This window comes from Capricornis sumatraensis, chromosome 9, assembly GCF_032405125.1.
Source record: "Capricornis sumatraensis isolate serow.1 chromosome 9, serow.2, whole genome shotgun sequence".
NCBI classification, from domain to species: Eukaryota; Metazoa; Chordata; class Mammalia; order Artiodactyla; family Bovidae; genus Capricornis; species Capricornis sumatraensis.
The window spans coordinates 18,066,604-18,345,217 of NC_091077.1; the positions used below are offsets into that span (position 1 = coordinate 18,066,604).

A 278,614-nucleotide genomic window follows, 5' to 3' on the forward strand; every position below is an offset into this window, starting at 1 on the left:
CCTGTGGAGAACCACAAAATTGGAAGCCACTGGTGAGAACTGTGAGGTCCCAGCCCTTCCAAAGGCCTGGCCAAACCCACCCCTACCCCGAAGTAGCCAGAAGCCACAGAGGATGTGGAGGCTTCCTGGGATGTCAGAGCGGGAGGCTGCCAGCAGAAGCCGGCCCCAACAGGGGCAGCACAGGCAGTCTAGCCCAGTGTCACAATAATAATTGCAATACCAATAGCTACAACTTACTGTTCACTCTCCCGGGGGACCCTGGGGCGGGCTTTCGGGCCCTCCCAACTGTCTAGAGGGCAGGCATTCTTGATGGCTCCATCTTGCAAGAAATTCAGCAGGGGGAGGCCAAGTGACCTGTGCAAGGTCATGTACTAACTACAAAAGCAAAGGCAGGGCGATGACTTGTAATAAATTGTAACAGTGGAACAGGAAGGTGTCGAGCTGGGGGGAGCAAGGCAGCCCCCCACCTCGGAGGGGCCCCCTATTCCCCGGCAATCTGTAATCCAGCTATAAGTATTTTTTTTAACTTTTTTAATTTTTGATAGAAAATGAAGTCGCTCAGTTGTGTCCAACTCTTTGCGACCCCATCGACTGTAGCCTACCAGGTTCCACCATCCATGGGATTTTCCAGGCAAGAATACTGGAGTGGGTTGCCATTTCCTTCTCCACAGCTATGTCTTAATCACTGATGTTCGACTCCAGGCAACGCTGAGGATGACCCAACCTGCGACAGACTCAGAGCCCAACAGAGGTGTCCGGGAGGAGTGCACAGTCCCCCCCCCCCCGCACCCCAACACACACACACACACCTCCGTCGGCTTCCAGAAGCATCCGCAGTCGAACATGGAAGGCAAATCGTGGTTTTACTTACTACGCAGCTTCAATAGAAGTCCAGCAGGAACCGACCGCCTCCCACCTCCCCAAACAGACGGCTCCTCTGGAGCGGCCAGTTCGGTCCCTACCATGAGCCCTCGTGGTTAAGGTGAGCGTTTCTGGAGAATGACAACGAAACGGAATGGGAAGGGAGGCTTGAGCCGGAGAAACTGAGGCAGCGTCGTTCGCGGCGGGGGCGGGAGCGGGGAGAGGCTGAATCTCCCCGCTGCATGTTTACCGAGCTCTCTCCCTCCCTCTCGGCCACCCCACCCGCCTCCCCACCCAATCCCGGCAAATCCCAGGTTGCCAGGCCGGGCTGGCGGCGGGAGGGGTGGGACGGAGGAAGAGGGTACTGAGGGCGCCCGAGAGGCCTCGCCCCCACTGCCCGGAGTTGGGGGTAAAAGGGGGTCCAGCGCGCCCCCATTCCCGGGAGGTCTCTGGGAGGCAGGGGAGGGATAGCCTTCCCTCCCCGCACCCTCCGTCCCGGGGCGGGACCAGGGGGCGGAGCGGGCCGGTGACCGGGCCGTGACGCGAGCCCCGCCTGCTCATATAGAGGCGCCCCGGGGGCGCAGGAACCGTGCTTCTCCGCCGCCTTCGCCGCCGCAGTTCGCAGCATCAGCACCAGCGCCGCCGCGTCCAGCATCAGCGCCACAGCCATGCGGGAGATTGTGCACCTGCAGGCCGGCCAGTGCGGCAACCAGATCGGAGCCAAGGTGCGCGGGGGGACCGGGCCCTGGGAGGATGCCGAGCGCGGTCCACTGAGCCCCGCAGCGCTCCTCCACTGTGCGGGGGCCAGGTCCCTCAGGAAGCCAGCACCCCAGGGACGGTGGGGGAGGGGCGCGAAGGGCAGGGCCAAGCTGGGAAACAAAGAACTGATGGGGGTGGGGCCCTGCCTTCTGTCCGCTCGCCACAGCTGGCTTCACAGCTGGCCCGCTGGCCCCTCCACAGGCACAAAGAGACCCCGCCCTTGCCCACGGCAGCAGCCAGGGAGAGCTGCCCCCACTGGCCGTCTTGGCTGGGGTGTTGAATCTGCTTCACCCCGCCCCCACCTCTCCCTACTTGCTGCCTCATCCTCGCCTGCCCACCCTGCGACCCGGTCCCCCACTCATCTTGCTGGGGGACAGGTGGCAGCCAGGGAGGTGATTGGGGATCCTGAGCTCAGAAGACGGAGGTGGGGGAAGGCCTGGCCATTGACTCCCCCTTCTTGGTCCTTTCCACCTCCCCCTCTCTAGTTTTGGGAGGTGATCAGTGATGAGCATGGCATTGATCCCACGGGCACATACCACGGGGACAGTGACCTCCAGCTGGAGAGAATCAACGTGTACTACAATGAGGCCACTGGTAAGGGGGTGGAGGCACCTGGCCAGAGTGGGGGTGGAGAGGGCCTGGGAGGGGACTGGGTGCTGGTTTCTGGAGTTGACCAAGCTGCTGTCCATCTGCTTCCCTGCAGGAGGAAATTACGTGCCCAGAGCTGTCCTGGTGGACCTTGAGCCAGGCACCATGGACTCTGTCCGCTCTGGGCCCTTCGGCCAGATCTTTCGTCCTGACAATTTTGTGTTTGGTGAGTCACCATGAGGCACAGGCAGGGAAGCACCCCCCTCCCCCAAATTCTTTCACTTCCACATGCTTGGTGAAAATTCTCCACCTAGCATCTAGACTGAGGAACTCAGAGCCAAAGCGGATACACAGGCCACTGCGGGAATCCAGGGGAGGCCTCTGACACAACAGGCGAAGTGCAGGGTAGAGAAGGCTTCCCAGAGGAGGTGGCATTTTAATTTAACCGATGGACCTGAGCCAGGCTGCAGCGTTCAGATCCCAGCTCTGCCACTTCATGCAGTCAACAAATACTTATTAAGCACCTACTGCATACCCCAGGCCCTACTGTACCCACCCTGGGAAAATAGCCAAGAACAAAACAAACAAAGCTCTGTCCACCCCTGCAGCTGACATCCTGCTGGAGGGAGCTGGAAAGATAAATAAATGGGAAGAGAAGGAAAAAAAAGTCAAACTCAATCACTGATTGGATCCACTGGGTGATTTTGGACAGGCCCTACAATCTTCCTGTGCCTCAGTCTCTTGATCTTTAGAACAGGGTTAATACAGAGACTTACTTTTCAAGACTGTGAGGCTTAAAGCCACTAATAAGGAACTCAGAACAATGCCTAGCACAGAGGAAAAAATACATAAGCATTTGATGTTTTGTTGTAGGTTTTGTTATCACTATCATTCTTAATGATGTCTTCAGCCTAAAAGATAAGTGGGACTTGGGCTGACCAAAGGGCAGTGCAAAGAGGAAAGGTGTGCAAGACAGAGGGAACAGCGTAGGCGAAGACAGTGGACACACTTGCAGCCCTCAAGTTCAAGGGCATGCACACACTGAACAACCTTCTAGGAAAGCTTTCCTCATACTTCTCAGTCAAGCTTCCCAGGGACTTCCCAAGTGGCGCTAGGGGTAAAGAACCCACCTGCCAGTGCAGGAGACATGAGAGACCTGGGTTCCATCCCTGGGTCGAAAAGATCCCCTGGAAGAGGGCATGGCAACCCACTCCAGTATTGTTGCCTGGAGAATCCTATGGACAGAGGAGCCCGGCAGGCTACAGTCCATAGGGTTGCAAAGAGTCAGACACGACTGAGGCAACTTAGCACATGCACTAGGTCAAGCTAAATACACACGCCCACGTGACTTCAGAGCCCGGGCTCTCCCTCCCCCAGCACCTCTCCTCCTCAGTACACCGTAGTTTAATCTGGAGCCTCAGGATTGACAGGGCAAGCTGTGTGACCTTGGACAAGTGGCTTCCCCTCTCTGATTTGAGAAAGATTCAGGAAGATAAAGATGATTCTGTGTGGGTAGGGCTCACAATAAGTCCTCAGGAAATGGCTATGGAGAGACTCCATGAGATTGGCCAAAGGCTGTGAGGGATTCTTGGGTGAGCAAGGGTGGCTCCAGTCGGGCCAAAAGATTCTGTGGCCTCTGAGAGAGAAAGTAGGGGGAGGTGGTGGTAAAAGTGTGGACGCAGGAGCCAGACCAACACTTCAGACCCTTTACTTTTGGAGGAGGTGACATTGGACAGAGACCTGAAGAGAGTTTCAGTCATGGGAATACCTGAGAGGGAGAGCATTCCAGGCAGCGGCAACAGCGGCAGCACGTGCAGTGGCCCTGGGGCAGGAACAGTGAGGAGGCCCATGTGACTGGAGCAGGGAGGAGGGGAGGACAGGGAGGGGATGGCGCAGGTTGTGTAGGACCTTGCTGGGGAGACTGGTTTTTATCCCAGGGAGATGGGAGCAGGGAGAAGGGCTGCCGGCAGAGGAGGGGTGGCAGCTGACGCGGGTTTTCACAGGCGCCCTCTAGTGGCTTCAGGGAGAACAGATTGTGGAGAGGCTGTAAGCTGCTGCTGGGGGAACCAGTGCAGAAGGCACTGTTCTGATCCGGATGGGTGATAAGGGGGCCGGACCAGGTTGGAAGCAGAGAAGGGGGCAAGAAGAAATAGTACCGGTTCACAGAAATAACAGCTGATAGTCTAATCCTAATCCTTGTCCTCTGGAGCTTGCATTCCCCTGCAAGAGTACAGAAATAAGCATAATTAATAATTTTTAAAAAACGAGTTTATCAGCCCTGTGGAGAAAAATCAAGTATGGAAGAGGAATTAGAAATGGGGAGGATTTGCAGTGGTATAGATTCATCAGGCAGAGCCTCTAAGTCCTAAAGGAGGGAAAGGGGGAGGAGCCATGTACATACTGAGGGAACAGCACTCCAGGCAGAGAGTACAGCGATGCCAAGGCCCTTGGCAGGACCAGGCTCGGTGTGCTGGAGGAGCAGCCAGGAAGCCTGTGTGTCTAGAGCGGAATGAGCGAGGGGGAGAGAGGGAGGCGGGAAGGATATTGGGGGGGCAGTGGACCACAGAAGTCATACAGGACCTTGTGGGACTAATTCTTTCCAAAAAAATGTCCTTCTAGCTGCTAGGTGAAGGGAAGCAAGGATGGAACCCCAAAGAACAATTCATAATGAATAGTAATAATAATAATTTTCTTATTACGATTTAACTACTAGATGACTGTGGGTGGGGTGGAGCGTGGGATTTCCCCGTATCAGCCTGGGTGTCCCCTCCCTTTCCTTCTTCAGGCCAGTCTGGAGCCGGCAACAACTGGGCCAAAGGCCACTACACAGAGGGCGCCGAACTGGTGGACGCCGTCCTGGACGTGGTTCGGAAGGAGGCTGAGAGCTGTGACTGTCTGCAGGGCTTCCAGCTGACCCACTCGCTGGGTGGGGGTACAGGGTCTGGAATGGGGACCCTCCTCATCAGCAAGATCCGCGAAGAGTTCCCCGACCGCATCATGAACACCTTCAGCGTGGTGCCCTCACCCAAGGTGTCGGACACGGTGGTGGAGCCCTACAACGCCACCCTGTCCGTGCACCAGCTGGTGGAGAACACAGACGAGACCTACTGCATCGACAATGAAGCGCTGTATGACATCTGCTTCCGCACCCTGAAACTGACCACCCCCACCTACGGGGACCTCAACCACCTGGTGTCGGCCACCATGAGCGGGGTCACCACCTGCCTGCGCTTCCCGGGCCAGCTCAACGCCGACCTGCGCAAGCTGGCCGTGAACATGGTGCCCTTCCCACGCCTGCACTTCTTCATGCCTGGCTTCGCCCCACTGACCAGCCGGGGCAGCCAGCAGTACAGGGCACTGACCGTCCCTGAGCTGACCCAGCAGATGTTCGATGCCAAGAACATGATGGCCGCGTGCGACCCACGCCACGGCCGCTACCTGACCGTGGCCGCCGTCTTCCGGGGCCGCATGTCCATGAAGGAGGTGGATGAGCAGATGCTGAGCGTGCAGAGCAAGAACAGCAGCTACTTCGTGGAGTGGATCCCCAACAACGTGAAGACGGCCGTGTGCGACATCCCGCCCCGCGGGCTGAAGATGGCTGCCACCTTCATCGGCAACAGCACGGCCATCCAGGAGCTGTTCAAGCGCATCTCGGAGCAGTTCACGGCCATGTTCCGGCGCAAGGCCTTCCTGCACTGGTACACGGGCGAGGGCATGGACGAGATGGAGTTCACTGAGGCCGAGAGCAACATGAACGACCTGGTGTCCGAGTACCAGCAGTACCAGGACGCCACGGCCGAGGAGGGCGAGTTTGAGGAGGAGGCTGAGGAGGAGGTAGCTTAGGGCGCCTCTATCACTTCACCTCTGCACCCTCCTAGGAGGCTAACGTTTGACCACTGAGAATCCCCGCTTCACCTCCCAGCCTGACTCACCTCTGACCCTACAACCTTGCACCTCTTCCCCTGGCCAACTGTTGACCCTTGAGCCCCACTTTATCCCTGCCCTTGAGCTCTCCCATGTTGAACACCCCCCTCCCCCCATGAGCCCTGCTTTACCTCCAACCCCACAAGTCCCACCTTTAATTCCGTGATCCCTCCTTCACCCCTGACCTCTCTATCTTTGACCTCCCCTTAAGCCCCTCCAGCCCCGTTTACACCCACAGACCTATAAACCCTGATTTATTTGCCCCCTCCCTCTGAGCCCCTCCTCTCTTCTCCCATGTGCCTCACCTTTTCTCCCACAAGCCCCACCCACCCTCTAATCCCTGCTTCTCTCTGGATCCCCTGAGCCTCACTTCTCTAAATTGACTGCCCTCAGCTCCTGCCAACCTTGGCTTTTCAAGGGTGCTGCTGGGGAGAAAGAAGCCCTGGAGCATGTGGACAAGAGAGGCTGTTCCCTGACCTTCCCGACTGCCTCACTCTCAATAAATTAATTGTCCTGCCATGTTTCTGCCAAGTGTATTTCTCATCGCCCCTCCTCTCCCTGTGGGATGGAGTTGGGAGCTGAAGGGACTTTTAATCTGGGGGTGGACAGTGATTTCAGAGTCAGACCGGGTTATGCTACCAACTCAGTCTCCAGTAGTGAGCAAGATGCTTGCCTACTCTGAGCCTTGATTGCTTCACCTATAAAATGGGCTCATGTTTTCCCCCCATGCCACACCTCAAGGATTTTTGTAAGGACTCAGGGCATCGTACCTGGTACTGGGTGGGTGCTTAGTGATGGAGGTGCCACCACTCTCTGTGGGGCATCTTGCAAGTATGGAACATTGAAGGGGGAACCTCTAGGAAAGGGTGCCGGGGACATGGCAGCCGTGGGTAGTGCCTCAGGGGCAGTCCCGCCAGGGTAATAGTCACAACACTGAAGCACTTTGATGGGCCTGATACATGTCTTATAACCCTCACACCAACCCTGTAAGATCTGAGCTTTTAGAAAATTCCCTGGTTCTGGATGCAGTTTCTACCGATGAACCTAAGCAGGCTTCCCTAGTAGCTCAGCTGGTAAAAAAAGAATCTGCCTGCTATGCAGGAGACCCCGCTTCAATTCCTGGGTCAGGAAGATCCCCTGGAGGAGCGCATGGCAACCCACTCCAGTATTGCCTGGAAACTCCTCGTGGACAAAACAGCCTGGTGGGCTACAGTCCACGGGGTTGCAAAGAGTCGGACATGACTAAGCGACTAAGCACAGATAAATAATGAACCTAAACACCTCTGGGTGATCCAGAGGTTAGGACTCCTTGCTTTCACTGCACAGGGCACAGGTTCAATCCCTGGCTGGGGAACTAAAATCCCACAAGCTGCATGGTATGGCCAAAAAAAAAAAGATCTGAGCTTTTAGACAGTGTATCAGTTAGCTTTGGCTGCATACAAACTAACCCCCCCCCAAAAAAAAAAAAAATTTAGGGGCTTAAAGCAACAGCAATTTTTTATCTTGCTCCTAAATCTACAGTTTGGGCAGGGCTTGGAAAGGTAGCTTATTGGTGCTCTCTGTGGCATCAGCTACAGAATCTTCTTTGAGGCTGAGAGGTCTCCTTTCAAGGTGACTCACTCACTCACCTAGCCACCAAGTGGATTCCTGGGGGCTCAGGAGGGTGTCTGGACCTCTGCATGATCTGCCCGGGCTGGGTTCCTCCAACAGCAAACATCCCATTGCATTTTTCTAACAGCTTTAGAGGCCGCTTGCTGTCCTGAGGACGCTAATTGAAGTGTTCACAAAGGCCTGTCCAGATTCCAGAGGATAGGTTGTAGACTCCAACTCTTGAGGGCTGAGTAGCAGGATTCTAGAAGAGCATGTGAAACAGAAGCTACAACTATGACCATCTTTAGAAATTACAATTTGCAGCACAGTTTCTTGCCCACGATCCCTTGGTTATGAAGCAGTGACCTGGGATTCACACTGATAGTTTAGGTCAAGAACTCTGATTGCACTTTATCAGCCAGTGTTCAGTGTGGGAGACTCTAGGCATATTAAGCAGAAAGGGATTGGATACTCAGCAGGAGGGCCCTGCTGAGCCCCCAGGCATCCACTTGGCAGCTGTATGAGTCATTTAGAGTGAGGATTTAGGGGCTTACAGCAACTCTGGAGGGGCTGAGGGAGACAGTTGTAAGCCAGTGCTGCTTAAATTTGATGTGCAGCGGAGTCACCAGAGGACTTCCCAGGTGGCACTAGTGGTAAAGAACCTGCAGGAGACATAAAAGATGTGGCTTCGATGCCTGGGTCCGGAAGATCCTCTGGAGGAGGGCAATGGCAACTCACTCCAGTATTCTTGCCTGGAATTCCATGGACAGAGGAGCCTGGCCGGCTACAGTCCACAAGATCGCATAGAGTCGGACATGACTGAGTGACTCAGCACAGTATAGCACAGAGTCACCAGGAAAGTTTTGCATGAACACAGCTTCCTGTGTTCCACCTTATAATCTCTGATTCAGTAAGGGGCAGGGGGAAGGGGGAAAGCTGCATTTTTAACAAGCTCCCAAGTGATGCTGATATTGCTGCCTATGAGGCCCTCTTCGGTGTAGCCCTAGAATAGGTTGGAACACCACCCTGGGAGCTGCTTCCTCTGCAGACTGGAGAATCAGAGGGCTGCCACCGGAAATAACTGAGTTAAAAAAAACACCACCCTAACACCCACAAAGCCCCAGAGACAGGTCCACTAGGACACTGAACAAAATTAATTAAAATGAACTTAAAACTATTTTAAAATAATTAAACACACACACACCGTTCTGTCTCACTTCTACATTCCAGATCTCTCAGGAGCATGGCTCATGGGTAGAACCTAATCAGCATCCAGAGCCAGAGCTGCAAAGAACTCTGGGCAATGTAGTTTTTCCCCCAACTTCTGGTACACAGGAAGGCAAACCAGGAGGGAGAGAGACAGAAAGAAAGCGAGGGATGCTGAAACCCAACCAACTTTTCCCACCCAGCTCTTCCACCAGACCACCAGCTCCAGACGGGGCCCCAGCCCTGTCCCTGGGTCCCACTACAGCCAGGAGGAAGACAGCCTGGGAAATCCAGCCTGCAGCCACCGCCATCTCAGCAGGCTCAGCACATCACTGGATGGTGGAGCAGAAAGATGAACTAGGCAGCAAGCTTGGCTGTCTTTATTATCCTAAATATAACGTGGCCACAGAAAAACTCCTTATTGTTGTTGTCTAGGCACCAAGTCATGTCCAGCTCTTTGCAACCTCATGGACTGTAGCCCACCAGTCTCCTCTGTCCATGACATTTCCCAGGCAAGAATACTGGAGTGGGTTGTTGTGCCCTCCTCCAGGGGATCTTCCCGACCCATGGATCAAACCCACATCTCCCAAGTCTCCCGCACTGCAGGTGGATTCGTTACCACTGAGCCACCGGGGAAGCTCTTGTAAAGCAATTATTCTCCAATTAAAAATAAAAAAGTAAAAGTAAAAGATTAAAAGAAAAAGATTAAGTAAAAGATTAAAAAAAGAAGTTAGCCTTGATTCATTGTTTTCTAGACCCAAAACATTCTTCAGCTCTTTTGCTGAATCCAATTGTCTCTGTCTCCAAAATGTGTCCTGAATTTGACCCCTCCTCTCCTCCCAACCCACTCCAGTATTCTTGTCTGGAGAATCCCATGGATGGAGGAGCCTGGCAGGCTCCACGGGGTCACAAAGAGTCAGACACGACTGAGCAAGTTTACTCCGCCCATCTACACTCTGGTCTAAGCCGCCATTGTTGCTCACCCAGTCAATCCCCTTCATCACTTCCCTGGGCTTGCTGCTGCCTGCCACCCAACCCCCACCCCCACCCCCACCCCCACCCCCACTCCCACCCCCACCCCCACCTCCGCCCCCTCCCCCAGTGTGCAACCTCCTCCCACAGCAGTCAGAGCAGCCTTTGTATGCAAATAATAACCCTCCCACCCACAACTCCCGTCTTACTCAGACTGAAACCCAGTCTTCTCACCTTGGCCTCTACTCTGATGATGACAACTTCATCACCTTCCCCCTCCCTCCTGAAGCTGAAACTACAGTGGCCTTTCTGTGCTCAGCTCAGGGCAGCTTCAGCGCCTTTTCACAAGCAGTTCCTGCTCCTTCTTCCCTCAGGTGTGCACATGGCTGGCTCCTCCTTCTCCACAGGTTTCAGGTCAAAGGACACCTCCTCAGAACAGCCTTGCCCTGGCGACTCTAAATTATACCTAGTCGCTTTCCCTCCATTTTCTCCTATCAGGTGTTTCCCTGATAGCACCTATCACTAACGCAAATTATCTTGTCTATTTCTAGTTTCTTTTGCCTGTCCCCCTTCCCTCCCCACTGAAAGGTAAGCTTCAAGGAACCTTGTCTGCCTTGCTCACCACATGTGTAGACCAGTTTACGCACCTCAGACATTCAGTAATTATTTGCTGAATGAAGGAGCAAGCGAATCAATGAGACTTCACAACACAGTGTGAGGTGTATTCTTTTCCTCCTTTAAAAAAAAATTAAATAAAGATGTACCGGGCTTCCCTGGTGGCTTAATGGTAAAGAATCTGCTTGCCAATGCAGGAGACATGGGTTCGATCCCTGGTCCGAGACGATCCCACATCCCACAGAGTACCTAAGCCCAAAAGCCACAACTACTGAGCCTGTGCTCTAGAGCCCAGGAGCCACAACTACGGCAACTAGACAGTAGCTCCTGCTCGCCACAGCAACGAAGACCCAGCACAGCGAAAAATAAAGATGTATGAAGTGTATTCCTTTATTTATTGGCTGCACCATGTGGCTTGTGGGATCTTGGTCCCCGACCAGGGTTTGCACCCCTGCCCTCCACAGTGAAAGCACAGAGCTCTAATCACTGGAATGCCAGAGGATTCCCATGTTTTCTCACTTTCAAAGGAAGGAGACAGGGATGTCCCTGATGGTCCAGTCCCTGGGACTCTGATTTTACTGCAGAAGTGAGGTTCCGTCCCTGGGCCTGAACTTCACCGCCTGGGCAGAAATTTAATCCCTGATCAGGAAACTAAAATCCCACTAATGATGTGGTGACCCCAAAAAAATTTTTTTTAATTTTTAAAATATTTATTTGGTTGTGTTGAATCTTAGTTGAGGCACGTGGGATTTTCACTGCGGTGCATAGACTCTCTAGATGTAGCTCTCGGGCTCAGTAGTTGTGGTGTGGGGACTTAGTTGCTCTGAGGCAGGTGGGATTTTGGTTCCAGACCAAGGATCAAACCTTCATCCCCTGCATTGCAAAATGGATTCTTAACCACTGGACCACCAGGGAAGTCCCTAAAATTTTTTTTTTTAATTTTAAAGATTAAGCAAGAAAACAAAGACACAGGGAAGGTGGAAGGTGGCTTCTAAGATGACCCTCAATAATGCCTGTCTCCCTGTTCACGCCCTTGTGTTCTCCCCTCCCATTGAGCACAGGCTGGACCCGGAAATTTCTTCTGCTCAACAGGATATGACAAAGGAGATGGGATGCTCCTTCTGAAACTGGCTTACGAAAGCCTGTGATTTCTGCCTTGATGAGTTCTCTATTGCCGTTTCAGCTTGCTTGTTGTGGGGAAGCAAGAAGCAGGTTGGGAAGGTCCCCATGGCAAAAAAAAAGAAAAAACCTGAGTGTAACCTCTGATCGACAGCCAAGCAAGGAACTGGGGTGCTCCGTCCACAATAAACTGACTCCTACCAACAGCCACCGTGAGCTTGGAGGCAGATCCTTTTTTGGTCTGAGGCATCAGAAGGGACCACAGCCCAACTGACACCTTATTACAGCATAGAGAGCCCACAGTACAGGACCCAACTCAGCTGTGTCCAGAGCCCTGGCCCCCATAGAAATTTTCAGATAAATGTGTGCTTTTTAAATATTTGTTATTTATTTGGCTGTGTCAGGTCAGGATCTTTGTAGCACATTCACTGAGGCACGTGGGATCTTCAGCAGTGGCATGGGAATGCTTAGTTGCAGTATGCAGGATCTAGTTCCCCGACCAGGGATTGAACCCAGGCCCCCTGCATTGTGAGTGCAAAGTCTTAGCCACTGGACCACCAGGGAAGTCCGTAAATGTGTGTTCTTTTAAGCCACAAACTATAGGGTGATAGATTACATAGCCAGACAAAACTAATACAGAGAGGTCAAATGACCGGCCTAAGGTCTAAAAGATGTTAAAGGCCTAAGTCAGGTCTTGAACCCAAGTATCTCTGACTCCAAAATTATTCTCTTAATCAATTTCCTGACCCGTCTCCCCTAATCATGGACAGAACATTCCAAAAGCTTGATTCAGATGTGACTTTGTACTAAATATATCACGTGAAATCTCTCACTGAACCTTCATGGGATCTCTGAAACAAGCACCATGTTTATTTATGATACAAATGCATAATCAGGGAAATTCTCTGGTGGTTCAGAGGTTAAACTCCATGCTTCCACAGCACAGGGCACAGGTTCAGTCCCTGGTGGGGAACTAAGATAATGCATGCTGCACAGCGCAGCCAAAAAAAGATGCAGAAACAAGAACAGATGGGGTCCCACTTTCTCAAAGGGGCATGAGTTCCTCTCTCATTCCCACCCCATGGGTCTGCCATTGGATTGCACTGGACTGAATTCCAGAAATGAAGAAAGATTTGAAATATCTCTGCAAAGGCTATGCCTTAGTTCATTCCAACCGTTAACAGAACACCATGGACTGGGTGGCTTATCAATAACAAACATTTCTTTCTCGCAGTTCTGGAAACTGGAAGTCCAAGATCAAGGTGCCGGAAGTTATGATGAGAGCCTGCCTCCTGGTTCACTGATGGCAGTCTTCTTGCCATGTCCTGACATGACGGCAGGGGTGATGGATCTCTCTGGCATCTCCTTTATGAGTTTGGTGGTGGTGGTGGTGTTCAGCCACTAAGTCGTTTCTGATTCTTTGCAACCCCATGAACTGCAGCGCACCAGGCTTCTCTGTCCTTCACTATCTCCCAGAGTTTGGGCAGACTCATGTCCATCGAGTCAGTGATGCTATCCAACTCATCCTCTGTTGCCCCCTTCTCCTCCTGCCCTCAACCTTTCCCTGCATCAGGGTCTTTTCCAGCGAGTCGGCTTTTCACATCTGGTGGCCAAAGTATTGGAGCTTTCAGCTTCAGTCTTTCTAATGAATATTCAGGGTTAAGAGGAGACTAATCCAATTCATAGGATTCACCCTCATGATGTAATCATTTTTCCAAAGACCCACCCCCCACCTCCTAATACCATCACCTTAAGGGTTAAGATTTAGCATTGGGAGTTCCCTGGTTGTCCAGTGGTCAAGACTCTGAGCTTTCACTGCCATGGCCCTGGGTTCAATGCCTGGTCAGGAAACTAGGATCCATCAAGCTTGGCTCCTCACACCAAAAAAAAAAAAAGAGAGAGATTCAGCATATAAATTCAAGGGGCCCCACAAATATGCACTCTATAGCAAGGCCTCAAAGGGTGAAGCAGAGAAGGATGGCCCGAGTATTTTGTACCCCTGATCCCCAGCCCTGGCTTAGATCCAGCTCCCCTTGGAGAGAAATGGGGGACCAAGATGTGATCAGCCTCATCCATGTGCATCTTGGCTGGAGGCCTTGGAGGGCTGTGTCTGTATGTATATATCTGTGTGTGTGTTCATACGCTTATGCAGTAATTTACCCCCACCACCCAGAGTGGAAATACCCTTGTACCCACAGTCATGTGGACAGGCACAGAAGGAAAATCCCCAGTCATCCACATTCTCACGCAGCCTGATGGAGCAGACACAAATTCTACAAGCACACGGACACCGTGTTCAACCCCAGATACCCCAGGCCATACCAGGTCACATGTGGACTTGTGGAAATGCACGCCTCTATCCACGCAGACATTCTCAATATCTTGCAGGGAGCCGAAGAGTCTTGAAAACTCTGCAGCATTTTGGCTTTGTGGAATTTTTTAAAAAATATTTATTCATTTCATTTGGCTGCACTGGGTCTTAATTGTGGCATGCAAACTCTTAGTTGTGGTATGTGGGATCTAGTTCCTTGCCCAGGGATTGAACCCAAGCCTTCTGCATTTGGGAGGGTGGACTCTTAGCCACTGGATCACCAGGGAAGTCCCTGTCTGTGGGATTTTGCATGTATGTGCATGACCGTAAATGTCTCCTGCCTTGGTGCTTTCAGGTGTGTCTGCAGATCTCTGTTTTTCAACATGACATCTGTCCACCCAGGTGTCTGTCTGTTTCTGAGTCTGCAACACTGCTTGGGTGTGTCTGTGACACACAACACTGCTGCGTGTCTGCGTGTGTGTGTGACTATGTCCGGCTATGAATCTGACTTGAGGTTGAGCCCTGACTGTGTCTGTCCCTTTGTTTCTGCGCTACATCCGTGCCCTCTGCATTTTGGTCTCTTGTCTGCCTCTGTTTCTCTGATATTCCATTTGTGTTGACAACTGTGGTCACTATGTGTGTGTCTGTTGTCTCTGTCTGGAACTGTTTGCTGGCTGCAGCCTGTGTGTTATCCCCCTGCACCTGTCATCTGGATGGACAAGGACTTCTTTATGCATGGGTTGTCCCTCTGTCCTTGTCACTTCGTGTCTGTGACTATGTGTTGCCTTTACAACTGGCTGTCTCCCTGTGCCTGTCTGCCATCTGTGACTGTTCTGGCCTGTGTGTGCTGGTCACTTCCTGGCCATTGTGTGTTGCCTGCGTTCTGTCTGCTGTCCATCCACCTTTCTGGTGCCCCACCCCCCGTGTCCACTCTCCAATCCTGGCTCCCACTGGTGGTCCCATGAGGAATGGCCAGTGCGGATGGACCAAAGGGAAAAGAGTTAAGGGAAGAGGAAGCATTTTAGGCAAACTGTGAGTCCTGAGCTGCTACACAGAAGGGAAGGCTTGGGTGTAATGGTGGGGTCCACACATGGCCCAGCCTGGCAGACCTGGGGGGGCGGATCTGGCCTCTCAGCCTGCAGACCTCTTGCCCACCCATCCTGCGGAAGGCTAGAAGGCAAGATGCCTGGGTCTCTCACAGTGGGTGGGGGCAAGAGCCTTCCTCTGGGGACGTCACCCGTTAAACTTCCTCTCTCAGCCACACAGGAAGCTGAGACGGCTCAGGGCCCAGCCCTGAGAAAGCACAGGCCCCCAGGACCCCTGGGGAAAGGGTCCCGCTGGGCCAGCCCTTCAGGGACCATGGGATCCACAGCCGAGTAAGCGCTGCCCCCTCTCCCATCCTCTGGACCAAGATTCCCAGACCAGGCCTGGGCTGGGGCTGAGGGGAGCAAGGCTGGGGCAGGCCGGGGAGGGACCGTGAGGCACAGGGGCAGGTGGCTGGAATCAGAGCAGGACTCAGCTGGCCTACAGTCTGGACTCTGCTCTCAGGCACACTCAGGCCACTCTGGGACTTTCCCCAGTCTCTCTCTCCATCTCCCTCTCTATGATTAAGGTTGTTGCTCTGAGCGTGTGTCTTTTGATACATCTCAGTGATGGGGAGTCTGGCTTCCGGGGTCAGCAGTGGGGGAAGGGGGACTCTGTGTGTCCATGTGTGTGTGTGATTGATTGTGTGGGATTCATGTCAGTGTGAGGATGAAGCTCAGCGTGAGGAGGTCCCCATGTCTGGGGCAGTGTGTCCGCACTCCCTCTCCATCCTTTCTCTCTGTCTCTCTCTCTCTGAGCCCAGTCCCCGAAGCCTCTGCACGGTGGCTGGGGGGAGAGGGCCAGGGGAGGAAGGCAGAGATTACAGCCTTTCCAGGAGGATCAGGGCACACTGCCCTCTTTCCTTGGATAGGAAACCTGGGGTCAGTCGCCAGGGCCCCATGAAGTCTTGGGGCAGGGCCTCGCACATATACCCAGTGACCTGACCAGCTATCCAAGAAAAGGGGGGGTGTACTGGCTCGGCTACACACACACAGTCTTACCTGGAGAGCCCGATCTTTTCAGTCAGACACTGTATAGAATCGTGCACACACACACATACACACACATGCATAATCACGCACGTGTGCAGACACACACAGAAGCAAGTCCCTGGACCCAATAAACCCTTTTCTGTCCCACAGAGGGGGTCCCCCTGCCCTGTTTGATTGGTTCTTTGAAGCAGCCTACCCTGCCTCCCTGCAGGAAGGTGAGTCAGGGGCCATCGCTCAGGAGGTGGGGGGGGCGGGGGGGGAGGGGGAGATGAGGGTGGGCCTGGGACCCTGAACTTAGTGGCTCATTTTCCGTGCAGATCCCCCCATCCTGCGGCAGTTCCCCCCAGACTTCCAGGACCAGGTATGCAGGCTGGCTCCTTTCTTCCCCCGGGGCCAGGGCCTGTTCCCCTGGGGGAGGGGACCCAATGTCTCGGACCACGGACCACCCCCGGGAGCTCTGTGGTGGGGCCCAACCTGAGTGGCCAAGCAGTGTGTGCTTCTCTCCATCCCCAGGAGTCTATGCAGATGGTGCCTAAATTCTGCTTCCCTTTTGATGTGGAAAGGTATGGAAGGAAGCAGACACCTGAGGACGCAGGGATCCAGACCCTCTCATGGACCCTCAGTACTCAAACACCCAGAGACTCAGACAGCAGAGCTCCTATGCCCAGGGGCCTAGGGACTCAGACACCCAGGGAATCTGACAAATAGTGACCTATACACAAAGGGACTCATTTACCCAGGGACTCAGGGTTCCAAAGGCCCAGGGATTCAGGGGCCCAGGGATCCAGGGGTCCAGGGACCCAGGGCCTCAGGGACCCAGGGACTCAGGGAACCATGGGCTCAGAGATTCAGGGAACCATGGGCTCAGAGATTCAGGGACCCAGGAGCTCAGGGACCCAGGGCCTTAGGGATCTAAGGACTGAGGGGCTCCAGGGACTGAGGGACCCAGGGGCTCAGGGACCCAGAGGCTTTGGACTCAGAGAACTCAGAGAACTCTCCAGGGACTCAGAGAACCAGGAACTTGAGGGATCCAGGGACTCAGAGAATCAGGGACAGAGGGACCCAGGGACTCAGAGAACCAGGGGCCCTGTCAACTAGGGACCTATGTGCCCAGGGCCCCAGACTGATGGACACAGTATGAGGAGCACTGACAGGGGCGTGGAGGGGAGAGGCGTTCACACGGGTGGGATGCCCAGGTCTCTGAGAGCCTTTCCTGCTCCCAGGGAGCCCCTCAGCACCGCTGTACAGCATTTCACCTTCGCGCTCACGGATCTGACCGGCACCCGCAGGTTTGGTTTCTGCCGCCTGCGGGCTGGTGCTCTCAGCTGTCTCTGCATCCTCAGGTGTGGGAGATGGGCGTCTGGGGTGGGGGTTGGGGCCTCTGCCCAGGGGCACTCCATGGAAACTGTGTCCACTCTCCACAGCCACCTGCCTTGGTTTGAGGTATTCTACAAGCTGCTGAACACAGTGGGGGACCTCCTGGCTCAAGACCAAGTGAGACCAACCCTCCCTGTCATTTCTGCAGGAGTCCCAGCCGCGCCCCACCCCCCACCACCCAAACCCTCAGCCTCCCAGGCCTGACCTGGGCCCCTTGACTCCTCCCAGACCACCCAGCCTGAGTCAAGACCCTCAGAGTCCCCACCCCACGTCGTGGCTCAGATATCCCACCCCCACCCAGGTCTCAGAGGTGGACGAACTTCTTCTAAATCTGCTGCAGCAGCCCCTTCCTGGGACCCAGGCCTCAGTAGGTCTGGACCTGGTGAGTACTCCTCACCCCTGGGCGGTGGCGGACCTCCGGTGGCAGGAGAGGCTGCACTCAGGCCCTGAGGAGTACATCTCTCCCCCAGGGCAGTGGAGTGAGGATTGCCAGTGCACAAGGCCTGCAGTCCCCTGTCCCTGGGAAGAACACGTCGGTGAGCAGGGATGGGGAACCCTGGAAGGTTGGGATCCACGTGACGACAATCCACTGACTGATCGGTCCTCTCCCTCCCCCCATTCCCCCAATCCCCCGCCAGCTTTCCTGCTTCGTGGCTCCCGACTCCGGCCGCCTGCCATCCATTCCTGAGAACGTGAGTGGAGACCCCGGCAGGGAGCTCTGGGGGAGGGTAGAGGTCCAGAAACCAGGAGGGGGCTGTGAGATCCTATGGTCCCTTGTGTCCAGCGTGTCTCTCTGTTCTTCAGAGGAACCTAACGGAGCTGGTGGTGGCGGTGACCGACGAGAACATCGTGGGACTGTTCGCCGCCCTCCTGGCAGAGCGAAGGGTCCTGCTCACGTCTAGCAAACTGAGCACAGTAAGGCGGGGGTCGCAGGGCCAGGGAGGGACAGAGGCTTCGCTTGGCCTCTGGAGGCGGGACAACCAGGGCGGATTCCTAGCTCTAACCCCACTAGGCGAGACCAGAGGACAAAGTCCTGGCTCTGCGCCTGTGAAGGTCGTGGTTGCGTTGAACCCTGGTTCTACCTTCTTGGGGGAAATCCGAGGGGGATGCCGTGTAGTCTGGCTTTGGTGCGCTGAGTCCAGGCTCCACCCACTACGGGCCGGAACAAGACTGGCTCCACCCCACGAAGGGTGAGCGCTGCTGCTGCTGCTGCTAAGTCACTTCAGTCGTGTCTGACTCTGTGCGACCCCAGAGACGGCAGCCCACCAGGCTCCCCCGTCCCTGGGATTCTCCAGGCAAGAACACTGGAGTGGGTTGCCATTTCCCTCTCCAATGCATGAAAGTGAAAAGGGAAAGTGAAGTCGCTCAGTCGTGTCCGACTCCTAGTGACCCCATGGACTGCAGCCTACCAGGCTCCTCTTCCCATGGGATTTGCCAGGCATCCGCCCCTACCACCAGGAGGAAGGACGGGGGAAATGGAGGCTGCATGCTGGCCCCACCCCTGGGGGCGGGACTAGGAAGGGACTGAATTCGAGCTCCATTTCTTTAGGGGTGAGGTCAATGGGGCTGAACCTTTGCTCCACCCCTAGAGGTGGGACCAGGGAGGGACTGAATTCTAGCTCCACCTCTTTAGGGGTGGGGTCAGTGAGGCTAACTGTTGCTCCACCTCTCGAGGCGGGACCAGGTCCGGCTCAATCCTAGTTCTGCATCTTTCCGGATGGGGTTGGTGGGCTGGGTCCTACCCCTAAAGAGAGTGATCCGGAGAGTTGAACATTGGCTTCTCCCCCCGGAGAGGAAGAGACTAGCACGTGCCGAGTCCTGGCACCACCAGCCCCCAGCAGTGTAATTTGCAGAATTATTGGCCTTCACGTGAAAGTGTTTTGAGTTTTCACTTCTTACCCAGTATTCGCTGAGGAAGGGAGTGGAGGGGGACAGGAGACTGAGGACGTGAGAAATGAAGTCGGGGGAGCCACCGTCCCAGAGAGGAATCCTTGAAGCTGGGAGTCCAGGCTCTGACTCCAAGGTCCCCTCCACCCGTCCCCAGCTGACCTCCTGTGTCCACGCGTCCTGTGCTCTCCTGTATCCCATGCGCTGGGAGCACGTGCTGATCCCCACGCTGCCGCCGCATTTACTGGACTACTGCTGGTGAGGGGCGGGGCCTGGGGAGGGAGCAGGGCTTGGGGAAGAAGCCTGGGGTCCTGGGGACCCGGGGGCGGCGCCTGCGTGACCGGGCCCCCTCGGTCGTCCGCAGCGCGCCTATGCCCTACCTCATCGGAGTGCACGCCAGTCTCGCTGAGGTAAGCGGGAGCTGGCCTGGATGGCACGGGCGGGCGGAGTGTGTACCCTTCCCCGCCCGAGATACTCGGGCCCTGAGCGGCCACCCCCTCCGACTCCCCAATGCAGAGAGTGCGGGAGAAAGCCCTGGAGGACGTCGTGATGATGAACGTGGACTCCAATACCTTGGAGACACCCTTCGACGACGTGCAGGCGCTGCCCCCAGACGTGGTCAGTGTCGCCCGCTCCCCAGCCTCCTGCCTCATCCGGTAGGCGAGACTCAGCGCCGGCCCGCTCAGCACTGCCCGCTTGTCCCCCAGGTGTCTCTACTGAGGCTGCGGCTAAGGAAGGTCGCGCTGGCCCCTGGGGAAGGGGTGTCCCTTCTCTTCCTCAAAGCTCAGGCCCTGCTCTTCGGAGGGTACCGCGATGCGCTCGTCTGCAGCCCGGTAAGTAGCAGGAACGAGAAGGGAGCAGCCCCGTGGGTGCCTGCAGGATTCGGAATAATAATACCCAGTTTGTAATGGAGTGCTTACTTTGAGCTTCCGTTTGCGTGCTAAGTCGCTTAAGTCGTGTCCGACTCTTTGCGACCCCATGGACAATAGCCCTCCAGGCTCCTCTGTCCATGGGATTCTTCAGGCAAGAATACTGGAGTGGGTTGCCATTTCCTTCTCTAGCGCTTCTGTTTGCTCATCTGTAAAATGGGACCACAACAGTACCCACCCAAAAAGGTCATATGTGTCTGAAATGCTCGGACAGTGCTTGGCACATTGCAATAGATAAACGCTAGGTTTACTGTTGCTGTTATTATCTCAATGCTCATAACAATACAATTAGAGGGATACTATTATGGTCCCAGTTTACATATGAAAAAACCAAGACTTGGAGAAAACCCACAGCAGGTGGGTGTTGAAGCCAGGGCTTTGATCTGCTGACTTTCAACCCTGACACCCTCCCCACCCCTACCCCCAGTTTCTCACAACTGTTCTATAAAAAGGTTGTCGGAGAATTCGATCATTTGAGAATCTGATGTTCTAGTCAGCTCTGCCGGAAACTGTCCATTTCTCCTCCTCCTCTGTCTCCTCTCCATTCTGGCCTCCCTTGTTTGTTTGTTGCCTGAATCAGCGCTCTCATCGAGTCACTCTAAGTTCCCTCTCCGGGTTCTCACCCCCGCGCTCCATAGTCTGACCTCCTCGCAACCGCCAGAGGTCACTTGGGAGTATGAGTCAGGTCCCATCTGCCACCCCGCTCCGGGTAAAAGCCCAGGTCCTCCCTGCTGCCCATGAAGTCCTGCTGGAGTTCAAGCACACAGAGGCACTCCATCAATGTTCGCTACACAGATGGGCAGTAGAATAAGGAAGGCAGAATAAGGGATCCAAGAGAGCCGCGAGGAGCTTAGAATTCGAGTCCTTCTTCCAGGGCCAGCCTGTCACCTTCAGTGAAGAAGCCTTCTTGGCCCAGAAACCCGGGGCGCCGCTGCAGGCCTTCCACCGGCGGGCTGTTCACCTGCAGCTGTTCAAACAGGTGGGCCAGAGCCTTGGGGGCGGGGCTGAGGCTGAAGGGGCGGGGTTAGGGGCGCTGATGCGCGCACCCCAGAGGGCGGAGCCGGGGCTGGAGGGATGGACGCCTGGGTTCACTGGGCGGGGTGAGAGTTGGCCCTGCCGGATCCCCCACTCCAGGGTCTCCGGGGTGGGAGAGACATGAATTCTTGGGTCTCTGAAAATGGAAGCCCTTGACCTGAGTTCCTAGGGATAAGCTTTACTTCTAGGTCCCTGAGGAGATTGGGCTGGAACCAAATTATTGAGTCCTAACGCGGGGGCCTCCTGGATCGAGGATGGAGGTTCATGTCAGACTCCCTTTGCGGGGAGGGGAGGCAGGCCGGCCTTTTGGACCCCAGGGATGGGGGGAGTGGGAGGGGGAACCGGACTTTTGGGTTCTGGGAAGAAAGTTGGATGAACTTCAGTGTCCTTCAGGGTGAACTGGCTTCTAGGGTGCCTGGAGGTGGAGTCGACCTCTTCCCAGGGTCATTGAGAGGAGGCAGGCATGTGTGGAGTGGCAGTCTTACTTCTCTGACCCTGTGAGCGAGAGTCTGGTGCCTGAAGACAGATCCTGACTTGGGGTGGAGAGGGGCGGACCTCTAACTTGCTGAGTTGGGCTCCAGACTCCTGGGGCCTCATGTTGGGGAAGGGTGGGGCCAAGGATGTCTTCTATGTCTTGTTGGGAGTAGATCCCTAGACCTCGAATTCTAATGTTTGGGGCACCCTGATTTCCTGTTTCTCCCACACGCCCAGTTCATCGAAGGACGACTGGAGAAGCTAAACACGGGTGAAGGCTTCTCAGACCTCTTTGAGCAGGAGATCACTTGTAGTGGGGCCTCCTCAGGTAAGCTCTGCACCTGGCCTCAGAGGCCCCACCTCACCAGCACCCCCACCTAAGCCCACCCACCCTGAAGATGCTGTGCTCTCTGCTCTCTTCTCTGCAGGGACACTCCGATCCTACCAGCTTTGGGCAGACAACCTGAAGGTAGTAATACCACTTTTAGTGTTTATCACAGGATTAAATTAAACCCATAGCCATCCTCACTATGCCCATGTATAGAAAGAGGTGAAAAAAAATCAAGACTCAGGGAGAGGGACTTTCCTGGCAGTCCAGCAGTTAGGACTCTGTGCTTCCAATGCAGAGGGCAGCGGAGTTTGATCCCTGGTCAGAGAACTAAAATCCCACATACCACACACACAAAAAAAAAACACACAACAAACAAAAAACCTCTATGCCTATGGTGATAGTTATGCAACTACTGTAAACCTACAAAAAGTCATTGAGTTGTGCAAGTAAGGCAAGTGACTTGTATGGTATGTAAATTATAACTCAGTTTTTTAATTTAATAAAAAAGAAAATTCAGAGAGGGAGAAGGGTTTTTCCAGCGACACACAGCCCAGGTGGGCAGGTGGGGTCTGGGATATGCCTATGCGTCTCTGCCTTGGCTTTCTCTCCACAGAAAGGTGGTGGTGCCCTTCTGCACTCCGTCAAGGCCAAGACCCAACCAGCTGTCAGGAACATGTACCGCTCGGTGAGGCTGGGGTGGACAGACCAGTTACCAGGGTGACCAAGCCAGAGGATGTTTTAACCTTCTGTTTAGAGGACAGTTTATCAAACTGAACCAGCAGTTAAACCAGTTGCAATGTTTCCTACTTTTATTTTCCATTGACTGTGTTCTTTCCCGTTTGTCAGATCACGTCTTTCCTATTTAAAAATGATCACCAGGATTCTTTGGCAGACGTCTCGGGGTATTCCTTCTGAGACACTAACATTCCTGCTTGCACGCTTAGTGTTTTGTTTTTCTCCCAAATCCAAAAGTTTCCTGGGACCGGCTCCCGCAGCTCGGAACCGTCTGTTGAATTTTTATTCTTTGCTCTGCTTTTGAACACTGATTTTTTACAGCGTTCCAGCTTTGCCACTCCCTGTTTCATTTGGGGGTTATCTCCTCGAAGAATATTCCTTTTATATTAGTCAAAGAGCCATGTTTGTATTGACTCCTTAGCTGGTACAGGGGGATTCTGAATGTATTTTGAGTCACCCATGAGCAGATGGCAAGATGAATCTGTCCTCGGGGGTGGAGGGCCTGGTTCTCAAATACCCATGTCAAATCACTCTTTCGCTTCCTCCATAGGCAAAGAGCGGCTTGAAGGGTGTGCAGAGTCTTCTCATGTACAAGGTAAAGTCAGTGGCCAATGCCAGGGGACAGTGGGGGGAAGCAGTTCCTGGCTTACCCACCCTCTTCCTAGGAAGGGGACTCTGGCCTGCAGAGGGGGGGCTCCTTGAGGGCCCCTTCCCTCACCAGCCGCTCAGATCGTCTGCAGCAGCGCCTGCCTATCACCCAGCACTTTGGACAGGTAAGCCCCCTCCCACTTAGTACCAATGCACACACCTGGAATTATCACCAAGTCCTTCTCTCCTTCTCTGCCTCCAATCAGACATCTCAACTACCCCCAAATGGGGTGCCCACACCATCCCCCATTCACAGAGCCCCCTGATTCTGTAGCTCCTGAGGCCGTGCCCCCAGCCCCCAAATGTGTCCTTTGCAGAACCGGCCCCTTCGCCCTAGGAGTCGCCCCAGCAGGAGACTCAGGCTGGAAGAGAAGCCCTCTGAGTCCCTGGAAGAGAGGTAAGACTCCAAGGCAGGGGACTGGAGGGAGGGTAGTGTTGGAAGTGGGGGCCAGGACTGATGGGAAAGTGGGTCCCCAGACTCCAGACACTTAGGGCAGCTGGTCTGGGGCAGAAACCTGAGGCTGCCCATCCTCACCCAGGACACCCTCCCTGAGCCCAGAGGATGCTCAGGACCCGTGGGCAGAGGAAGCGCTGGACGGCAGCTTCCTGGGGTCTGGAGAAGAACTGGATTTGCTAAGTGAGATATTGGATAGCCTGAGCACGAGAGCCACGCGGACTGGTAGCCTGCGGCCCAGCCAGAGTTTAGACTGCTGCCACAGAGAGGACTTGGACAGCTGCCTCAGCCTGGTGAGAGCCCCACTCCCCGGCCCCCCAGTCCCTCCCCATTTGTCCATCCAACCTGCCAGCGCCTGCTTCATCCAAAGGCCAGCAATCTGCCATCTCCCACCCCCACCCAGCCTGACATACCCGGAAGATCGAGTTGGCAAGCAGATGACGACAAACCTCCAGAGCCCCAGCCCCTGTCCCTGCTGCCTCTGCACACCCCTCAGCCTTCGGATGCCACAAGCTCTGGGAAGAACCCCACTTGCCAACTGCCTTCAGAGGCCAGCCCAGAAACCGAGTCTCCATCCCAGTCTTTGACAGCTTCTGCAGGCCCCAGCAGCAAAGGGGACCCTGGATCCTTTCCCACCGAGCCCCAGCCTCTCTGCTTCTCCCCTCCCCATGAAGCAACTGAAGATCCCACAGCCCAGGAGGAGCCCTGCTCCCAGCTCTTGGCAGCACCCAGCCAGCCCAGCCCTCCAGAAAGCCCCCAACCTGAGCCCAACTTGGGTGTTACCTGGACATCCCAAGCCCTTGATTCTTTCTCGGATCTGGGTTCCTCAGAGAACCCCGGAGCCCTGCCTTCAGAGGGCCTGCCCGCAGTTCACCTCCAGCCCTTCGAGGAGCCAGAGGCCCCCAGGTCCTCAGCTGCACCTGCAAGCAACTGGCAGGAGCCCCAGGCCAGGAGCGGGCCCAGAGTCGCTGAGCTTAAAAAGTGTTTTGAAGGATAAGTACCAAGGATCTGGGAGAGACTCTGGCCCCTTGTTAATAAAGCCTCAAGAGCCCAAAGCTGGATTTTCCTGTTGAGTTTATCTGGGAGCCCTCTTGTGCTCAGGAACCCACACCACTCACCACCTCCCCTCCTGAGGCAACCTCAGGCTGGCTCTGAGGTGCAGCTAAAAGCCCCTCCCTTCCAGGAAGCCCTCCCAGCCCCTAGGGCCCTCGAGAACTTAGAATTCCTCTCCCAACAGCCTATGTGCCCTGTAGGAGTCTCCTTCATCTAGGCTAATTCCTACTCCTACCAGCCCACAGGAAGGTCTTATAATATCTCACCACCCACTATATAGATATATGTGTAAAGTGAGCAGCCTCAGTGTCCCCTGCCCTCAAGGGCACAGTCTTAGAAGCACCTTATTCCCTTCTACTGTTAAGCACTGGATGGGTTTGATTGCCCAGAGAGGGGTCTGCCTTCCCCCAAGGTCACACAACCAGGAAGGGTAATGGGTAGAGGGAGGGGACCTAGATGGGCAGGCAGCCCCGCACCGTCTCCTTGGAGTCCTGGGGAGCCCGGGCCTCAGCTGCGTGGGAGAACTGAAAGGAAAGGAGAGGGGGGGAGTGTCGGGCCTGTGCGGCAGCGGGACAGATAACCGATGGTGCAGCAAGCGAGGAGGTGGGTCCCCAGCCCTGGCACCCCAACTGCAGGCAGAGTCAAGCAGAGGCGGCATGCTTCGCAGAGCCCGCCCGGCAGGTGCCCCGCGGCCCCCCAAGTCCTCCGGAACCGTCAGAGGCTGGTATCTCAGTGGCTGTGAGAGAGCAAGTGCCGGGCAGTCCTGAGCAGTGGTGGCGGCTGTGGCCAGCCCCAGCCTTTAGATGAGCCGTTCCTCAGGCGGCAGCTTGAGGTTGGGGGGCGGTGGAGCTCGGGCACCCACCTGCTCCTCACTGCTGGGCCGGTAGGTGCCCTCCGTTTGCCTCTTCTCCCGTAGCTTCCGCACCAGCAGGGCCAGACCCACAGCCAGGAGCAGGGCAGCCAGGAGAGAGAAAACCACGATGATGGCGGTGATGGCCTCCTGTGACTGCGTGGGAGGGGGGATGGGTGTGAGTTACCCCTGAATCTGGACATCCTGTCCACCCTCCCGACCCGGAGAAGCCTCTGGGGATGGTAATCCGCTCTCCCTAACACCTGCTGCCTTGGGTGACTGGGTTCCTTCCCCCAGGGTTCCTGATCCCCATCTATCATACCTGGGCTCCTGGGCTCTTCCACCTGCTGTGTCTGGGGTCCTCCTTCCAAGTGCTGCCACACCTAAGCTTCTAGCTCCCCCTTCCCCCTGCCTGAGAGGCACAGGGGGCTCCTGACCTTGCCAGGCTGGGTATTCTTGCTCACTCCCTTCCAGGCATTCTTGGTCTCCCCATTTGCCAAGTTGGCCTTCTGATCTCTCCCATAGGGTTCTCCAATGCCTCCCCCCACCAAATCCAACAGTCACCCCTGAAAGTCTAGGCCCTCCCATCTGCTACCTGTGGGACGCTTCGATAAAATCCCTTCTGCCCTCCTCCCCTATACACCACCCTCCCCACTCAACTCACCAGGGCTCCATTGGAACCAGGGCTGGGGCCAGAGGGCGTAGTGGTGGTGTTCACACTTGTAGAGGTCGTAGAAAGTGCTGGGGAGTGGTAGAGAAGACAATGCCAAGTTGCTCAGTCATGTTCAACTCTTTGCGACCCCATGGACTGTATAGCCTGCCAGGCTCCTCTGTCCACCGGATTTTTCAGGCAAGAATACTAGTGAACCCAGCTCCTCCATGGCAGGTGGATTCTTTACCTGCTGAGCCATCTGGGAAGCTCCAGAGAAGATAAATGAACCCCCATCTATTCCTTCCCATCTGGAAACATCTTCATCATCCTTGGGCATTTCCCCTCACTAGAACTCTGCCTTTCTGAGACTTTCATTCTGTGGGTACCCTCCATGAAGGGGATGGCCTCATTGATTTTGCTTCTCTGGGGACCCCCACCCCTGGTAGCCCAGCAGCGAGTAATCAACCAACAGCAGTTTGCAGTTTGCACTGAGTTGGGGGCTATTATAATGGACAGTGTCCGGAAACCCAACCCTTCCCCCCTACAACCCACCTCCCCGGCCCTCCCTCAGCCCTTAAGGAGCTGGGCGGATCCTGTATTTCCCCGGAGTGTCTGACTCACACACCTCCCCCCAGGCACCCGAAACTAGAATAGAGGGCAGAAAGGCAGGGTCCACACCTTAGGCCAGTCTGCTCAACCTGGGCCTGAAGCCCCAGGCAGGCTTCCTCCTGATTCGCATTTCCCAGAGTCCTCAACCTTACTGAGACTCCGGCCCCCAGGCCTCCTCTCCCAGCAGCTCACAATTCCACCCAACTCAGGAATTCTCCTAGACCAACTCCAACCTTCCAAGGAAGCTCTGACTCTATCCACTCCGTCTCCCAAGGCATCACATGCCCGCTCCTGGGTTCTTGACCTCTCAGTGTTGCAGGGACGTAGCTCTTCAGAGCCCAGACCCCCAGCGCCCGGGACCGGTACCTACCTTGCCCCCCGACCCGGTCCCAGCGGGCCAGCAGCAGTGGCAGGCCGAGCGCCAGGAGCGGCTCCAGGCTCGGGCTCGCCATGGGCCGGGTGACAGGCTGGTGGCACAGGGAAGGGGCTTGTCGCGGGTGCCGCTCCTACCGCATCTCCGGCCAGGGGTACCTTCGACCCCGCACCTGGGAGCTGAAGGAGAAAGGCCAGGGCGTGGGGGAAGGGGCCGGATCCAGGCACTGGCCCCTGGGAGGGGCGGCCCGTGCCGGCCACCCGCGAGTCCCGCCCCGCCCCACCGCCAGAGGTCAGAGATTAAAGATTAACTCTGGGCGGCGCGTTCCTGGGCTAGGGAAAGAGGAAAAGGAGGGAAGGGGGGAGGGGGCGGCAGGCCCAGCCGCACGACCTGCCTCCTTACCTGGTCCGGGCGTCTTCGATCTCGCTCTGAGTCTGGATGCCGGTCCTTCGCTCGAACCCTCGGTACGTCGGTCAGTGGCTGGGTCGCACTGTTCCAGCTCCGCCCGCTCACGTGACCCGGAAAGTTTAGTCACTCACCTGGGAGGGCAGCGCACTTCCGGCTTCTGCACCTGAGCCTAGATGAGAGGGCGGGGCCTAGAGGGGGCGGGGCCGCGCCGCGGACGCACCTGTAACGGGAACCCAATCCAAAATCCGAAGGCATAAAAAGAAGTGTAAGTGCGCAGGTGTAAAAGGGGCCTCTCACCTGCACTGCAGGTACACCTGTAGAATTGTCCAGGTGTGGAAACACACAGGGCATGGAAACATCCGTGTGTGAAGCACTCCTGTCTTGGGCAGACCGGGATGGGGAGCCTCTAAGGAAAACACACCTATGTGGCACACACCTGCATGAGAGCTAACGTGTAAAGAAGACATCTGCATGGAAGCGTAAGAACGCCGATGGGATACATCTGCCCTGAAACACATCTATTTGGAGTATAGCTGAATGGAAGCCTGCCTGGGGAAAAACAGCTGTAGAGAACACACCTGCATGTTAAACACCTGGCTGACGCACTGTGGCACGGGGCACATCTGCTTTGGGAACGCATCTGCATGACTCACCTATGAAATGAACAAGACTTGCAGGAGGAATTGCCGTGTGGAAAGACATTAGAAACACCTGTACAAGACACACCTGCATTGAAGTGCGCCTGTAGAGGACCCAGTTATATGAAAAAGCCCCATATGGATGGATATTTAAATGGAATACACCTGTGGTGGGGGAGGCTGTGTAACGCATTCCTGGGTGGAGGAATCCCTGTTGAGACACATACCTATGAGGTGGAGGAAACAACCTTGCAGGAGGGACAGCTGCATAGAACTGAGCTCACGTGAGAGGGAGACCTGAGCACGCCTGCGTGGGGCACACTAACATAGAAGCACATCTGAGGGGGGGCTCGTGTGTACTGAGGTCCACCTGTCAAGGATGCACCTGTGAGAAACCGTTTGTTTGGGACATTTCCGTGCGAAAATACCTGTATCCCCCTGTGCTCTAGGGCACCTGCGAGGGCCATCTGTGAATGAAAACGTCTATGAGGAGACCCTCCATAAGAGGCTTTGTTTGGAACACACCTGTTAGGGCACACCTATCTGGGCATATTGCCAGGGAACCATATTGCCCTCTGGGCTGTATCTTTGGATAAAGGACGATGGTAATAAGCGACCCCATCCTGCGGACTCTAGAGTAAAGTGTTACGGTTAAGGGAAAATTAATCCCTTCCAGGTCATAGATCAACGATGGGTAAGAATCCCAGGTCTAGTGAAATCTCTGCTTTGCCCCTTCCTGGGCATATGAACTGGGGTGAACGGCTTAACCTCCTATTTCCTCATCCGTGAAGTGCGAAAGCCAGTCCCACCTACGTTTTAGGGTTTTAGAGAAGACGACGCGAGAGGTGAGTAAAAGACCAGGCTTGTGCAACGCAATGAATCAACATTAGCTGTTATTATTATTCGCTGTCAAAAGGCCTGGGCGCCCCTCCCCCTAATGGTGAATCGAGAAACTGCGCCCGAAACTAGTGGGAGGGACCTTCGGCAGGTGCACAGAGCGCGACAGACTGGGGGCCCGCCTTCAGTTACGCGGTCCTTATCCCCAACCGTGCCTGGGACTCCTCCCCAGGCAAGTCCGGAGAGAGCAATTTTCTCGTTGTCCGGATCAGGTCGGGGCCCCTTTAAGACTTCCTGGAGAGCCCCGAGCCGCGGGGCCGAAGGCTGCCCTGGGTCAGAGGGGAGGCCCCGCCTAGGTGGGTGGGAGAGGCGGGACGGGCGGGCGCAGTTTTTGCGGTTCTGGCCAATAGGAAACCGACTTTGCAACCGCCTGGCGCGTTGATCTTCCGTTTCCCAGGCTGAGTGGAACCGAGAAAGGAGGCGCACGGGCGGGATGACAGCACGGCTAGATATTGTGCTTCAGTGGCCGCGTAGGGAATGTAATTGGAACGGGCGTGCTGTTGCAGGCCTAGATGGCGCGGAGTTGGTCCGTGAGAACGTCCAGGAAAAAAGAGAACTTTAGTTCCTGATGAAAATTAGTAGAGGCAGGAGGTCAAGTGGAAAGGGATTACGTAACCCAATCCTGGAGATCTCCTTACCTCGCCTCCTTCGGCAGAGGGTAAACTGAGGCACGTAGAAAGGAGCTCCGAAACCAGACCTGAGATATTGCTCTCTCCAGCCACTCCATTTCCAAAATGAATGTGGTGCTCCCTAGGTTGTGCTGATACCGGGGCATCCCTGACCGCCCCCCACCAGCTCCGCCCTCAGCCCCCTCCCCCCCAAAGCGGGTCGGGGGAGGAGAAGCAAGTTCTGGCGCGGGCGGCGACGGCTAGCAGTCACCGCCTCCTACAAGTGCCGGAGCCCGGCAGGCAGCGCGGAGGCTGCGGTGGCAGTGGCCGCGGAGCTGGCCCTGCAGGGCCCCGGGGGGGGAGGGGGAGCCGTCAAGCCCCCGCTGAGGCCGCCGCTGCCGGGCCTCCCCTCCCCCCCGGGCTGGCGCCATGCGGGGGGGCCCGGGCGAGGCCGAGCGGCGTCAGCGCTGGGGTCGCCTCTTCGAAGAGCTGGACAGTAACAAGGATGGTCGCGTGGACATCCGCGAGTTGCGCCAGGGACTGGCCCGGCTGGGCGGGGGCGATCCGGACCGCGGCACCCAACAGGTACCCCCGCTGGGATACCCCTCCTGATGCGTGGCGCTGGGCCCAGTTGGCGCCTGGTAATCTGAGCCCCTGAATGGAGCGCCAGGAGTCGCCCGTGACAGCCTGTGCTGGACTCCAGGACCCGTGCCTAGCTTGAGCGTCCCTGTCTCTTTGCCCGTGCCCGCCCGTGTCCGGGCCTGACGGGATCGCTCAAGACAGGACCACCGAGGCCCCAGGCCTGCAGTTCAGCCAAACCCAGCCCCCTCCTCCCTCTGGGTGGAGGATGTCTGCCAGGGAATGGGGCCACGTGCGCTTTACTGCCCACTGCCCGGGACACACCCTCCTCTGAACTCTTTGCACAACCCAGAGACATGGCCTGCACCCACCTACAGGAAACATGCCCTCCCTTCCCTCCTACCCGGCTCTGGGCACCCACTACTCTCCCAGGCAGCTGCCCCAGACTCTCTGTTTACATTCCCTTCCCTGTCCTTTCTAAGACTTGGCTCAATGCCCCAAGTTTTCCCAGCCAAGGACCCAATCCTATCTGAGGCTGCCCTCCGCTGGAGATGCTCCTATCCAAGCAGGAACTTGACCCCAATCCCTCTACATCTGAAGACTCAGATGCCACTGGACTGTCTCCATAGCACCCTGAAACCTCCAATCACCCTCCCACTCTACAGATGGGCAAACAGAGGCCCAGTGGATGCTCAGTGTGGTTGTGTCCTTGCTACCACATTGCCCAGTGCTGTCTCCAGTGAGAGCTCTTGAAACTGCCATGCAGACAAGTTTTTAGAAGAGACAGCTGGAAGGACAGGCTTGCAGAAACAAGAGCCCAAGTCTACCTATCTACTTCCCAGCTCTGTAACTTTGGGCAAGTTACTTGACCTTGACGAGCCTCATTTTGCTCGCCAAGAAAGTTGGATGACTGCTGTCCACCTCACAGACCTACCATGGCCTTGGGCATCTTGTTGAGAGGAGAGCCGATGGCAGAGTGATGGGCCCAGACTCCTGGGACATAAGCTTGTTATGCCCTACATTGTGGGAGCAGCTTAGAGGAGCTCCCTCTGACCTTTCTCCCTGCCAGGGCATCGCCCCTGAGGGTGGCACTGACCCAGATGGCGGCCTTGACCTGGAGGAGTTTATCCTCTACCTGCAGGAGCGGGAACAGCGCCTTCTACTTCTGTTCCACAGTCTGGACCGGAATCAAGATGGTAAGGCCCAGGGATGGGGCTGTGGGGCCCTTGGAGACCCCAATGGGGTTAGAACTGGCAGTGCCAGGAGGAAGCGGGGAGGGCCGCTTCTCCGTGATGACTCACAGGCTATTTCGGGAGCTCTCCTCACCCTCAGCTAGGTGGTTCTGGGCCCAGCTGGCCTATCCCACCTCCTTTTCCTAACGGGGTGGGACCCTATTATTTATAAGTCTTATTATTTGTGGCGCAAAGATTCCCCTCCCCACATTGCTCCTGGATTCCCTGTGACACAGAGCCGCCCCCATCGCATTTTCTGGATGTCCAATGTGGCCTCAACTCCCTGTGGCATGGGGACCCCAATAATTACCCCTGGACTTAATCCTTCATTCATTCAGCAAATGCAAGTCCCTCTCAATATGAACCAATTCCACCTCTCTGATCCCAGTGGGTCAAGGGCCCCTCCCTGCAGCCCTGCCACACACTTCACCTTGGGTTTCTGCGTGCCCTGGTCTTGTTAGACATCCCCAGTCCAAGCTATTCTGGTCCTCTGACTTGAGGTCCTCTGACTTGAGGTCCCCTCCTCGGGCCCCCTCCCCAGGTCAGATTGACGCCTCTGAGATCCAACAGAGTTTCCGAGCCCTGGGCATTTCCATCTCCCTGGAACAGGCAGAGAAAATCCTGCACAGGTGAGTGGCTGGGTCCATAATCCCAGGTAACTCAGATCTCCAAGACCCCCTTAGCCACCTCGAGCCTCTGAACCCTGGACCCAATCCCAGGGAGGGAGTGGAGCTGAGATCTTGGGCCATTTGCTTTCCCGCTCGTAGCCTCAGTGTGCCCCTCTGTAAAACGGGGGGCCTCGCAGTGCCAAGGAGCTCTGTCTCCTCCCCAAACCAACCAGAATCTCTCACCTCCCTCAACTCACCTCCCTGCCCCAGGCACTGATTCTGTCCCACCTGTGCCCCTCCCCCCACCAGCATGGACCGTGATGGCACCATGACCATTGACTGGCAGGAGTGGCGTGACCACTTCCTGTTGCATTCGCTGGAGAACGTGGAAGATGTGCTGTATTTCTGGAAGCATTCCACGGTGAGGTGGGGGTGACGATCCCAGCCTGATGGTTGGGACCTCTCTTCCCCATGGCATAGGGGCAGGAGCTGGATCAGCACTCTAGTGGGAGGAGCCACTGGGAGCAGCCTGAGTGTGAGGTTCTGCTCTCCGCTTCCTTCATCTGGGGCTCTGGGACTGATGGGAGCTGATGGGAGCCCTTTAGACTTACTGCAGGGCTTTGGGGAGGTAGGCAAGAGAGGGCTCACCAGATGGGGCCTCTGGTCTCCCACCCTCTACCCATGCAGCTCTCCTTCTGCTGGTTTCTAGTTCTGCCCAATAAAGAATTCTGCTGCTGAAAAGACAAGTTAGGAAGCCACTGTTTTTGGAGGGTCTGATGAGATCCATTAGAAATTGAGGGAAGAAGTGCTCTGGATTGTCATTTCTGGGGTGGGAATCCCTGAGTGATGCTTCTGATAGGATCTGATGGCATCTGGAGGGGATCCATCCTTGGGATCTGCTGAGAATCTCTTGAGAGATCCAGAGATTCCCACCCTGGGAGACCTATGAGGGTCTTGGTTAAGAAGTCCACAAGTGAAGATGCTAGAAGACAGATGATCTCTGTGGGGGAGACCCCAGGAGAGAGCCACTGGGCTCCTGATATGGGAAGCCCCTGGTAGGATCTTGTGTGGCCCTGGAGGAATCTTCTGGAATCCTTATGTGAGAGACCCTTGGGTGGAATCCTGCCTAGGGATTTCATTAGCCCTGGAGGGATCTTTATGGAGCAGAGGCTTGAATAGGAGGCTTTGATGGGATTTGGTGGAGGTCCCCAGGAAGGACATTACCTCTCATGGAGATTGCGGGGCTAGGTCGGGTAGGGATCCGAGAGAGATCTCTTGGATTGGTGGACTCTCTGGGTATCCTGGAATTCATGGCGGAGACACCCCAGTTTAGAGCAGAGTCACCTCTCCCCAGCCTCAGTGGGTCATGACAGCCCCAGCCTCTGCATCCCCAGGTCCTGGATATTGGTGAGTGCCTCACTGTCCCAGATGAGTTCTCAGAGCAGGAGAAACTGACTGGCATGTGGTGGAAGCAGCTGGTGGCGGGCGCAGTGGCGGGGGCCGTGTCCCGGACAGGCACAGCCCCTCTGGACCGCCTCAAGGTCTTCATGCAGGTGAGAGGCCCTCGAGAGACCCACCCCCTCCTTTCCCAGGCCTGGACCTCTGGAAGGGACCCCAAAGCCACCTGTCTCCCCCCACCCAGGTCCACGCCTCCAAGACCAACCGACTGAACATCCTGGGGGGCCTCTGGAGCATGATCCAAGAGGGGGGCGTGCGCTCCCTGTGGCGTGGCAACGGGATTAATGTGCTCAAGATTGCACCTGAGTCGGCAATCAAGTTCATGGCCTATGAGCAGGTGGGGGCAGGTGTGGGGAGGCATGGACTGTAGACATGGGGTCTGCAGGATTGGCCTGGGAGTGGGGGAATGTCTGCGGGTCCCTGGGAGTGGGCATCTGCTCCCCTACGGGTCGCCCCCAGCAGGGCAGCAGAGGGGAAGTTCAAGGCCACGGAAGGCTAAGCCCTGAGGTCCCGCCACCTCTGTGTCTCCTCAGATCAAGCGGGCCATCCGGGGGCAACAGGAGACCCTGCATGTGCAGGAGCGCTTTGTGGCTGGCTCCCTGGCTGGCGCCACAGCCCAGACCATCATCTACCCCATGGAGGTGAGGAGCAGCCCTGGCAGAGACCTCGTGGCACTGTGGGAGGTCTGCAATCACCATTTCACTCCAAGGTGTGAAGTGGGATGATCCGCTTCACGTTGATCCACTAAGCATTGGGTGATCACTTCGTCTCTTCCTGATTCAGACTCATTACAGCAGTGCTGTTTCTTGTGTAGCTGGTCTGGGCATCACAGTTTGACATGTGATTTCTGGGGACAGTAGTGGTTTGTTGGTTTGTTGTTCAGTCGCTCAGCTCAGTCATATCTGACTCTGTGATCCCATGCACTGAAGCACACCAGGCTTCCCTGTCCTTCACTATCTCCAGTTTGCTCAAACTCATGTCCATTGAGTCAACGATGCCATCCAACCATCTCATGCTCTGGATGAGAAGGTCCCCCTTCTCCTCCTGCCCTCAGTCATTCCCAGCATCAGGGTCTTTTCCAGTGAGTCAGTTCTTCACATCAGGTGGCCAAAGTACTGGAGCTTCAGCATCAGTCCTTGCAATGAATAATCGGGGTTGATTTCCTCCAGGATTGGCTGGTTTGATCAGTGTTGGTTTAACTGTTTAGATAACAGTTGTGGGGGCCAGCCATTGATGGATATGCCTCTTCTAAGGATCCTGGTTTCCAGGATGCTTGTCCCCAAGGGAATCATTTCCAAGTGAAACCGTTTTTGGAGAAATCATTTCAAGTTTCAGGTTGTGCCAGGCATCAGTTAGGATTGTGAGTGATAGAAAACCTAAATCACATAAATGAAGTCCAGAGGTGAGCAGTCCAGGGATGGTATAGTGGCTTCAGAATGTTGGAGAACAAGACTCTATCTTGTTCTACCACCTCAGCATGTGGCCCCCTCCTTATGGACCAAAATGGCTGCTTGTGCTCCAGTTACAACGTCCACATTCCAGCCAAGAAGGAAAAACAAAGGAAGGCGCAGCTCCCTGACCTTAAGGATGCTTTCTGACAGCCTTGCATCCTTCTTCACCTTCATCGGCTAGGACTCAGTCACATGGCCACACACCTAGGGAAGCTGAGAAATGTAGTCTATATTTCTAGAGGCTGTGTGCTTGCTGAAAATAACAGATTCTATTGCTAAGGGTGAAGATAACAAGATATTGGGAGACGGTTAGCAGTGGGTGCCACATGCACCCTTAACAGTTTGTCGGTATAGAGTTTGGAGGCAGAAGATAGATTCTAGAGCAAGTGGTTCTTTTAATTCAGTTATTCTCAGGGTGTCTCCACCCAGCTGTCTTCGTTCCTGGATGTTGTGATTCCAAAGGCAGCTTTTCCAGGGATAATCAGGTTCTCCCCAGGTGCTGAAGACACGGCTGACCCTTCGCCGGACGGGCCAGTACAAGGGGCTGCTGGACTGTGCGTGGCAGATCCTGGAGAGAGAAGGGCCCCGTGCCTTCTACCGTGGCTACCTGCCCAACGTTCTGGGTATCATCCCCTATGCGGGCATCGACCTGGCCGTCTACGAGGTCTGTGGCACTCCCTTCTCTGGGGTCTACTCTCCCTGGGGTCTGAATCAGCTGACCTCCATAGCTACAGGTGGAGAAGCAAAGCACCATGGGCCATGGGATCCTGGGGAACCTTTCCAGGCACTGCATCCCCACCCCCTGCGACTCTTCCACTTCCTACCACAAGAACCTTCCATCTGTAGTTTGGTCTTCCCAGGTCTCAGGACACGTGAAAGTTGGGGACCACTCCAGCTCAGAAAATCAAGGGAGCAGGCAAAGATGAACTTCAAAGATGCCATCTCCTCCCAAAATGTGGGTCAAACACGCCTCTACCTCCAAGCTAATGTTTTCTTTAAGGCCTGCCCATTTCGGTGTCCATCGTCACGATAAAATCCACACCCCATGGTCAGCATCTTGGGACCTTTATCAGGAGAGGAAGGAGCTGGGAGTTTTTGCTGTTTCTCTTCCAGGGGCCTCATCCATTGCTTCTCCCTTCTCCTGGCAGGATCACCAGGTTCTCCCAATTACCACAGAAGTCCCCAGGCATCCCTGCCCCAATGTTTGTATCCAGCCCAGCTACCTGGGTGGGCAACCTGTCCAGTTGCCAACTCAAAAGGGCCCTGGGCTTGGCTGAATGCTTTGCTGGTGCCATCTTGAATTTTTTTTCTTTTTCTTTCTTTCTTTCTTTTTGGCTGCACTGGGTCTTCATTGCTGCACTCAGGCCTTCTCTAGCTGTGGCATGCCAGGGCTACTGTCTAGTTGCGGCACACAAGTTTCTCACTGCGGTGGCTTCTCTTGTTGCAGAGCACAGGCTCTAGGGTGCGTGGGCTTCGGGGGTTATGGCACTTGGGCTCTAGATCTCAGGATCAGTAGTTGTGGCTCACGGGCTTAGTTGCCCTGTGACATGTGGGATCTTCCCAGACCAGGGATCAAACTCATGTCCTTCGCACTGGTAGGTGGGTTCTTAACCTCTGGACCACCAGGAAAGTCCCATCTTAAAATTTTCAGTAATCTTTGAACAGGGGACCTCCCGTATTTTTATTTCCCACTGGGTCCCACAAATGACATAGCTGGTCCTGATCTGAGATCCCCCACACATGCCAACCCTACCTGCCCTGCCAGCACCCAGCGTCTACATAGCCAAATGAGATAAAGCTTCATTCATTCGCTCATTCGTTTGTTGGTTTAGCAACTGTTTCCTAAGCATCCATCAGTGCCTGGCACTGTGCTGGCTGCTGCATCCAAGGTTGTTGTTCAGTTGCCAAATCGACTCTCTGTGACCCCATGGACTGCAGCACACCAAGCTTCCCTGTCCTTCACTATCTCCCGGAGTTTGCTCAAACTCACGTCCATTGAGTCAGTGATACCATCCAACCATCTCATCCTCTGTCACCCCCTTCTCCTCTTGCCCTCCATCTTTCCCAGCATCAGGGTCTTTTCCAGTGAATCAGCTCTTTGCATCAGGTGGCCAAAGTATGGGAGCTTCAGCATCAGTCCTTCCAATGCATGCATTCAAAGAGTACAACATAATTCTTGTCCTCCTGGGATGCCCCTCCAGTGAACAAAGAAGGCAGTAAACCAGCAAATAAATAGTTTCAGATCGTGAAAAGTTCTCAGAAGACAACAAAGAGAATGTGTAATCAAAAGTAGCTGTGGGCAGGAGTGGGGCATTGCTGGGAATGCCTCTGAGAGGTGGTGATGGAGTGAGGTGCTGAATATCTATCAAAAGAGAGTGTGCACAAAGCAGAGGGCACAGCCAATGCCAAGGGCCAGACACAGGAATGAATTAGGTCTCTTGAAGAAGTGCAAGTCTCTTGTTTTTCTGTTACAGCTTATTACAATATATAGAATGTAGTTCCCTTGCTATACAGCAGAACCGCGTTGTTTATTTTATATACTGTAGTTGGTATCTGTGGGCCTTCCCTGTAGCTCAGATGGTAAAGAATCTGCCTGCAGTGCAGGAGACCTGTGTCCGATCCCTGGATCAGGAAGATCCCTTGGAGAAGGAAATGGCAACTCGCTCCAGAATTCTCTTGTGGAGAATTCCACAGACAGAGGAGCCTGGTGGGCTACAGTCCATGGGGTCGCAAAGAGTCAGAATCGACTGAGCTACTGACGCACACAGTTTGTATCTGCTAATCGCAAACTCCAAAATTATCCCTCCCCCTTCACGTTTCCCTTTTGGTAACCGTGAGGTTTTTTTCTGCATCTGGAGTCTTGTTTCTGTTTCATAGATAAGTTCATTTGTATAGTATTTTAGACTCCACATACAAGTGATATCATATGGTATTTGTCTTTCCCTGTCTGACTTACTTCACTTAGTAGGATCATCTCTAGGTCCATCCATGTTGCTGGAAATGGCATTATTTCATCCTTTTTTATGGCTATTAGTCCACTGTACCATCTTACATGGTACTTATTTAAGTAAGTACTTATATGGTCAGTGGACATTTAAGTTGTTGCCCTGTCTCAACTATTGTGAATAGTGGTACATGTATCTTTTCAAATTATAGTTTTGTCCAGATATATGCCCAGGAGTGGGATTGCTGGATCAAATGGCAGCTCTATTTTTTAAGGAACCTCCATACTGTATTCCACAGTAGCTATACCAATTTATATTTCCTCCAAAAGTGTAGGAGGGTTCCCTTTTCTCGACACCCTCTCCAGCATTTACTATTTGTAGACTCTCTAATGATGGCCAGTTTGACCAGTGTGAGGTGATACCTCACTGTAGTTTGGATTTACATTTCTCCAATAATTAGCAACATTGAGCATCTTTTCACATTCTCACGGGCCATCTAAATGTCTTCTTTGGAGAAATGTCTTTTTAGGTCTTCTGCCCATTTTTTGATTAGATTGGTTGGTTGTTTTGCTGTTGAAGAGTGGAAGTCCTAAGTGGCCGACGGAGCTGACATAGCAAGGACTCAAAGATCACGAGTTTGGGTTTCTCCCAAAGGTGATAGGAAGCCATTAAGACTCCTGAGCAGAAATAAGACACAACCTTATTTCATTCATTCTTCACCCTAAAAGGGATTTCAGAGGTCTAAGTAGTTTGAGAAGCCCTCTTGACATTTCAAGATCTTAATTAGTCTCTTAAAGACTCTGAGAAGTCCTGCAGAAACATGATTTACTCTTTTTTAAGTACAGTGTTGCCATACTTATCCAAGTATCAAAACCTCTTTTTAACATGACTGTTCTTAAAAACTCATTAAACACCTAGTTGGCTAATGCAGCTCTAGCCCCAAAGTCAGTTTAGTAAACACTTCTAATTTGCCCCTTCCACACCCAGACCAGACATCACCAATCCATTACCACACTTGAGTCTCTCTCAGCACAGTTCTGGGAAACCATTAGCAATGGATTAAGATTGACTCAGGAAATGCAACCTATGAGCCTTTCCAGTCCCAAGGTCAGAAAAAAGATCCTGGACTTTTTTTTTTTTCCGAGGCCTCACAGAAGGCTTCGGAAGGGATTGGTCAAGAGCATAGCTCTGGACTTGGGGGTGACTCTGAATGCTGTCACCTTTATCTTATGGCTTTGGGCAAGTAACTTCCCTTGAGCCTCTGTTTCTCATCAGTGAAATGGGGATAGTAATTGTTATTTAGTCATATCAGTCATGTCTGACTCTTTGCAACTCTACAGACTGTAGCCTGCCAGGTTCTCTGTCCATGGAATTTTCCAGGCAAGAATACTGGAGTGGATTGCCATTTCCTTTTCCAGGGGGCCTTCCCGACCCAGGGATCAAACCCACGTTTCCTGATTGGCAGGGGGATTCTTTACTGAGCCACCAGAGAAACCCATAAAATAGGTCTGCTGCTGCTGCTAAGTCACTTCAGTCATGTCCGACTCTGTGCAACCCCAGAGACGGCAGCCCACCAGGCTCCCCCGTCCCTGGGATTCTCTAGGCAAGAACACTGGAGTGGGTTGCCATTTCCTTCTCCAATGCATGAAAGTGAAAGTGAAGTCGCTCAGTCGTGTCCGACTCTTAGCGACCCCACGGACTGCAGCCCACCAGGCTTCTCTGTCCATGGGATTTTCCAGGCAAGAGTACTGGAGTGGGGTGCCATTGACTTCTCCATTAAAATAGGTCTAATTGGGCTAAAATCAAGGTGTCGGCAAGGCTTCTTTCCTTTAGGAGGCTCTAGGAGAGAATCCGTTTCCTTAGATTTTCCAGTTTCTGATGGCCCCCTTCTCCATCTTTAAGGTCAGCAACATAGCCTCTTCCCCCACCTCATGTCTCTCTCATGTCTGTTTCTGTCATCACATCTCCTTCTCTGACTTTTAGAAGGTGACATGTGATGACATCAGGCCCACTTGAAAGCTCTAGCATAATCTCCCACCTCCGGATCTTTAACTTAATCCTATTTGCAAAGTCCCTTTTGCCAAGGAAGGTATCCTATTCACAGATTCCAGGGATTAGGGCAGGAACAATAGGGGGGCCATTATTCCACATACCAGAGAGGTTCTGTGTGAGTGCGCACAGTTGCATCTGACTCTTTGCAATCCCATGGACTGTAGCCCACCAGGCTCCTCTGTCCATGGGATTTTCCAGGCAAGAGTACTGGAATGGGTAGCCATTTCCTTCTCCCCGGAATCTTCCCCACCCAGGGATCAAACTCAAGTCTCCAATATTGCAGGCAAATCCTTTACCATCTGAGTCATCAGGGAAGCCCAGCAAGAGTCTAGGTGAGGTTTTTTTGTTGTTGTTTTTTGGCCCCATGGTGCAGCAGGCATGTGGGATCTTAGTTCCCCGACTAGGGATGGAATCCAGGCCCCCTACATTAGAAGTGCTCAATCTTAACCACCAGACCACCAGGGAAGTCCCCTTTAGGTGAGGTCGAAGCAAAAGCCTGCTTGGCTAAGACCAACTATCACAGGATACAGAAGCCAGCCAGCGGGGTCCTTGTGTCACCTAGCTCCAACCCACCCTCCTTCCTTCTCCACCCCTCCCAGACCCTGAAGAACCAGTGGCTCCAGCAGTACAGCCACGACTCAGCTGACCCGGGCATCCTCGTCCTCCTGGCCTGTGGCACCATCTCCAGCACGTGCGGCCAGATAGCCAGCTACCCACTGGCCCTGGTCCGGACCCGCATGCAGGCCCAAGGTGAGGCCTGGGGGGGACAAGGAGACAGGGAAGGTCTCACAACTCGGGCCCATCTCCCCACCCCCCAGCTCTTCCTCCGGAGAAGGCAGAGTCCCAGGCTGGGATCCTCCTGGAATTTGGATTGGCCTTGACTCGAGCCCTGACTTTTCTCTGGGCCTCAGTTTACCCTTTTGTGACACTGGAATGGGAGCCCTTTATCCTAAGCAGGAGAACAGACACAGTCAGTACTGGCTGAGCATCCCAGCGATCTCAGTCGGGAGGCAAGCTTTCTGGGCTGGTCCTTTGAGTTCTCATTTGCAAGGCTGGGTTATAGCCAGGCCAGGGAGCAACAGGGCCAGGCTACAGGCTACACTTGTTCTATTGGGTTTCTCTGGGTTGGCTTTTGAGGTTATTTTTCTTTTTTCTCCCCGCTACTATCCCTCAATTTTTTTTTTTTTTTTTTTTTTTGAGAATTTCTACGGGGATTTTAGCATTTGTGTGTTGGGATTTTTGCCAGGGGTTATCTGCGCGTAACACATATATAGTCTCCCAACCCTCAAAGGGCTTCCAGGCTGGAGAAGAAGGTGCTGAATAAATCATCCCAAAATTAAGTATGGATTTAGGGTTGAATGAAGGGGAGGGGGAAAAAAGCCAGACTCAGACTTGGGGCACCAAGGAGGGCTCCCCTGAAGAGCCGGTTTGGGATGGAGAATGGAAGGATGAGTCAGAGTTTGGCTGAGAGAAGGAAGGGATGGAGCTCCAGGAAGACGACACTTCTGTGTCCTCTCCCACCTCCCCCTCCACACATACCTGCTCTGCTTCTCATCATCCCCAAATGGGGCCCTCCAGATTGGGGTGAGAAGTCGAGCAGCCAAGTCCAAGGCCAGCAGAAGCCCCAAATTGGAGTAGTAGGTTCCACTGTTAGTCCCTCTTGCTGCAATGGCCACCTGGCCCAGCCCTGGTGGGGGTGGGGGGGAAAGAGGGGGAAGTGAGAGGGGGACCTCTGGCCTTACCTGACCTCCCCACCCCTCCCCAGCCTCCATTGAGGGAGCCCCCCAGCTCTCCATGCTGGGTCTCCTCCGTCACATCTTATCCCAGGAGGGCGTGCGGGGCCTCTACCGGGGCATTGCCCCCAACTTCATGAAGGTTATCCCTGCTGTGAGCATCTCCTATGTGGTCTACGAGAACATGAAGCAGGCCCTGGGGGTCACGTCCAGGTGAGGGACCCAGAACCTACCCCCGCACCCCCAGATCCCTCACCTCAATCATGATGTCCCCCCACACCTGGGCCACTGGAGACCGACAAGACAGCCAGTGGATCCCAGGTCCTCCCCCCACCCTACCATTCAAACCACAGGATCCCCATACTCCAGCCACTGGAGCCCACGTTTCCCTGTCCCCTCACCCCCGTACTGAGTGCTGGACCTCCATGTCTTAACCACTGGATCCCCCACAAGCCAGCTAATGGATCCTGACACCCCAACCACAGCAGCACCTACCCAGTATCTAACCGCCCCCCCCACCAGCTGCCTCAGGCACCGGATCCAGTGTCCTCAGGCAGTGCTGGATCCTAGATCCCCAGCCCTGAACTGGCGGATCCTAGATCCTCTGCTTCGAGTCCTGGATCTCCAAGCTCAGCCACTGGACTCTGGATCTCAAGAAACCTCAGCCACGGTATCCTGACAATGCGAGGCCTAGATCCTGGGACCCCATCCACTGGATCCTGAATCCTCTCCCTCTAACCACTGGATTCCTGAATCCCTTTACCTCAACACAGGGTCCCAGATCCTGCTGCTTCAGCTCCCCAATTCCCACATTTCAAGCATCATTCCCTCAACACCCCCAACCATGGACTCCAGATTCCCAAGCCCTCATCTGCCAGATCCTCACTCCTCAAACCACATTCTCGAGAACCCGATGGCAGAGGAGCAGTTCCAGGCGACTACAACTGTAGGACCCCAGATCTCTGCATTGCAGGCACTGGACACTGAAACTTCACCCATAAGAGGCGGACCCTGCCACCTCTAGGCACTGGGTGCCAACCCCTTAACCCCTGATCTCTGACCTGAACCCTCCCAGGCACTGGACCTTGAAAACCCAGAGCCCCCAGCTAGCTCCCACTAGGCCAGTCAGCACCCTGGATCCCACACACCCCTGTTCCAGACACATACCAGAGACCTTCCCCCATGGCACAAACCCCACAGTCTATGGAGCCTGCAGGAAGCCCAGGTCCCAGGCTCCCAGCTTGAAAACCTACAGGATGTGCCCACAGTCCTGACACAGCTGACACTGGCAAGGGGAGGAGACATCCCTCCCAGGCCCTGCAGAGATGCCGCCGGACCCCCAGCTCCCTAGCATGGACATGCCCCTAGGCCTGGGGCAGGGCCGGGGTGGGGGGAAGGGCGTGCTCAAATGCTCCTCCAGCACTGTTGGTCTCACATCCTCTTCCCACCTATAGGCTGATCACAATCCCCAGAGCCTGGCTCCCTCTCTCTTAGGGCCGGCAAGCAGGCAATCTGAAGCTGGGAACACATGAAGGGGACCCCACACGCACACACATCCCAGCACTGCCAGCCCCTCCCCAGGCTTCAGAGTTGGAAACCAAGGATGCAAAACAAAGCCCCAACCCCCTAAGCCCCCAAATTCACTTCAGGTCTATTTTTCTACCAGAGAGGAGTTGACAACCCATCCCCCCTACTTACCCCAGCCCCCCACCCTGTACATTCTGCACTTTATATTTGGATGCTGAGCTTAGTATCATTGGGGAAGCCCTCTCTCCATTCCTTCCAAGTCCTTGGGGAACCCCATTCAAGGACTGTGAAAGAGGAACTGGGATGTTTGGGGGATGGGAGGACCCACTCCCCTAATGCTTCCACCTCCTCCACCTACACTGCGCCCCACATCCCTGCCTGTGCCCTGCCTGTGTGTGTTATTTCGAAAGAAAAGAACAAAGGAGTACATTTTCTAAGCTCTTTCATTGTGGTTTTTACTGAAAGGGGGTGGGTGGATGTGGGAGCACCTCTAACTACTCACAGGGAAGACACATGGGTTGTCATCCATCATTCACGGAGACCAGGAAATGACTCCATGAGCCTCAGTTTCCACATCTGTAAAGTGGGTGCAGGGGCAAGTCCACATTCAAGAGCCCTCCTAATTTGTCCTGTATGTTTTTCTAATTACACAAGTGTGTCCTTTTCCTTGGGCTGCTGTAAAAAGTTATCAAAAACAAGGGGCTTAAAACAACAAGAAAATTAAATATTTTTCTATTGTGGTACAATACACATTACATAAAATTTACCCTTTTAACCAATTTTAAGTGTTCAGTTCTATGACATTAAGTACATTATATTGTCATGCAACCATCCCCGCCATCCATCTCGAGGACTTTCTCATCTTCCCAAACTGAAACTCTGTCCCCATTAAACACTCACTCCCCATCCCCTACCCCAGCCCCTGGGCCCACCATCTACTTCCTGTCTCCAGATTTGACTCCTCTGGGACCTCCTAGAACTGGAATCATGCAATTATTTGCCCTTTTCCGTCTGGTTTATTTCACTGGGCATCTTGTCCTCAAGGTTCATCCATGTTGTAGCAGGTGTTAGAATCTCCTTCCTTCTGAAGTCTGAGTAATATTCTATTTTAGCGCTTCCCTAGTGGCTCAGTGGTAAAGAATCCACCTGCCAGGAGATGCAGGTTCGATCCCAGCAGGAACCTGCAGGAGACGCAGGTTCGATCCCTGGGTCGGGAAGATCCCCTGAAGAAGGAAACGGCAAAGCCCACTCTAGTATTCTTGCCTGGGAAATCCCACGGACAGAGGAGCCTGGCCGGCTACAGTCCATGGGGTGGCAAAAGTGTGGGGCACGACTTAGCGACTAAACAATGACAACAGCAAGGGTGGTCGAGGAGAAGGTAATGTTTGAATAAAGAGTTTTAAATGGTGAGGGAGGGAGCCATGGGGATGCCTAGGCAAACAGCATCTCAGGCAGAGGGCACAGCAGGTGCAAAGGTCCCCGGGCAGCATCATGCCTGGTGTGCTGGAGGAACAGCGAGGAGGCCTATTTGCAGCAGAGTGAGCAAGTAGGAGAGAGGGAGAAGGGGAGGGCTGGGAGGGGATGGGGCAAGTAGAGCAGGACTTTGTGGGCTGCGAGGAGGACGGGCGGGTAGGTGGAAGCCCTGGAGGGCTGTGCGCAGAGGAGGGGTGGGCCCTGACTCAGGTACTCATGCGCGCCCTCTGGTGGCTGCTGCAGGGAAGACAGACTAAACCGTTAGGTCTGGAGCTGGGGGAACAGGGGTGCAGGCCACTGCGCTGGTCCAGGTAAGTGACAAGGGGCTGCACCAAGGTGGTAGCCATGTACATGATAAGAAGCAGTCAGATTCTCGATATACTTTGAAGATTAAGCCCACGGGATGTAGTGACAGACTGTGCAAGAGAGAAAAGGAGGAATCAAGGATGACATCGTGGGTTTTGATCAGACAGTTTGGACAATGGAGATGCTCCCAACAAAGACTCTCACTGGATCCTACTGACAACGCTGTGCGGTAGAGTCAGTCATGACTTCCGATCTCCAGATGGGGAAACTGCCGCTCCGAGAAGTAAAGCAGGTACCCCGGGGGCACACAGCAAGAAGAGTCTGAGATGGAATCCAAACTTGGGGCCATCTGACTCCAAACCTATGCCCGTGTCACTTCAGGGACTGACGGTGTGTCTCTCTCTCAGAACTCTAAAGGCTTCCCCTTCTCCCCCACTTCCATCTCCTGTTGACGTGACAATGAAAGGCAGTGTGTCCGTTTCCTGTGGCTGCTGTAGCAAAAGACCACGAACTTAGTGGCTTAAAACAACACATTGTTGTGGAGGTCAGAAGCCTGACATGGAGCTCACTGGGCTAAAATTAAGCTGTCAGCAAGACTGGCCCCTTCTGGAAGCTCCAGGGGAGAATCAGCTGACTGGCCTTTTCCAGCTTCTAAAAAGACCACCTGCATTCCATGGCTCGTGGCCTTCTTCCTCGCATCCTCAAAGTCAGCAACAGCCTGTGGAGTCTTTCTCACCTCCAATCCCTCTAACGCTGACCCTTCTGTCTCCCTTTTCCCTGTTGAAGAACTTGCAAGATTACATTGAGCCCCTATGGTGAATCCAGAGTCATCTTTCCATCTCCTCATCAGCTGATTAATAATCTGAATTCTATCTGCAAATCTAACCCACTCCCTCTCCCTTATATTGCCATGTAACATAACACATTCATGGGTTTAGAGCGATTGGGATCTGGACCTCTGGTGGGGTGGGGAGACACTCACTCTGTCTGCCATATGCAGTGAGGTCACAAGGACCACTGTGACCTCATCATCCCCTGGGACCCAAATTTACAAAGCACCCCTCCCACACAGTTGCTGGATGGGCCAACCTCTGGCCAGAGATTTGAACCTGAGTGTCCTGATCCTCCAGCTATGATGGGAGCCCAACCAGAGCAAGCTCAGAAGCCCAGCTCACGGGTCCAGACCCTGTTTAAGAGGGTCAAGGCCTTCTTCACCAAAACCGGTCCCCCACCCCCACCCCCAGCCCCCTCCTGGAACCTGGGCTGTACCCACGTGTACGGGTACGTGTTTGGGCACCTGGGGGAGAGAGAACCGGAGCATCCCCCATCGCAGCAGGTGAGCTTGGTAACCACAGGCCCTGAAGAACCTGCAGCTGGAACTGTAGAGGGAGAAGGCCACCCTACCGGCCCACTCTGTATGCCCCACTCCCCTCCAGGCCAGCCTGGGTGGAATGCCACCTGGAAGCTGTGGGGACCAGGGCAAGCCTTGGACTGGAGCCAAGGGGGAGGGGAGGTTCTAGAGATGTGTCAGGAAAAGGACCTCCAGCCTGAATGAGTGTGGGTAGGAGCTGGGTCTGTCCTGCAGGTGCTGGACACAGGGGAGCAGCTGATGGTCCCCGTGGATGTCCTGGAAGTGGGTAACGAGGGAGCCTTGTGGAAGTTCCTCCTCTCGGGAGCCATGGCTGGGGCCGTGTCTCGCATGGGCACGGCCCCTCTGGACCGTGCCAAGGTGTACATGCAGGTGTGTGGGGACTATGGCGCTGGGGCCATTGGGCTGGGGATGGATGGAAGTGGAGCTGATGGAGTTCAGGGAGGGGGTGAGTATGTAAATCAGAAAGAGGGCCAAGGGTGGGGTTGGGAGTGGAGTTGGAGTTAGAAGGGGCAGGACTTCCCCAGCAGTCCAACAGTGGTTAGGACTCTGCGCTCCCACTGTAGGAGGCACGGGTTTGATCCCTGGTCAGGGCTTGCTAGGTGGCGCTAGTGGTAAAGAACCCACCTGCCAATGCAGGAGACATGAGACGTGGGTTCAATCCCTGGGTTGGGAAGATCCCCTGGAGAAAGAAATGGCAACCTGCTTCAGTATTCTTGCCTGGAGAATCCCATGGACAGCTGGTGGGCTATAATCCATAGGGTTGCAAAGTGTCAGACATGACTGAAGCGACTTAGCAGGGAACGAATGTCCCACATACCAAAAGGTGGGGGCTGAATGGAGATGAGGCGAAGGGCTCCTCAGAGGGCTGACGCGGGCTCCATATTTCCAGGTCTACTCCTCCAAGAATTTCATGAATCTGCTGGGAGGTCTCCGGAGCCTGATCCAGGAAGGGGGCATCCGTTCACTCTGGAGGGGCAACGGTATCAACGTGCTCAAGATTGCCCCGGAGTACGCCATCAAGTTCTCTGTCTTCGAACAGGTAGGGGGTAGGGGATGATCTGCTTTCCCCAGCCCCACCCTCAAGCCGTCACCTCTCTGGTACCCACGACCCCCTAAAGCTCAGATTTTTATCCAAAACATACTTTAAATTTTTTTTTTTTACTTATTTATTTTTGGTGGTGCTGGGTCTTCGTTGCTGTGCCTGGGCTTCCTCTAGTAGCAGCGAGTGGAGGCTCCTCTTTGCTTTCTCTAGTTGTGGTGCGCAGACTGCTCATTTCGGTGGCTTCTCTTACTGCAGAGTAAGGGCTGTAGGGTTCTTGTTGCAGAGTAAGCCCCATCTAGGGCACGGGGCTTCAGTAGTTGCGGTGCCTGGGCTTAGTTGCCCCGAGGCACGTGGGATCTTCCCGAATCAGGGATCAACCCATATCTCCTGCCCTGGCAGGCAAATTCTTTACCACTGAGCCACCAGAGAAGCCCCCAAGACATATTTTAGTTCTCCAGGTCCCACACCTCTTCCCCTGGGTGAGTTTCAGGAAGGAAAGGAGGCTAGTTCTCACATTCCTCTCTCCCAACCCAGTATAAAAACTACTTCTGTGGAGTGCACGAGTCCCCACCCTTTCAGGAACGTCTCCTCGCTGGCTCTCTGGCTGTGGCCACTTCCCAGACGCTCATCAACCCCATGGAGGTAAGAGTATCTGCCCTATAGAAGATGAAGTAAGATGATTGGGTGGCAGCTGCTAGGGCTTCCTCCTTCCCTGCCCCCTCCTCCTCTTTATCGTAAGACACATATCAAAGTTGTATTCCAGATGGCTTACACAGTCATCTGAACACTATTTACTGAATGGGTCCTCTCCTCTCTATCACCAATGACAAAAGATGCCACCTCTGTCATTTACTAAATTCTTATATGTACACATGCTCAGTTGCTTCAGTCGTGTCCGACTCCTTGCGACCCCAAGGACTGTAGCCTGCCAGGATCCTATGTCCGTGGGGATTCTCCAGGCAGGAATACTCAGCGGGGGCAGATCCCCCTCCAAGGGATCTTCCCGACCCAGGGACCGAACCTGCAGCTCCTGCACTGCAGGTGGACTCTTTGCTGCTGAGCCACTGGGGAAGCCCCAAATTCCTAGATGTCTTGGCATGTTTGTTTTGGTGGGGTTTGTTTGTTCTGTTTTGTTGCCGTTTCACTTGACACATGGGATCTTTAGTTTCCCCACCAGAGACGGAACCTGTGCCCCCTGCAGTGGAAGCTGGACCACTGGACCACCAGGGAAGTCCCTGGGTTTACTTCTGACCTTTCTCTTCTTGGGTTCAATCCCTGAGTCAGGAAGATCCCCTGGAGAAGGGAATGGCAACCCACTCCAGTATTCTTGCCTGAAGAATCCCCATGGACAGAGAAGCCTGGTGGGCTACAGCCCATGAGGTCGCAGAGAGTGGGACATGACTGAGCAACTAACACTTTCACTTTTTCTCTTCTTATCACTTGGGTTCTCTTCATGCACTTCTAATTCTCTTAAATTTTAAATGATCTAATTTTTTTTTAATGAGTAGACTTTATTTTGTAGCAGTTTTAGGTTTGCAGAAAAATTAGGTAAAAAGGGCAAGAGCATTCCTATATATCTTGGCTTACACACGAAGTTTCCGCTCTCATTAACAACTTGAATCTGGGTGGTACATTGGTTACAACTGATGAGCCAATATTGATACGTTATTATTAACTAAAGCCCATGGTTGACATCAGGGTTCACCCTTGGTGTTGTGACTTGCTACGGGTTTTGACAAATGTATGACATGCAGCCACCATAACAGCGTCACACAAAAAATCCCACTGCCCTAATAAGTCATTGTACGACACATGTTCACATCTCCCTCCTTCCTCCAGTCCCTAACACCCACTGATCATGTTACTGCCTATGTAGTTTTGCCCCCTTTTCTTCTTTTGGCGGCACCCCGTGGCATATGTTCAACAAGGTATTTAAACCCTCCCCCCCTGCATTGGATTAGGGTCTTAACCACTGGACACCCAGGGAAGTCCCAGGCTTGATATTATGTCTTATTATTCTCCATTCCTTATTAGTTTTCCAGGCTATTCTCTATTGATTTTTTTTTTTTTCCTTTTAAAATGTTAGAAGTAATCTGCCTTGTTCAGAAAACAAAACCACACACTGGTATTTGTTTTTTACTTATTGACTCTAAACTCAAATGAGTTTAGAGATTATTGCCATCTGGTGGTTCAGATAGTAAAGAATCTCCCTGCAATGCAGGAGATCCAAGTTTGATCCCTGGGTCGGGAAGATCCCCTGGAGGAAGCAACGGCAACCCACTCCGATATTCTTGCCTGGAGAATTTCATGGACAGAAGAGCCTGGCAGACTACAGTCCATGGGGTTGCAAAGAGTCAGACATGACTGAGCGACTAACATTTTCATTTTCACTTTCTATACAATATTGGGTCTACATATCCAAGAATGCATCCCTTTGGTCAAGTCTCCTTTGTCGTCCCCTAAACAGTCTTTTAAAGCTTCCTTCATATAATCCTTGCCCTTGTCTGGTTGAGTTTCTTCGTATTTTTATTTTTGAAGTATAGTTGATTTATAGTGTTGTGTTAATTTCTCCTGTATGGCAAAGTGATTCAATCATACATATACAATCTTTAATAAATATATTAATGAAAAAATATATCTTTTCCATAGGATTTATTAAAGGATATTGAATATAGTTCCCTGTGCTATACAGTAGAAGTAGAACCTTCTTTACCAATCTATATATAATAGTTTGCATCTGTGAAGTGTTTTTATTTTGATGGCTACATAATAAATCACCACACTCAAGAGCTTTTAAAATGATACAGATTTATTATCTCATTGTTTCCCTGGGTCATGTCTGGGGACTGGCTAGTCGGGTCCTCAGTTCAGGATTTGATGAGGTGGAAATCAAGGTGTCAGTCAGTTGGGCGACCAATGAACCAATCTGAGGCTTGGGTGTCCTCTGCCAAACTCCCTGGTTGTTACCAGCATTCAGGTTCTTATGGTTGTAGGACTGAGAGTCCTCAACTCGCGCCCTGTGTTCCCGGCCCTGTGGTCCTCTCCGTAACAGTTTGTTTGAGACCAACCCTAGGGAACTCCCTGACGGTCTAATGGTTAGGATTCCACACTCTTTTCACTGCCATGGGCCTGAGTTCAGTCTCTGGTTGGGGAACTAAGATCCTGAGAGAGAAGCATGGCCAACATATAAAAAACCAATCCAAGAGTGTTTCCAATCCTTCAATCTCTTCTTCAGACTCTTTTAAAGGGCTCACCTGATTGAGTCAGGCCCACTCAGGATGATTTCTCTTGATTAACTTAAGTCAACTGGTGACACAGGAAGCTCATCTCTGTGATAACCGAGATGGATGGGATGGGGGGCAGGTGGGAGGGAGATCCAAGAGGGAGCTGATTCACTTCATTGTACAACAGAAACTAAGGCAACATTGTAAAGCAATTATATGCCAATTTAAAAAACCTAAAAAATTAATCAAGTTAATTGGTTAGGGGCTTTATTATATCTGCAAAATCCCTCTGCCTTTGTCCTTTGTGTACCCTGAACCAAGAGTCACAGTCCATCAGGCTCACAGGTATAGACCATTTTCAAGGGCAAAGGGAGGCCATTAAACAGAGCATGTGTATAGGGGGACAGGAACCATGGGGACCACCTGAGAATTTTGCCTAGCGCACACAGTGTGCTATCTTTTGCACAACTGTTGAGTTGCCAACATTTTCATTTTATGAAATGTTGGGCATTTCATAAAAACTCCAGTTTCTGGCTTCTTTGGGAAAACTGGCAGATCTGCCTACCTGGGGTCCAGGTAGGGCAAGTTTGGCTGGGTTAGGGCCGCTGCAGACCCCACCCAGCTCAAATCACTTCTCTCATCCTCTTTTTTAGTTTTATTTATTTTCTTGGCTGTATCTCACATCACGCAGGATCTTAGTTCCCCATGCGTGCATGTTAAGTCGCTTCAGTTGTGTCTGACTCTATGCGACCCCATGGATTGTAGTCCACCCGGCTCTTCTGTCCTTGGGATTCTCCAGGCAAGAATACTGAAGCAGGTTGCCATTTCCTTCTCCAGGGCATCTTCCTGACCCAGGGACTGAACCTGCATCTGTTATGTCTCCTGTGTTGACAGCCGGGTTCTTTACCACTAGCGCCACCTGGGTAGCCCCCTTAGTTCCCCAACCAGGAATCAAACCTGTGCCCACTGCAGTGGAAGCATGGAGTCTTAACCACTGAACTGCTGAGCAAGTCCCTCCCTCACCCTTTGGGTTGAGAGTACTTACAGGCCAAGGCAGCTGGGTTTGAAACCCAGCCATGTGCATTCTTGAGCAGTTGCCTCCTGTGCTGGGGAGTCATCAAGGCGATTAGCTCAAATAAGCTGTCTTACTCCTCATCCTCCCCAGGTGCTGAAGACGCGGCTGACCCTGCGCCGGACTGGCCAGTACAAGGGGCTGCTGGACTGCGCCAGGCAGATCCTGGAACAGGAGGGCACCCGTGCCCTTTACCGTGGGTACCTCCCCAACATGCTTGGCATCATCCCGTATGCCTGCACCGACCTGGCCGTCTATGAGGTGTGGGTCCTGCAGAGGGGTTGGCAGGGGTGGTGTGAACCCAGGCCCATGGAGAGCTTCCTCCTGGCCTTCTTCTCTCCTAGATGCTCAAGTGTCTCTGGCTGAAATCAGGCAGGGACATGAAGGACCCTAGTGGCTTGGTCAGTCTGTCATCTGTGACACTGTCCACCACCTGTGGACAGATGGCGAGTTACCCGCTGACTTTGGTGCGCACCAGGATGCAAGCCCAAGGTCAGCTTGCCCCTTTTAGCAACCAAGCATACCACCACCCCTTGCATCTACTCTCTGAACTTTCTCATCACCCCCCAAACACACACACAAACTGACTCCCAGACACTCCATATCTGATCCTGGCCATCTCTGCTGACCCCTGAACCCACCCAAACTTACACTCACCCCCAAACCTGATCCCAGTCCCTTCAATTAACCCTACATATCACTAAAATGAACACCCAGCTCCCAAAGGACTCCCACAAACCCTGAATATGACTCAGGCCCCCATACTGATCTCAAGACATATAGTTCCCAAATGACCCCAACTTGTCCAAATCAGACTCAGGCCGCATCTGGCGCCAAAAGGCAAATCATTCCTAAATATTCGAAAACTGACACTTAGACATTCCCAAACTCATAACCACCTCCCCCAATATCCTGGGAACTCCCCAAATGTGCCTCCCACAGATGGGCTCTCAAACCCCTAAACAAATCCTCAAATACCCAAAGAGGTTCTTAGCTTACCACCCTGAGCTTGAAAATGTCCCCAAACTACCCCTTAACACACTGCAAAGCTCTAGCAGATCTTTGTTGTTGTTCAGTTGCTAAGTTGTGCCTGACTCTTTGTGATCCCATGAACTGCAGCCTGCCAGGCTTCCGTGTCCTTCACTATCTCCTGGAGTTTGCTCAAACTCATGTCTGTTGAGTCGGTGATGCCATCCAACCATCTCAGCCTCTGTTGCCTCCTCCTCCTCCCACCCTCAATCTTTCCCAGCATCAGGGTCTTTTCCAATGAGTTGGTCAAAGTACTGGAGCTTCAGCTTTAGCATCAGTCCTTCCAATGAATATTGAAGTTGCAATGTTTTCTAAGATGTTGCCTAAAACAAATCCTGAAAATTCGTCACTCTCCGTAAACTGACCAATTTCCTCTAAAAGGCTTCCAAGCTTCTTTTCAACTAACACCCCAGACCCTCTGCTCCTGGCTTCAGTCCCCATCTCCCAAAATTCCAGCGCCCGACCCCCCACCGCTGCCCCTTGATGCCAAATCATCTCTGGCCCAGGTCCTGACCTTGCCTCTGTCCCCACAGACACTGTGGAGGGTTCAAACCCCACCATGTGTGGAGTCTTCCGGAGGATCCTGGCCCAGCAGGGCTGGCCAGGGCTGTACCGAGGCATGACCCCCACATTACTAAAGGTGTTGCCTGCAGGCGGCATCAGCTACGTGATGTATGAAACCATGAAGAAGACCCTGGGAGTATAAGCAGTGAACTAGGCGACATACCCTGGGCAGAAATGGAGGGGAAGATCCAGTGTCTCCTGGCCCCAAAGGGCCTTCCAGGCTCGGGACCGAAGGCAGACTTTTCAGGAGAAGCGGGCTGGTTGCCTGGGTCAGAAGATTCCTGGTGCCTCCTGCCCTGGGTGCAGCCTGAGACTAGTGTGGACTCCAGTTTGGCTTGCTACGACTTGTCCTGGTTCCAGGGCAAAAGGGTGAACGTGGAGACAATGGGGAATAAACAAATGGTTTCTGCTGGCCATGTCTGGAATATCTGGGTTCAGGAGGGCAGCTGGGGATCTGGATACCTGGGTCCTGTGGAGGGCGGGGGGAGGAGGGAGGAAGGGCGGGAGTACCTTGGGCCTTTTAGTCTTGAACGGGAATTGGAAGCCTGGAAGACGCCTGGGTCCAGAAGATAAACTGAGGGCCTAGATCAGAGCTTGGAGCTCGGATCCAAGGACCTTATGTGAAGCTGGTGCAGGGTGTCGAATTAAGAGTCTAGGATCCCTCGGTGCCGGGAGGAAATCTAGACCCTTGAGTTGGCAGGAGAGTTGGTTCCATTTCTGGAAGAGAAGTAAGCACTCTAGATCCCTGGATGGAAAGAGGAGAGGGTATGAGAGGATCCCTGAGTTTCCTCTTGCTTTGGGGCCACCCCACCCCCGGAAGCAACCGTCTCCAAGGCCTCAAGCAGGCCACGTGCCTGGCTTACCCGGCCGGCGTCCTGGGACTCTAACCCAGACGTCAGGCCTGAATTCCTGCAGCCGGTGGCCAATGCCCACGTCGGCTGCCATTCAATCCGGTTCCGGCTAATCCCCTCCCAGCTTCTGGTGGCTGACTCCGCCCCAATGCAGCGGCGCTTCCACTAGCTCCCACCAAAACGGGGCACCTCCATTTCCTTCATTGTCATTTGCCTAGGGTGAGGTCAGTCACCTTACACCCTCCCCCGCCACTCAGCCATTGGCTTAGATGACGGGACTAGAAAAGGATTCTGGTTAACGCTAAAGTAACTCAGTCCTAACGCAAGCGCATCACACCGACCTCGCCAGAGATTGGCTTAAATTAATTGCCAATCTCTGTAAAGACCGCCTTCCGTGTGTACCCATTGGCTTGCGTACACGACGATCTCACTGGACGCCCACCCAGCCCGTTTAAAGAAGTCTTTCGCCAGACTCCTCCTTCCTGTCCGCTTGACTCTTAGGAGCTGTCAATCCGGTTCAGAAGCCGCCCCGCGATTCTGGAACTCCCGCTTCATTGGGCCTTCGGCCGCCCCCGTCACCTCAATTTGCCCGCCCAAAGCCGTCAGCCCGCAGCCCATTGCCTCCCAGAGCTGTCGATCTCGCGGTACCTCCCGCCCACTGCCTCTCGCGGCACTCCGATTGGCCGCTCGCCTCCAGAGCCTGTGATTGGTGTCCCGGGAAGGGCGACCACCTCCCATTGGCCCGGCGGCGCCGTCCGTCAAGCCGACGACCGGAGGGGGCGTCCCTCTCCGCCCCCCTCCCCCCCCCGCATCGTCTTCCCAGCCGCTGGCTTCCCAGAGTGCTCCGCGGCCGTGTGGAGCGAGGCCTTGTTCCCGCGTTGAGCCGCCGCTGCCGCCGCCTCCTCTTCAGCTTCAGCCTCCGCGTCAGGCCCGGCCCCGCCGCGCCATGTCGGACTACAGCACGGGAGGACCCCCGCCCGGGCCGCCGCCACCCGCCGGCGGGGGTGGGGGGTCCGGAGGAGCCGGGGGCGCCGGGGGAGGCCCGCCACCGGGCCCGCCGGGCGCGGGGGACCGGGGCGGCGGCGGTCCCGGCGGCGGCGGCCCGGGCGGAGGGTCGGCCGGTGGCCCCTCGCAGCCACCCGGCGGGGGCGGCCCGGGAATCCGCAAGGACGCCTTCGCAGACGCCGTGCAGCGGGCCCGCCAGGTGAGGAGGCCGCGGGCCCGAGGGGCGCGCGGGCGGGCGGGGGAGGGGGCGGGGTCACGTGCGCGCGCGCGGGGTCGCAAGGGGGGGCCGGGGCCGCCACGGGGTCACGTGGGGCGGTAGGCGGGGGCCTGGGCCTCCCCAGAAGCCTGGAGTGGGGCACTCCCCCCGGGAGTGACCCCCTACAGGGGGGAAGGGTCGTCTGGGAGGGGTCACCCAAAAGCGGCCCCAGAGTGTGCAGGGTCCCCTGCGGCGCGGGGACTCACTTTGGGGTTCCCACCCTTTAGGACACTCTAGTCGTAGAAGCAGGGGTTCCGCCTTCCCGGGAAGGTCTTTCTCTGCTCCCATCTCCCCATCAGGGCAAAGAGCCTTCTTTGCTCCCAACTTAGTCCCTTTTCTGCCTGGTCCCCAGGAAGGAGGGACTTCAGGGGATTAGAAAAGTTCTTCCTCTTGAACCTGGAAAGTAGAAAGGGGACCCTGTGGCTGCCAGGCGGTGGCCAAGCGTTTCGTTGAAATGGGGAGGGTAGGCCTAGGGACTGACTCTTTCTGATGCTTCAGGTCATTTGCAAGCACCCTATTTCTCTTTTGGGGAAAGAAGGGAAGGGTCCCACCGCTGTGTTCTGGGGTGTGATGACTGCATGGAGGTTTCACATGCTGATGTGTGACCTCCCTGGCGCCCCACGGCCTGAGGGGAAGAGGCCCACAGAAAGCGAGGACTTTGCCGCCCTTTCAAAAGGAAACTGACCGGGCTCAGGCCATCGAGTGCTTTCTCAGTCAGAATTGCCCCCAAAGCCTCCAGCACAGGGAGGTCCCGTTAGGGGAACGCCCTGATCCCCTCCCAGTGTGGTCTGTGGCTTTCACCCTAGGCATGCAATAGAGTTGTTAGGTGGAGTTGAGATGATTGACCCCTCACTTCCCCACCTTTACTGGCTTAATTGAGAGGCAGCTAAAGCAAGGGGAGGTGGTGCTCTCTGATTGGATAAGACCCCATCTGGGCATCCCAAGAGTTTAGGCTTCAAGTTTGTTTTTTTTTTAAGTTTTAGGTTGAAATATAGATTATCAGCTCATGGTTTGTATCTCTTTGGAAAACTTGTAGTAATCCTACCAGCATACTCTGGTTTTAAATTTATCGGGTTGGGGTTTATTCAGTGTTTGTGTGTCCAAAATGTAACACGTGTTCGGAAAAGGGCCTTTTGTTTTGGTCTAGATGAGGGTTTCAGATGCCTTAAAGCAAACTTCCCTAAGATTTGTTCAACACATGGAAAAATTTTGAGGGTGTGCTCTTGAGCATCCCAGAGGCCCAGGTGTTTGGGCAAGGAAGTGTCTGGAAGTTCTCCCTGGTAGAGGGTACCTGAACTTTTGCTCCTTTCATCCCTAGAACAAGTCAGTGTGGGTTATCCTCTGGCCATGAACAGTTCAGGCACAAATTTGATAGAGAAAGGGAGCTGCTTTGAAATTCCTGGAACTCCTAGAAATGTCTTAATCAACAGTGAAAGTCGCCCAATCGTGTCCTACTCTTTGCGACCCCATGGGCTGTAGAGTCCATGGAATTGTTCAGGCCAGAATACTGGAGTGGGTAGCCATTCCCTTTTCCAGGGGATCTTCCCAACCCTGGAATCGAACCCAGGTCTCCCACATTGCAGGCAGATTCTTTACCAGCTGAGCCATCAGGGAAGCCTTAACCAACAGGCTCGTCCCTAAATCCAGGGAATGCCACTCCCAGGCCAGACAGCAAGACCTGTTGGGGATTCATGAACCAAAGAGGTGAAAGGTTGACCTGAGCACCACAGAGGCTGGCTTTGGGTGGTAATTCTTCTCTGCTCGCAACTTCGCTTCTAGATCGCAGCCAAGATTGGAGGCGACGCAGCTACCACAGTGAATAACAGCACTCCTGATTTTGGTTTTGGGGGCCAAAAGAGGCAGTTAGAAGATGGAGGTAACTACCTGCCTTGCTGGAAGGGCTGGGGGCAGAGAGTGAAGTGCCTTTGTTGGAATGTGGTTCTAAGTGGGGGGAGCCCGCTGCCATTTGGTGTTTTAAAACCTCAGCAATTCCAGCTTTGTTCGTTCTTTTTGTCTGGGCTGCTGTCCTGAAGTATCAGGTGGCTGAGAGGAGGGCAGATTGATTGTGACCAGGTCCAGGTCGTAAGTTTTCAAGATTGTTCCTCCTCTTCTGCTAAGCTAGGCTTCTCTTAAGGCCCCATGTCAGTGCAGTGTGGCTGACCTGGAGGCACGCAGCCTAAACTATCAACTCACTGATCAGCCTAACTTCCCCAAGGCTGATTTGGATCTAAGCTGGAAGGACTGGGGTCACCATCATTTTCCCCCTGTTATAAAGGGCTCTTTATCCCTGAGTGCTGGTGGTAAGATGAGGTCTCTTATTCTCCTGTCTTGCGTCTGATGTTGAGAGTGGGGGGCAGGAGGCTTGTTTGCCAGGACATGTGGCACCAGCATCAGATTTGAGGCAGCTGTGGGTGGGTAGGCACTGCATCTGACATCCTCTTTCTTTTCACAGACCAACCAGAGAGCAAGAAGCTGGCTTCCCAGGGAGACTGTAAGTCCACTGGGTGACACTGGCAGAGACTGCTTCAGGATCTTAAGAGATTTTAGCAGGAAGTACTCTCCAGAGGGGAGCTGGAAGTACTGAGCAGACAGCACCTCTCCTTTATGGAGGCTCTTGGTGTCCCTCCAGGGCCCATGAGACCCCAGAGCCTGGATCGTGAAGCAGCCACCTCTGAGCATGGCTGTTGTGAGGTGGCCCTGTTGTGCTCACTCAGGGAGGCTCGGAGGCACTGGGATGTAGCTTGTGGTCCCTTGCATGGCAGGTGTGCCCAGGGTGTGGTGTTTGGGGTCCCAGAGAGGAGCTGGGCCAATCTGTCCTTTGGGTTTTCTCTTTTCAGCCATGAGTTCTCAACTCGGACCCATTCATCCTCCCCCCAGGTAAGTGGTGGGTTGGAGAGCAAGTCGTTCCCTCGTTGTCTCTGGCCTTTCTTGCTAACTGGAGGGAGGGCTTTGTCTGGGTGCCTGGTTGTACAGGGCTTTGTCTTACTTTCTGGTCAACCAAGGAGAAGACTGAAAGGCAGAAGGAGCTTCGTTTGTCCTTCCTACTTGCTGTCTGTGGGGCCATGGGGAGCATAGGGCTGTGGCTGTTAGCTGTAATGGGGAAGGGGTTCTCTGTGCACCTTTGTTCCCTTTGTTGGATGGGGATTCTCAGAAGCCCTGCCATCCTGCCTCCTGGAAAAGCCTGGGGACTGGCCCTGACCTCTCACCTGCTTCTGCAGATTCTTGTTCCCTGAGAGCTGGGGTGGGGGTGTGTTCCTTGCCTACCTTTTTACCCTAGAGCATTCTTTCTGAAGGACTGTGTTCTTTTTTTTTTTTTTTACTATTAGCTAAAATTTTGGGAAATGCAGTAAAAACCACTCACTAGAAGAATGAAGTGAAAAAGATACAAAACTGATTTTCTAAGTTAGAATCTATAGGTATTGGATGACACTGTCAGATTGCTGTGAAAGTGTCCCAGGTTCTCACTCTTGCCCTGAGTCGGTGGGCAGCACTGGTCCAGTGGGTCATGCTACCCCAGGCTAAGCCTCTTGTGGCCCAGAGTGGGAAACGGGGCCCCCGAGAGGTTGGGTGGTCTGCTGTGGGGTGAGGGAGCCCCCATGCACTTGTCAGACTCTGCTTAGGCCTGTGGGGGCTTGGTCCCTATGTTGCAGGAGGCAGGGCTTCTGGTTTTGAGGGTGTTTTTTTCCAGGAAGCCCTCTGGCTCTTCCATCCTCTGCTTCTTCCTGACTTGAGGCTGACTCTCATTGTTTCTCTTTGTAGGACTTCAATGACAGAAGAATACCGGGTCCCAGACGGCATGGTGGGACTAAGTGAGTGTGAACTGCTGTGATCCCGTGGTGCCCATTAACCCCTGCCCCGTGTCCTCCAGGGCACTCTCTCAGGAGAGCACCTGCCAACCCTGATACCTGTGGTCTGAAGGAGCCAGTGATTGTTTTTTCCCCTCATTACATATGGTGGAGATACATATTTATATATGTAGTTTCTTTCGTGGTTGGAAATCCCAAAGATGAGTCTGTTCATATTTTTTTTTCCTTCTGATGCCTTCTCCTCTCCCTGTCCCTCTGACCCAGGCCCAGGCTCTAGAGCAGGTGCAGGAAAGGGTGAGTGGAATGGGGAGTGATTGCCTGGGCAGCCCCCTCACCCAGCTCAGAGATCTGGTGAGGGGCACCAGAAGGGGCTGTGCAGAATCATAGAGGCCACAGGAGAACTGAAGGAACCTGATGTGTTGTGCGATTTTTGTTTGTTTTTCGTTTTTGTTATTTTTTTCTTTTATTTTGAAGGAGCTGTTTTGTGCTTCCTCTCTCATCCATTCTCTGGGCAGGGGGGCTCTCAGCGCCAGCCTCCCCCCATCCATCTCTGCTCTTCTTTCTGTTTCTCCACCCAGTCATAGGCAGAGGAGGTGAACAGATTAACAAAATCCAGCAGGACTCAGGCTGCAAAGTCCAGATCTCTCCAGGTAGGAGCGCTAGAGCTGGGTGGGGATGGGTGGCTGTGCTGGGGCTCTTGGCGCTTTCTCTCATGATCCCGAAAGCTGCAATTGGATGGAGGTGAAGAGGGCTGGTGTTACTGAGCATGTTCTATGTGCCGCCTTTGCACAGCGCCTCAAGGTGTAGCTGCAGGCCTTGTCTCCCTCTGCTTTCCATGAGCGGGGAAGGCTAGAATCCAGTATAGGGTGCTGCACCCCACATCCCACTCTGACTGTGTTGCCACCTGAGCTACAACAGCTTGTGGGAAAGTGTGAGGCAGGGGAGCTCCTTAAGAAGGACCGGCTTGAGGTCAGGCCTTTGCTTAAATCCAGTCCCGCCTGCACCTTGGCAGGTACCTGGTTTGCCGGGGTTTCTGTGCTCGGCCTGCCTGACACGCAGTACATTGACTAGAAGGTGCTCACGTGGGTGGTGATAGAAGGGGCCCAGTTGGGATCTCTTGGAATCTGCTTCTCGTTCCATATTATCATCACTAAAAGGTTTGCCTCCTTTGCTAGACGTCAAGCTTCCTCATCTTGGCTGTGCATAAAGCACCCTCAAGTGTTTGGGAGGTAAATTGATTTGTCAGGGGGCTGTTCAGTGGCAGAAGTAGCTGTCAATTGTTCCTGGAAATCTCATCTCCATGGAAGGTTCTTCTGGTTGTCTGCCCAAGACATTGACTCAAAAAAGTGCTGATCCTCTCTCTGCTCCTCTCTCCAGACAGTGGCGGCCTACCTGAACGCAGCGTGTCATTGACAGGAGCCCCGGAGTCTGTGCAGTAAGTCTCTGGCTGGGCCTCTTATGACAAAGTGGGTGGGCGAAGCCCTCTGGATCCCTTTGAAGTTTAGGGTGACTCCCACACCATGTTCCTCATGCCCTGCCTGCACCAGGGGGCTGCCTGACATAGTGAGTCTTCTGAGATCTGGGGAACCTGGCCCAGAATAGCCCCAGCCCTGGGGATGGTCCCTCTGTCAGACCCAGAGAGGGGGTTGGAACCCCCTTTCCTGGGAGCAGGGCTGAGCCTCCAGGCAAGCATTCAGAGAGCACCTGTGTTTTCCCTTTCCAGGAAAGCAAAGATGATGCTGGATGACATTGTCTCCCGGGGCCGTGGGGGCCCCCCGGGCCAGTTCCACGACAACGCCAACGGGGGCCAGAACGGCACAGTGCAGGAGATCATGATCCCCGCGGGCAAGGCCGGCCTGGTCATTGGCAAAGGCGGGGAGACCATCAAGCAGCTGCAGGTGAGGGTGCAGGCTCCTCCCGTCCCAGGACAGCCTCCTTCCCGTGGCTGTGCCTGTGCACGCCACTGCCCCCCGCCACCGAGCCAGAGCCCTTCGTCCTTTTGGACCAGGTGCGACCCGCCTCCCCATGCCCCAGGAAGTCCTTGGAGAGTTCAGCACTAACGCCACTCTGGTTGTACAGGAACGGGCTGGAGTGAAGATGATTTTAATCCAGGATGGCTCCCAGAACACGAATGTGGACAAACCGCTGCGGATCATCGGAGACCCTTACAAAGTGCAGGTGGGTGCCCCAGGGCCGAGGGGGTGGTTCTGGGGAGCAGAGAGAGGGCAGCGGGTAGGCTGGAGATTTGGATGCAAGAGGAGAGATTTTCTAGAGCACTGGCTCTGAGGTCAGTCCTGGACTCATTCTCTGTTGAGCTCACTCTCAGCCGTCTGTATATGAGCAGGTGGCCTCAACTGGCCTCAGTCCAGAAAGCTGGGGTGCTCACCATGTCCGCCTCTTAGGGCAGTGGGTAAAGATCCTGGCAGCCTTGTGTTGGTCCTTAGCTCTGGCCTGTGACCCTGGGGCATGCAGTGGGGCAGCAGTGTTCGTGCAAGCACCACACTTTGTATGTTCACAGCAAGCCTGCGAAATGGTGATGGACATTCTGCGGGAGCGTGACCAGGGTGGCTTTGGAGACCGGAACGAGTATGGGTCCCGGATCGGCGGGGGCATCGATGTGAGTGCGGGCCTCTTGGGTGGCTGGAGTGGCAGGGGTGGCGGCTGGCTTGTGGTCAGTAGGGGGACTGCAGACAGTGACAAAGCCCAGCTGATCCTCCTTCGTCCCGCCCGCCCTCAGGTGCCAGTACCCAGGCATTCTGTGGGGGTGGTCATCGGCCGGAGTGGGGAGATGATCAAGAAGATCCAGAATGACGCTGGTGTTCGGATACAGTTTAAACAAGGTCAGGGGCTAGCTGGGATCTGCTGAGACTCACTCTTGGGGTCCAAGGTGGGCAGCTTGGCAATGGAGTTACTGTCTGTGGTGCGTCATTACTCCTAGACCAACGGGACATGGCTTGTCCCCACTCAGGAGCAGCCCCGTAAGAAGGTAAATGACAGGCAGGCTTCCCAAGTTGAAGAGGAGTGTGTGTTCCTCTCCTGTCAAGCTGTCTCTCCCTCTCCCCTCTCAAGGGCTCTCCTGACAGGCCACCTGGGCCCCTAGGTGAGGTTAGCTCTTGAGGCCCTAGCTGTGGGCCTCTGCCCAGTCCCAATGGTTTATGGGGAGGACAGACTCCCCCGTGCTTTTTGAGAGATTTGTTGTCAGTTCTTGGTTTTGCCAAGTGCATCTGCTAGTTCTGGGGGCACCAAGTGCAGGAGGGTTCCTCATCTGCTCCTGAGCACATGAAAGGCGGCCAGCGGCACTTTGACATGTTCCAGACATGGCTCGGGCCAGCGATCGCCATGAAGAGGCAACATTGGGGGTTCGGAATAGTGCGTCTCTTGTAACTGTTTTTTGTTCTCCTGTGCTGGCTCAGACGATGGGACGGGTCCTGAGAAGATAGCACACATCATGGGACCCCCAGACCGGTGTGAGCACGCCGCGCGGATTATCAACGACCTCCTCCAGAGCCTCAGGGTGGGTGGTGTCAGGTGTGCTGAGTGGGTGGGCTCGAGTGGGAGGGCAGGCTGGTTGCCTGCATTAACTGTCCCATCTCTTCCCTGCCCTGCAGAGCGGTCCCCCAGGTCCTCCAGGGGGTCCTGGCATGCCCCCAGGAGGCCGAGGTCGAGGCAGGGGCCAAGGCAACTGGGGCCCTCCAGGCGGGGAGATGACCTTCTCCATCCCCACCCACAAGTGCGGGCTGGTCATCGGCCGAGGTGAGTGGCTCCTCCACAGGCCCCACCCGTCCCCCCACTTTCCTCCTGCCCTCAGCTCACTGCCCATGGCTTCCGCAGGTGGTGAGAATGTGAAAGCCATAAACCAGCAGACAGGCGCCTTTGTAGAGATATCTCGGCAGCTGCCACCCAACGGAGACCCCAACTTCAAGCTGTTCATCATCCGGGGCTCACCCCAGCAGATCGACCATGCCAAACAGCTCATTGAAGAGAAGATCGAGGTGGGCTCAGTTCAAGGGGGGTTCTGGGTACCTGGGCCCAGCTCCTCCTCCTGTTACACTGATCTTGTCCACTTTTCATTCCTCCAGGGTCCCCTCTGCCCAGTCGGACCAGGCCCGGGGGGACCAGGCCCTGCTGGCCCCATGGGGCCCTTCAACCCTGGGCCCTTCAATCAGGGCCCACCGGGGGCTCCCCCTCAGTGAGTATTCCTGCGGACTCCTGGGATGGGGGGTCACAGTGTTGGCAAGGAGGCCGGCAGGCCCTGTGTCCGTGTTCCTTACCTCCAAGAAGGCCATTCCACCTTGCAGAGGTGCCAAACAGCTCTGGCCAACCCTTGTTTTAGAGACAACATTTTTAAAAGATGCTGTGGGTGTTGCTCTAGGTCTCCACTCCACGTGTAGATCCCTGTAATCCTGTGTGGTGTGGTGGGGGATTGTCACAGCCTTGAGTCCACATGGCCTATATCCCTTGCATCAGTTGTCTAACGCCTTTACCTGGGCCAGGAATCTGCAGTTCCACGTAAGGGGTGCTCTGGGCCCCCTTCCAGGCTATGGCCGTCCTCTGCAAGGACCCTGGGGTAATCTGGCTCATGTGTCCCTCGTTTTCACCCTCAGTGCTGGAGGCCCCCCTCCTCACCAGTACCCACCCCAGGGCTGGGGCAACACCTACCCTCAGTGGCAGCCGCCTGCTCCTCATGACCCAAGTGAGTATAAGGATCTGAGCAGGGCAGAGGGGAGGGGCCGGTTTCCTGGCCAATGCTTAGCCTGCACACCCTCTGCCTACAGATAAAGCCGCAGCCGCCGCAGCCGACCCCAACGCCGCCTGGGCCGCCTACTACTCACACTACTACCAGCAGCCCCCAGGCCCCGTGCCCGGCCCGGCACCAGCCCCCGCGGCCCCACCCACCCAGGGTGAGCCCCCTCAGCCTCCACCTGCTGGTCAGTCAGACTACACTAAGGCCTGGGAAGAGTATTACAAAAAGATCGGTGAGTGCGTGAGCCACCACAGGAGCTCCGGTCAACCAGGGAGGGGTGGGCGAGTGGGTGGCCACATCCCCGCCTGTCCTCTGACCTCGGGGCCTGCCCCCACAGGCCAGCAGCCCCAGCAGCCTGGAGCCCCCCCGCAGCAGGACTACACGAAGGCCTGGGAAGAGTACTACAAGAAGCAGGGTGAGCTGGTGGGCCACAGGGGTGGGACCAGGTGTGCCGGCCTCCTGGTCTGCTCACCCACCCTCTGCTCCCCCACAGCTCAAGTGGCCACCGGAGGGGGTCCAGGAGCACCCCCGGGTTCCCAGCCAGACTACAGTGCTGCCTGGGCTGAATATTACAGACAGCAAGCCGCTTACTACGGACAGACTCCAGGTCCCGGCGGCCCCCAGCCTCCACCCACACAGCAGGGACAGCAGCAGGCAAGTGGGAATTGCCACCCTCCTCCTCCTCCTTTCTCCTTCCAACCCCCGGCCACCGTCCATCCTGCCTTAGTGGGTAGCGCCGGAAACCCCTTCCCCTGCGGGGTGTGTCCTTGATGCCTGCAGCGGGGGCCGTGTGGCCAGAGGTCTCCGGGAGCCCCCACGAGCTGGGGGAAGTGTGCGCTGGGTCCAGAGGTTAAAGAAGAGGCCTCTCCGCCGGCCTGCTTGTTCCTGTGTAACGCTGTCGTGATGCTGGGGGAGAGCGCGCAGCAGATAAAAGGAGGAACTGTTGAACTGGTGGGTAGTCCTGGGGGTGGGGGGTAGGCCATCCGCTCAGCCGGAGGTCGCCGTCCCGGCTGCTGACTCGCTCACTCACAATCTGGCCACTTGGGAAGAAAACGGATATTTTTGCCCCTCTCTGCATTACTCTCATGGTTTTTGTTCTTTTGATTCTTTTATTTTTAAACCCACGATCTCTCCCCGCGTGTCCAAGTGACTGTGTGTGCTGCCAGCTGCCCCGTGGGGCCCGGCCACAGCTCTGGGGGCCGGGGGCGGCGCCAAGGGGCCCGGCCGCAGGGCCCGCCCGCCACGCCCAGGCTCGGCCTCTGCTCTCGCGCCTGCGCCCGCCTCGTGTCCCAGTCTTGTCTGTGAAGTGGGCATGACGATCGCTGCCACCTTCCAACCTACCTCACAGGGGTGTTGTGGGGACACCGTGATCTCTGGTTGTCATGTCGTGATGCGCCGGGAGCTGCCCGCCCGCCTGCCTTCCTGAAGACACAGGGCACCCCTCTCCCGCCTCCCCCTCCCAGCCCTCAGTGCTTCTCTCTTGCTCTCTTGCTCTCTCTGTGCGGCCCCTGCTTCTTCCTGTGTCACTCTCCTCCATCTCAGAGCCAGTCTGACTGAAGCCAGTCCTAGAGCACTGACTAGACAGCTACAAACACATCCTTCCAGCCTGCGCTTGCCACAGGCTTGGGAGAGGGGCTTCCTGGCCCCCTCCTTGCCACTTTCCCCCCAGTCTCCCGCGCCCCGTCCCCCTCCCCGCCCCGTAGTGACCAATTCCTATCTCTTCCCTCTCCGCAGGCTCAATGAATCGAATGAATGTGAACTTCTTCATCTGTGAAAATCTTTTATTATTTTTCTTCCATTTTGTTCTGTTTGGGGGCTTTTTTTCGTTTGTTTTTTTCCGTTTGTTTGTCGAGAGAGCGATGGCTGCCAAGGGGGGTGCCGGGGGAGCCCTCCTGGTGAGTGGCTTGGGGGTCGTGGCACAGGCAGTGCCAGGCTCTCGCTCTCTTGCTCATTCTGTGTGTCTCATACGCTTTTTTTCTTTCAAAATTGGGATCCTTCATCTTGAGCCAGCCAGAGAAGATAGCGAGAACTAAATCTCTGCAAAAAAAAAAGTTAAAAACTAAAAAGCAAAACAGAACTTATAAAATTATATATATATATATAAAAATCTCTATCGTCCCCCACCCTGCCCCAGCCTTCCTGAAACTGCCTCTTTCAGGAGAAAGCAATTCATTCACTCCCTGCGACCACCCTTGGCCCTTTTCATGTTTTTAAAATAAACTTTTAAAAAAGGAAACAAAGTCAGTCTTGCTATTTCTTTTTAGTTAGAGCTGGAACATTCCTTGGACCAGGTATTGATGTTTAGGAAAGCCCATCCTCCACCCTGTGCCAGGCAGCCCCTCCCTCAGCCTGTCTGCTCCTCTCGCTCCTCTTCCACCCAGCTCCGCTCCCCCTCACCCGCTGCGCTGCCCCTCCTGCCCCCTGCCCCCTGCCCCCTGCCCCCAGGACTGGTCTGTTGTGTTTCATTTGTTCAAGAGGACATGGAAACTGAAAACAATTGAGAACAAAACAAAAAATTGTATGGCAGTTTTTACTTTTTATCGCTCGTTTTTAACTTCACAAATAAATGGTAACAAAACCTCCCCAAGTCTGCCGGGTGCCGTCTCTCTCTCTCTGTCTCTCTCTCTCTCCCCCCGCCCCCCCCCCCCATAGAGTTTTGAAGCAGATGTTTGTTCTTTATAGATGTTGTAAAAGCCTGATAATGGTGATTGGAAATTATAAGCTTTGTGTTGTATTGGGTTTTTTCCTTTATTTTTTTTTTTATTTTAAAAAAAGAACAATTCTAAGAGATGATAGTTTTCTGCAGGCGCATTGTGCTTTCCTAACTCACCACCCCTATCCCCCCCATTTTTTGGTTAAATAAAGTGCTTTTTGTCTAAAACTGCGTGCTGGCCGCAGTTGTGTTTCTAGAAGGAAACAAGTTGAAGAGGAATAAGGCTTGGCCAATGAGAGATGGATGGGGGCCCCAAAAAACTTTGCCTGAAGTCTGGTCTTGAAGGAAGGGAGAAGCAGGCAGAGCCCCAGCAGTGCAGTCCCCCACTCCTTCATCCCCAGCATTTGTCCCACTGGAAACTTGGGGAGCAGGGCACTCAGGAGGGTCCCTGGGGACAGGTGTTCCCATGGATACGGCCTGCCACTGCTGGAGCAAACCCACACCAAGCTTTGTGTGATCTGGTCCTCGCTGTGGCCTGTTTGGCTGGCGAGCCCTGAGGTGGAAACCTGGCCTGTCCCAGGGAAGGACATCTGTCCCAGGGGTTGGCAGCCTCAGGATGAGGACGGGAGATGAGAGAGCGGTTGTGGAGGACTCCTTGAGCTGTCTGGCCCAGGGTCATCTAGAGGTGTACTTTGATGGGAGAGTTCTGGGAGGTACAGTCGAATTCCAGCAGGGGAAATCAGGTGTCATGGTGTGGGGCTGTTCGCGGCCCTCTTGACCTCCCACTCGAGGCTCCTTAGGGACCTACCCCTGTGGGAGTGGCCCCCAGTCAGACACTTGTGGGCCCAGGAAAGGGAGAAGGTTGTCACCCTGGGATTACAGCCTCAGTTTAGATTGGAACCCAAGGCTCCCCTCACCAGCATCTCACCTCAGGCAGTGCACCTGCTCTGACCTCGGGTGAGGGGGATGTCAGAGCCCCTGGCCCTCTCCCGACTCGCTGCAGGCTTTCAATGACAGCAGCACTTGGCAAAAATGTTTTCTGGAACTTTGGCGAAGATGTAGACAAGGGGTAGCAGAGGGGGTCAGTTCAGAGTAGAGCGAGGTCATGGCCTCCACACCTCTTCCACACACCACTAGGGAAGAACAGGTTCCCCTTCCAGTTGCTAGGGCAGGACTGGTCGGTGCAGCCCCAGGGCCACACGGATGAGGGGAGGGGGAACTGGGTTAGAAAGGCCATGCATTACCGCTGGGCACTCAGTCGGCCGCACAGACTGCACGGGGGCGCTGTCCCCTGGGACAACCCACGGGATGGGGATTGTGCCAGGCTGGCTCACTGCCTTCCCACCCCACCCATGGTGCTCCAGGCTCCTTCCTCTCACTTTGGATTTTACCTTTGGTTGTGGGAGGGGACCAGGAATGGCACCAACGTTCTCTTACCTCCATAGCAGCGTATAGGAACTGCATGGGTCACTTCAACAGTTAAGAGATCCCTACTTTGGGGGACATCCCTGATGATCCAGTGGTTAAGAATCCAGCTTCCAATGCAGGGGACACAGTTTTGATCCCTGGTCTGGGAACTAAGATTTCAAACCATAATGCAGCTAAGCCCGCACGCCACAACTACCGAGTCCGCTCTCAGCCTGAGCTCTGCAACAAGAGAAGTCCACGTGCCACAAGTAGAGAAAGCCTGTGTACCACAGCGAAGACCCAGCACAGCCAAAAATCCAAACGGAAACAGAGATTCCTGCTTTCTACACCTTGAGGACCCATGGCTGCATCGGAGCTGAGCTGTGCTTAACCGGTTGCCATGATCCTAAATTTTGTAACATCCCACAGAGAAGAAAATGGCAACCCACTCCAGTATTCTTGCCTAGAGAACTCCATGGACAGAGGAGCCTGGTGGGCTACAGTCTATGGGGTTGCAAAGAGCTGGACATGAATGAGCAACTAAACTACCTCCACCATGTTCTAAAACATACTTAATGTGATTTTGGAGCCATTCTGTTCAGACCTGCAGAATCATCTCTGGTAATCCACACAGCTGCACCCATTCTGCCTAATGGAAGAGATTGAACCCCCACCCCCACCCCCCCAGTGTATGTGCTTGGGGAAACCCAGGCAGGCCCAGAGGAGTCTGGGACCCAGGTAACAGTGTAACCCCTGCTCTGTTTCAGCTGGACTTGGTCCCCTGGTGGGGCCTGGGATTGGGATGGGGGGATGGTACTTAGGCTGGGAGCAGGTTCTTCGGGTAGAAGGTCAGGACAGGTTCATATAGGGTGTAGTATGTCTCCAGGTGCTGGCGGAGGGCTGCCTCACAGTCATCTACCCAGCGTTCCACTTGGCCCTGGCTTAGGGCTCTCTGCATCATCGTCACCATCGAACGATGACGACGTTGACGTTGGGGGCCCAGCCCACCTGGGCATCCCTGAAAGGGGGCTGGGTGAGGAAGAGGCCGAGTGAGGTGGCCTCCTGTACCCACCCCTGCCCCAAGATCAGGGATCAAGGGTGGTGCTGCCCCAGTAAAAAACCAGGCCCCCTGGGTCTGTTTCACTCTTGTCATTCCAAGTTTTTCTTCTATGTGTTTGTGTTTTGGACAGGTAAGATGTTGGCAGAGCTCATAAGCCAAACAAGACCAGTGGGAAAGGGTGAAGAGTCAGTTTCACCCTCCCTGGATGCAATCAAGTTAATCTGTTTCTTGTGTCTCTTTCTGGAACTCTTTGAGCGTATACCAAGCAAATTTGGTTCTGATGTTATTTTCCCTGCTTTTTCATATACATGGTAAAGACACTGATTTGCCCTTGATTTGATTCACTTAGTAAGCTGGAGATGGTTGTGTATTTGACACACAAGAAAGGTACTGATTATTTAATCACTAGATTTTATTCTGTTCTATCGTTGCTTCATTTAGTCACTCAGTTGTGTCGAACTCTTTGGCGACCCCGTGGACTGTAGCCCGGTCTGTTCATGGGATTCTCCAGGCAAGAATACTGGAATGAGTTGCCATTTCCTCCTCCAAGGGGTCTTCCCCACCCAGGGATGGAACCTGAGTCTCCTGCATTGCAGGCAGATTCTTTTAACTCCAAGCTGCCAGGGAAGCCCATTCTGTTGTATGGATGTGTGTCATAGTTTACTTAATTGGTTCCTCGTTGATGGGTATTTGGATTGAAATATTCCTTTTAAAGGGCTTCCCTGGTGGCTCAGATGGTTAACAATCCACCTGCAATGCAGGAGAACTGGGTTCCATCCCTGGGTCATGAAGATCTCCTGGGGAAGGGAATGGCAACCCACTCCAGTATTCTTGCCTAGAGAACCCTATGGACAGAGAGAGGAGCCTGTTGGGCTATAGTCTATAGGGTTGCAAAGAGTCGGACATGACTGAGCAACTAAGCACACACACACGTTCCCTTTAAGACGGATTTAAGCAGTTTTCCATTGCTTTCCTCTCACGCAACCACTTGACTGGGGAAAATACAAGAGTTGTCCCCTCCTAACTCCAGGGAGACCTCCTAGGATCTCCAAGGCCACCCAGCTTCATTCATTGTAACAGAAATGCCCATTTCGAATCACTAAGAGGGACTTCCCTGATGGTATAATGGAGAAGAACCTGCCTGCCAGTGCAGGGGACATGGGTTCAATCTCTGGTCCAATCCCTGAACCCCACCTCCTAGTTCTTCCAGAATTTCCTTTCGAAATAGAACCTGTCAGCACATTAAAAAACAAAATAACAACAAAAAAACCCCACAGCCCAATGGGATTCATTCTAGGAAAGCAAGGACGATTCAGTACAATTTATTGTGTTACTATCTTAACTAAAGAAAAAGTCATCTGAGAATCCTTTTAAACAGAGAAATAGCAATTTAATTGACAAAATTCACACATTCCTGATTTAATTTTAAAAAAAAAAAGGAATTGATAAACATCCTAAGCCAGCATCTTATTTAATGGAAACTTTCATTCTGAGTAAAGTTGGGAATAAGATAAAACTGCCCACTGTTGGGACTTCCCTGGTGGTCTGGTGGCTAAGACTCCACCCTCCCAATGCAGGGGGGCCCAGGTTCGATCCCTGGGCAGGGAACGATATCCCACAGGTCACAACTAAGAGTTTGTATGCTGCAGCCAGGCACAGCCAAATAAATGTATAAAGTCACAATAAGGAATACCCTGGCAGTTGAGTGGTTAGGGCTCAGTGCTTTCACTGTCAGGGCCCCAGTTGCATCACTGGTCAGAGAACTAAGATCCTACAGGTTGGATCACAGCCAAAAAAAACAAAGGCAAAATAAAGTAAAAAAATAATTGACAAACGGGGGGGAGAGGCGGCGGGGAGGAATTTTGCAACCTATATTACAAACAGCTAATATATAAAGAGTTCCCAGAATTCAAGAAGAAAAACAGACCAACAGTCCTCTAGGATGGGAAAACATAAGCAAAAGATACAGACTGTACTGAAGAAGAAAAGAAACTGGCCCAAAACTTTAGAAAAGATGCCCAGCTTCATTCATCGTAAGAGAAATGCCCATTTAAAACCACTAAGAGGGACTTCCCTGATGGTACAGTGGATAAGAACCTGCCTGCCAATGCAGGGGACATGGGTTCAATCCCTAGTCCAAGAAGATCCCACATGTCTCAGAGCAGCTAAGCCCATGCGCCACAACTATTGAGCCACAACTATTGTGCATTCCAGAGCCCCCTGAGCACAGTCTTAGCCACTGGACCAGTGGGGAAGTCTGAGGAAGACTTCTTGACACTGATATAAAATCTTAGAGTATACTGTAAAGTTAAACGAAAAATGAAGCCTGGTGTATATGGAATGCTAGTTTTTATGAGGAGGGACACACACACACACACACCTATATTATATTTGCAAAAAGAAACATCAGAAAGGGCAATCCAAAACGTCATGAAAATGGTTGCCTATAGGGAGGGGAGGGCATAGTTGGGGGCAGGGGTGACTCTACTTTTTTAATGTGACTTTGAAATCATTAAGTATGCTGCATATGCAAAATTTTAATTTAAAAAACCAATCCCTGAATGTTGAAAGCCAAGCTGAAATGAATGAACCCTGTGTCAATGTCATGCTGCAAATGCAGGGAGAAAATAATTATCACTAGGGACCCAGTGTTTTTGTGGTCCGTCCACAGGGAGAGCTATTATAAGGAAAACCAGAAAGTGTTAGTTGCTCAGTTGTGTCTGACTATTGTGACTCTAGGGACTGCATACTGGAGTGGGTTTGCATTGCCTTCTCTAGGGAATCTTCTTGACCCAGGGATTGAACCCCAGTCTCTTGCATTGGCAAGCAGATTCTTTACCATCTGAGCCACCAAGGAAGCCCAAGGAAAGCCATAGCTGCAAAGAAGTCTTAAACTTTCTATGGTAGTTTAATTCTCAGTAGTTAATATTGGTATGCTACTTATTTGGAAACTATTTTGCATCTAATTTAATAATGCAAATGAGAATATCAGTGGTTTTAGGAAGCAGACTTTTTAGGGAAAAGAGAAACGTAAAACACTGTGATGTTAAGTGTGAGCTGGAAACAACAGTATGAACTTGTGAGATATATATTATATATATATATATATATTTTTTTCCTATCAAAAGTATGTGTTTCCTGGCCCTGTCTGCTGGAGAGGCCTGGAAACGATGAGCACCTGTAGCAATGAGTGCCCCTGGGCCCCAGATGGAACACCACTGCCCAGGGGCCTCCAGGAGAAATGGCTGATTCCAGGGCTGGGCCAGAAATGGGAAAGGTGGAGGGTGGGAAGTCTTGCACAGAAAGAAAGCGAGAAGATGAGTGTGAACTGGAGCTGTGTCCTGGAGGACACTGTGCAGCGTGAGGGAACTCCTAGCCCCGAATGAGACACACTGAATCACAAAAAAGAAGACCGACTACGGCCATCATCAAAAAGTCCACAGACAGTAAATGCCGGAGAGGCTGGAGAGAAAAGGAAACCTCCTACACTGTCGTTGGGAGTGTGAATGGGTGCAGGCTACTATGGAGAATGGTAGTTAGGTCCTCAAAAACCTAGAAACAGAGCTACCGCAAGACCCAGCAATCCCATTCCTGGGCACATATCTGGAGAAAAGCATGATTCAAAGATACATACACTCCTGTGTTCACAGCAGCCCTATTCACAATAACCAAGACATGGATATTTAGGAAGCAACCTAAATATCCATCTATAAATGAATGGACAAAGAAGATATGGTCCATATACACAATGGAATATTACTCAGTCATAAAAAATGAAAGAAATAGTGACTTCCCTAGTGGTCCAGTGGCCAAGACTCTGCACACCCAATGCAGGGGACCCGGGTTAGATCCCTGGCTAGGGAACTAAAATCACACATACCATGCAGTGTGGCCAAAAAATAAAAATTGGAAAAAGAATGAAATCATGCCACTTGCAGTGACATAGAAGGACCTAGAGGTAATCATATAAGTGAAGTAAGTCAAAGACAAATGTCATATGGTATCAGTCATATGTGAAACCTAGTTTTCAAAATGGCACAAACGAACATATTTACAAAACAGAAACAGACTTACAAATATTGAAAACAAACTTATGGTTTCCAAAGGGGACATGTGGGGAGGAGGGGAAGGATAAATCGGGAGCTTGGGATGAACGTATACACAGTATTGTATACAAGACAGATAAGCAACAAGGACCTACAGTACAGCAAAGGGAACTCTACTCAGTATTCTCTAATAATCTGTGTATGTCAGAAAAGAATCTGAAAAAGAATGAGTATATATACAAGCGAATCATGTTTCTGTATACCTGAAACCAACACAATGTTGTAAATCAATTAGACGCCAATAAATTTAAATAAAAGAAGACTTACTTTAAATACTTTAAATTCACTTATTTTACTGAGATGGTCCGGAGAAGGCACTGGCAACCCACTCCAGTACTGTTGCCTGGAGAATCCCATGGGCAGGCTGCAGTCCATGGGGTTCCCTAAGAGTCGGACACGACTGAGCAACTTCACTTTCACTTTTCACTTTCATGCATTGGAGAAGGACATGGCAACCCACTCCAGTGTTCTTGCCTGGAGAATCCCAGGGACAGGGGAGCCTGGTGGGCTGCCGTCTATGGGGTCGCACAGAGTCAGACACTGAAACGACTTAGCAGCAGCAGCAACTAAGACGGTAAGGATGCAAGAGAACAAAACACAGGAAGACAAAATAATGAACCTCACTGTCGCCACTGGAGGCAGCTAGGATACCCTCAACCCCTCAGTCTGAAAATGGGTTCTTGGAAGGGAGAAGATGAGCTTGTGTCCCACCTGTCTGGCAGGAACCAATATATTTCAAACAGTCCTCGCTGAGGAAAGACATTCCTTCTTTAAGAGAAGAATGTCAGCTAATTGATGTGGGGGAAACAAATGAAAGTTACACATTTCACATCGATTTGGAATATGATGTTACTGATTCCGATCAGCAATGAATGAATCTGTAAGAGAAGGGGCCGGCGCAGGTGTGTTACAGCAGCCCCTGATTGACCCTCTATCTTAAATTTGTGAGGGCTGTCACACCAAGTACCACAGTTGGATGACTCCAGCCACAGAAATTCCATTTCTTAGAGACTTCCCTGGTGGTCCAGTGGTTGAGAATCTGTTTGTCAAGGCAAGGGACGAGGGGTTCAATCCCTGGTCCGGGAATTCAGATCCACGTGCTGCGGAACAGTTGTCTGTTCACCGCCAAGACTGAGCCTCTTCTCTAGAGCCTGGGAGACTCAACTACTGAAGCCCGCATGCTTCAGTTGCTAGAGCTGGTGCTCTGCAACAAGAGAAGGCGCAGCAAGGAGAAGCCTGCGCACCACAACTAGAGAAAAACGCACTCACAGTAACCAAGATCCAGAGCAGCCAAAAATATTTTTTTAAAAAAAGAAATTCCACTTCACAGTCCTGGAGACTAGAAATCTGAGACTGAGGTGCTGGCAGGATGGAGTCCTTCGGAAGCCTCTCTCCTTGGCTTGTTTTCTCCTTGTGTCCTCAGTGGCCATTCTGTGCCTGTGTAAATCTCCTCTTTTTAAAAGGACACCGGTCATATTGAGTTAGGACCGAGACAAAGCAACCGATCACAGTGGGCCAAACTTCAATCCCGATTAAGACAAGACATGAAAAGAAAAAGATTTTGAAGTGTTCACAGGAATTTCCCTAATGATTGGTTATTTCACGACAGGGAGGATATTAAGGTGTAATAATGGAAGCATGATACAATTTTACGAAGGCTTTCACTGTTTAGGAAATTTGTACTAAAATATTCATGGATTAAAAAGAAAAGAACAGGAACTTGCCTAGTGGTCCGGTGACTAAAACTCCACTCTCAGTGCAGGAGGCCTGGGTTGGGCAACTAGATCTCACATGCTTCAACTAAGAGTTCTGTAGCCACAACAAAAAATCCCGCCTCCTGCAAGGAAGACTGAAGATCCCACGTGCTGCCACTAAGACCCAGCGCAGCAAAACAAAAAAAAAAGAATTTTTTTTTTTTTTTTTTTCAAGAATGAAGGATGTCCCCCAGCTTCCCTAGTGGCTCAGACAGTAAAGAATCTGCCTGCCAACGCAGGGGGCATGAGTTCCATCCCTGAGCAGGGAGATCTCAAATGCAGAGGAGCAATGAATCCTGGGAGCTGCAGCTACTGAAGCCCTAGAACCTGAGATCTGAAACAATAAAAGCGAGTATCGCAACAAAGAGTAGCCCCCACTGTCTGCAGCTGGAGAAAAAGCCCGCTTGCCACGACGAAGACCTAGCACTGCCATAAATGAATAAATGCATTTCAAAAAACGTTCATTGACTGACTTGAGTCCACGTGTCACTGCCTGTGCTATTATTGAAGACTTTGAATTCTATCCACTTCCCTTTTCTACCTTTTTTTTTTTTGAAAAACAAAAAAAAAGAAAGGTAACGGTAGCAGTTTGGGAAATGGAAAGCGGATGTCACTTGCCATGGAGGCGACTGTGAAAACAAATACAAGCCAGGGCTGACGGCCTGGTTCTGATGTTGGGCACGCATTGCAGGAGACGTGGCCCTTCCTCGGAGCCAGATGAAGGGTCCGGCAGGACCTCTCCACCATCTCGGCAGCTTCCTGTGAGGCTATACTTAGGAAAAAGTTTGAAAACACATGTCATTTACTTAGGAAAAAGTTTGAAAACACATGTCATTATTATAAAACCTACTTCTGGAACTTCCCTGGTGGTCCAGTGGTTAAGACTCCATGCTTCCAATGGAGAGGGCATGGGTTCGATCCCTGGTTGGGGAACTAAGATTCCCACATGCCTCAAGGCCAAAAAATGAATAATAAAACATTCTTTTGTGAACTTCCCCAAATCATTGGTCTTACAGTATAGGTGATCCTTAGGGAGAAACATGAGGCTCCATAACTGGGCCTTCTGTCCCTGGGCATCTTGGGGAGACTGTTCATGGATCTCCTGTACAACCTGACCTGATGCAGATAGTCAGGGCTACTGGTGTCTGGTCTGGTCTGGCCCACTGGCCCTCAAGCCTAGTGCTTCCTGGGGGCTTCCTGTGTGCTCATTCAACAGACGCTGCTTGGGGACTTCTCTGGTGGTCCAATGGTTAAGACTCTGCATTCCCACCTCCAGGGGGCACAGGTTCAATCCCTTGTGGGGGAACTAAGATCCCACATGCTACAGAATGTGGCCAAAAAAGTAAAAAACAACAAAAGCAACAACCACAACAACAAACAGTTGCTTCTTGCCATGAGCCAGACCAAGTTCTAGACAAACGGCTAAGGACCCCTCGGTTCCCCAGAGCATGTGTTCTCAGGATGGGGGCAGAAGTGACTGCAGTCAACTCAGAAACAGACGTGACAGTTTCCCTGCATCAGCCTCACTAGCAGTGAGGAGATGCTGGTGGTATTTCTGTGCACAGACAAGAAAACAGGCTAGGAGTGTTGACCCAGAGTGGACATGTGGAGACAGCAGCTGAGTGTGACCTCAGCCCTGGTCTCAAAGGCTCCAAGGCCAGCACGTGAACCAGGCCAGCCCACTGCCACCCACAGAGTAGGGGCCAACCTCAGAGAATGTTCCCTGCTTGGGCCTCAGTTTTCCTGTCTGTAAAATAGGGATTCTGGTCTTCTAGGAATGCCGAGGCAGTGTCTAGCTCTGGCTTCCTGTGAATTTCAGCAACTTTGTCCCCCCAAGAGCACACAGAAAGCAGGAAGAATAAAGGGAAGAATTCCTGGGCATCATGTTCTTGTGGAGCTTCAGCCTCAAGCCAGACTCACTGCTCCAACTCACACCAGCCAGAGTGGCCTGAAACAGGCTCAAAAGCCAGGTAGGGTCAGGGCTGGAGGTCTAAGCTGGGTGGCCTTTTAACGCAGACCCTAGATGGACCCTAAGGCAGGGGTCAGATGGCTCACAGAGATCAAAATTCTCTGTAAAGAAAACCCACTCTTGGGACTTCCCTGGTGGTCCAGGGGCTAAGCCTCAGCACTCCCTATGCAGGGGACCTAGGTTCCATCCCTGGTCAGGGAACTAGATCCCACATGCCACACCTCAGAGTTCTACATGCCACAACTAAAGATCCTGAATACCACAACCAAGGCCTGGTGCAGCCAAAATAAATAAATATGTAAAAAAAAAAAAAAAGAAAGCCCACTCTTGGAAATTCCCTGGTGGCCCAGTGGTTAGGACTCTAAGGTTTCACTGCTGAGGACACAGGTTCAGTCTCTGGTCAGGGAGCTAAGACCCTGTTTATTTTCATTTTCTCACTTAGAGCCACACGGGTACCAGAGAAAAGCACGTGTGCTGTGCTTCTTAGCGTGAAGCTACCACATGAGCAGGATCCTAAAGGGGCCTCCGTAAAGAAGAGGGAGCTGGCGGGTGTAGGGGGCTGGCAGGGAACAGAGGGAACACATCCCGTCCACGTGTTAAAACCGGAGCCCTGGTCCTGCCTTGGCTGCCTGAATGGTGTGACCCAGGCTAGCTCCCTGATCCCTCTGTGAAAAAGCAGGGTGCATGGAACGTTCCGGAAGATCAGAGTTCATCTGTGCAGAGTGTAGAGAACAGTGCTGGGCTGGTGAAAAGCTTCGGAGGACTTCAGGCTGCAGTTGCCATGGGGACCAGCAGGCTCCCGTGTTGCCAAGTCAGGCGTTTTTTTCAGGAGGAGCCGGGAGTTTTCATGTGGCATCTCTGGATTTTTGAAGGTTGGCCACGAATTTTTAAAAAATGTGTGAAACGGTGAATAGTCCAAACTGAACATGTCAGTGGATCACGTGGGACCCGAGGCCCTGGGGGTTTTGCAGCCTCTGTCCTGATGCTTTTCAACCACCTGTGGAGACCATCCAGCTGGCGTGAGTGACTGGGCGTCTGCCCTAAGCCAGGTGCTGGCTAGAGTCATTCATTAGCTCGGCCTTTGCCCTTCAAGCTCCCAGGCCTGGAGAGGGACCCACTATTTGCCTTTTACCTTCATCACAACGATCCGGACAAAACTGCTTCAGTAGAGGTGCATACAGAGGGCAGGATGGGGGGGCGGGGGGTGGGGGCCAGACCCCTGCGACCTTTGTCTGATTCCTTCCCCACACCTGGCACCTGAATGCGTTTCTACCACATTCAGCAAGCCCAGCAAGTCCTAGGAAAGCCTGGAGGCCCCTAGCCTGCCACAGTTTCTCTTTTCCTGCCTGGTGTGCTGCAGTCCCTGGGGTCGCAAAGAGTGGGATGACTTAGAGACTGATCGACAACCTCTCCGTGATGTCATTCTGTTTTCTATTCTTCACTGCACTTATCGCTACCAGAAATTCTGTTGTATTTTGCATGGAAGATACTGCTGGTCCCTGTCCCATGTGTCTGGTGAAGTCCAGAGGACTTAGCTTGTCCTTAAGAACTATTTTGGGCACAGGAGTTTGAATAAATGGATAAGTGGGGAGCTACAGTCCATCTTTACGACCCAGAGGTGATGCTAAGCCCACCTGCCACTCAGTGGGCAAATAGTTTGTCTACCAGTTGCCAGGGACTGTATGGAAAGTGCAAGTGTTAGTCACTCAGTCGTGTCTGACTGCCATCCCATGGACTGTAGCCTGTCGGGCTCCTCTGTCCATGGAATTCTCCAGGCAAACATACTGGAGTGGGTAGCCATTCCCTTCTCCAGGGGAATCTTCCTGCCCCAGGGATTGAAACCCAGGTCTCCTGCAGGCAGATTCTTTACTGTCTGAGCCACCAGGAAAAGGATTGACTGTGTAGGAAGATGTTAAAATGACTTTGTCCTCACCCTTGAAGAGCTCACCTGGGGGTCTAGACACTTCCAACCACCTCCCTACCATCCCCTAATTAACACAAAACTCCATTTCCCTGTCATCAGCTCCTCTCGCCTGGCATCTCCATCCAAGGTGTGGATGAAGCCTGGTTTCATACCCTCTTGGGTCACTCACAAAACACTCAAACTCCTTGGCCTGCCTCAGCTCCTGGGGGAAGCTGTCAACGAGGAAGCCCTGGCTCTCTGGGCAGGACAGCATGTGGATGCTGATCACGTCAAGGATGACTCCCTGCGGAGGGAAGGGGCGGCTGCATTCAGTGCCTGGGGGCCCCTCACTTACGAGGTCACCTAGGCAAGTTCTGGTGAATTCGGGGGAACAGTGGGTGGGTGCCCTGGATCCTGAGTCAGCTCTGATGAGCTGGGGTCTTTGGGGGCACTTTTGAGAATGGGGCTCAGCTACCGTCTGCTGGGGTGGGGAGTGTCTGCCCCATGCCAGGCTTGTTGGGCTCCTTTGCTCATGACTATCATGAGGAACTGGGATGACCTCCATCTTATTGTGAGAAACTGGGGGCAGAAGGGGCCACTGACAACATGCCCAAGGTCACAAAGTGAATAAATACTAGCTAAGTTTACTGAGAGCTTCCCAGGTGGCTCAGCAGTAAAGAATCCCAGTGCCAATGTAGGAAATGTGGGTTTGATCCCTGGGTTATGAAGATCCCCTGGAGGAGGAAATGGCAACCCACTCTGGTGGGTTGCCTGGTAAATCCCAAGGACAGAGGAGCCTGAAAGGATAAAATCCTAAAGAGTCTGACACAACTTAATGACAAACAATAAACAAAGTTCACTAAGTGCGTTTTAAGGGCCAGGCACTCTGCCAAGCCCTTTATAGGAACGAAGTCATTCACCCCACACCCCAGCCTTCTGTTGAGGGTCCAGCTCCTCTCCCATTTTACAGTTGAGGACACAGAGGCTCAGTTGACAAAGCGGCAGCCAGTGTCCCCTGCCCTCAAGAGGCCCCTCGGCTCCTACATCCTCCTGGGAAGCCCCTCCCAATGGGCCCCCTCATCCCTCTGCCGCCGTGCCTGGGAGCTCTCACTGTGGGCACCAGGATCCCCTGCAGCATGAGGTCATGGATCTTCTGGCCCCACCGGGTGCCCCGTTGGGCCTCCTGCTGCAGCAGCTGGCCCAGCCCCACGTGGCAGAAGCCATACTTGGTTGCCATGTATTTGCACTGTGTCCCTTTTCCGCAGCCTGGACCGCCCATCACAAAGACGATCAGGGGGACTTGAGAATGTCTGCGTGCCTGAGGAAGAGGGACAGGGGAGAGGGGCTGGTGCCTGTAGGGGTCAGTTGGTGCTGAGGGGATTGTGTCCAATCAGTTACAATGGGTGACGCTGGACACATGTCTGCTGGCAGATCTATTTCTGCCCTAGGGTGGTATCTGGGGGTGTGTGTCCACACCCAGTGATATATCCAGGCACGGCACCCATTAATACTGCTATAGGTCATGTGGATGAGGTGTGAACCCAAGCAGGACAGGCCCTTTGTGTGCAGCCTCTTCTCGAAGAATCACCCCTTTTTACAGTTGAGGAAACTGAGGCTCTGAGACGGACAGGGACTTGTCCACCCCTCCAGTCTCATCCCATACCACCCTCCCCTTTCTTTACTGTCTCAGCCCAGTTGGCCTCCTTTCAGACCCTTGTACTCATCACCTCCCTGTTGCTCCTCCCCCACCCCCACCCCTGCTGGGAGTCCATACCGCAGTCCCTTCAGGTTGCAGCTCACCCTTCAGCTAATCTCTGTCTAAAGAGCCTCCCACCCCATTGTTCCCAGTCTCAAAACCCTAATTCCCCACCACCCCACAAAAAAGAATTCCATTTCCTCCAGTAATGGCCACTATCAGTAATGAGTCTGCCCGTTTACTTGTTCTTGTTTGCATCCCCGGTCAGACTAGGTACTACAAGAGCACAGAATCTGTTTTTGTCTTCCTTGTCCCTGTATTTCTAGTACTTGGCATAGTTTGTGACATAATCGTGGCAAGTGAGGAATAGATAAATGTCCATAACTATCAGAAACATCTATGGAGACCTGTAGTTTATAGTGCTGGCTTCCTACATTCCCCACGGACTTCCCAGAATCCAGCGCAGCAGGTGCTAAAAGTGAAAGTCAGTCAGTCAGTCAGTCAGTCGTGTCCGACTCTTTGTGACCCATGGAATTCTCCAGGCCAGAATACTGGAGTGGGTAGCCTTTCACTTCTCCAGGGGATCTTTCCAACCCAAGGATCAAACCCAGGTCTCCCGCATTGCAGGTGGATTCCTTACCAGCTGAGCCACAAGGGAAGCCCAGCAGGTGCTAACGTGGATCACTGAATACCTGACCCTGAGCATGCGAAGTTGTGTTACAATAAGGTAGGGGGCCGGGAGGAAGGGCGTGTGCACACCTGGACTTGAGGAGGGGTTACCTGCATTCTCCCGCCCTCCATAACCTCCTTCCCTTCTCCCGAGTAAGCCAGCCACCCCCGCGATGTTTCCCTTCTTCTGGGGCCTCAGGGGCCTGCCTATTTGGGGCAGTTTGGACTTGCACAAACCCAACCCGCCTGAGGCCCGTGGGGTGAGCGCGCTCCATCCCCTACACAGGCCCTGACCTCTCCTGGTTCGGTTCAACGTCACAAGGGCCCCTGGCCCGGTTATTTGGCGAGATGATAGGGCTACCCCCTGGGGCTGTGGGGAGAAATGAACCCCAAAGAGGCTCAGGTAGAGCCGCAGCAGTCGGCTGCCAAGGAGGCCTCGGTTGCTGTGGTAACGCGACCTCCCCGGACTCACTTCCGCAGTAAAGTAGCGCATGCGCAAATGGCCCGACAGGCCGCGAGGGTGGCGGGTTTCCTCCCTTCCTTCCCAAGATACCCCGCGGTCCTGAGATGTAGTGTCACTGGGGGCGTCTCTACGTCACCTGATTGGGTTATCCGCGTGATGAGGTTATCGGCCTGATGGGATTATCGTGCTATACAAACTGCGGGCCGCCAGAGCGCTAGATACCGAAGGCGCTACCTTCAGTTGGGAGTAGGTTGCTTCCCCTAGGCCTGCGGGAGGATTTCGATTCCGGTTTAGGCGGCTGCGCAGGCGCAGACTTGGCACAGGCGGTCTCAAGCCAATCGCCGACCCAGTGCCGCCTCCGGATAGCTTTCCCCAGGATCGGTTGTATCCCGGGCCGGAGACCCGACACCTCGAGGGCGGCCTCCGAGGGACGCGCACCCGGAGGGAGGCGTAAAGAAAGGTTCTGATCGGACCCGGGTCAATCGCCCATCGCCCATGGCGGCCCTCGTAAGTGTGCGGCCAGGCGGTTCGGCTGCGGTCCCGGAGGTGGCCTCTGTAGCCTCTCACTCACTGTCCTGCTTTCTCTCCCCTCAGGGCCCCAGCAGCCAGAATGTCACTGAGTATGTCGTCCGAGTTCCCAAGTAAGTCCCTGACCCTACCAACCCCCTCTCCCTCCAGAAAAGGATTAAAATCTCGAGGCTCCAGGAGTGTCTGATTCTTCTTCCAGGGCTGGGGTTGAGCCGAGGCCTCTGGGGCATCACTGTTTTTTTTAATAGAGTGAATGAATAAGTACATTAATATACAGTAACACGCAGCCTGCCTGCCTAGGATTCCCTCAGCCAGGAATGGCAACAGTGACTCTACTGGGTGGACTCTTTTTGATCCTGCGAAATTCCGTTACAGTATTTTCCTCCTTCAGGAGGCAGTCCCTGCCTGTCCACCCCCCTGCCCAGGGCTGAGTTCCCAATTATCCCATCTTGGGTTCCCAGAAATATTTGTCCCTAACTGATCTCTGGGGTTTTTTTCATGGGTCCCCAGCGTTGCCCAGCACAAAGAACTGAGCCTGGGAGGGTTTACTGAATTAATGAATGATTAACTGAGCACTGCCTCTTTTTGCCCATACCAGAAATACCACCAAAAAATACAATATCATGGCTTTCAATGCAGCCGATAAAGTCAACCTCACTACTTGGAATCAGGTAAGTCCGAGTTCTGAGGGTGTGAGAAAACCTGACCCTGGATTTGATGTAATAGTTGCTTGGTTGTGATAGTAACCAAGGCTTAGGATCCTCCCCTCTCCCCACGTGCAGATAAATGATAACTAAGGCCCAGGCTGAGCCTCTGGGCACCCCTGAGGACAAGATATGTGTGGCCTTGCAGGAGGCTTTCTCCTGAAATTTGTGCCCACTGATGGGCATTCCGGGTCGAGATCTATCTGGGCAAGAGAGTGGGGGGCTGCCTCCTAGAGGTGACTCAGAGCCCCTATTGTTGGAGACTCCAGAGCGGTCTTTAGAAACTGTTTTAGTTGCAGGCTGCTCTAGCAGAATTCCAGAGACTGGGTGGTTTGTAAACAACAGACATTTATTTCCCACAGTTCTGGAGGCTGGAAGTCCAAGATCAGGGCGCCAGCAGATCTGGTGTCCTGGTTCATAGCTGGTGCGTTTGCACTGTACTCTTACCTGGGTACACAGCACTCTGGAATCCTTTGTTAAAGAGGGCACTTATCCCACTCCTAATAGGCTGCAGCCTCACAACCTAATCATCATCTATCAGAGGCCCCGCCCCCAAATACCATCACACCGGAAATTAGGTTATATGCATTTGGGGAGAATTCCCTGTAGATACGGCGGTTAGGACTCCAGCTAGGACTCTAGCCCATTCACTGCGGGGGGCCTAGGTTCCATCCCTGGTGGGGGAACTAAGATTCCAGAAGTCCGAGATCACAGCCAAAAAGAATGCATTTTGGAGGCACGCAAACATTCATCCATAGCAGAGGCTATTAAAGGGTTACAAACAGTCTGTAAAGAGATTTGTCCACTGTGGGGTCGAGGGCAAGTGAAGGGAGAACAGGGCGGAGGTGAAGGCTCTGGACCAGGTGAGCCTGTGATGGGGTTTGCAGCAAACAGGTTACGAGAAGTTATTGGACTCTGGGGTGTCTTTTTTTTTTTTTTTAATTTTTCATTTGGAAATAACTTCAAACTTTCAAAAAGCTGCAAAAACAGACATCGCAGCGGGCTTTAGACAGATCCCTTCACCCATATTCACAGAGCCTCTTTTCGCCAAGCGGGAAGTTGGCTCTGAGGGTCCACGGCTCAGCCTGCGGGGAGGAAGGGGTGTTGTTGGATGGGGAGCAGGCTGCCTGATGAGAAGTCTCGCCTTCCGTCTCCCAGGCCCGGCTGGAACGAGACCTGAGCAACAAGAAGATTTACCAAGAGGAGGAGATGCCGGAGTCGGGCGCTGGCAGCGAGTTCAACCGCAAGCTCCGGGAGGAGGCGCGGAGGAAGAAGTACGGCATTGTCCTCAAGGAGTTCCGGCCGGAGGACCAGCCCTGGCTGCTGCGGGTCAACGGTAAATCAGGCCGAAAGTAAGTGCCCCTTCCCGCCACTCCCCGGTACCCTCGGCCGAACTTCTAGGTCCTGCGGCTGGGGGTGACAGCTCATCCACCCGTGAAGGGGTTTTCTTGGGGAAGATGAGCCAAGGGGATGCTCGAGTGTGTGCTAGGGATGCAGGAATCCCGGCCTGCCGTCCTCCTGCGCCCAGCCAAGGACTGCCCAGAGCTGAGGGTTGGGAACCGTGGGGGAGACAGAGATTAAGGGAAATGAAGGGCACTCCGGTTGAACAGCGAGCACGAAGGCGTGAAACATCGAGCCCCAGGGACTGTCACAGCACACGACAGTGGCAGAGTGGGTGGACTGAGAGGGCTGAGAGTGCCAGGGCACAGCGGGACTGTGGGTAGGCTGGGGCCCAGGGCAGCCTGAAGGCTGTAGGTGGGGAAGGGGCACTCTGTAAGACTGCCTGCACATGGTGGGGCAGAAAAGGGGAAGGATGGAGGCCCGGAGGGAGCTGGGCTGGCAGTGGTTCAAGGAGCATTCCGGAGGGAAATCCAGAGGGGTCTGACACTAGAGCCCTGTGCTCTTTACGGCCCCATCTAACAGGTCCTTCCAGAAAGGACCGTGTCGTGTATAGTGCACAGGAGCCCTAAGTCTGCTCTGTGAGGGCAGGAAGCCCCCCTTTTCCACATGTGGGAATCCAGGCTCAGGCAGTCAGTGGGCCAGCCTTCCAGCCTCAGGTTTTGCTGGGAGAACCCAGGTGGCCCTGGAGAGAGGGATGCAGGGGGTGTTGTCTGGAGGTGGCACTGGTCCTTCTTCCCCACACAGACTGTGACCTTGAACTCCCTGCAGGTTCAAGGGCATAAAGAAGGGCGGTGTGACAGAAAACACCTCCTACTACATCTTCACCCAGTGCCCTGATGGGGCTTTCGAGGCCTTCCCTGTCCACAACTGGTATAACTTCACGCCGCTGGCCAAGCACCGCACGCTCACGGCCGAGGAGGCTGAGGAGGAGTGGGAGAGGTGAGTGATGGGGCCACGCCTAGAAAAGGGCTGCAACCCCCCGATGTTGTGCCTGGCTGGGAGCTGGGGACTCAGCGGTAAGCAAGCCAGATCTCTCCACTGCTCAGGAGCACCCAGTCCAGGGGGCAGATGGACTGGAGACAGCGGGGAGAGGGACTGGAGAAGTGGGGAGTTGGATCCGGTGCTAGGGCGTCAGCATCACACGAGACCTTCTCCTGAGGGACTCTGGGCAGACAGGGAACCAAAGGAGGGCCAGCTCTCCCTGTGTGCTCTCAGGGTCTTTCTGCCACGTGCTTGTGTCCCCACGTGAGGGGGCAGGTTGTCCCTCTCATCACCTAAGTTGCGTCAGTGGCTCTCCCTCGGGGCACACCTGGTGGACGTGCAGGGAGGCACCAGTGGATGAGGCCCACTCCCAGAGGGGGTCCCCGGAGCCAGGCCCACTGCCAGCCCCTGCTGTAACACTGCCCCCCGCCCCACAGGAGAAACAAGGTCCTGAACCACTTCAGCATCATGCAGCAGCGGCGGCTGAAAGACCAGGACCAGGACGAGGAGGATGAGGAGAAGGAGAAGCGCAGCCGCAAGAAGGCCAGCGAGCTGCGCATCCACGACCTGGAGGACGACCTGGAGATGTCGTCGGATGACAGCGAGGCCAGCGGCGAGGAGGGTGAGGCAGATGTAGCCAGCCCTGGGCAGCTGGGGCCACAGTTGTAATTAATTCAGGTCTTGTGTGATGACTCAGAAAAGTGAATGCCCCTGAAAGGATTGCTTGGTTACTTGCAGACCCCTGGATCCCCCCAGGAGCTTGGCCGCTGGGGGAAGCACCAGGGTTGGTTAGGAGGTCCCAGGAAGGTCTTTCTCGGCCATGGCCTCGCCTGGGATTTCCATGGGAATGGCCTTAAGACTGGCCAGTTTGAGTCGTGCCAGCAGCCTCTGGGCCAAGGGGTGGTCTCTGGTTGCCCGATGGCTGGCTGGCCCGGGTGATTTAGGGCAGCGATGGCGGCCCTGAGTGTGAGTTAGAGAAAGGGGTTGTCTAGGGGTGTGAAGTTGGGATTGCTTGCTTGGCGGTGGGTGATTGGTACAACCCTGGGCCAGCTCTCTGCCTCCTGGAGGAATTAGGGTCGTTCCTGGCATCACCATAGCCCCTGAGATGTCCAGGCATCATTAGATACACACAACACGATGCATGCCCATCTGAGCCCCTCACCTTGTCTGTCCCTCCCCAGGTGGCAGAGCCCCCAAGGCCAAGAAGAAGGCACTGCCCAGCAAGGGGGGCCGGAAGAAGAAGAAGAAGAAGGGCTCAGATGATGAGGCCTTTGAGGACAGTGATGACGGGGACTTTGAGGGCCAGGAGGTGGACTATATGTCCGATGGTTCCAGGTGAGGCAGGCGGGAGGCGGGTGTGAGACCCTGGGCCGGCCTGCAGACGCGCTCACTCACCCTCTGCCCGCTCTCTGTCTTACAGCAGCTCCCAGGATGAGCTGGAAGGCAAGCCCAAGGCCACACAGCAGGAGGAGGGCCCCAAGGGCGTGGATGAGCAGAGTGAGAGCAGCGAAGAGAGTGAGGAGGAAAAGCCGCCTGAGGAGGACAAGGAGGAGGAGGAGGAGAAGAAGGCACCCACGCCGCAGGAGAAGAAGCGGAGGAAAGGTGGGTTGGTCCCTCTGAGGCCCTGATCTGGGACAGGGCTGAGAGCTGGCTCAGGGGTCTCCGGTCCTGACGTCCCCTCCTCTGGCCCCTTGCAGACAGCAGCGAGGAGTCCGACAGCTCGGAGGAGAGTGACATTGACAGTGAAGCCTCCTCGGCACTCTTCATGGCGGTAAGGCCCAGCCGAGGCAGGGCTGGCCAGGGAGGACGGTGAGGGGCCCCTCTCCTGACATGTATGCTCAGTTGCGATCTCCACAGAAAAAGAAGACGCCCCCCAAAAGGGAGCGGAAGCCATCAGGGGGCAGTTCCAGGGGTAACAGCCGGCCAGGCACGCCCAGCACTGAGGCAGGCAGTACTTCTTCCACCCTCCGGGCAGCCGCCAGCAAGCTGGAGCAGGGTGAGTAGTACCCCGCCATCCCATCCTGCCCGCCCTACCCCGCTGTTTACCCCATCCTGGTCTTCCTGTTCCGCATCCTCTGAGCCCCTTGCACACATGATCCCAGCACTATCCCCCCACCCCCTACCCAGTGGTCCAGCCTCCCAGACCTGGTCTCAGTCCCACCGCCACCTCCCACAGGGAAGCGCACCAGCGAAACGCCGGCAGCCAAGCGGCTGCGACTGGACACCGGGCCCCAGAGCTTGTCCGGGAAATCCACTCCTCAGCCCCAGTCTGGGAAGTCAACCCCCAGCAGTGGGTAAGTGGGCGAGCACAGCAGGGGACGGTGGGGGGTGGGGTCAGGGGGCTCAGGGACAGAGGACGCCCGCTGACACCCAGCTCCCCACCTCCAGTGACGTTCAAGTGACTGAAGACGCCGTGCGCCGCTACCTGACACGGAAGCCCATGACCACCAAGGACCTGCTGAAGAAGTTCCAGACCAAGAAGACGGGGCTGAGCAGCGAGCAGACAGTGAATGTGCTGGCTCAGATCCTGAAGCGCCTGAACCCTGAGCGCAAGATGATCAACGACAAGATGCATTTCTCCCTCAAGGAGTGATGCTCCCCCCAATAAACATGCTCTATTTTCCACAATCTTCAGGGTCTTCATACCCACACTCGCTGCCTCTCGTCCGCCGCCTGTAGACACGTCTTAGGACTTAACCCTCTCCTTAGCCCTTCAGCCTCCTCCATGATTTCTTTCAGCTCTGTCTTTCACTTGGCTGGTTCTCTCTTCAGCTGTGGCTTATCCACCCCCTGAACCCATTAAAAGTAGGGCTTCTCAGGTGGCTCAGCGGTGAAGAATCTGCTCTGTCTGTGCAGGGGACGCAGGTTCAATCCCTGGGTCAGGAAGTTCCCCTGGAGGCAGTAGCACCCCACTCCAGTATTCTTGTCTGGGAAATCCCATGAATAGAGGAGCCTGGTGGGGCTACAGTCCATGGGGTGGCAGAGTCGGACATGATTGAGCACACATGCACAAACCCATAAGTACTTAGTGTCACTGTCTTTCAGTTCTGCAAAGTGTGTTTCTCTTTCAGATCAGTAGGTCTATTTTGAGTGTATGGCCCCTTCTGTTTTTGATGCCTTCTTTTCCATTGTTAGTTTAAACATCCTTGTCTTACAGTCTCCATCACACTCACCTAGTACCTGAAGCAGATGGGCGTCCTGTTGTTTTCGGACGCCTCTTTATGATCGTGTTTGTGACCTGGGATAGGGGACTTGTTCCTAGTTCCAGGCTCTGTCTCTGGGGCTCCTGGCAGGCCTGCTTTGCAGGCAAGTTCTTTTTTTTTTTTTAATATTTGTTTTTATTTATTTATTTGACCGTGCTGGGTCTTAGTTGCAGCATGTGGCAACTAGTTCCCTGACCAGGAATCGAACCCTGGGCCCCCTGCATTGGGAGCATGGAGCCTTAGCCACTGGACCACCAGGGAAGTCCCAGGCAAGTTCTTCCAGATGGTTTTTGCATGTGGCCACCAGGTGCCCCAAAAGTGGTTTTTAGGTGGCGCTAGTGGTACAGAACCTGCCTGCCAATGCAGGAAACATAAGAGACCAGGGTTTGATCCCTGGGTTGGAAAGGCCCCTGGACAAGGACACGGCAACCCACTCTAGTATTCTTGCTTAGAGAATCTCATGGAGAGAAGAGCTTGGCGGGCTACAATCCCTAGGGTCGCAAAGAGTCGGAAATGACTGAAGCAATTTAGCATGCACACACGCCCCAGGTGTGTCATTCTAAGATTCTCAGCTCTTGATTCTGTCCCAAATGGCCACAAAATCCCAATCCCCTGTTACTGGTCTTGGCATCTGGACACTACTTTTCAACTTCCCAGTGGGGTTTCTGGAGCTTCCCTTTAGAGTCTCACAAGTTGCTAAGGCGTTTATTTAATCAAGTATGGCTAGGCATTCTGTAAGCAAGAGGGTTCTTTGAGTTCGTGGAGAGTCACGCTGGAAATGGAACTTGGCAGCAGGAACAACGTTGAAACCCCTGTTTGAGTGATCTGGCTGGTGGCAGGATGCTGGAGATGGCAGGTGGAAAACCTCCCCACCCAGTTCTACAGGCCCTTGGCTGCCAAGTCAGAATGCCTGAGATGTCTGGCTAATTCCCAGGAATGTCCCACTTCGTTCCAACCTCCCTCCCATCCTTCCGCCAGGACTTTTGTGAAGGAAGTGCCTGCCCCTTACCCTGACAATTTCACCCCTGCTCTGCCTGCCACGTGGACCGAGGTCTGAGGCCTCCCCCACCACACCGGTCTATGTGCCCCAGTGGTTCAGATCAGGAGCCTTGCATTCAGCAGGACTTGGGGTTCAAACCCCACCTGTGTCTCTTAATTCTGGGTGACTGTATAAGTGACAGTCCTGCCACCCACACCTCCCATCTGAAGGTAGTCTCAATAAGCAGTTGAGAAGAAAAAAGCACACCAAAATCACTGAAGCAGTCCCACGTGGGTGGTGCTGTGGTCCTTTCCTACTTCTTGATACAAAGGGCAGTGAAAAGCCCTGAGCTTGCATCTTGGCTCACCTGAAATGGATGAGTTCCTGAAGCACGTGTCCTGGATCAAAGGGATGGGATTGGTAGTTTCTGTAGCCAGTGTTCAACTGCCACTGGTTTATACTGCTACCAACAGGCGTGCCCAACGGGTAAGCAGACTCTGACGTTTGCCAATTGTAGAAGCAGTTTCACCTGAGTTTTAATCTGGTGTTGCCTGCATTGAGTTCAGGCACCGTGTCAAACCTACACAAGTTGCTTGTATTTCAGGACCTCCCTGGTGGTCCAGTGGTTAAGGCTCTGGACTCCCAATGCAGAGACACAAGTTGGATCCCTTGTTCAGGATCTTGCATGACATAGGACATGGCCTAAATTTTTTTAATTGAAAATAAAAAAGATGTTCTCATTTCCTTTGCCTCGAGCATTTTGTGCGTGCTTAGTCTCTCAGTTGTGTCCAACTCTTTGCAACCCCATGGACTGTATAGCCCACCAGCCTCCTCTGTCCATGGGATTCTCCAGGCAAGAATACTGGAGTAGGTTGTCATTTCCTTCTCCAGGGGATCCTCCCAACCCAGGGATTGAGACCCGAGTCTCCTCCATTGCAGGTGAATTTTTTGCCACCTGAGCCACCAGGGAAGCGTCTAAGAGGCTCTTAACTGCTCGGTACCAGCCACCCTGCTACACACTAAATATGTCTTCTGTCTGTCCTCAGGACCTCATGTGGGAGGGACTCTGTTAGCCCCATTTCATGGCTGAGGATGGAGGCTCGCTTCCCCAGGGTGATGGAGAAGGGCTGAGAGATTACTGGAGCCAGGGCGGGGCTTAACCTCCCCTCCTGCTTTGATGCCCTCCAACCCCAGGTAGGGCTGGGGTCCCAGGGGACTCAGGTTGGCCTTCCAGAGACAGGAGTCCCTGCAGGGTGAGTTTCTTGCCCCTGGTGTCCCAGCTCTTGGCAGTCCCCAGGCCTCTCCCTTTTCCTGTTTTGATACTGCCTGGGCCAGACCCGGAGGCAGGGCATGATGTCTTAATCCTCCAGGCAGGAGCCATGATGGATTCCCCGTCAGTTCACCCACCTCTTCCCTGCATGCACATCCGCTCTACCTGGTGCACAATGTGGGGGCTACTGGGCCCCAGCACCCTGCCCGAGAGGGGAGGACCCCCACTGGGAGACCCGTGGGGCCCCCCAACCCTCCCTCCAGACAGCAGGTGGGGTGGGGACCCCGAGTTGCCCTCCCTGAGCTCGGCCCTGGCTGCCGACACAGCACTCGTAAATCAGGGGGTGGAGGGGGTGTTGGAAATGGGTCTGTGGAATGTCTGGATGGGATGCGTGTGTGAGGGGGTGTGCGCCCTTAACTCTTGGAAGGATGGGGTGTGGGGCAGAGGAGCGGGGCTGCCTGGGCCTGAGGTGTGCGACGTTGGAACCATCACAACGAGCAGCGGCCGGAAGTGATGAGGTTAATTCCCCAGCTCGGGCAGAGGGGGGATAAATTGAGGGTGCCGGGCATCTGCATCCTCAGGACCTGCCCGTCACCATGGCCACAGGAAGAGTCTTGCTAGGCTCTCTCCTTCTCCTGATCCTCCACTTGGACCTTGGTGGGAGCCAGGGGGCCTGGGAGGCTCTGGTGGTGGAGAGAGAGCTCTCATCCGAGCCAGCGGTGGACAGAGAGACCCAGAGGCCACAGCTGGGTAAGGACTCCTGGAACCCTGCGTGCTCCCCAACTCCTTTCTGCCCAGACTCTGCCTGCTGTCAGCTGCCCCTTGTCCCCACAGGGGCCCGCCTGCGCCGAGCCCTGACCAGCCCGTGCCAGCTGTGGAGCCTGTCCTTGCCCGTGGCCGAGCTGGGCCTGGGCTACACGTCGGAGGAGACGGTCATCTTCCGCTACTGCGCCGGCAGTTGTTCCCGCGGAGCCCGCACCCAACACGGCCTGACGCTGGCCCGACTGCGGGGCCAGGGCCGAGCCCATGGAGGACCCTGCTGCCGGCCCACCCGCTACGCCGACGTGACCTTTCTCGATGACCGCCACCGCTGGCAGCGGCTGCCCCAGCTCTCGGCGGCGGCCTGTGGCTGCAGTGGCTAAGGATGCCCGGCCCGGGGCCCTGCAACCGCTGGAGAAGCTCAGCTGACTTATTTACTGGAGGCCCAGAGGCCGAGGCGAAGAGAGGGGAAGGTGGGCTGGGGCCACCAGCAAGGGGCTCAATAAAGGAAACTGCTCCTCTAGCCTTGTGACTGTGTGTTCAGCTGGGAATGCTCCTGGTCGGGGGAGGGGGAGGTGGGGGGAGGCAGGTGTGGTCCCGGGCTTCCCAAGCAGATCCTGGCCTTCCTGCAAACAGCTGGCAACAGGAGGCCAGCTTGTCCATTCTCCAGCATTATTCACAACTTTATTCACAAACACGGTGTCCTGAACAGCTTGGGGTAATGGTCCAGGAGCTCAGCAGGCTGGGGGCGGCTGCCCAGGCTCCCCCGGCCCCATCCCTTCAGGGAGGGAGCGGCAAATTACTGAGATGCGTCGGCCCCGGGGAATCCGACGCTCCCCAAAAAAGGACTCTTCATCCCGAAGGATCTCGTGGGAGAAGTCATAACGAGCCGAGCCCCTGCAGGAGAAAACAGAGGATGTGGCTGGTGAGGGCGGCCCTAGTTCCAGGCAGACCAGCCCTAGGGGTAGAGTCTGCCGTCAGGGCTGAACGACAGAAGGTGTTCCAAACGTTGAGTGGGTGTCTTGTGAGTTACTGGTGCAGTGCGGGCTCCTTGGCTGCCAATACCTAAGGATGTAGAGGGAGCCCGGCTCCAGCAAGAGTTCCAGCCACTCCCCCGGCTCCTGGGTGTGCACCAGTCGCATGACGCTAGGAGACAACAGGGACAGGCCGGCAATGGTGGATCCGCAGAACTGGAAGAGGGGACATGGTAGAGGGTGGGTTTTGGCCTGGCCAGCTCGCCCCCAGCTGGGAGCTCCAAGCCGCTGCTCTCTGCCCACCTTGATGCTGTCCACGTGTGGCTTGATGTAGCCCTGAGGTTCTAGGTCCAGCACGTGCACTGAGGAGAGGAGGGTCTGGCCAGGTCCAAAGGCGGCTGCCTGCACACGCCGCAGGATGGCCCGGCTTGCCTCTGACCAGCGCGACTTCTCTGTCTCTCGGAAGCCGTGGATGGCCTGCCCAGAGCGCTCAGGTCAAGCCTGGAAGCTTCCAGGGGTGGGGAACAGGGAAACTGAGGCATTGCCCAGCGCTGGGGAGGGATTGGCGGGGAGGGTGGTGGAAGTGCAAAGGAAAAGCCTGGTTTTTCCAGCATGACACTTGACCCCACCCTCAACTTTCAACTTTGATCCTATCTACCCCATTATGTTTTCTCAAATCCCAACCCCTGCCAGCTCTGGGTCTAGCCTTAGTCCTTTCTACCCACCATCAGGGTCCAGTTCAGTCCCACATTGCGTCCCTAACGTTGGCCTGGTTCCCATATTCACAACTTGATTCAGCGGGTCCCCTGTCTACCCCCCTCAACCCGTGACCCTCCCTCATGTCGCTCCACACCCGTTTCCATCCCTAACTTTGGTCCTGTCCCCCACACACCCTTCGGTTCTGCCTCGTTATGGCCCCGCCCACATCTCCAAAGCGCTCTTCCAGCCCCCAGGACCCGAAGCATCAAGACCGCGCCCCCATTCCCAGGCCCCGCCCCAGATGTAGCCCCGCCCACCCGGCGCCCCACCCCGCCCGGCCTCTAACGTCCCAAGCCACGCCCCTGTGGCTCCGCCCCCCAGCGCTGCCAGCCTCACCGCATCCCAGTGGTCGTATTCGTATCTGCGGCGGCGCAGCTCGGGTTCCAGCTCGCGGCTCAGTGTCTCCTCCTCGGCCGCGCTCAGGAAGCCGGGCCGCACCACGGCCGCGTCTTTTAGGCGGCTCAGCACGGCTGCGCCCGAGCCCCGCACCCAGCCCTGCTGGGAGACCGTTCGCAGTACCACCTGCCCACCTCCGGCCATAGCCCCGGAGCCGGGTCTTGGAAGAGGGTGGGGTCAGGGCCACGCCCCCTCCCCAAGGTCATTGGCTGTGACTGCACTGAGTCCCTCCAGCAATTGGCCTTCCTCAGAGTCCCGCCTCTCGCTCAAGGTTACTGGTTGTTATTCGGCTCGTCCTCTCAAGCTATTGGCTCTTCCCAGAATCTGCCTCCTCTCCGGCGCTATTGGGCCCTTTCGACCACAGAGACTCAGACTACTAGTTGTGCCTCAGGTCCGTCTTCCAGAGGGCGGGGCGGAGCGGTGGTGTCAAAGGCTAGGTCGGCCCGGGGGTCAGAGGTCAAGGGTGAGAGAAGGATTGGGCCAAGGCTATGAAGTTAAGGTTAGAGTCCAGTCAAGCTGAGCTGTAGGAGTTAGGGGAGTGACATTAAGGCTGTGGTTATGGGGTGGGACCAGGTTTGTGGACTTACGGGTTTCAGTCAAAGGTCAAGGCGAGGCGCCTCCCATCCCGAACCCCACCCCCCACCCCCCATCCTCATACAAACAGGCTGGCTTCCAGTTTAGAACAGTATATAAACTGTTTTGGCCTTCCCTCATAGCTCAGGTGGTAAATCATCTGTCTGCAATGCAGGAGGCCCGGGTTCGATTCCTGGGTCGGGATGATCCCCTGGAGAAGGAAATGGCAACCCACTCCAGCATTCTTGCCTGGAGAATCCCATGGACAGAAGAGCCTGACAGGTCCATGGGATCGCAAGAGTCGGACACAACTTGGCGACTAAACCACCACAACCACCATAAACTGTTTATGTACTTTGTTTGTGTGTTTTAAAACAGTATATAAACAAAAATTCCTCTTCCTTTAAAGGCAGAATTGGAATGTCACCATTTTTCAGCCCTTATTGGGCTGAAAATTCTAGACAAGGACTATCATCTGCTCCAATGGCATGGAAACAGGGACAACTGGTTTTAAAATGTCTCCCGCTAGAAGGCACCCTCACTCCAAGGTCATTGCCGGAAAAGCGGAACCTGAATGGATCAGACTTGTCTAGATTCAGACGCCGGGTACCGGAAGTGCCAAGGACAGAATCGCATCCTCAAAATTCAGAGGGAAAGTCCATAAGACACACGACCCTGTTTCTCCAACAAGTTAAGTTCAAGAAAAGAGGAGAAAAAGAGGGAGAGAGACATTAGGAGATTAAAGGGGAAAACCGCAATAACAAGACACTTACAGATTTATCAACCAGTGGCAATGCCTGCACCTTATTTGGATCCTGATTGGAAAAATTAAAAAAAAAAAAAAAAGTAGTGATCACCAGGGAAATTTGGACGCGGTTGAATATTCGACCACAGTAAGCATTATTTTTTTCTGATTGAAAATGATGTTGTGGTTGTCTTTTTTAAAGATTCCTTGTCCTTTATTAACCTTTTTTGAAAGTTCTTTAAATTCTGTAGCACTTTACAGTTTTTAAGTTTCACATGCATGATTTCATAGACTCTCATAATACCTTTAAAAAAAAAATCCCCTACAGCTATATTGCCCCTCCTCCTTCCCTCTCCCCACTGGTAACCACTGGTTTGTTCTGTGTCTGTGAGTCTGTTTTTTTTGTTTGTTTTATTGACTAGTTTATTTTTTAGATTCTACATAATAGCGATAGGATAGAGAATGTCTATCTGACTTAACTCACTTAGCATAATACCCTCCAAGTCCATACATGTTGCTGCAAATGGCATTATTTCATTCTTTTTTATGGCTAATATTCCATTGTGTATATGTACGGTATCTTCTTTATCCATTCATCTGTTGTTGGACACTTAGATTGCTTCTTTATCTTGGCAGTTGTAAATAATGCTATGCACATTGGCAAATAGTCTCTTTTTTTTTTTTGGATATATACCAAAAGGAGTGGAATTACAGGGTCATGTGGTTATTCTTAGTATTTTTGAGAAATAAAATTACTTATCCTTTTAGAAATACATACTGAAATATTACAGATGAAATGAAAAGCTGGGATTTGCTTCAAAGTACTACAAAGCCATGGTAGAGGCTCTGTAGAGGCAGGGGAGGGACGAGTCATAATCAGCTATGAATTGGTGTGGTGGGTACATGAGACCTCATTCTAGTTTCTCTACTTTTTTCTCCTATTTTAAACAAAATTACTGCAGGTGTTTTTTTTTTTTTTTTTTTTGGCAGCACCGGGTCTTCATTGCTGTGTGGGCTTTTCTCTAGCTGTGGAGAGCAGGGTTCTAAGGCATGTGGGCTCTCTAGTTTTGGTGCACAGGCTTCTCATTGTGGTGGTGTCTCTTGTGGAGCACGGGTTCTAGGGCATGTGGGTGGGCTTCGGTAGTTGTGGCGCACAGGCTTACTTACTCTGACTTACTTTTAAACCTGTGTCCCTTGCACTGGCAGGCCATTCTTAACCAATGGACCACAAGGGTCTTCTCCACTTCCGAATATACTTTAAATTGCGCAGAATGAAAAAGTTCAACCAAATGTAATTGATGAATGAAGCCAAATTAAAAAGTCCTCTATATTAAAAAAAAAAAAATTGTCCTTTCTCTGACAGCAAAATTCCTTGAAAAACTTGTCCTGCTCCTAGTATTTTCCAGTCCCTTCTCTCTGGGTCCACTCCAACCTGGCTGTTGGCCCCCTAGTACTACAAGTGGTCTTACTGAAGGCCACTAGTGATTTCTGCAGGGCCAAGTGCCATAGCCAGTTCTTAGCCTGACTGCTAACTCATGGACACACTGAAGTCCCCTCCATTTTTATTCCCAACCCTGGGTGGGGGGTGGGGGCGGAAGGGGAGAGGCGTGATAGACTTAAGACATCCGAAATCAACTCTTGATCCTGACCCCTGCTCCTTGCCCCAGCTCTCCTGGAAACATCTTACCTTTCTGGCTGCTTTGGGCCAACACCTAGGAGTTTTGGGAGATTTCGTTCTCTCTCAAATCTCACATCCTACCTGTAAGCCCTGCCTTTAAAACCTGGCTGGAAACCGACCTCTCTCACCATGTGGCTGGGGCCAGGTCACCCTCCTTCTGGGTGGTTCCAAGTCTCCTCACTCCAGGTTTCTGTGCTTGCCGTCCTCCACCCACCACTCTGTGGTTCCTTTTTCTTTTTTGGCTGTGCTGGGTCTTGGTCATGGTGCAGGCTCAGGAGTTCCAGCCCTCGTACTTAGTTGCACTACATGGGATCTTAGTTCCCTGACTAGGGATCGAACCCAGACCCCCTGCACTAGGAATGCAGTCTTAGCTACTGGACCACCAGGGAAGTCCCCTGTTCCTTTTCTTGAAACCCTCCATGGGGCATCTCCCTCCTATCTCAGACCTGCTGCTGTTTAATCACTGTCGTGTCTGACTTTTTGCGACCCCATGGACTGTAGCCTGCCAGGCTCCTCTGTCCATGGGATTGTCCAGGCAAGAATACTGGAGTGCATTGCCATTTCCTCTTCCAGGAGATTTTCCCAACCCAGGGACTGAATCTTGGCAGGTGGATTCTTTACCACTGAGCCATCTGGAAAGCCCTACCAGACCTTTTATGATCTATACTCCTCTTCCTGCTCTTATCTCTACTTTTCCCCTCACTCACTCCCTCCCTCCAGCCACCCCCAGCTCCCTCATGGTTCGCCTCATGTGCCAGGTATAGTCCTGCCACAAGACCTTTGCACTTGCCATGCCTTCTGCCAGGACTGCTGTGTCCCAAGATAGCAATCTGGCTCCCCCCACCCTCACCTCCTTCAGGTCTTTGCTCTAATGTCGCCTTCTCAGCAAGGCCTCTGCAGGGCACCTCATCTAACTCTTGTCACACACACCCAACACCGCATACCTCTTGCCCTGATTAAAAAAAACAAAACAAAAACAACGGTCTACTTTCCCAAGAATGTAAGTTTCTTCAGGATGGGGACTTCTGTGTCTTCTTCACAATAAGCTGTGGCCTTTGGAGTGTCATGTAGGCTCTTAGCTCTGCTCAAGATGAAGGTCAAGGTGAAGGCACACGTGAGCCAGGGTAGACGCCAGAGGGAAGGCGCCAGAGCCGGGAGCAAAGGCTACAAAGGTTTAATTTAAAATCACAGTGTCTCAGCTGGGCTACCCACCCACAGGGGCACCCCCAAATCCACAGTTCCTCAAGGGGCCCCTCCAGGGTCAGTGTGGAGGGGCTTGCAGGCCGGGCGCCTCTGCTCTCCCTGGGAGGGCGAGAGGGAGGCCAGTTCTCAGGTGCTGGCTGGGGCGGGTTCTACCGCTGTTGGCTCCCCTGGTTCTTTCTGTACCAGCTCCGGCTCGTCCTCCCCATCCTGTGGGGGGTGGACCAGAACCTTGTCCAAGATGCCGAACTCCTGGGCCTCCATGGGGCTCATGTAGCGGTCCCTCTCCATGGCCGACTCTGCAGGGGGCGTACAGGCAGGATGCGGGTGGTGAAGAATGGACACCCAAGGGCCACGTTCCAGTCCTCAATCAGCCCAAGTCCACCCTGTGTGACCCTGGCCTCCCCATCCCTGTGCCTTGAGTTTCCCTACCAGTAAAATACCTGTTTCTTTCTTTTGTTAGCTTGTTGATGTGTAAATACACATCTAGGAAAGGGCACAGATTGTGGGAGTGGGCAGTGTGGTGATTTTCAGACTGAACCCACCCATGCGGCCAGCACTCAGATCAGACCCTCCAAACCCTGCTGGGGACACATCCAGTTGCTAAGTGCTGCCCCCCTGCCCCCTAACAGTGGCCTAATGGCAGAGAGGTTATGCCAGTTTTTCGCTCTTTAAATACACAGTCACAGGGACTTCCCTGGCAGTCAAGTGGTTAAGACTCCACACTATCAATGCAGGGGTCCTGGGTTCCATCCCTTGTCAGGGAACTAGGTCTTATGTGCTGTAGTAAAGACCTGGTGCAGCCAAATTAAAAAAAAAAAAAAAAAAAGGACTCCATACTTCCACTGCCAGGGACATGGGTTGGACCCTTGGTTGGGGATTTTGCATGCTGAGCAATGTGGTAAAAAAAAAAAAAAATTAAAGTTAATTAATTTAAAAAGTAAATAAACATATAACCAGAGTGTTTACTCCTTTTCCCACTCAGCACTGTTTTGGAGATTTATCTAGGCTGTGGCCCAGTCCTTGTGGCTGTGTAGTGTTCCGCCTCATGAATATACCACCGCTGGCCACTCATTCTGCTGTCAGGCACTTGGGTCTTTCTCCATTTAGGACTGTAGGAACTGGACTACATTCCCGTCTGCATCTTCGGACAGAAGCGCTTGATTCCCTTGGTTACACGCTGGGCAGAGGAACCAGGTGTCTTTCTGGGTGTTCACCCTCAGAGCCCTAACAGCTTCCCCAAGAGGTTGTAGTTATCACTGTTGCCTGCAGTGGATAACCGTCCCAGTGGCTCCACGCTCCCCTCAGCACTCGGTGGTATCAGTATTTTCTATTTGAGCTGCTCCAGTGGATTGAAATGGAGTAGGAAATGGCAACCCACTCCAGTATTCTTGCCTGAAGAATCCCATGGACAGAGGAGCCTGGAGGGCTATAGTCCGTGGAGTCTCAAAGAATTGGATCCAACTGAGAACACACACCACAGTGGACTGAAATGGTATCTCATCAGGGCCTTGATCTGCCTTTCCCGAATAACTGATGATGGCATTATCATTTTTTCTTTTTTATTGGCCACACCACATGCAGCATGTGGGATCTTGGTTCCCCAACCAGGGGTGGAACCTGTGCCCCTTGCAGTGGAAACGCAGAGTCCTAAGCACTGGACCTCCAGGGAAGTCCCACTGTTGACACATCATTATTAAACATCGTCACTAAAGGTGATGAGAACCTTGGCTTCTGTTTCTTGGCCATTTGGAATCTTCTTTGTGGGAGACCCTGTTCAAAACCTTTGGACCTCTTTCAGTCAAGTTTTTGTGTCTTTTAATTTTTAAATTATTATTATTTTTTCTTGGCCATACTGTGCAGCATGTGGGATCTTAATTCTCTGACCAGAGATCAGACCTGCATCCCCTACAGTTGAAGTGCGGAGTCTTAACCACTAGACCACCAGGGAAGTCCCTGGGTCTCTAAGAAAAGTGCTCAGAACAGGGGTTCTCAACTGGGGGTGGGGTAGGGTGGGGATTCTGATCCCCAGGGGACACTGGGCGATGGCTGGAGACTGTTCTGGCCGTCACCCTTGGAGGTGCTGCTGGCAGCTGGTGGGCAGCGCCCGGCGATGTGCCACACATCCTGCAGGGCCCTGGAGGGCCCCCACCACAGGACGATCCAGCCTGGTCCAGAGGCCTGACCGGTATGCCTGTGTTGGTTCCAATGAAAGAGCAGCTGAGGGCCCTGTAGGGGGCGCTCACCGATCACCTGCAGGCTCTGTTTGGTGTGCTTGGCATAGATGCTGTAGAGCTGCTTCTTGAGCTTCATGATCTCCTCCGCCTGGATGGCGATGTCTGTGGCTTGGCCCTGGGGGGCCATCCCAAGACGGGGAAGGTTGGGATCAGGGTCTGCCACTCGCAGGGAGAGGGACTCGGGAGACCGCCCTGGGCTTCTGGCTGCCAGCATTCAGGCGGGTGGGACAGGCCTCTGTGAATGCCTCTGTAGCCTGTTTCATCCTCACCACCTCCAGGAAGTCTCTCTGAATTAACTCTATGTTCTTATTTCTGGCAGCTGGTGCCTCCCTGACCAGGAGGGAGGGAGCTAATTTCCTAGAGACATCAGAAAGCTGCCCAGAACACACTTTTCACATGCAAAGCCGCCAGTCCAAGCCCACACCCCCGCCACCTCCTCTGCAGAGCTCTCACACCCTGGGTCACCATCCTCCTGCCCCATCACCCCAGGGTACCAGACAACTAAGGACAATCCCTACACCCTAGGGCCCACTGACACTATTCACACTAGCCCATCCTAACCTCACACGTTCTTCCCAGCAGAAACCTTGAAGAAGGCTCCTGCCCACATTCTCCTCTCAACCAACCCTGGTGCCTATCTGTGTGGTCCCCAAGGCCTGACACACTCCCTCCTCTTGGGATCTGTGAGTCACAAACTGTCTTTTTAATGGCAACCCTCTCCTGATCAGTTGGCCTCACCATATCTGCATACCAACAAAACCTACATTTTAAACCCACCCCGTCATGTGACTCCTGCCTGTCTGGCTGGTTCACCTGTCTAGACCCCCATCCCCACCCCCAAAGCAGCTCTCAGGGCACACTCACCCGGGCACCCCCAGAGGGCTGGTGGATCATGATGCGGGAGTTGGGGAGCGAGTGGCGCATGCCTGGGGTGCCAGCAGCCAGAAGCAGGGAGCCCATGCTGGCTGCCTGGCCCACACACCACGTGCAGATGGGGTTCAGGATGTATTGCATCGTGTCGTAGATGGCCAGGCCCGAGGTCACCACGCCACCTGCGGACGGGGCAGAGAGTGAGGGGCTGTGCCAGCTACCCCCCACCATCCTTTCCCCTAAGGCCCTGGAGAGGGCTGGGGTCTCAAACAGAAATACTCCAGGGGTAGGAAGGTGACACAGGGCAGGTGGGGGCAACAAACAAGGGCTGGATCCAAAGCGAGCTGACAGTTGCCACATTTGCATGTGGACCCAGTGAAGGATGAGATTGGCCACATTCTCAAGCATTGGGAGAATGTAGTAACTACAACTGGAGACCCTGGAGCCACTCTGCCTAGGTATGACCCCTGGCTGGGCAGGTCATCACATGTGACCTTGGGCAAGTTATCCAACCTCTTGAAGACATGGTACCTCCTTGTAGGTTGGAGATAACTAAACACTACCCATCATGTGAGGCTGCATGAAGAAAATGAGTTAAATGCTTATAAAGTGCTTTTATAAAAGTGCCCGGCACAGTAAACGATCAATTAAGATTGGCTATTCAGGGAATTCCCCATGTGTCCCACAGGAGGAACAACTTGACCAAAATAAAATAAATTGGCTGTTGGCTATTCTACCTTTTTGGGGGGATAGGGTGGAATCTACCAGTTTAAAAAATTTTGACAACCGAGTTAGATTGGTAAAACATTACCTATGGGATCAGAGGCAGGTTCAGGTGCCCCTTTAAAAAAGTAAGGGAAGAGGCAGCTTTTGGAGGTTTCCAGACCCTCTGGAGATTCCGAAGGAAGCTCTGCCCCCTTTCTTGCTCCAGAGACAGAACCTCCCTGATTAGGGGTCTCAGTCCCTGGAGTCACCTGGTGTGTCCCCAGGAGTGCCCCTGGCACCTGGGGAAGGCCCTGCTCACCGGGGCTGTTGATATACATGTGGATGGGCTTCTTGTTGCTTTCCGACTGCAGGAACAGCAGCTGCGCGATGACCAGGCTGGCGACACTGTCATCGATCTGCAAGTGAGGAGGGCAGGGGTGTCCCCAGATGGGGGTGAAAGCTAAGGGCAGCAGTTATGGGGTGGCTGGCGTTGAGTCAGGGCACCAGAATGGTGGTCAGGGCCCAAGTAAGACAGATCAGGAAGCATTCAGGACCAGGAGTGGATGTGGTGGGGGTGATCCGGAACCAGGGGGTTGGGGACACAGGAAGGGGGGACTCAGGCAACAGGAAGGAAAGGGGTGAGGAGGTTGGGGAGAGGGATGGGAGCCCAGAATGGGGAGGAGGATCATTGGCGAGGAGGGAGTCAGAAATTAGGGAGGGAGACGCAGAAGATTTAAAGGAGTAGAAGGGGGACTATAGGGCAGGAGGGAGCATCAGGGGGCTTATGTGCCCAAGAAGCAGGGAGTGTCAGACTGGGACAAAAGCGTCAGCCTAGGGAGGAAAGTCATGGGCGAGAAGTCAGAGGATCAAGGAGGTTTGCGGAGATCTGGGCAGACGAAGGGGAGGATCGCGGCGCGAGGCACTCACAGGGCCCATGACGCACACAATACGCTCCCGAAGCAGCCGCGAGTAGATGTCATAGGCGCGCTCGCCGCGACCCTGGGGAAGAAAGACGCGGGTGAGGGTCAGACGCCCTCCGTGCCCCAAGCCGTTGCACCCCCGGACCGTGTCCCCGCCCGGCCACTGTACCGTCTGTTCCACCACGATGGGAATGAGCGGAAGAGCCCGGGCCGCCGTCGCGTGCAGGCTCCGCTGCGGAGCCAGGCGATTCTCGGGCGTTCGCTGCGGGGGAAAGCGGGCGGCGAGGCGAGGCCCCAGCGCTGGGCACAAGCCGGCCGCCACCCGGCCCCTCCTAAGCAATATTTTGGCCCACATCGCGCCGCACGTCCCTCTCGGCTTCCGTACAATGCCGGAACTACAACTCTCAGCGTGCTTTGCGCCCACGGCGCTGCCTCACGAGACCGCCCACTTCCGGGGAGCATGGGGCACGTTTCGGGGCGGGGCGATGGAGGGGCGGAGCCAGAGAAGTGGTGTCAGAGTGGAACCCGAGAGCTTCCAAGATACCTATTTGAGTCTTCTTCCTGAAGAATCTTCATAGTTTTCTGCTCTTCATTGCTAACAACTTCTAACTTCATTGCTAATTTTAAAAAGTCAGCTCCGTGCGCCCACTGGGCCTGGGCTTCAACGATCATCTAGCCTGGTGGGGCCGACTCCCAAGACCTTCCCATCCGTCTATGGTTATGTATGGGGTAGTGGGAAGGCCCCAAGATGTGCAAGCCCAAGGGTGGAAGTTGCTGACTTCCACCCGGGAGGTCGGTCTGGAAAGGCTTCCTAGGAGGAGCAGGTGTTGGAGCTGGGCTTTGAAGGATGTATAGGAGTTTGTTATGTAGGGAAAGGCATTCCTGGCAAAGGGAGGACAATGGTCAAAGGTGTGTGTGGCGGGGGGGGCGGGGGTGAAGGAAGGCTCCTGGTAACGTTTGGAACCTCTTTTTGCCTCTAGATCGTCTCAGGATGGACTCTGTTTCATCTTTCAGTTCAAATGTCACCTGGGAGTTGTTCCTTATTTTGTCTCCAGAGCCTAGAACCGTTGCCTGGCGCACAGTAGGTGCTCATTAAGTACACTTTGAACCCAGAGATGAAGTGGTAAAGGAGGTAGCTTAACAGCTTAGGGCTTTGAATTCAACTATACTTCAATAAAAAATAAAAACAAAAATTCTTCATTTAATGTAACTTTTAGGGGTAAATTAACATATTTCAAAACTTAAAAAAAAAAAAAGAGCTGAAGGCTTTGAAGGCAGCTTACCCGTATGCCAAGCCTGGTTTAGCCACTGACATGCTGTGTGATCTTCAGGTGCATTGCTTAACTCCTCTGAGCCTGAAGTTTCTTGTTTGGAAGATGGTGATGATCAAACCGGTTTTTCAGGGAAGGATTCTTGCTGCTGAGGCAGCAGAGTGACATTGTGTTTAAATCTTGGCCCCACTGTCATGGTCCATGCGCGGGTTGGAAAGGAATTTTCAGACATGAAGCAGAATGAGAAGAGAATAAAGTTTATTAGAGTGGGAGACACTGTTAGAACAGTGGGCCAGCTCAAGGGAGAACCAACGTTGAATAGGGGGTGCTTAGTCCACTTTTATACCCGGGGTACAAGGAGTGGGATAGGAGTCTTGCGGGTCATTTGCTGATTGGATGACACACGTATACTGGGTGGGGGAAGAGTAAGGCAAATACCTTCTCCCTGTGTGGGGTAGGAGGGGAGACAGGAGAGCCTGAAATCTGTTAATAGTTACAACATGGGGGAGAGAAGGATGATAAGGGTCTGGTTTTTCCATTCCTGCATTCCAAGACCCTCCTTGGTTTTATCATCTCTTTAGTCCTTGGGTCACCACACCCATTACTCAACTAGTTTGTGTGTCCCTGAGCCTTAATTTCCTCCCTATACAATGGACATAATAGTAATAAACTACATCCTGAGATCATTGTCAGGTCCTCAGAATTGGACCTGGAATGTAGCAAGTACTCGATTTGTATTAGCTATTGATGTGTATTTGGTGGGAGAGATTTCTCTCTCTCTCTCTCTCTCTCTCTCTATATATATATATATATATATATATGCATATTTACTACTTATATATTATATATATTATTATATATATATATTTGATTTTATTTATTTTTAATTGGAGAGTAGTTGCTTTACAATATTGTGTTGGTTTCTGCCATATAGCAACATGAATCAGCCATAGGTATACATATGTCCCCTCCCTCTTGAACCTTCCTCCCACCCCATCCCACCCCTCTAGTTTGTCACAGAGCACCAGATTTGAGCTCCTTGTGTCATACAGCACATTTCCACTGGCTTTCTAATTTCACATATGGTAATTGATGTGTATTAGTTGTTGTGTTAGATCTGCAACCACGGGCATCCAAGAAGCCCTCCCAAATGAGGGTCCATTTGGCATGGCTTTTGATGCATAGGTGGGAGTTCACATGCAGACCGTTCCTAATTGCTGGACTCTAAACTCGAAGCTAGGTGTCCTAGATAAGTGTAGCTTTTTGCCTGGTCTGATGAGGAAATAGAGAAGGACACAGACACTTTTCACCTTATGGAATCAGGGGCAGGAAAGAGGTAAGAATGTGGAAACGGAAGAGTATAGAGGAGACCTTGGAGGCACCTGGGCTTCCCTGGTGGCTCAGCTGATAAAGAATCCACCTGGAATGCGGGAAACCTGGGTTTGGTCCCTGGGTTGGGAAGATCCCCAGGAGAAGGGAAGGGCTACCCATTCCAGCATTCTGGTCTGGAGAATTCCGTGGGCTGCACAGTCCATGGGGTCGCAAAGAGTCAGACTCAACTGCACGACTTTGACTCACTCACTGCAGGCATCCTGTTGCTGGGAGTGGTGTTCCTACCGCAGGGACTGAAGGAGTCGAGGAGCAGCACTGGCCCATCCAGTCTCTGCTGTGAGTCAGGTGGGTGACCCTGCCCAGCCGGCTTCCCTGAGGCTGGAGCTCCCACCCTGCCTCTGGGGAGAAGGGCTGTCCCATCAGTGGCCCCTAGGCCCGCAGTGCCCCACTCGAGCACTGCCCCACCCTTCTGCCCTCACTGCCTGTGTTACGCCTGCTCTGTCTAGGCACGGTTCAACTATTTTTCACCTCCTGCATCCTTGTCACCACCCTCAATAACACCCTGGTCAGTGTTCCAGCTTCTCCCCTGCTCTGGACTCCTTGCAGTTATTTCATTCAGCAGCCTGAGTGATCCTTGTAAAGGCTCTTTTTTTGCTGGGAGAGGGCAGCCACTGGACCTCATGGCTTGTGGGATCTTAGTTCCCTGACCAGGGATTGAATCTGGGCAAATCCTAAGCACTAGACTATCAGGATACTCCCTAGAAGCTAAACCATATCCCTCCCTCACCTAAAATCCTCCCCTTGGCTTCCCATCACCCCAGCTGACCTCTACCCTCCTCTCCTTCCACCCTTTCTTCTCCAGTTGGCTTCAGGGGCCACGCTGGCCCGCTTTCTGCTCCCCAGCCATGCCAAGTGCCTTCCAGCCACTTGGCCTCTGCTTGTGTCCTCTGCCTGAATCTTGCTCAACACAAAAATCTCTGTTCAAACACCACCTCCTTAGGACTTCCCTGGTAATCCAGTGGCTAAGACTCTGCTCCCAAAGAAGAGGGCCTGGGTTTAATCCCTGGTCAGGGACCTAGATCCCACATCCTGCAACTAAGTTTTCATGCAGCAACTAAAGATCCCATATGCCACAACCAAGCCCTGGAACAGCCAAATAAATAAATATTAAAAAAACAAAACCAAAAAACCATTACCTCCTTAGAGAAGCCTTGTGAAATGATACTTGTTTTTTGAGCAACCCCTTTTGATATATTCTATCATCTTCTATTCCACTTCATTTAAACTGGGGTTTTCCAACCTCAGGACTGTTAACATTCTGGGTTGGATGATTCTTTGTTGGGGAGGGGGTGCCATCCTGGGCACTGTAGGGTGTGGAGAAGCATCCCTGGCCCCCACCCACTAGATACTAGTAATCCCCTCTCCATCATAACAACCCAAACTGTCTCCAAAGTTGCCAGGTGCTGAAGTCCCCCCTGCCCAGGATAGACCTGCTTCTGGTTGAAAGTCACCAATCTAAATTAAAGTGGGCAGTGACCTGACATGAAAAAAAAAAAAAAGCAACTTTTGAACAGTAACTGGCACATTATAGGCACTCAGATATTTACAAGTCTCTTGTTTTTCCAGACTTTGCTCTGAATATTCCCAAATGAATGAATGAATCAGGGGAGGAAGAATCAGTGTGAACACTTGGCTGCAAATCAGTACATCCTACTGGTTTTTGGGCTTCCCAGGTGGCGCTAGTGGTAAAGAATCCTCCTGCCAGTGCAGGAGATGTAAGAGACACGGGTTCAATCCCTAGGTTGGGAAGATCCCCTGGAAAAGGAAATGGCAATTCACTCTAATATTCTGGCCCGGGAAATCTCATGAACAGAGGAGCCTGGTGGGCTACAGTCCATGGGGTCACAAAGAGTCAGACACGACTGAGCATGTGAGCACCAGTTTTGAGTCCAGGATCCAAGAAAAACTCTGATCACTGTTTCCTTTTCTTAGATGAATGCAAAACAGGCCTGTTGAATTGATAGAGATTGAAAATTAAAAAAAAAAAGAAGGAAGGAAAAGAAGCCTTGAGGGCTGAATAGGCTGTGGGTAAATGGATTCCCCCAGGTAGAGGCTCACTGAGGGTATACCTACTGGAATTGAAGTTGACACCAAATTTCAGATTCTCACAATCTACATCTAGTGACTCATTTTTAGGAAATGGTCCAAGGTGAGATTTAGCCACAGGGCTATTTATGACAGAACAGATCTTCCTTGACTAATGATGAGGTTACATCTGATAAACCCATCATACACAAATGTATCATAAGTTGAACATGCATTATGAGAAATTCCCTGGTGGTCCAGTGGTTAGGATTCCAAGTTTTTACTCCTGGGGCCCAGGTTCTATCCCTGGTTGGGAAATGAAAATCCCACAAGCCACAGGGTGAGGCTAAAGAGGCCAAAGAAGAAGAAGAATAAAACACAAATGCTCAACTAATTGAAGAATTCATAGCCAAGATGGCTCACTCACATAGCTAGCAAGTTGGATGCCAGACAGGTTAGATAGTTGACTACTGTTGGGAGGCTTCAGTTCTTTCCCAAATAGGCCTTTTGATTAATTGAGTGTCCTCACAACATGGCAATGGCAACCCACTCCAGTACTCTTGCCTGGCAAATCCCATGGACAGAGGAGCCTGATAGGCTGCAGTCCATGGGATCGCTAGGAGTCGGACATGACTGAGTGACTTCACTTTCACTTTTCACTTTCATGCATTGGAGAAGGAAATGGCAACCCACTCCAGTGTTCTTGCCTGGAGAATCCCAGGGATGGGTGAGCCTGGTGGGCTACCGTCTACGGGGTCGCGCAGAGTCGAACACGACTGAAGCGACTTAGCAGCAGCAGCAGCAGCAGCAGCACAACATGGCGGCCAGCTTCCCCCTAGAATAAGTGATCCAAGAGAGCACAGTGGAAGTTCTAAAGTGTTATATAGCTCAGCTTTGAAACTCACACATGGTTACTTCCAGTGGTCACACAGGCTAACCACGATTCAGTGTGGGACTAGGGACTATGCTGGGGGTGACTACCAGGAGGTGGGCATCACTGGAGGTCATCTTGGAGAGTGGTCGCCACACCCTTGCATCCTGGGGCTACGTTTCTCATCATCCCTTGCAGCCCAGGAGCCATGTGATGTGTTCATTCACCAAGGGACCCTGCAAGGAGATGCTGTGTGACCCTTACAAGTCCAGGAGTTTGGGAAGCAGGCATGACTTCGCCCCTCTCTTTCGACTTCCATCAGCTCTTGAAGCTGAATGCAGTGTCCTGATAAACAAGGTGGGACCCTAGGAGGAGCCTGGGAGGGGGCCACCTGCCAATCAGGAGCACACTTTAAAAAAGTTATTTATTAGACTGCACACAGGATCTTTAGTTGTGACATGTGAACTTTTAGTTGCAATATGCAGGAGCTAGTTCTCCAAGCAGGGATTGAACCCGGGCTTCCTGCTTTGGGAGCTCGGAGTCTTAGCCACGGGACCACTGGAGAAGTCCCAGGAACACACATATTGGATTTTTTACTTTCTTCTTACATTTTGGATTTTAGATGGCTAAGCAACAAATTTCCTGAGTAAATCAACAAAAAATTGTAAAGCAATTATCCTTCCTCCAATTAAAAATACATTTAAAAATCATACCCCCCAAAAAAACAAATTAAAAAATGAACAAACAAGCGTCCATCTTATCTGAGTCATTAAACTTTTTGGGTTGTTTGTTGCAGCATCTAGTATTACCTAATTAATTCAGGAGTGGATTGAATTTGGTGAGGGAGGGGGAGGGAAGCGTCAAACCTGCCTGGCTGGAGTCACTGGGGGCAAGGAGGTGATTTTTACTGAGATGGGGATGTTGGTTTGGGGTAAGATTAGGGCAGAGTCTCAACTTTGACACTTCTGACATTTGGGGTTGAATTAGCTTTTTGGCTAAGAGCAAATGTACTGTGGGGACTTCCGGGTGGCGCGGTGGTAAAGAATCTGCCTGCCAATGCAGGCAATGTAAGAGACAGAGGTTTGATCCCCAGGTCAGGAAGATCCCCTGGAGGAGAAGCCTGATGGGCTACAGTCCATAGGGTCACAAAGAGTGGGACATGACTGAGTGACTGAGCACACAGCACAGGGGTCCCCAACCTCCGGGGCACAGACTGGTACCTCCTGTCAGATCAGCGGAAGCATTAGATTAAAGTGCACAATAACTATAATGCACTTGAGTCATTCTGAAATCATCCCTCCCCCCTCTCCCCCCACCCCACACCCCCAGCCCCGTCCATGGGAAAATTGTCTTCCATGAAACCGGTCCCTGGTGCCAAAAATGTTGGGAACCGCCAGCCTGAAGTTCTTTGTTGTGGGGGTTCATCCTGCACACCTAGCCTCCATTCACTAGGTGTCAGTAGCGTCCTCCCAGTTATGTCCACCAAGAAGGTCTCTAGACATTGCGCAATGGCCCCTTCTTAGAACCATTGGGTTGGGATCTGGGGAGCTAGGGCAACCTGTGGATACCAGAGTGGAGACTTCCAGGCAGCGGATGGTTCTGTAATTCTGGCACTCAGGCAGCATGGGAGAGGGTGAGCTCTCCCCTCCCCACCCTGTCCCAGGAATAATGGGTTGAAGTGAGAGGAGGGAGCCAGGACTAGGATGGGGGCAGTCATAGGCCCAAGGAAGAGAATGGCCCAGTAGAAGAATGAATGTGGCAGGTGGACAGGCTGTTGAGATCAGCCATCAGTTTCAGAAGCATCAGATGCTTTGGGGAGCCATTGAGCCAGGGTAGGGGGATTGTGGGGGTGGGGTGGGGTAGAGGGGAATGTTAGTCACTCAGTCATGTCTGACTCTTTGCGACCTCATGAACTGTAGCCCACCAGGCTCCTCTGCCCATGGAATTCTCCAGGCAAGAATACTGGAGTGGGTTGTCATTCTTTCTCCAGGGGATCTTCCCGTTCCAGGGATTGATCCCAGGTCTCCTGCAGTTGTGTGGGGGAGGGGCATTTAAATGGGCTGTCAGCAATGACAAAGATATTGTGCATTCACCTTTTTTACCCCCCTATTTGGCCTCGCTGCATAGCAGGTGGGATCCTCCAACCAGGAATCGAATCTGGGCCCCCTGCAGTGGGAGCTGAGTCTTAACCACTGAACCACCAGAGAAGTCTCTGTGTATTCACTTTTATTGATGTGGAAAGAGTCCCATGGTGTAATTTTTAAAAAATATTTCATTTATTTATTTTTGGCTGTGGTAGGTCTTTGGTGCTGCATGTGGCCTTTCTCTAGTTGCATCGAGTGGGGGCTACTTTCTCGTTGGGATAGGCAGACTTCTCATTGAGGTGGCTTCTCTTGTTGCACAGCACAGGTTCTAGAGTGCGGGCTTCAGTAGTTGTGGTGCACAGGCTTGGTTGCTCTGCAGCATGTGGGATCTTCCCAGACCGGGGATTGAACTGGTGTGTCTCCAGCATTGGCAGGCAGATTCTTAACCGCAGGCAGATTCTTAACCACTGGACCACCAGGGAAGCCCCCCGTGGTGTAATTTTAAAAGTTATTGGAGTATATGAAAATTCCAGTAGTTAGGACTTTGAGCTTCTACTGCAGAGGGCATGGATTTGATCCCTGGTTGGGAAACTAAGACCCCATATGCCTGTGCTCTATTTCTATGAGTCTATTTCTGTTTTGTAAATAAGTTCATTTTTATCTTTTTTTTTTTTTTTTAAGATTCCACATGTAAGTGATATTATATGGTACTTGTCTTTATCTGTTTGGCTTACTTCACTTAGAATGCTGCTGCTAAGTCGCTTCGGTCGTGTCCGACTCTGCGCGACCCCATAGACGGCAGCCCACTGGGCTCCCCCGTCCCTGGGATTCTCCAGGCAAGAACACTGGAGTGGGTTGCCATTTCCTTCTCCAATGCATGAAAGTGAAGAGTAAAAGTGAAGTCGCTCAGGCATGTCCGACTCTTAGTGAGCCCATGGACTGCAGCCTACCAGGCTCCTCTGTTCATGGGATTTTCCAGGCAAGAGTACTGGAGTGGGGTGCCATCGCCTTCTCTGTCACTTAGTATAATAATCTCTAATTCCATCCATGGGAATTAGATGTAATCCATCCATGTTGCTACACATGGGATTATTTCATTATTTTTTATGGCCGAGTACTAGTCCAATATATATATATATACACCACACCTTCTTTATCCATTCGTTATGGGCACTTAAGTTGCTTCCATGTTTTGGCTATTGTATATGGTGCTGCTGTGAACATTGAGGCACATGTATCTTTTCAAATTCAGTTTTTCTAGATGGCTTCAATTTTTAAACTGGAAAGTATTCAGTTATTATTATTATTTTTGGCCTGTGACATGTGGGATCTTAGTTCCCCAACCAGGGATTGAACTCGTGCACCCTGCATTGGCAGTGTGGGGTCTAAACACTGGACCACGAGCGAAGTCTCCCATCATTGTTCAGTGATAATTACTGACAGTTAAGGGGTGGTACAGTAGGGGAGGGTGTCCTGGGTTCAGCCTCTACCCCACTACTTATTTCCTAAGACCTTGGATGAGGATCTGAAAGTTTCGTAAGTGCATTCTCCTCACCTGACAAATGGGGAGAATCTTCTTCTGGAGGCAAGTAATTAGGTATTGACACTTCATAAAAGTCTCTCTATTACTTCACTGCCTACACACACACACACACACACACACACACACACATATGCACGTACACACATACACATACAAACCCTCAAGACATGCAATCCATCTGGTAGACCAAGCCTATAAATTTCAATATTCATGAAAAGAACACAGCAAAAGGTGGTGGGAAACCATGAGGTTTTCTAAACTTCAGTCATTCAAGTGTGTGCCAGCTATCCAATCATGAATAATTTTACTGTAAATCCCCTCGTTTAAGACATTCAAATATACATTTAGTTTTAAAATAGAAACTTTAAATGACCGCCATACATGGAAAAATGGAATGACATACCAGAAATAGATGGAAACTGAATTTAAAAACATACAGTGAAAGCAAAACACTGTTTTTAGGTGGAGAGAGAGGAGACTGTCTTCTCCATATGTTCCTGGTAAGCTGTCCTGGAAATTCACAGCACGAATGCCTCAAACTACCAGTGGAACCATCAGCTAAGCCCACTATACCCTGACCCATTTAAAAAAAAATTATTTATTTGGCTGTGCTGGGTCTTAGTTGTGGTATGCAGGATCTGTTAGTTGTGGATGTGAACTCTTAGTTGTGGCATGTGGGATCTAGTTCCCTGACCAGGGATCAAACTCAGACTGCCTGCATTGGGAGTGTGGGAATGCAGGGTCTTAGCCATTGGACCACCAGGGAAGTCCCACCTGACCCATTTCTGCTATGAACCCAGGACTCCATCACCCAAAGACCACAACAGCGTACACCCCTACTTGTTTTTAATCTTCTTTATTCCTTGTTCAACTTGGTTTAATATCAACTCTATTGACGTGTAATGTCCAGTTCATAAAATGTATCCATTTTAATGCTTTGGGCTCAGTCGTCTCTGACTCTTTGAGACCCCATGAACTGTAGCCCACCAGGCTCCTCTGTCCATGGGATTTTTTTCCCAGGCAAGAACACTGGAGCATGTTGCCATTTCCTCCTCCAGGGGATTTTCACCACCCAGGGCTGGAACCTGCGTCTCCTGGGTCTCCTGCCTCTCAGGGGGATTCTTAACTGCTGAGCTATCAGGGAGGCCCCAGGTGGCTTAGTGGTAAAGAATCCGCCTGCCACTGCAGGAGATGCAAGAGACATGGGTTAGATCCCTGGGCTGGAGAGATCCCCTGGAATAGGAAATGGCAACATGGTCCAGTATCTTGCCTGGGAAAAAATCCCATGGATGGAGGAGCCTGGCCAGCTACAGTCCATGGAGTCGCAGAGAATCAGATACAACTGAGCACACTTTAAGTGTACAGTTTGATGAGTCTTGACAAACCCACAGTGTCTCCACTTCCCCAGTCGACACGGAGAACCTTTCCATCACCCAAGAAAGATTGCCCTGGGTCCCTTTGCAGTAACCCCATCCCATCCTCATCTACAAATGACCATTTATCCGATTTTCTGTCACTGAAGATTAGATTTCCCTTTATTAGAATTTCATGTAGATGGAACCATATAATAAGCAGTCTTTTGTGACGACAATGATATTGTAGTCTGTTTGTCTTTGATCATCTCTAGTTCCATCCATGTTGCTGTGGCAGGCAGCAATATTTCCACTCCTTCCCTTTTTAGTGTCTCTTGAACCCACTCTAACCGAACTTTCCCCCCACTACTCCACTGAGACGCAAATGGGTGAGGTCACCAGTGACTTTCAAATGGCCAGATCTGATGGTCAGTTTCTTTTGAAGCGTCTTGGTTATGGTCCCTGGGGTCTTCATTGACATTTCAACTCTTTCGTTGTGGTGTATGGACTCTCTAGTTCTGGCACGATGGCTCAGTTGCCCTGAGGCTTGTGGGATCTTAGTTCTCCAACCGGGGATTGAACCCCGGCCTTCAGCAGTGGAAGAGTGGAGTCCGAACCACTGGACTACCAAGGAATGCCCTAATTTGTCAACTTAAAATGCTTTTCATGTTGAAACAATGCCATGAGCTGCCATGTATCTTTTACCCAAATTTACCAATCACTAATATTTTGTCATATCGCCTGCCAGTGTCCGACTCTGTGTGACCTCATGGACTGCAACCTGTCAGGCTCCTTTGTCCATGGGAATTCTCAGGCAAGAGTACAAGAGTGGGTTGCTGTGCCTTCTTCCCTTCCTGACCCAGGGACTGAACCCGCATCTCTTAGGTCTCCTGCGTTGGCATGCGGGTTCTTTACCACTAGTTTCACCTAGGACGCCCAGGATGCTCTCTTAGGTAACCGTGATTCATTTATCAAATTCTGAAAATTTCTATCTATTTAATATTATTGTCTAATAATCAGTCCATATTCAAAGACCTGGGAAATCTGGGAAAGATTGAGGGCAGGAGGAGAAGAGAGTGACAGAGGATGAGATGGTTGGATGGCATCACTGACTCAATGGACGTGAGTTAGAGCAAATGCCAGGAGACAGTGAATGACAGGGAAGCCTGGCGGGCTACAGTCCATGGGGTTGCAAAGATTCGGACATGACAGAGTGAGCAACAATTTTAAAGTTCACCAGTTGCCCAGTCATGTCTTTCAGAGCCTTGGATATTTTCAGATTTAAAATTTTTGCCCTTCTGTGCCTGTAACCATGATTTACTTAAGCATCATCTTTAAATTAAACTCACTTTTCAAAAACATGATCCCATACCTTTATTTCAGGAGGCAGTTGTACATTGCACCCCTAAATAGAAAGCCAGAAAGGTAAGCAAGTAGAAAGCAACTCTAGGACTTCCCTGGTGGTCCTGTCGTTAAGAATCTACCTGCCGTTACTATATCCTTCTACTTCTCTGTATATTCATTCTATTCATTTTTGAGGGTGTGATATTGGAACTCCCACCAGACGTCTTAATTTATCTACTTCAAAAAAATTGTAAGATATAGTGGAACTATATGTAATCTTGTTCTGTATTTTCCAAGCCTCCTGTAAATGTGTTATTGTACTTTCATAATTAAAAAAAAAAAAAAAAAGAATCCACCTGCCACTGCAGGGGTTCCATCCCTGGTCTGGGAAGATTCCACAAGCCATGGGACAGCTAAGTCCATGTGCCACAAGTACTGAGCCCAGCAAGAGAAACCACCACAATGAGAACCCTGTGCACCACAACTAGAGTGTAGCCCCCACTTGCCGCAGCTAGAGACAGCCCATGTGGTGGCGAAGACCCAGCACAGCCGAAAATAGAGAAAGAAAGAAAAGAAAAGAAAGCAGCTCTAAAAGCTTATACTGGTGTATATGCACGTATACACAGACACACACAGACACACAGACACACAGACACACACACACACCTCAAGAAAGGGAAGTTAAAGGTCAAAATGCTAATAATGCTGAGAGTATATCTGGGTGGAAGATTCCCCATATTTTCTTCTATTTTTAAATTTTTAATAGGAAGTGGCTTTTCTTTTAAAAATCTGTACTGTTGAACTCTGTCTTAGCAATTTAAAATGCACCGATTTCCATTAGTTATTAGAGAAACTCAAGTCAAAACTACAATATCACCTCACACCAACCAGAATGGCTCTCATCATAAAGTTCACAAACAGTAAATGGCAGAGAGGGTATAGAGAAAAGGGCAACTTCCTACACTGTTGGTGGGAATGTAAATAGGTGCAGCCACTATGGAGAAGAGTATGATGCTCTTCCAAAAACAGAGCTGCCACAATCCCACTCCTGGTCATATATCTGGAGAAAACCATAATTTGAAAGATACAGGCACTGCGATATTCATCGCAGCACTGTTGACAATAGCCAGGACATGGAAGCAACCTAAATGCCCATTTATAGATGAATACATAAAGAAGATGTGGTACACACAGTGGAATATTACTCAGCCATTCAGTTCAGTTCACTTCAGTTCACTTCAGTTCACTTCAGTTCAGTTCAGTTCAGTCGCTCACTCGTGTCCGACTCTTTGCGACCCCATGAATCGCAGCACGCCAGGCCTCCCTGTCCATCACCAACTCCCGGAGTTCACTCAGACCCACGTCCATCGAGTCAGTGATGCCATCCAGCCATCTCACTCTCTGTCGTCCCCTTCTCCTCCTGCCCCCAATCCCTCCCAGCATCAGGGTCTTTTCCAGTGAGTCAACTCTTCACATGAGGTGGCCAAAGTACTGGAGTTTCAGCTTTAGCATCATTCCTTCCAAAGAACACCCAGGGCTGATCTCCTTTAGAATGGACTGGTTGGATCTCCTTGCAGTCTGAGGGACTCTCAAGAGTCTTCTCCAACACCACAGTTCAAAAGCATCAATTCTTCAGTGCTCAGCTTTCTTCACAGTCCAAATCTCACATCCATACATGACCACTGGAAAAACCATAGCCTTGACTAAACGGACCCTTTGTTGGCAAAGTAATGTCTCTGCTTTTGAATATGCTATCTAGGTTGGTCAGAACTTTCCTTCCAAGGAGTAAGCGTCTTTTAATTTCATGGCTGCAGTCACCATCTGCAGTGATTTTGGAGCCCCCCAAAATGAAGTCTGACACTGTTTCCACTGTTTCCCCATTTATTTCCCATGAAGTGATGGGACCAGATACTATGATCTTAGTTTTCTGAATGTTGAGCTTTAAGCCAACTTTTTCACTCTCCTCTTTCACTTTCATCAAGAGGCTTTTTAGTTCCTCTTCACTTTCTGCCATAAGGGTGGTGTCATCTGCATATCTGAGGTTATTGATATTTCTCCCGGCAATCTTGATTAAAAAGAATGAAATAATGCCATTTGTAGCAGCATGGATGGACCTAGAGATTGTCATATTGAGTGAAGTAAGCCAGACAGAAAAGGAGAAATATCACATGACATCCCTTATATGTGGAATCTAAAAAGAAATGATACAAATGAACTTACTTACAAAACATAAACAGACTCATAGACCTGGAGGAAGAACTTATGGTTGCAGGGGTGGTGGGGGAAGGATGGTGGGAAGGGATAGTTAGGGAGTTTGGGATAGACATGTACACACTGCTCGTATTTAAAATGAATAACCAACAAGGACTTGCTGTGTAGCACAGGGAACTCTGCTCAACGTTATATGGCAGCCTGGATGGGAGAGGAGTCTGGGGGTAGAATGGATACATGTACACATGTGGCTGAGCCCCTTTGCTGTTTAGCTGAAACTGTCACAACATTGTTGATGAGCTATACCACAATACAAAATAAAAAGTTTTTAAAAAACACACAATAAAAATACATGGCACAGCTATCGTTTAAAATATGAAACAAAGTAACTTCCTTGTTCAGAAAATGAACACCTGAAACTTAGTTTTAATTAAATAAAGTCATTGGTGGAAATCAGAAAAATAAACTGCACTGATTTCAGTTTTCTTCATTGTGAGCTCTTTGTCAAGCCTTATATGTGCCATATTTTTAAAAAGAAACATTATTAAACGAAGGACCTGAAAACAACAACAAAAAAGCTTATACTAAGATAGGCATGCTGATTATCTAAGTGATGGTGTTGGTTTCACAAATGTGTACATATGTCAAGACAATACCCAGTTATGTATTTTAAATGCATGCAGTTTATCATATTCAAGTATACTTCAATCAAGCTGTTTTTCAAAAACTGAAGTATAGTTGATTTAAAATATGTTAATTTTAGATGTATAGCACAACGACTCAGATATATATGCACATAAAGAATCTGAAAAAATTCAAAATATTACAAAATATTGAGTAGAGTTCCTTGTGCTATAGAGTAGGACCTTGTTGTTTATTCATTTTCTATGTAGTAAAGTGTATCTGTTAATCCCGGCCTCCTAGTTTTTCCTTCCTCCCACCTTCCCCTGGAGATGGATGGTGGGGATGGTTGTCCAACAGTGTGAATGTACTTAATACCACTGAACTCTGCACCTGAAAATGGTTAAGTTGGCAAGTTTTATGTTCTGTGTATTTTCCCACGGTTAAAAGTAAAACGACGGGCTTCCCTGGTGGTCCAGTGGCTGAGACTCCGAGCTCCCAATGCCAGGGGCCTGGGTTCGATCCCTGATCAGGGAGCCGGATCCCACACGCCACAAGTAAAACCCAGCACAGCCAAATAAATAAATAAATTTTAAAAAGTAGGAATAAAACTTAAAATAATTATAGTGAAGAAGGCTTCAAAATATCGCAGGCTGTTATTGGCATTTTAAGTGAAGAAATTAGGAACAGACATACAATATCACCAACATCTTTGTAAAAAATAAATAATATGAGTGATTGTTTCAGGTAAAAATGGCCTAACAGTTAACTCTGGACTGTAAGCTTATTGGCCAATTTCATTGTCTCTTGGCCACTTTTTCTGTAACATACGTCAGACCTTTGCCTGGGTGAGCAGAGGTGGGGAAGGGTCATGGCTCGTGGTCAGCCTTCTTGATGGATACCCCACTGGCGTCTACCTCCCACCCTTACAAGCCCCACAGGAGCTGACCTGAGGTGGGATGCCAATGTCCGTCATGGACAGAGTCCCAGCCACAGCTTCATGAGGTCCCTATGATGGTGAATGAGGGATGAATGAGGTCCCCATTCCGACCCCCCACCATGATCTCAAGTCCACCCTCATCCCCAAACCTATCCCAACATTGTCCTCAAACTCACCCCCAACACTCTTCCCGTCCTTCCCTGTATGTCCATCCCAGTGCCTTCCATCTCCAGCCCTGCCTTTAGCCTCATCTCCAATCCCAACTCAGCCTTCAGCCTCACTCCATAGTTATCCCCAGGCCAGTTCCCCACCCTATATCCATTCTCACCCCCAATTCCATCCTCACACCCATCTCAACCCCAGTTTAGTTCAACCCCAGGCCCCCAGTTCTGAGATCCCTCTGTGGTGAGTGGGTGGCTTGTTGTCATGTAGTTGCTCAGCCCTGTCTGACTCTTTTGTGACCCCATGGCCTGTCACCCACCTGTAGGACTGTAGGGTCCTCTGTCTGTGGGATTTCCCAGGTAAGAGTACCGGAGTGGGTTGCCATTTCTTTCTCCGGGGGTTCTTCTCAGCCCAGAGATGAAGCCTGAGTCTCCTGCAGTGCAGGTGGATTCTTTACCTCTGAGCCACCTGGGAAGTCCAAGTAAATGATTAGTTCCCTTCAAATGTCCACATCCTTGTTACTGAAACTTGGCAATATGTTACCTTCCATGGCAAAGTGTTAGTCACTCAGTCCTGTTTGACTCTTTCGCAACCCCGTGGATTGTAGCCCGCCAGCCTCCTCTGTCCATGGGATTATCCAGGCAAGAGTACTGGAGTGTGTTGCCATGCCCTCCTCCAAGGAATCTTCCCATCCTTGGGATTGGACCTGGGTCTCCTGCATTGCAGGCAGATTCTTTACCTTCTGAGCCACCAAGGAAGCCCTTCCATGGCAAAGGTGTCATTGAATTAAAGATCCTTAATTCAAGGGTTGAATTAAGATTGAGAGAAGATTGTGTTACATAGTGGATCCAGTCTTCACAAGAGTCTTTATAAGAAATTCCAAATCAGAGAAAAGGGGGTAAGATGGAGGGGGTAAGATGACATCCAAAGAGGGGATGATGTGCTTTGAAGATGGAAGAAGGGGCCATGAGCCAGGGATGCAGGTGGCCCCTAGAAACTAGGACAATCTGGAGTTTGGACTCTCCCGTGGAGCCTCTGGAAGGAGGCAGCTCTGCCAGCAGCTGGATTTTCGCCCCATAAGACTCCTTTTGAGTTCCTCCTCTCTAGCACCGTAGGATAGTAAAGGTGCGTTGTCTCAAGCTGCCGGTTGTGCTACTTTATGGCATGCCCACGGAGACCTGTCACCTCTCCACCCAGGCTCCGGGGCTTCACACAGCTGCCATCTGGCAGAAGGCGAGCACCACCCCTTCGGCACCCACACAGCTGTTTCACCATCCTGTTGCCCCAGTCCACGTGTGCAAGCAATTTCCCAAACCCTGTGCTGGGCTGGGTGTAGGCACCTCTCATCACCTTGCTTCTGGCTGTTAAACCTTGAGCGAGATCCAAGAGAACCAGATCCTGACAACTATTCCTGGCCCAGATTTGACTAGGGAGGGACACGGAAGGCTACCTGCTTCCAACTGGGCCCGGGGAGGCTTCCAACTGGGCTCGACGACAGGTGAGGTTGTTGCTGATCTAGTAGAGAGCCAAGCCGAGCTTTGAATCCAGGCTCTGGAAACTTTTGTCACCTCTGAATGTGACATCTTTTCCATCCCTTCAGAGGATCTTGAAGGTGGCAGCATTCCTGGCAGAGTGTGACCATGAAAGTCTTTGACATCTTATCGATGATGGTGATGATGGAGATGGTGATGGTAATGGTGCTAATGGTGATGTGTGGAAAATTCTTAGGGAGATGGGACTATCAGACCACCTTATCTATCTCCTGAGAAACCTGTATGCAGGACAAGAAGCAACAGTTAGAACCTTGCATGAAACAACTGACTGGTTCAAAATTGGGAAAGGAGTACGGCAAGGCTGCATATTGTCACCCTGTTTAACTTATATGCAGAGTACATCATGTGGAATGCTGGGCTAGATCACTCACAAGCTGGAAGAAATATCAACAACCTCCGATATGTAGATGATGCCACTCTAATGACAGAAAGTGAAGAGGAACTAAAGAGCCTCTTTTTTTTTCCTTTTAAAATTTATTTGGCCATGCTGGGTCTTTGCTTATGTGAAGTGTGAGTGTGAAAGTCGTTCAGTTGTGTCTGACTCTTTGCAACCCCATAGACTATAGGCTGCTAGGCTTCTCTGTCCCTGGAATTGTCCAGACAAGAATACTGGAGTGGGTGGCCGGTCCCTTCTCCCAACCCAGGATCTTCCCAACCCAGGGATCGAATCCAGGTCTCCCACATTGCAGTGGGATTCTTTAACATCTGAGCTATCAGGGAAGCCCTTAGTTGCAGCACTTGGGATATAGTTCCCTGACCAGAGATTGAACCCAGGCCTCCTACATTAAGAGAATGGAGTCTTAACCACTGGACCACCAGGGAAGTCCCTAAAGAGCCTCTTGATGAGGGTGAAGGAGGGGAGTGAAACAGCTGGCTTAAAACTCAGCATTAAAAACTAAGATTATAGTATCCAGTCCCATTACTTCACGGCAAATAGATAGGGAAAAAGTGGAAACAGTGACAGATTTTATTTTCTTGGGCTCCAAAATCACTGTGGATGGTGACTGTAGCCATGAAATTAAAAGATGCTTACCCCTTGGATTAAAAACTATGACAAACCTAAACAACATATTAAAAAGCAGAGATGTCACTTTGCTGACAAAGGCCCATATGGTTAAAACTGTGTTTTTTTCCAGTAGTCATGTATGGATGTGAGAGTTGGACCATAAAGAAGGCTGAGTGCCAAAGAATTGATGCTTTTAAACTGTGGTGCTGGAGAGGCCTCTTGAAAGTCCTTTGGAAAGCAAGGAGATCAAACCAGGCAATCCTAAAGGAAATCAACCCTGAACAATCACTGGAACGACTGATGTTGAAGCTGAAGCTCTAATCCTTTGGCAACCTGGTGCAAAGAGCTGACTCATTGGAAAAGACCCTGATGCTGGGAAAGATTGAAGGCAAGAGGAGGGGACGACAGAGGATGAGATGGTTGGATGGCCTCATTGACTCAATGGACATGAATTTGAACAAACTCTGGGAGATAGTGAAGGACAGGGAAGCCTGGCGTGCTTCAGTCCATGGGGTCACAGGGAGCCGGACACTACTGAGTGATTGAACAGCAAAAACAGGTGATAATGGTGATGTGATGGTGATTGTGGTGATGGTGGTATAATAGCCTCTTTTAGTTCAGTGCCAGCTCTGGGCTGAACCATAAACATACATACACAACTCAATAGTTCCCAAGTTTCTGATTTTACAGATGACCCTCAAGAGTTTCCTATATCCACCCCCTCCCTAAACTCTTATTTACTTAAGGTATTTTGTCAAATAACACCCCTTTAAAAACCTAGATCAATTACTTTAAAATTGGGATTAAAAGACGCTTACTCCTTGGAAGAAAAGTTATGACCAACCTAGATAGCATATTCAAAAGCAGAGACATTACTTTGCCAACAAAGGTCCCTCTAGTCAAGGCTATGGTTTTTCCAGTGGTCATGTATGGATGTGAGAGTTGGACTGTGAAGAAGGCTGAGCACCGAAGAATTGATGCTTTTGAACTGTGGTGTTGGAGAAGACTCTTGAGAGTCCCTCAGACTGCAAGGAGATCCAACCAGTCCATTCTAAAGGAGATCAGCCCTGGGTGTTCTTTGGAAGGACTGATGCTAAAGCTGAAACTCCAATACTTTGGCCACCTCATGTGAAGAGTTGACTCATTGGAAAAGACTCTGATGCTGGGAGGGATTGGGGGCAGGAGGAAAAGGGGACGACAGAGGATGAGATGGCTGGATGGCATTACCGACTCGATGGACGTGAGTTTGAGTGAACTCCGGGAGTTGGTGATGGACAGGGAGGCCTGGCGTACTGCAATTCATGGGGTCTCAAAGAGTCAGACACAGCTGAGCGACTGAACTGAACTGAACTGAATACATAACATGGAGTGTACCATCTTAATTTTTTTTAGCCACACGTTGCAGCATGCAGGATCTTAGTTCCCCAACCAGGGATGGAAACTGTGCTCTCTGTATTGCGAGTGCAGACTCTTAATCGCTGGACCACGAGGAAAGTCCCTGTCTTAACCGTTTTTGAGCCTAGGCTCAGTGGCATTAGGTAGCTTCACATGTTGTGCAACCATCCCCACCATTCATCTCCAGAACTTTATCTTCCCAAACTGAAACTCCATGCTCATTAAATACCTACTCCCCACCCCACCCCTCAGCCCCTGGCCCCCACTTCCTGTCTCTATGGTTTGAGGTCCTCTAGGGACCTCCTGTGACTAGGATCAGGTAGTATTTGTCCTTTTGTGACAGGCTTCTCTCACTGAGCATCATATCCCCAGAGTTATCCATATTGTAGCAGGTGTCAGAATCTTCTTTGTTTTTAGCATTGAATAATATCCCTTTGCTTGGATAGACCACATTTTGTTGAGCCATTCATCCACCAATGAAAACCCCAAACCAGTTACTTAAAAAACTCTTTATATTGGAATAATTGTACACTCACAAGAAGTTGCAAAAAGTGTACAGACAGATCTGTATCCTTCTATCATATTTCTCCGATTTCTCTTACCTGGGTTACGTATTATATAATGATACAATTTCAAAACCAAGTAACTTATGTCAGTGTGATTTATAGACCTTATTCAGACTTCAAGTTTGTCATTATTCACATCTGTGTGTCTATCATATCTGTCTATGCAGTCTTTTTCACCTGTATAGATTTTTGTAACCACCACAAGAATTAGAAGGCTTCAGTCAGTTTATTTTTAAAAAGAAACTTTGTAAGAACTCTGCCATGAATGGAAAGTGGCTATGAGCAGCTAGAAGACAAACTTACTTTGAAATAAATACAGTATAAGTAAATAATGTTTAGATGGTCTAGCTGGATACTGCTGCCTGCTGAAGGCAGGCAAACAGTACTTTGTTTGTGTTTATCAAACAAAGGGATTAAATGTTGAGGCATAAACATATATTAGCACCAACTGAGCCCCTCTTCTAGAACTATTGAGAATTGAAAAGAGTAAATAGATTTCTCGCTACACAGCTAAGTGAATGCAGGTCCACCTCACCAAAAAATGTTCTCCCTAAGGAAATGCTATATCAGCTTATTAAATCTTCACAGAATCCCTAAGAGGGAAGTTCTATTATTTCTCATCTCACAGGTGAGAAAACTGAGGCTTGAAGAAGTGAATTCACTTGCCCATGGTCACACTGCTTAGGAATGGGAGGAACTCAGAATTCAAACTCAAGTCTGTCTGACTCTCAAACCAGAGGTTTCTGCAGCCCTGGGAAGTCAGGACTGGGAACCCCAGGCCTGGAACTCCACAGTCCCTCCCAAAACTCAGACCCTCCATGTATCTGCGGTCCCGTCTGCCCAAGAGAAATGGTTTCAATACAGCCCAGTCTCCCATAGCCCAGACAGGAAGACTGGGCCCCTCAAAGGAGGTCATATCACCAAAGGCCCCCAAGGGAGCTGAGTGGAGTCAGTTGGGGCAGGTGTGCAGCTCTTGGCCTGGATCTGGGAGGCTGCGGTGTGTAGCTTTGGCAGCGTCTGGGTAGTGGTTAGAAGCTTGGAGTCAGGAGCCTGCGTATGTGCACATCTTGGTGTCCTCACCTTGCATGCTCTATGCAAAGGACTTTGCCATATGCCTCACTTTGCCCATCTGTAAAGTGAGGATGGTGATCTAACATCACCAGTATTTAAAATTACTGCTCCAAGGAACAGTCTCCCTAACTCCCACTCCTAGGGAGCAGGGAAGGGAGGCCCCTTTCTTACTCCCCCTTGCCCTCCCTGGATGATGCCAGCCCCTCTGCTTTTGCCCAGGGCAGCCGCCACCACCCTACAGGCAGGCTGTCCCTGGTGTAGCCAGGGAGCCGTCCAGCAGGTTTTTCCTCCTCTCGACCTGTCTGCCGCAGGGCACCCCGCCATCCTCTCCCCGCCTTGGCTGGGCCTGTCCCTCTGTAGGCGCAGATGCTGCACTCTGCCAGACGCAGCCAGCGGGCGGCAGGTGAGGTGTCGAGATGCCCAGCATCTTCGCCTACCAGAGCTCCGAGGTGGACTGGTGTGAGCCCAACTTCCAGTACTCACAGCTGGTGGCCGAGTTCTACAACACGGTGAGGGGCCGGGTGGGAGGGCTGGCAGGACAGAGTCTCAGCTGACAGGGGTTCAAGCCCCAGCTCCTCCACCTCCTTGCTGGGAAATCCTGCTCCAGTGGCCCGTCTCTCTGGGCCTCGGTTTGCTCATCTGTTAGGCAAGGCTTGCCTTGCTGGCTATCATTCACTAGACTGTCTCTGACATGAGCCTCGCCATAGTGACCTGAAAAAGAGCCCTCTCTGCCCTCCTGGAGTGGAGGATACAGAGGCTGCTCCGGGCATTCATAAGCCAAGGTGATGGTGCTGTAACGGGGGCTGCAAAGGCGGCTTCAGAGAAGCCGAGAGGTGGCTTCTGAGCCAGTGGTGGAGGGGTGGGTCAGAGAGGACTTCCTGGAGCAGGCGGTTATGTCTACTTCATTCTCAGCTATACTCTCAGCCCAGGGTGACTAAATCATCTCGGTTTACTGGGACTGTCTTGGCTTCAGCACCATAAGTCTTGTGTCAGGAGACCCTTCAGTTTCAGGTATAACAGGATGACTGGTCATCCTTTCCCCAGCTCTTGCTATGGGGGCACAGCAAAAGAGCTCAAAAATCCTGTGTCAGTGGCAGTGGCATTTAACTGAAGGTTGAAATCTGTGAGTGACCAAAGACACGTGCAGCTATGCTATCCTGTGCGGGCTGCTGGGGACATTTCCTGGAGCCCCCAGGATGGTGGGTAATGAGGAAACATCCTTTACTCTGTGCCCTCCACACAGTACATGCTCAATAAATGATGAGCATGCAGTCTTGCACGTAATGGCCTTTATCGAGCACTTACTGTGTGCCAGGCATCGTCCTAAATATTTTGCCTGAAAAACCCCATTTAATCTTCCCTGGGAATTAGGCACCACATATAAAGATCCCCAAGAGGAGGGCATGGCAACCCACTCCAGTATTCTTGCCTGAAAAATCCCATGGACAGAAGATCCTGATGGGCTCTAGTCCATGGGGTTGCAAAGAGTCGGACACAACTGAAGCAAATTAGCACACATGCATAGTGTATGGAGTTAGTTAATCCCATTTTCCAGGTGATGAAGCAGGCATCCAGGGAGACTGAAGGATATGCCCAGGGTCACCCTCGTACTCAGAGGTGGGATTTGAACTTGACACATCCAGGAGAGGTTTTTTTCTTGGAGAGGGGGAAGCTCAGTGCCACAATACCCAAGTTGCTCTGACTCTGTTACCTTTGACCTCACCACTTTCCAGAGCTGGAGCATGAGAGTTTGAGAACCGAGGCATCCCTGAGGTGGCCCTAGCTTTTGAGGTACTGACCCTTCCTGGCCCTCAGTGGCCTTATAAAATGGGAGGGGGCTGAATATGCCAATGCCTAGAGGCAGAGAAGAGGGCTGAGGATTCTGGAACCCTCCTCTCTGCATTCCCCAGCAGTCCAGAAAGTTCCGTCTCCAGACCCACCCCACAGAAGGCATGGAGAGAGGGCTGGCTCAGGTGTGGGCTGCATCCGGATCCGTGTGCTCTTGTGCAAAATTCCGCTCCATGCTATCCTTCTTCAACCTGTCTTTTTTTTTTTTTTTTTTTTTTTCCGCTGTGCCTTGGGGCTTGCAGGATCTTAGATCCTGGACCGGAGATTGAAAGTGAAAGTGAAGTCGCTCAGTCGTGTCCGACTCTTGGACTCTTTGCGACCCCATGGGACTGTAGCCTACCAGGCTCCTCTGTCCATGGGATTTTCCAAGCAATAGTACTGGAGTGGATTGCCATTTCCTTCTCCAGGGGATCTTCCCGACCCAGGGATCGAACCCAGGTCTCCCGCATTGTAGACAGACGCTTTACCGTCTAAGCCACCAGGGAAGTCCCAGAGGTTGAACCGTGCCTATTTGCAGTGGAAGCACAGTCCTAACCACTGGGCTTCTGGGGAAGCCCTCAGCCTGTCTCTAAATGTGGAAAATTGAATAGCCTGTAGATAACTTGCCAAGGCTGTAGGTCTAAAAACCGATTCTGTTCATGACACGTATTCAGACAGATTTCTACATCATCAGCATCCAATACCTGCCTTTCCAGATACTTATCAGACAGAAACAGAAATTTCACCAGACAGTATTTGCCTTGGACATCTTTTTTGTTTTTTTCTTTTTTGGCTGTGCAGCTTGTGGGATCCTAGCTCCCCGACCCAGGGATCGAAAGCGGGCCCTGGCAGTGAAAGTGCCAAGTCCTAACCACTGGACCACTAGGGAATTCCTTAGGATGTCTTTTATTCTATTCAAAAGGCTTTGGGAAATAGATCAGGGCATGGGGAAATCAAATCTGAGTTGTTATAGAAGAGACTTTCTCCTCCAACACACTTCCGAGTTCCCTAACCCCATCACTATAGCTAATAAGGCATATACTTCGGGGATCCACAAACTCCTTTTATATATACACACACACACACACACATATAATTTTATGTATTTATTTTTGGCTGTGGAGGCTTTTCTTTAGTTGCGATGAGCAAGGGCTACTTTCTAGTTGCGGTACTCGAGCTTCTCGCTGCAGTGGCTTCTCTGGCGGAGGAGCGCGGACTCTAGGGCACCCAGGCTTGCGTAGTTGTGGCACGTGGGCTCAGTAGTCGTGGTGCACAGGCGTAGTTGTTCTGCAGCATGTGGGGTCTTCCCAGGTGAGGGATCCAACCCGTGTCTCCCGTATTGGCAGGCGGATTCTTTACCCCTGAGCCAGCAGGGAAGCCCCCACAAACTCTTTTTGTGAAGACCAGATAGACAGTGTTGTTTAGCTAAGTCATGTCCAACTCTTTGGCGACCCCATGGACTATAGCCTGCCAGACTTCTTCTGTCCATGGGATTCTCCAGGCAAGAGCACTACAGTGGGTTGCCATACCCTCCTCCTGGGGATCTTCCTGACCCAGGGATCAAACCCAGGGATCAAACCCATGTCTTCTGCATTGGCAGGCAGATTCTTTACCATCTGAGCTCCCTGGAAAGCCCAAATAGACAGTAGTTTTGGATTTTGGGGAGCCACATGATCTCTTTCAAAACTACTCAATTCTGCCCTTGTAGCTAGAAATCAGCCAAGATGATATGTAAACAGAAGAACATGGCTGAATGCCAATAAAACTTTATTCGTGGACACCAAAATGTGAATTTCAAGTAACTGTCAAGTGTCACAATATTGTCCTTGTTTTAATTTTGAAAACTTTTTTTTTCCCTTTTCTGGGATGTTCCCCAACCAAGAATGGAACCCTTGCGGCCTGCAATGGAATCTGAGTCCTAACCACTGGACCACCAGAGAATTCCCTTTTTGTGACCTTTTTAAAATTGTAAACATCATTCTTAGCACATGGGCCATACAAAAGACAGTGGGCTGGATTTGACTCAGGGAGCTGTAGTCTACTTCCTGTTCATATAAGAAGTTTTTCTTTTTTAAAGCCTAAATAGAAAACAATATATATTTTTCTTTTCGGCCTCTCAAATCAGGAGTTAAAAATGAGTTGTTTTTTTTTTTTTTTTTTAACGAATGTGGGCACACTCACATTCTGCGGCCTCCTTCGAGCAAGTTGACAACTTGTGTCAAGATATCAATTTACAGGGACTTCTCTGATGGTTCAGTAACTAAGACTCTGTGCTCCCAATGCAGGGGGCCCAGGTTTGATTCCTGGTCCAGGAACTAGATCCCGCATGGCACAACTAAAAGTTCAAATGCTGCAACTAAGACCCGGTGCAGTCAAATAAATAAATATTTAAAAATATTTTAAAAGACATCTAGGAACTTTCACCAAAGAGATAATCCCTATGGCTGGCAAAGTTTGTGTATAATGTCACCTCTGGGACATTTGCAATGGCAATAAATAAGTGACTGAAAAAGAAGCCATAGAAAATTCCCGGTAGTTTGGTGGTTAGGACTCTGCGCGTTCACGGAAGAATGCTCAGTTGTGTCGGACTCTTTGCGACTCCATGGACTGTATCCTGCCAGGCTCCTCTGTTCATGGGATTTCCCAAGCAAGAATACTGGAGTGGGTAGCCATTCCCTTCTCCAGAGGATCTTCCTGACCCAGGAATGGAACCCGGGTCTCCTGCATTGCAGGCAGATTCTTTACCATCTGAGTCACCAGGGAAGAGGACCTGGGTTTAATGCCTGGTTGGAGAACTAAGATCCTGTAAACTGCACAGCCAAAAAATAAAAAGAAGCATAACATTTTCACCAATCTGTGTAGTGCTGAATACATGTCAGAATACTAGGCAGCTATTTAAAAGCATGCTTTTGATCTAGGTATGTAAATGAAAGATGATCTGGAAAAAAAAATTTTTTAATATTTATTTATTTCTGGTTGCATCAGATCTTAGTTGTGCCCATAGGCTCACAGCTCAGTCATTGCAGCACTTGGTCTTAGTTGCCCTTAGTATGTGAGATCTTAGTTCCCCAATCAGGGATTGAACCTATGTCCCCTGCATTGGAAGGTGGATTCTTAACCACTGGACTACCAGGAAAAGCCCATGAAAGAAAATTTTAAACTCATTCACATGGATTTCATCACAATCCATTTAGGAGTCATAACTTGTAATTGGAAAACAGTGCTCTCTGAAGAATCTTTTGCTTTCTTGTTGATCTGCTGGAAAGGAGCTGTGAGCCTGGAGTTGGTAGATGCAGGGCCCAGCCCAACACAGTCAGGGTACAGAAGAAGGACGTGCTGGAGGACTTTGCTCAGGTTGCTGGAGGCTTCATGGAGGAGGGCACCTAGGAGTTGGGTTTTGAAGGAAGAATAGGAGCTCACCAAGGCTGGTAGGAGTCTGGGAAAGGGAGCAGAAGAGAAGAAAATGATGTGCTAAGTCCTGGAAGTAAAAGAGGGACAACCAGTTTGGGAAAGTGTGTCTCTGTGCCCAAAATATGGGGCCAGATAAAGATGAAGGTTTTTTAAAAAAATTAATGAACAAATTTTATTCTTGGCTGTGCTGGGTCTTCGTTGCTGCTCAGGGTCTTTCTCTAGTTGCAGCAAGCGGAGGCTCCTCGTTCACTGCTGTGTGCACGTGCAGGCTTCTCGTCGTGGTTGCTCTTCTTGCTGGGCACGGGCTCTAGGGCACTCAGGCTTCAGCAGTTGTGGCCCATGGGGCTTAGTTGCTCTGCGGCATGTGGAATCTTTGCGGACCAGGGATCTAACCCGGGTCCCCTGCATTGACAGGTGGATTCTTACCCACTGAGCCACCGGGGGAATGCATAGATGAAGTTTTCAATACTGAGTTGGAGTGTTTGAAATTTATCCTGTATTCACTGACTCATTATGCATTCAGCAAAAATGCTGTAAACCAACTTGTGTTGGGTGATTCCAGGTCCCAGAGAGGCTTAGGGCCCCCAGGCTGTGGAGGGGGTGGTTCAGAATTAGGAATGGACTCCTCCCAACCCCATGGTTAGCTCGTGACTAAGGGAGAAAGAGGGCTCCCGAAATAATGGTGGGGAACTATGGGGTGGGGTCTGACACCTCCGTTTGGTGGGTGGGGGAGAGGGAACCTCGAAGCTTAAGGAATAAGTTAATGTTCTCTAAGGTGGATGGGTCAAAGGAAACAGCATATGCCAAGGTCTTGAGATGAGAGACGAGAACTGGTAGCTGGAAGCCAGCACCTAGGCTGCCTGCCGGAGGGGCCGGGACGGAAGGTGAGAAAAAGGGCTGGTGAGGTTTCCAAAGGCCAAAACAAGGCTGCCAGGCAGAAGAGTCCACGCACCATCGTGCGGGCACTGGGGAATCATGGCAGACTTGGGAGCACGGGGGATTCCACACTGTGAGGGTGGCTGAAACACCTGATTGCATTTCACAGTCTGGCCAGGAGTCTGGAAGTGTGGTCCAGCTGGGACAGAGTGTGGTGGGGGTGTGGGAGGGTTGGGATAGGATGAGCATGGTGCGTGGTGCGTGGTGCATGGGCCACCCCAGTGGGTGCCTGTTTGCTCTGGCTTGGCGGCCTCCTGCTGGGCTGCTGTTAAGTTGGGAGAGTTTCAAGTGGTGTAGGAAGATGTTTCAAGGCTCCCCACGCCCCCGACTTTAACCTCCAGAGGCAGCTGTGCTGCTGAAATTTCTTCCCTGGGATCCTGCCAAAGTTTCAGAAGCTCTGCATCCCATCCTCCCTAGAAAACTCCCTCCCAGATGCTCAGATCCAGAGCAGTGGGATGGCGTGCCTGCTGTGGGGAGCTGCATGGGCAGGTGGGAATGAGTAGGGCGAGTCTGGTGGGGGGCGGGTATCGAACTGATGGGGAGATAAGAGCCAGGAGGTTGCCAGCTGCAGTACCCACACCTCCATCAGCTTCCTCACCTCCTCTTTGGACAACCTTGGCATGGCTAGCCTCTGCAGTGTGCTAATAACTCCTGTCTCTCTCTTCCCTGGATATGTGACCCAGGCACAAGGCCAGCCCCTCTCTGAGCACCTGGCTGTGACTGACAGGTCCCATGAGCTCAAAACCACACCTCCCTCTTCTGCCTTTCTTCTCCTCAACATTCACAGCAACAGCAATTTCTTTTCTTTTTTTTTGCTTCATTGCACATCTTGCAGGATCATATTAATAGTTTCAGGGACCAGGGATTGAACCTGTGCCCAGCAGTGAAAGTGCCGGGTCCTGAGCACTAGACGGCCAGGGAATTCCCACAGCAACAGCAATTAATTCCAGAGCACCTCTGGTATGCCAGGCCCAGCAGAAACCGAGGAGGGCATGGTTCCTGCTCTCTCAGGGAGAGCAGATGCCATGAATAGAATAATGGCACAGCTGAAACTGATGAGAATGCCCCTGCTACATCCCGGGCCCAGACTCAGTAGGTCCCTCTGGATCTCTCTTCCCCTTCGGAGAAACAGGCCTCTGTGACCCCCACCCTGCTGGCCTCCTAGAGCTGACGCCGGGGTAGATTGAAATGACCTCTTTATTTCCCTCTTCATTCATCGGAAACTGCTGGAACCAGGCACTGCTCCAGCTCCAGGGACACAGCAGTGATGAAAGCAGACAGAAATGCCTGCCGTCACAGGGCTGGAATGGGTCCTCCCCAGTGGCTCAGCAGGTAAAGAACCCGCCTGCAATGCAGGAGACAGAGGAGGTATGGGTTCAGCCTCTGGGTGGGGAAGACCTCCTGGAGGAGGAAATGGCAACCCATTCCAGTATTCTTGCCTGGAGAATCCCTTGGACAGAGGAGCCTGGTGGGCTCCAGTCCATGGGGTCACAGAGAGTGGGACACGACTCAGTGTGCATGCACGGGAGGTGGGGTTGGTGTCCTGGGAGATGGAAGCACTAAATGAGAGTCAAGGGTATAGGATGCCAGGTTGTGGTATCTGCTAGGGAAGAAAAACACATTCATTCCTTCCTCCTATTCAGCAGATATTGACCATGGTGCTCAGTCATGTCTGACTTTTTGGGACCCTGTGGACTGTAGCCCACCAGGTTCCTCTGTCTGTGGACTTTTCCAGGCAAGAAGACTGGAGTGAGTTGCCATTTCCTACTTCAGAGGACTGAGTTTCTATGCAACAAGGGGGTTTCTGTGGGGCGCTGGGACTTCCCAGGTGGCTTGGTGGGTGAGGAATCTGCCTGCAGTGCAGGAGATGCAACCTACTCCAGGGTTTTTGCCTGGTGAACCCAAGGGAGATATATATATACACACACAAAGAATATATATAAAGTACATATGCCTCACTACTTGTGGCATCTTAGCTACCCTGCTAGGGGTCAAACCCGGGGCCCCAGCAGTGAGAATGCAGAGTCCTAACCACTGGATCACCAGGGAAATCCTTTTCCATGTTCTTTCCCATTATGGTTTATTATAGGGTATTGAGTATGAATCCCTGTGCTGAAAAGTAGCACCTCGTTTTTTATTTTATATTCAGTAGTATGTATCTATTAATCTTACACTATAATTTATCCCTCCTGCCCACCCCCCCCAGACATGTTTCTTGATTTGATTGATTTAACAAATTCTTCTGGAGTGCCTACTGAGTGCCCAACTTTAAAGGCATTGGTGACACAGCTGAGGATAAAACAGGTGTTTTCTGTCTTCGTGGAAGTCACAGTAGGTGAAGTCGCGTCTTGGAAAGAAGCATGTTTTTAAAAAGTATTTATTAGGCTGCTCTGGTCTTCGCTGGTGCGCATGAGCTTTCTTTGGTGGTGACGAGCTGGGGAGTGCTCTTCATTGTGGTGCACAGGCTTCTCACTGCAGCGGCTCCTCTTGTTATGGAGCGCAGATTCTATCGCGTGGACTTCAGTAGTTGCGGCTCTGGGTTCAGTGATTGGGACTCAGACTTAATTGCCCAGCAGCATGTGGAATCCTCCCAGACCTGTGCCCCCTGCACTGGGAGTGTAGACTCTTAGCCACTGAACCACCAGGGAAGTCCAGGGGCTATGGTTTTAGCCCAGGATGGTGGGTAAATGAGAAAGGCTGAGATGAGATGAGGCGTTAATTCAAGTCAGTCTCCTTCCTTCCTCCCTCTCCTTCTTCCCTTCCCCCATCTCGCTCCCTTTCCTCCTTCCAGCCCTAAGGAATCCAGCCACATCCACTTACCAGATGCCCTGCCCAATTTTGATGATCCAAACAGCAAAGCATTCTAGAATAATAGCTGCCCCATGGCACACTGCGCAAGCACCAGGCGTATGTATGCACTGTTGACACATATTCTTTTTTTAAAGAAATCTTTATTTATTCGGCTGCATCAGGCCCTAGTTGTAGCATTCAGGATCTGTTAGTTGTGAACTCTTATCTGCCACATGTGGGATCTCCTTCCCTGACCAGGGATCATACCTGGGCCCCCTGCATTGGGAGTGCAGAGTCTTAGCCACAGGACCACCAGGGAATTCCCCTGACACATATTCTTTGCATGTACTATTCTCTACAAAACTTTGCTGGGCACCTACTGCATGCCAGGCACTGTTCTAGACACTGGGGGCCTGGCAGCAGTGAACAAAACTGCCAAAACCCCCTGGGCTGGCAGCACTCAGTTCTCTAATCCTCACCGTGGCGCTCAGAGATAGGGCCTGTGGCGGTTTTTCTTAATACTTATTTGTTTATTTTTGGCTGCTCAGGGTCTTTGTTGCTGCTCCAGCTTTGTCCTGTTGTGACAAGTGGGGGCTACTCTCTCGTCGCAGTGTGCAGGCATCTCATTGCAATGGCTGTTCTTACTGTGGAGCAACCGGCTCCAGGCTGTGTGGGTTCAGTAGCTGTGGCCCACGAGCTGATTTGCTCCTCAGCATGTGGGATCTTCTGGGACCAGGGAGTGAACCCCTGTACTGATAGGCAGATTCTTAACCACTGGACTACCAGGGAAGTCCCAAGGCCTACATTTTATAGGGGAGGAAAATGAGGCACAGAATAACCCCCAAACTCTGACTGGATACCTGGTAAAGGGAGGGTCTTTGAGGGTTTTTTATTTCTCTTTTTGGCCATGCCAAGTGGAATGCAGAATCTTAGTTCCCTGCCCAGGAATCAAACCCATGCCCCTTACAGTGGAAGTGTAGTGTTTTAACCACTGGACCACTAGGGAAGTCCCAGGGACTTTGTTTCAGACACTGGTAATATTCTTGAAGGGAGGGTTCCCAGATGGCTCAGATGGTGAAAAAAAAAAAAAAACAAAAAAACAACTGCCTGCTAATGCAGGAGACTGGAGAAGACTCTTGAGAGTCCCTTGGACTGCAGGATCAAACCAGTCAATCCTAAAGGAAATCAACCTTGAATATTCACTGGAAGGACTGATGCTGAAGCTGCAATAATTTGGGCACCTGATGAGAAGAGCCAACTCATTGGAAAGACCCTGATGTTGGGAAGGAGTGAAGGCAAAAGGAGAAGGGGGTTGACAGAGGATGAGATGCTTGGATGGCATTACCAACTCAGTTGACATGAGTTAGAGCAAATTCTGGGAGATAGTGAAGGACAGGGGAGCCTGGTGTGCTGCAGTCCATGGAGTCGAAGAAAGACCCAACTTAGTGACTGAACAACAACAACAATGTCCTTGAGCACACAGACGGTGCTGAAGGGGTGGATGATTGTTGAGCGAATGAATGAGTGAATGAATGACTGAACTGAGGTGAAGTCACCTTCTGGGGCCAGGACCCAAGCAGTCCAGCTCACGTGCGTAAGAGCTCGGGACTGGCCATAATCTCAGGCGGGTGCCTCGCCCAACTCTTGGAGTCTGGGTGGGGCCAGTGATTGGGAAACTTGGGCTCTGATTCTATCAGAGACTCCAGAGCCACTTGGAGCTTGTTAGTCACAGGCACCGCCCGTCACTGTGTCCTCATTCTACACAATCAAGGACGTTCAGAACCCCTACCTTCATTCTGCAGGCAGCTGAGCTTGGAGCATAATAAGCCTGCTATTAATATCTCCTTCAACAATAACAAGAGCAGCAGCAGCCTTTACTATTTCTTGAGCTGAAACCATGCCCCCAGCAAGGTAGCTTTTCAATGCCTGGCCTCATGCACCCCTCATCCCTTGCCAACAGCCTTCATGGTAGCATTGCTGTTGTTCTTGTCCAGTCACTCATTGTGTTCAAATTTTGTGACCCCATGGACTGCAGCACACCAGGCTCCTCTGTCCTTCATCATCTCCTGGAGCTTGCTCAAACACATGTCCATTGAGTCAGTGATGCCATCCAACCATCTCATCCTCTGTAGTCCCCTTCTCTTCCTGCCTTCAGTCTTTCCCAGCATCAGGGTTTTTTCCAATGAGTCAGCTCTTTGCATCAGGTGGCTAAAGTACTGGAGCTTCAGCTTCCATAGAAGTCCATCCAATAAATATTCAGGGTTGGTTTCCTTTAGGATTGACTTGTCCTAAAGGATCTCCTTGCTGTTAAGAGACTCTCAAGAGTTTTCTCCAACACCACAGTTCAAAAGCATCCGTTCTTCAGCACTCAGCCTTCTTTATGGTCCAACCCTCACATCTGTACATGACTACTGGAAAAACCATAGCTTTGACTATTCGGACCTTTGTCAGCAAAGTAATGTCTCTGCTTTTTAATACACTATCTAGGTTTACAGTAAAACAGGAGAGGATCATCAAAACCTAGACAGCATTGATGGTGCATGAATTTCACTGGTGCATGAATTTCACTAGTGCATGAAAGGGGGACCCACAGAAATTAGACAACACATCCAGGAAACAGGGGAACCCCCCTTTAATCATCACCACACATCTAGTCCTCTTGTTTTTCTTTAAATTTTTTTAAAAAATTTTATTTATTTGTTTGGCTGCAAACAAATTATTTATTTGTTTGGGTCTTAGTTGTGTCTTGTGATATCTTTGGCTGTGGCATGTGGGATCGAGTTCCCTGACCAAGGGTGGAACCCGGGCCCCCAGCATTGGGAGCACAGACTCTTAGCCACTGGACCCCCAGGGAACTCCCATCGTATCTTTCAAAGCATGGGGTAAAAGCAGACTTCAGAGCTGTGCAACTTCGGAGGAATCACTCCACCTCTCTGAGACTTAGGTTCCACATTGCCAGACAGGAACTAGAAAGCCTGGCCTTGACGGGTGTGTGAGGATTAAGAACAACCTGTAAAGTCACGTGCTCAAAAGATTAGAAAGTAACAGTTATAGCACCTTCTATTCAGAACTTTCTAGATGCAGGACCCTCTGCCAAGTATTTTTTAAAATTCACTACTTTTTTTGACTGAGCTGGTCTTTGTTGCGGTGCCCAGGCCTTCTCTAGGTGTGGCATGTGTGGGCATCTCTTGTTGGGGAGCTTGGGCTCTAGGTACGTGGGCTCAGTTAACTTGGTGCCACTCAAATTAGCTGCCCCTCAGCATGTGGGATCTTCAAGGACCAGGGATTGAACCCATGTCCACCGCATTGGGCCACCAGGGATGTCCTTGCCAAGTGTTTTCCCGTGTGTGACAGGTAAATCCATTTGAACTGTTTTGAGAGACAGTCAATAGGAGATCACTCTCCTCTTTCAGCTTCATTAAGAAACTGTTTAGGGATTCCCTGGTGGCTCAGTGGTGAAGAATTCCCTTGCCAGTGCAGGAGACACAGGTTCAATCCCTGAGCTGGGAAGATCCCATACGCCTGGGAGCAGTTGAGCCAGTGTGCCACAACTATTGAGCCTGTGCTCTAAACCCTGGAAGCCTTCACGCCACAACTACTGAAGCCCGTGCTTGGAGCCCTTGCTTTGCAACGAGAAGCCACTGCGATGAGAAGCCCGTGCACCACAACTAGAGAAAGAGCCCGGAAGCAGCAACAAAGACCCAGCACAGCCATGAATAAATATTTTATAAAAAAGCAAGCTATTTAGTTCCTCTTCAGTGTTTGGCATTGGAATGGTATTATGTGCATGTCTGAGGTTGTTGCTGCTTCTCCCGTCAGTCTTGATTCCAGCTCGTGATTCGTTCAGCCCTGCATTTTGCATGGTGAAATCTGCATAGAGGTGAAATAAGCAGGGTGACAGTATATACCGTCTTGTCATACTCCTTTCCCAATTTTGAACCAGTCAGTTGTTCCATGTAAGGTTGTGACTGTTGCTTCTTGACCCACATACAGGTTTCTCAGGAGAGGGTAAAGTGGTCTGGTATTTCCGTCTCTTTAAGAATTTTGTGTTTGTTGTGATCCACACAAAGGCTTTTGCATGGTCAGTGAAGCAGAAGTAGATTTTTTTGGTATTCCCTTGCTTTCTCTATGATCCAACAGATGTTGACAATCTGATCTCTGATTCCTCTGCCTCTTCTAAACCTAACTTGTACATGTGGAAGTTCTAGGTTCATGTATTGCTGAAACCTAGCTCAAAGGATTTTGGGGCATAACCTTGCTAGCATGTGAAATGAGTGCAGTTGTACAGTTGTTTGAACATTCTTTGGCATTGCCCTTCTTTGGGATTGGAATTAAAATTGACCTTTTCCAGTCCTGTGGCCACTGCTGAGTTTTCAAATTTGCTGACATACTGAGTGCAGCACTTTAACACCAGCATATTTTAGGATTTAAAATAGCTCACCTGGAGTTCCATCACCTCTACTAGCTTCGTTCATAGTAATGCTTCCTAAGGCCCACTTGCTTCACACTGTAGGATGTTTGACTCCACACCCTCGTGGTTATCTGGGTCATTCAGTAAGACTTTTTTGTACTGTATTCTGGCTCCTGAGGTTATAATGGAGAAGGCAGAAGCCACAATCCCTATTCTCAAGACTAGATGTAGCAGGAGACCCAGATAGTTCTAGAACAGCAAGACCAGGGTCAGGAACATGGGACTGCATGGGACACAAAGGAAGACCACCCTGACCCTGCCTTGTGGGCTTAGGAAGGCTTTAGGAAGAAAGCAATCCCCAGGCTAAATACAGAGTAGTTGGGCTGGCAAAGAGGGCTACATGGGAATGAGAGCCTTACAGGCAGTGGGAAGAGTCTGTGAAAACTCCAGGAGGTAAGAAGTAAAGGAAGACTCCTCTGGAGGAGCTGAGTTATTCTTTCCACCCAGATTGTACAGTTGAAGGTGGGGAAAGGTAGCTATGGAGGGAATGTGTACGCCAAGTTAAAGAATCTGGATTTGATGGATGGGAGTCACAGATGTGTTCTAAGTGGAGGCTTAAGAGTTTGGGAGGCTGGATGGCTCAGCATCTTCAGGCACACTTGGTTTCCCCAAGGGCTGGCATGTGGCTGGAGATGGAGGGGACATCAGATTTGTGTGGGGTTTTTGCCCATTCAGTATCCATGGCTCCATTTCCCCTTCATCAGCCACCTGGTTATGGTCTCAGTGGGATGGTCACTCAAAGTAGTCTCCTCCAAGCATCAGATGTGGCCCAGGCTACACTCTTCAGACTTTTTTTTTTTTTTTATTAATTTGGCTGTGTCAGGTCTTAGTGGTAGTGTGTGGGATCTTCCATGCAGCTCATGGACTCTACAGTTGTGATGCATGGGCTCAATGGTTGTGGCGCATGGGCTTAGTTGCTGTGTGGCATGTGGGATCTTAGTTTCCCAATCAGGAACTGAACCTGCTTCCCCTGCACTGCAAGGTGGATTCTTAACCACTGGACCACTAGGGACATCCCCACTCTCCAGAATTTGAAGTTTGGGCTTGCACAGTAAAGACTGAATACAGTTGTTTTCATTCATACCCAAAATTGTCCCCTGGAGAGATTGTCAATTAAAGGGCCAAAGCTATTCTGATTTCTGGTTTTCTTGTCCTCTGCAATTCCTTTAATTATTGAGCTCATTGTAATAAATGAATGAATGAATGAACAAATACATGAATAAATAATTTGGTCAATTAAATAAGTACCCACACACGTGCACAAACACACAATTTATATTTATAGTTTAAGTTCATCAGAATCATTTTCTGTTGCTTGCTACGAAAGAACCCTAGCTAATATACCACTGCTGATGGATTCATGGGGCTCAACCTGTAGAGAGCTACCTTACCGCTCCTGGGCATATATCTGGAAAAGATAAAAACACGAATTCAAGATGCATGCGCCTCTGTGTTCATAGCAGCATTGTTACAATAGCCAAGACATGAAGACAGCCTAAATGTCCTTTGGCAGATGAATGCGTAAAGATGTGGGACCTACACTCAGTGAAGTACCGAAAGTGAAAAGTGAAGCCACTCAGTCGTGCCTGACTCTGCGATACCATGGATAGTAGCCTGCACCAAGCTCCTCCATCCATGGGATTTTCAAGGCAAGAGTACTGGAGTGGGTTGCCATTTCCTTCTCCAGAGTACTACTCAGCCATAAAACCAAATGTAACAGGACTTCCCTGGTGGTCCAGTGGTTAAGAGTCTGCCCGCCAGTGCAGGGGATGTGGGTTCGACCCCTGATCAGGGAACTAAGATCCCTCATGCCATGGCACAGCTAAGCCCATGCGCTGCAACTACTGAAGTCTCCACACACCCAGAGCCTGTGCTCAGCAACGAGAGAAGCTACTGCCACAAGAAGCTTGTGCACTGTATTGAACAGTAGCCCCTATTCACCGCAACTAGCCCCCATTGCGCACAGCATTGGAGACCCAGCACAGCCATAAATGAATAAAATTTAAAAAAAAGAATGAAACTTTGCCCATTGCAGCAACATGGATGGACCTAGAGATTAGCATACTAAGTGAGGTAAGTCAGACAGAGACAAATATCATGATGTCACTTACACATGGAATCTAAAAACAACACAAGTGAATTTATTTACAAAACACTCACAAAGAAAACAAACCTACGGTTATCAAAGAGGATAGATACACCAGGAGCTTGGGATTAACAGATACAAACTATATATATATATAATAGATAAATAAGGACCTACCGTATAGCACAGGAAATCATATTCAGAATTTTGTAATTACCTATAATAGAAAAGAATCTGAAAAAGAACAGATATATGTGTAACTGAATTACTTTGCCGTATACCTGAATTTAACACAACATTGTAAATAAGCTATACTTCAATTAGAAAAAAAAAAAAACTAACCAAAAACCAAGACAAAGAAACAAACAAGAAGGGGAAAGAGAGAATATTGGAAAGATAGTGAGATGCATTAAAAAATGGAAAGATGAGTTGTTTTAGGAAGGCTGGGACCCGCAGTCTGCAGGATTCAGCAGATGTGCAGATACCGTCCTCAAGCATTCGCTTTTTTTCCACTCAGCCTTGTCTTCTCATGGGTGGCAAAATGGTTGTCACAATTTAAATATCACAACAATATCCCAGGGCCTCTGTAGAGAGCTGTCAATGATGCAACTCGATCTTGGTGACTCCCAGGCTTTGTGCCTGTTCCAAGTTTCAAACTCCTAAAAGAGAAAGCCTGATATCCTTCTTTGGCATGAGTATCTATTCCGGTGGGGTAGGGTTTTGTGATATAGACAGGGCGAGTTGGGGAGGAGGGGGAGCTCTGTGTTCTAGGATAGCTGCTGTGAACTGGGTGGCCCTCCTGGAGTTGTGTTTGACCTTGTCCATTGACAAACATCAGAGACTTGGGCATGGAAAACAAGTACATAGGTGGGACCATGGGCTGGAAACCAGTTTGCCAAGTCTAGGTTCTTAAATGGTGACCTTGGAGCTGATTCCATCATTGTCCCAGGAGAGCTTTGGAATCAGGAGGGCTCCTGTCTTGGGAAACTGTACAGGTGACCAGGACCTAGGCTAGTAGATGCTGACCTTGTATCAGGTGAATGATTTTCCCCATACCCACCACTGTGCTCTGTAATTTTTTTTTTTTTTTAATTTGGCTGCTTCACGTCTTAGTTATAGCATGGGGAATCTTTAGTTGTGGCAAGTGGAATCTAGTTCCCTGACCAAGGATAGAACTCAGACCCCCTGCATTGGGAACTCAGAGTCTTAGCCACTGGACCACTAGAGAAGTCCCTGCTCCCTGTATTTCTTTTCTTTTTTAGTACTTATTTATTTGTCTGAGTTGAGTCTTAGTCACAGTCTTAGTTCTGGCATGCAGGATCTTTTGTTGAAGCACATGGACTCTCTAGTTGTGGTGTACAGGCTCAGTAGATGTGGGGGCTTAATTGCACATGGGATTTGAGTTCCTTGGCCAGGAATTGAACCCATGTCCCCCACACTGCAAGTAAAAGTGTTAATTGCTCAGTCCTGTCTGATTCTTTCACAACTCCTGACAGGTAGCCTGACAGGAGCTGTAGCCTGACAGGAACCTGTAGCCTGACAGGTTCCTCTGTCCATGGAATTCTCCAGGCAAGAATACTGGAGTGGGTAGCCATTCCCTTCTCCAGGGGATCTTCCCGACCCAGGGATTGAACCCAGGTCTCCTGTATTGCAGACAGATTCTTTACCAGGGAAACCCCCTGCATTGCAAGGTGGATTCTTAACCACTGGACTGCCAGGGAAGTCCCCTCAGGCTATTTTTTAGAAGTGAGTCACTAGGGTATTGCACTGTCTTTCCTTGTCTACAAGGCCAAGGCCAGTTCATGACCACTGTGTTTGCATTTCAGTCCATAGGAAGTAGAGAGCAAGCCTCAAGCAGCTTCTTGAGAACTGACCTGGAAGTTATAGTGATGATTCATTTACAGTCCTGTCCCATGGGCTAGAGCAGATCCCAAGGCCACAGTGAGCTGCAAGGAAGGCTGGGGGATGTAGTCTTTAGTTGAGTAGTTGAATGCCCAACTCAAACCTGGGGGGCACTGTTGCTGAAAGGAAAATGGTAGTAGATGGCCTTCACCACGTGCATTGCATGAATTAATGAGCCCACGGAGTAATGGAGGGAGAAATGGATCTACCAATGAGTGCTTGCCTGGTCAGCTGAAAGATGGAGAGACCCTGGGCCAGTTCACTGCCTGAAAGATGGCTGCTGACCAGCTGGGCAATGACTGAGGGCGACCGTGCTCGGCCTCCTCTGTCTCGACAGCCCCTCACTATGCTTTCCCCTTCCTTCTCCAGTTCAGCAACGTCACCTTCTTCATCTTTGGGCCCCTCATGGCATTTCTGATGCGCCCATATATCCAGACACGCTCCCGCTACATCTACGTGCTGTTCATTCTCTTCACAGTCACAGGTAGGTGGGGACACTGGGACAGTGGGCGGGGCCAAGAGGGACCACACCCTTGACCACCTGCCTTTGTCTCTCCCTCCAGGACTGTTCTCCATGTACTTTCACATGACGCTCAGCTTCCTGGGCCAGATGTTGGATGAGATCACTATCCTGTGGCTGCTGGCCAGCGGCTACAGCTTATGGTTGCCCCGCTGCTATTTCCCTGCCTTCCTAGGGCAGAACAGGTGGGGCAGGGGCCGGCCCTCTGTCAATCCTACCAGAGCCCACCTATCCTTCAGACCCTCTTTGGAGTCCCTCCCCTCAACACCCCAGGACCTTTTCCTGACCCTGCCTGACCTAACCGGACTTCCAGGCACCCCTCTTCTGAGCATACTTGGGAGCCCTGGAATCCTCCCCTGGTTGTTGTTCCATCACTCAGTCATTTCTGACTCTTTGTGACTCCATGGACGGCAGCCCCCCAGGCTTCCTCGACTTTCACCATCTCCCGGGGTTTGCTCAAACTCACGTCCTTTGAGTTGGTGATGCCATCCAACCATCTCGTCCTCTGTTGTCCCCTTACCCACCTGCTTATTCTTCCTTTTATCCCACCTGGAGAGTTGAGAGCTTCTCCAGGGCCTTTCTGAGCCTGCTTTGGGGTTCCAGGCATGTGCGTGCTCAGTCGTGTCCGACTCTTTGCGACGCTATGTACTGGAGCCCGCCAGGCTCCTCCGTCCATGGGATTCTCCAGGCAAGGGTACTGGAGTGGGTTGCCATTTCCTTCTCCAGGAGATATTCCCGATCCAGGGGTGGAACCTAGGTCTCCTGCATTGGCAGGTGGGTTCTTTACCACTGAGCCACTGGGGAAATCCAAGCCTTCAGGACCTCTCTCCTAATAGTTTCTGGGACCCCTGGTGCTCCTTCCTTAATCCCACCTGGCTCACCTGAGACTCTTGCCTGAATTTACCTGGGCTTTGGGACCCTCATCTGACCTTTTTTACTGAGCCCTCTTGGGAGTCTTAAGACCTTTTTCTGAGCTCAGTTGGGCTTCTCAGAACCCCTTCCCTTTTCTTATCCATCTCAGCCATGAGATTTCCATGTGACTACCCAAACCCCACAGGAATACCCCTCAACCACCCTCCCCCTGCCTGGCCCTGCCACAGCTGAGACCTTCTCTTCCTTCAGGTCCCGGTACATCTCACTGATCGTCATCATCACCCTGGTCAGTACCTTCCTGTCCTTCCTGAGGCCCACGATCAACGCATATGCCCTAAACGCCATTGGCTTGCACATTGTCTACATCGTGGTCCAGGAGTATAAGAAGTGGGTGTGACTGCAGGTGCCCCAAGAGGTGGCACCCCTTTCTCTTCCAGGAACCGCACCCAACCCCCAAAGAAAAGCCTCACCATGTTCCCTTCCCCAGGATCATTCACCAGCTAGGGCCAGGGCCAGGATTTGAAATCTAAGGCAGAGTTTGTCCTTCTTCTCTGAAAACCTCCAAACACACATACAAGTGGAGAGCATTGTATCATAAACCTCCATGTGCCCACTAACCAGCCCCAACAGCATGTTGCCAACCTGCATTCCTTTTTTCTTTTTCTTGGCCACATGGCACGTGGGATCTTAGTTCCCCAACCAACAATGGAACCTGCACCCCTTGCATTGGAAGCTCAGAGTCCTAACCACAGGGAGGTCCCCAACCTGGATTCTCTACCCCCGTAGATTTCATGTAATGTCACCCGTTAATTGTTCAGGGTTTCACTTTCCTGATAAAAAATTATCATTTTTAACCCATGCTAGGTCTTGGCAGGCTAGAGAAGGAACTCCCAAATGGGGCCATTTAAGGAGAGTTGTATAAAAAGGTTGTTTACAAAGAAGAGGGCAGACTGTGGGAACATCACTAGAGATCATTTAGAACCGCTCTGTTAATACGGGACTCCATGCTCATTAGGAGACCTGGGATGGGGAGTGATGGCAAGGAGTGATTGCAAGAATCTGGAAGGAGAGAGGTAGCAGAGAGTCTTCTTGGCCAGAGCTGTGACCTCCAGTTGTTGGTTACAGTCAGCCTGAGCCAATCCCAGAGGGAGGATGTATGGGCCAAATCCAGGATAAGGGCCAAGCCCTTATCCTTGGGCTTCCAATTGGGTAAGTCAATGATTTCCAGTTGGGTTGGCCAACAGTTTCCAGTTGGGATGGCCAATGGTTTTTGTTTGGGTTGGCCAATGGTTTCCAGTTGGGTAGGTCAATGGTTTCCAGTTGGGTTGACCAATGGGGAGCCCCAGCAAGGAATCAAATGGTGGAGGGAGGGTACTATTGGAATATTTATTTCCAGGTTCACATAACTCAGCTCCCCCACCCCATACCCTGCCAGCCCTTGAGGCTCAGGGCTGGCTGGGAAAAGGTAGTGGAGGATTTAGAAAGATGAATGGAAGATGCTTCCTTAGAATAGCATCTATAAATAATACCAGTTTGCACTGACCTTTCCTCAGTTTCCCAAAGACGTCTTCTTGTGCTCGGTCTTGTTTAAATCAGAAGGCAAACACAGTCCCTCAGGTGTTCCTTCTTTTATGGCAGTCCTTTCCTCCTTCCCCCTTTCTTCGTGCCTCTGGTTTGATAACAGAAGCTCAAAGATTTGTCCTGTAGTACATCCTGAGTCTTGAATTTGGCCAACTGGTTCCTGTGGTGTCTTCCAACCTGTTTCCTTTTTTTTTTTTCCCTCTGTAAATTAATAGATCTAGTTTTAGCTTTAACTTTTTTTTCCACTTCATGCGTGGCACTGGATGCTGCCTGTCCCAGCCCATTAAGACCCCATAACGAGTGGTCGTCCTGCTTTCAGGGCCATTATGTTTGCTCTGTGGATTCAGATGGTGTCATCCAGATCCTTCATTATAAAGTTTTCTACAGACCTTTCCCCTAATGATTCCAGCAGCCATTTCATGCTGTCTCCACCCGTGATCTCCTTAGAGGGTGCAAAAGGGTGATTTTCAGATTCTTTTATTCCTTCTGCATTCATTGTCTGGAATCCATCCATCCAGACAGAAGAATGTTTGCTCATCAACCTTGAAATACAGTTTGGACAGGAAAGACAGGATTGGGAGTTAATTCTTTCCCTTTTGAAAATTAATTTCCAGAGCAATGAGTTGGTGCCTTAGCTATTTCTGGTAAAGACCAATGAGAGGTTTTTTTTTTTTTTTTTTAAGCATTATGAACTCATGGACATTTATCTCTGAAGTGTTTCAATCCATTGCAGTCACTATGCTATATTTTTAACTTTTTATTCTGAAATAATTACAGGCTCAGAGCAAGCTGCAAAAATAGTACAGAGTCCTGTGTACCCTTCACCCAGATTCTCCCCACCTCCACCAGAGGCAGCATCTTGTGTAATTACATGTGTGTGTGCATGCTAAATCACTCAGTCATGTCTGACTCTCTGCGACCCCATGGGCTATCGCCCACCAGATTCCTCTCTCGATGGAATTCTCCAGGCAAGAATACTGAAGTGGGTTGCCATTTTCTTCTCCAGGCAATCTTCCCAACCCAGGGATTGAACCTGTGTCTCCTGCATTGGCAGGCAGATTCTTTACCATCTGTACTCAAATTTTACCAATTCTTAGGTGTGTGGTTTTGTTTTGTTTTGGTGTTCAGACTGTCCCCTTTTAGGCTAGCAGGCAGGGCTTGCACTTTTACCCATGAAGGAGTTATTGCCTCATTAATATCTCATAAGCTCTTTCCCAAGAGACATTGGGTTAGTTCTGCTGTTGGGGAAATACATAGTCTAGTCCTGAGTTGTCCCATGACATGGGACACCCTCCCACACACATACACATGTATTCTCAGAGCCACATGGACATAAATTCCCATGCACCAGCCCACAGGTGCACATACACTTATACCCCAAAGCACAAACACAGAAGGGCTTGTTGGCTGCGGCTTCTGTATTCTGATAAACCTGATTCAGACCCCACATACTGGCTGTGTAACCTTGGGGTGGGGTATGAGGCATACTTAATCTCACGTGCCCTAGTTTTCTCATCCACAAAATGGGAACAATAGCATTGCTGTGAGCAGTCCCCACGTGTTAGCATGGGTCTGGCCCCTCCCCCACCTTGCCCCGTGATTCTTCCCTCCTCCGAGCCTCCTCTCCTGGAATGGAGGAATTTCCCATCAGCCCCCTGGGGCTCTGCTAGCTGAGTCAGGCTCTGATCTCCCTTCTTCCCTCCCTAGGACCGATAATAAGGAGCTCCGGCATCTGATTGAGGTCTCCACGGTTATCTGGGCTCTCGCCTTTACTAGCTGGATCAGTGACCGCCTGCTTTGCAGTTTCTGGCAATGGATTAATTTCTCCTACCTGCACAGCATCTGGTAAGCATTTACCCTGTGGTCTTGGGCTCTAGGGGCTTCCCTGGCGGCTCAGACAGTAAAGAATCCACCTGCAATGTGGGAGACCTGGGTTCACTCCCTGGGTCAGGAAGATTCCCTAGAGAAGTGCTTGGCAACCCACTCCAGTATTCTTGCCTGGAGAATTCCATGGACAGAGGAGCCTGGCAGGCTACAATCCATGGCATTGCGGAGTCAGACATGACTGAGCAACTAACGCTTTCACTTGGGTCCTAGAAGCAGAAAATCTCAGATGCCAGAGCTTGGAGCAGGAGCCTGGGGGAAGCGGGGGCAGGCACAGATACTGGGATGTGTGTGTATGTCTTGGGGATGTGTGGTCAGGAGATCCCTTTTGATGGCCAGGATCCAGGAGAGGTGGGGCTGGGGCCATCAAGCTGACTGCTGGGGCATCTTTTCCCTCTCTCCACCTTGTCACCCAGGCATGTACTCATCAGCTTCACCTTCCCCTATGGCATAGTCATCCTGGCTGTGGTGGATTCCACATACGAGATGCCGAACAAAACCATCAAAGTCCGCTACTGGCCTCGGGACACTTGGCCCATGGGGCTGCCCTACGTGGAGATGGGTGATGACCACAAGAGCTGCTGACGTCCACCAGGGCTTCTCGATCACCAGACACCTACGCATCCACCGAGGACAGCGGCCTGAACTGGGAGACCGAGAGATGCTTGCAGTTCTGCGCTCCAGCTCCCTCTCCTCATCATCCTGGTCCTCCGTGCCCCCGTACCGAGGCAGGGGATGGACTTCATGACCTCTCTGTGCTGCAGTCTGATGACCCTGGAGCTGCCCTCCATGACCCGCCCCCATCCCCTTTCACTTCCTCTTCCAGGTTTACCGTTTCACACGGCCTGTGGGGCTGGATCTCTGAGGCGCTGTGCTTCTGTGGGAGCCACTGGGAATGACCTCAGGCTGGGGCTTGGTCCCTGGGCATCATATAAACAGTGGTGGTCACTGTGAGACTCTTCAGACCTGTCTTTGGCTGTGCAGTGTCACTGATACTTGGGAGGCATCCTAGAGAATGGACATGTTTTCTGGTCACCTTACACTCAAGCATGTGTGCTAGTGATAACGAACCTGCCTGCCAATGCAGGAGACATAAAAGTCACAGGTTCGATCCCCTGTGTCAGGAAGATCCCCTGGAGGAGGAAATGGCAACCCACTCCAGTATTCTTGCCTACGAAATCCCATGGACAAGAGGAGCCTGGGCGCTACACTCCATGGGGTCTCAAAGAGTTTGAACATGACTGAAGTGACTTCATGTACATGCAGAGACCTCAGGGATCCTCACATGCTCACACGTGCTCCCACGGACTTACGGGGCTGGTAGCGTTGGAGCCTCATGGAGGCCTGGACTGGGTGACATGGGTGCTGTGTGCTGTGCTTAGTCACTCAGTCATGTCTGACTCTTCGTGACACCATGGACTGTAGCCCGCCAGGCCCCTCTGTCCATGGGAATCTCCCAACCCAGGGATCAAACTCAGGTCTCCCTCATTGCAGGTGGATTTTTTACCATCTGAGCAACCAGGGAAGCCCGTGAATACTGGAGTAGGTAGCCTATCCCTTCTCCAGGGGATCCTCCCAACCCAGGAATCGAACCGGGGTCTCCTGCATTGCAGGCAGATTCTTTAGCAGTTGGTACCAGGGAAGCCCGTGGTGGCTGGTACAGGCTCTCAAAGTGAGAGGAGAGAGGGAGGAGGGTGGTTTCCACAGTGGTTAAGAGCTCAGGGCTTGGAGTCAGGCAGATGTAAATTTGAATCTTGCTCCACTATTTCCTATTTGTATTTTCTGAGGGAAGTGATTTTTTTACCCCTCTACCTCTGAAGTTCAAGGACCTTGTCTGTAAAGCACTCCTTCCTTCTTTAGATTTCTGTGTAGATAAAACAAGATAACATATGTAAAGTTCTCAGAATGGTGTCTGGCAAACATCCACCCATCTTCTCATCCTTTATCTGTCCATTCACCCATCCATCCGTTCATTCTTTTGAACTCACCATTGAACCATCCGTCTGTCTCTCCTTTAATTTACTCATCCGATCACTCATTCATTCATTGTTTTGCTCTTTTATTTATTATCTGTCTTTTTATCTACGATTTATTTATTAATGTATCATCCATTCATTCAACCATCCGCACATCCATCTATTCATCCATCCATGCATATATTATTCATCCTTCCATCATCCATTATTCTTACATCTATTCCTGTATTCAACTGTTAACCATCCTTCATCCATCCATCTATTTATCCACTTCATGCATCCATATAGTCATCTTTTCACCATCCATTAATCATTATTCTTCCAGCCATCCATGTATTCAACTGTTAACCATCCTTCATCCATCCATCCATATTCAGCCATCTTTTCACTTATCCATCCAATTCATTCAGTCACACTTCCATTCATCTATTTCCCTACCTGTTCATTCCTTCCTTCCTTCAGTCACTCATTCATCTCTTCAACAACTGTATGCTGAATTCCTACTACATGTTTGACACCAGTCCTCATATAAGACAGCAAAGACATGCAAAGTGCCTGCCCTAATGAGGAGGCACACACTAGATAAATATAAAAGAGGCAATTGCAGTCACGGATGGGTGAAAAAGATAAAGCACAGTGATGTTCTCAAAGACCATGCCCTTTCATATGGGTGATCAGTTGGGAAGTGCACTTTCCAGCTGAGCCCTCAGTGAGGAGGGAAGCAGCCATGCCTGGAGCTGGGCAAGACCATTCTGGGCAGAGGGAATCACAGGTGTCATAGAAAAGCAGCCACTTCACACTCCCCTTGTCTCTGTCTATAAATGCATGGCCACGATCTGTCCCCTGCTGACCACTCCATGCAGCCTCCTCTTGGGGCATGGAGGCAGCGAGTAGGTAGGAAGGAGGTCCACTGAATCATCCAGTTTGTAATTTAACTCACCGTGGGGCCTTGGCAAGCCCCCACCTCCATCATGGAGGACTCATGGTGGCAAAGGACGAAATGTTCAGCTCTACCTGGCTGGAATGACAAAATGATAATCAGCACATATACTTTTGAAGTTAGAGATCAGACTGCAGGTATGGCTGGATCTAGGCTTTATGACTGAGTGACTGAACTGAAGGCTTTACTGTTGGCTCAGACAGTAAAGAATCTGCCTGCAATGAGGGAGACCCAGATTTGATCCCAGGTTCAGGAAGATTCCCCTGGAGAAGGGAGTGGCAACCCACTCCAGTAATCTTGCCTGGAGAATCCCAAGGACAGAGGAGCCTGGCAGGTGACAGTCCATGGGGACACAAAGAGTGGGACATGACTGGGTGACTAACACTTTCACTGTCAGGCTTCAAATGACATCACCATGGCTGAGCTTCTCTATCCTGGAGCACCTCATGGGTGGGAAGTGGCTGCAAGCAGCGCCAGGTTTATTGCCTTCCAAGATAAGAAGTGTACACTGACGCTCCAAGAACACATGAAAAGATGCTCAACATCATTAGTCTAGTAGGAAAATGCCAATCAAAACTATGATTATCATTTCACATCCACTAAGTTGGCCATAATTTTTTCTTAAGCCAGGAGGTAAGTGCTGATGAGAACGCAGAGCAATTGGAACCCTTGTGGGTTGCTTGTAGGAATGTAAAATGGTACCACAGCAGTGGAAAAGAATTTACCAGTTCCTTAACAAGTTAAACAGAGTCACCATGTGATCCAGCAATTCCACTCCTAGGCATATAGACCAAAGAACTGAAAACAGGTATTCAAAGAAATATTTGTACAAAAATGTTCATTGCAGCACCATTTTTTTCTTTTTAGAAAATTAACTTTGTTCAAGTATAGTTGATTTACAATGTTTTGTTGATTTCTGCTGTATAGCAAATAATTCAGTTGTATATATTATTCTCTTTTAAAATTTTTAACTGGAAGAGAGTTACTTTACCATGTTGTACTGGTTTCTGCCATACAGCAACTTGCACCAGCCATAAGTATACACACGTCCCGTCCCTCTTGAACCCTCCCACCCCCAACCCTGTCTCACCCTTCCAGGTTGTTAGAGCGCATCCGGTTTAGCCCCTGCGTTATCCAGCAACTTCCCACCAGTGGCCTATTTTACACATGGTAAAGTGTGTGTTCCATTCTGCTCTCTCAGTTTCGTCCACCTCTCCTTCCCCCACTGTGCCCACAAGTCTGTTCTCTATGTCTGTGTCTCTATTCTGCCCTGCACATGGGTTCATCAGTACTTACTATCTTGCTAGTTTCCATATATATGCGTTAATATACAGTATGCATTTCTCCTTTTGACTTACTTCACTCTGTGTAACAGGCTCTAGGTTCATTCACCTCACTAGAACTGACTAAAATTCATTCCTTTTTATGGCTGAGTAATATTCTGGTGTATATATGTACCACAACTTTATCCATTCATCTGTTGATGGACATCTAGGTCGCTTCCATGTTCTAGCTATTGTAAATAGCATTACAGCACTATTGATAAGAGCCAAAAGGTGGAAATAACCAACATGTTAATCAACGAATAAACAAAAGTAGTATATCCATACAATGGAATCTCATTCTGCCTTAAAAACGAGTGAAGCACCGACACAGGGTACAATATGGATGAAGCTTGAAAATATTACACTCAGTGAAAAGCCAGACACCAATGGGCACATATTCTATGATTTCATGTATGTGAAATGTCTAGAACAGGTAAATCCATAAGGGAAAAAATCAATCAGATTAGTGACTGCTAGGGGCTGAGAGGGGGCAAGGTGACACTCATGGTAAAGAACCTGCCTGCCAGTGCAGGAGACATAAGAGACTCGGATTCAACCCCTGGGTGGGGAAGGTCCCCTAGAGGAAGCCATGGCAACCCACACCAGTATCCTTGCCTGGAGAATGCCATGGACAGAGGAACCTGGCAGGCTATACAGTCTGGGGTCACAAAGAGTCAGACACGACTAAAGTGACTTAGCACACATGCACACGGGGGCTGAGAGGAGGAAATGTGGCGTGAGCACTCATAGGTGTAGGGTTTCCTTTTGGGGTGAAGAATATGTCTTGGAAAACTAGACAGAACTGATGGTTACACAACATTGGTAAGGCTCTAGTTGCTTTTGAATTGTGCACTTGAGTATAGTTTATGATTAGTTTTAGGTTAGGTGAATTTTGCCTCAGTTAAAATTTACTAAGGTCTTGGCTGGTGTTAGGTCATGTCCCCGCTCCCCCCAGTCAATTCCAGTAGCCAGAAGGATGCAGCTGTTTGATTAGCCAGACTTGGGCACGTGCTTCCTCTGCAGAGGGAGGGGAGCCTCGATCTATTACTCTGATCTGGGGGGAAGAGGGAACAAGTAGGAGTTGAAATCCAGTATTAAGCCCGTGCCTGTCATGAGCTGGCATCCTCCAGAGGGGCTGCCATTTAAAAACACACACATTCATATTGGCCCCCAGGGGGAGCCCTCCAATCGAGGACTGTTGCCATGGAGAAATAAAAAGGAGAGGGGCTTCCCTGGTGGTCAAATGGTTGAGTTCGTCTGCCAGTGTAGGGGACACAGGTTCGATCCCTGGTCTGGGAAGACTCCACATGTCGTGGAGCAACTAAGTCTGTGCACCACAACTGCCGAACCTGTGCTCTTGAACCTGGGAGCTGTAACTGCTGAGCCCATGGGCTGCAACTATCAAAGCCCAGGCACCTGCAGCCTGAGCTCTGCAAGAAGTGAAGCCACCACAATGAGAAGCAATGAAGAGTAGTCCCCACTTACTGCAACTAGAGAAAGCCAGTGCTCAGCAGTGAAGACCCAGTGTAGCCAATAAATAAATTAATATATATATTTTAAAGGAGAATGATGCTAAGAGAGAAAAAATTACAAATGTCCACTGTAGCACCCTTTTCTGGGGAAATGCCTTGTTGCACATAGTTTTGGTCTGCTCCAGAACCATTCATGGGACTTCCCTATAGCTCAGATGGTAAAGAATCTGCCTGCAATGCAGGAGGCCTGGGTTTGATCCCCGGGTCAGGAAGATCCCCTGGAGAAGGAAGTGGCAACCCGCTCCAGTATTCTTGCCTGGAGAATCCCATGGACAGAGGCTAGAGTTCATGGGGTCTCAAAGAGTTGGACACGACTAAATGACTAGCGCACGCACACAAAACCTTTCATGGCTCCCCGTTGCCTGTGGGATAAGGGCCAAGTGCCTCAGTATGACATTTAACATCTGCTCTGATTTGAAATTAATCTAGGGTAGGTCTCCGGCATCCCCACTGGACTCTGCTCCAGCTTGGTCTTATTCTGTAGTGCTGAGTGGCTCTGTGTGTACATCTGTGGCTGGCAGGAAACTGGAAGGCACAGGAAGCATTCGGGAGTAGTCGGTCTCTGGAGGCCAGAGAGAGGCTTCCAAAAAAAAAGTCCGGGAGGGCTGAACCGCCTACAAGGTGAAAGAAAGGTAGTGTAATTCATACCAAGCGCCCCCTTTGGGTGCAAGTGATCTGGAACACTAGAGGGCGATAGAGACCTAATATACAGTTCACTTACAGACGGAGCTAAACTCACCACTTCCAAAACGTTACCTTCTGCTCGCGGGACTCCTGCTTCAGTTTCACTCTTTGTAACAAGTCTGAATGACATATCAGTCTTGCATGCTGCCAAGTGCTCAAATTGCTCTCTGCTTTTTGTTTCTTTAGATCTACTCCCTTTGCTCACACTGATGAATTTGAACAGGAAACATTGTGTCACTTCCAAGAGTCACTTGTAACAGATACAAAATAACCATAAAACTAGATACAGTAACAACAAAAAGTTATTAACTGCAGCTCAGTGATTCTTAACCCAGTCTGCACAGAGAATCTCCAGCTGATTTTTTTTAAATTTTAATAGAAATATAGGTGATTTATAATGTTGTGTTAATTTCTGCTATATAAAAATGATTCAGCTAAACATACATATATATACACATTCTTTTAAAATTTGTTTTCCATTATGGCTTATCGCAAGATATTGAATATAGTTCTCTCTGCTATACAATATGAGCTTGTTGTTTACCCAGCTGATTTTAAAGACATGTTGGAAGAGGGCAGAGATACAGGTAAAAAATTGGTGGTTACCAGAAGGAAGGTGAGGAGGGCCAAAATAGGTGAAGGGAATTAAGAGGTACAAGCTGCTAGATGTAAAAAAAAGTTACAAGAATGTAATATATAGCACAGAGAATATAGCCAATATTTTATCATAATCTTATATGGAGTATAATCTATAAAAATATTGAATCACTACGTTATACATCTGAAACTAATATTGTAAGTCAACTATCTGAGTGCTGTGCTAAGTCACTTCAGTCATGTCTTTTTCCAACCCTGTGGACTATAGCCATAACCTTTACACTCGTCTATGAAAGAGTCTCTTTTTACTTTTTTTTTTTTTTAACACTTATTTTTACTTATTTGGCTACACCAGGTCTCACTTGCGGCAGATGGGATTTTCGATCTTCGTTGCAGCATGTGGGATCTTTAGTTGCGGCATGCAAACTCTTTTGTTGCAGCATGTAGGATCTAGTTTCCTGACCGGGGATTGAACCTGGGCCCCCTGCATTGGGAGCCTTAGCCACTGGACCACCAGGGAAGTCCCATGAAGGAGGCTTTGAATGTGGGTGGGCTTAGAGTATGGTGGAAGTGCCCCCATGTGACTTCTGAGGCTAGTTCATCCAAGGCAATGCAACTGTTATTTTTTTTGGGGGGGGGGGAATACCCACTCTTGGAACCCAGCCAACACCATGCTGTGAGGAATCCCAAGCCACCATGTGCAGGAGCCCACATGGAGAAGAAACAACAGCTGGCACCAACTTCCCGGCATGAGAAGTGAGTTGTGTTGGAGAGGTTCTTCATTCGGCCTCAGTGAGTTCACATCATGAAGGGCAGAGATAAGCCATTTCTGCCGAGCCTTGCCCAAGTTGCAGATGCTTGTGACATCTGAATAATGTGCGTCAATCACGCATGCATGCATAGTTGCTCAGTCGTATCTGCATCTCTGTGACCCTATGGACCGTAGCCCGCCAGGCTCCTCTGGCCAGGGGATTTTTCAGGGAAGAATACTGAAATGGTTGCCATTTTTCTCCTCCAGGGGATCTTCCCGACCAAGGGATTGAACCTGAGTCTCCTGTGTCTCCTGCATTGCAAGTGGATTCTTGACTCACTGAGCCATTGGGTTATCAATCATGCATTCTGCTCAAATTACTATTTGCTTTAAGTTTTTCTTTAAATCTACTCCCTTCACTCACACTGGTGTAAATAGGAAAAAAAAGTGTCACTTCCAGAAGTCCTTTGTCAAACAGATCAAAAATAATCACAAAAATTAGATACAATAACGACAAAAGTGTTATTAACTGCAGCTCAGTAATTCTTAACCCAGTCTGCACAAGAGAATCCCCAGCTGAATTTCCAAAAAGGGGGATGGGTGACCTGGCCCTTTCTTACTTCTAATGAATGAAACCCAAATCTCTGAAGGTGACTGGGTCCCAACAATAAATTTTTAGTGTTGTTCCAAGTCACTCAGTTTAGGGTGGTTTTTTATATCGCAGATGACAACCAGAGCAACTTTGTGAACAATGCCAGCTTCTAACTTTGTTGTTGCTAATTTGCTAAGTTGTGTCTGACTTTTTGTGACCACTTGAACTGTAGCACACCAGGTTCCTATGTCCTCCACTATCTCCTGGAGTTTGCTCAAATTTATGTCCGTTGAGTTGGTGATGCTATCTAACCATCTCATCTTCTGCTGTCCCCTTCTCCTTTTGCCTTCAATCTTTCCCAGCATCAGAGTCTTCCAACGCTTCAGCTCTTCGCATTAGGTGGCCAAAGTATTGGAGGTTCAGCTTCAGCAACTTCTAACAACATCTAAACAGCCTACCTTCCTCTGAAAGAAATTAAGGTTTCACCTTCAATGCCATTCAAGTCAGCCTCAGTCCTACTCCCTCTCTACCAGGAAGCCTTCTTTGATTTCCTTACTCTGGAAACATGTAGAGATGCTCTCGTGGGGGAGGCTGCTGATAGTGCCCGCCTACTAAGCAGGCACTAAGACACAGGTGGTAGATATGTAGCTCTGGACTCTCCGTGGGTCCCTGGCTCTGGAATATACTGAACATGGGACATTGGACATTGGACAATGCAATAACCTCATCTGAGCTTCAGTTTTGTCGCCTGTAAAATGGGGGCAACGACACCTACCTCTCCATATTGTGATGATTAAATGAGTTTAAAATTCATCCTCTGAAGCTTGTATACAGCAGGTGTTGGCCAGGATATGGCCATACTAATGAGAAAATGGAACAGTGGTCTGCTTACCTCCTCGAGGAAGGAAAACAGTTGTTCAGTTTTAGGCAACGGATGCTTTTTTTTTTTTTTTTTTGTGACTGCACTTGACTGTGCTGTGCAACTTGTGGGCTCTAATTCCTGTACCAAGGATTGGACCCAGGCCCTTGACAGTGAGAGCATGAAATTCTAACCACTGGACCACCAGGGAATTAAACATATTTACATTTTAAAATTACTTTACTATTCTAACTTTGAATTAGTTAATTAATTTTTGCCTGCTCTGGGTCATTGTTGCTTCGAGTGGGCTTTCTCTAGTTGTGGTGAGTGGGGGCCACTCTCTAATTGCAGTGCATGGGGTTCTTGTTGCACTGGTTTCTTTTGTTGCCGAACGTGGGCTTTAGGGCACAGGCTTAAGTACTTGTGGCACAAGGGCTTAGTTGCTCCTCAGCATATGGGATCTTAGTTCCCCCAACCAATGATCAGACTTGTGTCCCCTACATTGGCAGGTGACTCTTAACCATTAGACCACCAGGGAGGTCCCAATATGTTTACTTTTCATTATAGAAGCTTCCCATATACAGAAAAGTATAGAGCTCAGTTTGATGAAATCCCATATGCCCATCAGTTAGATTGAACAGTTCTTAACATTTGCCATATTTTCATCGTCTAGTTTTTAAATTAATGTGTTTTAAAGGCAATTAGCCTGGTGGCATTTTAGCCCCGTGCAGCTTTAAAAAGTAAAGAATTTTTCTACACAACTGTAATTCCATGATCACACCTAACCAATTACATGTTGAAATATAATCCAATTCAAGTTCAAATTTCCCCAGTGACACAGCTGGTTTGTTCAAAGCTAAGATTCAAGGAAGGACCTTACATTGCATTTGGTTGTGACACTATCTCTTTGAACTCTGAATGGTTCTCATGTCTTTTCTCCCAGGCTGTTGAGAGTTTCATCTTCTGAATTTGTTCGATTGCTTCTTCTTCTTCCTTTGTTTTCTATTTTTTTCACTGCACCCTGTCTGACACCTGGGGACCTTAGTCCCCCCAGTCAGGGATTGAACTCACACCCCCCCTGCAGTGAAAGCCCAGAGTCTTAACCACTGGACCACCAGGGAAATCCCTTGCCTGATTTCTTCTCATGTGTCACCTCCTATGATCCCCTACCCTCAGTGTTTCCTTTGTGAACTGGAACTAAAGGTATGATTCAAATTAAGTATTTGGGGGCAAGAATCACTTCTTTTTTTTGGTGCTGTGCATCGCTTACTGCACCCTAGCAGGAGTTCATCATCTGTTTATCCCACTGCTCTGCTGCTAAAAGTGGTCGCTGAACTCAGCTGGCAACAATATGATGCTTCCATGGGAACATCATTTTCCCACCTCTTTGCATCTAGCAGGCAATCTGTGACATGGTGGACATGATGTTATACTCTCCCGTTTCCCATGGACTTTTCAGTTAATCATTTTAGTATCCATGGTCAACTTTCGTCTGCAATGATTAGCTCATTAGGGGTTTCAAAACAGTGTCGTTTTTTTTCTCCTGTCATCCTTTTATTAATAACATTATTATTGGTTGGCATCATTGTTTAGCATGATTGTTGCTTATTTTCTCAATATGACCTCCAACCTCTCCCCCACATCTCCCCCAAAAAACCCCTAGGTGGCCATGCCCTAGATTTAAAAGTATAGTGTTACTATGTACTATGTATGACACTGGCTCTCTTCACAGTTCTTGTCTGGGCTTCCTTTCATTCCAAAGTAACTGATTTTCCGACATTGTTCTTCCTCACAAAGCACCGGCCACACAACCTAATATATACTTTGCGAGCATGCTCAGTCGCTTCTGACTTTTTGCAACCCTGTGGACTGAAGCCTGCCAGGCTCCTCTGTCCATGGGATTCCTCAGCCAAGAATACTGGAGTAGGTAGCCATTTCCTCTGCCAGGGGATCTTCCCGACCCAGAGATGGAACACATCTCCTTGCATTAGCAGACGGGTTTTTTTTATTTTTGCCACTGAGCCTGACACTTAAATGAGAAATGGGGGGGGGGGGTAGCCAAACAAACCAAAATCCCCTGATTTTTAATCTTATAGAAGGAATTTAAAATAATTGCACAAGGGACCCCAAATCGCAGGTAGAAGTCCCAATGTCCAAAAGAAAAGTGGCTTACAAGATCATGAAAAAGATGGGGCGATACATTTACATCTGATCTAAACACAGTTTACAAGTCACAGTAAAGGTATATCAGTTCAGTCAGTTCAGTCGCTCAGTCGTGTCCGACTCTTCGCGACCCCATGAATTGCAGCACGCCAGGCCTCCCTGTCCATCACCAACTCCCGGAGTTCACTCAAACTCACGTCCATTGAGTCAGTGATGCCATCCAGCCATCTCATCCTCTGTTGTCCCCTTTTCCTCCTGCCCCCAATCCCTCCCAGCATCAGAGTCTTTCCCAATGAGTCAACTCTTCACATGAGGTGGCCAAAATACTGGAGTTTCAGCTTTAGTATCAGTCCTTCCAAAGAAATCCCAGGACTGATCTCCTTTAGAATGGACTGGTTGGATCTCCTTGCAGTCCAGGGGACTCTCAAGAGTCTTCTCCAACACCACAGTCCAAAAGCATCAATTCTTTGGTGCTCAGCTTTCTTCACAGTCTAACTCTCACATCCATACATGACCACTGGAAAAACCATAGCCTTGACTAGGTGGACCCTTTGTTGGCAAAGCAATGTCTCTGCTTTTGAATATGCTGTCTAGGTTGGTCATAACTTTTCTTCCAAGGAGTAAACACCTTTTAATTTCATGGCTGCAATCACTATCTGCAGTGATTTTGGAGCCCCAAAAAATAAAGTCAGCCACTGTTCCACTGTTTCCGCATCTATTTCCCATGAAGTGATGGGACCAGATGCCATGATCTTCATTTTCTGAATGTTGAGCTTTATGCCAACTTTTTCACTCTCCTCTTTCACAATTTCATCAAGAGGCTTTTTAGTTCCTCTTCACTTTCTGCGGTAAGGGTGGTGTCATCTGCAGATCTGAGGTTATTGATATTTCTCCTGGCAGTCTTGATTCCAGCTTGTGCTTCTTCCAGTCCAGCGTTTCTCATGATGTACTCTGCATATAAGTTAAATAAGCAGGGTGACAATATACAGCCTTGACGTACTCCTTTTCCTATTTGGAACCAGTCTGTTGTTCCATGTCCAGTTCTAACTGTTGCTTCCTGACCTGTGAAGATATATATTCATGGGTAAATTAAGAATCGGTTTTTGGAGGGATTGGCATGATACTTTTCGGGAATAAAATGAGGTCTTGGTTATGTTAGTGCAGCCGGTATCAGATTTGTATCATTCAGACTAGCATGAACTATCATCAAAAGGTACTGATAGTCCCCATTTTATTGATGCAAACTGACCCTCAGGGGAGGAAGGGAGTGAACCATGAGAGAGATCCAGGATTGTAAAATTAATCTGTAGTGCCAGAGCCCAGGGCTCATTCCATCACACAGTAGCAACACGTGGCCAGGAAACAAAAATGTCCCTGGGGATGCCTCTCCAGCGTTCCAACCGCCAGCTCAGCTCGGGCCCAGCTCAGCTCGGGCCCCAGGGATGCTCGGGCCACCGGGCAGCGCCCCCTGCGGACCACAGTGCGCAGGCGCGGCGCACTTGTCCCGCCCCCGCCCCCCTCCACGTGCGGCGCACACCTCGCGCTCCCTTCTGCTGGGCTAGCCTCGCGCCTCCCTCCCTCCCTCCTCCCGCCCCTCCGGTCCGGGCACCCCATTGGCTGCGGGCTTCGTCCCTCCGACCGCAGCCCGGCAGGCCCCCACCAGGCCGGAAGTCCCACCCCACGAGTGGCTGTCCGTATCGTCGATTGGCCCAGACCTCTGTCAGTCCGGGCGGCTGGCCCGAGTCTGCAGCGGGGGCCCGCGGTCGGTGCGCGACCCGGGCTGGCGGTGGTTTCCGGTTCCGCGGGGCTGGCGGGCGGGCGGGCGGCCGGGAGCGGCGGCGGCGGCGCCTGACAGACAATGAGGGCGGCGGGGCGGCGCTGAGCGGCGGCGGCGGCGGCGAGCAACGCGGGGCCCGGGGGCGGGGCGGGGCGCCAGCCATGGACAATCAGGTGAGGAACGGCCGCGCCGCCCCAGCGCAGCCCGCGCCGCCCGCCGGGCCCCCTCCCTCCCTCCCTTCTTCCCTCCCTTACCCGCCCGCCCGGCCCAGCCCTCCTCGGTCCCGGCCTCTCCGCTCCCGCTCGGCGCCCGCCCGCCCCGCTTTGTGCGCGCCCACCGCTCCCCCGGGCCTTTATGTGGGGCGGGGGCGCCCCTCCCCCATCCGCGACCCCGCCGGGTTACAACGCCTCAGACTCCCCTGTGAATCTCGGTCCCTGGCCGCCCAGAGCCCTCTGGAATGGCCCTCGCAACCCCGGTCCGGCCCAGATCCCCGTGGGACACCTCTACCCCACTACAACCCAGACCCTCTGGGACCCTCCTCGGGACCCCAGCCTCGCCTGGATTACCTTGGGACTCCCTTTGCGACCCCAGACCGACCCAGAGCCCCCCCCTCCCGGGACATCCCTCCGGACGCTGGCTCAATCATGAGTCCCCACAGCCATCCCCGGGGTCCCTTTAGAGTCCTTTGATCCTGCCTGTACCCCCTTTTCTCTCTGAATCCAGGGCAGTTGGTGTCTCCTGCCCGCTCTGGCCCCTTGGCCCTGCTTCCTCTCAAATTCTGTCTGTTCTCCACATTAAACCATTGCTGGGGGTTGAGTCCCTCCAGAACTCCTGGTTTGCAGCCTCCTCCTTTGAACCCAGGCCCACCCTAACCTCTCTCCCCTCTCATCCTGCCCCTGCCTCAGCCCCAGCTCAGCCCCAGCCCTCTCCTCAAACGCCGGCGAGGTCCCAGGCCTTTTCCCACCAGGACCCCGGCCTGCCTTGAACATCCTTCGTTTCAGGCTGGGCTGGCTTCCTCAGCCCCCTCTGCTCTGACCACTCTCCTTTGTGTTCCAGGGACCCAAAGGGCTGTCTTTTCACCTTCAGACCCTCTTTGACCAGATCCAGGGACCATTTCTGCTCTGATCTGGAGCCCCCACGCCCTTCACACACCAGATGCCTCACTCCCCTCACTTTGGGCCCTCTTTACCCCTGTGACCCTGACGCTGCCCACCTTGCCCCCCAGCCCCCCAATCCAGAGCTGGATCTGGTTCCTGGAACCACAGCTATCCTCCCTGCAGAGACCCCCATGTCTCTTTCCTGATGTTCATGGTCGCCCACTTCCTTCCAACATCCCCTAGTCTGTGACTTTGACCCGCTGTCCTCCGCCCAGGTCCTGTATACCCCCATGTTCCCTGCCTTCCCCAGCATCTTGGAGCCTCCACCCAGAGACTTGGTGCAAACCCAGAGTGTTCCCAAGCCTCCCCGCCCCCTAGTCCCCCCACGGACCCTCTCCCTTTGGTTTGGAAACCCAGAGCCAGTTTCGGTAAACTCATCAAGCCTGGGACCGTTGCAGCTCCCTACATAGGATCAGGTCTCTCTTCACCCTCGTCTGCTGCCCCTGGCTTCCCGGGGCGTGAGGCCAGGAAAGGCGGTGTGGGGCTGTGGGGGTGGCAGCTGAATTCCCCGCTTTTAGTGAGGGCAGGTTGGGGCGTCCCTGACTGTCGGCGCCACTCAGGCGGCTCTGGCTGGTGAGGCGCTGTGTGGCAGTTGGGTTTCAGGGGTGGGGGTGCAGGAGGCATGCCCCCGTGCCCATCCTGGCTGCCCAGTGGCCCAGGATCGCTGAATCCTGTGCTCAGGGCACCCTCTTACTACAATTTCACTTCATCCTTGGTGCTGTACCTTTCTCTCAAGAGGTGAGGCATAGTTTATGATAGCTGAATGGGGATTTCTGCAGTGTGGGGTGAGTTCATTTTCCTTGAAGGGACCAAGCTTGAGGCCTCCAATCTGTATTGAGTTAGGAAACAAAATAGACCTTCAGTGTCCACTCTTAAGGCAGCTGGACCCTGGGAAAGTCTTGCTGGACACCGTGAAGGTGCAGAGCAGGACTTCTGCCCCTTACCCCACTGGGCCCCCAAGGGAGACATTTCAGGCCCATGAACATCCATTCACCTTGTGATGTGGGGGCCCTGGCAGGCTGTGGTTGTCTCTGAGTGAGACAGGGCAGCGTTCTGGGCTGGCAATGCAGGGAGACAACAGTCCTGCTCGGGGGGCAGGTGAGCCCCCTGGACCAAAGAGCACCATCCCACCATTGTCTGGTGTGACAGTTGCTGGCAATTGTGATTCAGACTTGAACCAGAGTGAAAAAGTCAGTTCCTCTGTTGTACTAGCCACGTCTTAGGTATTCAGGAACCACCACTCCTGAGGTGCCACCTTGTTGGGCCGTGTGAAGAGGTGACCTTTCCTCCATGGCAGGAGTTTCCACTGGACAGCGCTGCTCCGAATCTTTGCGCATGCAAGTGCAAGTGAAACTGGCCCCAGAGGAAGGCCCATGCCACCCCAGTCCAGTTCTCGTCTGGGCTGTGTTCTCATGCAAATGTGGGAGGGAGAGGCCCCAGCTCTGAGCCCTGTCCCTTCCTCACAGCCCCAGGGGAGGCCGGAGAGAAGGGGCAGGAGAGAATGGTGTCCCTTATCAATCTGAATGGGTGAGCCAGCTGTAAGCAGTCCAGGAGGACTTCTGGTACGGGATCTGGCTGTGGGGTGGGGGTGGGGACCCTTTGAATCCAGCAGAGTCGGCCTTCTCTGCCTCCCCCTGGACACCTCACACCTGTGAAGGCCTCAGTGTGATGAGGAACAGTGGGTCTTTCCCTCAGGCCTGCTTGCTTCAGGAGATTTTGGTTCTCTTGGCCTTCCTGGTGTGTTCTCTAGAACTTTCTGGCCCAGCTGAGAAAAGAGGGAGTTCTGCATTTGGCTCTGGGTTCCCAGGGAAAAGTCATTCTGGTTCCCTTTGCCCTGACCATACACCCACCTGTCTGATCCCTCCAACCTCTAGTCTGTAGTTACTCGTCTATTTTCTTTGGGATTTGATGGTGGGTTTTTCTTTTTGGCCTCTGCAGCTGGTGGGATCTCAGTTCCCCATGCCTGTGTGCTCAGTGGCTAAGTCATGTCCGATTCTTACGACCCCGTGGACTGCAACCCGTTAGGCTCCTCTGTCCTTGGGGTTGTCCAGACAAGAATACTGGAGTGGGTAGCCATTTTCTCCTCTAGGGGATCTTCTCAACACAGGGATTAAACCCGTATCTTGTATCCCCTGCATTGGCAGGCGGATTCTTGACCACCTCATCACCTGGGAAATCCATCTTAGTTCCCCAACCAGAGATCAGACTTGTGCCTCCTACAGTGGGAGTGAAGAGTCTTAACCACTGGCCACCAGGGAAATCTCAGGATTTGTATTTTTTAGAGGGAACGTGCCGATGTATCTTGGGGGGCAGGTCTTTACTTATTTAGGGGTCATGGCTGACAGGCATATTATCTACAAAGACAGTGGTGAAGGAATGGGCCTGGCTACAGACTGAGCAGATGCTGAAAAGGTGGGAAAGTTTGCTGCGGGGCCGGGGGCTGCCTAGGGAGCTAAAAGTGGTGTCAGTGTCTGGGGGTCCTGTTCCCCAAAGGCCCAGGGGTTCCTCCTTTGCAGAAGTGTCGGGCCTGGCTGCTGAAGTGGGCGGCCGACCCGTTGAACCACAGGTTGAACTGATGTTCGATAACGCTTCATCTGCTAAGCCTGGACTTGGGAACAGCTTTCTGTGACCATGCTCTGCTGCTCTGGAAGGGAGGTGTGTTTCTCACGGTGGAGGAAGGCCCACAGTGGAGTCGAGGCTGGGGGCATGCTTGGGGATCTCTTCCTCTTTCCCCAGACCTTTTCCACAGAACCTCGGGCCAACCCGGCTCTGAAGCTGTCATCTAGCAGGTCGGTCTGCCAGGCTTTAAAGCTGTGTTGTACCGTGCTTGAGAGCGGGGGCCAGAGCCTAACAACTCCCCTTCGTGTCCCCCACAGTTTGTAACGTGAAGTTTTGCACTTAGCTTTACCAACTGTTGGTTTAATAAAAGGGGCTAGGAGCCGCTCCCTTTGTCACCAGGCCCACTGGCTCTGGGAGAGATGCCTTCATCTGGTCGTGCGTGTTCAGAATCTCCTGAGGCTGCTCCCTGGGGAGCTGTGGGGTCAGCCAGCATATTGTCCACATGTTGGTGGGCGCTCCCTACAGATTTAAAGTATTAATATTTCTGGTGCCAGGCCTCCCTGCTGGGCTGCTGGAGGTCAGGCTGCCCAGCCCCCTGACAGCCCTGAGGATCGTGGGTGTATGTGCTTATCCCCATGGTCTGCACAGGTGGCCCTAGTGGTAAAGAATCTGCCTCCAATACAGGCGACGTAAGAGATACGGGTGTGATCCCTGGTCGGCCGGGAAGATCCTCCTAGAGAAGTCATGGCAGCCAACTCCAGTATTCTTTCCTGGGGAATCCTTTGGACAGAGGGTCCTGGTGGGCTATGGTCCATAGGACCGCAAAGAGTCGGACACAACTGAAGGGACTTAGCACGCACTTAGGTCTGCTTGCTTATCCTTAGTGTCCAGAGACACATTCATTGAGTCCTTGTCACTTTGTCATTAATCTTGTGCCTCAGGACTGAGGCTGGTCAGAACCAGAAGAGGGTGCAGGGGCAGCCACCAGCCCTCTGTGGGCCAGGGGTCAGAGGCCCAGGCCCTCCTGTGGCTCTTGTGAGAGGTCCCCACCTCTGGGCAGGTGGTCCCTGCTTGAAAGGACTGACACAGGGAGGGACAGCTGGAGCCAGCTCTGATTCAGTGGCTGCTCTGGGAGCCCCCGCAGGGCCGCCAGGGAGAAAGTTCTGTGAAGAGCATTTTCTTTGGGTTTGTGTGGCTGTGGTTCCGTGGGGCCAGTCCCCCGCCCCCTCCCATCCCCCTTTGTGGCTGTGTGTGGACCACATGGCCAGTGACCCCGCTGGGTCCCGTCAGACTTGGCAGAATCATCCCAGGCCAATGAGGGGTCCCTCGGTGATTCTTTCTCCTGGGAGGGGAGGGGATTGTGCATCTGAGGGAATTCACAGCAGCCACCAGACTTCAGGCATAACTAGGCCACTTGGTAAAGTGCGAATTCCCAGAGGGAAGGGTGTCTGCTGAAGAGAATTCCCACCAGCAGAGCTGGGGAAATCTTACAGACACTCGGTGTAGAAGACCTGCCTTTTGGGGCTGGTCGCTGGCTGGGTTCTGGGTTTGAGGGCTTCGGGAAGGATCTGAGGGAGCAAGGGCTGTGAGGTAAGAGGAGCTGTGGGCCCCAGGCTGGCAAGGCCTCCACACCTGGAGGGATCTGGGCCAGCCGAGGCGTTGGCCTGCTTTGCAGGACTTAGGATTCTGGCCGTGGGGTTCCAAGTACCTACTGCCAGTTGGCCTGGAGCTAGGGTAGCGCCTGGTGGAGGCCCTCAGCCCAAGCTTAACTGTCCCCAGATGGCCCTGGGAGCCCTCGTTCTGCTCAGGTTTTAGGGAGGTTTTCCCAGAGGTAGAATAGTAAACCCCTTCCAGGGCAGGGTTGGAATGTGCCCCTTTGTTTTGGGCTTTTGTTGGAGGAAGGGATGGTGAAGTAGCCCCCAGATGAAATGCTGAACCAAGGCAGTGACCGAGGCCCGCCCTCGCCCCCAGAGGCTCTGCCACCTCCTGGCAGCCAAGTGGCAGGTGAGAGGTGTCAGTTGGGCCAGCACAGGCTTGTTAACCCGGCGATAGCGGACACCCTTCCTGGAGCAGCGGCTGAGGGTCTGCTTCAGTTGCTCGGTTCTGCTGAACGGGGGAGTCCAGGTGGAGTGGGGAGGGAAGGGCAGAGCAGGTAATAAATCACCGAGACTCGCCAAGCTGGAGTAGCTGGCGGGGGCTCCGCTTTGCCTGCCTCTGCTTCAGTGTAGCTCGAGCGTCTCACTGATTCAGTGATTTTTTTTCCTCATATTGTGTCCCCAGATCTGTGTGATTCCACCATCTTTACTTCTCAGAAGATTCCAACACTTGAAGGAGACCCCCTCTCCTGGGTGCAGCGGTGCACAGCATGGTCCTCGGCCCCTGGGGTCTGGGGTTGTTGAGGCTGAGCTGGCGCCAGCCCCCAAGGGCAGAGATGCTGCCTGGGCCCAGGCGGGGCTTTGGGCATGGCCCGCCGGCATCAAAGATTACCCATCAGTCTTCAGAACCTTCCTGTTTACTTTGGCCTGTGGCGCGACTTTTTGGCACTCCCATCTTCCCCCTCGGATGGAGCTGTGGTCTTCCCTTCTTTCACAATCACGGCTCTGCTGCCTGCTGGTGTGCCCTGGGTGGGAACCCCATATGATGAGACATGCCGGGCGTGCGGCCAAGGTGGGAGCAGGGTTGTGGATCTCTGGCCAGGTGAACAGCAGACCTGGGATTTAGTTCTAAATACCGGAAGCTGTTCCCAGGGTCTCGTCATCATGATCTGGCTTCCCACCTGGAACCTTGCCCCCAGTCCAGGGATCGTCTCCTGACTTCTCAGCCTTAGAACAGGTTGGAGAGAAGGCAGAGTGTGCTATACACTTGTGTATAGGGTGTGTGAGGCAGAGTGTGTTACACACTCCGTATAGGGTGTGGGGGGTGATTATGGCCTATACGGGACCATGTAAACATCATCAGGATTTGTTTATTTTGAACGTTGCCCATAAGCAGTGCTCTGCGAATAGAAGCTTGTGGCTGATTTGAGCTTGACTTGTTTATCCAGATGTCCCGTCCTTTCCTCCAGCTTTTGGTGGGGTATTTCCCTTTAAGTGTCCCCATCCCCCCGCCACTGCTCTGCCCGGCCAGGCTCCACGGGCATCACAGTCTCCCAGCTGCCCAGGGTCTCCTGTCTTTCCTCCATCTGCCCACAGGTCCTCCCAGCTCCCTTGTTTCAGGCTCCTTTTCTAGCCACTCCCTCCAGTTGCCTCCCAGCAGGCTTGTGGTCTGTCTGTCTGTCCTAGTTTGCCTTCAGCCCAGACCATACACAGTTGCCCGGGGTACTTCTCACTCAGTGCCGTTTCCCCGACTCCATCACCTGCGTGTAGCTGGCAGTCACTTCTCTTGTGTTAAATCGAAATACTCCATCTGGATCCCCACCCCTCCTGCCAGTGGGCCGGCCTGGGGGGGGGGGGTCTCTCTGCTCTACTTCTGAGCAGTCTCCTGGGACTGTGGTCCTGCCAGCAGGGGAGGGGCTCCTGCCATTTTTACAGCTCACTCAGCACCCACAACCTTCCACCAGTCCACATGAGGAGACCACCCTATACTTAACTGTCACCTCGGCCCTTCCCCCCAGAATGCGCCACTTAGAACTCCTTGATTTAGGAAGCCTCTCTAGTTTAATCCTGTGTGGTTGATACCTCGAGTAGTGTGGTTCCAGGATAGAGGGTAATTGGAGACAGCCTAGGGTGCTCAGGAGCAGGGTTGGGTTGAAGCATACCAAGGAGCTGGCTGTTTGCGGATGGTTGTGGAGACCAGGGCCTGTTTGGTTTCCACTGTGGGGACTGATCAGATAGGGCTCTGGAGAGAGCAGCCCTGAGCCAGGGCGTCAAGGATGAGTGGAAGTTCAGTCTGCAGAGAAGTGAGTGAGGGCTCCCTGGCTGTGGGCTCACACCTGGGAAGGAGCAGGCATGCCTGCGTTTGGGAATGGCTGGTGCCTGACAGAACGGGGAAGCAGGGTGTGTGCATTCCCCGTGCATCCTTGGTTCACAGCCCCTACGGTGTGTCCGAAGCTTAGCAGCAGCTGCTTGTGAGCGAGTGCACGTGTGTGTGTGTGCACGGCTCTGCAGCATCCTCTGTCTGAATCAGGTGAAAATGTGGTGAATCAGGAGGATCCCAGACTTGGGGAAACGCAGGTGGGAGGTGTGCTGAGGCTTTTGGACTTGACTCAGACCGAGAAGGGTGAGCCCTGTGTCCCAGGCAGTGACCGAGCAGGAGGAGGAGGAGGGGAAGAGCAGAAGGATGCTGGTGGCGGGGTCTAAATGGGTAAAAGAGGCAGGCACCAGAGGGGCTGTGGCCCCTGGGGATGCTTGGGGTCTGGTAGTGAGAAAGAGGGCGGAGGATGCAGAGAGAGGCTTCTGGTCCAGGCCTGGGCTGCTGAGCCTGGCGGGGGAGTCTCCTCCAGGATGTGTGGGATCTGGTGGCCCGCGTGCCCCTGGTTATCTTGGCACTTAGAAGCAAGTGTCCACTTGGCCTCCGCCTTCTTTATAATGTTCTTGGTTTTGATACTAGGTGTCAGGCTCTGTGTGAAGGAACTTCAGAGAGGGTTTTCCAGGCTAAAGTGGTGTGTGCAGTGGGTCCCTGTTGGCGCTCCAGAGTTTGTGAAGTGTGGGGGCTGCTCTCTTAGTGGGGAGAGGCCAAAGTGTGTGAGAGGAGGGGAGTCTGGCTGCTGAGGCCGTGGCCCACCTGCACCCGTCCCCAGGTGGCTTCTTTCTTGGACCCCCCCCCCCCAACCCATTCTCACCGCAAACCATCATTGGTGTGGGTGACTCAGGTGACCCTCAGGGTCTCTGTTCTCCGGGAGGCACTCTGTGGGATGATGGATGATGACAGGGCTTTAATCAAGGACTGGCGTGGGTTGGCCAGGACAGCAGAGTGGCCCTTGGGTGACCCCCACACACGGGCCTGAATCTCCATACAGCAGAGCCATCTCTCATGGCCACACAGCAGCTCAGTCTCAGAGCCTTGGTTGCCTCACTCGTAGAGTGAGGTACAGCCCACTCTTCAGATTGATGTGTTCCGCATCCATATATTCAGTCAGTTGTGGATCGAAAATATTTGGGAAAAAAAATTACAGAAGGTGCCGAAAAGGAAAACTTGAATTTGCTGTGCCCTGGCACTGTTGACATAGCACTTACCTGTATTTACAACTGTTTGCATAGCATCTGTGTTGTACGAGGTATTATAAGTAACCCAGAGATGATGTCAAGTCTGTCGGAGGACGTCCGTAGGTCACGTGTAAGTGCTAAGCCTTTTTATGCAAGGGGCTTGAGCTTCAGTGGATCTTGGTAGCCTCCGGTCCCGGCACCAGCCCCTCCCTCGCGGGTCACATTGTTCTTTTTTCGGGAGATCTTGGAGAGTGTTACTGCTCCGGACAGGCTGCCAACCTAAGAGCAGACCAGGCAAGCTGCTAGCAGGTGGTTTCCGATGGTGGAGGGTGCTGAGAGGGCCACGTGGTGAAGAGCTGTGGGGCAGGGAGTGGGTGCTTTCAGACTGGGTGGTCAGGGAAGGCTTCCCTGAGGAAGCAGCTGTCAAGCTGAGACCTCAGTGAGAGGAGCCAGCGAGCTGTGCAGAGCCTGGGGGAGCGGGGGCCGCAGGCGCCTGGGTCCTGGGGTGATTGGGTGGAGATGCAGGGCCCCGGGTGGGCTCGCTGGGGAGACGGAGCACGCAGAACAAGCACGTGCCCCGCACCCCTGTGACTGGAGCCTCCCGGAGTCCCTTCACTTTCGGGCGCTGTATGCCACCGGGGTGGGGTGGAGGATGGATGGAGGGGGCAGCCCGCACCCCACGGCCCTGGGCTCTGCGCTGACCCTGCTGCTGCCTCTCTCCCTGCAGTGCACTGTCCAGGTCAAGTTAGAGCTGGGACATCGCGCCCAGCTGCGCAAGAAGCCCACCACGGAGGGGTTCACGCATGACTGGATGGTGTTCGTCCGCGGCCCCGAGCAGTGCGAGATCCAGCACTTCGTGGAGAAGGTGGTCTTCCGGCTGCACGACAGCTTCCCCAAGCCCAAGCGGGGTGAGTGCCCCCCTCCCTGGGGAGCAGCTGGCCTGAACTCCTTGGCCAGCACTGCTCTGCCCCCGCACGGGGGTGCCCCCCACTCCCCCTTCCCCCTCAGCTGTGAACTTGGTTGTCAGGATAGCCCAGCAGAGGTGGTGACGGGTGTCTTGCTGTCATTATTGAGGCTCCAGCTCTGAGGAGTACCCAGAGTATGTGGCCCGGGTTGGAGGGTGGGCAGGGTGGGGTATGACCACCCCGTGAGTAAGCAGGAAGTTGCTCACTGGGCCCGTGTCGGCAGAGGAGAGATGCCCTTTCCAGAGCCCCTGGCGTGTGGGGCTGGACCAGAAAAGGGAGGCGTGCTGCCCCTGCCTCCTCCCTGGTTCCCCCTCAGGCTGTCCTGCGCCTGTGAGTCACAGGAACTTGCCCAGGGTGCCGGGTCAGAGGCCGCTTCCTGGAGAATTTGATGGGGAATTGGGGAGCTCTGTGGGGTCGGGGCCTGTCTGTCATGTCACCATTTGGTACCCTGCGTGAAGCCTAGCATGTAACAGGGGTCCCATAAATAGTCCTCGAATGGATGTGCTGATAAAGGAACAAAGGACCCTGTGCTCCAGAAGGGCTTCGGGGCAGGGAGAGCGGCTGCGGGGCTGCAGTGGGCCCAGAGGGTTGGGGGTGAGGCTGCACTGGGTGAGATGAGAGTATGGAGCCTCCTGGGACCCACTGGGGCCTGGGCCAGGGCCAACAAATGTCTTACTGTCCAGCCAGGAGGTGACGTGTGTCACAGAAGTAGATACTCCTGGTTTGGGGGAGACGGCAGCTCCAGATTCCTAATGGCATAGTTAGTGGCCATTGTTCTTCCTTCTGGATTCTTCCATCAGCTTTCAGCTCTTCCTTTCCTTCATTTCTCCTTTCCTGACTTTTCAGTTCTCTTCCTTCTTTCCTCTCTGAGCCTCTTGGAGAGAGCAGATCGGGCTCCTGATAATAGCAGATACCTGGAAAGCACCTGGTAGTAATAGTAGTAGTAATAATAGTAATACTACATGCCACTTATCAGGCATGCTTTGCTTGTAAGCTCTTTTTGTTTGCCCCACAACCCTCTTTTACAGAAGAGGAAGCAGGCTCAGGGGTCTTGATAAGCTGCCCGAGCTTTAAAGCAGGAGTCCACGCGGCGTGGGCCGGGTCTGCCGGTTTTGGTCAGTGCTTGGTCAGTCTGTTCATTCTGCAGTCACTGACTGTGCCATGGAGCAGCAGAAGCCGGGCTGCCTCCTCCTGGCCAGGCGCCTGCTTTCCCTCTCCCGTCCAGTCCCCTTCTCTCCCAGTGGTGATTCCCAGCCACTCACAGAGACTGTGGTGTTGGCGGGGGTGGCGGTGCCCAGGATCCCCTTCCATGTCTCGGTGTGGAGACTGAGCCCCCAAGAGGCCTGGTCACCTATTTGTGGTCACGTGGAAGTGGCACATCCTCCAAGCTCCCAGTGTCTGAAAAATGGGTTTTGGGTGAAGCATGCTGTTTAGCCGAGGCAGTTTGCAATCAGAGTTGAGTAGCTGAACCGTCCTTGTTTGCAAAGCCTATGGGTGCAGCCTCTATGTAGAGGGCAGCTGCCTCATGTGGTGGTGGTGGCTGTGACACTCAGTCGTGTCCGACTCTTTGCGACCCCATGGGCTGTAGCCCCCCCAGGCTCCTCTGTCCATGGGATTTCCCGGGCAAGGATACTGGAGTGGGGTGCCACTTCCTTCTCCAGGGGATCTTTCCGACCCAGGAAGCGAACCCATGTCTTCTGCATTGGCAGGTGGATGCTTTACTACTGAGCCACCCTGCATCACGTGAATTAGATGGTAGATGTCTGTTTGCCATTTGTTTAGTGATCAGGGAAAAACAGATAAGGTGAAGCAGCCAGTGAATTCCTTACAGGACTCCAGCCTCTGAAGTTATACTTTATTTGCTTAAAAAGTGTCTTAAAGCAGAATATACACCCCGCACAGACCCACCAGGAATGTACCTGGTGGGCATCTCCACCTCCCAACTCATCAATGGTGGTCCCACCCCAGGGGCAGCCTTCTGGGTTGTGTCCCTTCCTTACCACTTTAAAGTGGTAGAAGTGAATTCACTTCTTATTTGTAGATTTTTCACTTTAAAAATTGATTAACTTTCTAACATGAAAGCTCAGACTCTTTCCTAAGCTTCGCCCCCTCACATCCCTGCCAAGCGAGGGGTTTGCATTTGGCCACAGTTTGCTGCTGTATCCCTGGGGCTGAAAGGATCCAGTAGGTGCTTTCTAAATGTTTGCCAAGAGAATGGATGGATTCTCCAAAGCTGTTGCCTTTGGCCAGGGTCTCCTGACTTTCTACTTAGGAAGAGAAGGGCAGGAGCAGCCTGTCTTCCTTGACCCTTATGCCCCCTCTGGGAGCTACATTTAACTTGGTTAAGGTTGTTCCGCTCCAGGTTAGAGAGTAAGTCTAGAAGTCGGAAACTGTGAGGGTCACTGACTATATTGATGCTCTCCACCATCGGGATGGTTCTCTTTGAACTCTGGGCCACTTGCTCCAAGGAGAATGCTCAAGGTCATGCCAAGATCAGATAGGATCTTTTTTTGTCATCCTTGCTTAAAACTTGGCCCAGTTTTGTTACTTCCCTGCTGGTCCAGGGGTTAAGAATTCACCTGCCAATACAGGGGACATGGGTTTGATCCTTGATTTGGGAACTAAGATCCCACATTGTTCTTATTGATTTGCTAAGTCCTGTCTGACTCTTTGCAACCCCATAGACTGTAGCCTGCCAGGCTCCTCTGTCTGGGGATTCTCCAGGCAAGAATACTGGAGTGGGATGCCAGTTCCTTCTCCCAGGGATCCTCCCAACCCAGGGATCGAACCCTTGTCTCTCACGACTCCTGCATTGCAGGCAAATTCTTTACTGCTGAACCACCAGGGAAGCTTAAGATCCCACATGCCATCGGGCAATTAAGCACGCATGCAGCAACTAGAGAGGCCATGTGCCACAACTGGAGAGGCTCTCCGAGTGCGCAGCTGGAGAAAAGCCCTCATGCTGCAGTAAAGGCCCAGCTCAGCCAAAATAAGAAAAAAGAAATTTGGCCCCATTTACTTGGCTTCATATTTGGCCTGTGGCTTTGTGAACACCTTTTGCTTCTTCCTCCCCGTCCCTGCATTTGTCTTTTTCATCAGAGGTGCTTTGCCTTTTTCTCCATACCCCCATCATTTCATTTATTCAGTGGAGACTCCCCTCTTCCTCAGGGTATTTCATTCCAGCCCCTTCCTCTTCTGATTAGAACTGGCTCCTCTCCAGACCACCTCATTAGCCATCACACTGGGACGTACTTTACTTTTCTCCTCAGGGATTCACCTCACACCCTGTGTTTTGGTTCATTTTCCTGTTTTACTGGAGTAATTTATCAAGAAGTTTCCCAAGAGACTAATTACTGAAGCAATTTCTCTCGAAAGGTGTGCAGGGAATAAAGTCTTAGTGTATCTAGAGTGGCCTGTTCTGGCCCCACGCTTGAGCAGTAGTTGAGCTGGGTATAATGTTCCAGTTGGAGAGTGACTATCATTCAGAGCTTTGAACGTGTTGCTTTGTCATCTTCTGGGGAATCTGATGCTACTGGTTTCTCGTTCTGTTGCAGGTGATGTGTTTTTTAGTGTTTTTGTTTTTTCTCTAGAAGGACTTAGGATGGTTTTTATGACCTTTCTGGGGACTTTTTTGGTTTGTTTATTCATCATATTGAATTGTTTTTGGTTCATTTGTTCATCATGTTGGACATTTGGTGCCCTTCATTTTAGCTCTGGAAGGTTCTCTCCTATTTCTCTGACAATTTCTTTCCATCTGTTTAATTTCTGTTTTCTCTTTCTAGAATGCTTGTTATGTAAATTCTCTATGTTTAAGTTTTCTCATCTGTAAAATGGGAACAAGTGCATTTGGCTCACAGTGTTGTTGGGAGTTGATGGTATAAGATTCTGGGAATACTGCCTGGCACACAGTAGGTGCTTTATGAATATTAGCTGCTGTTTTTGTACCTCTTACCTTTCTTAAAAAAATTTTTTTTAATCCCTACATTCTGGGAGATTCTGTTGACTTTATTTTCTGGTCTTTCTGTTGAATTAAACCACTGTAAATACTGTATTTGTAATGTCTAAGAGCCCTTTCTTACTCTCTAATTTTCATTTTTGAAAATATCTTGTTTTCATTTGTCGAGCTTGTCTTCCCTCTGAGGACATTGACTTTGGTTTTTTTTCTTTCCTTTTCCCAAGTTCTCTGGGAGAAGCTAAGGTGGCCTTGAGGTAGCATGGGACAGCCTGGATCCTGAGCTGCGGGATGCCAGGCAGTGCAGGTTTCAGAGGGAATGAGAAAGTGGTGTGGTATGGGCTGCATGTGGCGTGCCCCGTCAGCACCCACAGAGGGTGACCACAGAGCAGGAGGCCTGTTGGAATAGGGATTGGGGCTGAGGTCACCCCCACAGAGTTCCCTGCCTGTGGTCCCCTCGGCAGGGCTGCTCCTGACTTCCGGGTGGGCCGACTGTCCCACTGAAGGTGACTTGCTCCCTCCTGGGGACCAGAGGCATGCCCTTGGCCTCTGTCACCATCTGGGCACCCAACACCGCAGACGTGGATAATGAATGAATGCAGCATTTGGTGGCAGTAATGACTCACATTCATGCCCTGAGGTCAGGTGACAGCGCTGCTGGTGCTCAGCTGAGGAGCTGGCCACTGGTGCCACAGGAGGCTCTGCTGCAGTGGGTCCTATGGCCGGGTCGTGACTGCCCCCTCGCCCCTGGCAGGAAGTCAGGCCAGCCGAGCAAGCCTCATACCCCATGTGCCGGCCACGTGCAAGATGCTGGCCTGTCATTATGTTCCAGCCATGTGTGGCCCACTTAAGAGTTACAGTCCACACACGTGTGTAAAGGTGTTAACAGGTGGCAGGGTTTTTTCCTACCTCTTGGTCGCCACGGGAGAAGGTAGGGTGGAGGACATGAGTGGTTGATCTGTACTGTCCTGTTTTTCCTACAAGCAGGAGGACAGTGTTTTCCCATTACTCGCATAGTGACAGCATGCACGTCAAAACATTGACAGTGCATCCTGGAGAGTGAGACTGTGCGAGAGCGTTTTACCTCTGTTCTGTGTTCTTCCTGGGTTCTCTCTCTCTCTCCACCCCCCCATCCCTGGGGATGCTGTGGTCCGTGGGGATGCTGTGGTTAGGTGCTGCAGTGGAACCCAGGCAGCAAGCCCCATCTTAGACTGGGTCACCTCCATCTGGTGTCTATGTCCCTGGCCCACCTCCAGTTGGTGTCTATGTCCCTGGCCCCTAGCAGGGCCCCAAGTCACGTGCTCACGTGGGTGATGGCAGGAGGTGGGCACAGCAGAAAATCTGCCCTCCAGGGAGACCAGGGCTCCCCAGGCCTGGCATCTCACCCAAGCCTCACTTGCTGCTCTCAGTCAGTTGAACCCATGTGCCCAGTGGCCAGTGCCGGCTCCTCTGCCTTAGCTGGTCTCCGGCCCCTTCCCACACACTCTCCCACCCCAGGGTGGCGGGGGTACTCTTTCTCCTGTTCTGCTTCTTCTCTCCCCTGGGACCCCTCTGACGTGGACCAGGCCTGGGATCTCCACTCCTGGGGAGCCGGCCTCCTGCAGAGCCCACTGAGCCCAGAGAGGAGGCAGAATGCATGTGCTTCCTGCTGCCGGGAGCTGATGGCACATCATCTGTTTCTTTTCAGTGTGCAAGGAGCCCCCCTACAAGGTGGAGGAGTCGGGGTATGCTGGCTTCATCATGCCCATCGAGGTGTACTTCAAGAACAAGGTAGGGTCCTGGGGAGTGGTGAGGAGGCCACACAACTCACACGAGGTGAGGGGGCCAGCAGTGCCTGCGCGGCAGGGTGGATGCTGACACATGTAACGGAGACTCCATGTCAGGCCCGCGGGTGGAGTGTCGCAGCCATCTCTCCATGGCGGTCAGCTGGGGAGCTGGCAAGTTGGGGAGCAGCAAGCCATGGCCCCGTCAGTCATGCTAGAAGTGGCAGGGTCCCTGGCTCAGCTGTCACCTGCTGGGGTGGGGTCAGAGTCCTTGGACGGTCACCGTGGGAGGAGAGGGGAAGATCTGGAAGGTACCTGGACGTTCAGCATAGGCTGTTGGTTGGAGGCCCTCGTGCATGTTCTGAACTGGAACCGTTGACGGCCTTCTGGGAGAGAGCTTTTAGAGTTGTTGAATGAGAAAAGCAAGTTGTGTGTATGGTATTTATAGAAAAAAGGGATCATATGTATGAAAGACGGTAAAGGTAATCTGGGTGGTAGGATCACAGGAGGGTGTTCTCTCTGTAGTATTCTCTATGTGCTTACAATGGAAAAAATAGAAATCGTCTCAGAGTGTTCAGGCTGTGATAACACAATACCACAGACAGGGCGGCTCAGAAACAGCAGAAGTTGTTTGCTTAGCGTTCCGGCGGCTGGAGATCCTGGGCTGGGCACCGGCATGGTCAGGGAAGGGCCGCGCTCCAGGTCACGTACTCTTCTTGCTGTGCCCTCTGTGGGGAAGCACGAGCAGTCTGTGGAAGCACCATCCCCCTCTGAGGGGGATCCTCGTGACCCAAGCCCCTCCCAGCACCATCACGTGGCAGGTAGGAGGCAGCCTAGAAACTGGGGACACAGTTCAGACCAGAGCTTTTTTCTTGAAGCCCAGTACCCAGCATTTAACCATTGTCTGCCTGGCAGCAAGCCTCTGTTGCTTCTCACAGGTGTGGCCAGCTGGCACTTTACCTGACTCTGAATGCCTGCTGGCTGGGTGCTTCTCCATGCATGCAGCTGGCCTGGCTGTGGGCAGCTCTGCCATCTCTCAAGGGGGACGACATCCTGGGGGGCCCATGGGTGCCACCACTCACTTGACAAGCCGCTTCTTCTGAGCATCCCTGGTGTCAGGGGTGGAGCTTGAGGGCACTGAGGAACATTTCAGTGGGTGTGGGATTTGATGGTGGGGCTGCAGGTCACCCTGATTTTCTGGGCGTCAAGGTGACTGGCCAATGATGAGAGGAGAGCCCAACCTGTCTGCACAGGCACAGGAGGGGCACTGTGCCCCTGGGGGCATTGGCACCCCATCGCCTAGGGAGCCAGACCCCAGGAGGCCTCCTGCTGCTTGGGGAGTGTGGAGGAGGGCCAGGGCTGGGGTGAGTCCCTGGCAGGTATGTGTCCAGCCTTCCTGCCCCACGGGGAGGCTGTGCAAATGGAATGCTGATTGGAGCCCCTCTGGGGGGCTGGGGAGATAGGGCAAGTGCATCTGGAGAAAGCGATGTGCATGGACACCTCCGTGTCTGCAGCGCTGGGCACTGGGGCTGGTGTGGAGCTATGAGCCCGTCCTCGAGATGACTGCTGCGTGCTCTCCTGTGCCCTGTGTCCCGTTTCTAGAATCCTCTGCTCCCGGTGGCAGCTTTGCCCTCAGGGCTCTAGTGGTCAGCCCTGCACTGTGAGACTACCTGGGCAGGGACTGTGGTGCGGGTCACAGGTCCCATTGGGTGCACCTCACGTTCTGCTGGGTGATGCTTATTACTGAGTACTTGGCCAGGCCCTAGAGGGTGGTCACATCCCCAGCCTGCGTGCGGGAGTGCCTAGACACCCAGTCACACGGGCTGGGCTCACCTCAATCATGGGGGCTTACTTGGACCAGCAGAGCTTGTGTTCACGTATGTGTACCCAAAACAGACGTGACCCAGGATGATGGCTGTTCGTGAATTCTGCTGTTTGCTTGCTTCTTCAAGTGTTGTGTAAATGTGGGTCCCTTTGGAGGTTGGTAAAGCTCAGACAGGTGTGGAAAAGCAAGGGGGGGTTTACGGCAGAAGCAGCTGCTGCAAATGTGGGATGTGTGTGATGCAGGGCCATCTGGGGAGGACTTGCTAGTCGCTTCTCCCCCGCCCCTGCCTCCGCCCCACTGCCCCACCCCACCCATGCAGGCAAGAGCTGCCGTCGAAGTTTAGCCCTCCTCACCGTTCAGTCATCAGTTAGGTGAGCTGATCATTGCTGTGCTAAGCAATGAGGAGCAGCTGTGGACATGCCACTTCTCTGGACCCGTTACTCTGTCTACGAGATAGATTTCAGTCGTGTCTGCTTCTCAGGCTGTTGGGAAGATTAGGAGAGATGGAAGGGAGGGCACGTGGTCTGGTCCCAGCATGGAGTGAGCGCTTCATCGTTGATGTCACTGGAGGGTCAGCCTGGGCACGCAGAGTGAATGGAGCAGGCAGTCTCTGAGGCCTTAGGCCCCAGAGATGAAGGAAGGTGACCAGTGGCCTCTCCGAGCAGTGGGGTGGATGTGCACCCAGAACAGGAAGGCCTGTCTCTCAGACGCAGGACATTTTCTTGTGTAAGCCTGAGGTGTTCTGGCTGCATCTGCCCCTGGCCATGGCACCTGCTGTGGAATGGTGGAATTCTGGGTTCTGTGCTGTTTGGCCCTAGCACTTATCTGAGGCCACATTCTGTTTGACCTGTTGGCAGGATGTTCTTATACAGATAAACCACTCCTTTCCCCAAAGCCCGGGTGGAAAAAAGAGGGGTGGGGTTGGGTTCTTCTGACTTAAAAGTTCTTCTGGGCATCGCTGAGCTGTTTCTATTCACTTGCTTTTAATGCCAAATGCAGCATCCTTCCCAGCACCTCTCCTCTGGCTTTGGTTCTCCAGATCCAGTCCAGGTGTCCAGGAGCTTAGCTGTCTCTGCCAGTAGCCATCAAATTAGCGCAGACCCACAGGTCAGGGCTCAGCCCCACAGTGTACCTTGTGACTGGCGCCTTCTGTGCTTCTGATGGACCAGCTGTAAATCAGGGTTTCCCACAGCCCCCTCAGGCTCTGGGGTTTGGTGAAACAGCTCACAGAATTCTGATCGACATTTTACTTCCTGTTTTGGGTTTAGTATGTGGGATGCAGGTCAGAAGCAGCCAGCTGGGAGAGAGGCGGGGCCTGGTGTGGGTAGGGGAGGAACTTCCAGGTCCTTCCCCGCCACCACACCTGCACCTGCACACTCGCCTGCTCTCCCTGAGGACTCTGAACCCCATGTTTAGGGGTTTTATGGAAGCTTTGTTAACAAGGCATGAGTCAGTCACTGGCCATTGCTGACTAACTTGTTCTCCACCCTCCCCCGCCCTGGAGCTTGGAGGTCGGGACAGGGGATGAGCTTCTCGTCAAGACTTGGTCTTTCTGGGGACCAGCCCCATCCTAAGCCACCTAGGGGCCCACCTGGAGCTACCTCATTAGAGCATAGGACGCTTCTGTCACCCCATCACTCAGGAGATTCCAAGATCAGGTAAAGAATCTGCCTGAAATGCGGGAGACCTGGGTTCGATCCCTGGGTGGGGAAGATCCCCTGGAGAAGGGAAAGGCTACCCACTGGTATTCTGGCCTAGAGAATTCCATGGTCTGTATAGTCCATGGGGTCACAAAGAATCAGACACAACTGAGCAATTTCTAGGATCAGGAACTGGGGTCAAAGGTCAAATGTTTTCCTATGATACGATAGTTGTAAAATAAAATTTTTACTGAGGTGAAATTCACATCCTGTGCAGTTAAGCATTTTAAAGTGTATAATTCAGCAGCATGCAGTGCATTTGTAATGTTGTGCAGCCTCTCTAATGTCAAATGTTTTGTCTCCCCATCCCCACTCTCATCTTCTGGCAGCCTCTGATCTGCTTTGTGTCTGTGGATTTGCCTGTTGTGGACATTTCATACAAAAGGAATCACAACATGCAGCCTTTTGTGTGTGGCTTCTTGCACTGAGCTTCATGTTCTCAGGGTTCACCAAGTTGTGCTGTGTGTCAGTGCTTCATTGCTTTTTATGGCTGAATAATATTCCATTGTTTAGACCCGACTAACCCCCCACCCCCTGCCACGTATATTCAGTCAATTCTCCTTCCTCAAAAAAGCTACATAAAGTTACCAGGAACACTGAGTTAGTGAAAACTGAACCTTTGCTGCAAGGGGCCTAGAGGTTAAGTTCCTGTGAGCCTCTGGTCACAGTTTTGTCAGCAGAGGGACACATAGCCTTGTTTTCTGGGCACTTCTGTTTGAAGGCTCCTTATTCATTGTACATTGTTGATTGTTAACAGTGAACTCACAGCAGCATCATTCATGCTGGCACTAAGCTTGTCTGGCAGGCATATATCCTCTGGAAGACACCGCACAGCTAGCTCTCTTGAGATTGGGAACCCTGGACAGTACTTTAGCACTGTGCCTGGGGCCATTTCAGATAGCAGGGGTACAGAAATGAGGGAAAGATGGCACTGGTTCACCAAGAGAAGGACACTCATTTGGTATGAGAAGTGCATCGGAAGGCGAAGTGTGGCTTGTTCAACAGTGGCTGGGGACGACACATTTTGAGTTAATTTTTGTGTGTGGGATGAGTTAGGGTCTAACTTCATTCTTTTCCATATGCTCTTTCAGTTGTCTGAGCACCATTTGTTAAAGAGACTGTTCTCCCCCCCACCGAGGAGTGACTGTAGCATCATTGTCAAAAATCAGTTGGTTGCATATGGTTAGCTTTCTCTCTGGATTCAGTTCTGTTCCATTGGTCTTTATGTTTGTCCTCAGACCAGGGCTTCCCTGGTGGCTCAGCTGGTAAGGAGTCCGCCTGCAGTGCAGGAGACCTGGGTCTGATCCCTGGGTTGGGGAGACCCCCTGGAGAAGGGAAAGGCTGCCCACTCCAGTATTCTGGCCTGGAGAATTCCTTGGACTGTATAGTCCATGGGGCCTCAAAGAGTTGGACATGACTGACTTTCACTTTCACTTTTATACTAGTACCATACTGTTTTGATTACTGTAGTTATGTAAGAAGTTTTGAAATCGAAATGTGTGGGTCTTCCAACTTTGCTGGGGTTTTTGTTTGTTTTTTAATATGGTTTTGGTTGTTGTGGGCCTCTTGGCATTATGTATGGATCTGACATTGGACTTTTCCATTTTTGCAGAAGAAACCACTGAAATTTTGACAGGGATCGCATTGAATCTGTAAACACTTTGGAGACATTGCCATCTTAACAATGTTAAAGTCTTCCAGTCCAAGGATAAGGGATGTCTTTTCATTTACAGGTCTTCTTTAATTTCTTTTCCAAAATGTTTTGTAGTTTTCATATACAAGTATTTTACTTTCTTGGTTACATTTTTTCCTAGATATTTTAGTCTGCTGTGTGCTATTATGAAATGGAATTGTTTCCTTAATTTCCTTCTGGGATGTTCATTGCTGGTATATAGAAACATAGCTGATTTGTGTGTATGTTGATCTGGTCCTCTGCAACTTCACTGAATCTGTTTATTATCTCTAGCAATTTTTCGTGGCTTCTTTGGGATATTCTGCATAAAGGATATCATTTGCAAACGGAGGTAGTTTAACTTTTTTCCTGTCAGTTTGGATCTGTTCAGTCACTAAGTCTTGCCCAACTCTTTGTGACCCCCCTGGACTGCAGCATGCCAGGCTTTCCTGTCCTTCACTATCTCTGAGTTTGCTCAGATTCATGTCATTGAGTCAGTGATAACTGTTTAACCATCTCATCTTCTGTGGCCACTTTTGCCTTCAGTCTTTCCCAGCATCAGGGTCTTTTCCCTTGTGTCTCTCTTCCTATCTGGTGGCCAAAGTATTGGAGCTTTAGCTTTAGTGTCAGTCCTTCCAGTGAATATTCAGGGTTGATTTCTTTTAGGATTGACTGGTTTGATCTCCTTGCTTTCCAAGGGACTCTCAGGAGTCTTCTTCAGCACCACCATTTGAAAACATCAATTCTTTGGCACTCAGCCTTCTTTATGGTCCAACTTTCACATCCATACATGACTACTGGAAAACCCATAGCTTTGACTATGGGAACTTTTGTCAGCAAAGTGATGTCTCTGCTTTTTAATGTGCTGTCTAGGTTTGTCATAGCTTTCCTTCCAAGGAGCAAGGATCTTTTAATTTCATGGCTACAGTCACTATCTGCAGTGATTTTGGAGTTCAAGGAAAGAAAATCTGTCACTGTTTTCAGTTTTCCCTCTTATATTTGCCTGAAGTGATGGGACTGGATGCCAGGATTTTAGTGTTTTGAATGTTGAGTTTTAAGCCAGCTTTTTCATTTTCCTCTTCACTCTCATCAGGAGACTCCTTAGTTCATCTTTGCTTTCTGGCGTTACAGGATACCTTTTAGTATTTGAACACCTTTTTTCTTTTTCTTGCCTCATTGCTCTGGCCAGGACTTCAGTACAGTGTTGAATAGTAATGTCAAACATGGTCTTTCTTATTTTTTTCCTGACTTAGAGGGAAACTATTCAGTCTTTTTTTTAATCAAGTATTATGTTAGCAGTGGATTTTTCATAAATGCCCTTTATCAGATTAAGAAAGTCCCTTTTTATTCCCAGTTTACTGAGTGTTTTCATGAAAGGGTATAACATTTTTTAAGTGCTTTTTCCTACCTCTGTTGAGATAATCATGTGAATTTTCCCTCTTTATTTTAGTACAGTAGTGTATTACATTGAGTATCATTCCTGGGATAAATTTCCACTTAATTATATATATAATTTTTTCAATGTGCTGTTGCATTTGGTGTGCTGTTATTTTGACAATTTTATAGTTGCAAGGAATATTGATCTGTAGTTTTCTTGCGGTATTTTTGTCTGGTTTTGGTGTGAGGGTAGTACTGGCTTCACAGAATGTGTTAGGGAGTATTCCTTCCTCTTCTGCTTTTGGAAGAGTTTGAGTATAATTGGTTTTAATTCTTTGAATGTTTGGTAGTGTTTAACAGTGAAACCATCTGGTTCTGGACTTTTCCCTTATGACTTATGGCATTGAGCATATTTTCATATGCTTATTTGCCTTTAACTTCTTTGAGGAGGTGTCTGTTCAAAGTGACCATTTTCTAAAATTTGGGATGTCTCCTTCCTTATTATTGAGTTTGTTAGAGTTCTCTATGTTTCTGGATATCACTCCTTTGTCAAACTTTGATTTTACAGATATTTTCTTGGTCTATGGCATGTCTTCTCAATCACTTAATCTCTTCAGTTCAGTTCAGTCGCTCAGTCGTGTCTGACTGTTTGCGACCCCATGAATCGCAGCATGCCAGGCCTCCCTGTCCATCACCAACTCCTGGAGTTCACTCAGACTCATGTCCATCTAGTCAGTGATGCCATCCAGCCATCTCATCCTCAGTTGTCCCCTTCTCCTCCTGGCCCCAATCCCTCCCAGCATCAGAGTCTTTTCCAATGAGTCAGCTCTTCGCATGAGGTGGCCCAAAGTACTGGAGTTTCAGCTTTAGCATCATTCCTTCCAAAGAACACCCAGGGCTGATCTCCTTTAGAATGGACTGGTTGGATCTCCTTGCAGTCCAAGGGACTCTCAAGAGTCTTCTCCAACACCACAGTTCAAAAGCATCAATTCTTCGGTGCTCAGCTTTCTTCACAGTCCAACTCTCACATGCATACATGACTACTGGAAAAACCATAGCCTTGACTAGACGGACCTTAGTTGGCAAAGTAATGTCTCTGCTTTTGAATATGCTATCTAGGTTGGTCATAACTTTTCTTCCAAGGAGTAAGTGTCTTTTAATTTCATGGCTGCAATCACTATCTGCAGTGATTTTGGAGCCCAAAAAAATAAAGTCTGACACTTTCCACTGTTTCCGCATCTATTTCCCATGAAGTGATGGGACCAGATGCCATGATCTTCATTTTCTGAATGTTGAGCTTTAAGCCAACTTTTTCACTCTCCTCTTTCACTTTCATCAAGAGGCTTTTAGTTCCTCTTCACTTTCTGCCATAAGGGTGGTGTCATCTGCATATCTGAGGTTATTGATATTTCTCCCAGCAATCTTGATTCTAGCTTGTGCTTCTTCCAGCCCAGCGTTTCTCATGATGTACTCTGCATAGAAGTTAAATAAGCAGGGTGACAATATACAGCCTTAACGTACTCCTTTTCCTATTTGGAACCAGTCTGTTGTTCCATGTCCAGTTCTAACTGTTGCTTCCTGACCTGCATATAGGTTTCTTAAGAGGCAGGTCTGGTGGTCTGGTATTCCCATCTCTTTCAGAATTTTCCACAGTTTATTGTGATCCACACAGTCAAAGGCTTTGGCATAGTCAGTAAAGCAGAAATAGATAGAAGCTGTTGATTTGGCCGTAGTTTGGCTTGAATTTGTTGTTTGTAATATAATGTTTATCTGTAGCATGCTGCTGCTGCTTAGTCACTCAGTTGTGTCTGACTCTCTGTGACCCCAGGGACTGTACCCCGCCAGGCTCCTCTGTCCATGGAGATTCTCCAGAGAAGAATACTGGAGTGTGTTGCCTTGCCCTCCTCCAGGGGAGCTTCCCAACGCAGGGATTGAACCCAGGTCTCCTGCATTGCAGGTGGATTCTTTACCATCTGAGCCACCAGAGAACCCCAAGAATACTGGAGTGAGTAGCCAGCCTATCCCTTCTCCAGGAGATCTTCCCAACCCAAGAATCAAACCGGTGTCTCCCACATTTCAGGTGGATTCTTTACCAAGCTGAGCTTCCAGGGAAGTCCATCTGTAACATAATATTTATCACTGAAGCCATTTTAAAGTGTTTCAGTGTCGTTAAGAATGTGCATGATGTGAAGTAAGCCAGACAGAAAAGGACAAATACTATGTTTTTCCACTTGTGTAAAGTTTCTAGAATAGGCGAATTCACAGAGACAGAAAGCAGAATAGTGGTTACTAGGGACTTGGGGAATTATTATTATTATTTAATTTTGTATTGGAGAATAGCCGATTAACATTTGTTGTGATAGTTTCAGGTGAATAGCAAAGTGACTCAGGCATACATATACATGTATTCATTCTCCCCCAAACTCCCTTACCATCCAGGCTGCCATATAACATTGACCAGAGTTCCATGTGCTATATAGGAGATCCTTGTTGGTTATCTATTTTATTTTTTTTTTCAAGTTTATTAAACAAATTAAAAAAATTTTATAAAATGTTTAACTTTCATCCGCTTCAAGGTTTATGTTACTCCCAAATTTTGTATATAACTGAACTTTCAAATCTGCTAACACCCGTTGAATTGATTCCACTCTGGATTCTAAGGCGTCAGTTTCTTCTTGCAAATTTTTCTTGGGTTCTTCTAACATTTCTTGTGTTTCTTCTTGAGAATGACTAATGAAAACATCGCCAATCTGATAAGGTATCATTAAGCAGTCGTCATCTGCAAGCATGATGTCCTCACAGGCATCTTCTAAATGTTGGAGTTGTTTCTTTTTTACTTCTGTTTATTCCTTCAGCTCTGTGATTCTACTTGTATTCCGTGAAAATTTGTTTATCTTTTGTTGATCCTCAAAAGTGACGTTGACATCTTCTGCAGCCGCCTTCTTCATGGTGGCCCTCCATCTTGGGACTGTGCTGGTTATCCATTTTAAATATAGCAGTGTGTACATGTCCATTCCAAACTCTCTCACTATCCCTCCCCTCCCCCACAACCATAAGTTCCTTCTCTAAGTCTGTGAGTCTCTGTTTGTACGTTCATTTTTATTCTCTTTTTAGATTCCACGTATAAGACATGTCATATGCTATTTCTTTTTCTATCTGACTTACTTCATTTAGCATGCCACTCTCTAGGTCCATTCATGTTGCTGCAAATGGTATTATTTCATTCTTTTTTATGGCTGAGTAATATTCCATTGCAGATAGGTACCACATTTTCTTTATCCAGGGAATTGTTTTTTAATGGGTACACAGTTTTTGTCTGAGATGATGAGAACTCTCTGGAAATGGATAGTGATGATGGTTGCACAGCATCATGAATCTACTGCACACCACCGAATTTCACACCTGAAAATGTTTAAAATGTTAAGGTTTATGTATATTTTACCACAATAAAAAATTCATCCAAAAAAAAAAAAGCATGATGATTTGTAGCCACTATGGCTGTTTCCAGAGCTTTCTAATCATCCTGAATAAAACTGCCAATTAGATAATAGCTTCTACCCCCAGCCCCTGGTTACCTGTGTTCTACTTTCTGTGCCTGTGAATGTGTGTATCATAGGCACCTCATGTAAGTGGAATTGTAACAATACGTGTCGTTCGTATTTGGCTTACTTCATGGTTCATCCACTCTGTGGTGTGTGTCTGTGTTTCATTCCTTTTTAGTCCTGAACAATATGCCATTGTATGGACAGAGCACATTTTGCATATCCACTCCTCTATCTTGGACATTTGGGTTGCTTCCATGTTTTAGCTACTGAGAATAACGTTGTTGTGAACACAAGTATACAAATATCTCTTTGATACTCTGCTTTCAATTCTTTTTTAAAGTTTTAATTTAGCTTTTTAATTGAAGTATAGTTGATTTACCGTGTTGTGGGCTTTCGGTTCTTTTGGATACACACCCAGAAGTAGAATTGCTGGATTATGTAGTAAATCTATTTTAATTTTTTGAGGAACCACCATGCTGTTTTCCATAGCAGCTGCACCATTTTACATTTTATCAACAGTACACAAGGGTTCCAGTTTCTCCACATCCTTGTCAACACTTGTTGCTTTGTCTCTTTTTCTGATAGTATCCCTAATAAAGAGTGTGAGGTGGTATCTCATTGTGGGTTTTTGTTACTGACCATGCCATGCAGCTTGTAGGATCTTAGTTCCCTGACCAGGGATCAAACCTGGACCCTCTGCAGTGAAAGCACTGAGGCCTAGCCACTGGACTGCCAGGCAGTTCCCTCATTGTGGTTCTGACTTGCTTTCTCTGATGATTGGTGATGTTGAGCATCTTTCCATCTGCTTATTGGGCATCTGTATATCTTCTTTGGAAAAATATCTATTTGAGCTGTTTGCCTGTTTTTGAATTGGAGTGGGTTTTTTTTTCCTGGCTGCCCCACATGGCGTGTGGGATCTTAGTTCCCTGACGAGGGATTGAACTTGTGCCTCCTGCATTGGGAGTGTGAAGTCTTAACCACTGGACCATCAGGGAAGTCCTTGTTTGTTTTGTTGTTGTTGTTGACTTTTAGGCATTCTCCGTATATCTAGGGTAGTAATCCATTATCGTATATATGATTTGTAAGTATTTTTTTCCATTCTGTGGATTACCTTTTCATTCTGTGGGTTGTGTACTTTGCATAAAAAGGTTTTAATTTTCATGAAGTCCAGTTTGTCTATTTTTCCTGTTTTTGCCTGTACCTTTGGTGTCATATCCAAGGTATCATTTGTTGTTGTTCAGTCGCTCAGTTGTGTCCTACTCTTTGTGACCCCATGGACTGTAGCACTCAAGGCTTCCCTGTCCTTCACCATCTCCTGGAGCTTGCTCAAACTCATGTCCATTGAGTCAATGGTGCCATACAACCATCTTATCCTCTGTCCTCCCCTTCTCCTCCTGCCTTCAGTCTTTCCCAGCATCAGGGTATTTTCTGATGAGTCAGTTCTTCCCATCAGGTGGCCAAAGTATTGGAGCTTCAGCTTCAGCATCAGTCCTTCCAATGAATATTCAGGATTGATTTCCTTTATGATTGACTGGTTGGATCTCTTTGCAGTCCAGGGGACTCTCAAGAGTCTTCTCTAACACCACAGTTCAAAAGCATCAATTCTTTAGTGCTCAGCCTTCTTTATGGTCCAACTTTCACGTCCATATGTGACTACTGGAAAAACCATAGTGATTTCTTTTGAACCATATGGAAGGAAATCATATCAAATCCAATATTGTGAAACTTTTGCCCTGTGTTTTCGTCTAAGAATTCTGTAGCTTTGCCTGTTACATTTAGATATTTGGTCCATTTTGAGTTAATTTTTGGATATGGTTTTAGGTAAAGGTTGAACTTCATTTTTTTTTTTTTAATGGGAGCATAATTACAATGTTGTGTTCATTTCTGCCATATACCAGTGGGAATTAGCCATAAAGATACCCATACCCCCTCCCTCTCGAGTCTCCATCCCACCCCACTGAACTTCATTCTTTTGAATATGGATATCCAGTTTTCCCAGCACCATTCATTGAGAAGACTTGTCCTTTTCCTATTGAATAGTCTTGATGCCCTTGTTGAAAATCATTTGACCACATATATGAGAGTTTATTTCTGGGCTTTCTGGTCTATTCCATTGGTCTGTATATCTGTCTTTATGCCCAGCACTACACTGTTTCAATTACCATAGCTTTGTAATATTTTTCTAAAAAAAATTTTAATTGAAGTGTAGCTAAAGGACAATGTTATATAAGTTACAAGTGTACAGCATAATGACTCACAGTTTTTACAGGTTACACTGCATTCGCAGCTATTATAAAAGGTTGGCTGTATTCCCTGTTTTGTGTCATCTCTCTTCGTAGCAGTGGTGTATACCTCTTTAACTCCCGTCCCTATCTTGCCCTTCCTGTCTTTACTCTCCCCACTGGTAACCACTAGTTTGTTCTCTGTATCTCTGAGTCTGTTGCCTTTTTGTTGCGTTCACAGGTTTATTTTTCAGATTCCACATATGAGTGATATCATACAGTGTTTCTTTCTCTGTCTGACTTATTTCACGTAGCATAATGTCCCCCAAGTCCACCTGTACTGTTGCAGATGGCAAAGTTTTGTTCATTTGAATGGTTGAGTAGCAGTCCCTGGTGTGTATCTGTATGTGTGTAAGTATGTGTGTCTTGAGTATGCATCTGTATACGCCACATCGTCTGGACCCATCCATTTGTTGATGGTTACTTCCACATCTTGGCAATTGAAAATAGTGCTGCTGTGAACATTGGGGTGCATGTATCTTTTTGAATTAGTTTTTTTTTTTTTTAATATATATCCAGGAGTGGAATTGCTGGGTCATATAGTAGTTCTGTTTTTAGTTTTTTGAGAAACCGCCATACTCTTTTCCACAGTGGTTGTGTCAATTTACAGTCCCACCAACAGTGTACAAGGCATCCCTTTTATCCACATAGTCACCAGCGTTCATTATTTATGTTTTTTTTGATGATATCCATCCTGACAGGTGTGAGGTGCTATCTCATTGCAGGGCTGTGTTTTTTGGCTGGGCTGGGTCTCTGTTGCGGCACGCAGGCTTTCTCTAGTTTTGGTATGCAGGCTTCTCTAGTTGCAGCGTGAGGGTTTCTCTAGTTGTGACATGTGAGCCTAGGTCCTCCATGACAGGTGGGATCTTAGTTTCCCAACCAGAGATCTAACCTGTGTCCCTGCATTGGAAGGTGGAGTCTTAACCACTGGACCACCAGGAAAGCCCCTCATTGTGGTTTTAATTTGCATTTCTCTAATGATTAATGTGCTGAGCATCTTTGCTTGTGCCTGTTGGCTATCTGCAGGTCCCCTTTGGAAAAATGTCTGTTCAGGTCTTCTGTCCATTTTATAGTTGAGTTACTTGTTTTTCTGATGTTGAGTTGTGAGAGCTGTTTATATATTTTGGATATTAACTCCTCACACATATCATTTACAGATATTTTCTCTCATTCAGTAGGTTGTCTTTCCATTTTGTTCATGGTTTCCTTTGCTGTGCAAAGCTTTTAAGTTTAATTAGGTTCCATTTGTTTATTTTTGCTCTTATTTCCTTTGTTTTAGGAGTCAAATCAAAAAAACATTGCTGCAATTTATGTCGAAGAGTGTTCTGCTTGTGTTTTCCTCTAGGACTTTTATGGCTTATGGTCTGACATTTAGGTCTTTCATCCATTTTGAATTTATTTTTGTATGTGTTTTTAGAGAGTGTTCTAATTTCATTCTTTGACATGTAGCTGTCCAGTTTTCCCAGCATCACTTCATTGAAGAGACTGATTTCTCTCCATTGTATATTCTTGCCTCCTTTGTGGTAGATTTATTTACCGTAAATGTGTGGGCTTATTTCTGGGTTCTCCATTCTGTAGTAAGTTTTGAAATCAGTAAGTGTAAGTTTTCCCAGTATTTTTCAAGATTGTTTTGACTCACTGAACTCCCTTGAGATTTCATGTGATTTGGGGGATAGAGTTTTCTATTTCTGCAAAAAAACAAAAAAAGTTGTGGGATTTTGTTAGGGATTGCATTAACTCCCTCGATCACTTTAGGCAGTATTGACATTTTAACAATATGAATTTTTCTGAATTCGTGATCATGGGATATCTTTGCATTTGTCTTTAATTTCTTTAAGCAGTGTTTTATAGTTTTCATTGTACAAATCTTCCTTGGTTAATCTCTAAGTATTTTATTCTTTTTGATGCTATTTTAAGTGGAATTGTTTTCTTAATTTCCTTTTCACATTGTTCATTGTTAGCATATAGAACTGTGGCTGATTTCTTGTGTGTTGATTTTGTATCTTATAACTTGGCTGATTTGTTTATTGGTTCTAACAGTTTTGTGGGTGTGTGTGTAATCTAGGAATTTTACATATAATATTATATCATCTGTGATCAGAGATAGTTTTACTTCTTTGTTTCCAATTTTTCTTTCTTCCTTCCTTCCTCCTCTGTCCTCTCCCTCCCTTCTCGTTCTGTTTTCCTTCCTCCTTTCCTTTCTCTGTTTTTCTTGCCGGATGCTCTGGCTGTGACTTCCTAAGTGTTGTAGAAAAGTGGTGAAAGTGAGCATCCTTTCTTTAAGGGCATCCTCTAAGATCAGGAATGTTTTCAGTCTTTTGCTGTTGAGTATGATGTTTACTATGGGCTTTTCATTTATGTCTTCTATTTCTAGTTTGTTGAATTTTTTTTTTTTTAAATAACAGACGGATGTTGAATTTTGTCATATGGTTCTTCTGCACTTACTGAGATGTTATAAATGTTGAGCAGTATTACTTATAATGTTGCGGCACCTCAGATAATTTTACACTTTGGGGAAAAGTATGGATGATAATAGGCCAATGGCTATGTTAGGCATTTTCCCTGAAATCTCCAGCCCTCACATAGTCCCATAGAAGGGTCGGTTCCATGGTCCCATTTCATAGGGGGGAAGATGGAAGGCTTGAATGATGAGCCTGCCCAGGGTCACATTGTTATGACGTGGGAGAATCCAGGGGTCTGCTGTGGCCTTCGGATCTGACCTTGGTTTTTCTCCTGGCGTGCTCTCCCTCCCCCTGCCCCAGTACCGGAATGAACACAGGTCTACTTGTCCAGTGCCTGACTCCACTACTGGAAGATCAGTTCTCTGGGGCGTGGCCCTGCCAATTTTGTTCAGTGTGTCTACCAGCCTTTGGCAAAGAGACAACACTTGTACTTGATAAATATTTGTTGAGCGGGTGCCTAAAAGAATGAGCCAGATTGATTCTGGAGGGGCAGCTGTTGTCTGTCAAAGAAACCTGGTGGTACAGCCTGTGTGTCAGTTCACCCACTGCCACACACCTTTTTTTTAAATTGAGGTGAAATTCACATAACATAAAGTTAACCGTTTTTAAGTGCGCAAGTCAATGGCATTCGCAGTGTTGAGCAGCGGCCATCTGTGTCTAGTTCCAAGACTTCACCCATATCCACTAAGCAGTTTTCTCCATGTGACCTTCCATGTCTGGCTGTATAACTGTGAGTTCACCCACATTGTCCTGCATCGAAATTTCATTCATTTCATGGCTGAATGAGTTTCCCTGATGGCTCAGTGATAAAGAATCTGCCTGCCAATGTAGGAGATGTGGGTTCCATCCCTGGGTCATAAAGTTTCCGTGAAGGAGGAAATGGCTACCCACTCTAGTATTCTTGCCTGGGAAATCCCATGGAGAGGAGCCTGGTGGAATACAGTCCAGGGGGTCACAGAGAGTTGGACACGAGTGAGCACATGTACATACATGGCTGAGTAATTGTGGCTGTACCAGTTTGTCTCCTTTCGTCTGTTGGAGGACGTTTGGGCTATTTCTGAATCAAGCTGGCTGTTGAGAATCACCTGCTGCTCTGATACAGCATTGCTGTGAACACGTGTACAGGTACTTGTTTGAAAACCAGTGTTCAGCTTATTTAGGTTTATACCTGGGAATGGAGTTGCTGGGTCATGGTGTTCTGTATTTAACTTTTTGAAACACCACCAAAGTGTTCTCCACAATGGTGAACCATTTTACATTCCTGCCAGCAGTGTTTGAGGGTTCCAGTTTATCTACATCCTCGCCAACCCTTACGTCCTGTTTTTATTTAATAACTTTGATTCGTTCCCTGACCAGGGATAGAACCCATGTCCCTTGCAGTGGCGTTCTCTGAACCACTGGACCGGGGAATTCCCTGTTAATAACTTCTAGAATTACCTCTGTCCTTGTGTGTATCGCGTGGCATGTCATTGTGGTTTTGATTTGCATTTCCCTGGTGACTAATGATGCAAAGCGTCTTTTCATGTGCCTGTCGATCATTTGTATGTCTTCTTTGAAGGTGTGTCTATTCACGTCCTTTGCCCATTTTATTTTTGTTGTTGAGATGTAAGAGTTCTTTGTGAATCCTGGATAGGTGCTGTTTTTATTTTTTATTTATTTTTAATTTCTTTATTTGTTTCACTGTACTGGCTCTTAGCTGCAGCACAAAGATCATCAGTCTTCATCGTAGCATACAGGATCTTTCCGTTGTAGTGTGTGAGTTCTTTCTTAGTTGCGGCATGTGGGATCTAGTTCCCTGACTAGGGATGGAATCCAGGTCCCCTGCATTGGGAGTGTGGAGTCTTAGCTGCTGAACCACCAGAGAAGTTGCAGGTGCCCGTTTTTAAATGCTGACAGAATTTGCTATGACAGGATGAATGTGTGATGTGAACTTCTTTGTGTTGGGAGCTTGAGGTCATCCAGGGGGTTCCAGACGGTTGCCCTCCGGTCACATGTTGACCCAGAAAAGTCGTAGCTGGTGGGCTGCAGTCCAGGGGCTTGTAGCTGGTAGCCTACGACCCACAGCTCGTGGCTGTGGCTGAGTTGTTCCTTTGAAAAATGATCGGGGGTGTTGCTTGTGGCCTGGGAGAACATGCCTAGACGAGGCAGCGTGTCCAGGACGAGTAAAGTCTCCGAAGACCAGTGAAAGGAACAGTCTTGCTGGAGTGCTCCTCTAATTATCTGTTCCTTGTCCCTGAAGTGGCCTGAGGTCCTTGAAGCCCTTCTTGTTCCAACAAGTGAATTCTTCTTGTGTCCCGGCTGTCTGGTGAAACATGTAAGCCATGTGTGTGGTAGAAGCTTTTTAGTAGGCACGTTAAGAAAGGTGGAGAATCAGTGACATTAATTTTAATACTGTAACTGATTTAGCCCTATATCATATATCCAGAATATTACCAGTTCAGCATGTGTAATCAGTGTTTTAAAATCAGCAAGCTACTTTACCTCCCTTTTAAAAATACTATGTCTTTGAAGTTTGGTATTATACTTACTCCACATCTCAGTTTGGATAATAGATTTTATCGGAAAGACTTTGTAAGTCTTTTGGTTCCATAAAATTCACAGTCAGAGTAAGAGGTAGATTTGCAGATTCAGGTTGCTCCAAGTATACGTAAAGATCTTTGAGAACCCAGCCAGGATGGACGGGCTCACAGTCATGACTGTTGTTTTCAACTTTTAATTCTGAAATAATGTTAGAAACTTTAGGAACACAGAAGGGTTGCAGAGATCATACAGAGAGCTCCTGTGTACCCACACCCGGCTCCCCCTTGTGTTAACATCTTACAAGACCACCGCACAGGGTCAGAACAAAGAAAATTAACGTTGGTACTCCCTGCATTTAAAACTATGCAGGTTACTTGCTTCTTTTAAAAAAAATTATTTATTTATTTTTGGTTGTGCTGGGTTTTTGTTGCTGCCCAGACTTTTTCTCTAGTTGCGGCGAGTTGAGCCTACTCTCTAGTTGTGGTGCATGAGCTTCTCATTGCGGTGGCTTCTCTTGCTGTGGAGCACAGGCTTTAGGGCGTGTGGATTTCAGTAGTTGTGGCACGTGGACTCTGTGGTTGCAGGTCCCAGGCTCCAGAGCGCAGGCCTTAATAGTTGTGGTGCATGAGCTTAGTTCCCCTGCAGTGTGTGGGATCTTCCCAGACCAGGAATGGAACTGTGTCTCCTACACTGGCAGGCAGACTCTTTACAACTGAGCCACCAGGGAAACCTCCCTTGTTTCTTATTCAAGTCCCATTCACTAGCTTTAGCCTCCATTAATGGGGTTCCATGGTGATTCCCATCTCACTCATTCCTTCTGCATTTATCAGCTGGAATTATTATGTAAGGTAGTTGGGCCTTGTACGTGCATTGATTTATTCAGCCATTTATTTATGTCAGTATGGATTCCTGAGTGCTTGTGGGGTGTGGGGGATGGGTTATAATCGGGGTCTGTAATTACTCTGTGGTTCAGACTCTTGCCCCCCTGCAGGTGGAAGCTCCCTCCAGCTGACCCCTGTCTGTGCCTTTTCATCACCTTCCCATGTCTAGGGGGTGCTTCCTCACTTTCTGGCACCACAAAGATGCTCCCGGCTCATCTTGGTTTTTCCCTGCCCCAGCCCTAGAATCAGCCCTTTCTCCAAGGAGCCTTGGTCCCTTTTCCTCCTCCAGGGCATCTTCCCAACCCAGTGATTGAATCTGCATCTCCTGTGTTTCCTACATTGCAGGCCCATTCTTTTTTTTTTTCTTTTTTTTACTTTACAATACTGTATTGGTTTCGACATACATTGACATGAATCCACCATGGGTGTACATGCGATCCCAACATGAACCCCCTTCCCACCTCCCTCCCCACAACATCCCTCTGGGTCATTCCCATGCACCAGCCCCAAGCATGCTGTATCCTGCATCAGACATAGACTGGTGATTCGATTCTTACATGATAGTATACATGTTTCAATGCCATTCTCCCAAATCATCCCACCCTCTCCCTCTCCCTCTGAGTCCCAGCGTCCGCTATACACATCTGTGTCTTTTTTGCTGTCTTGCATACAGGGTCGTCATTGCCACCTTTCTAAATTCCATATATATGTGTTAGTATACTGTATTGATGTTTTTCTTTCTGGCTTACTTCACTCTGTATAATCGGCTCCAGTTTCATCCATCTCAACAGAACTGATTCAAATGTATTCTTTTTAACGGCTGAGTAATACTCCATTGTGTATATGTACCACAGCTTTCTTATCCATTCATCTGCTGATGGACATCTAGGTTGTTTCCATGTCCTGACTATTATAAACAGTGCTGCGATGAACATTGGGGTACATGTGTCTCTTTCAGTTCTGGTTTCCTCGGTGTGTATGCCCAGCAGTGGGATTGCTGGGTCATATGGCAGTTCTATTTGCAATTTTTTAAGGAATCTCCACACTGTTTTCCATAGTGGTTGCACTAGTTTGCATTCCCACCAACAGTGTAGGAGGGTTCCCTTTTCTCCACACCCTCTCCAGCATTTATTGCTTGCAGATTTTTGGATCGCAGACATTCTGACTGGTGTGAAGTGGTACCTCATTGTGGTTTTGATTTGCATTTCTCTAATAATGAGTGATGTTGAGCATCTTTTCATGTGTTTGTTAGCCATCCGTATGTCTTCTTTGGAGAAATGTCTATTTAGTTCTTTGGCCCATTTTTTGATTGGGTCGTTTATTTTTCTGGAATTGAGTTGCATAAGTTGCTTGTATATTTTTGAGATTAGTTGTTTGTCAGTTGTTTCATTTGCTATTATTTTCTCCCATTCAGAAGGCTGTCTTTTCACCTTGCTTATATTTTCCTTTGTTGTGCAGAAGCTTTTAATTTTAATTAGATCCCATTTGTTTATTTTTGCTTTTATTTCCAGAATTCTGGGAGGTGGATCATAGAGGATCCTGCTGTGATTTATGTCGGAGAGTGTTTTGCCTATGTTCTCCTCTAGGAGTTTTATAGTTTCTGGTCTTATGTTTAGATCTTTAATCCATTTTGAGTTTATTTTCGTGTGTGGAGTTAGAAAGTGATCTAGTTTCATTCTTTTACAAGTGGTTGACCAGTTTTCCCAGCACCACTTGTTAAAGAGATTGTCTTTACTCCATTGTATATTCTTGCCTCCTTTGTCAAAGATAAGCTGTCCATAGGTGTGTGGATTTATCTCTGGGCTTTCTATTTTGTTCCATTGATCTATATTTCTGTCTTTGTCCCAGTACCATACTGTCTTGATGACTGTGGCTTTGTAGTAGAGCCTGAAGTCAGGCAAGTTGATTCCTCCAGTTCCATTCTTCTTTCTCAAGATTGCTTTGCTATTTGAGGTTTTTTGTATTTCCATACAAATCTTGAAATGATTTGTTCTAGTTCTGTGAAAAATATCACTGGTAGGTTGATAGGGATTGCATTGAATTTGTAAATTGCTTTGGGTAGTATACTCATTTTCACTATATTGATTCTTCCGATCCACGAATATGGTATATTTCTCCATCTATTAGTGTCCTCTTTGATTTCTTTCATCAGTGTTTTATAGTTTTCTATATATAAGTCTTTAGTTTCTTTAGGTAGATATATTCCTAAGTATTTTATTCTTTTTGTTGCAATGGTGAATGGAATTGTTTCCTTAATTTCTTTTTCTACTTTCTCATTATTAGTGTATAGGAATGCAAGGGATTTCTGTGTGTTGATTTTATATCCTGCAACTTTACTATATTCATTAATTAGCTCTAGTAATTTTCTGGTGGAGTCTTTAGGGTTTTCTATGTAGAGGATCATGTCATCTGCAAATAATGAGAGTTTTACTTCTTCTTTTCCAATTTGGATTCCTTTTATTTCTTTTTCTGTTCTGATTGCTATGGCCAAATCGTCCAGAACTATGTTGAATAGTAGCGGCAAAAGTGGGCACCCTTGTCTTGTTCCTGACTTTAGGGGAAATGCTTTCAATTTTTCACCATTGAAGATAATGTTTGCTGTGGGTTTGTCATATATAGCTTTTATTATGTTGAGGTATGTTCCTTCTATTCCTGCTTTCTGGAGAGTTTTTATCATAAATGAATGTTGAATTTTGTCAAAGGCCTTCTCTGCATCTATTGAGATAATCATATGGCTTTTATTTTTTAATTTGTTAATGTGGTGAATTACATTGATTGATTTGCAGATATTGAAGAATCCTTGCATCCCTGGGATAAAGCCCACTTGGTCATGATGTATGATCTTTTTAATGTGTTGTTGGATTCTAAATGCTAGAATTTTGTTGAGGATTTTTGCATCTATGTTCATCAGTGATATTGGCCTGTAGTTTTCTTTTTTTGTGGCATCTTTGTCAGGTTTTGTTATTAGGGTGACGGTGGCCTCATAGAATGAGTTTGGAAGTTTACCTTCCTCTGCAATTTTCTGGAAGAGTTTGAGTAGGATAGGTGTTAGCTCTTCTTGAAACTTTTGGTAGAATTCAGCTGTGAAGCCGTCTGGACCTGGGCTTTTGTTTGCTGGAAGATTTCTGATTACAGTTTCAATTTCCGTGCTTGTGATGGGTCTGTTAAGATTTTCTGTTTCTTCCTGGTTCAGTTTTGGAATATTGTACTTTTCTAAGAATTTGTCCATTTCTTCCACGTTGTCCATTTTATTGGCATATAATTGCTGATAGTAGTCTCTTATGATCCTTTGTATTTCTGTGTTGTCTGTTGTGATCTCTCCATTTTCATTTCTAATTTTATTGATTTGATTTTTCTCTCTCTGCTTCTTGATGAGTCTGGCTAATGGTTTGTCAATTTTATTTATCCTTTCAAAGAACCAACTTTTGTGCAGGCCCATTCTTAACCCATGGAGCCATCAGGGAAACCCACTCCAGTATTCTTGTCTGGAAAATCTCATGGACAGAGGAGCCTGGCAGGCTGCATTCCATGGGGCTGTAAAGAGGTGGACATGACTGAGCGACTAAGCACTAGGACTTGGTCCCTATTATTGGAGGAGGTATCTCAAAACGAAGATGTGGGAGCAGAATGTGTTCATCGCTCCTGGGGCATCAGCACTTTTAGGTCCCCCAGCTGGCAGATCTGGGAAGTGCATGTCTGTGCACTAGCTGCCCCACCTATGCTCATCTCTCTGTCTGCGCAATCAACATCAGTTCATACCAATGCCTCCACTCCAGTCCAGCACCCTGAGTTCACTCTAGCATCCCCCTTGCCCCGCCCTGTTATTTATTTTAACTTGTTTCTCTGAAGGGAGACGCCTGGCTCTCCCTCCATGCAGTGTCGTTGCTTGCTTGTTTAACCTTAGTATGTCTAGAAAGCTGTTTGAGAATCTCGAAGTAGATTCCTGTGAGAAGTTAAGAGTGTGGGGTCTGTGTGCCGTTCTGTCTTCCACCCACAGTATCCGTTGAGAGTTCTCTGTGACATCTCTTTTTTCCTCCAGTGCTGTTGGTGTGGTTGTGTCACACACTTGTGTACACTTAGGTTCATTAGTCATCGTCTGTGTCTGTCTTGGGTTCCCTTCCCCCACCCATCTGGTTATGATTATTATCATTTGAGTTTGTCTTCAGTGAAGTTCATTCTGGGTTTTGACATGGTAGTCATGTATCCACCACGACGTCACCGCACAGAACCGATCCCCCTCCCCAGACCCCCTCCTGTTGTCCCTTTGAAGTCAGCTCCTCCCCCCACCCTCGGTCCCTCAAAACCGCTCATCTGTTTTCCATCCTTGCGTTTTGCCTTTTCCAGAATGTCACATAAATAGACACATGCAATATGTAGCCCTTTGTGTCTGGTTTCTTTCACTTAGCGAGATGCACTTAAGATCCATCCATGGCGTCACATGAATGAATAGTCCATTCCTCTTTATTGTGTGGATAATACTGCATTTGTTTATCCGTTTGCTGGTTGAGGGACATGTGGGTTGTTTCCAGGTCTTGATGATTAAGAACAAAGTTGCCCTAAACATTTGCAGACAGGTTTTTATGTGGACATAAATTTTGAGCCCCCTTTGGGAAATTCCCAGGAGGGCAGTTGCGGGCTGACATAGCACAGGTGTGTTTGGCTTTGTGGTTGCCACTTGGCACCCTCACCAGAAGTGGAGGAGCGGTCTTGCTGCTCAGCCCTTGGTAACGTCAGTTGTCTCTTTGCCTTTCCAATGAGCATGTAGTAGTCTCTCTCCTTATGGCTCTTTTTAAAAGTAAAGTGAAAGTCGCTTAATTGTGTCCGAGTCTTTGTGAGCCTATCTATTCACTCCATGGAATTCTTCAGGCCAGAATACTGGAGTGGGTAGCCCTTCCCTTCTCCAGGGCATCTTCTCAACCCAGGGATTGAACCTGGGTCTCCTGCATTGCAGGAGGATTCTTTACCGGCTGAGCCACCAGGGAAGCCATTAATAGCTTTATTGAGGTCTGATTTATGTGCAGTGTAATTCATCCATTTAATGTGTACATTTCTTTTATTTTTCTGATGTTTTTGTTAGTTTCTGGTCATGCCGTGTGACACGTGGGATCTTAGTTCTCTGACAAGGGATCAGACCCATTCCCCCTGCAGTGGAAGTGCAGAGTCTTAACCACTGGACTGTCAGAGCAGCCCCTCATTGGTTTTTAGCATAGTCGGAACTGCGTAGCCATCACCACTAGTTCCAGAACATTTCCATCTCTCCCAAGAGAAACCCCATCCTCATGAGTAGTCACTCGCCATTCACTCCTCCCCCAGCCCCTGGCAGCCACGATCCACTCTCTGTCTCTGGATTTTCCTCTTCTGGACATTCCATATCAATGGAATCCTACACTTTACGGCCTTTTGTGACTGGCTTCTTTTACTCACTGTAATGTTTTCAAGGTTCATCCACACTGTGGCACGTGTCGGTGCTTCGTTCCTTCTCACAGCTGAATTTAGTCCACTCAGAATGGACCATATATTGTGTAGCCGTTTGTCAGTTGATGGGCATTCAGGTTGTCACCACCTGACAGCTATTTTGTATGCAAGTTTTCCTGTGCACGTATGCTTTCATTTTTCTTGGGCATGTACCTAAGAATGGGATTGCTGGTTCTTTTGGTTAATCCTGTTTTTAACTGTGTGTGTGTGTGTTTAACTCTGTGCGTGCGTAAGTCGCTCAGTCATATCTGACTCTTTGCGACGGAATTGCTGGGATTGCTGGTTCTTTCAGTTAATCCTGTTTTTAACTGTGTGTGTGTGTGTTTAATTCTGTGTGTGTATGTGTGTGTGTGTAAGTCTCTCAGTCATGTCTGACTCTTTGCGACCCCACGGACTGTAGCCCTCCAGGCTCCTCTGTCCATGGGATTCTGTAGGCAGGAATTCCCTTCTCTCAACCCAGGTATCCTGCATGGCAGGTGGATTCTTTATTGTCTGCTCTACTAGGGAAGCCCATAACTTGAGTAGCTGCCAGATCGTGTTCCATGGGGACCGAACCACTTTACATTGCTACGAGCCACATCCAAGGTTCCAGTTTCTCCACATCCTGGCCCACACCTTCCATATCTCTGATTGTCGTCATCCTGGTGGACATGAAGTATAATAATTGGTGCCTCATTAGGTTCTGATTTGCATTTCCCTGATGGCTGATGACTTTGAGCATCTTTTCATGTATTTATTCTAAACTCATATATTTTCTTTGGACAAATGAAGTGGGCTGTTCAGAATTTTTGCCTTCTTTAAAAAATTGGGTTAGTTTTTTTCCTTATTGTCGAGTTTGAGTAGTTCTTTATATACAGTACTCTGGATACAAATTCTTCATCCGATATGTGATTTATACGTATTTTCTTCAAGTCTGTGGTTTGTCTTTTCATTCTCTGAACAGTATATCTTACCCAACAAAAGCTTTATGTTTTAATAGTCCAGTTTCTCATTGTTTTCTCTTTTATGGTCATGCTCTGGGTCTGGCACAGGGCATCTAAAAACCCACGAGGTTGTCTTTGCAGCCCACCCACTGGCAGCCTGCTCTGAAACATCTGTTCACAGAGGCAGGGGGCGCCGTGGTCATTTATTCTTGGCAGTTGGGAGGTTTTAGAAAAGTTTATTTACTGGGAGGAGGGGAAATTGCTTCTCTTCTTTTTTTGCCCCCTGATTTATTTTCTTTGATTTACCCATGCAGCAGATATTTACAAGAAAGGACCAAAGTGGATCCAGACCCACATGTGGTGGGCTCCCAGACCAACAGGGCAAGAGGCGCTGGATGAGCAGGGCTGAGGGCGGCGAGGTCTACTCTTCACAGGAACCCGCTGAGAAGGGGGGATGCGGGAAAGTTCCCCTTAGGAAGCCAGGCTCTCTGAGAGCCTTGTGAGTGGTGGAGTCAGTGGGGCAGAGCCGATGGGAAGACGCCCTTCCTGGTGAAGGTGCGGGACACAGTTTCAGAAGAGAGGGGTGAACATGTTGGGGAGCTTCGGAGACATCACCCAGGCTGTGTTGAAGTCATCACACTTGCCGTGTAAGAGGCCTTTCAAGGGGGCTTCTCTGGCGGTCCAGTGGTAAAGAGTCCGCCTGCTATTGAGGGGACAGGGGTTTGGTCTCTGGTCTGGGAAGATACCGCACGCCGCGGAGCAACTAAGGTGGTGCATCACAGCTACTGCGCCTGCGCTGTAGAGCCTGAGAGCTGCAACATGTTAAGCCACTGCATTGCGAAGCCCTTGCACCACAAGAGAAAAGCCCATGAGCAGCATCGGAGCCCCAGCACAGCTTAAAATAAATGAATCTTTAAAAATGGCCACTGAGGTCTGTGTGTGGTAGGTGGGTGTGCTCTAGACCCTCAGCAAGGCGTTAATCCCTGTGACCTCTGGGTCCATCTCCCTCTCTGGACGTGAGATCTTGTGACCTTGCCCGGGTTCCTCTCATGTTCCTGTCCCAGGTTGTCCTGTGGTAGCACAGTCACGTGACAGGGCAGACCCGGCGCCTCCTGGGAGGAACTCAGCGGCTGCCAGACTGGAAGTACCTGTCTGTGTCCTGGGGAAGCAGAGTCAGTGTCTGTGGGTCACGTGAGAGGGGCTCCTGGGGGCTTGGTCTTGGGTGTGAGCAGGTGTTGGGGAGCTGATCTTATTTTTTTTCTTTTTCAGATTAAAGCGGTTGTCCCTTAGTCCTGAGTGATTGGTGAAACCAGGGGGTGGAGAAGAGAGTCAGTGATAGGGTGGGGACAAGGGGTTAAGTTCAGAGATGCCTGCTCTGTCATTTCCTGCATCTCACATTGGCTGGTGGCCCCTGCCTATGCCCCGCGGCCCCTGCCTGTGCCCTGCGATGTCTGTCAGGGAATGAACGCTGACCTTGGCACATGTGGGTGTTGAACCCTTACCCAGGCTGTTTGGGCTGTGAAATCTTCCCCGAAGCTGACTTTGACCCCATTTCCTCTGGTCTCTGCCTCCCTTCACTGTGAGACGTACTGTCAGCTTAACAACGTACTTGGTGGGGAGAAAGAGAAACACCTCAAGAGCGTGTGCCGGGGACTTAACTGGCAGTCCAGTGGTTAGGAATCCATCTCCCAGTGCAGGGGACATGGGTTCAATCCCTGGTCAGGGAACCACATTCCCACATGCCTCAGAGCAACTAAGCCCGCCCACCAGAGCTGCTGAGGCCTACACACCTAGAGCCCATGCTCCGCAGCAAGGGAAGCCCACGCACGGGCACTGCGACTTGAGAAGAGCCCACACAAAGCAGTAAGGGCCCAGTGCAGCCAAAAAATAGACCACAGGAAAACATTGTTTAAAGTACATGCTGACTTCAGGAGACAGCTTAAAACACGAAGACATTTATTCCAGTTGTTTTCTGCTAATATTAGACATCCTCCCTGCCCTCCAGCCCGCCCCCACAACAGGCTATTCTTGGACACTGAGCCCTAACCATCACTAACTTTCCATGACTTCTCTCCAGTGCCGTTAACTGAAGTCACAGAAAAGGGTGTCTCGGTACATTTTATTAGGCAGCTTGCGTGGTTTTCTTCAGAAAGAGTTTTTTTTTTTTTTTTAAAGTAAGATGAAACAGTGAGGCCAGCTTCTGAGCCGGAAGCCCTCAGAGGCATGTTTTTGACATTCCTGCTGGTTTGTGCTGGGGGACCAGTGCCTGTTGTGGGCAGTACTGAGCCCCTAGGTCCTCCTTCACATCCCCCGGAGGGGATGTGGCTCTGGGTGTCCAGGCTGCTGGTGGTGACTTGTCTGGCATTCCCCACCTGCCTTCAGTTTGAACTGAGACGGCAGATGAGAGTGAGTCTTGAGTGATTAGGCCCTCGACCCCAGGGGCTGGTGGGGAGACCGCCTGCCTCACACAGCCCCTTGACTCCCTGGCTCTCTGTGGCCATGTAGGGCTCAGGAGGTGGGCAGCCTGTGCTCTTGCATTGAGGACCTTGCTGGTTGATCCAGGAGGCCTGGCCTAGCTGGTGGATCACCGAGGAGCTAGGACAGAGGGCATGTTGTGTGAGGAGGCCAAGGAAGGTCAGGGGGCTGCCAGCCAGCTGTGTGCTCAGTTTTTCCCTGTAGCATCCTCTGTTTGGGACCCCAGAAGCATCTGTGTTTCCTTGAGGGCAGGTGTGGAGCCGGGAGAGAAATGCCTCCAAGGAACGAATGAGCCAGAGAAGAGGTGTCACTGAGTCATCTGCCTGGTCACCCCCCAAAGTGCAGGCAGTGGTGAGGGGTTTGTCCATATCAGCCTGGGTGCTTCCTGGGGTCAGACTGGCTCAGTTCCAGGTTGAGAGGTTGTTCACATCTTTGCATATCTGACTCTTGGGTCTCTGTAGTAACACCACTGCGGGTGGAGGCGTCTTAGATGGGGGCGGGGAGGAGACTAAGGACACCTGACTGGGTCCCCTTGAGCTCCAGGCGCCCTTGGGCTTACCCCATGCTTCATCCTTTCCTCTTTTTGATCTGTTTTTGTCCAAGTTTCTTCATCAGGTTACCATTTTACATGTGTGCTCATGTTGCTGGCTCCTCTCCCACTCCTGTTGGTGTTAGATTGTTAGGACTCCCGATAACCGAAGCTAACTTCCAGCACGAGGGCGCTTGTTTCCAGCAGGTGACCATGTCCCCTGCGCCCAGCCCTGGTGGTCCCCATGTTCACTTGTCGGGTGACCTCCTGGTCTCCTGGGCAGTCCGATGGCTGCCATACCACACCACACCACACCACGGTGCTGGCCATCATCACAGCCTCTCTTCCCACCTGCCCTTGGGCACCCAGAACCCTGGGAGTTTTTTCCCTCCTCTCACTGAGGCTCAGAGAGGTGGAGAGGCAGGTCCAGTGTCACACAGCAAGGCAGCCGCAGAGCTGTTTCGACATCTGAGCAGCCTCAGACCTCAAAGTCCATGGTTTGGAGCCTACAATGCACTGCTTTCCTTAACACTTGAAAAGTTTTCCTCTTATTATGACCGCAGAGGTAATAGATGTAGGTTGCAAGGGTTTGAAGTCTTCTCTCCAGCCTGCTTGCTTGAATCAACTACTGTAACCAACCTTCCAGAAACAGCTTTTGTGTGTGTGAGTGTGGGGGTGCAGGGAGGAGGGAGAGGCAGTTTCAACCTTGGAGGCTGCGGACCCTCCTGTGTTGGTGCCCTCGGCCCTGCTGGTTCTGGTGCACCAGCGCGGCCAGCCCTTCGCTCACAGCAGCTGTCATGGGCCTGGCCTCCCTGCCCTGGGCCGCCATCATCCTGTAAGCTGCCTTCGTGGACCTCCCCAAACACTTGCCTACCTGGCAGTGGGATTTCAGGGATTGCTTTCCTCCCTCTCTTTCCCCGGTGATCAGCAGTTCTCTCCCGCTGCCTGGACGCCTCCATCCTGGTCACCCTGGGCTTGGAGACCCGTGGGCCGACCCAGAGGAGCACAGAAGAGGGGGCTCTGCACACGCCCAAGGCTGCGGTATGCCCACCCGGTGTCTGCTCACCTTCATTGGTTCCATGTGACCTTGGCAAATGATCAAATGCCACCAACCCTCAGTTTCCTCTCCTGAGGGGCCGTGAAAAAAGCAACGAACTCTCCGAGCTTTTGGAGGATGAAAGAAGGTGCCATGTAAAGCCTCCCACTAACTGCCCATTCCTGGCGAGGGCTGGCAGAGCGCTGACGACAGGGCTGAGTGTTAAACGTGCACCTGTGACCACAGAGGATCCTGGGGTGGGGGAAGGCTGGCAGGAGTGCCAACAACAAGGCCAAGCGTTAGACATGCACCTGCCACAGATCCTGGGCTGGGGGAGGTGTGGGGCATGAAGGGTGGCCCTGGGCCTGCCTTCGCCCTTGTGCCCTGTAGCAGTATGGAATCGGCTCACACAGGTGGTGGTTAGATGGTAGATTCTCAGATGCAGAGCTGCAAGGAAGCTTGGGGTGGGACGAGCCGTGGACAGGTAAACGTTTAAATATAGAGAACCAACAAACACGTACTGAAGCAGTGAGGGGAGCGGAGCAGACCGCACAGCACCGCCCCCAGCGGCAGCAGGGCTCACCTGCGGACGGCGTGTGGTTACCGCCCCCAGCGGCAGCAGGGCTCGCCTGCGGACGGCGTGTGGTTACCGCCCCCAGCGGCAGCAGGGCTCGCCTGCAGGCGGCGTGGGGTTCATCTCCACACCGGGGTGCGGAATCTCAGCCAGGTTCTGATTGCAGTCTGTGTCTGGAAAAGATAAGACTCTTAACCAGAAAACCCTAACAGATATCATCAAATCTGGAAATCAGTAAATCAATGATTCTTTAATGTCAAATACTCAATAATGTCAAAGTTGCCCGAATCATCTCACATACATGTTTTGAAGTAATTAGTTCAAATCAGGATTCAGATAAAGCCAGTTCATTGCTGTTGATTGCTGTCTAATGCTTCTTTAAATCTTCTTTCTCTCCTTCTCTCTCTCCCTTTCTCTCCTTTGTGAAGTGTTTTCAAAAGCTGTAGACCCGTAGGGATATTTCTGACTACAGCCCAGCAAGTAGGCTGGGCCCTGATCAGATTTGGGTTTGCCTGGTTTTCCTTGAAGCTCAGCGAATGTGGGAACCCTGGGGCCTCTTATGAGAATGTCAAATAGGCCCCTGGGGCCAGCATGGGCAGAGGAAACTGCCTCAGGGTTCTTAGGAACCAAGTGTCCTCCTCGGCTGGTGAGGCTGCACTGCACGAGTCTTCTGTAGGACCTAGGGCAGCGGTGGGCAGGGGGGTGGTGGGGTGTCCTCCAGGTCAGCCCTGCCAGCTGCAGGGAGGTGGCCTTGGAGTGGGCCCTGGGGGTCCGAGGTGGTAGACAGGGGCCGCTCCAGAGCTCCAGTCAGCTGGCCCAGGGCTGGGGGCTGTTTGCTGGACAGTGCTGTGGACAGGTGCACGTGCTCCTGGCTTTGGGCGGTGGCCCCAGTTGGGCCAGTGCCTTCACGTCTTAGTTTGCTAAGGCCAGAGAGAGATACTGACCTAAGGGAGTGCAGGGCCTGGCCTGAGAACACTTGGGGCCGGCCCTGGGGTTCCCAGGGGAATGACTAAGGGAGTTACTCCTGGGATTGCCTCCCGGTGCAACTTGAGCTTGGCCTCTCCTCACCTCACATGCTGCTGGCTCCCAGGCGCCGTGGTCTTACTGTCTCTCCGCTTTCTCAGGAGACTGGTTTCCTGGTGACTGGGCTGAAAGTGGTCCACCATCCACTTGGAAATTCCTAAGCTTCTCTGGCCCCAGGTCCTGTCCCTAGGGAGCTCCGGTTATCAGGGTGCATTGGGGCCCGTGTCCACTGCAGGGCACACCCTGGGTGCTGGGGGAGGCCTCTGCCCAGCCCAGACACCACCCCTAGCTCTACTCCTCACCACTCACCTTCGGGCATCCCAGGGAACTACCGCTGGGTGCTGCTTGGGCCAGTGTGTCGTCGCCCTGCTGGGTTTGTGTGGGTGTGGGAACCGCTCTGGGAGCCAGGGGTTTCAGAGAACACTGCCTGCCTGGAGTGCATGCTGGCACACTGCCGACCAACCCTGGGGTACCAGGCACGTCCTCTGGCCCTGGTTCAGCGTCTTCACCTGTGAAATGGGGACAGTAAGAGCTCCCAGCTGGGGGGATGCTGCACAGGGTCATGTTACAGAGTAGTGTCCATGTCCCGGGGGAGGGGGGAGGAGACCCTCCTCAGCCCCGCTGGTGCTGTGGGCACGTGGCAGGCCCCCGACACATTTCTGCAGGACTGATGAGCATGTGGGCACATCCAGCAGACACCAGTGCTTGCTCAGTGCTGCCCTTTGGGGACAGAAGACAAGATGTGCGTCCTGCAGACTGTGATGGACACTATGATCGAGGATAGTGTTTGGAGGCTGTTGGAGGGCAGCCCTTGGCGGGTGTTAAAGGAGGCTGGATGGAGGGGGCGGGGGGGGTTGCAGTAGAAGCTGCTGAGTGGGAGGGGGCAACAGGATGAGGAGGGGCCGACTGAGGGGGCAGAGTGTGTGTGGGAGCAGCTGGACTAACCTTGTAGCTATACCACCAGGCTGCAACTCCGTGTGTGTGTGGTAGGGGTCACCAAAGAGGGCAGAGGCAAGGGGAAGGCCTGGGCTGAGCCTCGGGAGCCAAGTTTGGCAGTGGGTGGAGCTGGGGAGCACCCCTGGAAGCCTTACCTCACCCGGGGCATCCTGTGGCTATAGGTCCCGTGTCTCCATGTGCCCTCAGCAAGCCTTTTCCTGGGGGCACCGCGGTTTCGTTTCTGGGTGAGCACTGTGGCTGTAGCTCATCCCCCCCATGTTGCTGGGGAGGAAGTCAAGGCTCAGAAGTGCAGCCTCACCCAGGAAGGGGCAAGCGGCTCTGTGGGGCCGGGGCGCCTGTCTGCGATGCTCTCACTTCCCTCCATGCCCATCCCGTGGCTGGTGCTGGCCTTCAGGCGTGCCATCTCAGGTGGTCAGGAAGAGGAGAGATGTCGAGACATGCTGAGACATTCTCTTCACCGTGTCATTTCTCACCTCGGGGGAAGCCCTCCTCGGTGGACCTCCCTTATCTCATCATCCCAGATTAGGTCACGTGTCCACTTTGGGCAGGGGGCTGATTTCTAAGTCTAGTGTAGGTGGTTGGGGTAGGAACCCACTCTTCCTGCAGGGGAGCTGGCCATGTCGGGGAGAAGGGCTGCCAAGGGAGAGGCCAGGTCGGGGTCACCTCAGTCCCCTGGTGTTGGCTTGAGAGGGCCTGTTTGCTGGTCTCCTCACCAGACTGGCAGCTCCCAGAGGGCAGGGCCCACAGCTCTGTCATGTGGCAGGTGCACCTTCTACCTTTGTGGCCTGGACTGGGGGGCAGAGTCATCCACGTGCAATTGCAGGACCTCATTCCAGCCCCCTTTGCTGAGAAGCCTGCCCCCACATAGCCAGCCATGCCTCTCCCCACCCCAGCATCACCTGGTCAGCAGGCTCACCTCGCGCTGCCAGCCCAGGGATGGCAGGGTGGCTGGAATCCTGGTGTGCTGTGGCGGCAGGAAGGGGTGAAAGGAGGCGGGCCCGGGAGATGCTGGGCCCAGGGATGCTGGTGTGGTGGCTTGGCTGCCCTGCCCTCCTCTCTCAACCCTCACCCACCTGCCCTCCTTGCTCATCTGCCCTCCTTGCTCACCTCCTCTCAACTGCTGAGAAGCCTCCACTGGTTCCTCAGACTCCTGCTTGCTTCCCTCCCGCAGACAGTACTTTAAACATTCAGGGTGTGATTCACGTGCCAGAAAATTCACCTTTTAAAGCACACAAAGTTGGTAGTTTTGAGTATATTCACCGTGTTATGTGGCCATAACAGTTTTCTAGTCCTAGAGAAGTTTCATCATACCAGAAAGAAACCTCTTTCCTAGTGGCTGGCAGCTTCCACATCCCCCCACCCCGCTGCCACTCTGGTCCCTGGGCTCACTTGTCTGTTCTGGACGCTCATGCATGTGGAACCGTATCCGGCGTGGCCTTCCCCCCGGAGCACGGTGTTGTCTCGACATGTGTCAGTGCTTGGTTCCTTTCTGTGGCCAGATGCTGTCCCATTGTGCGGCTGGACCCCAGTATGTCCATCCAGCCACCTGCTGGTGGACGCTGGTGTTGTGTCCACATCGTGACAATAGCAAGTGATGCTGCCGTGGACATCAGCTTACGAGGTTTTATGTGAATGTGTGTTTTCATTTCTGTGGGTTAAACATCCAGAGGAGACCGGTGGGTCATGTAGTTACTCTCTATTTAACATTTTGAGGGACTCTCGTCCACTTTTCCAAAAGAACCACTGTGTTACATTCCTGTTGGCGGTGCCCTAGGATGCTGGCTTCTCCACTTCCTTGCCAACACTTGTTATTTTCCTTTTTTTTCTTAATTAAAAAAAATTATTATTATTTTTTAAATCTTGGTGTGGCCTGTGGGATCTTAGTTCCCCACTCAGGGATCAGACCTGCATCCCCTGCATTGGAAGCACACAGTCTCAACCACTGGGCCGCCAGGGAAGTCCCTATTTTCCTTTTTTAAAATGATTGCCATCCTAGTAGGGGTGAAGCAGAATTCCGTGGTTTTGATTTGTATTTCCCTGGTGGCTAATGGTGTAAAGTGGCCTCCCATGTGCTTGTTGGGCACTTTTATGTCTTTGGAGAAATTTCCCTTCCAGGAAAGGGGGTTGCGAGTGAGGCTATAGGATCCTGGCCAGGCTGGGCATCATTGCTTACTGCCTGTGCGTCTCAGAGTGCCTTTCCCATCTGTGGGCCGAGCACTGTGAGGGTTGAGGGCGGTGTGTATGGGGCTGTGGCCACCGTCAGCAGGATCGAGTGCTTCACCAACCAGCTGAGACCATCACCCAGATCTTTACTTCTGTCATGGAGCCTGCTTTGCTGGGTCTTCTGCAAACAGTCTGTTAATTTATTTTGGGTAAGCAGGTTGATGGGCAGACACATACAGACGAGCGGACAAGGGTCTGAGGGGAGAGAAGGCAGGGAGCGTGTCCACCTGCCCCAGGCTGTCCCCACCTCCTGGCCCACCAAATGGACTTCCTTGTTTTCTCTGTTCAAGGAGGAGCCGAGGAAGGTTTGCTTCACCTACGATCTATTCCTGAACCTGGAGGGCAACCCGCCCGTCAACCACCTGCGCTGCGAGAAGCTCACCTTCAACAACCCCACCGTGGAGTTCCGGTACAAGCTCCTGATGGCCGGCGGGGTGAGTGCGCCACTCCCTGTGGTCCTGGCATGGCCCCTGATAGTGCTGGGGGCACCTGGGGTTTCCCACCATGTAGCCGGGCACCCGAGACCCTGAGGGGCAGGTGGTACAGGTGGCACCCGGCAGCTTTGGAGAGGACCCAGGCATCCCTAGCCTGTACCAGGGCGTTGTCTGTTGTAAATGACTGACTAGTCTTTAGTTATCCCGAAGCTTTTTGTTTCTATGGGTAATTAGCATCTTCCTCCACAGAGGTGGGTGGAGGCAGGAGTGGGTGTGAGGCCAGCCTCCCAGCCTGGCGTGGAGCTGGAGCCAGTTTTTAACCGGATTGGCAAGGCCACTCAGAGGCTGCATCATCTAGGGGGTTCCCTGCTGATGCAGGCTTCTGGGGGTTTGTCCTTGTGACTCGGGCCTGGTCAAAGTGTCGGCTCTCAGAACTTAGGTCTCTGTAGGGAGTTGTGTGCCAGCGATCCCAGTGTGGTGGCAGGGGGAGTTCTCTGTAGGGAGTTGTGTGCAAGCAGTCCCGGTATGCTGGTGGGGCTGGAGCACGTGTCAGGGCTCTTGGAGAGCAGCGTGGGGTGCCCACTTGTGGGGGTTGGGGGCTGGACTGTGCCAGGCGGGGGATGTGGGCTGAGCACACCAGACATGCTGTGCCTGGGATGGAGGAGCTGGGCTGGGGGTGTGACAGCCTGTGTGTGTGTGTGTGTGTGTGTGTGGTGAGGGCAGGCCCACCTCCCCAGTGTGTGCCTTTAGCTTGGCTTTCTTTGGCTCTTGGGAAGAGTCCTTCTTTCCTGTTCACTTAATTCAGTTGGGTCTTTTTATAAACTTTTTAAACAATATGAAAGAATCACTTTTTCATTCCAGGATGTGTGATTAAGGTCTGCTGTGTCCTTAATAAAAGATGAGTGTGTGACCCTACTCTTGCACGTGACGGCTGACGGAGTCCAGTCACGGAGCAGGGATGGGGGGTTGCCTTACACAGATGTCGGCTCTGAAGCTGGCAGGCGCAGCTGTCCTCCCCCAGCTCTGCCTCTCTACTTTGGCGTCGCTGCCAGATGCTTTCAGAGTATTTCCCCAGCGGCTCCTGGGTGCTCCCCCCGAGGTTGCGTGGTCACCGCTCTCTGGGAAGCAGCCGCACAGAGTGTCCACAGGTCTCTCAGGGCCCAGGACGCAGCACTGAGCCCCTGGCTGCCCATGGCGGGGCGTTTGCTCTGAGGAGATGAAGGCTCAGTGAGCAGCATCCAAACACATAAAACCAGAGGGCGGGAGGCGGGGGAGGAGGTGCCAGCAGGGAGGGAGGCCGCGGCTGCCGCGCTGCACCGCCCAGTGCTGTCCTCGCCCTGGGGGTGCTGCCCGGAGAGCTAGCCGGCTGCCCAGGAATTTCTCGCCCTTTGGGGCTGTGGGCTTCAGGCTCCAGGCTGATGGCAGAGCACTGCTGTCTGTTCTTAGGAGCTACCCAAGACCTCCAGGGGACTGTGGCTCCCGAATCCTGAGTCCCAGTCCCTGTTCGCTGTGTTGGGGCACCGGGTCCCAGGTGGGCCACCTTTCCCCTCTGGTGGCAGGTAGCCCCGGAGGCTGCCTGTGTGGATGTCCACATCGGCGCTGGAAGAATTGGAGGAGTGAGTTGTCTGTGAGCCACGAGGACTGCTCTCTGTGCAGCCCCTTCCCCGGGGTCCCGTGAGCCCTGTCATTCCTCGCCTGACTCTCAGTCGGCCTCGTCAGTGACCTGAGCCACTTCCTGCCGGGCCGGGTGGTCGCCTGGCCTCCAGCGGTGTGTCTCATCCTTGGCCCCGTCAGCAGTTGAGCTGCACAGAAGTAGAGGCTCCTTCAGCGGCAGGCGGTGAGATGGGTTCCTTTGGAGCCACGTGCTCCCAGGTTTTCACTGCAAGGCAAGGACACGGGAGGCAGTCACGCATGTCCTGGGACCGGATCAGCCTAGGACCTTCCTCTGAAGGGACAGGAGATGTTGTAACGAAAGGAGGAGAAGGGCTGTGAGCGGACAAACTGAGGGCCCCCATGGCCCTGCCATCCTCCTGGGCTGCCCACTCAGTCATGTCTGAGTGGCCTTCGTGTGTGCGGGCCCCTGAGGGCATGATCCCTGGGCGCCTGGCGGGGCCGACGTGTTCTGGGAGCCTGCTTCAGAGTGCGGTGGTCAGACAGGCTCCGACGAGCAGCGCCACCTCGGGCCCCACCGCCCTCCTTTCAACCCGGCGTCCCTACGGCTGTGGCTGGCGTGACCTCAGCCTCCTCAGATGAAAGCTGGGGCTCGCTGGGGAACCCCAGGTTCTCAGCGTTGTCCATGGCGCCTGTCCTGCCAAGCTGGATGCTTTCTTTTCATCATCTTGTGCACTTTATTCTTCTGCTCTGGCTCATCGCTCTCTGGAAGGCTCCCTCTGAGTGCTGGCCGCTGGTAGTATCAGCTCGCTCTTGTCAGTATTTTGAGAACTTGCCCGCAGCCTTCTCCCACTTCGGCTGGGGCCACAGGAACCTGGCTGGAGCCCCTCCTGGCAGCACTCCGGCCCTCCCTCCTCCAGCCCGGCTGTGCGCCCCCTTGTCTGTCCAGCTCACCCGCCTGAGACTGGAGAGGGAGTTGGCACCCAGGACCTGGGTGCTGCCTCCCCCACGCTGCCTGCTCTGGGTGTCTGGCTGGCTTTCCACCTGTCCGGGCCGTGCTTCTGGTTTGTCTTCCCTGCCTTGTGCGGGGCAGCTTGGCTTCGATTCCTCCTCGTGCTCCTTTGCACGCTCCGCGTCTTCCAGCCGGCCCTCAGGCCTGCCGCACTCAGCCTTCCTGGGACCCGGCTTCTTCGCTCTCCGCCCAGCCCGCTTGGTTCCAGTGCTCAGCACCCGGCCCCTCCCAGAGGGAAGCTCCCACAGCAGGCTTCCTCTTGCCGATGGGATTTCCAGTCTGCCTCCTTGCCCATTGATAACATCTGTCTCTTCTTTATCACTAGGTGATGGTAATTCCTGAAGGAGCAGAAACGGTGTCCAGGCCCAGCCCCGACTACCCCATGTTACCCACAATTCCACTCTCTGCCTTCTCTGACCCCAAGAAGACCAAACCGTCCCACGGCTCCAAGGTTAGTGAGGCGGCAGGCCCAGTCCTGGGGGCGTGCTGGGGCCCGGCGGCGAGTCCCGGCTCAGGGCACCCTGTGTCAGAGCTGGACCTTCCATCCCCGGACTCGCTCCCTTGGCCTCCTCTCGGAGCTCATCTCTGCCCGCCTGGCTGCTCTGCCCCTTGGTCAGGAGGCTGGCCCTCTTGACCTCATGGACAGCCAAGTGATCGCAGGCTTCTCTCTGTTCCTCTTGAGGCCAAAGAGCCTGCCCTATTCTTCCTGCCACTGAGTCAGAGGGCCTAGAACCGCTGGGACAGACCCTGTGAGGCTTGTGTGCTGGGGGCCGTGGACCAAGTGCGTCCATTGCTGCTCCCTAGTGCAGCTCGGACACCCTGTCCGTGGGGCTGGGCGCCCCTCCCTCGGCTGCTCTAGGCTCCGCTTTCTGCTTTGGCAGCAGCTCTCTGCAGAGAGCTTACTTGGGGGAAGGGCCAGGTGGAACCACGTGGGCAAGCACACTATTTGCCCAAGAAGAAATGTTTCATCGTCTTCTTTCAGCCAGTCAGGCAGGGGGTGCTGTGTCCTCCTAGCACCTCCCTCTCTGAACTAACAGCATGGCCTTGAGCCCTCGGGCTGGTATTGCAGTGGACGCAGAAGTTCCCAAGTGTGCATCTTGTCCCACAGCCGCCTAGCACAGCTGTGTTCCCAAGCCTGAGCTCCGCCTGGCTCTTAGGGCAGCTGCCGATCATTCACTACCACCCACCCCAAAAGTTTATCCTCTTCTCATCTTGGCAGGTTTCTTGCTCCACTCACACTTGGGTGTCGGGGGCCTGGGTCACCCGAGGCAGGACAGGTCGAGCTCTCAGGCCAGCTTACAGCCTGATGCTCATCAGCAGCCTTGGAGGAGGGCCTGTCAGCTGGGCGAGGTCGTCTTGGCACTTTCCACAAGGCCACTAGGTCTCTGAATCTTCAGATCTGTCTGACTAAAGCCCCCTGAACACGTCAGGCCAGAATCTCCAAGTGTGGAGTGTGGGTCTGGGGTCTTCCCCATACTGGCATCTGTGGTCCTCCCCTCAACCTCGTGGGACTTATATGGAAAAAAAATTCTTACTCATGATCTTGGCAGCTTCTGTTTCAGTCACCCACAGTTGTCCAGAGATCCGCGCAGAGTGGGAAGTGCAGGAATCGCCATCTCTTTCTGGCATGTCACTTGCAAGTCCCCTAGGAAGTGCCCTCTGGGTACTGAGGACACCACAGTGGCCTACCAAGCAGGGGCTGCTGGCAGCATCTCTTGCGAGGTCTTTGAGACCCCTGGGGCCCTTATACCGGTAGTCACACCTGCCGTGCTCGGGGGGCCTGTAGGCTGGGGTCTGTGTCTGCACCCCTCCCGGTCCAGCGTCTTCCTGCAGCACCAGGTGCTGCAGCTCAGGGGGTCCCTGCGAAGGTTGCTGCATATAGCTCCCCAACAGACACCCTCAGTCCTACCCTCAGAGTCATCATCCTCTTCCTGCAGCTAAGGAGGCCCTGGCACTTCCCTCAGACAGGCTGTCTGCTGTCCGGACCTGTGGGCTGACTGGCCGAAAGGCTGGGGTGGGGAGGCATGGCGTGGGCCCTTGTAGTGCTCCGGGGCTGGTGGGGAGTCTGGCTGTTGTGGCCCCAGGTAGATTGGTCCCTGGTGGTCCTGGTCCTGCCTATAGCCCCCAAAGGGGAGCCTAGAGCCTCCTGGGAGAGGAACAGGGCCCACCGCAGGGTACCTGTAGCTTCAGGCACCCCGCTTCTACTTGCCCAATGTCGGCCAGTCAGTCCAGCGGGCCTTTGTTTCTCTAGCACTAGTCTTTTAGCCATTTGGGGTCCTTGCTGGCTTTAAGGAGACGACTGTGGTGGGTTTTACCCCAGGAACTTCTGCGTCACTCCAGACTTAGTGTGTGACTTCAGAGAGCTTGTCCTCTCAGGAGCCTGTATGGAGCTCCAGCCGAGGAGGCGACGCTCTGAGGCCCTTGCTAGGTGGGCAGACCCTGGATGGTGGGGAGGCTCTGCTGGCTGGGGCTGGGGGGCTTTTGGTGGACCTACCCTTTGAGGGACTCCACTCCATGTCTCGGGGCTGGGGTCTGGGGGCCCAGGCAGGCATGTGGACGCTGCAGGAATAGGCCAGAGTTGTGCAGAGCTCTCTATTTCCTGCCTCCCTCCTTGGGGGAGCTGCTTGCTGGGAGTGGAACCCTGAGACAGGCCCCATTCCACAGCCAGCCCCCAGGGGTACCCCTTCAGACAAGCTTCTAAAGGGAGGCTTGTGATATGAGTACCTCTTCCTACTACCATGGTGACGTGAGGGGCACAGGGACCAACTTCTCTCTAGGAGGCACGGGGGCCCCATAGCCCCATGGGCCTGGCCCTGAGCCACTAGTGCTGGTGTGGGACTCAAGTAGATTGTAGGTGGCCAGGCTGTGCCATCTCTGGGCTCTCTGTGGAAAGGGTTCTGTGGTTGCTCCCGGGGCTGTTAGCACAGGAAGCAGAGGCCCAGCTGCTGGGCCTTCCCCTGGCTCACCTAAATCCCTCAGCACGTGGGGTGAGCTCCTAGAGTGAGGCTGCTTCTCCGCTCTGGTAGCTCTTAGTTTCTGGTGAGTTTGGGTCCTGAGAACCTTGGTCCAGCCGTGCGCCTGTTCGTGGGGTCGGGGCTGAGTCCAGGTGCCTGTCCTGCAACCCTGGCTGTGCGGCAGGTGCTGATGCGGTGTGGACAGGGCGTGGGCACAGCTGGTGTCAGATGGGGCTCCCGGCTGCCTGGGGGTGGGGGGACTGGACACTTCCTGACTGCCCTGCCTGTCCTGCACCGTCGCCTGGTGAGGTTGGTGGTCACGCTCCTGTTCAGAGGGAGCACAGGTGCACATGCTTGGAGCCCCCTAACCTGACCTTCCTGGAAGCCCAACTCAGGGCTGCTCGCCGCCTCTGTTTCCAGTGGGAGCCCCCCGACCTGGCTTATCGACGCCAGAGTTCAGGCTCCACCCTCAACCCTCTTGGATTTCTGAGGTGGGGATCCTGGAATTACACGTGGTTTAGAAGAGCTGCCCAGGCAGCTTGGGTTCTAGAAGCCAGTTTTCATGCACAGCGCCCAGGAACCCAGTAGGCACTCAGTAAATGTGACTGTAGAGATCAAGGGGAGATCAGAGAGCCCCTTGGTGTGCATTGGGACCAGGCTGTCCAGGCGGGGTGGGGGCCACCTGGGGAGGCACCTGGCTCTGGTGGGGACAGGAAAGGGGCCCACCTGCTGGTGCCCCCAGCCCCGTGCCTGGCAGCCTCTGACTCCCCAAGGTGCCTGAAGGGCGTGGTCAGTGTGGCTGGCCTGTGTGAATCTGACCCACCTGCACGCTTCTTGAATCCCTCAGGGGAGTCTTAGCCTGTAGCTGCCCATGACCTGCTGACGCTTGCTAGTAGCTTTAAGGGACAGCTCCATTTAGAACTCTCACCTGCTGCCTTACTTTTTCAAAGCTTTGTGGAAGATTTTCTCTAGCTGAGCCTGAATCAGGTGGATTATACTTTGTAGCGGTCGGGGGAGGCGGAGCAGGGCAGCCCTGAGATGCTGCGTGACCGTGTCCCCCTCCTGCCCGGCCTTGCAGGACGCCAGCAAGGAGAGCAGCAAAGCCTGCAAGGCCCACAAGGCAACCAAGGAGCACCGGGAGCGGCCGCGCAAGGACTCAGAGAGCCGCGGCACCTCCAAGGAGCCGGAGCGCGAGCAGGCCCGGGGTGCCAAGGACGCGGCGCGGAAGCTGGGCGAGGGCCGGCCACCCAAGGAGGAGAAGGCCCCGCCGCCCAAGGCTGCATTCAAGGAGCCCAAGATGGCCCTGAAGGAGACCAAACTGGAGGGCATGTCCCCCAAGGGCGGGCCCCCACCACCACCCCCGCCCAAGTCTTCCAGCAAGAGGCCGGCCACTGCCGACTCACCCAAGCCCAGCGCCAAAAAGCAGAAGAAGAGCAGCTCCAAGGGGTCGAGGAGCGCCCCCAGCACCTCGCCCCGCACCTCGTCTTCCTCCTTCTCGGACAAAAAGCCAGCCAAGGACAAGGGCAGCGCCAAAGGGGAGAAGGTCAAGGCCGAGAACGAGTCCAGGGATATCAAAAAGCCCCCGGAAGTGGAGGAGTCCAACTCGGAGGACGAGGCCTCCTTCAAGACTGAGGTGAGGCAGCTCCTTCCCTGCCCTTCTCCCCTCACCCGCCCTGCCCTTGTCCTCTGCTGTCACCCAGCCTGTTCTTGTTCTCTCTGCTGGCTCTGAGCCGCTCGAAGGGGACGAGGGGGTTGGGATGCAGGGCCCTGGGCTCCCACCTGCTCCATGGAGCTTTGGGCAAGCCTTCGTGTTGCACCAAGCCTCAGTTTCCTTTTCTATTGGGGGTGATGCAACCGGCTCGTGAGGACTCTCTGGGGACGCAGGGTCCGGGTGGAGCATGGCACCTGGTGTCTGGGTTCACGGCTCTCCTTTGGGCAGCCCCCTGCATGAGCGGGGCTGACTGACCAGTGAGTGACTGTGTCCCACCATCGACTCCTTCCCAGGGTGCCACAGGCTCAGTTGGTCAGGGCACCCCCTTCCGTCACTAATGGTATGGTATCCGTGTGTGTTTTCATCCCACTTTCTGATCTGGGAACAAGAAGTCCTGGGTTCCTCCTGTGGCATCATTTTCATACAGCTCTGAAGGTCACCATCAGACACAGTTTGAGCCACAAAGGAGACGGGAGACAGGTGTTGATTGGTTGCTGCTGCTGCTGCTAAGTCGCTTCAGTCGTGTCCGACTCTGTGCGACCCCATAGACAGCAGCCCACTAGGCTCCTCTGTCTCTGGGATTCTCCAGGCGAGAATACTGGAGTGGGTTGCCATTTCCTCTCCAGTGCATGAAAGTGAAAAGCAAAAGTGAAGTCGCTCAGTCGTCCCGACTCTTAGCGACCCCATGTACTGCAGCCCACGAGGCTCCTCTGTCGATGGGATTTTCCAGGCAAGAGTACTGGAGTGGGGTGCCATTGTCTTCTCTGGTTGATTGGTTAGGCGGACCTCTTTGGCCTTGGCAGGCCATGTCATCTCTGTGTGCTATTTGGCTTCTGGTAGTTAGAGAAGAACTTGGCTGGATGGATGATAGTTGGATGTATAGTTGGGTGAATGAATGGATGGATGGATGATGGTTGGATGGTTGGTTGGTTGGTTGGTTGGTTGGTTGGTTGGATGCATGGTTGGTTGCATGGTTGAATGAATGTATAATTGGATGGATAATGGTTGGATGGCTGGTTGGTTGGATGGAGGGATGGCTGGTTGGTTGGATGGATGGATGGATGGGTGGGTGTGTGGGTGTGTGGGAGTGGGTAGATGATTGGCTGGTTGGATGGATGGTTGGATGGATGGTTGAATGGATGGATGGATGGATGGATGAATGGATGAATGAGTGATTGAGCCCCTCAGTTATATCACCAACCCCAGCCCTTAGTGACCTTTTACGGTTCACGGCATCTCATTCACTCTCAAAGGCAGAAGCTTTGCCTCCAGCATTGCTGCTCGGAGCCCCACTGAGACTTCGAAAGTGGTTCCCAGAGGTGAAGGCAGAGGTGGTTTGTGTCAGTAGCACTGATGTTATGCATGTGTGGCTTCCAAGGGCACCTTGTTGGAAGTGTCTGAGGGTAGCAGTTTGGCCCGGGGGTAACAGTGCGTCCTGCTTGATGAGGACACACATGGGGCTGATGATGATGTACGCCCAGTGCTTCTTGCACCCAGGAGACTGTCCGCCAGTGAACTCCAGGGCACAAGACCCCAGAATGTCTCTCTGATGCCCATGGCTATTCACCCACTGGTTGCTGGAGGTTCTTCAGTTGCCCCATCTGGCATCTTTCTCCTCCGTCTGCACAGACTGGAGCTCTGGGCAGGTCCTTCCCTCCTGTCCACCTCGAATGCTTCCACCGAGGCCTTCTGTTCCCAGGGCTGGTGCACCTATGCTGGGAAGAGCTGAAGGCCTTCCTTCTCCTTGTCGCCAAGCTGAAGGTTGGCTCCCTGGCCCCGGGTGTCCACCCTGACATCCTGCTATGGTGGCCCTGAGCACCTGTGCCACTGTGGGCTGTTCCCTCCACCTGCTCAGGTGGGCTGGGTGGAAGACCTGCGTCTCTAGCCTTGGCTGCCTGGGCCCTGAGGCTGGCATTGCTTGGGAAGCCTGAGGTTTTCTCCTGGCTGAAGAGACAGGTCTGCTGCGCTGAGAGACTTGTGAACCACAAGTCCAGGCTGTTTGAGATCCTGCAGCTGAGGCCTGGGCCTCCAGCAGGATCCCAGGGGTCTCAGAGGCTGCTAGATGGTGACTCACGTCCTAACCTGGGACCTGGGGAGACACAAATGTCCACGGTGAAGGAGGCAAGATGATCTTCAGATCCAGCCCACCCCCCAGCCTCTTTTGCCTATCTCAGGCCATCCCATTCTGGAGGTTGATGGCGTCACTGCCGAAAAACTCTGACCCTGCATGGAACGCAAGTCTCCCCCTTGGCCTACAGAGGGGCCGCAGCTCCTCATCTATATGTTGGGCCAGGACCCCAGCTCCTCTGGCTGCTCCTCTGTGGTCTCCTTGGTCATGGGGTCCCTTCAGTCACAGGCCCCAGAGTATGGGGAGCACAGTAGGCCCTCTGCTCTCCTTCTGGACACCCCGTGTGTCCTGAGCCCCGGAGCCTTGGCAGTGCTCACAGCAGCCTCTTGAGGGCTCTCTGACCCTTGGGAACCATTAGGCTCTTGGGCCGGAAGCCATTTCCAGGGCCCCCTTTCCACAGCCCACCCCTTGTATTCATGTGGAAGGAAAAGGGCTGTGTGTGGCCTGCCCCAGCCTGCACCCTCCCCAGCCTGCCTCAACTTCCATATGTTTAGCAGGGCCAGCGGGGCAGCTCTTCGGTAGATGGGGAAGCTGAGACTTAAAGGTGGGGCCTTGATCAGTTGGTGAAAAGCCAGGCTCAAATACGGGGATCCTGAGCCAGAATAAGAACTCAGGAGTCTGTGTACAGGAGGCCTGTGTGGCTTCAGGTCCGTGGTTGGGGCTGGGGCTCACACTGGCCTGTGGTGCCTCCCCGCAGCAGACACTGGCCATCCAGGCTGGTTTCCCGGAGAGGGTCACCAGGAACTAGCGTGAAGGCTCCCGGGGGGAATGTTGGCAATGGCTCTGGGAGGCTAGCTGGGGCAGACCCCAGGGAAGGGGACCCTTCACTCTTAAGCCGGTAAGTGTCCGTCCCTGGGCAGCGACTCCTCCTCTGGGTCTGCTGAGAGGAGAAACCTGTGCCTTCCTGGGTCTCCTGGAGCTGGGGCTCCCCTCTGGGGGTCTTACCTCCCAGGGTTCGGCCAGGATTAAGGAGACACTGCTGGCGCCTCCGCTTGCCTCCCGGCCCCTCCCAGGTGCCAGGCTGCTCAGCTCCCCCAGACAGCTCCCGATGGCATGTGGGCACTCCATGCCGGCGGACTTTCTGAGCAGTGGACTCTGCCCTTCTGCCCAGCAGAGCCCAGACTGGCCCCACTCCAGGCCCAACTTGTACTCTGCTGCCCTATAGCCTGTCGGTTTCTCTCTCCTGAGGGCCCAGAGCAGACCCCGCCCCGTCCTGGCTCATGCTCAGAGGTCCCTTCCCCATGCGGGCCTCTGGAGTGGGAGATGCCGCAGCCCCAGGTGTCTCACTGCCTGGTCTCCAGGACCTGGAGTCCCCGTGTGGGCTTTTACTGCCCCCTGGTGGCTGAGTCTGAGTGGCCCGCTGCAGGAGGTGGAGGAGAGGCTGTGACTGGCTCTGGCTGCAGTGGGGCCGCCCGAGTTCACCGTGTCCACCATGTCACTACTCACATGGTAGGTCATTGTCACCGCAAGGGCACTCAGTTGGCAAGGAGACAGCTTTTTGTCACTACTCAGCCTCAGGGCTGTGAGATGAGGAGTTACCCCCCTTTCCTGTTCAGCCTTCCAGCTGTGCTCCCACCGGAGTGGGTAGGGCGCACAAGTGAGCAGCCACACAAGCTGCCCAGCCCCTGCCTTGGCCCTGACCTCCTGCCCAGGCAGACAGGAGGACCAGGCAAGGGCTGGAGACTTAATGTCCTTCAGGGAGATAAGAAAAGCCTTTGGTTGTGTTTTGAATGGAGACAGCTGTGTCCTGCAGCTGAAGAGGAGGCAGGTGGGGCCACGTCTGGAGGGTGCTGGCACCTTGGCAACCTGTTGAGTGCACATCAGGGCATTCTGCCTGGCTGTCTCTGCCACCAGAGACATTCCATTCCTTCTCTTCTCCTCAGTCTGAAAGCTGACTATTGTCCTCTCTCTCTTCCTGTCTGCCCCACCCTGCCCTGCCATGTGGTGAAGTCCGCCCAGTCGAGTCCATCCAATTCCAGCTCCAGCTCCGACTCCAGTTCAGATTCGGATTTTGAGCCGTCTCAGAACCACAGCCAAGGTGCGTGCTGGGCAAGGAGTCAGTGGGGGTGACAGGCTCCTTGGCCTCCCCAGGGGCCAGCAGAGCACTGGACCTGTTATGGAGGCAAGAGGTTCACGAGGAATTTCCCAAAGCTGTTGACTCGCTGGGGGCTTGCTCATGCACACCCAGTCTGAAAGCTGCCTCTGGAACTGGAGGAACCTTCGGGTAGGGTGGCTCCAGCCTGCGCTCAACTTGCCCCCAGGGCTTCCTTTTAGGATGCAGTGTGTCACACGGGGCCTCCCAAATTGCCCTGGGTCACCCGCCTGCTGACTGTCCCTCTCCGGGGCCCTCAGCTTTGTCCATCTGCACAGCAGGGCTTTGAACTGGGCTTTGGGTCTGTGGTGAAGGGCTCTGTTCTGACCTGAGCCCTGCCCTTACCAGGCCTCTCCTATCCAGTCCTACCAGATTCAGGGTCCTTGCCTCTGCTGCCCCAGCCAGCCAAGGGCTCCAGCCCAGGCCCCCTTGGCAGCCTGGTCCCTGCAGGCCTCCTGGGGTGCTTGTGGGGAGGTGGCCCAGCCAACCCCTGCCCACCCTCACACCGGAAGCACTTCTGGTGGATCACACTGAGGATTTCTTCCATGGCCTAGAGCCCTTTCTGAGGGTGGGGGAGTGCTGGGGGAGGTGAGCGTATTGGGGTGGGGGGCTGACATAAAGACACAGTCCCGAGGGGGCTGGGGGATGGGGTGCTCCAACCCCACACTCTCTCCAAGGGTTCTTATCTATGAAGAAGGGAGGGGGAACCTGCCACGCGGGGTCATGTGACCAAGGTAATTGAGGGCTTTGTGTCCCTCTGTCGCCTTGGTAACAGGAATATAAACCAAGATGCCGTCTGTAGGGGACTGAAACTGAGTGTCTCTGGAGAAAGGGGAGGACGGTGGGCTGGGAGCCTTTGAGGGGGCTGCCAGCCGCTGAGGGGGCTGCCAGGGGGCTGGGCAGGCTCGAGTAGGGGCACGGTGGGTGGGCAGGGGTGGTGTTGTGTGGTCCACACCTCGGGCCATCTTGCCCTCCTTGGCCGGGGCTGGTTTGTGCTGCCTCCAGGCAGAGCTCTGATCCCAGCGTCCGGAGCAGAGGGGTCTGTCCTTCCCTTGGCGATGGAGGGGCCCCACACGCCTGTCTCAGGCCAGGGGCTGGAGGCCTGCGAGCAAGGCCAGGAAGGTAGGGGTAGGGGGAGGCAGGGGTCCCTTAAGGAGGAGGTGGCCATAGGGGCAGTGCTTGGAGATGGACGGCAGTCCCCACCTGGCCAGAGGAACCTCCGAGGTGGGTTTGTGTGGGTGCATCTAGGGGTCCTGGCATCAAGAAACTGTGTGGGCCTGGGGGTGGAGGCGGCTCTTGGACACAGGTGGGGCCCCAAACCCCCTTCTCTCACCTCCCCTCCCTTCCCCTCTTCCTCCCTTTTCCCCTCGTGGCTCTCCCCAGGACCCCTGCGCTCCATGGTAGAGGATCTGCAGTCTGAGGAATCTGATGAGGATGACTCTTCATCAGGCGAGGAAGCCGCCGGCAAGACGAACGCAGGGAGGGACTCCAGGTGCCCGGCCAGTGGGGAGGAGTGGGCGTGGGGGCACCGGGATGAGGAAGAGAGAGCCCACTGGGGAGCCCTGCCTGGGCGTTGAGGGGCGCCTGGGGGCCTCTGGTGGCCTCCTTCATCCCAATGCTGGAGAGTGTGGCTGCAGAGTGGAGGTGGGGCCAGACACTCTGGGAGGAGTCCCGTCATCATCTGAGAAGGGGGCCAAGATGGTGCCTAGCAGCCTGACCTGGGTCCAGGCGTATGCCAGCGGGGCCTGGTTTCTCTGCTCTTGGGCCAGGCAGGGGTCCTTCCCCAGGTGTGTGGCACTGGGCTGGGACATAGTGAGGACTGTCCTTGGACCCAAAGACACCCCGGGTGGGAGCAGCTGTGGCCACCTGCCAACCTAAGGAAGGGCCATGTGGCCTTCCACCCAAGTGGAGTGAGCTGAGACACCTCCTCTGGACACCCCTTAGCCTGGGAGTGTGCCCACCTCAAGGATTGCAGTCCGTGCCAGCCTTGGCCCCAGGCCTTGGGGGTGGGCAGACTCAGGGTCAGCACCTCAGCCTGGGTCCAGCCCTTTCTTCCAGTGAGGCTGAGCCCTTCTAGCCTCTGGGGCTCTTACTAAGGTGGGCTGGTCACCGGGTCTCACCCAGCAGGCAGGGCAGTGAGCAGCAGGTGCTTGTTGTTCTGTGCTGGTGTTGCTCACGAGAGCCGCCATCCTGGGGGCTGGGGCTGTGGGAGTGGCTGCTATAGGAGCCTGGGCTCACTGGGCAGGCCGGTAGGGGATGGCGCTCAGCTGGGCAGAGGAGTGGGGATGGGGACCCGCCCAAGATGGCACTGGAGGCAGTGGTCCCCGCCTGTGTGGTGCTGGTGACTCTTGAGTGTGGATTCCAAATGTGGATCCTGAGTATGGATCCCAAGTGTGGATCCTGCTGGAACTGGGTGTAGGGGGCTCAGGGGCTGGTGAACGTGTGCCTGCTCAGGTGGCAGTGCCAGGGCTGAGCTAGCGTCAGAAGACCTCTCACTGCTGGTTTGAAGGGGTGCAGGTGGAAACCGGGATGGGGCTGCTTGGGGTGCTGCATCCATCAGGAGAGGGGCCCCATGGACCCTAACACTGGTGCCCAGCCGCTGCCTGGTAGAGACAAGGCAGTCAGGCCACTCCTGGGCACGCTCACCAGCAGTTGCTCTCAGGCAACGAGGAGATGGACTGTCTGCTTCACCCTGGTGCTCTCCCTCCGGGGAGGTGGTGAGGAGAGTGGAGGACCAGGGCCAGGGGAACAGGCAGGCCTGGCCTAGAGGTGCACGAGGCAGGAGCCCCTAAGCGTTGTGGCTGTGGCCAGCGTTCTGGCCCTGCCTTTATGCCAAAGCCCGGCTTAGCAGGAGAGAGGCGGCAGGCAGGAGTGACCATGTACCCAGTGGATTCTGCCCAAGGGTGTTGTGCGTGGCCACCCAGGAGCAGTGGGAGGAGAGGGGCTGGAGAGGGGCTCCATCCGCACCCCTTGCTGAGCTGAGGGGGAGGGGCTTCTGGGAAAGCTGGAGTAATGGGTGAGGCCTTTCTGTCCAGACTGAGGGCGGTGTGAGCAGAGGAGCGGCTGTCAGGTGCGGGCTGGCTGGGGCATCAGGCAGCCACACCCTTCCCTCCGTGAAGGGGCGCCCCCCCAGGAGGTGCAGACTGGAGCCCCCCAGAAGGGGATGGGCACCTGAGGTCACCACTTGGCCACAAAGGGCACTGTGTGCTTTTCTCCTGGGGTGTCAGGCTGAGGTGGAACCATCCGCCGCTGGCCATGTCTCTCCTGCAGGCTCCTCTACCCACACAGCAGTGAGCCTGGAGCCCGTCCACTTGGGGTTCTGACCTCAGAGACACACAGGGGCTCCGGAGACCCAGGGGACCTCAGAGCCTCACAGGGCCAATTCTGGGCAAATGCTCATCTCTGGGTTCCTTGCTCTTTGACGGCAGCTCAGAGACTTTTTTTTTTTTTTACTGTTAAGTTGGCAGTGGCTGCCTAGAGCTGGGTGAGGGGGTCTTCGGACCTGTAGGGGCAACGCTGGGTGCTGGCCTGGCCCCAGGGAGGGGCTGAGTCAGTCCCAGAGCTTCACTGGGGGTCTGCTGGGCAGGACTGCCTCCCCGGAGCTCTGGGTGGCCGAGGCCTAATGGGGTCATTTCCACGTTCAGGTTGAGCTTCAGTGACAGCGAAAGCGACAATAGCGGAGACTCCTGCCTGCCTAGCCGGGAGCCCCCTCCACCCAAAAAGCCACCTCCACCCAACAGCAAGGTAACCTCCTGGAGGCCAGCTGAGGGTTGGGCCTGGCATTTGCCAAGTCTCTGAGGCTGCGGGTGAGGGTGGGGGCACAGTAGAAGGTCAGCTCACCTCTTAGGTCCCAGTGGGATGGCCTGCTCTTACAGCCGGGTCCAGGGCCAGAGGAGGGACAACAGGTGGGCCCAGTGGGGGCTGGGGAAGGGGGCACAGGCTGGCACTCAACACCGACTGGGGTTCACCCCACAGGCCTCAGGCCGCCGGAGCCCGGAGCCCTGCGGCAAGCCAGAGAAGATTCTCAAGAGGGGCACCTACGACAAGGTGGGGCTGGGGCGGTGGGGTCTTATGACCAGTTGGGGCTGCGGCGGTGGTGGGCCTGTGACCAGATGGGGCTGGGGCGGTGGGGGGCCTACAACCAGGTGGGCCTGGGGCGGTGGTGGGCCTGTGACCAGATGGGGCTGGGGCGGTGGGGGGCCTACAACCAGGTGGGCCTGGGGCGGTGGGGGGCCTGTGACCAGGTGGGGCTGGGGCGGTGGGGGGCCTACAACCAGGTGGGCCTGGGGCGGTGGGGGGCCTGTGACCAAATGGGGCTGGGGCGGTGGGGGGCCTACAACCAGGTGGGCCTGGGGTGGTGGGGGGCCTGTGACCAGGTGGGGCTGGGGCGGTGGGGGGCCTGTGACCAGGTGGGGCTGGGGCGGTGGGGGGCCTACAACCAGGTGGGCCTGGGGCGGTGGGGGGCCTGTGACCAGGTGGGGCTGGGGCGGTGGGGGGCCTGTGACCAGGTGGGCCTGGGGCGGTGGGGGGCCTGTGACCAGGTGGGCCTGGGGCGGTGGGGGGCCTGTGACCAGGTGGGGCTGGGGCGGTGGGGGGCCAGTGACCAGGTGGGCCTGGGGCGGTGGGGGGCTTGTGACCAGGTGGGGCTGGGGTCGTTGGGCCCCTATGCCACAGCACCCGGGGTGGGATGGGGTTACAAGATGGGGCTGTCGTGGTGGAGGGCGCCAGCCTGGCGCTGCCTGGCTGTGGCTCAGGGTGGGAGGGGCAGGCCACCCCTGAGTGCCCCTCTGCCTCCAGGCCTACACTGACGAGCTGGTGGAGCTGCACCGGCGGCTGATGGCCCTGCGGGAGCGCAACGTGCTGCAGCAGGTAAGGCATGGGTCTCAGAGGAGTCCTGGGTGGGATGCCCTTCAGGCCCACGGGCTGCGCACCCCCTTAGGCAGCCCTCAGGAGCCGCCTGCTTTTCTTTGAGGGCCTGGTGGGGGGTGGAGGCCACCCCAGCCCAGCATCCTGCCCATGAAGCCTCCCTGCCCCCTCCTTTCAGATCGTGAACCTGATCGAGGAGACTGGTCACTTCAACGTCACCAACACCACCTTCGACTTTGACCTCTTCTCCCTGGATGAGACCACCGTGCGCAAGCTGCAGAGCTACCTGGAGGCTGTGGCCACATGACCCTGGGCTGGGTGCCGGGCCGCGACCCTGGGGTCCTGGGAGGCCACGTCCGGGCCCCGCCTTCCCCCTTCTCTCGACTCACCCGCCCGCAGCACTGCCTTAGTGACCGCCCTGTCCTTGGCCCACATGGCCAGCTGCACTTTCCTCATTGGGAGCCCTGGGGCAGAGGGGGGCCAGGCTGGCGCTGCTGCTCCCCGACACCCAGGGCTGTCACCTGGGCCTCCCTGGGAAAGCGGCTTGTATTGGAGGCGGCACCAGGCCTCACTCCTGAAGGGGAGGAAGCATGCCCTGTGTTGGGGGCCTGGCTCCACGGTGGGGCATGTGGCACAGCTTCACTGCCCGGGCCCTCTGAGCAGCGGGGGCCCTGCCTCCAGCCTCTCCAAACGGTTCAGAACGCACGCCATGCTCCAGGACCTCAGAGGGCCCCGCTGCGCCTGGACGGGCCCCACTCACCCGCCGTGAGCTGGCACGGCTCCGTGTCGGCTCTCACTGTGCTGGGACTCGTGCTGTATAGTTCTCTCCCTATTATATATATATGTCTGCACTGTAGGTACCAGAGCGGGTTCCAGATGTGTGTTTCCGTGGCAGCAGTGCACGTTGGGGGGGGTGGGGGGTGTGTAAGGCGGGACTTGTAGGTTAAGATGTCTCCACTGGTCGTGTTGTCGTCGGGCTGGAGGCCGAGCCGGATGCCAGCCGGCCCCTCCAGGGGTAGGGAGGACGCCTCTCCCTTCCCCGGCTGGTGAACACTACGCGCCGCCATCTCCGGAAGCAGCCCCCGGCCCGGGGCTCGTCCTCTTCCTCCTTCCATAGGATCCTCTTCCTTCTGTTGACCGAGTCTTCAAACTTTGAAAAAAAAAAAAAAAAAGAGCTTTTGCCAAATAAGACGGGATAGTTTGTGGAGTATTTTGCGGAGCGTCAGGACTCAGAGCCAACCCCTCATGCCTGGGCCCTGGTGGGCAGCAGGCCCTCCCACCCCTGTGAGTCATGCCAGTCCAGGGCCAGAGACCCAACGCCTCGCACGCCTGAAACTCTCCAAGGGCCAAGCCAGCTCCTCCTCCCCACCCTCGGCGGGAACGTCCTTGTGGGGAAACTCCTGGGCCTGGGGGCCTGTTTATGCAGCCTCTGCTCTCCCAGACCTTGACTCCAGGCTCCTCTGGCCCCCACTGGCTCCAGGAGAGGAGGCCTGGACCAGAGCTGGGCTCACCTCCTCTCCACCACCGTTGGATGGCCCCTTCTCTTCCCAGTTTGTGAGTACTCACGTCGGGTGCACCAAGCCCCCCTTGCCTGTGGCCCCCAAGCAGTGTCAGTGCTCCAGTTTGGTCTGTCAGGCAGACCCCCAACACTCCCTCAGGAGCCCCGCCTCCAAGGCTTCCCCAAAAGCCAGCCTTGCTGGTGAGACCCCAGGACCTAGGGAGGCCCAAGAACTTTCTGAGGAAAACGCCGTGACTCCTCGCCATCCGCTCTGAATCTCTCCCAGCCCCACTGCCTCGAGGTATCAGGAAAAGGGCAGGCCTATGTGGCAGGCTCCGTGCCGCCACCCGTTTCCCCAGGCAGGCCAACAATACTCCGAAGTGGGGCACCTCTCCTCTGGAAACTAAGACATTGGCCAGAAGGGACTGGCCTGAGGGCAGCAGCTGCCGGGCCCTCTGCACAGAGGCTGCTGGGGTCACGGGTGGGAGCCTCAGTCCAAGGGCGCTAGTCTTTTTCCTTCTCGAGGAGCTCCTGACTCAGTGACTCGGGCAGCTCTCTGCTCAGGAGCCGGGCTCTGCACCAGAGGCAGCTAGAGGAAGGCTAGGCTCGTGGGTCTACCCTTAGCAGCAGCAGCAGCAGCAGAAGCTGGCCCTGCCTCTGATTTCCAGGGCCTTCAGAAGCACCAACCCATTTCTGTTACCTCCTCTGGCCAGAAGGCCCCTGTGCTGTCCTCTGGACCTACTCTGGGCTCAGTGCTGGCCCTGCAACCACCTGATGGACGTGCCAGGCAGCCAGGGCCCTGGCCACGGCATTCCCAGCTGCTCCCCCACCCCAGCCCCAGCTGCCTGGCAGCTGGGCCCACCAGGGCTCTGGGGAACACTTCCATAGGAAGGGCCGGCACTTTGTGATGGCCGCGTGTTTAGTGTTAACCCCCCTGCCCCCAGTGCAAATCCCCGTGTTTTGCTCTCTCCTGAACAAAATGTAAACCGACGCCTGAAAGCAAAAGGTATCGAATACCTTTCTTACCCACAAGGGTTTTTTGTTTTTGTTTGTTTGTTTTTTTTTTTTTTACAAAGAATGTGTCTCACTAGAAACTAGGACACTCATCAACCTGAGACCAACTCCTGGATAAAAGGAATAAAGGAGAATTGTGTTTGTAATAAGTCACAGGATTGTTTCTGTCCTGGATTTTAAACTTTCTTTTTGTTAAATTGTGAAATTATGGAGGAGTTTTATAGAAAAAAAAAAGTGAAATAAAGTCAGATGGGAAAGCAGAGTCACGTGTAGGGCTTTGTGCGTCTGCTTGGTTCCCTCTGTCGTGGAGTTGGTGAGTAGAGGCACAAAGTACCATGGGGCCCCTTTTCTCCTCTCCCCGTCTCAGTGTTTCCAGATGGATGACCAGGAAGAGGAGAGGGGGTTGGAGCCAAGCTAGGTGGGCACCAGGAGCGGGTGCAGGGAGTGTGAGCAAGGCTGGCATCCCAGCGGATACAGATGGCACTACCAGAAACCGGCGAGGTGCAAGACGGCAGAGAATGAACTCCACCATCCGGATGTTGATGGTGTGTTCTTTCCTTGAAAGCAGGGAGCGAATTTTGGGTTGAAGAGCAAGCCTGACCTCACAATATGGATGAATGGGTGGGTGAGTGGATGAGTGAGTGGATAGATCATGGGAATGGGTGAGTTGATGGATGGATGGATGAAAACCAGACAGAAAATGTGGGCAAAAACATCCTTTGTGAGGTCCCAGGGTGCTTGTCAGCCAGTTTGTCCATGGTGGGGTTTGCTTTGGACTTATGGGGAAAGGCTGAGTGAATCCCAAGGAGACAACTCTCCCAGGCTCTCTTTAAGCAGTCTTGTCCACCCTGTGGGCTCCAGTCCTACCAGAGGGATGGAAGATTCATTCCAGAATGGTCAGCATTGGCCAGTACCATCCAGCCACTCTGCCCACAGCGGGTAATTAAAATCACTTCTGTCAGTTGGCAGACACTTGGGGAGACAGCTGGCCACACCAGGGTACTCAAGATAATTTTGTCTGTTTTCTAATCAGTAGCCAGAATTTCCATTTTCAGCATCCAGGCCGTGGCCTTCCTGCCCTGTCTTTCCTACCAGGGATTCTCCAGGCCTTTTTGGGACAGTTTCTCATCTGAGCTCCTGAATTAGGGACACAGAGTGAAAGAGGGTCTAGAATGGTTCCCACCATTCCCAGACACTGCCCCCCGGCCCCCGCCTCCCCCCTTCCCCCACCAACACACACATACACAGAGTAAAGGATGACTATGTATAAAAATATAGTAGGGTTTGCTACAAACCAGGTGTTGGGCTGAGAGTTGTTGCATAGATTCTACAAACACTTGGTTAGGGTAGGCACTGCTGTCAGAATTCCCACAACTGGTGAAGAAACATTCTGCAAGAGTTGACCTTCCTGCATCCATGCAGCTAGGAGGCACATTCCTGACACTCAAGGTCAGGTATGTGTTAACTTTATTGCTTACAGTAAGTATTTCTTTGTATTTACCCATATAATCACCTCCTGGGGTGTGCTTTCTGAATTTCCATCTGGAATCATCTTAAGCCTAAAAAAAGTCTCACTAGCATTTCATTTATTGCAGTGATGAATTCCCTCAGCTTTTGTATCTTTATTTCATTGTATCTTTATTCTGTGAAGATATTTTCATTAGGTATAGAATTCTAAATTGGCAGGTATGGTCTGTCCCCACCTCCTGCTTGCTGCTCCGTCATCTTTTGGCTTCCATTGTTTCTGTGGAAAAGTCAGCCCTTCAGTGTCATTTGTTGCCCTTTTGAGGATCATGTGACTTTCATCTCTGGTGCCTTTAAGATTTTGTCTTTTAGTTGGAAACAGTTTCATATATTTTAATGATTTGTTTCTTCTATTGATATGACATCTCCATCCCTTTTAAATGCTTTTGCCTTTTTTTTTTCCAATCTTTTTTCCCGTTTTTGGCCAAGCCACACAGCCTGTAGGGTCTTAGTTCCCCAACCAGGGATGGAACCCACATCCCATGCATTGGAAGCATGGAGTCTTAACCATTGGACCACTAAGGAATCCTTCAGATTTTAAGTTTGTATTTTGGTGATGCAGGCACAAGTCCAAAGTTTCCAGGGACACAGGTGCTGTGAGTGGTGATCCTCATTCTTACTTCTTTTCCTTCTCCACTTTCTTACACAGGTCTTAAAAGCCATCTGTGCATGAACAAGACAAAACTGTACCAGTGGTACCATACATGCATCCTTTTCTCTTCCTATATCTTAGAGTTCATTCCAAATTAGCATGCCGTGTAAAGGCACCATAATTTACATAACTCACCCTGCTGGTGGGCATTTAGATTCTTCGTTTACTTCCATGACCACACGTAACTGCACACATTCAGGTGTGTGACAGCGTCTATGCTCAACAGCTTTTGTGGTGGATCTGCCTATTTTCTACCAGGTTTCTTAGTATTTGTGTCCGTGTGCTTATGCGTCTGTGTATTTTTAGGAGCTCCTTATGGAATACGTAATGTGGGGCTTTGGAATGTATTCTATTTCCCCAGCTTGTCTGTAGGTTTTGTTTATGACATTTCCACCATGCTGAATTCCTTTCTTTCAATGGTTTTTGGGTTGTTAACATTTTATTGAGGATGATTTTTTTTTTAAGTTCACTCCTGGTTTCTTCCCTCCCTCCTTTCTTTGTCATCTTCCAATCCAGTTTGCCATGAGTTAGAGCCCACTGATACATTACTCAATTCCTGCATGTATTTCTCAGTCCCTGACTTCTCTCTTCTGCATATCTTTTTATGTCCCATCACTGAGCTTTCAGTTACTTCTGCTTTGTCATTTCTTTAATATCTGGTAGGGCAAGCCATACATCCTTCCCCCCGCTCCATCAGTATTCAAGAAATCACTCCAATGTCCTTGCATGCTTGTTTTCGCACATAAACTAATCAGCTTATGTTTTCGAATATTTATCTTGTTCTGAAGTTTCACATTAACATTGTTTTGAATTCTGATTTTTTTAAAAAAGATACTGGGTAGCATTTGGTGGGATCCCGGAAAACTCTCAGCCAAATGTCTTTATATGTTGCTTCTCACGTTTTCTGCTTCTGCGCGGCCTATAACATAGGTTGGAACCTACAGGATTATCTACCTTTCTCTAACCAACTGTTCTCTCTGCAGCCACCAGAGGGCGCCTGTGAGCTCCGGAGTCAGATCTGGTTCCGTGTCGCCTGCCCTCCGCCTGGGCTCCCTCCTGCTAAAAGCCCCAGGTCCTCCCCACCCCGCAGCCCAGAAGACGGCGTCCTCGCTTCCTGCCCTCACCTCCCACTCTCCACCCTCTCATTTTGCTCCAGCCTCTTTTCCTCCAACTGGCCAGCCACGTCCTACCCTAGGGCCTTAGCACTGCTCCTTAACCTCTGCCTACAACACCTTCCCCCAGAAAGTCACATAGCTCCCTCCCGACCACTTTTAAATCTCTGTTGAAATTTCTGCCTCATCTCCTTGGTCACCATGTTAAGATTTCAAGCCCCCAGCCTGGCTAGTCCACCCCCTTCATGCTTCAGTTTTCTCTAGATCACTGTGTACTCAATGCAGACTTTATTATGTTGACTGGACAAGCCCCTTGAAGTCTCTTACCGTCTGTCTCAATCTGAAAATTGGGCACTTATTCATTGAACACATACCTGAGCAGACAGTGCTCTCCTAGATCCTGGGGTCCCATAGGGAATAAGGCAGTCCAGCCCCTCACCCTCATAGAACTGACCAACTAAGCAAACGATACAACCATGGTAACAGGTGGCCGGTAGGGCAGAGCGGAAAATTTTAAAAGGATGTGGGAGTGGCGGGGGTGGGGAGGTGGGGAGGGCGGTCAAGAATGATCTGGCTAAGGAAATGGGGCTCACTGGAGAAGAGTCACAGTAACAGCAACCGTAAGACTAATGTGGATGCAATGCTTAGTGTGCCAGGAGCTATTTGATACGCGTAAATGCACGAAATCCTTGTAGAAAATCTTTGTGCTAGGTGCTATTATATTTTACTTTATATATTTATGTAAAAATGCCAATATCCCTCGTCTTACGGATGGGGAAACTAAGGCACAGTGAACCTGGGTAGCTTACTTTTTTTAACACACAAAAAAGTCGCACGCATTTAAGGTATACACGTTGATGAGTGAGGTTAAGTAATTTGAGCAACAACACCCTGGGTGATGGGGGGAGCTGAGACTCGAACCTGTGAACTTGGGCAGCTTCAGACAAACCAACCAGAGACACGGAGCGAGGGTACCCGCAAAGCCGCCCGAGGGAAGAAATGGCGCGCAGGCGCAAGAGGGAAGGCGCGGCGCCCAGGGGAGTGGTGCGCAGGCGCAGGAGCGGGAAGCGGCGCCGCGCGGGGCACGCTGGGTCCCGAGGAAAGCCAGGCGGCCCTCCTCGTGGTACTCGACGTAGCTGACCCGGGGGCGGTCAGTGCTTGGAGCTGAGCCAATATAGTTGGCCTGCTTGATGGCCTTGCCCAGGACCATGTCGTGCTCGGTGATGGACGCCTCTCTGACGCAGGAGGGCTCGTGCCGCAGGCACACCTCGCCATGCCGCTTCGTGGTCCAGTAGCGGTAGCCTGTGGGCACGTCGGAGACCTCAGGTAGGCGAGAAAGAGGGACGTGGGCAGAGAGACGGGCTGTGGCACCGATGGTGTGGCTAACCAGGGTTCTTGGCCTCCTTAATTAGTAGAATTGATGAGGCCAGAGGGAAACTGAGGCAAGGCTTCACTGGGGTCCCTGCTGCAGCAGGGGAGAGAGAAAGCAAGTGACATATCCTTGCTCGCTCTGGGAGCGGGGAGCTGAACTGGTTCCATATACGGGATGGGTCCAGGGGTTGGGTGGGAGAGGTGGCTTGGGTGGTGCTGTTTGGGGTTTTTGTCTTTTTGTGTCTTATTCATAATTTGCCCCCGTTGCTTATGCACACAGCTGTTTTTAGTCTCTTATAGTTTCTTTGTGTTTTCTCACTGGAGGAGATGTTGGTCCACGTGCGGGCGCAGCAGCAATGTCCCGAGTCCCAGCATGTCTCAATGCAGGCAGAGAAAGTGGAGGGAGGATGGGATGGGGGTTGGGAGAGAGCCTCGAGAGAGAGTGAGAAGACCAGGGCTTGCTGGTGGAGAGAGGATGGCCGGGTGGACAGACAGATGCACGAGAGAGCAGAGCAGACCCACAGCAAGTAGGCAATGCAGCCCTATTGTTCCTCCTCTAGACCCCTCCCTCCCAGGGCCAGGTGCTGCTGACAACAGGTGACCAACCCCCTACACACACACACACGCACACACACACTCCTAGCCCCGCATCCAGACAGAGGGACAGTGACCTCCTCTCCAAAAATAAAGTTCTCACTGGACTCCCCAAGGGACCCCACCACCACCCTCAAACTAGCCTGTCTGGGAGCCCTGCCAACCACAGTTTGGGCCTAAGGAGCCCCTGACCTCTGGCTTTCATTTCTGGTGGCCGAGGTCTCTCCTTCATTGAACTGTCTTGGGCAAGGACATGGCTTCCAGGGTACTTTGACAAGTCTGTTCTCACCCTGTGGTCTCCAGGGACTGGGCAGACAGATATTCTCAGAGACACAGTTGCAACCAAGTGGAAGGTGGGGAGAGACCAGCAGTGGGGAGGCACAAGGTGGTCATGAAAGGCCTCTCTGAACAGTGGGTAGGAGTGGACCAGGCAGAGAAGGGAAGGAGAAGCATCTGAGAAAAGAGCAATGTGATGTAGGCTCCTGGGACTGGGGGAGAAGTGGGTGGTGGGGAAGGAAATGAGACAAAAGGGCCAGATCACATAGGGTCCTATTGGCCGTGCTAGTAAAGAATTGTTTTCTGGTATTTCTGTGCCCATCCCCCACCCACATGCAGCGTTTCATCCCTGGTAGAGGCTGAAATCTCTGCCTTCCACTCACCGGCATTTTTACCTTGTCTGTCATCAGGAGGGCGGTGCCTACTCTTGTTTCCAGTTTCTTTTCATCTCTTTCGGTCACCTCCCCACCTCCTGTGCCCTGCTGTAGCCAGCGGCGGGGGGGAGCAGCAGTCTCCAGCATGAATGTCCAGAACATTCCTGCCTGTGGCCAGCTCCTGTAACGTCACTGTGGATTCCACAGCCTGAATCCATCCTGGAAGCACAGCCTCCTGCGCCTGGGGAGGCAGAGGGGGCAGAGGTCCACCCAAGGAGCCCCTTACCCTGTGCCTCTGCAGCACATGGTTCCCAAGGTGACAGTCCCCAGGGAGGCTGCTGCCGCTAAGTCACAACATGGGATTTCCCAGGCAAGAATACTTGGTGGGTTGTCACCTCCTCCTCCAGGGGATCTTCCCGACCCAGGGGTGAACCTCTGTCTCTTTATGTCTCCTGCTTTGGCAGGCAGGTTCTTTTCACTAGCACCACCTGGGAAGCCCCCCATCCCCATCCCAGGGAGGAGCTGACCAGGGAAAACCTGGTCTTAGGTTCAAGTTTGACAGCTGGAAAGGGTTCCAGAGTCAGAGCTCAGCATTCATGGTTGGCTTTCAGAGAAAGCGTTCACAAGGGAGCCTGAAAAAGAGAAGTGAGATGGAGGAGGGAGATGATGGAGGAGGCAGATGCAGAAGGGATGATGTCATGGGGGCCATGGAGGCAGAAGGTTTCAGAAAGCAGGGCAGCGATAGCAGGACCCAGGGCCCCCAAAAGGTCAAGGACTTGGAGTCGCTATGCCCAGGAAGCTCCTGAATTCATTTACCAACCAGGCATGACCTGGAGTCTCCCGTGTGTGTGCAGCTACCTTGTCAGATATTGTTGGATGCTGTAGAGATTGATGAACTGAGAAATCATTTAAAAGCCTCTCTAGTTCCTCAAAAAATTAAACATAGAATTAACATATGACCTAGTGATCTTATTTCTGGGTATGGAACCTGGAGAATTGAAAGCAGGGATTAGAAGAGAGATTTGCACACCCACATTCACATACAGCAGCATTATTCACAGTAGCCCAAAATGACCCACTCTCTGACAGATGAATGGAAAAACAGAATGTGGCCCAATGGAATGTTATGCAGCCTTCCAAAGGAGAGAAATTCTGACGTGGGCTACAATATGGATGAATGCTTTGCGGATCTTATGCTTAGTGCTGCTGTTGCTGCTGCTGCTAAGCTGCTTCAGTCGTGTCCGACTCTGTGCGACCCCATAGATGGCAGCCCAGCAGGCTCCCCCATCCCTGGGATTCTCCAGGCAAGAACACTGGAGTGGGTTGCCATTTCCTTCTCCAATGCATGAAAGTGAAAAGTGAAAGTGAAGGCGCTCAGTCGTGTCCGACTCTTTGCGACCCCATGGACTGCAGCCTACCAGGCTCCTCTGTCCATGGGATTCTCCAGGCAAGAATACTGGAGTAGGTTGCCATTGCCTTCTCCAGCGATATCATCCAATTACAAAAAGATAAATATTCCACTCATATTAGGTACTGAAATGAGTGGGCTTCATAGAGACAGGAAGTAGAATGGTGGTTGCCAGGAGAGAGGGGAGAGAGGGGGCATGGGGAGTTGTTTAAAGTGTCCAGATTTTCAGTTTTGCAATACGTACAACTCAATGCACTTAACCCCATTGGACTCTATATTTTTAAATGGTTAAAATGATAAATTAACATAAAATAGTATATTTTGTATTTGCCACAAATTTAAAAATAAGTTTTAAAAACGACTTTTTAAACTTAGTAGCTTTTTCATTTCTCAGAGAACAGTTATTAAGAGAGCAGCGAGGCCAGACTGAGAACTGTTGAGAAAATACGTATATTTCTTTACTGAGTTTGAACATTTTCTTGACAATATAGCCAGCTATATTTCTTTGATGAGGGGTAAGTATTGAAAAGAAAGTAAAAAAAAATATTGACAAAGATATGTTCAGCATAAAAAAATGGCCTATATTGTTTTGAGAAATACATTGGCAGTGAAGTATCTAGATATAATATTAACACAGATCACCTCCCCCAGCTTTCCGATATATTAACATCAGCCATCTAGAGAAAGGGAGAGGCCACATCCACAAAGGAAACACAGGCTATAAACTAGAATTAAGTTGACCAGACATTATATGAAGTAGTTAATTGATGAAATTATTAAGGTTTAGGAAACTCCCTGGTGGTCCAATGGTTAGGACTCTGTGCTTTCACTTCAGGGGGCACAAGTTCAATGCCTGGTCAGGGACCCAAGATTCCACAAGCCTTGGAACATGGCCCCCCAGAATTTATTAAGGTTTTCTAAAGAAAAGATATGTGTAAATTGAAAAAGACATCATATTAATGAATGAGAAGGCTGGATCAACATTGTAGAAGTTAAACTCTTCTGCAGATTAGTCAGCATCAAAGCAATTTCAGTCAAAATCCCCATAGAAATTTTTATGAAACTTAGGTTGTTTTAAAGTTTACGTAGAGGGCTTCCCTGGTGGCTCAGTGGTGAAGAGTCCACCTGCCAATGCAGGAGACACAGGTTTGATCCCTGGGCCAGGAAGATCCTATGTGCCACAGAGCACCTGAGCCTGCGCGCCACAACCATTAAGCCTGTCCTCTAGAGCTGAGCCTGGGGTCTGCAACTGCTAAAGCCTGTGTACTCCAGGGCCCTTGCTCTGCAGTGGGAGAGGCCACTGCAGTGAGAGGCCAACGCACTGCAGCTAGCGAAATGCCCACGCAGCACCGAAGACCCAGCACCACCAAAAATAAAGTACAACAAAAGGTCTTCCTAGCTAGTAAAGTGCAAGAGTAAAATAACAAAGGAAGCTTTGTCTTGCCAAAATCGAAACGTAAAACTATCATCATGAAAGCAACACGAATGACTTGTGACCGGAACGTACAAAGAACTCTTGTAAGCCAACAATAAAAAGACAAAAGAATTCAGTTTAAAAATGGGCAAAGAATTTGGACGTTTGTCCAAAGAAGATACATGTAGGGATATTTGTGATACATCCAGATGATGGAATATGGCTCAGCCATAAAAACAAATGACTGATACACAGAAATGAACTCACGCTACGTGGGGAAAGCCACTCGAACAGCCACTACTGGCCTGGACGGTGATGAATCCCAACCCCATTCCAACAAGCGGAAGCCAGGAAGCTAAAAACTGTATCCCCCAGAATCTCATGTGGGGTGGGTTCTGCACATAACTTGTGTTCCACTAATTAGGACTGATTTGGACATGACCCATGTCATGTTCCCAGCGGAAACTGAGTGCTTCTGGGGCCAGCAGCAGGGGCATCAGCTTCTTGCCTGGGCCAGAAATCTCCTGACCCAGTAGCTTCTTGGGCAGTAGTAGTTTTCCTGGTCCACAGCAGAGATGGTGTGGTTCCACTGTCAGCTCAGTCAGTCCTAAAGGAAATCAACCCTGAATATTCATTGGAAGGGCTGATGGTGAAGCTGAAGCTCCAGTACCTTGTCTACCTGATGTGAAGAGCCAACTCATAGGAAAAGACTTTCATGCTGGGAAAGATTGAGGGCAGGAGGAGAAGCAGGTTACAGAGGATGAGATGGCTGCATGGCATCACTGATTCAATGGGCACGAGTTTGAGCAAGCTCCAGGAGATAGGGAAGGACAGAGAAGCCTGGTGTGCTGCAGTTCATGAGGTCTCAAAGAGTCAGACATGACTTAGTGACTAAACAACCACCACCATCAGCCTCCTGGACTGGTGAGCTAGAAGCTGTTCTTAGAACATACTCTTCCAGCCCCACTAGTGATTCCTACCCTGCCCCCAACCCGATTTTTTGAGCTATGACTTACAAACCATAAAATTTACTCCTCAAAACAGTACACAAACTTGTAATAAATTCATGCAGTGTGAAACCATTGGGACCCTCTGGGCTTTTTGTATCTGGGTATCTGTTTTCTTCTTCCTGTCTGATTCTTGTGAGAATTGTTCCCATGTGTAGGTGTGTTTTTCATGTGTCTGTGGGGAAGGTGAGCTCTCCATCCCCCTACTCCACTGTCTTGATCCCCCTTCCCTGGTCACAACAGTTTTTAATAAAAAACAGGGACTTCCCTGGTGGTCCAGTGGCTAAGACTCGCTCGAAATGCAGGGGGCCCAGGCTCAAGCCCCTGGTTGGGGAACTAAGATCCTACATGCCTCAACTAAGACCCAGTGCAGCTAAATAAAAATATTGTTTAAAAAAATACAAGTTAAATGAAAATGTATTTGTTTATTTAGCTGCATTGGGTTTCAGTCATGGTGTGCGAGATCTTTGTCATGTCATGAAGGATCTTTGGTGGCGGCACATGTGCTCCCTAATTGTGGCATGCAAGTTTCAGTGGGTGTGGGCTCAGTGGTTGCGGCATGCGGGCTTTTAGTTGCTCAGCAGCCTGTGGGATCTTAGTTCCGTGACCAGGGATCAAACCCATGTCCCTTGCATTGCAAGGTGGATTGTTAACCACTGGACCACCCTGGTCACAATATTTTTATCCACTGATCTGAACATGCTTGTATCATATGTATTTATGTTTGACAACACCTTAATAGACACAGATGATTCACTAGCATTGAGCTCATGGCCAGCGGCGCTGTAAGCCACGCCTGAATAGAGCTTATTTTGCATGTGTATATTTTTCCATAAGGCTCTTCATAGCTTTCTTGAACTCAAGACCGCTAGTCAGCACATAAGCACTACACTTGGGGGCCGTTTTCAACAGTGAAACCACCAAAAAAAAAAAGCAGAAAACATAGTACTAAATAGACCCCCAAAAGACACGGGTTCACAGCTGAAGCCAGGAGGCACCTTGTTGGACCTTCAGCAAGCTGCAAACATGCACATTGGGTTGTTAAACTTTTCCACTGTTCCACCCATTTCCAGAGATGGCTATAGAAATGCCAGATACATTAATTTTGGGGGTTAGTTGCTCAGTCGTGTCCGACTCTTTGCAGCCCTATGGACTGTAGGCCACCAGGCTCCTCTGTCCATGGAATTTCCTGGGCAAGAATACTGGAGTGCATTGCCATTCCCTTTTCCAGGGAATCTTCCCAACCCAGGGATCGAACCCATGTCTCCTGCATTGCAGGCATATTTTTATCTTTACAGTCTGAGCCACATGGGAAGTCCTCAGTGAGCAGGCAAACTTGTAAATATGGAACATGCAAATAAAGAGGATTGACCATACTTACATAGTAAAAGCAGAAGAACGTACAAATTGTTGAGGAAGGCTTTAGCCTTATCTCTGTCAGATGCTCTTTTGTGAGGAGAATGTCTATACATTTCTGATCGATTTATCATTTGGTATTTTAAAGAGGAAACAAACAAAAAAAAGGAGTGCCTCTGGGTATCTAGGGCCTGAAGGGGACACTGGAAGTTTCTTTCTTCCTGTCCTCTTGGTCGGTCCCTCTATATACTGGGAGATGTCCCCTCCCCACTCTCACCTGTACTGATATCCTTTCAGGAACTGATACTGTCTGTGTGCCGTATCAGTTTTGGTTTGTCCATACATGGACTATTGGATGAGGGAGGAAGAAGGTTCTATTTTCTTTCAAGCTGCTGCTATCTCACATCTTATGACAACAGCAGACTCATCTTTCCCAGAAGATAGAATTCATAAAAAATCACAGTTATTGGGACTTCCCTAGTAGCTCAGCAGTAAAGAACTTGCCTGCCAGTGCAAGAGGTGCGGGTTTGATCCCTAGGTTGGGAAGATCCCCTGGAGGAGGAAATTATCCAGTCTTCTGGCCTGGAAAAATCCTGTGGACAGAGGAGCCTGGGAGGCTACAGTCTATAGGGTTGGAGAGAGTCGGACACGATTGAAGCGACTTAGCCTGCGCTCACCCTCTCCCAAGACTCAGACACGTGAGTTCACACAGCCAGTCAGAATCTGAACCCAGAATCTGAGCTCCGTGACAAAGGACAAGCTGTCCACATCTGGCCAAAAATCAGGATATGGGGTGCCAGAGAGCTTTATTGTCAGAACTCATCGGACAGGTTTCTAAGTTGCTTCCAGGAAGATGAGTGGGTTTGGGGGCCCGGTTTCTTCTTCACACCGGGCTTTTCTTCTCTGGTGTCTCTGCCAGTCCTCTGGGGAGGGGAAAAAAAAAAAAACCTGTTGAAACCTCCCAGGTCAGATCTTTCTTCTGAACAGGCAATTATTCAGGGCCACCCTCATCAGTTTCCCCAGGCTCACGTCCCGAAGGCTTGTAGGAATTCCAAGGTCTATGCTGACCTTGTCGCTTCAAGAGGTATGGCCAGCCCAAGAGTGTTTACCTCTTCCACAGGCAGATGACAAAGAGACTGACGCCCAGGGAATGTGGCTTCTTAATAACACAAGAGACTCCAGTCCCTGTAATGGGGTCTTCCTCTTGCAGGCTGGAGAGAGGAGAAAGATAAGTTCTCACATGGGGACCCTTGGTATATGTGTGTTCATTCCCTGACACCCCTCCACCCGGGGACTGTAAGATAGAGCTGTTCCAGAGTAAACACATCCACTTAGAAATTAAGAAAAAAACTGAATTCCTCTCCAGTGGACTTGAACTTGATATTTACCTTTTTTAAAAAAATATTTACTTTTTAATTGAAGGATAATTGCTTTACAGAATTTTCTTGTTTTCTGTCAAACCTCAATATGAATCAGCCATAGGTATACATATATCCACTCCCTTTTGAAACTCCCTCCTGATCCCACCCCTCTAGGTTTATACAGAGCCCCTGTTTGAGTTTCTTGAAACATACAGCAAATTCCTGTTGGCTATCTGTTTTACATATGGTAATGTAAGTTTTCATGTTACTCTCTCCATACATCTCACCCTCTCCTCTCCTCTCCCCAAGTCCATAAGTCTGTTCTCTATGTCGGTTTCTCCATTGCTGCCCTGTAAATAAATTCTTCAGTACCATTTTCCTAGATTCCATATATATGTGTTAGAATATGATATTTATCTTTCTTTTTCTGACTTACTTCACTCTGTATAATAGACTCTAGGTTCATCCACCTCATTAGAACTAACTCAAATGTGTTCCTTTTTATGGCTGGGTAATATTCCATTGTGTATATGTACCACTTCTTTATCCATTCATCTGTCGATGGACATTTGGTTGCTTCCATGTTCTAGCTATTGTAAATGGTGCTGCAGTGAACGATAGGATGCGTGTGTCTTTCAATTTCCTTAGGATATATGCCTTGGAGTTGGATTGCTGGATCATGTGGTGGTTTTATTCCTAGTTTTTTCAGGAATCTCCATACTGTCTTCCATAGTGGCTGTATCAATTTACATTCCCACTAACAGGGTAGGAGTGTTCCCTTTTCTCCACACCCTCTCAAGCATTTATTGTTTGTAGACTTTTTGATGATGGCCATTCTGACCAGTGTGAGGTTATACCTCATTGAGTTTTGATTTGCACTTCTCTAATAATGAGAGATGTTGAGTGTCTTTTCATGTGTTTGTTAGCCATCTGTATGTCTTCTTTGGAGAAATGTCTGTTTAGGTCTTTTCCCCCACTTTTTGATTGGGTTGTTTGTTTTTCTGGTATTGAGTTGCATGAGCTGCTTGTATATTTTGGAAAGTAATCCTTTGTCGGTTGTTTCATTTGCTGTTATTTTCTCCCATTCTGAGGGTTGTCTTTTCACCTTGCTTATAGTTTCCTTTGCTGTGCAAAAGCTTTTAAGTTTCATCAGGTCTCACTTGTTACTTTTGTTTTTATTTCCATAACTCTAGGAGGTGGGTCATAGAGTGTCCTGCTTTGATTTATGTCATCGAATGTTCTGCCTTTGTTTTCCTCTAAAGAGTTTTATAGTTTCTGGTCTTAAATTTAGGTCTTTAATCCATTTTGAGTTTATCTTTGTGTATAATTTCATTCTTTTACATGTAGCTGTCCAGTTTTCCCAGCACCATTTATTGAAGAGGCTGTCTTTGCCCTATTGTATATTCTTGCCTCCTTTGTCAAAAATAAGGTACCTGGGGCGTGGGTTTATTTCTGGGCTTTCTATCTTGTTCCATTCGTCTATATTTCTATTTTTGTGCCAGAACCATACTGTCTTGATGACTGTAGCTTTGCAGTATAACCTGAAGTCAGGAAGGTTGATTCCTCTAGCTCCATTCTTTCTCAAGACTGCTTTGGTTATTCAGGGTCTTTTGTGTTTCCATACGAATTGTGAAATTTTTTGTTCTAGTTCTGTGAAAAATGCCATTGGTAATTTGATAGGGATCACACTGAATTTGTAGATTGAGTTTGGTAGTATAGTCATTTTCACAATATTGATTCTTCCTACCCAGGAACATGGACTATCTCTCCATCTTTTTATGTCATCTTTGATTTCTTTCATCAGTGTCTTATAATTTTCTGTGTACAGTTCTTTTGTCTCCTTAGGTAAGCTTATTCCTAGATGTTTTATTCCTTTTGTTGCAATGGTGAATGGGATTGATTTCACTGTTAGTATATAGAAATGCAAGTGATTTCTGTGTGTTGACTTTGTATCCTGCAACTTTGCTAAATTCACTGATTAGCTCTAATAATTTTCTGGTACTATCTTTAGGGTTTTCTATGTATAGTATCATCTCCTCTGCAAACAGTGAGACCTTTACTTCTTTTCCAATCTGGATTCCTTTTATTTCTTTTTCTTCTCTGATTGATGTAGCTAGGATTTCCAAAACTATGTTGAATAATAGTGGTGAAAGTGGACACGGTTGTCTTGTTCCTGATCTTAGGGAGAATGCTTTCAGTTTTTCACCATTGAGAATAATTTTTGCTGTGGGCTTATTATGTATGGCCTTTACTATGTTAAGGTAGGTTCCTTCTATGCCCAGTTTTTGAAGAATTTTAGTCATAAATGGGTGCTGAATTTTGTCGAAGGCTTTTTCTGCATCTATTGAAATGATCGTGTGGTTTTTATCTTTCAGTTTGTTAATATGATGTATCACATTGATTGATTTGCATGTATTGAAGAATCCTTGCATCCCTGGAATAAACCCAATTTGATCATGGTGTGTGAGCTTTTTGATGTGTTGCTGAATTGTTTGCTAAAATTTTGTTGAGGATTTCTGTACCTATGTTCATCAGTGATATTGGCCTATAATTTTCTTTTTTGTGTGTGTTGTCTTTGTCTGGTTTTGGTATCAGGGTGATGGTGGCCTTGTAGAATGAGTTGGGAAGTGTTCCTTCTTCTGCAATTATTTGAAAAAGTTTTAGAAGGATAGACATTAGCTTTTCTCTAAATGTTTGATACAGTTCTCCCATGAAGCCATCTGGTCATGGGCTTTTGTTTTTTGGGAGATTTTTGATCACAGTTTCAATTTCAGTGCTGTAATTGGGTTGTTCGTAATTTATATTTCTTCCTGGTCAGTCTTGGAAGATTGAACTTTTCTAAGAATCTGTCCAGTTCTTCCAGGTTACCCATTTGATTGCCATAGAGTTGTTACCATAATAGTCTCTTATGATCCTGTGTATTTCTGCATTGTCTGTCGTAACCTCTCCTTTCTCATTTCTGATTTTGTTGATTTGATTCTTCTCTCTTTTTTTCTTGATGAGTCTGGCTAAAGGTTTGTCCATTTTGTTTATCTTCTCAAAGAACCAGCTTTTAGTTTTATTCTTTACTATTGTTTCTTTCATTTCTTTTTCATTTGTTTTTGCTCTGATCTTTATTCTTTCTTTCCTTCTAATTTTGGGCTCTGTTTGTTCTTCTTTTTCCAGTTGTTTTAGGTGTAAAGCTGGGTCATCTGTTCAATGTTTTTCTTGTTTCTTGAGGTAGGATTGAATTGCTATAAGCTTCCCTCTTAGAACGCTTTTGCTACATCCCATAGGTTTCGAGTTGTCATGTTTTCATTGTCATTTGTTTCTAGAAATTTTTTTATTTTTTCAGTAACCTGTTGGTTATTTAGAAACATATTGTTTAATCTCCATGTGTTTGTGTTTTTTACAGTTTTTATTTCTTATAGTTGATATCTAATCTCATAGTGTTGTGGTCAGAGAAGACGCTTGATATGATTTCAATTTTCTTAAATTTCCTGAGGTTTGATTTGTGACTCAAGATGTGTTCTATCCTGGAGAATGTTCCATGTGCACTTGAGAAGAAGGTGTATTCTTCTGTATTTGGATGGAATCTCCTGAAGATATCAATGAGATCCAACTCCTCTAATGTATCATTTAAGACTTGTGTTTCCTTATTAATTTTCTGTTTTGATGATCAGTCCATTGGTGTGAGTGGGGTGTTAAAGTCTCCTACTATTATTGTGTTACTGTCAGTTTCTCCTTTTGTGTCTGTTGGTGTTTATCTTATGTATTGAGGTGATCCTATGTTGGGTGCATAGATATTTACAATTGCTATGTCTTCCGGTTGGATTGATCCCTTGATGATTATGTAGTGTCTTTTCTTATATCTTGTATCTTCTTTATTTTAAGGTCTATTTTGTCTGATATGAGGACTGTTACTCAAGCTTTCTTTTGCTTCCCATTTGCATGGAATGTATTTTTCTATCCTCTCACTTTCAGTCTATATGTGTCTTCAGGTCTGAAGTGGGTTTCTTGTACACAGCATATATATGGGTCTTGTTTTTGAATCCATTCAGCTAGTCTGTGCCTTTTGGTTGGAGCATTAAATCCATTTACATTTAGAGTAATTATTGATATATATGTTCCTATGCCATTTTCTTAATTGTTTGGGGTTGATTTTGTAGATCTTTTTTTTCTCTTGTATTTCTTGACTATATAAGTCCCTTTAACATTTGTTGTAAAACTGGTTTGATGGTACTGAATTCTCCTGACTTTTGCTTGTCTGAAAAGCTTTTGATTTCTCCATCAATTTTGAATGAGATCCTTTCCGGGTACAATAATCTTGGTTGTAGATTTTTCCCTTTCAGTACTTTAAATATATCCTGCCATCCCTTCTGGCTTGCAGAGTTTCTGCTGAAAGATCAGCTGTTAAGTGTATGGGCTTTCTCTTGTATGTTACTTGTTGCTTTTCCCTTGAGGCTTTTAATATTCTTTCTTTTAGTCTTTGTTAGTTTGATTGGTATGTGTCTTGGTATGGTTCTCCTTGGGTTTATCCTATATGGGACTCTTTGTGCCTCTTGGATTTTATTTCCTTTTCCACGTTGGGGAAATTTTCAACTATAATCCCTTCAAATATTTTCTCATATCCTTTCTTTTTCTCTTCTTCTGGGACCCCTATAATTCGATTGTTGCTGCGTTTGATATTGTTCCAGAGGTTTCAGAGACTACCCTTAGTTATTTTCATTCTTTTTACTTTATTCTGCTCTTCAGAAGCTATTTCCACCATTTTATCTTCCAGCTCACCGATTCATTCTTCTGCTTCAGATAGTCTGCTATTCCTTCCAGAGTATTTTTAATTTCAGTAATTGTGCTGTTTGTCTCTGTATGTTTATTCGTTAATTCTTCTAGGTCTTTGTTAATTGATTCTTGCATTTTCTCCATTCTGTTTTCAAGGTTTTTGATCATCTTTACTATCATTATTCTGAATTCTTTTTCAGGTAGTTTGCCTATTTCCTCTTCATTTATTTGGACATTTGTGTTTCTAGTTTGTTCCTTCATTTGTGTAGTATTTCTCTGTCTTTTCTTTTTTTTTTTTAAACTTACTGTGTTTGAGGTGTCCTTTCCCCAGGCTTCAAGGTTAAATTCTCTCTTCCTTTTGGTTTCTGCCCTCCCAAGGTGGTCCAGTGGTTTGTGTAAGCTTAGTATAGGGTGAGATTTGTGCTGAGTTTTTGTTTGTTTGTTTTCCCTCTGATGGGCAAGGCTGACTGAGGTGGTAATCCTGTCTGCTGATGATGGGGTTTGTATTTTTGTTTTGTTTGTTGTTTAGATGAGGCGTCCTGCACAGGATGCTACTAGCGGTTGAGTGATGCCAGGTCTTGTGTTCAAGTGGTTTCCTTTGTGTGAGTTCTCACTATTTGATAATCCCTAGGGTTTGTTCTCTGGTAGTCTAGGGTCTTGGAGTCACTGCTCCCACTCCAAAGGCTCAGAGCTTGATCTTTGGTCAGGAATGAAGATTCCACAAGTAGTTTGTTATGGCATTAAGTGAGATTAAAACAAATACCCAAAAACGAGAAACCAAAGATGAAGCCCAGACAAATGGCAGTTACAAAACCAGGCAAATAATAATTAAAATAGTGGAATATATGCATATACCTATATACCCATTAGCAAAATCAAAACAGCCCAACAAAAATAAAGTACAATAGATTGATTCAGCAAACAAAGAAACCAAAAATTACATTTACCAGTTAAGAACAAAACTAACTAAAGCACAGACTGGAAGACAAAACTAAAGCAAGGTGCCAAGTGGGGGATGAAGCAATGAAAACAAAGCTAACAGATATGTCGAGAGGAAAGAAAGAATAGATATGCAGGGTTAAATAGAAGTAGATGAAGATTTGTATATATTAAAGACTAACTGCAAGGGGGAAAGAACAGTAGGAAAAGCAAACAAAGGAATAAATAATAATAGATTTTTTTAATAAAAAATTAAAATTAAAGAAAAAAGAAAAGAAGAAAGAAAACTCCACAGAACTGCAAAAGCCCAACATAGAGGCAGAGGTTTATAACAACAATAAAAAGTGACTGAAAAAAAAAAGCTTAATTAGATTTCATAGTGCCAATAAAGTCAACATCTGCAACGGGCTGGGGGTAGGAAAAAAACAAAACAAAACAAAACAAAACAAATTCCAAAAGACTCTACAGAACAAGTCAAAACATAAGAATAGTAACTGTTTTTCTTGAGTCACTGCTGTCAGAGTCCGCTCCCTCGCTGGGAGTCACAGTTACCTCACCTGTCTAGGCTGCCCTCCAGTAGTATGCTGATTTCTAGACCTGCACTGAAGCGACTTAGCACGCACACACAAACCAAGGAGAAGGGCTTCAGAAGGAACCAACCGAGCCAACCAGCCTTGACTGGGGAGACTTCCAGCATTCAGGACCCTGAGGAAAGAGTCTTGTTTAAGCCCTGGGCCTGCAGAACTGTCTTCTGTGGCAGTCCTGGGAAACCAGCACAGGGCATCCGAGCAGAAGGGTTTGACCACGAGAGAATTATAGGTAGGTCTTGGGACAACGGAAGATGTGTCCACCTCTCTGCCCACACCGTGCGTTGTGCTGGGTTTCTAAAACCCTACCTGTGACTCCTGGCATCGTGGAGGCTCCTTGTGAGAAAGACTTTGGGGAAAGGGAGGGTGCAGGGAGTAGTAGGAAAAGCTCAAATCTCTGTCCCTCACTTCCCTGGTGATCCACTGGTTACGAATCCACCTTGCAATGCCAGGGACACAGGTTCAACCCCTTGTCCCCGAAGATCCCACATGCCGCCAAGCAAGTAACCCCGTCCCCCTGCCCTGCTGAGCCTGCACTCTAGAGCCCATGCTCTGCAACAAGAGAAGCCCGAGCACTGCGACTAGGAAAACCCTCGGCGCCAGCAAAGACCCAGCACAGCCCAAAAATTGGGCCTGCGTGCACTGCTGGGATGGGCTGTGGCACCAGCAAAGACCCAGCGCAGCCCAAAACTTAGGCCTGTGTGCACTGCTGGGATGGGCCGTGGCGCCAGCAAAGACCCAGCGCAGCCCCAAAATTGGGCCTGCGTGCACTTCTGGGATGCGCCGTGGCACCAGCAAAGACCCAGTGCAGCCCAAAAATTAGGCCTGCGTGCACTGCTGGGATGGGCCGTGGCACCAGCAAAGACCTAGCGCAGCCCCAAAAATTAGGCCTGCGTGCACTGCTGGGATGGGCCGTGGCACCAGCAAAGACCCAGCGCAGCCCAAAAAATTGGGCCTGCATGCCACTGCTGGGATGGGCCGTGGCACCAGCAAAGATCCAGCGCAGCCCCAAAATTAGGCCTGCGTGCCTCTGCTGGGATGGGCCGTCACACCTCATTCCTTGGGCTTCCGGCCAGTAGAACTCCCCCCACCTGCCTCCCACAGCAGTTTCTGACAAAAGGGCTTCTACAGAGAAGCCACCAGGAAACATTTGGGCATTTCACATTTGGGCTCTGGTTTGGGATGCAAAGACTGCCTGGCTCCCTCTACTAGACGAGTGGAAAAGGCAGGAAGAACAGCTACCAGAGGTGACAGCCAGGCAGGAAGGAGTAGGCGCACCCCACTGGGACCTAGGTGGAGGGTGAGTGGAGGGCAGACACCATCCAGGGCCCACGGCCACTGAGCATGTGTGCACGTGTGGAGACCACCTGTGTTGGACTCGTCTGTGGCCCAGCCCGCCAAGCCGGTCTCACCATCAGGGCAGCCAGGCCCTGCCCCGCCAACGCCGTCACTGGTAGATGCTGTAGATTTGCCTTCTGTATTTCTGGAGGATGAAATGGCGTTTAATCTTTGTCGTCGGACCTGCCCAGAAAGCAAAAACCGGTTCAGATGTGGGGGTGAAATAAGAGTCCGTGTACCCTGGGCGTGACCAGGCGGCAGGATCTCGTGGCTGGGGCTGGGCTGGTGGCTGGCCACGCCCGTATCTTCCTGGGGCACTGCCTTTGCCATCTTAAGGGATGGCGAAGGAGACTGTCTGCTTCACACACACACAGCTCCCTTTCTGGGAATAAAATCTCAACTCCTTACTACAGCTGAACGTGACCTCTCTCCACCCTGACTTCACAGGCCTCCCAGTTGTTCCCACGACTCTCCAGGCACCGTCCTGCCTGAGGGCCATGGTACCTGCTGCCCCCTCAGCCAGGAATATCATTCCCCTTCAATTGTTTGCCCCAAAGGCTCCTTTTCATCCTCTGAGTCTTACCCTAAGGACCACTTCCTGAGAGCAGGCTTCCCAGTTCCTTCTGGCCAAAGCAGCTTGCTGTCTCACCCTGACCCATCACCCGTCTAGCCCACTGTCACACCTGCTACACTGCCCAGTCTTCTCGCCTCCCTGACACATCAGAGTCTGCAGCTGCTGGGGCTGGAATCGGGGGAAGGTGGACACCATCTCCCTCCGGGTAGCCACCCCTCGGTCGGCAGCTGGTCCCACAGACCCTCTGACTCCCAGAATAAGACGTGTCTCCTCAGCACCCACAGGGCCCTGGACACCATCAGGGGACCAGCCTCCAAGTGTCGAAGCTCTCCAGGCCACTCACCTAGCTCTCCGCCACTGATGGAAAAGTCCTTCTCCAAGATGACCCACTTCTGAATCTTCTGTGCGTTGGAGATGGCTTTTTGGTTGACAGCACTGATGCCTTTCTGGATGGCCGCATAGACCATGGGATCTCGCAGGTCCAGGATCTCAGACACCGTGGTCGCCTGGCTGCCCACCTCCCGGCAGAACTTGATCGCCTCCCAGTTCAGCATGTCCAGTGGCTCTCCGGTTATTTTGTCAACCTCGCACTGCCCCCGCGACACCCCTGTCACAACCCCTAGCATCCAGCCCCAGGGACCAAGATGCAGCTTCCCACCTGCTGGAAAACCCACGTTACCTTCAGTGTCAGGAGGATGCTCAGGAACTTGGCCTTGTCGCCCACCAACATGGCATTACTAATGATGGGGATCGTCTCCTTAACCAGATTCTCGATGGGAACGGGGGCCACATTCTCACCACCGGCTGTGATGATGATTTCTGAAACGAGGCATGACTGGGGGTGGGTCCAACCAGGACAGCCCAGGGGCCCCGCGCCTTTGCAGATCAGAGGGGCCCAGGTGTCAGCAGCAACCACCACTCCCCCGAAAAACCCCAGAAGCAGAGGAGCACCCCTGCCCTTGGCCAGGTTGCTCTCCATGTCCTCCTCCAAGTGCCAGACCCAGAGTCACTCTGCCCCTCCTCCCCCATCTTCTTCAGATTCCCATCGAGCATCCACATCCTGAGTATTCCACTTGGACAGCATCTTGTCCACTCCTGGCCTGTTCCTTGGTCCCCTGTGCCCTGATCCAGGCCCTCTGGTATGCCCTTGCCTGGAGAATAGTCAAGAGCTTCTGACCATGCCCTGACTCTCTGTCTCCTGCTGTTCCCATTGTCTGGCAACTTTCAAAGATCCCAAGTCCAGGCTCCTCCTGGGGGTGTGTGGTGCCTCCCTAGTTTTGGCAGGCTCTTAAAGGATTGTGTCACTGTCTTCCCCTGCCTAAAATCCTTCAGGAGCTCCTCCTCCTGCCCGAGACACAGTCTTCACTTGTTCCTCCATCCTGGGACACTTGCTGCTTCCTGTCCCACCCACACAGACTCTCTCCATTCCATCCTGATCTTGCAGTCACCTCCGCTGAGGTCCCTGTAGCACTAGGAATGATCCGTTTGGGCCCATGATGGACATCTGTGATACTGTCTGCCCAGTGACTCCTCCGTCCTTCGAGTTTCTTTAGAGAACTACCCTCCATCTCTGTGTGGTCTGGGGAGGGGGTGGGCTGCTGGGGTGAGCCTGTGACCACATCGGACCAGTCAGTGTATTCCATCCTCTACAGTGATTCATTCTGAGATGGGATACTGACCCAGGAAGATCCAGTGAGAATCAGACATAAAACTTGCTGACGCTGTTGGGAGTAGTACACTCTTCCTCAGCCTTTGGGTGTTAACGATGAGCCTAGACTGTTGGCAGCCATCTTATCATCAAGTTGGAAAAGCCTCCTCAAGAATGGCATCAGGGAGCTCCCTAGTGGTCCAGTGGTTAAGAATCTAGCTTCCAATACAGGGGATGTGAGTTCAATCCCTGGTCAGGGACTTAAGACCCCACATGCCATGCGGCAACCAAGCCCTTGAGCCACAACTACTGAGCCCGCATGACAAAGAGCCCGCATGCCTCAAGTAAGACCAGATGCAGACAAAGAAATAAATGAATAAATAAACAAGAATGGTGTAAATACAGAGGGGACCTTGGTCACAGGATAAAGAGACCTGAATCCAGCCATGCCCGAAGCATGCACTTTTGGACTTTACAGTTTGAGCCAGCAGCTTTACTTTTCCACTCAAACCTGTTTAAGAAGGGTTTTCTGTTGCTTATCACAGAAATAATGGTAACATAGCCCTCTTACTGAACAGTTACAGCCTATGTCAGGCTCCATGCCAAATGCTCTACATCAGAGGTTGTGGGCTAAATTCCACAGTGCTCCTTCTGCCTGTTTTTGTAAGGCCACGAGCTAAAAAGTTTTTACATTTTTAAAAGGTTGGAAGGAACTCCAGAGAAGAACAATATTAGTGACACATGAAAACCCTATGATGTCTGTATTAGTGCCTGGCCACGACCACAGGTCTGGACATCAACTGCGGCTACTTTTGTCCCACAGCAGTCGAGTGGAGCAGCTATGTCAGAGACCCTGTATCCTGCAAATCCAAAATATCTATACATGGGCCCTTTAGGGCTTCCCTGGTGGCTCAGTGGTATAGCATCTTCCTGCCAATGCAGGAGAAGCAGGAGACATAGGTTCTGTCCCTGGCTCGGGAAGATCCCCTGGAGAAGGAAATGGCAACCCACTCTAGTATTCTTGCCTAAAGAACCCCATGGACAGAGGAGCTTGTCGGGCTGCTGTCCATGGGGTCACAAAAGAGACACGAGTTAGTGACTAAAACAGTGACCAACTTTATGGGAAAAGTTGACTGATCCCTGTTCTGTATCATTTCATTTAATCATGATAACTCTGTAGTTACTGTTATCTGTAAATGACAGGGGAGGGAACAGAGGTTTGAGGCCCAGTATAGGCGGCTTTTCTGGCTCCATCTTGCTGAGGGCCAGATGCTGGGCACAGGGATAGCACTAGGCTGGACAGTGCATGGGCTGGGGTGTTCCTGTACATCTGTGTGAGCACCCATCCCCATGAAAGGTGGAAAGGTGGAAAGGCAGAGCCTTCAGTGTTCAAGGCTGGCCTGCTCGCTGGAGGCCCCTGGGAACCCAGCCCCAGTACCTTTGATGCGGCCGGTGATAAAGAGGAAGCCCTGGTTGTCCATGCGGCCCAGGTCCCCAGAGTGGAGCCAGCCCTCCTCGTCAATGGCCTCCCTGGTCGCATCCTCCTGCTCCAGGTAGCCCATGAAGACATGCCGGCCCCAGAGGCAGACTTCCCCCACGCCATCCTTGCTTGGCTGGTACAGCATGTTCTTACACCCTGTCACAACTTTGCCAGAACTGCCAGGGGACAGGAGGGAGGAAGACTGAGGCTCAGGGGCTGAGGTCACCCGGTTCCTGACCACCAGCTCAGCTGGCCTGGGCCGGAGCTGCCGCTGCATCCTCCCCAGGACCCAGTGGGTGCTTGTGACTGTTGGCTGAGTGGAGAGAGGGCTGGTCCCACCAAGGGAGTCAAATTCCCAAAAACCTGGTGAACCGGGCTTCCCTGGTGGCTCAGTGGTAAAGAATCTGCCTGTGATGTAGGAGACAGCGAGTTTGATCCCTGGGTCAGGAAGATCCCTGGAGAAGGAAATGGCAACCCACTCCAGTATTTCTGCCTGGGAAATCCCATGGACAGAGGAGCCTGATGGGCTACAGTCCATGGGGTCACAAAGAGTCAGACACAACTGAGTGACACTTTCACTGGTGAACTGGGAAGCCCAGTGGAGTTGTAGGTTGGTTTTATCTTCACGTACATGGCAGAAAGACTTCCCAGCTTAAAAACAACGGGATTCCCCAGTGGCCATGTGGTTGGGACTCCATGTTTTCCCTGCTGAGGGTCTGGGTTCCATCCCTGATCGGGGAACTAAGATCCTGCAAGTCACATGGAGTGGCAAAAAAAAAAAAAAGAAAACCAACCAACCCCAGCAACAAAACCCTCTCTAGAAAACAGGAATGTTGCCCTGAATGCAGTGACCAGCACAGCTGATTTTAGGTAAAATGACCAGCCAAAGTCTCTTTATAGTTACTTCCACAGGACAGAGCGCTAGTGAAATCTGGGTTTTCATTAAATTCCTTTCGCTAGTGATACCACTTGGGAGGGTGGTCTTAGGATGCAGAGAAGGAAGTATTTTCTTTCTGCCTGGCTGAGATCTCTTCTATTGGCAGTTAGAAGGGTCGGTGGTTTTAGAGTGAAGTGTAGAAACTCCCTTAGTCAGCAAGTGGAAAAAGAAGGAAGGCCTCAGATGCTTAAAATGTATATGAATGCATAAATGTGGACTCTGGAAAAAGGGTACAGGTGAACAGACATAGAGAACAAATGTATTGACCCCACCGGGGGAAAGGCAGCGTGGGATAAATTGGGAGATTGGGATTGACGTGTATACACTACAGTGTGTAAGACAGATAACTAAAGAGAATCTCCTGTAGAGCACAGGGAACGCTACTCAGTGTTGTGGTGACCTTTGGGAAGGAAAGCCAAAAAGAGCAGACACACACACACACACACACACACACACACACACACACACACGACCAAGAACTTCCCGATGTACAAGCTGGGTTTAGAAATGGCAGAGGAACCAAAGATCAAATTGCTACCATCTGTTGGATCATAGAAAAAGCAACAGAATGCCAGAAAAATATCTACTTCTGCTTCGTTGACTACACAAAAGCCTTTGACTGTGTGGATCACAACAAACTGGAACATAGTTAAAGAGATGGGAATGCCAGACCACCTTACCTGTGTCCTGAGAAAACTGTATGTGGGTCAAGAAGCAACAGGACATGGAACGATCGACTGGTTCAAAATTGGGAAAGAAGTATGACAAGGCTGTATATTGTTACTCTGCTTATTTAACATATATGCAGAGTACATCATGCAAAATGCCAGGCTGGAGGAATCACAAGCTGGAATCAAGACTGCCAAGAGAAATGTCAACAACCTCCCATATGCAGAGGATACCACTCTTATGACAGAAAGTAAAGAGGAACTAAGGAGCCTCTTGATGAGGGTGAATGTTGGCCTAAAACTCAACATTCAGAAAACCAAGATCATGACATCTGGTCCCATCACTTCATGGCAAATAGGAAATAGAAGGAAATAGAAGTGGAAATAGTGACAGATTTTACATTCTTGGGCTCCAAAATCACTGCAGCCATGAAATTAAAAGATGCTTGCTCCTTGGGCGGAAAGCTGTGACAAACCTAGACATTGCATTAAAGAGCAGAGACATCACTCTGACAACAAAGATTCATATAGTCAAAGCTATGGTTTTCCCATATGAATGTCGACATTCTATGAATCAGCGAACTAAGATGGACTGGAATGGGTGAATTTAACTCAGATGACCATTATATCTACTATTGTGGGCAGGAATCCCTCAGAAGAAATGGAGTAGCCATCATAGTCAACAAAAGAGTCCGAAATACAGTACTTGGATGCAATCTCAAAAAAGAATGATCTCTGTTCGTTTCCAAGGCAAACCGTTCAATATCACTGTAATCCAAGGCTATGCCCCAACCACTAACGCTGAAGAAGCTGAAGTTAAACGGTTCTATGAAGACCTACAAGACCTTTTAGAACTAACACCCCAAAAAGATGTCCTTTTCATTATAGGGGACTGGAATGCAAAAGTAGGAAGTCAAGAAACACCTGGAGTAACAGGCAAATTAGGCCTTGGAATACAGAATGAAGCAGGGCAATGGCTAATAGAGTTTTGCCAAGAGAACGCACTGGTCATAGCAAACACCTTCTTCCAACAACACAAGAGAAGACTCTACACATGGACATCACCAGATGGTCAACATCGAAATTAGACTGATTATATTCTTTGCAGCCAAAGATGGAGAAGCTCTATACAGTCAGCAAAAACAAGACTGGAAGCTGACTGTGGCTCAGATCATGAACTCCTTATTAACAAATTCAGACTTAAATTGAAGAAAGTGGGGAAAACCACTAGACCATTCAGGTATGACCTAAATCAAATCCCTTATGATTATACAGTGGAGGTGATGGAATTCCAGTTGAGCTATTTCAAATCCTAAAAGATGATGCTGTGAAATTGCTGCACTCAATATGTCAGCAAATTTGGAAAACTCAGCAGTGGCCACAGGACTGGAAAAGGTCAGTTTTCATTCCAATCCCAAAGAAAGGCAATGCCAAAGAGTGCTCAAACTACCGCACGATTGCACTCATCTCACACGCTACTAAAGTAATGCTCAAAATTCTCCAAGCCAGGCTTCAGCAATATGTGAACCATGAACTTCCAGATGTTCAAGCTGGTTTTAAGAAAAGGCAGAGGAACCAGAGATCAAATTGCCAACATCTGCTGGATCATCGAAAAAGCAAGAGAGTTCCAGAAAAACATCTATTTCTGCCTTATTGACTATGCCAAAGCCTTTGACTGTGTGGATCACAATAAACTGTGGAAAATTCTGAAAGAGTTGGGAATACCAGACCACCTGACTTGCCTCTTGAGAAACCTGTATGCAGGTCAGGAAACAACAGTTAGAACTGGACATGGAACAACAGACTGGTTCCAAATAGGAAAAGGAGTACGTCAAGGCTGTATATTGTCACCCTGCTTATTTAACTTCTATGCAGAGTACATCATGAGAAACACTGGGCTGGAAGAAGCCCGAGCTGGAATCAAGATTGCCGGGAGAAATATCAATAACCTCAGACATGCAGATGACACCACCCTTATGGCAGAAAGTGAAGAGGAATGAAAGAGCCTCTTGATGAAAGTGAAAGAGGAGAGTGAAAAAGTTGGCTTAAAGCTCAACATTCAGAAAATGAAGATCATGGCATCTGGTCCCATCACTTCATGGGAAATAGATGGGGAAACAGTGGAAACAGTGGCTGACTTTATTTTGGGGGGCTCCAAAATCACTGCAGATAGTGATTGCAGCCATGAAATTAAAAGATACTCCTTGGAAGGAAAGTTATGACCAACCTAGACAGCATATTCAAAAGCAGAGACATTACTTTGCCAACAAAGGTCCATCTAGTCAAGGCTATGGTTTTTCCAGTGGTCATGTATGGATGCGAAAGTTGGACTATAAAGAAAGCTGAGCACCAAAGTATTGATGCTTTTGAACTGTGGTGTTGGAGAAGACTCTTGAGAGTCCCTTGGACTGCAAGGAGGTCCAACTAGTCCATCCTAAAGGAAACACCCAGTCCTGGGTGTTCTTTGGAAGGACTGATGTTGAAGCTGAAACTCCAATATTTTGGCCACCTGATGCAAAGAGCTGACCCATTGGAAAAGACTCTGATGCTGGGAAAGGTGGAGGGCAGGAATGGAAGGGGACGACAGAGGATGAGATGATTGGATAGTATCACCGACTCAATGGACATGAGTTTGAGCAAACTCTGGGAGATGGTAAAGGACAGGGGAAGCCTGCCGTGCTGCAGTCCATGGGGTCACAAAGACTTGGACACGACATAGTGACTGAACAGCAGATGACTGATTCACTTTGCTATACAGCAGCAAATAACTTTGTAAGCAACTATACTCCAGTATAAGTTTTAAAAAAAAGTACAAAGAGGATTCTTATGACTTCCCAATTAAAAACTTTCCTAGAAGTGTGGAAAAACTCAGAAGCTGTACAAGTTTGATGTGTTCATCCAAGTAAAGCTGAAAAAAAATTCTACACAGGAAAAAAAAACCACCTGTTTAAGGAAGGGCTACTCTTTGGTTTGGGGGAAAAAAACAAAGCTTAAGTGGGCATTTGGGGTTACAGAAAACAGACCCAGGTGCAGTTGTGTGCTGGAAGGGGTGGATATTGATGTACAGAGTAAAGTAAGAAGGAAGAGATGGTTTTGCCAGATTCGGAAGATCAGACTTCGATATCACTAAGTTCAAAGCCAAATGCAACCTGGCCAAACACGAGAGGAGACTCGAACTTGCAGTATGGTGCATTTGGTGGGGGCCAGGGGGCCAGGGAAGGACGACCAGGAGGTCCTGAGAAGGAACATGGCTCCCAGGCTCCGAGTGGAACTCGCCTTTGGTGTTCTTACTGCATCAGTGTCACTGGGCTCCATCCTGCAGCCCAAGGTGAGCTAAGCTTGGGAGAAAGCCAGAGGGGCCTGGGGACATGTTTGAAACAAAGCCTCTTGGAGATGAAGGGTCCCTAGGCCTCAGGAGGTCAACCTGGGGTGGGACATCTGGAGGCAGAGCTCACAAGTGACAGATAGGGAGGGTACATACATAGAATGTTTGGGAGACCTCCCTCTTTGTCCGCAGGCTCTCGGACAAATTGGGCTTCCCACAGTCATGAAGATTTGGAGCCTGGAGGCTGGAGACACCAAGTCAGGATTCACCATATCCCAGAAACCCTTCCACCTCCATCCCCTTTGACCCAGCATTGCCAGAGGACCAGGTGTCTGCCTAGGAGACCAGTACCTTAGAAACTTGTAGTTTGCCAGGGTGGATATGGAGTGGGGTCCTGAGCTTTCACTCATACCATACACGTCGCCTATTGGTATGTCCAGGCTTAAAAAGAACTCAGAAGTCTCCTGGTTGAGGGGTGCGGCCCCACTGATAAAAATGCGGCAGTGATCCAGGCCAAGGGAATTCTTGATTTTGGTGAACACGAGTGCCTTTGCCATGCGGTAGCTCATGGGAGGGTCATGTTCCCTGTGAACATGGATGCCAAGGAAGGTTCTGTAGCCACAGAGCCACACAGGGGTGGATGGGACCCAGTTGGAGAAGGCTGAGCCCCCTCACCCACCGCCCTCCATGCCTGGCCCCAGTGGTCCCACCACTTACCCTAGCATCCTTTTCAAGTTGACCTTTAAGCCAATATTCCTTGCCCACAAAAACACCTTTTTCCTCAAGCTTGAAGACTTGCCAACAGCCTCCTTTATCTTCTCGTGCATCTTTTCCCAAATTCGGGGTACCCCCAGGAAGGCAGTAGGCTTTACCTCTTGCAAGGTGTTGACCAAGGTGCCCTGCTGGACACAGAGCTCAGTCAGCAACACCTGCACCCCAGGTGTCCATCTCTCCTCAGCCACTGAGGGCAGCCCAGGAGAACCTTCTCTTAGCTTTCTGGACCAAGGTGAGCTCCTGACCCACGGGAGCCAGCCCATTGACTAGCCAGTGGCCAATCAGTTTAACCCGTTCTCCCTGGGGACATAGTGGAGCGTACAGACTGGTAGAATATTTTTGGAAGGCAGTGCGACAGTGCTGTTAACATTTTAAATACAGCTTGGCAACTTCACTTCTGTGGGTGATAGAACTCAGCTGGACAAAAGTCTCCAATACATGGAGAAACACATGTGAGATGCTCTTAGTGCATCATTTTGTAATAAAATGAAAACAGGCTACATAGCCAGTGTGGGGGGAGTGGCTAAAGAAACTGTTGCCCAAGCATGAAGTGGAGTGTCATGAAAGAGTCTCCCTCAAATTGCTCCACAGGTTCAATGTCATCACTATAAAAAATAGGCAAGATATTTCATACCAACTGACAAACTGCATGGAAATGCAGAGGACCTAGAATAACCAGAGCAACGCTGAAAAACAAAACCAGAGGACTTACTATTACTTGATTTTGAAACTGACTATAATGTAGGGTGATCAACTGTCCCGATGTGTCCAGAACTGGAGGTGTTCCTGGAATGTGGGGTAATTTTTATTTATGAAACTGGGAGAGTCCTGGTAGACAGGAACAAGGTGATCTCACTACCAAAAAGCTGGAGAAATAAAGTCCGTGAGGTTTTGGTGTAAGGACAGACATAAAGATCAATGAAACAACTGAAAATCTAAAGATGAATCTTTACATTTATGATCAACTGATACTCAATAAAAGTGCCAAAGACAGACAAACAAGCAGCGAGCTTGGCTAACTTAGAGCATTCTTGCCAGACACAAAAATTACCTCAAAATGGACCACAGACCTAAAAGTAAGAGCTGTTAACAGATCTAAAAGCCCTCCAGAAGAGCACATGGAAGAAAATCTCTGTGACTTTAGATACAGTATGTGGAAGTCACTTAGTCGTGTCTGACTCTTTGTGACCCCATGGACTGTAGCCCATCAGGCTCCTCTGTCCATGGAGTTCTCCAGGCAAGAATACTGGAGTGGGTTACCATTTCCTCCTCCAGCCCTTAGGGTAGGCAATGATTTTCTTAAAAATTACACCAGAAGCATGAAAGGAAAAAAAAAAATAAATTGGAGAGTTAACACTCATTAGAGGTGAACATTTTCTGTTTTTCAAAAGACACTAGTAAGAAAATGAGAAGACAAGCCACAGAACTGGGAGCAAGCATTTGCAAAACCTATCTTTGATAAACAATTTGTGTGAAGAACACAACATTCAACAATAAGATGTACAACCCCATTTTTACACAGGCAAAACTGTGAACAAGAGATTTTTCTGAAGAAGATACACAGGTGGCCAATACGCACAAGAAAAGTTGCTCACCATCATTAATCATTTGAGAGATGCAAATTAATAGGAGAGAGACCACTTCACGTCCACTGCTGCTGCTGCTGCTGCTAAGTCGCTTCAGTCGTGTCCGACTCTGTGCAACCCCATAGACGGCAGCCCACCAGGCTCCCCTGTCCCTGGGATTCTCCAGGCAAGAACACTGGAGTGGGTTGCCATTTTTTCCTCCAATGCATGAAAGTGAAAAGTGAAAGGATGGCAATAACAATAAAAACAAAAATAGTAACAACAAGTGTTGGTGAGGATATGGAGGAACTGGACCTCTCGTACGCTTCTGGTGGGAATGTAAAATGGCACAGCCTCCTTGAAAACATTCCTGCAGTTGCATAAGTGTTAAGACAGGAATTCCCTGGCAGTCCTGTGGTTAAGACTCCGTGCTCCCACTGCAGGGGGCACGAGTTCGATCCCTGGTCAGGGAACTAAGATCCTGTGTGCTGAAGCCAAAAACAAGTTAAAACGGCTTCGTTCCTAGTGCTAAGTTGCTTCAGTCATGTCTGACTCTTTGCGACCAAATGGACCATGGCCCACCAGGCTCCTCTGTTCATGGGATTCTCCAGGCAAGAATGCTGGAGTGGGTTACCATTTCCTTCTCCAGGTGATCTTCCTGAATCCAAGGATCAAAGCCCCGTGTACTGTGCCTCCTGCATTGCAGGCAGATTGTTTACCGCTGAGGCGCTGGAGAAACCCACTAATATTTCTGTAGATATGCATATTCCCAGTAAGTGGGGTAAACATGAAGACTCAAATAGCTTCACATCAGTTCAGGTCAGATTCTACTGCCAAAAATGTTTGGTTTGTGGAGGGTTTTGGAGCTGGGAATACTGAATTAAAACCAAAACGCTACACACACACACAAATTCTGCCTTCAGTACCACTCACATTTTAGTCTTAGGTAGTTCAGTATACAGCCTGAAAAACCGTGCACACCATGATTTGGATAAAGATAAAAACAAAAACTAGGTGGTTAGCCAGTTCACATGCTGCTAAAGGGGAGCATTAGCTGAGGACAGAGAAGGAACCCCTCTGCTTACCAGATCTGGGCCTTGATGAAGCCATCCACCCTTCCAAGCTGCCCTTAACCTTGACCCCACACCCCCAGATCTGGGCCCTGTTGGAGCCGTCCACCCATCTGGGCTGCCCTCAGCCTTGATACCTTGAGAGCGTCTGGTTCAGCAAAGTAGATGAAAGCCCCGACCTTAATGGGCACCCAGACATCCATCATCTGAGCTGCGATGTGGCTGAGAGGAAGGTAGCTGACCACCACCTCCTGCTTTTCGGAGGCATAAGCCAGGTTGCATTCCCTTGCCACCGACCCCGCTGTCCACGTGATCTAGAACACAAGCTGAACTTAGGATCCAATGAGGTCAGACATACTTCCTCCCCCTCACCTGAGGGCTGTTTAAACGCAGTTCTTTACCAAATGCAAGGCACCTCCTAAACGCTAGGCACTGCTCCTGTTCTTTACAAACATCGAGTCATTTAGTCCTCATCTTAACACTGGGGTTGAGAACTGTGATTCTCCACCATCATTGAGATGGGAAACCAGAGGCACAGTTCACTAACTTGCCTGAGGCTGGGACGAACTGTAAACTACAGTGGGCAGCTTTGGGGGATTACCAGACGCCCCAGGATCCAAAAGGAGACCCTAGAGTCAGGATGTCTACCGGGAAAGTCAGGAAATCTGAAGGACTCAGTGTCTTAACTCCAGGGACTTCCCTGGTGGTCCAGTGGTTAAGAATCCACTTTCTAATGTGGAAGATCAGGTTCAATCCCTGGTCAGGGAACTAGGAGCCCACATGTCACAGGGCAGCTAAGCCCGTGCACCACAACTGCTGAGCCTGCTTGCCATAATGAAAGATCCCACATGACTAAGACCCAACACAGCCACACACACAAAAGAAATCCTGACTCCACCATTTACTAGCTGAGTGACCCTGGGGTATTTGCTTAAAATCCCTTGCAACCTCTATTTGCTCATCTGTAAAATGGGCACAGAATTTCCTTGTGCCAACATAAAATTAAGAAACCAACACTGTCCAAAACACAAAAAGACCACTCTTAATCCCATGGAATAAACACCCCAACAATTAGTATATTAATGTTTTTCTTAAAAAGTTTTAAAATTTTTATTGGCGTGTAGTTGCTTTATAACTCTATGAATGTTTTTCTTTGTCCAGTGCATACTTTGATGTAAAGTTTTAGCATATCTATAATTTAGCAATCTACACTTCTTATGGTATCATACACTGGTCGTTAATCTGGCCACATGGGCCTCTGCACTGTTATTCCAACAGGTCAGGCGAGGTCCTGCCTCAGGGCCTTTGCACTGGCCATTCCCACTGCCTGGGATCTGTGTCCTTCAACTGTCTCCACAATTATTAATAACTCTTTGGATGCTGAATTGCTAGTTAAATGTCACCTCTTAGAGAAGCTGTCTCACCCCCAAACCGAAGCTTCCAGCATCTGTCTAATCCTCTGAGTACTACTTGCCACAATCGCAGTGGTTTTATTTATTTGTTCCCTGTCTGTCTTCCCAGGGGCCACGATTGGGTTTGTTCTTTCCAGAGCCATTTTCCAAGCACATAGTAGGTGCCCAGTGAATTTTTGTTGAGAAGGGACATTTAAGAGAAGAGAAGGGACATTTAAGAGCAAGGAAACATGCAAAACCCTTGGCCCATGGTGAGCCCTCAAGATTCATTCCTTGTCTTTCTCTGGGTCTCAGGATGGAGGGATTTTCCTTCTGCCCCCATAAGCACTGTCACTCCAGAGGCCCAAGGAATCCAGCACCCGTTTGTTGAGAAAAGGGGCTAGGTGCGTGCAGACTGTGATTTACAGTCGTTCAAACACCCGTGGGTTCAGAACCTGGCTCAAGCTCATTCTTTGCGCTCTAACCTTGCTCAAGTCATGTCCCCTGTCTGAGCCTGTTTCCCCACCTGTGAAAGGGGTTAATGACACATCTTAACCTCGTGGGGTTTCTGTGAGGGGTTATATCTGTTTATCTCAGCATGGCCTAGTATTCTATAAAATGGGGGAAACTTTGAATTGTGGACATACGTTGAGCACCTTTGACTTCTTGCTATAAAAATGATGACGATTATGATGATTTTAACTCATTATTGACTGCGGGATTCTTGCAGAAACTAACGCCTGAGGCTGGAGTTTTCATTTTGGCTGGCCAAAAATCAATTCTGTGATTTCACTAACACTGTTTTGCAGGTCATTACATTCAGCGGTTTACACCTGACAGACTTGTAAAGTCCTCTCTAGCATCGTGAGTTTCACTTTCCACATTGGAATCAATCATTAAGGCTCTTGGTCTTCTTGTTGGTCTACATGCATATCATCTGAATCAGAACTATGTTCTGAAGAACTGTCATCTTCTGAGACACTTGTATGTACGTTGCTCAGACAATCAGAGAAAGTATTCCCATAAAATTCACTGAAAAATTCATCTTTGTGTGAAATTTCACCGTGTGTTATCTTTGAAGATTTTACGGTAATAAATTAGCACTTATCACATACACAAAGTTGGAACAAAAATCTAACAGAGAAAAATGTGAATGATAATGACAACCGTTAAGTTGTCTAATGAAACTTTGATCAACTTTAAGTTCTAACAACTTCACACTTGATGTTGATTGTATCAGTGTCTAAAAATGTACTGATACATCTCCAGTCAATAATGGGCAACAAAAGATGTATTAAAATCTCTCCAGCCAGTAATGCATTAAAAGTCACAATAAGGGACACTGATGAGGCTGTGTGCCAGGTATCACTCTGAGCATTTATATCTGTGTGTAGGTTAAGTGAAGAGTTAGCCACTCAGTCATGTCTGACTCTTTGCGACCCCATGGGCTGTAGCCCTCCAGGCTTCTCTGTCCATGGAATTGTCCAGGCAAGAATACTGGAGTGGGTAGCTAGTCCCTTCTCCAGGGGATTCTCCCAACCCAGGGATTGAACCCAGGTCTCCTGTATTGCAGGCAGATTCTTTACTGTCTGAGCCACCGGGGAAGCCCACATGTAAGTTAAAGACAGCGGCAAATTCTCTGCCACCCCCTCCATTCAGAGCTAGAGTCTGTTTCCCTTCCCCTCACAGGGCTGGTCCAGTGGCTGGTTTTGACCTGCAGAGCAGGGCACCATGTGAGCTTCTGGCCCTGAGCCGTAATAGATGTCAGCCAGTGCCTTTACATACAGTGTGCTTGCCCTTGGAGCCAGCACCACATTGAGAAATTCAACAGCCTCACTACCTCCATGCCACAGAGAAACCCAAGCCCCAGGAGACATGAGTGAAGCCCCTCTCGGACCTGTTAACCCAGCCTGGGCACCGGCTGAGTGACCCCAGCTGACACTCTGTGGGGCAGAAAAGACACTGCTGGGCCCTGGTCCAAATCTGAGACCCAGAAATAACGCACTGTTGGTGTTTCAAGTCGCTCAGTTCTGGAATGGTTTGTTACACAGCAGTAGCTAACTGACTCAGTATGGGACATTATTTAACCTTCACAGCAACTCTAAGAGCTATCAACTGTTCTTGTCTCCATTTCACAGGTGGGCAAACTGAAGCCCAGAGAAGTTAAGGGAGTTTTCTCAGGTCACACAACTAGCAAATGGGGGAGCCAGGATGAAGATCTAGGCAGACTTGCTCCAAGAGCTCGGCGTTCATCAGCTGTCTTCAAGGAGATGATCTCAGCAGACATGAAGCCACTAGGAGTATCAATGCTGGCCAGGGTGGGCTTCCTCAGACCCTCTTCATTCATTTCAGTCCACAAAAAAGGATTGAAGCCTCCTGTATACCAACCACTGGAGACGCAGCAGAGAACCCAACAGACTGCTGCTGCCCTCAAGGAGCTGATGTTCACGATAAACACATGACTGTATATAATATGTCAGTGCACGGAAAACAGTAGCCAGAGGGGATCAGGGACTGATGGGGTGGTTTATTTTCAGTTGCTGTTTTGAACATGAAAGTCAGGAAGGACTTCTCAGAGGCGGTAACATTTGAGCAGGGACCCCCCAAGGAGGTGAAAGAGGAAGCCAAGTTGGTCTCTAGGAAAAAGAATTCCATGCAGAGGGAACAGCCAGAGCAAAAGCCAGTGTGTACTGCCAACTCTTAAGCTGGGTTGGTGCAAAAAGCTCATAAAGTAGAAACGCTGGGACATCCCTGCTAGTCCAGGGGCTAAGACCCTGTGCTTACAGTGTAGAGGGCCCAGGTTCAATCCCTGGTCAGGGAACAAGATCTAACATGCTGCAACTAAGACCTGGTGCAGCCAAAAATTTAAGTAAGAAATGCTTCATTGTAGAACTAGCAGTCTTTCTGACTCACAAAGGGGAGTGTACGTGTTGGGTGTACGTCCTGCCAGACACTTTTCTACTTATAAAGCTTACAGGCTTGTACATCGGTCGCTTCATTTCTCAATTTTTAACAAAAACCGCCTGTGCTCTGTGTACTGTTCTTCAGCTGGCTTCAGCGTATTTATAGTGATCGCATCTTTAAGGATCTTTACACCTTAGCCACATAGATCAACAGTGTAGGTGAAAATGTGAACTGTGACTCCAGCCTGCCCGAGTTCAGATCCTGGCTCTGCCATGCTGCTTGTTGTGTGACCTGGACCCAGCATTTTAACCTCTCTGGGCTTCAGTTTTCTCAAATGTAGAAACAGCATCCACCTGATAGAACAGATAGAATCATAGAATCACCAGGAGGATTTACAAAGTGTAAAACTCTCGGGATGGACCCTGGCATATCACGGGCGTGCAACAGAAGTGAACCATCACTGTTGTTCTTGTTCTTTAGGAAAAAACAAACAACAGCTTTATCAAGGTGTAATTGACATGCAGGGAACCACCTGCATTTGGGGTGTACAAGTTGGTGCATAGTGACCTATATATGCAGCTGTGCAGCCATCACCATTGAAATGGTGAATGTTCCCTGTTCCCATCACCCTTTGTCATGCCTCCCTTTTGCCATCCCAGGCAGCCACCATCTGCTTTTGGTTCCTGTAGACAAGTTTGCATTTCTAGGGTTTTCATCACACAGGCTTATTTTCCTGACCAGAGTTTGAACTTGGGCTCTTGGGAGTGGCACACTGATCCTAACCACTGGACCTCCTAGGAATTCCATTTCTAGGGTTTTATATAAACAGGATCTTTTATTTAGTTACAGTTTTAAATTACAGTTAGGTCATTGTATTCACTTCCTAATTTATTTTTTAATTAATGTACGGCTGCACTGGGTCTTTGTGCTACACACGGGCTTTCTCTAATTGCAGCGAGCAGGGACTACTCTTCATTGTGGTGCGTGGATGTCTCATTGCGGTGGCTTCTCTCTCTCTTTTTTTTTTTTTTTTGCGGTGGCTTCTCTTGTTGGCTTCTCTCGTGGGCTCGACAGCATGTCGGCTCAGTAGTTGCTGCACTCAGGCTTAGGTGCCCTTCTGCATGTGGTATCTTCCCAGACCAGATACTGAATCTGTGTCCCCTGCATTGGCAGGTGGACTCTTACCCGCTGGACTGCCAGGGAAGTCCCTTTCTAGGGTTTTATATAAATAGGATCTTTTAGCGTGGATTCCCCTATTCTTTCCTACCAGTGACCTAAATTACCATCAGCTTTGGACTCCACTCAGACATGCATGCATTTTCCCCAAGCACAGAGCCTTCCTCAAGTAACTAAAACATCAGCTCCTGCTTTATCCCCTGAAACTCAGTGTTTACACTGCCCTTTCACATACTTATTTTATCACGCATGGTTCTGAGCTCAAACAACTCAGGAGGCAGGGACTGTTACATCACACCCATTTTACAGATGAGGAAACCAAGGCTTAGAGATCCTGGATGTGTTGCCCAAGATCATAGAGCCAGGTCTCCTGCAGAGTCCCTGATCTCAACCCCTGCACTATGCTGCCGCGACCTTGGAAGTTTGGCTTAAGTCTCTCTGCCCCACAGATCAAGGTCCCCCATGCCACTGTGCTCCTAAACACCACTGTGCTCCTGTGGGTCAAGAACAAAAGCAGTCTGAAGGCCTCTGCCCCAAGGCATCGAGACCCTGGAGGCTGCAGAGTCCAACCCTGTCAGCAGAGACAGCACTTACATTGTCATGGCTGAGCATCACCCCCTTGGGTTGGCCCGTGGTCCCAGAAGTATAGATGATCACGGCACACTGATTGACCTTCTGGCTTTTTATGATCTGGTCCAGTTGGGCATCGGGAATGCTACTGCCAAGTTCTAGAAAGTCATCCCACTACGGAAAGAAAAGACCAGCAGAGGGTGGCGGCTCAAGGGTGTGAGGGGGCCCCCGGCACACCAGGTGTTCCCCTTCCCCAGTCAGGTCTTGCCTCACCAGCTGGCCTGGAAAGATGATTCCCAGCAGGAGGAAGGGTACTTCATACTAGGCCCTGAGACACCTGCTTCTCCACTTCCTGGGCAGGCTACTCAACAGCTCCGCCTCAGTTTTTCCTCATAGGTAAAATGGGGATGATGTCAAGGCCCAACTCTTTGGGTTGTTTGAAGCAGTAAATGGGTCACTGTGTAAAATGCTTAGAACAGCAGAGTTCAGGATCATTTGTTCTCTGCCTTTCCAGATTCCACTTGGCACCTCAAACTTAGTGACCAGATTGATGGAACTGAAGGCCATCCTGATTGGCTTAAGCTAGAAGGTCCCATCTGCCTGGGCCACAGTGATTGGACTGGTTCTGGACATGTGACCTCAGATGGTCCAATCACAGTGAAGGTCAGGGCTTTGGCTGGAAGTGCTGGGACATGAATGAACATGAGGTAACTTGAGCTGCTGGACTGTCTCAGGACTAGAGGGAAGCAAGGTTAGTGGAGAGCAAAATGGAGCCTGCTAAGTCATTTCAGTTGTGTCTGACTCTTTGTAACCAATGGACTGTAGCCCACCAGTCTCCTCTGTCCATGGGGATTCTCCAGGCATGAATACGGGAGTGGGTTGCCATTTCCTCTCCAGGGGATCTTCCTGACCCAGGGATTGAACCCACGTCTCTTATGTCTCCTGCACTGGCAGGCAGATTCTTTACCACTCTGCCACCAAATGGAGCCTTGGGAATGCTATTTGAGCTCCTGGTTCCAGCTGTGCATGGGTTGTAGTTACATGAGCCAACAGATGATCTTGGAAGCTTACGCCATTTGGGGTTAGGCTATTATCACTTGCAACCAAAGATATCCTTAGTGATAAGACATACATCATCTCCCTCTGGCAGATGGAGAACCTGAGGCTCAGAGGCGGTAAGTTACCTGCCCAGGGTCACACACTAAGTAAAGAGAGGAGCTAGCATTTTAACCCAAGAGTCAAGAGCCTGTGCTTTTAATTACCTTAGAATTTGATGCCTCACAAGGAACTGTGAGGCTGTATGAACCGAATTTCACATAAGAACTGCAAAAATGCTGTCTCTGATCCTCCAGTGGGGCTCTGGAGGAGGACAGTGTCCTGTCTGCAAAATAGAGGGCTCTCCATGTCCTCTAGGAATGTCCAGCATTGCCTGCAACCTGACAGGGCAACGCTGGCCCCATCTAAAAGGGAAGGACCTTTCACCAGAGCATCTCTAACAGGGTGGAGTGATGGTGAGAGGAGCAGTGCACACCGACCTTTGGAGGGACCCTGTCCTTTCTCTGAGAAATGCCTCAAGCCCCCCCCCCAAAAGGATGCTCCCCTAATGGCAGGTGCAGGACCTCATCCTCCCATGGCCACAGATGATGGGATCACATAGACAGTGGACCCAACCCGGTCCAATCCAGTCCTCTATTGGAAATCTGGAATTGGTCCCGAGTCCAGCTCCAGGCATCACCACCTGCCCAGTTAATGGTCGTCTTCTGTCATCCCCTTGCCCTCAAATTTCACCTGCTAATTTCCCAGGCATTTCCTTTTTCTCTCAGTTCTAATGAATGTATTCCTAAACTGAATCTAAAAATAGGAGGTTCTACTCGCCCTGGCAGAGAAGTAGATACCTAATCTGTAGGGGCAATTTTGCCCATCTCCCCACCCTTGGCCAGGTGACCTACGCAGTATCTGAGGATATTTGTGATTGTTTCAACTAGGATGTAGTAGGTGGAGGGAGGCCAGGGTTGCTCCTTAACACCTAAAAATCCACAGGACAGCCCCCACAATAAAGAATTATCCACCCTGAACTCTGCTCAGTGTTATGTGGCAGCTGGATGGGAGGGGAGTTTTGGGGAGAATGGATACATGTTTATGTATGGCTGAGTCCCTTCACTGTTTACCTGAAACTATCACGATATTATTAATCGGCTATATCCTAATACAAAATAGCAAGTTCAAAAGAAAAAAAATATCCACCTCGAATATCCAGTGAGGCTGAGAAACCCTGCTGTAAATACTGTTTCTAACAAAAGGGTTTAACTTACCAGACTTAAGATCTTGTTGCCATGATGGTCACTTTTATTTAACCTCTGAAAGGTCTGTGATTCTGATCAGTGTTCTTACTTACTTAGTTATCATCCTGGTCTTAATATTCTAAGGTTTTCTGAAAGGTACACAAGCTGGCGAGTGTTTTGGCCAGAAAGGATCACTGTCATCTTTCCTCCCACTTGAGTGGAGGGAAAACCAAATAAATTCCATGACATGTTAGGACTTCTGATTTGGATCATGGGTTTGATGGCCTGATCTCAGGAACATTAACAACAGGACCCTGGGTTGGTCCCTCACAGACCTCCTTCCCTGACTTCTGTGAGTTGACTTCTTGTATCCTTAGAAACAAGACCCAAACCCTCTCCTTTGGCTTAAGTGGGTCTCTGTTGCTTGCAGTCAAGCATTTTCTGACTCTAGAAGGCCCTAAGGCAGACTGAATATGCAAAAAAAAAAAAAAAAAAAGAATGTGACATGTATGATGTCACACAGTCTTCAGGGTCCCTGTCCCTCTCTCAGTAAGAGGTGGACTCTGGTCTGCAGCTTGGCCTCGATATGCTACTTCCAAGAATAGGTCATTCAAGGCAGGACAGCTTCTGCCTGGATATTTCTCTCCTCAAAACTTTCTCTCTGGAGACTTTCCCGGTGGTCCAGTGATTAAAGACTCTGAGCTTCCTTCTACTGCAGGGGGTGCAGGTTCCATCCCTGGTCAGGGAACAAAGATCCCCGCCATCCTGCCCAGCATGGCAAAAACAACAACAAAACAAACCAAAAAACATTCTCTGTGGAGATCTGAGCTACCAAACAAGCCCACAGGTCCCAAAGACATCGCAGAAGCAGAAAAAGAGAAAGAAAGGTGCTGGAGGAGTCCCAGGTGCAGAGTCAGGACCAGACTGCAGGCCAGGGGCTTCTCTTTGAGTGCAAACTTTTTAGGGAATTTCCCCTCCAAAAAAGCTTACTATCAAGGTAAATAATATTTCAATGCAATATTTTAAAAGTCAATATCAAAAAGCAAATCTCTGATGGATGAAACATCAAAATTTGAAAACAAAAAAGGCAGGCTCCAACAGGGCTGTTGGTCCAAGCCATAGCAGAAATGGGTGCCCCTGGTATGTGTATTTTTATACATTAAAAATGGCTAATGGTTTTAATAAAGATACTGATGACTTTGCATCTGTGAGAGCCAGGAAAGTAAATTTATAATAAATTCTGACTTGAATATAAATTAAATATTTAAACTTAATGTTGTGAGTTCCAGCACATCTTATTTTCAGTGCTGCAGAATTTTTTCAGTTACGCTGTGTGTGGGCATGCATGCTCTCAGTCTGTCCCACTCTGCGACTCAATGGACTTTAGCCCACCAGTATCCTCTGTCCATGGGATTTTTCCAGGCAAGAACACTGCAGTGGGTTGCCGTTTCCTACTCTAGGGGATCTTCCCCGCCCAGGGATCAAACCCACATTTCCTGCACTGGCAGGCAGATTCTTTACCACTGTGCCACCAAGTAAATCCTCAGTTATGCTAATGCTCTGGAAAAAAAACTAATAATAAAAGGATTGGTACTGTCTTATGCCACCAATTTTGGGGGTGATTTGTTACACATAAATAAATTACCAGAACAGACACCTTCTGGGAAATCAGACCCTTCATGGCACAAAAAAATTCTCTCAAAAGCCTCACCCCCTTCTCTTATGAGGCCTCGCCTTCTCCCTTGCCCACCACTCAATGGGTGGTTGAGTCTCCACCCACTTCTGTGGGCTTCCCTCCTAACTCAGTTGGTAAAGAATCTGCCTGCAATGCAGGAGACACAGGTTCGATTCCTGGGTTGGGAAGATTCCCTGGAGAAGGAAATGGCAACCCATTCAGTATTCTTGCCTGGAAAATCCCACGGACAGAGGAGCCTGGCAGGCTGCAGTCCGTAGGGTCGCAAGGAGTCGGACACGACTTAGCAACTAAACTACCACTACAACTACCCGCTTCTGTTGCTCACGACCCAGTTCCCTTGAGTCCTCACTCATTTCCTTTGTATGGCCCTGCCCTCCCCCTTGCTCACCACCCACTTCCTTTGCCAGTGCCCTCTTTCCCTTTAAGGCCCGGTCCTCTCCTTTGTTGACACTTACAGAGTACAGGTTTTCACATTTGCTGTCGTCCACGGGCGGCTTGTACTGAACGATCGCTTTTAGGGTCTCCATCTTGTTGCTCGGAATCTGAAAAAAAGTTGTGCGTTTGTTGTTCAGTCGCTCAGTCATGTAGGACTCTTTGCAACCTCGCGGACTGTAGCTCGCCAGGCTTCCCTGTCCTTCACTATCACCCTAAGTTTGTTCAAACTCATGTCCATTGAGTCGATGATGCCATCCAACCGTCTCATCCTCTGTAGCCCCCTTCTCCTCTTGCCCTCAATCTTTCCCAGGATCAGGGCCTTTCCAGTGAGTCTGCCCTTTGCATCAGGTGGCCAAAGGATTGGAGCTTCAGCCTCAGCATCAGTCCTTTCAATGAATATTCAGGGTTGGTTTCCTTTAGGATTATCTGGTTTGATCGCAGTCCGAGGGACTCCCAAGAGTCTTCTCAGGCACCACAAATTTGAAAGCATCAATTCTTTGGTCCTCAGCCTTCTTTATGGTCCAATTCTCACATCCATACATGACTACTGGAAAAACAATAGCTTTGACTATACAGACCTTTGTCAGCAAAGTGATGTCTCTGCTTTTTTAATAAGCTGTCTAGGTTTGTCATAGCTTTTCTTCCAAGGAGCAAGCATCTTTTAATTTTATAGCTGCCATCACCATCCCCAGTGATTTTGGAGCCCAAGAAAATAAAGTCTGTCACCCTTTCCATTCTTTCCACACCTATTTGCCATGAAATGATGGGACCGGGTGTCATGATTTTTGTTTTTTGAACATTGTGTTTTAAGCCAGCTTTTTCACTCTCTTTCACTTTCATTAAGAGGCTTTTTGGTTCCTATTCATTTTGTCATTAGGGTGGTGTCATCTGCATATCTGAGGTTATTGATATTTTCCCCAGCAGTCTTGATTCTAGCTTGAGCTTCATCCAGCCTGGCATTTCGCATGATGTACTTGGCATATAAGTTAAATAAGCAAGGTGATAATATACAGCCTTGATGGATTCCTTTCCCAATTTTGAACCAGTCCATTGTTCCATGTCTGATTCTAAACTGTTGCTTCTTGACCTGCATACAGGTTTCTCGGGAGGCAGGTAAGGTGGTCTGGTATTCCTATCACTTTAAGAATTTTCCACAGTTTGTTGTGATCCACACAGTCAAATTTATGCATGGACCTCAGGATAACCTGGCCCAGGAGAGCGTGTCCTAAGCTTTCTCCCACAGGGACCCCTACCTCTTTCCCTTCCCTGCCCACACAGTGAAACTTGGCGCTGTGCCTTGACTGATACTAAGCAACCTGGTCTTAGCACTGCTAAGTTCTTTATGGTTGTTATCAGTAGACCCCAACCATTGAAGAGGGCTGAGGGCAACAACCTCCTGAGTTCTGCTGCGCTGAGTTGTGCCTCTCAGTTGATGAGTCAAAGGACAACCCTCTTGGCTTCTCCTCAAAGGCACCTTGAGCTACGCAGCCAAGATCTAGCCAAACTTCTAGTTGGCATCAGGCCACAGAAATTCTCCATGAAGGTGGCCGGAACCTGGGCAGGTTCAGAACGCTCTATCTAAACCTACAACTCTAAGGTTCAGGGGATTCTTGTCCCCTGCAAGAATCTTGTTGTTCATGCAAGGGGAGGACATTTGTGTCTGTGGCACATTCCTACCAATGCAATGCAGATGTCACTTCCAGCGTCAAGAATGCTGACTATAGCCAAGTCTCTGCCATGGGCTGGAGAGAAAAGATGACAGCAGTGCTTTTCACATCTGGACAAGAGTTTTCCAGAGAGAGAAGGAACAGACATCCAAAAAACCTGAAGCAGGCAGTGGCTGGCATGTTTGAGGGATGTAAAAAGTCCAGGATGATCTGGAGTGAGGGTGGAAGGGAGGAGTCCAGGGCAGGAGGCAGGAAAGGGCGTGAGGGCCAGGAGGCCATGCCCTGGGGAAGGGATGGTGAGGAGTCTGTGGTTTCCTCTGAAGGAAGAAGGAAGGCCTGGAGGGTTACAGGCTGTGAACATCACCAAGAAAGAAAGATTTCCAAGAGGACCTGAACATGCAGTTTGGGAGGAGCCTGGCTCTGAGTCACTCAGAGCAACCAGAACAACAGATCTTCTGCAAACTGCCTCTTTGGTCAGACTCAGTGTCTGTGTGCATGCTCAGTCATATCCGAATCTCCCCACCCCATGGACTGTAGCCCGCCAGGCTCCTCTGTCCATGGGATTCTCTAGGCAAGAATCCCGGAGTAGGTTGCCATTTCCTTCTCCAGGGGATCTTCCCGTCCCAGGGATTGAACTCATGTCTCCTGCATTTGGGGCATTGGCAGACAGATTCTTTACCACTGAGCCACCTGGGAAGTGAAACTAGGAGATGGAAATAATTCAGATACTGCTTTATGCCTATGAGGTTGAAGATACCAGACCAAGGACTAGAAGTCAGAGCAGCGAGGTGGCTGCAGGGGAAGGATGGAACACGAAGCATTTTCTAACAGTGGGAAAACCCAAATCAGAAGCCTGTATTCACGGCAAGGAGGAAAAGGGCCCTACCCTCACTCATCACCAGTCACCTCACAAGCAGTGCATTCTGCTATGAACAGGACAGACAGGACATGAATTGAGTACCAGGAACCAAAGAAGCATGGCTTCAGAAAGCAATTTCAGAAAGTAGAAGTCTAGGGACTTTCCTGGCAGTCCAGTGGTTAAGACTCCACGCTTCCACTGCAGGGGCCACAGGTCTGATGCCTGGTCAGGGAACTAAGATCCCGCATACCACGTGGTGCAGCCAAAAAACAAAACAAAACAGACAACCAGAAAGTAGAAGTCTGTGCTTCGTGAACCAGCTCAGGAGTTAGGTTTGGCATTGAAGGAGGCCTGGTGGCACAAAATGTCCACTTTCACTAAGTCAGGCTGGATTTCACTGAGTCTGGTGAATCTACCCTAGTCTCAGTGAAGTTAATATGTGGGCAAACACCCTTGATGTTCAGAGGATACTGTCTTTGGCACTGATGGCAAGACTTGAATCTCAACTTCAGAAATATGAAACGTCTAACACAGGAGAAATGGAATAGGGTATTAAAGAAACAGTCAGAGGACTTCCTTGATGGTCCAGTTGTTAAGACGCCATACTTCCAATGCACAGGACGTGTGTTTGACCCCTGGTTGGGGAACTAAGATCCCACATGCTTCATGGTGTGGCCAAAAAAAAAGATACAGAAGGAAAGAAGGGAAGAAAGAAATAGTCACAGTGGCTCTTGGGCTGAGCAATAACTCTGGCCGTGGAGGTTCACTCTTCCAAAGGACTTCCCTCCTTTCAGAATACTTCTGTCAAAACCTGGTTCAGACAACTGCAATCATTCAAACACAAATCACGGGAAATGTTTCTCCAGCATCTATACAAAGATAATGCAAGGAGGGAAAAAAAGGAGTAAGAGACGAGTCAGATTTCACTGAGTACAAAAAGTCATCGTAGGATTTCCCTGGTCATACAGTGGAGAAGAATCTGCCTGCCAATGCAGGGGACATGGGTTCAATCCCTGGTCGAGGACGATCCCACACGCTACAGAGCAACTAAGCCTTCACAACTACTGAAGCCTGTGTGACCTAAAGCCCATGCTCCACAACAAGAGAAACCACCACAATGAGAAGCCCTCTCTCTGCAACAAAGAGTAGCCCCCATTGACCACGACTAGAGAAAGCCCACAGCAGCAACGAAGACCCAGCACAACCCAAAAGAAAAATTTTAAAAAGTCACAGCAAAGCAGAGGAAAATTGCCCCCCAAACTTCTAATATAAAATGTAAGATGTAACAAGCTCAATGCAGCTTGAAAGGAAGAACCCAAAGCAAACAGAAAAGCATCTCCCTGGGGGGAGAGCCAGACATCCACCAGAAAGTAGTGAAACAGTGAAGCAGTAGGACTTGGGGAGGAAACAGAAGAGAAACACAAAAGCATTTGAGAAAAGAGGATGAGGAGAAGGCAATGGAAGCCCACTCCAGTGTTCTTGCCTGGAGAATCCCAGGCACGGGGGAGCCTGGTGGGCTGCCGTCTATGGGGTCGGACAGAGTCGGACACGACTGGAGCAACTTAGCAGCAGCAGCAGCAGTATTAAGATCTAACAGTGTTTTGTAACGGAGTAAATGCAGTAACAAACAAAGCCTGTAGCCATCTTACTAAATGGGAGTTTTCTTCCTGTTCTCCTTTCTCTGAGACTCAGTTTCCTCATTTAAAATGGAGACAACAGCTACTTCCCAAGGTTATTGTGAGAATTAAAGCGAATTTGGATTTATTCATGGTGATGGATAGTTAATAACAAAAAAATAAGTCTTCAAAAAAAAAAAAAAAACCCCACTTGTTTAACTCACTCTCTCACTTCCTACTTTATAGACAAAGTAAGACCTAGTAAGTGGTTGTGCAGTGGTAGCCTGGCTGTAGACACACTGGCCAGGGCTCATTTTCCTGAATTCTTATTGATCATTCAGATATTCTAGGTAACTTGGTTTGAGGAGTTGGAAAGTAAATTTTAAACCATGTGATGAACAGACCGGATATATTACTAGACTTACACAAAGTCAAGAAATATTTTGAGATTGTTCATTGGATATCTAGATTATCAGAAGAAAAAAGTCACTGTGCTGTGACTACAAAATTTGATTTTAATTTAAAGGAATACCTTAAAGTATGATTATTAAAAAGCTGTTTCAGCTTGGGGAAAAAAAAAAAAAAGAGGATGATCCTAAGAGATGAAAATTGAAAGCGTGGCAAGGCTCAAGATAACGTTTCTAAGAGAAAACTGATCCACAGTGGACTATACATGAAATAACACAAGTGCATTTTAAAAAACGGAGGCCCAGGGGACTTCTCTGATGATCCAGGGATTGAGACTTCACCTTCCAGTGCAGGGGGTGCAGGTTTGACCCCTGGTCAGGGAGCTAAGATTCCACATACCTCCCTCAGCCAAAAAGAACCAAAACAAAACACAAGCAGTACTGTAACAAATTCAATAAAGACTTTAAAAATGGTCCACATAAAGAAAAATGGAGGCCAAGTAGGAAAAGAATATGCTTTGGAAGTTAAACTCCTCCACTCTGCACACATCCCTTCTCCCTTGGTGATGGGTGCTAGTGGGCGGGGGGTGGGGGGAGTGGGGGCAGTTGTTACCGAAAGGATTTTCTGCAACTGTGCGTTATTTTCCACCAGCAGGATGTTCACTTTGGCATGAGTGATGACATATTCACAGGCGTCCGCGAAGTTGGTGGCATAAATACCAACACAGAAGCCCCTGGGAAAAGAAAACACACGCATGTGTGTGCCCACATACCCGAGTCAAGAACATCCTGGAAGGGCAGGAAAGGGTCTGGGGGTAGGGCCTGCCGGTAGGTTCGGAGTCTGAAGTCCTGCCACCAGCTTCCCTCCCTCCACAACTGGGCAATGACGAAAAGGACAGGAATGACAGCAATGATGGGAGTATGGACTCCTGTGATGTTGCTATGATATGGAGCCCTCACAGTACCCATTTTACAGATAAGGAAACTGAGGCTCAAGGGAGGGAAGTCGCTTGTTCAGGGTCCCATAGTAAATAGGAGGTGTGATTTGGAACCCCCACCCCTCTCCCCAGCCACCTGTTCCCTTCACTCACAACCTTTTCTTTTTGCTTTCGACCATTATGTGGTGGGTTTTTATCTCCCTGCTGCCAGATGACTTCAAGGAGCTTTCCAAGTGCTTATTGGCTGCTTCCCTTAGTGATGTTTCCCTTCTGGTTTCCTGCTCATTTAAAATCTTTCTGTGTGTTTTATTCCTGAGCTGTACAAGTCCTTCGGTGTATTTCAGATGACTGGTGTGTCTGTGTGCGTGTGTATGTGTGTCTATCTCACTGGCTGGCCTAGGGCTCTCTGCTCATATCTCAGTGGAAACCTGTGCGGGTGCCAGGCCCCAGAGCAGCAGCCCCCTACCCCACCCCAGCATTCACAGGGTCCAGGGCCCAGGATCTTACCCTGCGAAGACGGCACCAAGAGCTGCAAGGACCCACTCGATGGAGTTGAAACCAAGGATGCCAACTGAGTGGAATGGCTCCAGGCCCAGCTGGGAAGGCAGAAACAGACGGACAAGCAGAGAATGGAGACACAGGCGAGGTTTGCTTCCAGGTGGGACCCGCTCATTGGCAGAAGGCGGTCTCCAGAGCCCCCAGAAGTCACGTGGGGGAAGAGCCCACATTGAGATGGAAATCCAGAGTGTGATGTTTTTTTGTGACTCTTGAGAGGCTGGTTTGCCTCGCTCTACTTAATACCCTTTTTATTCTAATTTTTATGGATTTTAGTTTTTAATCATTCTAACCAACTTTAGGTGCACAGCTCAGTGGTATTAAGCTCTTTTACCCTAAAAAAATCCCCCAAATCCAGGGGAATTCCCTAGTGGACCAGTGGTTAGGACTCATGCTTTCAGTGCTGAGGGCCCAAGTTCATCCCTGCTGTGGGAACTAAGATCTCGCAAGCCTCACAGTGTGACCCAAAAAAGTACATTCACACTGTTATGCAACCATCCCTACCATCCATCTCTAGAACTTTCTCATCTTCCCAAACTGAAACTCTGTCCCCATGAAACACTGACTTCCCAGCCCCTGGCCCCCACCATCTATTACCCTTCCTGTCTTTGTGGATCTGACTCCTCCAGGGACCTTCCATAGAGGAAGCAACTGAGGCTTCCTGCCGAGAGCTAGCCATGCTTAGACGTGGACCCTCCCGCCTCAGTCAGGCCTTCCAATGATGTAGCCCAGGCTGGTAGCTTGACTACAATCTCATGAGAGATCTTGAACCAGATACATCCACCTCAGTCACTCCATAGAGAGGGGACAAAGATTTGAAAGAAAACTTTCACCAGTTAACCTTCTTTCTTGGGGCGCCTTGTGCATTTTGTCCCATATGTGTTTCCACATAGAAGGAATGATTTAATACGTGATGAACGAAAAAAGGAGTGAGTGAACAGCGCACTCACCTTGAGCATGGCTCTCGCGGTCTTCCGACAAGCCTCGTAGTACTGGTTGTAGTTCAGAACTTCCCACCTTCCATTCTTCTTTGATGCCAGGGCTGGATAAGACCCAAATCGGTTGACTGACTCCCGAAAAAATTCAGGGATGGTCATGGGGCTCTCGTGGCCTGGCCCATGTTTTGATAGCCTCATAAGGACTTCTCCATCTCGGTGAATGGTCCACAGCCTAGGAGTAACTGGAAATAACCGCCAGGGTTGGATGGCATATATTTTATATTCACTTCATACTCAGGAGGCGGGAGGGGGCTCTTTTTTTGATACTGAATGACTCCCACGCTTCGAGTGAAGTCACATGGTCAGTGCTGGTCTACTCAAGCTTCCCTGTTCCTATTTATTTCTTCCTTACCCTCCCCCAACATTCTGTTATGAAAATTTTCAAGCGTACAAAGAGTTGGATTTGTATAGCAAGCGCCTTCTTACTCACCACCAAATCCTACAGCTGGTAGCACATCTAGCCATCCCTCTATTTATCCATCCGTCACGCCATCTTCCTTTCTGACACATGTCAAAGAAAGCTGCATCCATTTCACTCTTCAACATTTGAATCATTTTTTAAAAATTTTATTGAAGTATAGTTGATTTACAATGTTGTGATAATTTATGCTGTACAGCAAAAGTGACTCAGTTATGCACACATATGTTCTTTTCCATTATGGCTTGTCAAGGAATATTGAATAGAGGTCCCTGTGCTATACAGTAGGACCTTGTTTATCCATCCTCTGTATAGTAGTTTGCATCTGCTAATCCCAGACTCCCAGTCCGTGCCTCCCCCACCCCCTTGGCAACCACAAGTTTATTCTCTATGTCTGTGAGTCTGTTTGCTTCACAGATAAGTTCATTTGTGTCTTATTTGAGATTCCACATAGAAGTGATATCATATGGTACTTGTCATTCTCTTTCTGACTTA

General features: G+C 50.9%; 13 protein-coding genes and 1 non-coding gene across 24 annotated transcripts in view; 9 read left to right on the forward strand and 5 right to left on the reverse strand.

The window, feature by feature from the left end:
• Window positions 1-1,448: 1,448 nt before the first annotated feature.
• On the forward strand, window positions 1,449-6,651 carry TUBB4A (tubulin beta 4A class IVa). Of its 7 annotated transcripts, none has more exons than XM_068980570.1 (5): window positions 1,449-1,586; window positions 2,106-2,214; window positions 2,324-2,434; window positions 4,994-5,601; window positions 5,947-6,651. In XM_068980570.1, the coding sequence occupies exons 1-5, from the start codon at window positions 1,530-1,532 to the stop codon at window positions 6,049-6,051; spliced, it is 990 nt and encodes a 329-aa protein (XP_068836671.1). In that variant the 5' UTR covers window positions 1,449-1,529; the 3' UTR covers window positions 6,052-6,651. The 7 variants fall into 7 exon arrangements, with proteins under 7 accessions (XP_068836671.1, XP_068836666.1, XP_068836669.1 ...); XM_068980565.1 differs by having other exon boundaries at window positions 4,994-5,147; window positions 5,220-6,651; XM_068980568.1 differs by having other exon boundaries at window positions 4,994-5,105; window positions 5,448-6,651.
• Window positions 6,652-12,125: 5,474 nt separating this feature from the next.
• On the reverse strand, window positions 12,126-12,198 carry TRNAV-CAC (transfer RNA valine (anticodon CAC)). Its single transcript has one exon. It is a non-coding gene; the product is annotated as a tRNA-Val (tRNA).
• A 4,335-nt stretch (window positions 12,199-16,533) lies between these two features.
• On the forward strand, window positions 16,534-24,922 carry DENND1C (DENN domain containing 1C). Its single transcript, XM_068981306.1, has 20 exons — window positions 16,534-16,583; window positions 17,244-17,363; window positions 17,445-17,514; window positions 17,699-17,779; window positions 17,868-17,933; window positions 18,036-18,089; window positions 18,202-18,312; window positions 19,442-19,542; window positions 19,649-19,694; window positions 19,801-19,902; window positions 19,992-20,117; window positions 21,088-21,192; window positions 21,960-22,050; window positions 22,151-22,191; window positions 22,667-22,738; window positions 23,339-23,383; window positions 23,454-23,561; window positions 23,754-23,833; window positions 23,976-24,183; window positions 24,294-24,922. Exons 1-20 carry the CDS (start codon window positions 16,540-16,542, stop codon window positions 24,885-24,887), a joined length of 2,265 nt encoding a protein of 754 aa, XP_068837407.1. The 5' UTR covers window positions 16,534-16,539; the 3' UTR covers window positions 24,888-24,922.
• CRB3 (crumbs cell polarity complex component 3) lies at window positions 24,315-27,909 on the reverse strand. Of its 2 annotated transcripts, XM_068981307.1 has the most exons (5): window positions 27,830-27,909; window positions 27,425-27,606; window positions 26,458-26,534; window positions 25,806-25,949; window positions 24,315-25,467 (listed from the first exon to the last, which is right to left on the reverse strand). In XM_068981307.1, the coding sequence occupies exons 2-5, from the start codon at window positions 27,504-27,506 to the stop codon at window positions 25,396-25,398; spliced, it is 375 nt and encodes a 124-aa protein (XP_068837408.1). In that variant the 5' UTR covers window positions 27,507-27,606; window positions 27,830-27,909; the 3' UTR covers window positions 24,315-25,395. The 2 variants fall into 2 exon arrangements, with proteins under 2 accessions (XP_068837408.1, XP_068837409.1); XM_068981308.1 differs by lacking the exon at window positions 27,830-27,909 and having other exon boundaries at window positions 27,425-27,626.
• A 2,498-nt stretch (window positions 27,910-30,407) lies between these two features.
• SLC25A23 (solute carrier family 25 member 23) lies at window positions 30,408-43,925 on the forward strand. Of its 2 annotated transcripts, none has more exons than XM_068979857.1 (10): window positions 30,408-30,563; window positions 31,627-31,753; window positions 32,331-32,418; window positions 32,707-32,818; window positions 33,792-33,950; window positions 34,040-34,192; window positions 34,389-34,496; window positions 35,803-35,970; window positions 40,903-41,053; window positions 42,069-42,254. In XM_068979857.1, the coding sequence occupies exons 1-10, from the start codon at window positions 30,408-30,410 to the stop codon at window positions 42,251-42,253; spliced, it is 1,407 nt and encodes a 468-aa protein (XP_068835958.1). In that variant the 3' UTR covers window position 42,254. The 2 variants fall into 2 exon arrangements, with proteins under 2 accessions (XP_068835958.1, XP_068835959.1); XM_068979858.1 differs by lacking the exon at window positions 30,408-30,563 and adding an exon at window positions 42,607-43,925 and having other exon boundaries at window positions 31,720-31,753; window positions 42,069-42,249.
• A 2,552-nt stretch (window positions 43,926-46,477) lies between these two features.
• SLC25A41 (solute carrier family 25 member 41) lies at window positions 46,478-53,787 on the forward strand. The gene is made up of 7 exons (XM_068980531.1): window positions 46,478-46,678; window positions 46,928-47,083; window positions 47,604-47,753; window positions 48,291-48,398; window positions 52,146-52,313; window positions 52,397-52,544; window positions 53,615-53,787. The coding sequence occupies exons 1-7, from the start codon at window positions 46,478-46,480 to the stop codon at window positions 53,785-53,787; spliced, it is 1,104 nt and encodes a 367-aa protein (XP_068836632.1).
• Window positions 53,788-55,442: 1,655 nt separating this feature from the next.
• On the forward strand, window positions 55,443-66,929 carry KHSRP (KH-type splicing regulatory protein). Of its 2 annotated transcripts, none has more exons than XM_068981476.1 (19): window positions 55,443-55,700; window positions 57,537-57,633; window positions 58,210-58,248; window positions 58,595-58,634; window positions 59,517-59,566; window positions 60,142-60,213; window positions 60,941-60,998; window positions 61,287-61,461; window positions 61,643-61,741; window positions 62,082-62,180; window positions 62,301-62,403; window positions 62,977-63,077; window positions 63,172-63,316; window positions 63,395-63,555; window positions 63,643-63,752; window positions 64,168-64,256; window positions 64,339-64,539; window positions 64,645-64,722; window positions 64,801-66,929. In XM_068981476.1, the coding sequence occupies exons 1-19, from the start codon at window positions 55,443-55,445 to the stop codon at window positions 65,076-65,078; spliced, it is 2,253 nt and encodes a 750-aa protein (XP_068837577.1). In that variant the 3' UTR covers window positions 65,079-66,929. The 2 variants fall into 2 exon arrangements, with proteins under 2 accessions (XP_068837577.1, XP_068837578.1); XM_068981477.1 differs by having other exon boundaries at window positions 64,339-64,464.
• Window positions 66,930-82,133: 15,204 nt separating this feature from the next.
• GTF2F1 (general transcription factor IIF subunit 1) lies at window positions 82,134-88,374 on the forward strand. Of its 2 annotated transcripts, none has more exons than XM_068980408.1 (12): window positions 82,134-82,494; window positions 82,582-82,628; window positions 83,114-83,186; window positions 84,378-84,571; window positions 85,389-85,559; window positions 86,039-86,223; window positions 86,783-86,936; window positions 87,022-87,203; window positions 87,299-87,372; window positions 87,459-87,597; window positions 87,778-87,895; window positions 87,990-88,374. In XM_068980408.1, exons 1-12 carry the CDS (start codon window positions 82,483-82,485, stop codon window positions 88,192-88,194), a joined length of 1,554 nt encoding a protein of 517 aa, XP_068836509.1. In that variant the 5' UTR covers window positions 82,134-82,482; the 3' UTR covers window positions 88,195-88,374. The 2 variants fall into 2 exon arrangements, with proteins under 2 accessions (XP_068836509.1, XP_068836510.1); XM_068980409.1 differs by having other exon boundaries at window positions 87,025-87,203.
• Window positions 88,375-91,649: 3,275 nt separating this feature from the next.
• On the forward strand, window positions 91,650-92,195 carry PSPN (persephin). The gene is made up of 2 exons (XM_068980998.1): window positions 91,650-91,803; window positions 91,888-92,195. The coding sequence occupies exons 1-2, from the start codon at window positions 91,650-91,652 to the stop codon at window positions 92,193-92,195; spliced, it is 462 nt and encodes a 153-aa protein (XP_068837099.1).
• Window positions 92,196-92,491: 296 nt separating this feature from the next.
• Window positions 92,492-94,085, reverse strand: ALKBH7 (alkB homolog 7). The gene is made up of 4 exons (XM_068981312.1): window positions 93,882-94,085; window positions 93,090-93,263; window positions 92,878-93,002; window positions 92,492-92,709 (listed from the first exon to the last, which is right to left on the reverse strand). Exons 1-4 carry the CDS (start codon window positions 94,083-94,085, stop codon window positions 92,547-92,549), a joined length of 666 nt encoding a protein of 221 aa, XP_068837413.1. The 3' UTR covers window positions 92,492-92,546.
• A 4,029-nt stretch (window positions 94,086-98,114) lies between these two features.
• CLPP (caseinolytic mitochondrial matrix peptidase proteolytic subunit) lies at window positions 98,115-103,236 on the reverse strand. The gene is made up of 6 exons (XM_068980584.1): window positions 103,039-103,236; window positions 102,877-102,948; window positions 102,269-102,365; window positions 101,239-101,426; window positions 100,384-100,489; window positions 98,115-98,436 (listed from the first exon to the last, which is right to left on the reverse strand). The coding sequence occupies exons 1-6, from the start codon at window positions 103,222-103,224 to the stop codon at window positions 98,267-98,269; spliced, it is 819 nt and encodes a 272-aa protein (XP_068836685.1). The 5' UTR covers window positions 103,225-103,236; the 3' UTR covers window positions 98,115-98,266.
• Window positions 103,237-124,692: 21,456 nt separating this feature from the next.
• Window positions 124,693-147,142, forward strand: ACER1 (alkaline ceramidase 1). The gene is made up of 6 exons (XM_068981000.1): window positions 124,693-124,785; window positions 142,069-142,183; window positions 142,263-142,404; window positions 143,342-143,479; window positions 146,381-146,518; window positions 146,974-147,142. Exons 1-6 carry the CDS (start codon window positions 124,693-124,695, stop codon window positions 147,140-147,142), a joined length of 795 nt encoding a protein of 264 aa, XP_068837101.1.
• Window positions 147,143-169,265: 22,123 nt separating this feature from the next.
• On the forward strand, window positions 169,266-228,175 carry MLLT1 (MLLT1 super elongation complex subunit). Its single transcript, XM_068981001.1, has 11 exons — window positions 169,266-169,521; window positions 175,218-175,300; window positions 209,063-209,206; window positions 212,155-212,280; window positions 215,862-216,416; window positions 220,573-220,660; window positions 222,098-222,206; window positions 224,359-224,458; window positions 224,690-224,761; window positions 225,512-225,583; window positions 225,759-228,175. The coding sequence occupies exons 1-11, from the start codon at window positions 169,266-169,268 to the stop codon at window positions 225,885-225,887; spliced, it is 1,734 nt and encodes a 577-aa protein (XP_068837102.1). The 3' UTR covers window positions 225,888-228,175.
• Window positions 228,176-248,275: 20,100 nt separating this feature from the next.
• The window catches only part of ACSBG2 (acyl-CoA synthetase bubblegum family member 2), a 31,739-nt gene continuing 1,400 nt past the window's right edge, over window positions 248,276-278,614 (reverse strand). Inside the window, exons 2-13 of the mRNA XM_068981002.1 lie at window positions 277,654-277,883; window positions 276,656-276,744; window positions 275,824-275,944; window positions 270,682-270,768; window positions 266,273-266,422; window positions 260,345-260,521; window positions 257,516-257,697; window positions 257,150-257,383; window positions 251,827-252,044; window positions 249,420-249,559; window positions 249,084-249,330; window positions 248,276-248,349 (exon numbers count right to left, since the gene is read on the reverse strand). Coding sequence (XP_068837103.1) covers window positions 248,276-248,349; window positions 249,084-249,330; window positions 249,420-249,559; window positions 251,827-252,044; window positions 257,150-257,383; window positions 257,516-257,697; window positions 260,345-260,521; window positions 266,273-266,422; window positions 270,682-270,768; window positions 275,824-275,944; window positions 276,656-276,744; window positions 277,654-277,883 — 1,949 coding nt within the window. The remainder of the gene's footprint in view (window positions 248,350-249,083; window positions 249,331-249,419; window positions 249,560-251,826; window positions 252,045-257,149; window positions 257,384-257,515; window positions 257,698-260,344; window positions 260,522-266,272; window positions 266,423-270,681; window positions 270,769-275,823; window positions 275,945-276,655; window positions 276,745-277,653; window positions 277,884-278,614) is intronic.

Coding starts and splice junctions, on each gene's coding strand:
- TUBB4A (XM_068980564.1), top strand. CDS start 1,530: ATGCGGGAGATTGTGCACCTGCAGGCCGGCCAGTGCGGCAACCAGATC. Junction 1,587..2,105: donor GCAACCAGATCGGAGCCAAG/GTGCGCGGGGGG, acceptor CCCCCTCTCTAG/TTTTGGGAGGTGATCAGTGA. Junction 2,215..2,323: donor GTACTACAATGAGGCCACTG/GTAAGGGGGTGG, acceptor GCTTCCCTGCAG/GAGGAAATTACGTGCCCAGA.
- DENND1C (XM_068981306.1), top strand. CDS start 16,540: ATGCAGATGGTGCCTAAATTCTGCTTCCCTTTTGATGTGGAAAG. Junction 18,313..19,441: donor CGTCTAGCAAACTGAGCACA/GTAAGGCGGGGG, acceptor ACCCGTCCCCAG/CTGACCTCCTGTGTCCACGC. Junction 19,543..19,648: donor CATTTACTGGACTACTGCTG/GTGAGGGGCGGG, acceptor GGTCGTCCGCAG/CGCGCCTATGCCCTACCTCA.
- CRB3 (XM_068981307.1), bottom strand. CDS start 27,506: ATGGCGAGCCCGAGCCTGGAGCCGCTCCTGGCGCTCGGCCTGCCACTG. Junction 26,535..27,424: donor GGACCGGGTCGGGGGGCAAG/GTAGGTACCGGT, acceptor ACCACTCCCCAG/CACTTTCTACGACCTCTACA. Junction 25,468..25,805: donor GGCCCAGCAGTGAGGAGCAG/GTGGGTGCCCGA, acceptor CTTTCCTTTCAG/TTCTCCCACGCAGCTGAGGC.
- SLC25A23 (XM_068979857.1), top strand. CDS start 30,408: ATGCGGGGGGGCCCGGGCGAGGCCGAGCGGCGTCAGCGCTGGGGTCGC. Junction 31,754..32,330: donor TCTGGACCGGAATCAAGATG/GTAAGGCCCAGG, acceptor CCCCCTCCCCAG/GTCAGATTGACGCCTCTGAG. Junction 33,951..34,039: donor GCCTCAAGGTCTTCATGCAG/GTGAGAGGCCCT, acceptor CCCCCCACCCAG/GTCCACGCCTCCAAGACCAA.
- SLC25A41 (XM_068980531.1), top strand. CDS start 46,478: ATGGGAGCCCAACCAGAGCAAGCTCAGAAGCCCAGCTCACGGGTCCAG. Junction 48,399..52,145: donor CGCTCATCAACCCCATGGAG/GTAAGAGTATCT, acceptor CATCCTCCCCAG/GTGCTGAAGACGCGGCTGAC. Junction 52,314..52,396: donor CCGACCTGGCCGTCTATGAG/GTGTGGGTCCTG, acceptor CTTCTCTCCTAG/ATGCTCAAGTGTCTCTGGCT.
- KHSRP (XM_068981476.1), top strand. CDS start 55,443: ATGTCGGACTACAGCACGGGAGGACCCCCGCCCGGGCCGCCGCCACCC. Junction 63,753..64,167: donor CCACCGGGGGCTCCCCCTCA/GTGAGTATTCCT, acceptor TTTCACCCTCAG/TGCTGGAGGCCCCCCTCCTC. Junction 64,540..64,644: donor AGAGTATTACAAAAAGATCG/GTGAGTGCGTGA, acceptor CTGCCCCCACAG/GCCAGCAGCCCCAGCAGCCT.
- GTF2F1 (XM_068980408.1), top strand. Junction 86,224..86,782: donor CGAGGCCAGCGGCGAGGAGG/GTGAGGCAGATG, acceptor GTCCCTCCCCAG/GTGGCAGAGCCCCCAAGGCC. Junction 87,373..87,458: donor CCTCGGCACTCTTCATGGCG/GTAAGGCCCAGC, acceptor CGATCTCCACAG/AAAAAGAAGACGCCCCCCAA.
- PSPN (XM_068980998.1), top strand. CDS start 91,650: ATGGCCACAGGAAGAGTCTTGCTAGGCTCTCTCCTTCTCCTGATCCTC. Junction 91,804..91,887: donor GACCCAGAGGCCACAGCTGG/GTAAGGACTCCT, acceptor TTGTCCCCACAG/GGGCCCGCCTGCGCCGAGCC.
- ALKBH7 (XM_068981312.1), bottom strand. CDS start 94,085: ATGGCCGGAGGTGGGCAGGTGGTACTGCGAACGGTCTCCCAGCAGGGC. Junction 93,003..93,089: donor CACACGTGGACAGCATCAAG/GTGGGCAGAGAG, acceptor CCCCTCTTCCAG/TTCTGCGGATCCACCATTGC. Junction 92,710..92,877: donor GGCTCCCTCTACATCCTTAG/GTATTGGCAGCC, acceptor TTTCTCCTGCAG/GGGCTCGGCTCGTTATGACT.
- CLPP (XM_068980584.1), bottom strand. CDS start 103,224: ATGTGGGCCAAAATATTGCTTAGGAGGGGCCGGGTGGCGGCCGGCTTG. Junction 102,366..102,876: donor TTGTGTGCGTCATGGGCCCT/GTGAGTGCCTCG, acceptor CCTCACTTGCAG/ATCGATGACAGTGTCGCCAG. Junction 100,490..101,238: donor AGCCCTCTGGGGGTGCCCGG/GTGAGTGTGCCC, acceptor ATGGCCCCCCAG/GGCCAAGCCACAGACATCGC.
- ACER1 (XM_068981000.1), top strand. CDS start 124,693: ATGCCCAGCATCTTCGCCTACCAGAGCTCCGAGGTGGACTGGTGTGAG. Junction 142,405..143,341: donor GCCTTCCTAGGGCAGAACAG/GTGGGGCAGGGG, acceptor CTCTTCCTTCAG/GTCCCGGTACATCTCACTGA. Junction 146,519..146,973: donor TCCTACCTGCACAGCATCTG/GTAAGCATTTAC, acceptor CTTGTCACCCAG/GCATGTACTCATCAGCTTCA.
- MLLT1 (XM_068981001.1), top strand. CDS start 169,266: ATGGATGGAGGGGGCAGCCCGCACCCCACGGCCCTGGGCTCTGCGCTG. Junction 216,417..220,572: donor AGGCCTCCTTCAAGACTGAG/GTGAGGCAGCTC, acceptor CATGTGGTGAAG/TCCGCCCAGTCGAGTCCATC. Junction 220,661..222,097: donor GTCTCAGAACCACAGCCAAG/GTGCGTGCTGGG, acceptor GGCTCTCCCCAG/GACCCCTGCGCTCCATGGTA.